At 38.2% G+C, this 230133-nt stretch overlaps 11 protein-coding genes and 2 long non-coding RNA genes across 15 annotated transcripts; 5 read left to right on the top strand and 8 right to left on the bottom strand.

Annotated features, from left to right (window-relative positions):
- Positions 1–15069: 15069 nt before the first annotated feature.
- Positions 15070–19989, bottom strand: LOC116666458. Its single transcript, XR_004323329.1, has 3 exons — positions 19251–19989; positions 15937–15945; positions 15070–15080 (listed from the first exon to the last, which is right to left on the bottom strand). It is a non-coding gene; the product is annotated as an uncharacterized LOC116666458 (long non-coding RNA).
- On the top strand, positions 18418–19379 carry LOC102517768 (DNA-binding protein inhibitor ID-3). Its single transcript, XM_006179156.3, has one exon. It carries the CDS (start codon positions 18564–18566, stop codon positions 18921–18923), a length of 360 nt encoding a protein of 119 aa, XP_006179218.1. The 5' UTR covers positions 18418–18563; the 3' UTR covers positions 18924–19379.
- Positions 19990–41291: 21302 nt separating the features above from the next.
- Positions 41292–78404, bottom strand: LOC102521058 (interferon-induced very large GTPase 1). Its single transcript, XM_032489146.1, is given in 8 exon segments — positions 41292–44694; positions 44697–45141; positions 45143–46414; positions 46416–46606; positions 46609–50352; positions 59768–59880; positions 64742–64811; positions 78336–78404. Coding segments are annotated over 5 exon segments (7302 nt in total). The 5' UTR covers positions 50351–50352; positions 59768–59880; positions 64742–64811; positions 78336–78404; the 3' UTR covers positions 41292–43042.
- A 751-nt stretch (positions 78405–79155) lies between these two features.
- LOC102518253 (olfactory receptor 2AG2) lies at positions 79156–118644 on the top strand. 3 transcript variants are annotated; one of them, XM_032489147.1, is made up of 5 exons: positions 79156–80572; positions 95507–95636; positions 102209–102322; positions 108374–108928; positions 117381–118644. In XM_032489147.1, exons 4-5 carry the CDS (start codon positions 108564–108566, stop codon positions 118333–118335), a joined length of 1320 nt encoding a protein of 439 aa, XP_032345038.1. In that variant the 5' UTR covers positions 79156–80572; positions 95507–95636; positions 102209–102322; positions 108374–108563; the 3' UTR covers positions 118336–118644. The 3 variants fall into 3 exon arrangements, with proteins under 3 accessions (XP_032345038.1, XP_032345039.1, XP_014410074.2); XM_032489148.1 differs by lacking the exon at positions 79156–80572 and having other exon boundaries at positions 94778–95636; positions 108374–108541; positions 117381–118642; XM_014554588.2 differs by lacking the exons at positions 79156–80572; positions 95507–95636; positions 102209–102322; positions 108374–108928 and adding an exon at positions 114212–115773 and having other exon boundaries at positions 117381–118643.
- On the top strand, positions 101138–104232 carry LOC102518010 (olfactory receptor 2D3-like). The gene is given in 2 exon segments (XM_032489150.1): positions 101138–101769; positions 101771–104232. Coding segments are annotated over 2 exon segments (921 nt in total). The 5' UTR covers positions 101138–101146; the 3' UTR covers positions 102069–104232.
- Positions 118645–119941: 1297 nt separating the features above from the next.
- On the bottom strand, positions 119942–142323 carry LOC116666457. The gene is made up of 3 exons (XR_004323328.1): positions 142126–142323; positions 128907–128912; positions 119942–119952 (listed from the first exon to the last, which is right to left on the bottom strand). It is a non-coding gene; the product is annotated as an uncharacterized LOC116666457 (long non-coding RNA).
- LOC102521545 (olfactory receptor 2D3-like) lies at positions 120092–123808 on the bottom strand. The gene is given in 2 exon segments (XM_032489149.1): positions 120092–120549; positions 120551–123808. Coding segments are annotated over 2 exon segments (945 nt in total). The 5' UTR covers positions 121376–123808; the 3' UTR covers positions 120092–120429.
- LOC102518496 (olfactory receptor 2D3) lies at positions 136750–138244 on the bottom strand. The gene is given in 2 exon segments (XM_006179157.2): positions 136750–137737; positions 137739–138244. Coding segments are annotated over 2 exon segments (954 nt in total). The 5' UTR covers positions 138117–138244; the 3' UTR covers positions 136750–137161.
- A 786-nt stretch (positions 142324–143109) lies between the features above and the next one.
- Positions 143110–144650, bottom strand: LOC102521786 (olfactory receptor 6). The gene has a single exon (XM_032490462.1). The coding sequence runs from the start codon at positions 144074–144076 to the stop codon at positions 143120–143122; it is 957 nt and encodes a 318-aa protein (XP_032346353.1). The 5' UTR covers positions 144077–144650; the 3' UTR covers positions 143110–143119.
- An 11480-nt stretch (positions 144651–156130) lies between these two features.
- LOC102522025 (olfactory receptor 6) lies at positions 156131–157348 on the bottom strand. Its single transcript, XM_006179169.2, has one exon. It carries the CDS (start codon positions 157147–157149, stop codon positions 156205–156207), a length of 945 nt encoding a protein of 314 aa, XP_006179231.1. The 5' UTR covers positions 157150–157348; the 3' UTR covers positions 156131–156204.
- Positions 157349–166236: 8888 nt separating this feature from the next.
- On the bottom strand, positions 166237–167221 carry LOC102522281 (olfactory receptor 226). The gene is given in 2 exon segments (XM_006179170.2): positions 166237–166560; positions 166562–167221. Coding segments are annotated over 2 exon segments (984 nt in total).
- Positions 167222–198495: 31274 nt separating this feature from the next.
- Positions 198496–199662, top strand: LOC116666628 (olfactory receptor 10A5-like). The gene has a single exon (XM_032490461.1). The coding sequence runs from the start codon at positions 198533–198535 to the stop codon at positions 199508–199510; it is 978 nt and encodes a 325-aa protein (XP_032346352.1). The 5' UTR covers positions 198496–198532; the 3' UTR covers positions 199511–199662.
- A 17934-nt stretch (positions 199663–217596) lies between these two features.
- LOC102518737 (olfactory receptor 10A5) lies at positions 217597–218672 on the top strand. Its single transcript, XM_006179158.2, has one exon. It carries the CDS (start codon positions 217634–217636, stop codon positions 218609–218611), a length of 978 nt encoding a protein of 325 aa, XP_006179220.2. The 5' UTR covers positions 217597–217633; the 3' UTR covers positions 218612–218672.
- The last annotated feature ends 11461 nt before the right edge of the window (positions 218673–230133 follow it).

Here is a 230133-nt window from a genome sequence, read left to right as displayed (position 1 = left end):
GCCCTGCCGCGCCCTGAGCCGCGGCCAGCCGGCGGGGGGTGACACCCTGAGCCTGTCATTTTCTAACAAAATTATTTTCGGTAGTAATGGTGAAATGAATGGAATAACAATGATGAACAGAAAAGAAACGCAGATGGTAAGAATTTTCTTTCGTTGAAGTACATCCCAGTTCACGAAAAATTAGTTTACTCAGAGGAAAAGTAATGGATTAATACTTTAAAATTACATCACTGGTTTTTGTTTTAAAAGGGAAAAACGTACCTATGTATTTATGTGTTAAAGTCATGAACCTTATAGTTTCTGGTTTCGAGCCTTCGTGTCTGTCGATTTGCAATGACTTAGACAAAATTGATCCTTGTTCCAGATTTAAGTTGTCCCCCATTCCAAAAAAGATATGCTAAGCCCCCTCCTCCTCATGCACACATACACCCCACACCAAACTGGACTTTATTTGATAGAGGCCTTGCAGGTGTAATTAATTAAGATGAGATCATACTGAACTAGGGTGGGCGCCTAATCCAAAATGACTGGTGTCCTTAGGAAAAGAACACCTGTGGACAGACAGAGACACACAGGGAGAACGACATGTGACTGAGAAGGCAGAGATCAGAGTCGTCCAGTTGCAAGCCAAGGATGGCCAAGGATTTTTGGCAAACATCGGAAGCTAAGAGCAAGATATGGAACAGATTCTTTCCTAGATCCTTCAGAGAATGCATGACCTAGCTGACAGGCTGATTTTGGATTTCTAGCCTTAAGAACTATGAAACAAATTTCTTTTGTTTTAAGCTGTGCAGTTTGTGACATTTGGTTACCGAAGCTCTAGGCGTATACCCATGTCCCTTAGATACCATATTTAGGTTTGTCATTCTGTCTTCCTCTTAGGTGACCAGAGAACACTTATTGTTAATTTTAATTTTGAAAAGTTTCTTTTGTCTGGAGCAACATACATGCAAATAAGAAAAGTCTTAAACACATGGAAAAGTTGACAGAGATTTATACAAACCACACTTCACAGTAAATTTCAGAAGTTACAGTACTGTTCGTGTCTTGTTTCTTTGGGATCAATTCTTGCAGCTTTCAGTTATCTACACATTTCACTATAACATTGTCATCAGATAATTCTGTTGATATTTCTGTTGATAAAAACTTGGGAAAATGATCATTGACACTGGTGTTATTTGATTCATTATTTTAGAAGGAATGTCCACGTGGTGAAAACTTATATCAAACATCATCTTTTTAAATTTTGTTGGCTATATGAGATTGTCATCTCTTGTCTCTTCTGACAGTATTCAAACTCTGATTCTTTTTTCTATGTCAATTTCTTTACATTTTTGTTGTTGCATAGTTAATGGCTTTCTCTACAATTTCAGTGGTTTGGTGTTCAAAGATCAATTTAGAAACTTGGTATCTTACTGTATGTTGTTCTGTTACAGAAACAACAGGCCAGCCAAGAAACAAGCACCACTTGGAGGGTTGGAGTACTCAATGTATTATGCTGGCCGGCTCAGAGCGGCTTCTGCTCCTGAAGCTCTGAGCACCTCCAAGACGTGCGCATGAGGTTTTATAGGGTAAAGTACAAGCTTGGGGTATTCGGCCAATAGGCATGGAACAGCTTTAGCAGCATCATTATCACAAAAGTGGAGGCAGGGAGGCAGCAAATCAACATTCCAAAGCCAGATATATCTCTTTGAAAATCCAGCTGGCTAGTAAAAAAGATGAACAGCAAATCAACACTAATTAACTTAGATTTACAAGTTAGTCCAGCAGAACTCAGATCAGTATTCAATCATACTTAGATTTGTGAATTACCTTGTTAGCCCAGCCCAGCTTTTCTTTCACATTCTTAGACTTGTGAGTTATCTTGTTAGCCCAGCCCAGCTTTTCCTTCACAGTTCAAGGCTAATTCTGGCTAGCAAAATTATTTGCAGATTTTTTTTGTATGATTGACCTTCATCATCATCGTCATCATCATCATCATCATCATCATCATCATCATCATCAAAACCCACAGAAAAGAACAACCACAAACAACTAGCATTGTTTATTTTATATGAACAGTTTAAAAGCAGGGCTATGTTCTACCACAAGGGTTAAAATCATAAAATATACCTGAAGTGAGCTTGAAAAGTCAGAAATTCTTATGAATTTACTATGGAAAGTAATATATGTGGCTGAATCTGACAGTTAACTGATAGTTTTTCAAATTAACTTGCATGTAGAATAAAATATGTTAAGGTGGATTAGTTTTAAAAATTGAATTTGCTTACCCTTGTGTATTTAGATGTGTGTGGAATACCTGTATCTGTTAGTGAAAGTTATTTACTGTGATGGAGGGAGAAACAATATTACTGCTTATGGGCCCTTGACCCCAGTTAGTTATTCTTCCCATTGCATGCATCTGTCCACATGGCTAACTTTTAATATGTATATTTTTACATTATGCAAATTCTTAATCAGCCTGTCTTGTTTAGATGTATACATCATTATCTCTGACATTATTGTAACTACTGCATGATCAATAAGATTCCTAAAAGAAATTCTGCTTTTTAAAGAAAAATACCAGGCTCAGAGGGGTGACTTGTATCCCAGATTAGTAGGTGGTCACTCTATTTAAAGGATCTTTAAAACAAGTACATTTTTAATGAACTAAGGCGAATAAAGGCACAACTAAAAACTGTTGGAAAAAAGTGATAATTTGAAGCTAATGTATATTTTGTCATAACTCAACAGTAACCATATCAATTGTTTAGAACTTTGACTAACAAAAGATTCTTGTTTGAGGGTTATTGTATCACTAACACTATTTAGCATAGTCATGCAATGTGATAAAGATCAGACTGACTTTTATTTAGCTTTATTACTATTTAAATTTTTTTTTTACAGACAATTCACCTCCTTATGCTTGTATAGGGCCAGCTACTTCTACCTCCCAACTCTTGGTACCCACTGGCTCTGAGTGTCCAGCTGAGCCCCGAGGGAAGGTGCTCAGCCAGATCTGAGTGTTCTTGGTGGGTCAGGACTGGGAGTAACTCTGATAAGAGCCTGGGTTGAGCTTCTGAGATGTTGGTAGTGACTAAAGTTAGTTTGGCAGAGGTGAGGAAAGTGATCCCAAGCAATGTTTTGGAAAGCAGCTAAAGAAGAAAGAACCCTGTCTGTAGAGAAGTGTTGTACATAAGATTTGATAGCTTCTGTTGGGAGAAGGGAGTTGGACCTGCCCACCTGCAGAGAACCCCTGTGTGATGTTGTGATATAATAAGAAATGCATATTTGATCTTCAGTCCCAGTTCTTGACACAAAGTTCCTAAAGTCCTTGGAATTTCCTCAGTGATAGGGATGAAGGGGCATCTTTTGTTATTCATAAGTCCCTTACAGCCACGCCTGAGTTTATGCTCACAAGGTGACTCTTGGAGGATGGAGGCTAGTTACTAGAGGAACTAACCATGTGAATAGTGATTGGAGGGTTGAAGTTTTCAGCACCTCTCCCTCCCCCTCCTCTAGGAAAGGAGAGTTTGGAGATTGACATAGTCACCAACAACTAATGATTTAATCAATCATGCCTTTATTAAAACCCCTAAATTGTAGGGTTTGGAGAGCTTCTGGGTTGGTGAACACATGGTGGTACTAGGAGGTTTAGCATGCCCAGGGAGGAGCTCTGCACCCCATACGCTGCCCTATGCATCTCATACGTTTGGCCGTTCCTGAGTTGTGTCTTTGTATAAAGTGAAGAGCATGAACTCAGATCAGTATTTATAGCCAGTTGTTTGGAAGTACAGGTGACAACTTGGGTCTTGCAATTGGCATCTGAAGTAGGGGACTGAGCCCTTAATCTGTGGGGTCTGCACTATTACTAGGCAGTCAGTATCAGAATTGAATTGTAGGACACCCAGTTGGTGTCCACAGAGAATAGGAGAATTGCTTTGCTGTCAGAAGCATTGTAAATGGAGAAACAAGCTTTTCCCTTTACTATGAATGACTGCATCCTATTTTAGCTGATTCCTCCATGAGCAATGTCTGGGAGCCAGTACAGGGATCTCAGCAAGTATTCAATCAGGGATTTACTGATGATGGTGAGAAACAATTGTTGATTGGACCCCACGCCAACTTTTGGTTTGATCCCTAGAATCCTGAATATCCAGAAATATCATAGGGACTTTTTCATTCTTTAATTTTTTTGTTTTGTTTTTTACTCTGAGGTCAGGGTCTTAACACTTCTCTGGATCCAGTATTCTGGGAAACATACTGGACAAAGACATAGCCTCTCTCAGTATCAAGTGGAATTGTGATCATATTGGGCTCAGTTAAAATGCGCTTCCCACATTTGAATCATTAGGATATTGAAGAAAACAATCAAACACATCCCAAATAGAAACAAGGAACCTTATAAGCAGTTGAATTTAGGAAAATAAGTTCCTTATCTATATGCAAGTAAAGTTGAGGTGGTCCAGGGCTGTAGAGGGACATGGTGTTTGGGTTGAAATCAGCATAACCCTTTATGGTGACATTTTCCTCTGGAAACAATGATTAGCTAATTCCAACTTGGCTTACTCTCTTCATGGGTGTTCTTTTCCCTCCCTGCTTCATTTCCTTGTATTATTAGTGAAATAAACTGCCTGCTGCTGAAATTATAAGGTCTTTCAAGGTCAGAGAGTGCCTCTGATTTATGCATCCTATCTCGTCTTCCTCTCCTCTACCTCCAACGTAGTACTCTGCTTTTTTTCCTTAAAGTCTTTCAATACAAGTTTGTAAAAAAGAGAACTTTGATTATGTATATATGTATGTATGTATGTATGTATGTATGTATGTATGTATGTATGTATTTTGGTTTTGTGTCCTTTGATGATTTCACCTTTGTCATCTTTACTTGGAACAATTGTTTGTCCTCCCCTTTCTCTTTCATTTGATAGGATATTTGTTGAGAATTTACTATATGACTAGGTACATTGCTTATTAGCTACCTTTCATGACACATCAACACAAAATATCTCACTAATTGTGCCTCTGCACAATACATCCCTTTCTCTGTGACGTTTTGGTACTGACTCTGAATTATTAAAAAGATTTCTCTATCCTATTTCTTCTTATAAACCTGAACTCAGACATGTCACTAACAGTACTGTTTTCAAAGCATCTGACTTGCTTTTGCTTTGGGTCTTTCTCTCACCCTAGCTGACATATTTCTTCATCACTGGGAACTGGTTCGTTGTTTTATTCCCTATCTACTTATCTTAGAAACTCTTGAATCAGGTAAAAGTTGGACAATTGACCCATTAGAGGAGACAGTGGGTGTAAACTTGATCAGTTTGGAAGGAGTCTTGCTGAGTATCCAGTCCAAGGGTTTTTAACCTTTCTGTGCCTTTTGACCAAGACTGACGAATCCCATACTTCTGAAAATGTTTTTAAATGTGTAAAATAAATTAAAAAGTACTACAAAGGAAGTTAATTATAGTGAAACACATCAAAATATTTTTAAAAATGCTCCAAATTGGTGACATTGTAATATGTGTTTTAAACTAATGTTAGCAGATAGAGGGACCCCTAAATTAGGAGGACCACCGAAGCGTGGGTCCTTGCTACCGACTGTGAAAGTGATACAGGAAAATGGGGTGCGAGATGATGATCGTGTCCCAGGTCTTGGTTGAGTCCCTGGGACATGCCCTACCAAGTGAGGGTCCTTGGCATCCCCACAGGAAAGAATTGAACAGCAATCCATAGTTGAGTAAAAGCAGATTTATTCAGAGAGATGTACACTCCATAGACAGAGTGCAGGCCATCTCAGAAGGCAAGAGAAAGGCCATGAGGTTCGGTGTTGCTAGTTTTTATGGGCTCAGTAACTTCATATGCTAAAAAGAGAAAAGATTATTCCAACTACTTTGGGGAGGGTCTGGGATTCCCAGGAATTGGGCCACTGCCCACTTTTTGACTTTTCATGGTTAGCGTTGGAACTGCCATGGCGCCTGTGGGAGTGCCATTTACCATGCTGATGTATTACTGTGAACATACAATGAAGCTCCAGGTCTACTGGAAGTCAATCTCCTGCCATCTTGGGCCTCAAGATCTACTGGGAGTTGAATTTTCCAACCATCTTTGTGCTAATCGCTGTGTCATTCCTTTAATGGCTGTGCCCTGACCCCTTCCCTCCTGTCTCAAAAAAATTCACACAGCAGAGGCAGAAGGATGAAGTAAATAGCTGCTTTATTGCTCAGAAGGGGAAATGGAAGGAAAATGCTTGAGGAGAGAGAAGGAAAGAAAGGCAGTCAAGCTGGGAAAGGAAGCACTGGAGCGGGGACCTGTCAGCCAGGATGGCTGATAGAGACAGCTCCAGCTCCCCATCCGGCTGCGGGGTCTTTTGTTAGAAAACTCTGCTGTTGTTATCTTCATTTCAGTGGTGGTGTTAATAATTTTCTGCTACAGGCTCCTTCCTCCCTCTGAGAACAAAGGAAGAGATACTGAGGTATGTCCCTGGATTTTAAGGAGCCAGCTGTGGGGTAGGAGAAATGTCCTGCCTTTTTATCAGTTGAGCAGTTTTAACCAGAATGCCTGCAATCTAGTGGATCCAGCATCCCCCACCCCTCTAAAAAACAAAACAGACACCCCCTCAAACGAAAAACTGTCTCTAAAGATTTTGTTCAGCCATGAAAGTTTTAAAGGGAAATAGGAAAGTAATCTCAGTTAATCGTGGAGATGGGTGGTCAGAGTTGTTGCCATACCCCAATGCTTGCAGGCTTGTCCTAAGCAACTGCCTGAGCCTACTCCTCTATGACTTAGAGAGGCTTGGGAGACTTCAGCTTTTCTATAAACAAGAGGCAGGGGTTGGGTAGGAGCACAGGGTCCTGTTCAGTATCACTAATACATTAAATAAGAAAATCTAGTGGTAGGTTTAATAAGTATCATAATTTTCAAAGTAGTGATGAATATACATGATATTTTGAGGTGTTTACAACACTTGTAATGTGATATGAAAATACCTGTATTTTCTGCTAATACTACTGGGGTTTTCTGCCTACATACAAGTTGAAAAAAATTGCTACATTTCAGTAATAGTTCAGTGAAAATAAAGGCATTTTTTCCCCCATCCAAGTTCATGGACCCCCTTAATTTTATTCATTGATCCCTTGGGTGTCTGTGGCCTTCAGCTTAAGAACACTTGATTTATTCTGCAGGTGAGGAAGCTGAGGAGGGCCTCTGTGAAAAAAGTGAGGAGATTTCTACTCTTGGAAAAAGAAGAACAACATTTGAATTCCAGTGTAGCTCTGAAATGAGTATCAAGTCAGTACTTCCATTCCGACCCTCAGTTTCTTTCCTTATTCAGTTAGTATGTCTTGAAACTTACTATGTACCAAGCACTGGCCTAGGCTCTAGGGACTCACTGGTTAACCTTACAAGGATAGTAGATGTCCTTATAAGGTATATAATCTGGTGAGGAGTTAAACATCAAACAAACACGAAGAAGTGTGTTTACATGTTTACAAAGGGACAGTATGGGTTTTTGTGGTAATCTATAATAGTAGAAATTCAAATTAGCTTGGTAGGTCAGGGAGGATGTTTGTATAAGCTGGGACCTGAAAGATACCAGGAGCCTGTGTCAACTGAAATAAAATGCACAACCTAGAAGATGAGAGTTACATTTTATTCGGCAGACTTCCTGAAGATTCGAGCCTGGGACATAGCCTCAGATTGCTCTAAGAGACTGTTGGACTCAGGCAAGGGAGAAGCCAGGATATATAGGAGTTTTTTTGCAATGAAGACCAGGTAGTCAGAACATAAAAATATTAATTAAAGAAAATCAAATATCTCAAGTTACGGAATTTAGCACTTTTCTGTATATGGGAAGGTGCAAAGGTCTGGGCTCATTGAAATCATTCCTTTGATATGCATGTATCTATCTAGGGCAAGTATCCTGTTCTTCTGCACCCTGAGTTCCCTCAAGTGCGCAGTTGGGGGTAGCTGCAGAGGTCAGGCAGCCTGCTTCTCTGCATCTTGAGTTCCCTCTGCTCACTGTGAGAGGTAGGTGGCAGTAGTGGCTGATGACTTGATGGCCACAGCATTCTTTGTTTACTGATATGTTGGCAATATTTTTCATTCACACTATCTAGCTGAAAAAGTAGAGGAAGGGTGTTCTGAGTGAAAGGAATGGCATATTTGAAGACCCAGAGGAAAAAGAGCATGGGGCATTTCTGAGATGGAGGCATTCACTGTGGTGGAGAAGAAAGAGTGCATGGAAAGTAGGGAGCGTTGAGTCTGGAATGACGCACAGGACTGATTGTGAATGGGTATATGATTCATTTAAATAATTTTAGGTTTTGCATTAAAATGCAGTAGGAAGCCACTGTAATGTTTTAGGTAATGACAAGATCAGATTTGCATTTTAAATAGATCTCTTTAGCTTAGTTTGTGGAAAATGGATGGAAGGAGCAAGAGCAGATTCAGAGAAATCAGTTAAGAAGCTCTTGTGGTAGCATAGGTAAGAAGATGGTGGTTTGGAAGAGGTGGGGATTCATGTATTCCCTCAACAAATATTTATTGAATATTTGCAAGATCTTGACAGAAAACGTCTGGCACATTCAAATTATGAAAGATGTTGGTTGGATTTACAAAAATGAACAAATGACATCAGGGCTAGCAATACTTGTGCCATTACCACATTTAGGCTTGAAGGGGCAAGGGTGGAGAGCAATTCCTGGAAGCTGGAGAGGGGAGCTGTGTGGTGGGATTGATACGCGGGGAGGGAGAGATATGAGGAGAGGAGGGTTGATGCACAGGAAAGACCTGGGGAACCAGTAACCAAACTAACTCTCCTTTCTCCTTAACACAAGAAATGAACAAAACCATACCAAGTCCTGGATTCATAGAGTGTATATTCTAGGAAAGCTATTTTAAATAAGGTAGGCACACCCCTGATGATATACAGTGACTTTGCAGGAGATACACATGTATATATAATTTTAAGGTAGTTTCGGCCAGGTCCCGAACTTCCATGTGTCTCTTTTCTAAAATTGATCTGGCAAGAACATGTCTGTAGTAGAAATAGCATATTGCTGCTTCTTCTCCACATCACTTTCACATTGACTTTTCTCTCATTTAAAAAAATTTATCTATTTCTCTATTTATTTATTTTTGAATTAGAGTTTTATTGATTTTTTATTGAAATATAGCTGATATGCAATATTATGTTAATTTTAGATATACAGCATAGTGATTTGACATTTAAATACATTATGAAGTGATCACCATGATAATTCTAGTAATCATATGTTCACATACAAAGTTATGTACTATTGACAATATTGTTATAGTACTATTGACGATACTGTTTATGCTGTATAATACTTCCCTGTTACTTATTTACTTTCTAACTGGAAGCTTATACTTCTTAATTCCTTTTACCTATTTTTACATCCCCCACCCCCTCCTGTCTGGCAACCAGCCATTTGTTCTCTGTATCTATGAGTGGTTTTGTTTTGTTTCATAGTTTTTTTTTTAGGTTCCGCATGTAAGTGAGCTCATATGATACTTGTTTTTCTTTGTCTGACTTACTTCACTTAGCATAATACCCTCTAGATTCATCCCTATTTTTGCAATGGCAAGGTTTCATTCATTTTTATGGCTAATATTCCATTATATATATAAATATCACATTTTCTTTATACATTCATCTGTCATTTAGATTGCTTCCATATCTTGGCTGTTATAAATAATGCTGCAGTGAATATAGAGATGTATATATATTTAAAATTTTTTGTTTTTGTTTTCTTTGATAAATAACCAGAAGTAAAATTGCTGGATTGTACGGTAGTTTTATTTTAAATTTTTTGAGTCCATACTGTGGCTGTACCAGTTTACAGTTTCACCAACAGTACACAAGCATTCTTTTTTCTCCGTTTCCTTACTGATACTTGTTATTTGTTGTTTTTTTGGTGATAGCTATTCCAGCAGGTGTGAGGTGATATCTCATTATGGCTTTGATTTTTATTTCCCTGATGATTAGTGATGTCTACATGTACTCTTTGGAAAAATACCTATTGAAGTCCTCTGCCAATTTTTAAACTGGGTTTTTTAATATTGAGTGGTATGAGTTCTTCATATATTTTGGATATTAACTCCTTATCAGATATGTTATATGCAAATATCTTCTCCTACCTAATAGGCTGCCTTTTTGATTGTTGATGGCTTCTTTCACTGTGCAAAAGCTTTATTTTGATGTGGTCCCATTTATTTATTTTTGCTTTTGTCTCCCTTTTCCTGGAGAGACAGATCCAAAAAAATATATTGCTAAGAGCATACTACCTGTGTTTCCTTCTAGAAGTTTCATTTCTTACATTTAAGTCTTAAGTCTATTTTGAGTTTATTTTTGTATATACTACAAGAAACAGATCTAGATTCATTCTTTTGTATGTAGCTGTCCAGTTTTCCCAACACTGTTTATTGAAAGGACTTTCTTTTTTTATTGTGTATTCTTGCTTCCTTTGTTATAGATTAATGGACTACATCAGCATGGGTTATTTTTTGGGCTGACCACAGTTGATGCCTGACCAATGTGGGATTGAGGGGCACTGACCCTCCACACAGTCAAAAGTTTGTTTATAAATTATAATCAGCCCTCTGAAACTTGATGCCTCTGTATCTGTAGTTCCACATCCATAGATTTAACCAATACAAGATTGCATAGTACTGTACTATTTATAATTGAAAAAATATGCACATAAGTAGACCCAAACGGTTCAAACCCACATTGTTCAAAGGTCAGCTATATTCTGTTCCATTGATCTATGTGTGTTTTTGTGCCAATACCATACCGTTTTGATCACTGTAGCTTCATAGTATAGTTTGAAATCAGGGAGCATGATATCTCTAGCTTTGTTCTTCTTTCTTAAGATTGTTTTGGCTTTTTTGGGTCTTTTGTGGTTCCATACACATTTTGGGATTATTTGTTCTGGTCCTGTGAAATATTCCATTAGTATTTTAATAGGGATTGCATTGAATCTGTAGATTGCCTTGCTTAGTATGGACATTTTAACAATATTAATTCTTCCAACCCATGTGACTGATATGTCTTTCTATTTGTTTGTGTTATCTTCAATTTCTTTTACCGGTGTTTTATAGTTTTCAGAGTACATGTCTTTTATCTCTTTGGTTAGAATTATTCCTAGTACGTTATTCTTATGATTCAGTTGTAAAGGGGATTGTGTTCTTAATTTCTCTTTGTGATAGTTCCTTATTAGTGTATAGAAGTGCAGCAGATTTCTGTATATTAATATTGCAACTTATTTATTTATTAGTTCAGTCTGTTGCTGGAGTCTTTAGCATTGTATGTGTATAGTGGAATGCAGTTAGCATACAATGACAGTTTCATGTCTTCCTTTCCTACTTGGATGCCTTTTATTTCTTTTTCTTGTCTGATTGCTGTGGTCTGAAGTTTCAATACTATGTTGAATAAAAGTGGTGAGAGTGAGCATCTTTGTCTTGTTCCTGATCTCAGAGGAAACACTTTCAGCTTTTCACCACTGAGAATGATGTTGACTGTGGATTTGTCATATATAGCGTTTATTATACTGAGTTATGTTCCTCTGTGCCCACTTGGTGGAATTTGTTTTTTTTTAAATAAGTGGACATTGAGTATTGTTAAAAGTGTTTTCTGTATCTATTGAGATGATCCTATGATACTGATTCTTTGTTAATTGGTGTATCCCATTGACTGATTTGTGGATATTCAACCATCCTTGCATTCCTGGTATAAATTTCACTTGATTGTCGTGCATGATCCTTTCAATGCATTGTTGGGTTTAGTTTGCTAATATTTTTTGAGGGTTTTTTTTTTTTTTTCATTTATGTTCATCACTGATACTGGCCTGTAATTTTCCTTTTTTGTGGTGTCATTGGTTTTGGTATCAGTGTGATGCTGACTTTATAGAATGATTTAGGGAGCATTCCTTCAGTTCTTTGGAGTAACTTGAGAAGAAGAGGTGTTGAATTTTCTTTAAACGTTTGGTGGAATTCACCTTTGTGGTCCTGGAATTTTGTTTGTTGGGTGTTTTTGATTACTGATTTAATTTCAGATCTAGTAACTGGTCTCTTTATATTTTCTATTTCTTTCTGATTCAGTCTTGGAAGATTTTACATTTCTAGGAATTTATCCATTTTCCTGTTATCCAAATTTTTAGCATATAATTGTTTGTAGTCTTCTCTTATGATACTTTTTATATCTGTGATGTTATTATAACTTCCTTCATTACTGATTTTATTTATTTGGGCTTTCTTTTTTTTTTTTTCTTGATGAGTTTGGCTAGAGATGATCAATTTTATCTTTTCAAAAAAACCCAGCCCTTAGTTTCATTGATCTTTTCTGTTGTTTTTTAGTTTGTATTTCATTTATTTCTACTCTGAGGTTATGATTTTTTTCCTTCTACATACTTTGAGTTTTATTTGTACTTCTTTTTCTAGTTCCTGTAGGTGTAAGTTTAGATTGTTTATTTGAGATTTTTCTTATTTCCTTAGGTAGGCCTGTTTTGCTATAGACCTCTCTCTTAAAACCCCTTTTGCTACATTTCAGGTTTGGAATGTTGTGTTTCCACTTTCAATTGTCTTAAGATATTTTAAAAATTTCTTCTGATTTCTTCAGTGAGCTGCTGGTTGTTTAGTAAAATATTATTTAGACAACATGTTTATGTTTCTCCTAGTTTTTTTTTTTTTTTTTTTGTAGTTATTTTGTAGTATTGTTCTGTTATGGCTGGAAAAAGATGTTTGATATAATTTCAGTTTTCTTAAATTTGATGAGATTTCTTTTGTGGCATAGCATGTGATCTATCCTCAAGAATGTTTCTTGGGCACTTGAAAAAAATGTGTATTCTGCTATATTTGAATGGAGTGTTCTTTATATACTTCTTAAGACAATCTTATTTAATGTGTTGTTTAAGGCCTATGTTTCCTTATTGACTTTTTACCTGGATGATCTATCCATTGATTTAAGTGGAGTTTTAAATTCCCCTACTATTATTGTATTACTGTCATTTTCCCCTTTATGTCAGTTAAAATTTGCCTTATGTATTTAGAGACTCCTGTGTTGGGTGCATATATATTTACAAGTGTTACATCTTCTTGTTCTATTGATCCATTTATCATTAAGTTTAATTAGGTCCCATTTGTTTATTTTTGCTTTTATTTCTATTTCTTGGATAGACTGCCCTAGGAGAATACTGCTCAAATGTATGTGAGATAATGTTTTGCCTATATTTTCTTCTAGGAGTTTTATTGTGTTTTGTCTTATGTTTAAGTCTTTAATCCATTTTGAGTTTACTTTTGTGTATGGTGTCAGGGAGTATTCTAGCTTCATTGATCTACATGCTACTGTCCAGTTTTCCCAACACCATTTGCTGAAGAGACTGTCTTTATTCCATTGTACGTTCTTGCCTCCTTTGTCAAAGATTAATTGACCAAAAGTTTGTGGGTTCATTTCTGGGCTATCTATTCTGTTCCATTGATCCATTTGTCTGTTTTCGTACCAATAGCTGGGTAGAGTATTCTTAGTTGTAGGTTTTTTTCCTTTCACCACTTTGAATAGATCATGCCACTCTCTCCTGGCCTGAAGAGTTTCTGCTGAAAGTCAGCTGACAGTCTAATGGGAGTTATTTTTTGTGTAACTAGTTGATTTTCTCTTGCTTTTAAGAGTCTCTCTCTACGTATAATTTTTGCTATTTTTATTGTAATGTGTCTTGGTGTGGGCTTCTTTGGGTTAATCTTGTTTGGGATTCTCTGTGCTTCCTGGACCTGGATGTCTATTTCCTTCTCAGGATATGGAAGTTTTCAGCTATTATTTTTTTCAGTTATGTTCTCTACTTCTTTCTCTTTATTATCCTTCTTTGACCCCTATAATGCAAATATTAGTATGTTTGATGTTGTCCTAGAGGTCTCTTAAAGTATCTTTATTAAACATTTTTTTCCTTTTTCCTGTTCAGCTTCACTGATTTCCACTACTGTGTCTTCCAGATTGCTGGTCCATTCTTTTGTATCATCTGATCTACCTTTGATTCCCTTTAGTGTATTTTTATTTTAGTTTTGTGTTCTTTTCTTCTCATTGTTTCCTTCCCCCCCTAACTTTTGTTGACATTCTCACTGTGTTGATCTGTTCTTTTCTTCAGATTGTTGAGCATCTTTATGATCATTATTTTGAACTCTTTATTGGGAATGTTGCTTATTTTCATTTTGTTTAACGGCTTCATTAGTGGGCCTGCCTGACTCCCTGCATGGCTGCTGTTGCCTGCTGGTGCTCTGGATAGTGCTAATAGGCTAGAGGGAGGATTCCAAAGTGGAACTTGCCAGCACTGATGTCAATGCAGTAGAAAAAGATCCCCCAAATTGCTGCCACCAGCACCTCAGTCTCCAGAGGCATCCCAACTGCCTCCTGCCCTTCTGGGAAGCTCTGCAAAATCAAGTGTGTCTTACATAAGCACCTTTTAAACTACTGCCTCTATGCTAGAACTTGGAACATGTGAAATTTTGCACATATTCTTTAAGAACAGAGTCTCTGTTTTTCTATAGCCATCTGTCTTTCCCACATCCCTGCTGGTTTTTACAGCTTGACTTTCTGGGGGTTTGTCTTCGCAGTGCAGGAACCCCAGGCTGGGTGGCTTGATGTGTGGCTCAGACCCCTCACTCCTTGGGGATGACCTCTATAGTTATGATTTCTCTCCCATTTGTGGATTGATGACCTGGGAGTGTGGGTCCTGGCTATACCATGTCTCTGCCTTACCTACCTGTCTTATTGTGGCTCCTTTATTTCTTTAGTTGTGGAAAATCTTTCTGCTAATATTTAGGTCATTGTCACAAATCATTCCTCTGTAAATAGTTGTAACTTCTGTTTGTCTGTGGGAAGAGATGACTTAAGGGTCTTCCTACTCTGCCATCTTGATCTTCTGACCATTCTCCCATTTTGAAAAAGAAATCCATTTATTTTACCCATCATAAATCTTATTATGGTATGTTAATCCCAGAGGGAAAAATGCTGTTTAAATCTCTTTTAGAAATTGAATATTTAATATTTAGAAAAATTATGCTGGGAAATAATCTTTTACAACATGTGCTCTCTCAGGATTTTCATTAATATCAGTAATAAGAAAAAGCTTAAAGTTCTTTCATTATAAGGTTCTTTCATTAGCTTTTGATCAAGATTTGACTACTGTACTTACATTTCATTTTTTACTTTGCTGAAGTGTTTTACTTATTGTTGCTTTCAATGAATTTTGTGGTCATATTTTTCATTCCTACCATCTATTTAAAAGATTACTTTCCTTGGATATGGTTTCAGTTCTCCTATAAGTCATGTCTTATACAGCAATAATCAGTACAGTCTTTTAAGGTCTTCACTTCTGAGTGGCTGAATACCTTCTTTTCTTTTTCTGTTAATCTCTTCTGAACCTCATCTCATTTTAACAGTGGGCATTATTCATCTAGGAATACACAAACTAAAAATCCCTGCACCAACCTAAGGTTAGCAGAAGGAAATAAATGATAAAGATCAGGGAAGAAATAAATAAAGGGAAACACTGGAAAAAAAATCATTTAAACCAAGAGCTGGTTTTTTGAAAGGGTAAACAAAATTGACAAACCTGTGGCCAGGCTCACCAGGATGAAAAGAGAGAGGACACAAATAAACAAAATAGAAATGAAAATGGAAAAATTACAACCATCACTACTGAAATACAAAAAACCATAAGAGGACACTCTGAACAACAGTCAACAAATTGGACAACCTAGAAGAAATGGTCAAGAGTCTAGAACATACAGTCCACCAAGACTGAATCAAGAAGAATTAGATAATTTGAAAAGACCAATCACTAGAAGTGAAATAAAATCTGCAATAAAGAAACTCCCTGCAAACCAAAGTCCAGGACCAGATGGCTTCACTGGTGAAGTCTACCAAACATACAAAGAAAAACTCACACTGATCTCCTTCTCAAACTCTTCTAAAAGACTGAAGAGGAGGGAATACTCCCAGACTCATTCTGTGAAGCCACCATCACCCTGATACCAAAACCAGGCAAAGACACTACCAAAAAAGGAAAATTACAGGCCAGTATCCTTGATGAACATAGATGCAAAAGTCCTGAACAAAATATTTGCAAATAGAATCCAGCAACACATAAAAAAATGTCATACACTATGATCAATTTGACTTTACCCCAAGGACACAAGGATGGTTCAGCATATGCAAATCAATCAATGTGATATACCATATCAGCAAAAGAAAGGACAAAAATCACATGATCACATCAATAGATGCAGAAAAAACATTTGATAAAATTCAACACCCATTTATGATCAAAACTCTTACCAAAGTGGGTATAGAAGGAACATACCTCAATGTAATAACAGTTATTTATGACAAACCCACAGTCAACATAATACTCAATGGTGAAAATTTGAAAGCCTTCCTGCTAAAATCTGGAGCAAGGCAAGGATGCTCACTCTCACCACTTCTATTGAACATACTATTGGGAGTCCTAGCCATAGCAATCAGATGAATAAAAGAAATAAAAGGATCCAAACTGGGTGGGAAGAGGTAAAATTGTCATTATATGTGGATGATATGATCCTATATATAGAAAACCCTAAAGACTCCTCACAAAAACTACTAGACTTGATAAAAGTACCTGGCAAAGTAGCAAGATACAAGATTAACATATAGAAATCAGTTGCATTTCTTTACACTAACAATGAAATATCAGAAAAGGAAAGTGAAGAAACAATCCCTTTTAAAATGGCACCCAAAGTAATAAAATACCTAGGAATAAATCTGACCCTGGAGGTGAATGAAAGACTTGTATGTGGATAACTACAAAACATTGATTAGGGAAATTAAAGTTGATTTAAAGAAATGTAAAGATATTCCATGCTCTTGGATTGGAAGAATTAATATTGTTAAAATGGCCATACTACCCAAAGCAATCTACAGATTTAATGTGATCCCTATCAAATTACCCAGGACATTTTTCAGAGAACTAGAACAAATAATCCTCAAATTTATATGGAATCACAAAAGACCCAGAATTTTCAAAGCAATACTAAAGAAAATGAATGAAGCTGGAGGAACAACCTTCTCAGACTTCAGACAGTACTACAGAGCTATAATAATCAAAACAGAGTGGTATTGGCACAAAAACAGACATATGGATAAATGGAACTGAATAGGGAGCCCAGAAATAAACCCAGAGACTTATGGTCAATTAATCTTTGACAAAGGAGGCAAGAATATACATTGGAGAAAAGACACTCTCTTCAGCAAGTGGTGTTGGGAAAACTGGACAGCTGCATGTAAATCAATGAAGTCAGAACACTCCCTCATACCCTATGCAGAAATAAACTCAAAATGGCTTAAAGACTTAAATATAAGACAAGACACTATAAACCTACTAGAAGAACATAAATCTGACATAAATCTTAGCAATGTTCTCCTAGGACAGTGTACCCAGGCAATAGAAATAAAAGCAAAAATAAACAAATGGGACCTAATTACACTTAGAAGCTTTTGCAGGACAAAGGAGACTATAAGCAAAACAAAAAGACAGTCTATGGAATGGGAGAAAGTATTTGCAGATGGTGAGACTGACAAAGGTTTAATTTCCAAAATATATAAACAGCTCATACAACTGAATAATTAAAAAAGCAACAATCCAATCCAAAAACGGGCAGAAGACCTAAACAAACAATTCTCCAGTGAAGACATACAAATGGCCAATAGGTACATGAAAAAATTCTCAATATCACTAATTATCAGAGAAATGCAAATCAAAACTACATTAAGTTGTCACCACATAGCAGTCAGAATGGACATCATTCAAAGGTCCACAATGATAAATGTGTGGAGAAAGGGAGGGTGTGGAGAAAAGGGAACCCTCCTACCCTGTTGGTGAGAATGTAGTTTGGTGCAGCCATTATGGAAAACAGTGTGGAGATTCCTCAAAAAGCTGAAAACAGACTTACCATATGATCCAGCAGTGCCACTCCTGGGCATATATTGGGAGGGAAGTCTAATTTAGAGAGATACATGCACCCTAATGTTCATAGAAACACTATTTACAATAGTCAAGACAGGGAAACGACCTAAATGTCCATCAACAGATTCCTGGATAAAGAAGTTGTGGCATATTTCTACAGTGGAATACTACTCAGTGATAAAAAAAAAAAGAATGAAATAATGTCATTTGCAACAATGTGGATGGACCTGGAGATTGTCATTCTGAATGAAATAAGCCAGAAAGACAAAGAAAAAATACCGTATGAGATTGCTCATATGTGGAATCTGAAAAAAAGACACAAGTGAATTTATTTACAAAACAGAAACAGAGTCACAGACATAGAAAACAAACTTATGGTTATCCAGTGGAAAGGGCATGGGAAGGGATAAATTGAGAGTTTGAAACAAGTTTTTGCTGTGTAGCGCAGGTAACTGTATTTAATATCTTGTAGTAATATATAATGAAAAAGTATATGAAAAGGAGATTGCAAGCTGCTCAAGGGGTTCCTTACCTTAACTCTTCCTTTCCGCATTTCCAACCTCATTCTTCAACATGAAGGCGCTAAGTCCGGTCCGCGGCTGCTATGAGGCGGTGTGCTGCCTGTCGGAACGCAGCCTGGCCATCGCGCGGGGCCGCGGCAAGGGCCCGGGAGCCGAGGAGCCGCTGAGCCTGCTGGACGACATGAACCACTGCTACTCGCTTCTGCGCGAACTGGTACCGGGGGTCCCGCGAGGCACTCAGCTTAGCCAGGTGGAAATCCTGCAGCGCGTCATCGACTACATCCTCGACCTGCAGGTGGTCCTGGCGGAGCCGGCTCCTGGACCCCCAGACGGCCCGCATCTTCCCATCCAGACAGCCGACCTCGCTCCGGAACTTGTGATCTCCAGCGACCAAAGGAGCTTCTGCCACTGACCTGGCCGTCCTGGCGCCTCCAGAACACAGGTGCTGGCGCCCGTTCCGCCTGGGACCCCGGGACCCTCTGCGACCGGAAGCCCGAGGGCATGGATGGGCCCCAACCTCGCCCTGCCCACTTGACTTCCCCAAACCCCTGCCTCGAGGCTGGACTTGCGCCCGGGAGCGAAGGACTGTGAACTTGGGTGGCCTAAAGAGCCAGAGCTAGCTCTGGGCACCAGCTGGGCAACCTCCCCCAGCCCCCGCCCCCACCCCCCCTCAAGTTTTAAAGACTGTCTTTCAGAATATGGAGGTGTGTGTGTTGAGGAGGGTGGCTGCTCTCCAAACTCTGCCAAGGCAGCGGTAGAGCTGGTCTTCTGGTCTCCTTGGAGAAAGGCTCTGTTGCCTTGATTATGAACTCTATAATAGAGTATTTAGCTTTTATACCTTTTTTGCAGGAAGGTAACTTTCTGTAACCATGCAATGTATATTAAACTTTTTATAAAAGTTAACATTTTGCATAATAAACAGTTTAAAAAAAAGTATATGAAAAGGAGTATATGTATGACTGAAACATTAGTCTATACACCAGTAATTGGCACAACATTGTAAACTGGTTATACGTCTATGTAAAAATAACTTTAAAAAAGAATGTAAAAAAAAAGTCAACACAAAATAAATATGGATGAAAGGCTTGAGCAGGTACTTTGTAAAAGAGAATATCCAAGTAGTCATAAAACATGAAAAGATACATGATGTTCTTAGTCATCAGGGAAGTGCAAACAATATTGAGACAATACTACATACTCCAGAATGGCTAAAATAAAAAGACTATTAATTGTAAAAGTTGGTGAATATGAGAAGCAACTGGAACTGTCATATATTGCTAGTAAGGGTCTAAACTGATACTGCCACTTAAAAAATTAGCTGGTATTCTCTATTGAAATTGAAGAGATACATAGATATATAGATATATTATAACCCAGAAATTCTCCTGGTAAAAAAAGCTAATGGAAATATATGTATAAAAGCAACAAAACACATGTACAAGCATGCTTATTACAGCAGTATTTAAAATATGACCAAGCTGGAAAAACCCAAATGTCTTTCAGTTGTACAGTGAATAAATAAATTGAAATATAGTCATACAATGGAATATTATACAATAAGGAAAACGAACTAGCCACAGCTTCATTTAGTAACAGAGATGAATCTCATGAACAGTATTGAGTGAAGGAAGCCAGACACAAGCAACAAACTGAATCATTCAGTTTGCCTGTTCAAAAACAGAACTAATCTACGGTGTTGAACCTCTGGAGTAGAGAGTTACAGTAATTAGAAGAGGGCATGTTGTGGTGGTGAGGGATTCTGGGAGGTTGGTGATGTTCTATAACTTGTCCTCTGTAGTGGTTACCCTGGTGTGTTTGTTTTGTGAAAACTCAGTGAGCTGCATATGTGCAATGTGTATTTTTTTGTAGTATAATGGTTATTTTCCATTTTTAAAAAGTGAAAAATAACTAGCCACATCTTTTATAGCCTTCTGATTCACCAAGAATTCTTTCTTTCTGGCTGTCTGGGTGAGTATGGTATTGATGAATAAAGACACCCTTCACCCTTAAATATATATTTGTGATCTGATCCTCAGAACTTGTGACTCTGTTGCCTTACATGGCAAAACAAACAAATAAATAAAAAAACTTTGCAGATAGGATTAAATTAAAGATCTTGAGATGAGGATGTTATACTGGATTATCCAGTTAGGCCCAATGTAATCAGAAGAGTCATAAGAGGGGAGCATGAGGGTCAGAGGTAGCATGATGTAGTATGAGAATAACTTGACTAACCACTGCTGGCTTTGAGGATGGAAGAGGGTTATGAACCTAAAAAGGAGGGCAGCCCCTAGAAACTGGAAAAGGCAAGAAAATGGACTTTCCCTTAGAGCCTCCAAAAGAAATGTGGCTCTGCCAGTAATTTATGTTTAGATCCATAAGACCCAATATTGGACTCTACACCTCCAGAACTGTAAGATAATTAATCTGTTGTTTTAAGACACCAAGTCTGTGGCAATTTGTTACAGCAGCTGTATGAAACTAACAATGGGTTATACATTGTACCTGTCAGAGTACTTTGCAAATAATAGCTGCTTTGTAAGTGTGTGCTGAATGAATGGTCAAGCTTAAAAGATGTGATTCTTAAGTATGATGATGAGATTTTAGAAATAAATAAGGATGTCTCTGAGAATTCAAAGCCAGCATGATGTGCTCTGATCAAACAGGTTTTTTTTTGTTTTTTTGTTTTTTTTTCCCAGTTTCCCTCTGATCTCCAAACCTCCTTAAACTTTCCAGGCTAAAGGTCTGGGGGTGAAGTAAAACGAGTACAGGTTTTGTAGTCATCAGACACAACAATATTGGAGATGAGGATGCAGATGAAGATGGCATGATTGGGGCTTTTTATTCCATGAGAGACATCTATTTGTCAAGAGGGAGATTAAAATTTTTTTTTATAAAAGAAATGTGGAAAGAAATAAGATGGAGGTAATATTGGTCTCTGATATCCCATAAGGAATTTGCCATGTGTCAGCTTTAAGATTCAGCCACAGAAATGTAGCACATTATGGTAAAGTAGAGAGAAGTGCTGGGGTTAAGCGTAACAAAGATGCCCTGAGGTTTTGTGTGCTGTGGATGCTCAATTGAAACCTAGTGGGCTGCCTTAGGCCTACCCTAGCAGAGTGAGTTGACTGAACCATCACGTGGTGTGGACTGCTGGGCCAACTTTTAGAGTGGAGGATGTGGCAATAAACTCGGGTTCTGCAGGCAGCTGGATCCTTGGCACAGTGTCAGCAATTCAGGAACATTGACCCTGCCAAAAATCTAGACCCCATGTTAACTAGGCAATTTAGCAGTGGTATCCTGCAGCATTATCAGTGATTAGGTGCACAGACATGAGTGCTCCAGAGACCAGCAGGTGGCAGCCGCCACATCAGGAAGAACCAGCATGAAGCTAGAGTCCCTTCTCAATGCCAGGAGTTTGGGAGCACACTCTTTCCACCCTACTTTGGGGAGACTCGGGGAAACAGAGGCTCTCTGAGTGATTAAGCATTATTTTATCCAATAGAACCAAATGCTTTCTAAAAGTATATTTAAATTGTCAGATTGTATTACGTTTAAAGTAGATTGAAACTTTAGCTCATTTTTTTTTCTCCTGCTAATCAGTGGATGGGGATTTGGGAGGGATATTAATTATAGACTAACATAAGGAGAATTAAAATACTTCTCTACATCATCTGAATTGATGAAGCCATTCAGATTTCTTCCTGAATAAGCTTTTTAGGAGAAGAAAGAGAGATCAGAGAAGTACATAGCAACTTACCTTTCTCTCTTCCTCTCCTCTCTCTTTCCCATCACCGTTTCCTGGTCTGTCTCTGAGTTTGGAAAGTTGGGAGGGAATTTAAACTTGCAGCCATAGCACACTGACTTCTATGTGATTCTGTCTTCTCTTTCTTTAGGACAGTGCTCTGCAGGCAGGAAAGTTTCTAATAAATATCCCCATTCAGTAGGTACGAGACGCTGTGCTAAATACAGAGTATATAAAGATGAAAAAGCTATCCATGGCCTGCGCACAGGGAGCAGGGGGAATTGAGAAATAGGCATTTAAAACAAATGGTTATTACGAAGAAAAAGGAGCCAAGACTCACTTTTATACTGACTCTTTCTAGACCTGTGACTGTGAAGCCATCCCTAACCCCCAGTCAGTTATATTTTGTTCATCTTTTGCTCACATTTCCACTTTGCATTTCTATGCCACTAAACGCATTTTATTTTGTCCTGTGCTCATGTTTCTCTACTAGTTTGTGTATGTCTTTGGGACGAGATCTATGTCTAATTCACTTTTATAAGGCTTTGGGTCCTGGCAAAATTCTAGATACACAGAAATGTTGAAGGTGAAAGAATGTCACTCAATCTCAGGTTGTTCAAAGATTTTAATTGCAATGCTATGTATAAGTAGTGAACATTTTGAAACCTAGTTTTCTACCAGTAGAGACCTAGTGAGTTACATAAGAGGGCTGTTGTGCCGGCATTAAACTTAATTATTTAAATAGACCAATATTGTTGATCTCAAAAGACGTCCATAGTAGGTTTTGAGTGGAAAAGAAGATTATAGGAGAAAACATATACTACACATTACCATGTATGCAATTTAACTGTGTCTGTATGCCAGGAAAGATGATCATAAAAATGTTCACAGAAGTTAATCTGAGTGGTGGGATTTTGTGTGTTTTTAATTTTCTTTTTTATATTTTTCCACATTTTGGTATTTTTTTTAAAGGAATAATTGTTATTTTAAAAATATAGAACTTAAAAAAAATTTCATCAAAATCTGAGTCTCTTTTTCTCTCCTAATCAAAACACTTCAGGATCTCACTGCATTGTGTTCCTCAGCCATGACTGTCCAAATGTCTCAGAGACATTGGCAATGTCTGGGCTAATCCTTGGATTTTATGACTACAGGGTATGCTACTAGCATCTAATGGAAAAAGTCCAAGGATTCTGCTAAACATCCTATAAGGCATAGGACAGTCCCTTACAACAAATTATCTGGCCCCAGATGTCAACAGTGCAGAATTTGAGATGACCATCAGAATTAATCTGATAAATTTCTTTACAACCATCATTACCATGATAATTGTATGGATTTTCTTTTTTTGATCTTTTACCATAGGAATTTGTATGAAAGTACCCTCTATTCTTGTTCTGAAATTCTGTTATATTTTGCTTGTCAATTTTTTTTAAAGAAAAATTTTCTGTATTTATAAAGAGAGATTTTGTGTGTGTGTGTGTGTGTGTGTGTATGTGATATTGTATGCAAAACGTCCTTGTTCCAGCTTGTTATCAGTTCAGGCTTATGGAATGATTTGGAGGCTTCCATTCTTTTTTCTGCTCCCATACTTAAAACCAGTGAAGAGGTTATCTGTTCTTGGTAGGTCTGATAGAAGTTTCTTTAAAAACTACTTAAGGCTACTGCTTTTTTGTGAGGTGATCTTTGACTTCCTTTTTGTTCTTTTCTCTATTATTGTTCTCATTAATATTTTAAACCGATTATAATCCATGTTTCATAATTTATATTTTCTTGAAATATATGTATTTCAGAAAGATTCAGACAGTATTATATCCTATTTCTCCTTCCTAATATCTATGTCTTTCCCTTATATGTTGTTCAGACTTGCCAAAAGACTTTTTCTGTGTGTGTTTAGTTCTTTTCAATTATATAGTTTTGTAGTATTTATTTACTCTACATTTTTAATAAGTATATTATATATTTTTTCTTATTTGAACATTTTGTCTTTATTAATTTATTTTGTCTTTTATTTTATATACCTACAGGAACAAAATGTCCTTTGAGTGATCCTTCCCCTCTAACTCGTATATTTTGTTATTCCCTGTAAAATGTTTCAGTTGTCAATCATTTATAAGTAGTCTGTGATTTCAGTTTTGATTTCTACTTTATAGAAAATGATATTTAAAATGTCCAAATTGTTAATGGTTTGGGGGCATTTGTTCTCAACTTCAGATAATGTCTACAGTTCCTATATTTTGGGGCATGTTACATTTTGTTGGCCTATTATGAATCAGTTTTCCTTTAAATAGATTTATTGAGATATAATTTACATACCACAAAGTTTACCTATTTAAAGTGCATAGTTTAGTCATGTTTAATATATTTAGAGTTATGTAATCATCACCATACTCTATTTTTAGATCATTTTGTCACCTTTAAAACAAACCTTGTACTCATTAGCATTAACTCCTGCCTTCCCCTCACCTCTGCCTCCCAACCCTAGGCAACCACTATTCTACTTTCTGTCTCTATAGATTTGCCTCTCCTGGACATTTCACATAAATAGTATCATATAATATATCATCTCTGTGTGTGACCTTTTTCACTTAGTGCAATGTTTTATCTGTGACGTCATAGTGTGTATCAGTACTTCATTTTTTTTTATTTCTGAATAATATTCCATTGTATGAATCCTACTGTATTTTATTTCTCCATTCATCAGTTGATAAATATTTGGGTTGTTTCCACTTTGTGGCTATTGTGATTAATGCTTGTATGAACGGCTGTGTATAAGTTTTTGTGTGGACATAGGTTTCATTTCTGTTGGGTATATATGTAGGAGTAGAAATGCTGGGTCATATAGTAGCTCTTCATTTAACATTTTGGGAAGTTGACAAACTGTTTTCCAAAGTGGAAATGTGTCCCACTTCACATTCCCATCATCAGTGTATGGAGGTTCTAATTTCTCCACAATGTCATCAACACTTAACATTATCTGTCTTTTTGATTGTAGCCATTCTGGTGTGTGTGAAGTGATATCTCACTGTGGTTTTCATGTGCATCTCTCAAATGACTAATGACATTGAGCATCTTTTTGTATGCTTATTAGCCATTTCTATATCTTCCACTTTCAACCCTGGAGGAGCAAGGGACAACACAGTAATGAAAGAAGAGTAAAGGAACAGGGTGGGAACATAGTGAAGAAGCTAACCTCTCTACCTTTCTCCATTGGCAGACTGATGCAGGCCTGGCATTGGCAGGAGATGGGCTTTCAATTGAATATGAGATTTCATTAGATGGTTATTAAATTTTTTATAGGCTAAGATTCACTGAGGAAACTATGAGACTTACCTGATATTTCATCCAGGGTTGTTAAGAACTGGGTTTATAGAACAGACTGAAGGAGACAGTCCTGAGAAGAATAAAATTGCTGTTTGCTTGTACCCTACTGATTCCAACTCATTCAGTAAGCCAGTTATATTTGTCATAAAAAAGGCAAACCATTTCTAGGGTAGAAATAAAGGTGGATAATTTATGTCATAAGAAACAAAGAGATAAAGTTTGATTCATTCAGCAAATTAGGAAAGGAATGAAAAGAAAAAACAAACAAAAAACCCATAAAAAAGCCACTTATATTTGACATTTTTACTCACTATCATAGAGTTTTAGTCACCGTCTCCACACTAGTCCTGGTCTGGAAAAGATCTCTAGTTTACTCCAAATCACCAAGATCTTTGGACACACTTCAAACTTATTATTTTGATCTCTCTGCAGCCATCAAAACTGATCAGTCACTTCCTTCTTGAAACTCTTCATCCCTTCATCCCTTGACACCACTCTAACCTGGAGGTTCTATTTGTCTCTGTCCTAAAGCTCAGTCGTGGGCATCAGAATTATATTGAAAATACCTGCTGCTGCTTTGATTAATATCCTCTGTGGGGGTCCTACAGTCAACAAATCAAACAGAATTCATGATCTTCACCTTTCCAAGCATCTCCACCTCAAAGTCTGTTCTTTCTTTTGTGTTTCCATTCTTGATGAATGAAACTTCCACCTGCTGAGCTTATTAAAGCAGATGGGAGTCATTATTGATCCTTCATATATGTGTTTGAATCCCATTGTTTTGACTGCCTACATATTTCTTGAATTTATCTTTCCCTCTATATCCTTGTTAAGGCTGCCATATTTCTGTTTGTCTTTTTTTTCCCCCCCATGAATTAATATAGCAGCTTCCTAATCAGGTCACTTTCCTCTTGTCTTAGATTTCTTTTTTTTTTTTTTTAGGATTTAAAGTAATATTTTATTTATTTATTTATTTATAATATTTTTATTGATTTATAATCATTTTACAATGTAGTGTCAAATTCCAGTGTAGAGCACAATTTTTCAGTTATACGTGAACATACATATATATATATTCATTGTCACATTTTTTTCTCTGAGATACCCTAAGATCTTGTATATATTTCCCTGTGCTATACAGTATAATTTATTTATCTATTCTGCAATTTTGAAATCCCATTCTATCCCTTCCCACCTCCCGCCCCCTTGGCAACCACAAGTTTTGGTCTTAGATTTCTAATTTATCTTTCACAGGAAAGTCAGAATGATCTTTCCAAAGGCAAATCAGAACATTTCACTCCTTTGAGCAAAACTCATCAGTAGTTCTCCATTGATTTAAAATTGTACTCCAGACTCTTTTGTATAGCACAAAATGACCCTTAGAGTGATTAGCTTCCTCAGTTTTCATTTATGCTTGTCTCCTTTATGTATACTTTGGAATTTTTTAGGTCTCCAAATATCTACATCTTCTTTTGCCTTTCAACCAGGTTGTTCCTTCTGCTTAGAACAGTGTGACCAATTGTCCTAGTGTGTCTAGAATTTACCTGGTTTTAGCCCTGAAAGTTTCCCCCACCCCCTGCAACCCAACCTTGCCAGGCAAACAGGGTTGGTTTATCACTCTAGCTCAGAATGTCTCTTTCTCTTTAGTCTTCCTGATTTGTTCTTCAAGAGTCTGCTTAAACTGACTTCTTCTAAAATCCTATTCTAACACACTTTTTCCTCTAGGCTGAAATGTATCTGCATACATGAAAAGGAAAGGGATTACCACATTCTACTTTAATCTGTTTCTGCTACACTGCGTTCTTTGAAGAGAGACAGTATTTTATTCATCTCTACATCTCTTCAAGTCATGCACACCTAGCATAGTGTTTAGCACATAGTAGGCCACTGATAAATATTAGTTGTACAATATTAGAAAAACCCAGGGCATCTATCTTAATGCTATATTTGACAAATATCATAAATACTTTGCTGATTAAATTAGTCTAGTATTTCCAAATGTTTCTATTGTTTCCACATTGAAATAAAATGTTTTATTTTTACTCCTCTAAAAAAAAAAGCTGCCTGTTAAATAGGACTGTCAAAATGTGATCAATCTTATCAATGCTGACAAGAAAGTTGACTGAGTACAATCAAGTGGTAAAAGATGTACTATTTCAGGGGAAAACTAAAATTAATAAAAGATAAAATCTAACAAGAAGAGCTAATAGCAATAAAGCAAAAAAATTACTTAAGATATACAGGTAGGGAAAAAATAACCAAAATTCATAATGGCACTTTAACATATCTTTTGGAAACAGAGTCAAACAGGCAAAAATAAATAAAGATAGAAAAAGTTAAAATAACACAATTGACCTGTTACATCCCATATTCTCCTGCTGCCTACTCAGTTTCTTTCCCTTCACAGCAAAATGATCAAAAGAATTGTGTACTCTTGCTATCTCCGTTTACTTACCTTCCATTCACTCTTCAGCCTAACTTAATCTGACGAATTCCACCATAGCTCCAATGAGACAACAATGACCAAGGTCAACAAAATCTTCTATGTTGCTAATCCAGTGGAAAGTGTTCAGCATTACCTTATTCTCTCAGTAGGATTTGACATGGTTGACTAGTCCCTACTACTTGAACCAATCTCTTCCTTTTGGCTTACAATATGTCATCACTATTCCCTACCACCTCTTTCTGGTTTTCTTATGCCACTCAAGTGTCTCTTTTCCTCACATTTCTTTCTCTTGTTGATTTCTAATGTAATTTCATTGGAGAACATGTAAGCAAGCCATAGAATGCTATCAGAGTGTTCAAATGGGTGAGGGTGCTGACTTAATTCTGGGAGGTCAGAACAGGTCCTTGGAGAAGTGGCTTAATCTGAAATCTGTCAGGCTAACTAGAAAGGACAGAAGTGTGGAGAGGAGTATTATAAACAGAATAAATGGTGTGCACACAGGTCCCATGGCGAATGAGAGAGCACAGGGCACTAAAGCAAATGGGAAAAAAAGGGGGCCTGTGTGCTTCCATAATGGTGTATAAATGGAAGGGTGGTGGAATATGAAGCTGAAAAGATAAGCAGGATCCACTCCATTGTGGGCTTCATCAACCATGTTAAAGGTTTGGTCTTTCTTCAGAGACCTTTGGGAAGTCAGCACTCTCATAGCATTCTATAGTTTTCCTACACAGTGTTAGTTGCTTCTTTCTTATGTAATTGAATCATTTCTGTTTGTCTAACAAGATTATAAACTCCATGATGGTGGAAATTATGCCTGCTTTTGCTCATCTCTGTATCCTTAGCACATTAGGGTTGGATTGGCAAGAATGAATGAGGAACTTTAATTACTCGTCCAGGAGACAGATGATGATAGTTTGTACCAGGATGTTGGTAATGGAAAGATATTAGTAGATCTGAAAGATATTTGTGTAAAGTTGACTGATCATGGTGGTGGATTAGACATAAATGGTGAGAGTAGGAGCATATTAAAGATGATTCTTTATGGAAGCATCTTGTTTTTGGATAATCTCTCAAATTTCTGTGGGAATACCACATTAATTTATTTATTTACTATATTGTCTTTTTCAGCATTAACTGTTTCCTTGGGGATAGTATTTTGTTCAGCTTAGTTTCTCTTTCTGTTTTCTTCAACTGCTTTTTGTCTCTGCCATTTTATCATTCTGTCATTGCATTGTCTCACATTATTAAGCATTCTTTGAAAATGCAGTTTTTCATGTCTGCCTGTGTATTTGCATTGAGTTAATATATCATAATTGATGATTTCTTTACTATTGGCCATATATTCTGTTCCTAATTTTTGCTTTATAAGTAATGCTGTTTTGAACATCTTTATGCCCATGTCTAATTGCTAATTTATTCCTGAGTATATATTTTTAGAGCTGGATTTATGGGCAGTGGATATATATATATACACACACACACACACATACATACATACATGTATGTATATAATTGAAGTAACATTGGTTTATAACATTATATAAATAACATTATATAATTTCATGTGTATAATATTGTATTCTGACTTCTTTATACACAACAGTGTGTTCACCTTTCATTATTCAGTCTTTCAAGGTTGTACAATTCTAAGAATTTTTTCATTTCTTCTAGGTTATCCAGTTTCTTGGCATTATCTGTTCATTGTATTCTCTTATAATCCTTTGTTTTTCTATGGTATCTGTTCTAATATCTCCTCTTTTGATTCTAATTTTATTTTTCTGAACCTTTTCTCTTTTTTTTCTTAGTGAGTCCAACTAAAGGTTTGTCAGTTTGGTTTATCTTTTCAAAGAACCAGCTCTTAGTTTCATTGATTTTTTTTCTACTGTCTTTTTCTTTTCTATTTTGTTTATTTCTTCTCTGATCTTTATCCTTCCCTATACTGACTGGGCAATGTTCTTATTTTTCTGGTTCCTTTAGGTGTATAAGATTAGATTGTTTGAGATTTTTCTTATTTCTCGAGGTAGGCCTGTCTTGCTTTAAAACTTCTTTCTTAGTACTCTTTTGCTGCATTGCATAGATTTTGATATACTATATTTTCATTTTAACTTGTCTTCAGGTAGTTTTTGATTTCTCCTTTGATTATTTCATTGACCCGATAGTTGTTTGGTCTCCACATACTTGTGAGTTTCTAGCTTTTTTCTTGTAGTTGATTTCTAGTTTCATACCATTGTGGTCAGAAAGATGGATGATATGATTTTAGTCTTAAGCTTATTGAGACTTGTTTTGTATTCCAGCATATGGTTCATCTTTTAGAATGTTCAGTGTGCATTTGAGAAGAATGTGTATTTTGTTGCCTCCATGTAGAATAGTCCTTGTAAATCTATTAAATCCATCTAGTCTAATATTTCACTATGGCTGCTGTTTTCTTGTTGACTTTCTATCTGGGTGATTTATCTATTGATGTAAGTGGGGTTTTAAAGCCCCCTAAAATTGCTGTGATGCTGTCAATTTCTGCCTTTAGTTCTGTTATAATTGCTTTATGTGTTTTGGTGCTCCTATGTTAGATGCAAATATCCTAATAACTGTTATATATTCTTGATGACTTGTCCCTTTTATCATTAAATAATGTCCATATTTGTTTTTGGCTTAAATTGTATTTTGTATGGCTACACGCACTTTCTTTTAGTTGCCATTTGCTTGGAGTATCATCCTCCACCCCTTCACTTTGAATCTATGTTTATCTGTAAAGCTGAAGTGAGTCTTCTGGAAGCAGCATATTGTTGGGTCTTGGTTTTTTCGTCCATCCGGCTACTCTGTGTCTTTTGATTGGTGAATGAAGTCCATTTACATTTAAGGTGTATTGTTGATGAATGAGAACTTAGTACTGCCATTTTATCTCTTGTTTTCTGGTTGCTCTGTGTTAGTTGTTTATTCCTAGGCTGACTTAAAAATTCTCTCTTTGTCATTGACTTTTGACAGTTTTACTATACTATGTCTTGGAGAAGGCCTTTTTGCACTGAGATAATTAAATGTTCTCTTAGCTTCATGGACTCATAACCCAGTTTCTTCCCCAGATTTGAGAACTCTCAGTTATTATTTCCTTAAATACAATCTTTTTTTCTTTCTCCTCTTCTACTGTGGGATACCACTATCATTATGTTGCCCTTACTAATAAAGTTATAGTTCTCAAAAATTTTCTTCATTTAAAAATTTTTAGTTCTATTTCCTCTTCTACCTGTATCATTTCTAGATTTCTGTCTTTGAGCTTGCTTAATTCTCTCTTCAATATGGTCTGTTCTATTTCTAACGCTTTCTAATGTGTTCTTTGTCTCATTTATTGAAGGCTTCAGTTCCAGAACTTCTGTTTGGCTGCTTTGTAGAGTTTTAATCCCTTTGGTAAATTATTCCTTCTGCTCATTAATTTTATTCCTGAGATCACTGAGTTGCCTTTCTGAGTTTTCTTATACCTCACTGAGTTTCTTCATGACAGCTATTTTGAGTCCTCTATCAGTTAGATTACATTGTCTTGTGTCTTTAAGTTTGTTTTCTGGAGAATTATGTTATTTTTGTGATTCTGTGTTACTGTGGTTTTTCACGGTGCTTGATAAGTTATTTCTGTGCTGGTGCATTTGAAGTAGTGAATACCTTTCTGGTTTTTCTTACCTCAGCTACATGGGAACATTCACACTTTTCACCCTCCACCTCTTCCAGAGGTTTTGTCCTGTACCTCATTGTTGTTGCTTGTGCCTCTGTGGTTGCTGATGACTTGCTGCTGCTAGTGTTGCTGTTGTCACTGAGATTGCCACCTGGGAGACACTGCTGGCAGGTACTTCTGGTTTGTCTGGAGTCATCATGTTCAAGGACTCTGTCATAGTAAGAATAGGTGGGGGAGGGGAAGCTTGGGTTGTGGGTACCTCTGCCATGTTCAAGTTGTCAAATTTGTGGGTGCCAGCACTGCAGGGAGGAGCCAGAGTCCTGGGCGCTTCCACTGCTGGAGAAGCAAGGTCTCAGGCTCTGTTGACGCTATTGCCAGTTCCCTGTGGCTGTGGGCACCATCATGGTTGGGAGGCTGGAGTCATGTGTGCTGCTCCACTTCTGCTACTGCATTGTCTGGGGCTATGGGCTCAGTTGCTGTAGTCGAAGATCCAGGATTGCAGGCACCACTTTCACTGTTAACCTGGTCTACCTCCTGTATGTGTTCCAGTCCACCTACCTTTTGATGAACAGATGTGTGGATGTCTTTGGTATCCTGGAGTGTTGGTCAAAGGAAACCTTGTAGAGTTATGGATATTTTACTGTTGTAGATTGAAGAGAGGAGACAAAAGGAGTGTGTTTATGGATATTTTACTGTTGTAGATTGAAGAGAGGAGACAAAAGGAGTGTGTTTTGCTGCCGTGATGCTACATCACCTGCCTCTTCAGCTTTTTTGGTGATTTTCAGCTGGACTGTCCTGTACTGGTAGATGGAATGTATTTCCCCAGTGAATGTGAAAATTACAATTTTCCTGAGAACAAATGCAGAGGCTAATTATGAGAAGACAAGTATACTCATCAGATGGGCTGCTCTCCTGGTTACCCAGCTACTTAGATTCTCTGTATGAGGACTCAGTAGCCTTTGTGAAGGCTGGAGGTTATTTGAGAGAATCAGTCTTTTTCTGTTTCAGTCTCTGATGCTGCCTCTTGGAATTTTACATACAACTATCTCACTCTCTTTAGTGAGAGAATTTTTTTTGTGGCATTATCCCAGAATCAAATGCTGCAGCTCTGATCACTTGTACTGGTCCAGTTTTTCTGTAGCTCTTTAATTTCTACCCTGAGCACAGCATGAGCATGCCAGTTCCCTGATCCAGCTGTCTCTGATCTTAGGGATTTTTCAGGATATTGTTGGAAAAATTCTCTTAAACAAACTTCCTCTTTCACATATACTGTTTCACATGTCTCTATCTATATCTATCTGTATAATCTATCTCTATCTCTACATATATTTGTATTAGGTTTCACATATATTTATATATATTGCTGTCAATTATAGGCCATATATTTTACATTGCCTAGAAATTTCTCAACCTTTTTAGTCCATGGAAAATTTTGTTTGAAATGCATAATGTTTGAGCCATATACATTAAAGGAATTATAACTTACGTGTGATAATTGTCATGAAAGTAATTGAGAAAGTTGTCCAACCATTGCCTCCGGTCTTTCTCCCTTTCCTTACAAATGGAGTGGAATGAGATAAATGAATCAGGCCCAGATGGTTAAAAAGGGAATTCTATGACACTTCAAAGAAAAATAATGCCAATGATAGAAGAACAATTCCCAAGCTTATAGACAGAAGAAAACCCTCTGAATTATTTTTATAAATGCTATTGTGTTTAAAAGTGAGGGTTTTGGAATCAGGCCACCTGGATTCAAATTCTGACCTCATCATTTACTAGTAGTACGATATTAAACGAGTTATTTAACCTCCCTGTGCATCAGTTTCTTACTATTAAAAAAAGAATAATAGCACTGCTTATACTGTTACTATAAGGCATAAGTGAATTAATACATCTAACATTCTTTGGATGTTTGGTACAGAGTTAAGTGCATAAGAGATATTTGTTATCATTATTTTTGCTGTTACTATTATTATTACTACTGCTCCTACTACAACTGACAAAATATTAAAAATAAATGTACATGTTAATCTCACTTATAAATAACTAGGGCACCTTTCTAATTTCAGTTAGCAAATAGAATTCAGAAACATTACAAAATAAAATACACAAGTGCCAAGTATGGCTTGTTTCCTATTAAGAAATATTAATATTGTCTTCAGCAAGGATATAGGAAGTGCATTTAATAAAAGTATATATCCATTTATGACTAAAATTCTTAATAGAGTAGAGATAAGTAGGTACTTTTATAGTATGGTAAAGATACATTTCTCATGTCATATTTAGTGGTGTAAAACCTAAAGTATTTTCACTAAAGCTATGAAAACAGATACCACTTTACTGTGACACTAAATCCACTTTGCTTAATATTGTTATGTCTATGTAAATTCTTGAGATATGAGTAGAAAAAAATGAGTTATACAAATTGAGAAAGTGGATGCCTGCTTCTTTGCAAATGATAAAGTATCAAACCTGAAAAACCAAGGTAATCAATTGAGAAACAGTGAATAAGTAAAATTATTCCATTATTTTGTTATAAGGTTAATATCCAAAAAAAATCAGTGCTTTAAAAGTTTTTTATCAGTATCAATGATTGATATTGATAACAGTTATCAGCGATTTTTTTATACATGTGAACAATATGTGGTCAGCTAATATAAAAGAAAAGATGATTTCATATGCAATGGCAACTACAAAAAGATAACAAATTGGGCTGGATTTAACAACAAATGTATACTGTTGATCTGAAGAAATCTCTAAAGCCTTTGCCTGATGTATAAAGACTTGAATAAATGAGAAGATGCATTCTTCTGAGGAAGACTTATTACTGGAAAGAAATATATTGTTCTTAAATTTGTTCTTAAATTTAAGTATACATTCAAGTCAATCTCAATACGTATATGAAGTTTATGTTTGGAATTGGTCAAGCTGATATATTCAGGAAAATACATGTCTGAGTAGTCAAGAAAATTACAAAATAGAAGATATGAGCTTGTACTATTCTTGCAAGATATTCACAAAGAAGAAACTTTATATTTAAAAAGAATTGGTGCTAGTTTATTAACAGGAAGAGTTAAAAGTAAGGGAGTCATACTGACTTTGCCTATGATTAAAATGTTATTTAAAATCAGTGGCAAAATAGGTTATTCAAAAACTACATGGCTGTAAGAAAATAATATGACGCTCTACCTTACTTATTCTACCAAAATAATTTGCAGAAGGATACAATTTAATAAAAGTAAAAAAACTGATAAATATACTAGAAGAAAATGAAATTTATTATTATTATTCTTGGTAGTGCTGTTATTATTACTGATATAGGAGAATGCCATTTTAAGCAAGAAACAACCACATACCAGAAAGGAAAAGATCTGTACATGTGACTACATAAAACTCATTTCTGTAAATGAAGAAATGTTTTATATGAAGTCAATAGAAAGGTGTCAACAGTAAAATAAATATTTGCAGCTCCTTTGTGAGATAGAGTACTAATTCATTTAACATATGAAAAGTCTTACAGATAAATATTCAAAAAAACCTGACAACTCAATAGAAAAATAAGGAAATGACCACAACAGACTGCAGAAAGAATAAGAAGTATAAATAGCTTGTAAATAAGTGAAAAGATCCTAAAATTGCTAACAATTAAATAACAGCACATTTTCAAATGTGAAATACTATTTTTTACAAAATTTGATGATTCAAAGGGATTCATGAGGGTGTGAAAACAAAGACAAAATGAGTTAGATACTCCAGTATCTAACAAAATTAAAATTTACTTACCATATGATAATTCTGCTTAAATGAAAACTGTTCTTTAGATATATTTATCATTCCAGCATTTTTATTTTTGTAATAGTCAAATTAGGAGATAACCCTAAGAACCATCAGCATCTGGTTAAATAAATATTGTATATCAGTGAAACCAGTGAATAAAACGAAACAGCACATATATGCTGGTAATGAAAAATCTCTAAAATAATTTAAGTGAATGAAAATGTAAGGGGCTGCATGTCAATTTGGTCATTCAGGAAGCAGATACCAAGATGGAAGTAGACATGTAAGAGACGTATTGGAGGAAATGCACGTGATATAGGAGGAGAAAGCAATAGGCAAGGAAATCCTTCAGACCACCATGCCTATCTGACACCTGAGAAGGTAGAAAGGGAAGGAAGGATGGGATAAAAAGAGTCTTAGACCACTGTGAGTTTAAAGAAAATTTTGGCCAGACATACAGGGAATCCTGAGGAATGGTTGCTAGTTGAAGGAACTCCATAATGGGCTAGACTGTGCCTTCACATGCCTCAGTCATTGAGGGCAGCCTGGGGAAGGTGTAGCCTCAGTGTGAGCATCCTGGTAGATCCAGTCAAGTGGCAGGTGGAGGCTGTCAGTCAACTCTGTTCACAGAAGGTTTTCTTCAATAAGATCTAAGTGGTGGATCTCCATAAGGCCAGCACAGTCTATTTCTTATGCCATGTAGATTTACTTTTCCAAACATGTTTGGAGGGCAATTCCTTCTTGATGTCTGTGGGCCTCTATTTCTGAAGGGAAATTTAGAAGACGAAAGTTAGAGGTGAATTATAGCCTACATTGCTTCCATTGGTCCTTGGGATATAACCTAAGGCAATTTCTTCCTTCTTCACTATAAATTCTAGGTTTCCCTTACCCTCAGCTGTCAGGATACCATACCTGTGGATCAGGCATTCTGTAAGCCTCTAGATACTAGTGCTGATCAAGGCTCTGCAAGCAGAAAAGGCAAACCCATACCTAGGATAGGTATCAATCCCCATATGGATGAAGTGTTGGACGTTGCAAGATGGAAGGATTAAAATGAAATTAACTTGCCAACAAGTGTCCATTTGACTTCCTTGAGGAATTGTGCCATATTGATGGACCAGCATAGGTGTCTGTTGTTGGAGATTGGACATGCAGAGGGAGCAGTAGGTAGATTAACCTTGGTAAGTGGAAGTTCCTGTTATTGGGTCCATGCATAGCCTACATATCTATTGTGACCATTTCATATATATGCCTGTCATGCCAGTTCTTGGGAGGCTGATGAGGAAGAACAGTTAACATGAACTGGTCAAGTCATTTTTCCAACCTGATTGTTTAGGATCTCTTCAGTGGTGGGTGCTTTCTGATGGGTATGTGTGATATAAAGATGTTCACACTTTGTGCCCACTGCCATCTGTCCCTCCACATATTCTACCCAAAGCCTCCTTATTTCTGATCTTGTAGTTTATTGCTTTTTGGCCAGCAAGGTTATTGGCAATTGCCTAGGAATCTGCACATATTCTCACCTCACGCTACTACTCTCTGCATACAAAGCCAATGACTAGGAGCAACATTTGTAGTTTTTCCATTTGGGAAGATTTTCCCCTCTCTACTGCTTTTCAAGGCTATTTATGAATGTAGCTTCATTGCAGCTACCATCCATTCTCTGGTTGTACCCAATATCAAGCTGACCTGTTCAAAAATCAAGCTTAGCTTTTTCTTCTTCCTTTAGCTGTTTGTATGTCATCTCCCTCCATAAAGCTATAAATTGAGCTGGGAGAGGGTTCCTGGTGCAACCATGGTAGGTGACATGTGGGTTGGGGCTACCTGCTCATGAGTAATACTGTTTCCTATACCTGAACAGGTTTGACCTTGGATATACCATTTCCATTTTTGAATGGATTACTGCTGGGCCTTTGCAACAGCATGCCTTGGTGGATCCAACATAACCCAGCTCATAATGGGCAGTTTCATTCACATGTTCACCCTGTGCCTCATGGTCAAACATTTCATGACTACCAGGAATCAGTGGCAGACCAGAAGCTGCTATTCAAAAGGCATATAATTCTCTGTTGCACATGGCATGGCCTTATTCCCAAACCCCTGCATTATGATTCTCTTGCTGGGACTTACCATTAACCAAGCATAAAAAAAAAAAAAAAAAAACTTTTCCTATAATGAGCCATAGTGAATTTTCAAGACTTTGTCAACCATATGTTCTTTGTTTGAACTACTCAACTCTGCTTTTGTAGTGTGAAAGCATCTATAGACAACATTCACATGAATGAACATGGCTGTATTTTTATAAAATGTTTTTTCCAAAAATAGTGGCATACCAGCTCAGCCCAGAAACCATGATTTGCTTATCTCTGCCATGAACTCCACAGTGAATTGTTTATCAAAATTGACAACTCCAGCTGCATAGGGCCTGCTGGGTCATATGGCTCAGCAGTTGGTCAGCTTGTATCACAGCCTGAACCTGTTGGAGAATCCTTCCCCCTCTGACCCCATTCGGAGACGGCAGACTTCCTTGTTACCTGATACATGGGCCAGAGAAGTATTCCTAGGTGTGGAATATGTTGCTTTCAGAATGAGTAGTGGCCCACCAGGTGCTGTGCTTTATTTTTCATTGTAGGGAATGCAAGATGCAGTTATTTGTCTTTTACTTTGAACGGTATAATTTGACCACTTAAAAATCTTTTGTTATGGCAAATCCCTAAATCTTTGTAGGGTTTATCTCTCACCCTCTGGACACATGTCTTATTAACAAGGCCATGAACTCTCTCAGCACTTCTTACTTTTCCTGGTCAATTGACAGGATGTCATCCTATAAATGATCAAAGTGATATTCTGTGGGATTGTCCCCTTTCCTTACCATTATCTTATAGCAGAAAGTGGGAGAGTTAATAGAGCCCTGGGACAAAACTATAAATAAATATATTTGTGCCTTTAATGAATATAGTGTTTCTAAAAGTGCCTTATCAGTGAAAGAGAAAAAAAATGCATTTGCCAAATCGATGGCAAATACTATGTACCTTAGGCCTTAGCTCTAGCAGTATTACCTTGGCCAGTACAGAACCTACAGTAGGGGCTACTACTGGTTGAGCTTGCAGCAGTTTACAGGAATGTTTTAGGATCCATCTGTTACTGCAGGAGCCAGACTGGCAAATTAAATGGAAATATGATAGGGGCAACCACTGCTTTAGGTCTTTAATGGTGGTAATAATCTTGCGTTCACCTGTGTTGTGATTTTTTACAAAGATGTATTAACTTGCCAGGGTGTAGGGGAATTTTGAAGGCTTCTGCCTACCCTTTCTCATTATTATAACACTTACATCATAAGACAAGGACCCCATGGAAGGGTTAGTCCCACTGCCAATTTTGTCATTCCTTGATTACACACTCGGGGACTGGGGACAGACCACTCTGTGGATCTGTGGGCCCAGTGGACTGACTGTAAGCTTGACTTTAGCCAGGACCCCAGTTATTACCTAGCCCCCAATTATGAATAATGATACTTTGTTTCTCTAGATGTAAGTGTCAACACAGACCTCGTGTGCAATAATTCTGAAAATGTCTGGGTACTCCACTTTCCCCAGTGTATATTTATCTTTATAAATACTGGTAGGTACTTTTAGGAACCATTACAGTATATATTTGCCACAATGCTGCAGGGACCTTAATCCTGAGGACTCAGTCATCTTTTGAGAATGGCTGGAGTGAGTGACCAAGGGGGACAGAAATAGACCAGAATGGCAACTAAGGGCCATATCACATCATATCACATCACATTGTATAACACCTTGATGACTCTTGTGGTGACTTTGACTTTCACACTGAATGAAAATGGAGCTACTTCAGGGATTTGAACAAAGGATTGAAATGATCTAGGTTACATTTTAAAAAAGCTTTCTGACTGCTATGTTGGATGTGGTTGTGGTGATCTGTTTGGAGGCTATTGAACCTCAGTGCCTGCAGTGGAATGTTGGTAAATGGTTGGAGTTAGGATATATTTTTACAGTAGATTCTTCAGTATTTAGCAATGAATGAGTGGTGAGAAGAAATATGGTTGCTTTAGAGTATTTTTTTGGCCCAGGGGATTGAGACAATGGATTTTCCTTTAATGGCAAAGAGGAAAGCTGTGGGTAAAAGAAGGGTATGAGTGAGAGGATATTTAGAATCCAGTTTTGAGCATGTTAAGCTTGAGATGTCTTGAAGATATCCAAGTGGAGATGGTGAGTAGGCAGGTGTTTGATATTTGGTGAGAGATGTGGTGAGACATATGTATTAGGAGTCATCGATGTGTAAGTGGTACTTAATATGATGGGGACTGGTAATTCCTTAAGAGAGACAGAGAGAGTCTAGTTATAAAAGGAAGACCAAAGATTTAGCTCTTGGGGTAAAGCGCTGAGAGACTGATGAAAGTGGAAGAACCAGCAAAGAAGAGTGATGTAGCAGAAGAGAAGAAATTCATTTATTCTTCCTAACAGTATAATCAGAAATGCACCCTAACCTACAGGGCACTTGAACATAGAGAGGTTAAAGTACCTGCCTAAGATGTCACAGGCACTAATACTGCAAAGATACCGAATTAATAATGATTATGATACTATTAGTGGTAATACTCAACACTTTCCTTCACTGTTTTATCTATCCAGGTGTCACTAGACTACTAGAAAGGGCTGAATGGCTTTTTTAGACCTTCCTGAAGTACTCAAATGATTAAAGAGAATTACAGTTTTGAATGAAGGGGATAAAATAAAAACTTGTTTGCTTCATATGCCTTTTTCCATGGGAAAAGCATCCCAAACCTTAAGGGGGCCAATTTTCAGACAAACCCTGTCTTAGTCAGTTTTGGCTGCCATAGCAAAACACCATAGAATAGGTGCCTTAGACAATGGACATTTATTCCTTACAGTTCTAGAGCATCTAACATCAAGATACAGCTGATTCCGTTCCTGATGAGCGGTCTCTTCCTGGTTTGCCTTATAGCAGTGTGCTCACATATTCTTTCCTTGATATTAGAAAGATCTGGTGTCTCTTCTTATAAGGGCATTAATCCAGTCATGAAGACCCTTCGCTCATGAAGTCATCTCACCCTAATTATCTCCCAAGATCCCCTCTAAAAATCACATTGGGAATTAGGGCTTCAACATACGAATTTTGGGGTGACACAAATATTCATCCATAACACACCTCTTTCAGTTGACTTTCCCACGTTTATATCCACTCTTTCTGAGAGAGAGACCTAGTTGAAAACTTTTTAGTGCAAATTTCCATCTTCATTAAAGCAACTCACATGTTATTCATGTGGTTTGAACTTTGTAACAATCCATCATCCTCCTAGCCCCATCCCTACAGGCCTTGTGCTCTCTTGCTTAACTTACTTTGGAAATCCCCTAAATCTACTGATTTGGTGACTCCTAATTCCTGTGTTTCTGTGATCCCCACTTTCAGTGACTCAGGGAGACCCATTCCACTGCCCATGTGAACGCTACCTCTATTGACCTTACAAATCTGGCCATCTCTACTCCTGTGACCTATGCTGAGCCCTTGTCTCCCACTTTTGATGATGATATAATTCTCATCCCTACTCACTCCATTCACTCTACTCCACTGTTCCTAAGATCTTTCTCAGGGACCATAACCCGCTGACCCTTTACTCCTGACCCCACCTTGATAGCACTTTACTCTCCACTACTGTTACCAAAAACCACATTCACACATAGCCTTCTTCACTCTATCCCAACTTACTTCTTGCCAGTTTTGGGGGGATTCTTGACCACAGCCTCTGGATTTCATTTAATAATCACTCTGCTTAAATGCTTGAGGAATTTATAAAATTTTTTTATTTGTACATGATACTTTCAACTTCAAAATCAAAGTTAATGAATGATACATAAAACTTCTTAGTTAAAAGCTTAAATGGTTCATTAAACAAATATGAAAAGCATTCAGCAAGTGTTAATATTGCACAGTTTTCAAGGATGCAGTGATGTCAGAGACAGGTGCTATATTATGCATGGGTTCTGTTTTTATCACTATTTCAACTTTATCATATTAGGAGGTCCTTCCAACTCTCAGTGAGACTACTTTTAGGGAACAAAAGGAAAAGCTTACTGTGCAAGAACATCAGTTTCCCATATAATGTTTCTGTTCCAGGATTTCTTCTGGAGACATCGTGATTTGACCAGAAACAGAGTATGCTGGATGCCCTTGAGGGTACAAAGATAGCACAGTCAGCACTCCTGTCTCCCAGCTCTGAAGACCCAAGTCCTTTGACAGCTGTTCTTTGGACTGTCTGTCTTCACTGGCTGTGGAGGGTAGAGAGTGTGCCCTTAAATGGAAGGCAATGGAAGCCCTTATGTCAGGTATGAAGAAATTTTCTTCTTAGTATCAGGACTACTTTAGATCATCACCTTTGAGAACCTAGCGTAAGTCATGTTTCAGAAGGTATAGGTTAGCAGAATGGTGATTTTTCCCCCTCTCAGATCCTTGGTTGGCTTTAGGGTGCTTTTCATGTTTATTTGTGACCATGATTCTATGGATCAAATAGTGTGAAAAGTCACAAGGGTGCCTAATTTGGAGATAAGCATTTTCTTATACTTTAATACTTAAAAAGCATGTCTTATCAAAATATCACCATGTTAAAAACTATATATTTTTGATATTTTAATCTTGAAGGAGTAGTTTTTAAAATCATTAATAGATTAATCAAATTTGACCTTGTCCAAAGCCTTGATTAAAATGGCCCTTTTCACCTGGTCATAAATTTCATTCCATAAACCATTCCTACTCAGACTTGTATAAGCTCCTGTGAATGTTTTCTTTTTCTTTTCTTTAAAAAAACATGCAGAGGCAAGTGCCAAGTTGCCAGGGAAGAAGAGGGTGACGGTTAAATGAGGGAAAAAAATTATATAATTTCTACTTTCAAAATTTGTTTGATAATGTTTCCTGAATTGATGCAGGCACTATTCTGGTCAAGTTTCTGTTTTTTTTCTTAACAGTATATACCTAAATAGCACTCTGTTTTGGAATTGGGAATCATGAAACTTTCATGAGTGTTTTTGCACGCAAGCATTAATACTCTTCTTCACAGTTTCAGAGTATGAAAAAAATACAGTTAAAAGAGAAAACAATTTGTAGCTTGCAGTCAAGAAGTGTATATTAATTGAAATAGCCATATATTTATTCTGTACAATTTGTAGCAGTGTACAATGATTTTAACTTCCTTCTATGAAAATTATTTACCTGAGACTTTATATAACATTCTATATTAAAAATAAAAAACAACATTCAGAATAATAGTTTAAAATATGAAGTAGGTACTTTAAATGATTTTATTTGAGTGTATCATGCACTCATATATTTTAGTAATTTGTTTTTAAAGCAGAAGGAATTGAGGCAGAGAAAAATGAAGTCCTTTCCTGGCAAATCTTCAACTCTTGCTGTTAATTGACATAGTTTTAGATGCTTCATCTGAAAAATCTATAATGAGGGCTTTCATTATGTGGAGGTGGTATTTTAAGATTGTTTGGGTAATGTGCCTCTGTTCAGATACTGGGTCTCTTTTGTAGTTATTGAGTATTAATTATTTTTCAAGTAATCAAGCACCTCCAGCTTTGTAATTTTGTTCCATGCATCAGGAATTGCACCTTTACCTATAAATTTACTGTGATATTTTTCTTCCAGCTGTGATCTGAAGTGAGAGACAAACCATTTCCAGTATGGCTGGGTGGATGTGTCTGGGGTGATACTCCATTTGGCATACTCCCCTCCTGCGTGTCGATAGTTCTTATATGGAATTTTCCTGCCATCTTCGAAACCCAAGAAACAATCACTTGCTACCATGCTAGTACAAAAATTAATGTTAAACTGATCTGTTTGATGCCAATGCCTTCCACTGAGAGCCTCTGGACGGTGGAAGGGAACACTATGGTCTCCTTCATGGGTGGGGATTGTGTTTGTACAAATTGCTCTACATAAGGGACATTGTTTCCAGCAGCCACAGAGATGTTCAGAGAGCATTTTCTGGATTTCAGGAACAATGTCTTCTACAAGCGTACACAAACACTTCTGTGCTGCTTTCTCCATTTCAGGATCCAAAGCCTTACTCATGGCTTCTTTGAGAAACTCAATGTCTTTTATCTCCTGGTGTTCAATGCTTACCAAGTCTTTTCGTGGAAAGATCAAGTTACCCCCCAGGTGATCACAGAACAAATCCAACCACTCAGACACTGTGCTGCTTTTGTCTTTAGCTATTGCTGTGGATGCATGAATGGCTGAGAGGATGGCATTCTTGATGTCATCTAAACTTATTTTTAAAAAAGTCTTCATTTTTTCATTTCTTTGCTCAGAACAATATCTTTTAATACAGTTTTCAATGTAATTCTTAAAAAATGATTCTGAATTACGAAGGTACTGCCAGTAGTTATCAAAATTTTCCTCTTCTGCCAGAGAGATGAGAATGTGTTTCTCCAGATTAGCCCTGTTTCCACTGAATGCTGGGCAGGTAGCTCGCATGTCCCCACCAATTTTGGGGGCCATGGTTTTCCTTACAGTGGTGGAGATAGCAGGGGTGAGTTTGTGCCACAGAAAATCAACAAATGTTTTGATTGAGGTTGCTCCTTGACAAGAGATCTTAAAACTCATGAAGAAATCATCTTTCTTGCTTTCTAGATAGTTCACAGGATCATTTGCTCTCTTGAATGCCTTGTGTATCTCCTTAAACTTCATGGCTGCACTTCGGAATAAACACAATGATAAGTCAATTTCATATTTTCTTGTAACTGTGTATCTTTCCTGAGTGGGAGCAGATTTCACCTCCTCATCTATGATTTTCAGGATTTCATAGAAATAACTTGGATGGTAATCATGCCTTTGCCTACTAATGCTGTTAATAGCTTCACTAAATTTTGAAATAATTCGGTCAGTAGTGATATTTATAGACTCCATATCCTGGGGCTCTAATGTCAGTGGATAAATGTTTAAATATCTCTTGTTCATCTTGATATGTTTGTCATATTTGATTTGAAACTTTTCTCCAGAATTTTTCTTCAGTCTGTCCATCAGCATATATTTCTCCTTTTTGAAATAATCCAAGAGGATGCTTTCAGAATCCACTTCAATATTAGGCTCTGTGACTGGCGGGAGATTTGAGGACACATCACAGACCCATTTTTCCCAAAGTGGGTTGAATTTCTCATGTAGTTCTTCCTCACTCAGTTCTGTGCCTTTACAGTTAAAGCCAACTTTCGGCTTTTTTCCAATAATTCCTTTTCATAACCAGATTTTTTGTTATCCAGTTTTTCTTGATTTTTTTTAAAGCTAATAAGTTCTTGGACTTTACTTTGGCTGTCTAAAATTAGTTTCTCTTTAAGGTTCATTAGCTTGTTTTCAAAATTTCCTTTCCACTGAACCAGTACTTCACTATCCGGATCTTCATTAAAGAATTTTTCAAGTTCTTTCTTGATGGCTTCATATTTTTCTGTAACTGGAGCCTTAAGCATGTGTGTTTCTGGTGTCTGGATTTTTCCGTTCTGAATCTGGTTGATCAGCTGGTCCTGCAAGGTCAGCACATGACTCCTCAGCTCCCAGGTCCAGTAGTTATACATGGTTTCCAATTTGCTCATGGCCATGACCTCTCTCGTGTTCCTGAAACTGAAAATAAAGTTCTCATTCAACAGGGGCTCTCCACAAATCTTGAATTCGGAATTTTACATCTGATATCTTCATGATGCTGCCCCTACACTCCTGTTTGGCAGCCAAAAGAATTCTACTTTTCAGCTCCTGGACGTTGTGGCTGTAACGAGGGTTGGGAGGGGCCATTGGAGGATTGCCATCCCAGAGGTGAGCAAAGTAGTAGACGTGAGTATTGACATCAAACTTAATGACATCACTAAAGCGGGTTACATCTGAGCACTGTTCTTCTTCAGCAGCTGTTGCTGCCATTTCATCTAGCCTCTGCTCTAGCCATCTTCGTCCTTCCATAGTTTGGTCTTTAGCTGTAACTTCCCCCACATTCTGATGGACAAAGAGGCAACTGGGAGAGATTTTTACTTGTTTCATCCTCAGAAAAGCTTGGACGACTATTTGTAGAATATCCTGCATTTCTGATGGATTTTCCCCAAAAATATTGATCAGAGTCAAGTTTCCAAGTCCAATGACAAAGGTTGCCAGCTCATTGTCCCGATTCTGGGACTTGTTGCTGAGTTCTGGGGCCCGAAGTCCTTCTGTATCGACAACAAGCATGAAGTCGAAACCAAGTTCCTCTGTGAATGTCTCCTCCACCTTCAGGAGCTGCATATAGGCCCCCCGGGTACAGCTCCCAGCACTGACAGTGAACTGCAGCCCAAAAAGGGCATTCAGCAGGGTGGATTTCCCTGAGCTCTGTAGGCCAAGGATTGAGAGAACAAACAGCCGTTTGTTTCCAAGTTTCTCAGATACCTGGTCGAAAACAGCTGCCACCCACTTTAGGGGTACATATGAAGCATCCCCATCCATCAGCTCAATGGGAACCCCAGATATCATCAGATCTGCAGCAATGTGGGGAAGGGAGAGAAGGAGACTATCACTAAAAGCTTCCCCAAAAGTAGAGGAAGCTTCCTCCAGAGCTTCATAGATCTGGCCAACTTCTCTGAGAATTTGCTCAGTTCCTAAGGAACAGTCACTAATCTCTCTGGAGATAGCTTCTATCTCACTTTGCCAGGCTTTCAGGGACTTACTTTTTGGTGCCTCTTGCTTTTCTTTTTGGACCAGTGACCACAAAGCCTTTTTCTTCTCATTTAGCTTTTCCAAGTGTCCTGCAGTCAATTTGTCTAAAAACACACTCAGCCATTGCAAGAAGTAGAGTTTGGTGTGAGTTTCTGAATGATTTTGGAGAATTTCAAGGACAGAATGTATTAAACTATTGAGAGGAAAGGCTCTGTTCAGCTGTTCCTGTCGTATTAATTGTTTCTCCAGTCTCAATCTCACTCTTGTGTTGTTCGATGCTCCGATTCCCCTTTTCTCTTAGATGATAGAGTTCTTTGTCCTTTTTACACCAAAGTTGCCACAGTTTTCCCTGAAGAGGTAGTAAGTTTTCCTTCATCTGAGATATTTTCACTTCTTCCAGTAGGGCCATTAGAACCTCTGCCTTTTCTTTGGCTTCTTGCAATCTCTCTGGTCTTCATCAATAAGCAGTCCTTGCTTGCGAGCAACTTGGGCACAATCCTCCAGGCTGAGAGTGGTGTCAGAGAGCTCTAGCAACCGTCTGATTGTAATTGTGAGCTCCTCTATTAATTCTGCTTCATTTCTGTTCCTAATTCCAATTTTCACCCTTAGGCCAGAAGTATTGGCCATCAGTTTTTCTTTATCATCAAGCAAACAGATTAAAGGTTTTGATGACTGACACAGGTCATGGATAATTTTTCGGTTTTCTTTATTGTCATCAGAAGTTGACATGAGGACCACAATGAGAGAAGAGACCTCCAGCAAAAATGTGAGTTGCTTCTTATGTTCCTTTGCATCTCCGTGAAGATTGGTGAAGGTCAAGCAGTTGTCAAATCTGTCCTCATCTTCCCCGCCAGGACAGAACCAGGCAACTTCCACCACACCTCCCATCAAGAGAGAGTTCCTGCTGCTCCCTTTGCAGTGTCGGTGAAAAAAGACATCATGCTTTCGTTTAGTGAGAAGACAGTTCATGATCTGAGATTTGGAGGCAGAGAAGTCATTTCCAACTCTAAGAAAGGACACAATGGGGGTAGAGACACGACACATCTGCTGATTCTTGTAATTGTCCTTCTGCTCCTTTGTTGATTTCCTTGCTTGCTGCCAGCTCCTCCTAATTTGACTGAGAGACCAGAGGGAGAATTCAATTTGAGAATTGCAGGGATTAGGTATGAGGAGGGGGAGGGCAAACTGACAAATGGAAAGTTTGGCCAAAATATATTGTCTGGAAAGAACATCTGCACAGTAAAGAATTGCCATCTGAATATCCATAGGGTGAATGTAGGGCGTCACATTAGGTGCTGAAGAATTAGTGAGACTATCATTGTCTTCAAAAAGGTCTTCATATGGATCGAAAGTGTCATTTTCTTGATTTGAGGTGCTTGGATAGACTTGCTTCTCTGTGTATCCACCATCTTTGATGATCAGGTATCTAAGCCCATAATCCAGCATCAGTAGCTTCTGTAGGAAATAGAAGGGAAGCTCCCTTTCAGAGCAGGGCTGGGTATTGTGCACAGACTTCTTGTAGATCTGATGGAAGTTAGCTGTGCTCATTTTTTTTGGGTAGTAATGTTCTAGGTCTAGACGCTGGAGTAATTCTAGGAAGGTTTGATTTTCTGTGACCTTGTGTTTGTTATTTTCATTATCATGTGATTTATGGGACTGTTTCTTTTCATAGAAGAGACTTTGCAATTGTTTTCTCACCTCATCCCTTTGCAATGAAGAGATGGTGTCTCCATAATCCCCATCAATGAGCGATCTCAGGTCTTTTTCTAGGTTTTCCCAATTATGATCTGCTCCAGGTTTGGAGAGGACTTGTACAACTTCTTTAGACAAAGATTGTGCCATGTGATGTCTTACCAATGCTAAGCGTTGTGTTTTCTCCTCTGGAGAAACAGCTTTGATGCCAGCTGTAGCTGTCAAACCTGTGAGTACCAGGAATGCATGAGCCCTGTAGTCACAAATATTTTTGAGCTCCTTGTATTTACCTTTGGCACTTTGCATTTCATTCAGTAGGAAGTCTAACTCATCACACCCCAGGAGATACTGAAAAGTATTGTTTACCCCATGATATCCTGCACCAGTTGCAATGGAAAGTAGCAAGATGTGTGTGTCTTGCTGCCCTGTTTCTCGGAGGTAATTCAAGAAGCAGCCAAGGGAAACGCTGACCTCATAAGTAGCCTTTACTTGAGCTTCTTCCACTGATTCTGTGGACTCAGATTTGGCCTTCCCTTCCATAAGGTCATTCTTGTTTTTTTCAAGGATTTTAATCAATTCAGAAAATTTGGTGATGTTGACATGCTCTTGTTCTGGCTCTGACTGGAAGATCCACTGCATAATGGAATCAGCCTGTGGAAAGTTTGACACTCTGTAGATGTGAGGATCCAAAAGGCTGCGCAACTGAGATTTGATAAATTCAGTTCCATAAATAGAAGATTTTTTGCAAAAGTTGACAGTATTTATTAGAAAATTTTGTAGACCCCAATCTGTGAGGCATCTATGAATCCAAAAGTCATAACTTTTTATTTTCTGAGTCAACATTTGCATGAAATGTATCAGCTTTTTCAGCTGCTCTTCAGGATCGGAAACCTCCCAGGATTTCACATTGTCTAGGAAAACAGTAGCTGCCTTCTCAGCATTCAGTAATTCTTCTCCCTCCTGGATCTGGGCAGTGAGCCCAGTCAGAGCAGTGTAGCTCTGTTTCAGGCAGTTAGCTACCTGAAAAGGATCCTTGAAATCACTTCTGTTGCTGGAAAGGATGATATCCCAAATGGGCACCAGCTGATTTCCCTGGTCAATGACACACCAGGTTTGATTATTGGCCACCAGGCCAGTTTTCCACTGTAAAAGGCCATTTGCTTCTGGTGGACCACCTGTCTGGACCACAGATAATTGCACTTTGGTTTGGAGATTTTGTAAGCTTGAGCTCTGAGAGGCTATTTTTGAATGAGACTGTGACACATTCACACCTGCAGCACCTTTCACTCCAAAGCCAGTGTAGCTCCCCGTTATATAAATATCCAGGGCCTCTGCTGTCTGCTGTTTGACTGCTTCCAGCTGCTCACTTTGGAAACCCTCTGAAATGGCTTTCCACCAGTAGATTCCTCCCAGGTGGAAAGGGCCCTGGTTAGCATGAGAGCCAAACCTTTGGAAGAATTCTTCAGTCCTGCGCCTCAGCAAGGGAAGTCTATCTGAGTCTGTGGGCTGACCCAAAAGATCTTCAATGCATTTCAGTTCCTGGAGAGCAGCCTTGGAGAATTGGAGCTGATCAACAGCAAAGTGGCAGGAGGCCAGCGGGATGTAGTTGAACTTGGTTGAGCAGAAATAAGAGTGCTTAGAATGTGACTGCCGTCTTTCCTCAGATTCTGAGTCTTTCTTCTGATCCATACCAGCTTTTAGGCTTAATCCCCAACCTCCACCCTTTGCTAAGGCAGTTGCACTGAAGCCCAGCTTCTCTATAGTCTGAGTGAACATGGATTCTGCTTGAGAAGATGTAAATTCTATTGTTTTCATCTGTGTACCCTGCTGTGGGCCACAGAGTGAGAACTCCTTGGGGACACTGAGTAGCTCCTCTCTCTTCTCTATCAGGCTCCCTTGGTCACTAGTTTTGTAAATTCCCTGCAGGGCTAGTCCTCCAGATGCATATCTCACCAGCTCTCTATCTGGGAGGTTTTTCCTGTGAGACAGTGTCCCCTCTGTGTGGTTGAGTTGTTTCTGCAGGTTTTCTGTGACTTCTTGGAGGGACTTTTCAGGAGGTGGCCAGTACTCTTTGGGGATTTCCAGTGCCTGCCTCAGCTCTTCCTCCTTTTTCCTCACTGCTTCTTCCTGCCTCTGTCTCCATTCTGAAAGCAACTCTTCTAGCTCCTGCAGAGTCTCTTCTGCCTGCTTCTGTTTTTTCTGTATTGTTTTCACCTGACACTCCTGTAACTGTGAAAGACTATTCGAGTGTGACTGGTTAAGCAACCTCTCCAGGGCTTTCTTCTCCCAAGAATGTTGTGTCAGGGATTTCAGCTTCTGGAGATCTTCCTCTTCTAGGTGTTGTAAGGCCTGGGCACAGGTCACACCCAGGTGTTCCTGCAGCTTTGGCAACCAGAACTCGACTGCCAGTCCTACTTCTCTCAGCCTCCCTTGGAGATCTTGCCCCCTTTTGCCTCTGAGCAGGGGCTCATTATCATCTCCTGTGTCCATGGCTGGGGGAAGAAAAGACACTCAATTAGCCTTATGTCATACTATTATACAGAACTCTGTGATAAATTTTCAGAAATCTGTTGCTTTTCTATACACTTCTAATGAGTTATCAGTAAAAGAAATTGAGGAGAACAATTCCATTTTTGACCACATCAAAAAGAATAAAATAGCTGGGAATCAAATTAACCAAGGAGATGAAAGACATATACTCTGAAAACTATAAAATATTGATGAAGGAATTTGGAGATGGTACAAAGAAATAGAAAGATACCCTGTGTTCCTGGATTAGAAGAATTAATGTTAAAGTGTCCATAGTACCCAAAGCAACCTATAGATTTAATGCAGTCACTATCAAACTACCTAGGACATTTTCTAAAATGTAGAACAAATAATCATAAATTTTATTTGGAAACACAAAACACCACAAATTCCCAAAGCATCTTGAGAAAAAAAACAAAGCTTGGAGGGGTCACGGTCCCTGATTCAGACTATACTACAAAGTGACAGTAATCAAAACAACATAGTCCTGGCATAAAAACAGACACATAAGTCAGTGGAAAAGAATAGCCCATAAATAAACCCATACATTTATGGTCAATTAATCTATGACAAAGGAGGCAAGTATTCTATGGAGAAAAGAGAGTCCTTTTCATAAGTGATGCTGGAGAACTGGAGAGCTACATTAAAGGAATAGATTAGTAAAAAATAGGCAGAAGACCTACATAGACATTTCTCCAAGAACACATACAGATGGTCAACAGGCACGTGAAAAGACGCTCAGCATCAATGGTTTTTAGAAAAATGCAAATCAAAACCACAATGAGGGATCACCTCACACTGATAAGAATGGGTATCATCAAATAGTCTATAAATAATAAATGCTGAAGAAGGTATGGATAAAAGAGTATATATGTATTTATAAAGAAGAAGTCATACACACACACACACACACAATCACACACACATCAACTATTACTCCACCATAAAAAAAAAAGAATGAAATATTGCCATTTGCAACTACATGGATGGACGTAGAGAATATTATGCTAAGTATAATAAGTCAGATAGAGAAGGACACATGCTCTGTGTTATCACTTATGTATGGAATCTAAAAAATTAAAGAAATGAATGTATATAACAAAATAGAAACAGGCTCATACACATAGAAAACAAACTAGTGGTTATCAGAGGGGGGAGGGAACAGGTAGGAGCAAAACTGGGGTATGGGATTAAGAGATAAAAACTACATAGGGAACTGTATTCAGTACCTTGTAATAGCTTATAATGAAAATAAAAGATACAAACTACTATGTATAAAATAAATAAGCAGCAAGGATATATTGTACAGCATGGGAAAATATAGCCATTATTTTATAACTTTGAATGCAATATAATCCATAAAAATGTAGACTCAGTATGTTATACACCTGAAACTAATATAGTATTGTAAATTAAATATAATTCCATAAAAAAGAATTTGGCCATAAAAAACAGCAAGAAGAGTGGAGCTAATGTACCCATAGAAAGAGAAAACTCCAGATATACCACCACTAAGAAACAGAATACCTCACATGTAGTCAACTAGCAAAGATTTAAGGAGGTGTCTACTACTTCAGATGGAATGTCAACAATGCTAAGCTACATGGATATGAAAAATCAAGGAAACATGTCATCACTGAAAGATAGTAATTCTCTAGTAACCTACCACAAAGGCATCCGATTCAGCAACCTGACTGATAAAGATTTCGTAACAGCTATTTTGAAGAAACTCAATGATCTTATAAGAATACTCAGAAAGGCAGTTTAATGAAGTTGGGGAAAAATAGGTGAACAAGAAGAGATAATTATTAAAGAGATAAAAATCATAAAAAAAAATGAGCAAACAGCATTTTGGGGGCTGAAGAATTTAATGAATGAAATGGAAAATGCAAGAGACAGCAAGTGCGTCAGAGTAAAGGGAAGACCCAATAAGCGAGTTAGAGGACAGGAATTTGGAAAAAATAAGCAAAAAAGAAAAAAGAAGCAGCGTTAGTAATGCCAACATGATCTATCAAATTGAGTTAAAAAAATTGGAATATTCAGGATTTCAGAATAAGCAGGGGAGAAGGGTGCAGTACTTTTATTTAAAGAAAATCAACTGAGAACATTCTACATCCAAGAAGAGAAAAGGCTCTCCAAACTCACTAAACTAATAGGGCACCCTATTATCTCAATGCAAAGAAACATTCTCTAACACATTATTAAGAAACTGTCAAAAATCAGAATACAGTGAATTGAAAAGCAGTCAGGAAAAAAGATGATAATGTGTAAGTTCCCCCCTTTAGGCAAACAGTGAATTTCCCAGCAGAAACCCTACAAGTTAGAGAGAGTGGAATGACATATTCAAAGTGTTGAAAGAAAAATAAATTGCCTGCGAAGGATATTTCATCTAGTAAAGTTATCCTTCACATATAAAAGACAAATAAAGTCTTTCCCAGACAAGCAAAAGCTCAGGGAGTTGATGATCACCAGACCGGCCTTGCAAGAACTCCTTAAAAGAGTTCTTCAAGCTGGAACTAAAAGACACTAATTAGTGAAATGAAAACATTCAACTCCATTAAAGATATATTTAGAAGTATCTACCTCTGTACTGGGATGATGTGTTAACCATTTAACTATAGTATGTGGTAATGAAAAAGTATAAAATATAACCATAGCTATTATAATAAATACACAACATAAAATATGTAAATTGTGACATTAAAAATAAGCAGTGGGGTGATGAAAGCATAGAGCTCTTGTAGGTGAACAAAATTAAGTTGTTATCAAATTAAAATGGACTATTTGATTTATGAGCTGTTTTTATGGAAGCCTGAGGATAATCACAAAGCAGAAACCTAGAGTAGATTCACAGAAGATAGAGAAAGTGGAAACAGCATGTCCCCACAGAAAATCACCAGTTTATGAAGGTAGGCAGAAACACAAGGAAAAGAAAAAATGTAAATATAAAACCACAAGAAAGCAATTGAATAAAATGTCATTAGTAAGTCCTTACAGATCAGTAATTAAATAGAAATGGATTGAATTCAGCAAAAGGCACAGAGTGCCTTGATAAATGAAAAAACCAAGACCCAACTGTGAAATGCCTACAAGAGATTCACTTTAGCTTCAAGTAGATAAACAGGCTCAAAGTGAAGGGATGGAAAAAGATAATCCATGCAAGTGGAAAGCAAGAGAAAGTAGGGGTAGCAATTCTTATATCAGACTAAACAGAGTTTAAGGTATAAATGGTACTAGGAGAGAAAGAATGTCAATATATAATGATAAAGGGATCAATTCATCAAAAGATACAGCTATCATAAATACATACACACTCATCATCAGAGCACCTAAATATATTAAACAAATACTAAAAGATCTGAAGGGAGAAATAGGCAAAAATAGAATAACAATGGGATTTCAGTACCCCACTTTCAGTAGTGAATATATATCATCCAGACAAAATCAGTAAGGAAATATTGGATTTGAAACATATATTAGACCAAATGGATCAAACAGACATTTATAGAACATTTCATGCAACAGTAGCAGCATACACATTCCTCTGAAGTGTGTGCAAAATATTTTCCAGGATAGAAGCTATGATAGGACATAAAACAAATCTGAGCAAATGTACAAAGACTGAAATTACATTAAGTGTATTTTCCAACACTGATGGAATGAAACTAGAAATCAACACCAAGAGGATGTGTGGAAAATTTACAAATACGTGGAAATTAAACAGTGCACCCCTGAACAACCAGCTGCTCAAGGGGCAATGAAATGGGATAGAACAAAAAATCTCAAAACAAATGAAAATGGAACCACAGCACACACACCATAAACCTATTGTATACTGCAAAAAATGTTCTGAGAAGAATGTTTTTTTTTAACAATAAATACATATATTGGGAAGAAAAAAAATCTAAAAAGAAACCTAACAGCATCTCAATGAACTAGAAAAAGAACAAATGAAGCCCAAAGTTAGCTGAAGTAAGCCAGTAACAAAGATAAGAGTGAAAATAGAGACCAGAAAAACAATAGAAAAAAATCAATGAAACAAATAAATGGTTTTTTGAAAAAATACACAATGATTAAATTTTAGCCAGACTAAGAAAGAGACTTATATAAATAAAATTATTAATGAAAGACACTAAAATTCATACCACAGAAATACAAGGATTCATGAGAGACTACTATGAAATAATTACATGCTAAGAAATTGGGTAACCTGGAAGAAATGGATATATACTTAGAGACATATACCCTACTAAGACTGAATCAGGAACCATTAGAAAATCTGGACAGACCACTGAGTCAGGAGAGTGACTTGGTAATCAAAAATGTCTTTCCACAGGCAGCCGCAGGACTAGATGGCTTCACTGGAAAATTCTAGCAAATGTTTAAAGAAGAATTAACACCAATCTTTTCAAACTCTTCTAAAAAAACTGATGAAAGAATATTCCCAACCTCATCTTATTACCCTGATACCAAGGCCAGATGAGGACACTGCAAACAAACTATAGACCAATATCCCTAATCATATAGATGTAGAAATTCTCAGCAAAATATTACCAAATTGATTTCAAGATCACATTAAAAGGATTCCATACCAGGACCAAGTGGGATTTATCCCTGGGATGCTAGCAAGTTTCAACATATACCAATCAATAAGTGTAATATATCACCTTAGTAGAATGAAATGTAAAAATGACATGATCATTGCAACAGATGAAGAAAAAGCATTTGATGAAATAAAACATCTCTTCATCATAAAAAATCCTGAATAAATTGGGCAGCAAAGGAACATAACTCAACATAATAAAGACCATGTATAACAACTCACAGGCTACCATTTTACTAAATGGTGAAAAATTGAAATGTATTCCTCTAAGATCAGGAACGAGTGCTCACTCTCACCACTCTCATTTAGTATGCTATTTGAAGTCCTAGCTAGAGCAGTTAGGTAAGACAGAGAAATAAAAGGTGTCCAAATTAGAAAGGAAGAAGTAAAATGGTCATGATTACAGGTGATATGATCTTATAAATCCTAAAGCCTACTAAAAAAAGTATTAGGACCAATGATTAAGTTCAATAGATTTGCAGGATATAAAGCAGCATAGAGGAATCAGTTGTGTTAATATACACTAACAATGAAACATGTAAAAGAAATAAAGAAACTATTGCAATCACAATAACATCAAAAACAAAAAAATACTTAGGAATAAATTTAACCAAGGAAGTGAAAGATTTATACGATGAAAATGACAAGATTTTGTTGAAAGAAATTGAAGGTGCAAACAAGTGGAAAGACACCCATGTTCATGGATTAGAAGAATTAATATTGTTAAAATGTCCATATCACCCAAAGCCATCTATAGATTCAGTGCAATCCTTATCATAATTCCAATGGCATGTTTCATAGAAATAAAAAAAAAATCCTTAAATTTGTGTAGAACTACAAAAGACCCCAAAATAGCCAGAGCTATTGTGAGAAAGAACAAAGCCAGCGACATCACAGTTCCTGATTTCAAACTATAGTACAAAGCTGTAGTAATTAAAATCTTGTGGTACTGGTATAAAAAAGACATAGACCAATGAAGCAGAGTAGAGATCCCAGAAATAAACCCTTGGATATACAGTCAACTGATATTTGACAAGAGAGCCAAGAACACTCAAGGGGAAAGTTTAGTCCTTTCGAAAATGGTACTGGGAAACTGGGTGAGCACATGCAGAAAAATGAAATTGGGCCCATGTGTTACAAAAATTAACTCCAAGTGGATTAAAGACTTAAATATAAGACTTGGTACAGTAAATATTCTAGGGATAAATGTAGGGAAAATCACATCCAAATTGGAAAGGAAGAGGTAAAACAGTCATGGTCACAGGTGTGAAGTGATCAACATTACTAATCACCAGGGAAATGGAAATCAAACCAGAATGTGAAACCACTTAACACCTGTTGAAACGGCTTTCATCAAGATGACAGGAGATAGTGCTGGTGAGGCTGTGGAGAAAAGGGAACCTTTGTGTACTATTGCTGGGAGTGCATGTTGGTCAGCTGCTGTGGAAAAGATGATGGAGTTTCCTCAAAAATTAAAAATAAGACTTCCATATTATCCAGCAATTCCACTTCTGAGTATATATCCAAAGGATGTGAACACAGAATATTGAAGAGATATATGAACTCTCATGTTTATTGCAGCATTATTCACAATAGCGAAAATATGGAAACAGCCTAAGCATCAGTCCATGGCTTAATGAATAAATGGGGTGTGATACACCCCCCTACACACACACACACAATGGAATATTATTCAGTCATGAGAAAGAAGGAAATCCTGCTGTTTGTGTGTGACAACATAGATGGACCTTGAGAGCATTATGTTAAGTGACGTAAGTCAAACAAAAATCCTTATATTTAGAATCTAAAAAAGCCACATTTGTAAAAACAGAGTAGAATGGTGGTTTACAGGGGTTGGAAGTTGTGGATTAGGGAGATGTTGTTCAAGGGTACAAAGGCCCTCAGGTCCTTGCAGTTTGGGAGGAAGATCACAGATTTTATTAACTTTGGTAGCTTTTGTTAAGTAAAATGTATGTTGCAATTTCTAGTATAATCTCACATAAAAGAGTAAAGAATGTGTAACTGCCAAACTATCAGAGGAAAAGTGAAATAATAAAAACACTTGATTATACAACTTTTCAGAATTTGTAGGATACAGTGCAAACAGTGCTTAGAGGGAAATTTACATTGAATGCATATACAAGAACAGAATAGAGATCTGAAATCAGCAATTTAAGTTTCTACTTTAGGAAATGAGGAGACAACTAAATCCTAATAAACAGGAGTATGGGGAGGGTGTAGATCAGTGGTAGAGCTCATGCTTAGCATGGACTAGTTCCTGGGTTCAATTCCCAGTACCACCACTTTAAATGAATGAATGAATGAATAAATAAATAAATAAATCTAATTACCTTCTACTGCAAAAAAATTATATTAAATTGAATTAAAAAATACAAACAGGAGAAAAGAAATGATGAAAACTAAAGTAAATGCAAAATTGAAAAGAAGAAATCAATAGAGAAAAACAATAAAACCATAATTTGATACTTTGAAAATGTGAACAAAACTGATAATTCAGACTATGAAAAAAGAGATAAGACACAAATTTCTAATATCAGAAATAAAATGGGTGTAATGAATACTAATATTACAGACTTTAAGAGGATGAAAAAAGGAGTACTATGACCAACTGTTTGCTCACAAATTTGATAAAGTGTGCCAGCTTCCTTGAAAGACATAGGTGCTACAAAGAATATATGAAAAGAAATAGATACTCTGAATAGGCTTTTATGTATTAAAAAATTGAATCAACATTTAACAACCACCACAACAGAAAGCATCAGTTCTAATGAGATTCACTGGTGAACTCTACCAAACACTGAAGGAAGAAATTGTACCAAATATCTATAATCCCTTTCAGAGGACAGAAGCAGAGGGAATACTTCCTAATTTAGTTTATGAGGTCACTGTTACTCCACAATCAGTCAGGGACATTACAAGAAAGAAAACTACAAACCTGTATCTCTCATGAAAAAATATTAACAAATTAAATCTAACAATGTATAAAAGAATTATACACCACAACCAAATGGGATTTATCTCAGGTATGCAAAGCTGATTCAACATAAAGAATCAGTTAATGTAATATGGCACAACAGACTAATAGAAAAATCACATGATCTTATCAATATATGGAGAAACACCATTTGACAAAATCCAACACATTATAAAAATCTGAGAAAACTAGGAGTAGGGGGGAGATTTCTGATCTTGCTAAGAGACATTTGCAAAAAACCTACTGTTAACATCATACTTAATGTTAAGAACCTAGAAGCTTTCCTTAAAAAAGGAATAGGTGAAGATATCCCCTCTCATCACTCCTATTACACATCCTGTGGAAGATAAGAAACTGAAATGAAAAATACAGATTGGGAAGGAAGAAATAAAACTGTCTTTGTTTGTAGATGACAGCATGATTGTCTATATAAAAAACTCCAGAGAATGAACAAATTTCCTGTAGCTGATAAGTGAACGTAGTAAAAATTGCAGGATACAAGGGTTAACACAAATTACTGTTTTTTTAAATATACCAGCAATAAACAATTGGAATTTGAGATTAGAAACCCAATACCATTTACATTAGCACCCTCCCCCTCCAAAAGAAGAAATACTTAAGTATGAACCTAATAAAATATGTGCAAGATCTATATAAGGAAAACTACAAAACTCTGATGAAACAAATCAAAAGACTATCTACATAAATGGAGAGATATTTCATGTCTAACACTGAGACATAAGTTTTTCCCAAATTAATCTATAGAGACAATGCAATCTCATTCAAAACACCAGCAAGTTATTGTGTGGATATCAACAACTTAATTCTAAAGTTTATAAGGAAGGCAAAAGACCAAGAATAGCCAACACAATATTGGAGGAAGAACACAGTCAGAGCAGTGACAACCCCAGACTTCAAGACTTACTATAAAGCTATAAAGTAATCAAGGAAGTGTGATACTGGCAAAAGGCTAGACAAACAGAACTGATGAACTGCAAAGAAGATCCAGAAATAGACCACACAAATATAGTCAACTTCTCTTGAGAAAGGAGTCAAGGCAATCCAATGGGGTAAAGGACAGTCTTTTTAACAAAGGGTGCTGGAATAACTGGACATCTACATGCAAAAAACTGAATCTAGACACAGACTTGATATTCCTCACAAAATTAACTCAGAATAGATCATAGACCTAAATACAAAGTACAAACTATAAAACTCCTTGGAAATAACATAGGGGAAAATGCTGGTGACCTTCAGAGTGACCATGACTCTTTACATACAATATCAAAAGCACAATGTATGAAGGAATAAGTTGATGAGTGGACTTCATTAATTTTAAAAACTTCTGTTGTATGAAACATACTGTTAAAAAAGGAAAAGATAAGCCAAAGACTGGGAGCAAGTCATTGCAAAATGCATATCTAATAAAAGGCTGGTATCCAAAATGTGCAAAGAGCCCTTAAGATATAACAATGAGAAAGCAAGCAACACAGTGAATAATGGTACAACATTTTTGAGCAGATAGTTCACCAAAAACATGTACAAATGGCAAATAAACATATGTAGAAATGCTCACCATCTTTGTAATTAGAGAATTGCAAATGAAAACAACAAGATACCACTGCACACCAATTAGGATGGCTAAAATGCAGAGCACTGACATCACCAAAGACTGATGAGGATGTGGAACTCTCCTCATGCATTGCTGGTGGGAATGCAAAATGTTAGAGCCACTTTGGAAGGTGGATTAGCAGTTTCTTATAAAAAAAAAAACACATACTGTTATCATTTGATCCAGCAGCCGAGCTACCTGGTATTTCTCAAGTGAGTGAAAACATGTCCACACAAAACCTCCCCATGATGTTTATAGAAGCTTTATTCATATTTGCAAACCTGTATGTAAACAAGAGAAACTTCAGTAGGTGAATGGATTAACAAACTGGTACATCCTTACAGTGGATTATTATTTAGCGAAAAAAGAATTGAGCTATGAAGATCTGAAAATACATGGAGGAACCTTAAATTACATTGCCATGTAAAAGAACCTAGTTTGATGGTGCTACATACTTTATGATTCCAACTATATGACATAGAGGAAGCCAAAACTATGGAGACTGTAAAAAGGTCAGTGGCTGTGAGGGGTTGGAGAGAAGTAAAACGGTGCCAATAGACTTGCTTGATGCAGGGTTGCCACTACAAAACTACAACTTATAAAACACACAGTATCTGTGAAACACAATAAAATGTAGTACTCCTGTATAGTATTAGAATGGTCAGAATCGAGATCACCGGCAAACCAATTACTGACACTGGTGTGATATGAAAGGAATTCTTACTCATTGCTTCTGGGAATGCAAATGGAACAACTACTTTGAAAGCCAGTTTGGTTTGTTCTTACAAAATAAAATATTCTTTTTCCATATGATTTGCTCTTATACTTCTTGGTAGTTACCTGAATTATGCCTCACAAAAATAGGCACACAGATGTCTATAGCAGCTTTATTTATAATTTCAAAATCTTGGAAGCAACCAAGATATCCTTTAGGAGGTGAATGGGTAAATAAACTGGGGTACATCTAGACAATGGAATGTTGTTAAGTTCTAAAAATAAAAAAAGAAATGAAATTAAATGAAAATGAATGAGAAGACATGGAAGAAAACTGAATATGTATTACTAAGTATAAAAAGCCAGGCTGAAAAGGATACATACTGCATGATACCAATTGTATGACATTCTGGAAAAGACAAAACTATGGTGCCAGCAGAAAAATGAGTGGTAACAAGGAAAGAATGAGTAGGAGGAGCTGAGAGGATTTCTAGGGCAGTGAGCCTACTCTGCATATTAAAAGGTTTGTTGCACTTCATTTGACATTTTTCAAAACCTATAGAATGTGGAAGGCCAAGATCAGGTCCCAATATAAACGATATACTTTGGGTAATATTGATGTGTGAATGCAGGTTCATTAGTGTAACAAATGGGTCACCTTGGTAGGGGATGTTGATAATGTAGGAGACCATGCGTGTATAGGGGCAGGAGCTATATGGGAAATTTCTGTAATTTTGGCTCAATTTTGTGTAAACCTAAAACTGCTCTAAAAATATCAGTTCATTACAAAATAAAGTTTACAGAATTACTTGGTTCAACTGACTACTTTAGGAAAGGTTTAGTATGTTTTTTAGTACCTGATAAAACTAGCCAACAAAAAAATCAGTAATTACAAAGAGCACTTGAACAATATGATTAACAACCCAACCTAATGCCTACATGTAGAACACTGCTCATGACATTGTTGCCATTGTGTCTCTAATGACTTCTAGGACACCTTCCTTCTGGCTGGGCACAATACAACTGCTCATCTGGGCAGGGCACAGCCCCATGTTTGGGGATTGTTTGTGAATAGCTGAGGAGAGGATAGAAGAAAGTAGAATATCTGGGATGAGGATATGAAGATATTTATTTGGACAGCCAGTCTAGGGATTAGCCCAAGACAGAGATGTAGTCTTCACCAGTCAGAACTCCCCATGAGTGTGGATCAAGACAGGATGTCCCAAATTGCATTCCTCACCTGATTTACAAACTTCCTCCTTTTGTTTTCCCATCATAATCATCCTATTCTAATTTTTCCCCAAGTGTCTTAGGGACAAAATTGTCATCTTTGACTTCTGTTTCTCCTTAGATCCCTTTGATGAGATATCATAGTATCAAATTTTTCCATCCAATTCAAACCCATGCATATACCATGGAGTATGTGTCAGGTGTTCTGTTAGAAAATGGTGTTACAGACATGAATAAGACATGGTCAGAGAGGTCCAGCATCAGTGTAGGAAGAAGGAAAATCGTAAGAGTAGTCTAGGAGGAGGGAGAAACACAACTTTAATTGGAGGTCCTCTAATCCTCACTAGATGAACCTCACTTCTTCGTTCTCTAGGGAATGTATAAGCTCCATTCACCTTTTTTGGAGCCTTGCTCTCTCACTCATCCTTCTTTCATACCTTGCATCTATCTTGCTCCCCTGGTTGTTTCACACCAGCCTCCAAACATGCTTAGGTATTCCCAGTCTAAATAAATGCAGGCTGGGGTTTGTCTCCTCCTTAAGCTCCCAGTCTCTTCATTCCTTTCACTGTAATATTATAGTGAAACATTATCTCAACAAATACAACTATATGATGGCTAAATAAACTAATAAATGTTCACTATCCTATTTTTTCATGAGTTTCAACTGACAGTTTTCCACAGTTTGCACTGAGGGCTTTTCACAATCCTGTCCTTCAAGCTCTAGTTACCAAATTAAGTAGCATTTTTTGGATACACTGTCATCATCTTACTGGTCGTTAAACCAGTGAAACTCTTCATTCTTGTGTTTATCTAAGCTAGTCTAATGCACTTAAGTATCATGGGCCAGAGTTAGCAAACATAAACCAAGGATGCCCCAACATTTATTTCACAGTGTTTACCAATAATGGCCTTCTGCCAAGTAGTGTTCTAGGTGCTGTGGATTGCTTGCTGAATTAGACAGAGATGTCCTTGCTCACACAGTGTGGGGAGACAGATGATTCACACATAAATAAATACACAAAATAATTTGTGATTCATGCTATGAAGGAAGTGAAAAGAGGGAAGTGATGGAGAGTAACTTAAGAGGAAATATGGCTACTTTAGAGTCAGTGGTTAGGCAATGCCTCTTTAAGAAGATGACATTGGGTGTCATGAAATGTAGTTCTAGTGCTGATCATGGGAATCTTTTGAGGCATCCCTCATTTGTTTTTATCCTTTCCAGTTTCTGGTAGAGTTTTATTTGGTTTGGTGTGCCCACTTTGTTATCTGTGATCCACTTCCTCCATTTGAACTTGGTATTGGTGTTTTCCTGATTGGATTAAGTATCATGGGCAGAAATATGTCTCACTCTAGTTAGAAACTCATTTTCAATTCTGACCCCTGCCCAATTTCCCCTTTAGGACTGCATATATGCCCCAGTTGTTTTTGTTTTTGTTTTTGTTTTGGTTTTTTCACTTAATATTAGATTTTATTTACTTTTTAATTTTTAAAAATTAAAAAAAATTTTTTTATTGCTTTGTAATCATTTTACAATGTTGTGTATGCCCCAATTGTAATAGAGGGATAGTGATATGGGCACACTTGTTTTCTGGACACCTGACACCTTATTTCATTGATCTACATCTATAATTTTGCATTTTTTGTTGGGCTTCTAGTGTAGATGAGGCATAGATTATCTTATATATTAATCTAGATCAGTTTGGTCATGAATCTGTTACCTATTTCATATCTGCACTGCCATTGGGTCCTCACCTTTGCTCTGGTAAATTCAAATTCTTTTTCCTCTCTTGTAATTCCTTTTCCACAGTACATCCAGAATCATCCTTTTGACATTTAAATTTACATCATTTATTGCCTTGTTTACAAAACTTTGAAAACTCTATATTGCCTTGTAATAAAATTAAAACAACTTCCTCTGCCATTCAAGACCCTTATAATTTAATAAGAATCATACTCTACAATTCCTTTCACAACCACTCCTTTTCCTTTTCCTAATACTTACCTCCTTCTCTCCCTTAGAAACCACACTCTGCCGTCTTCCTTCATTCTCATGGGATTCTTGACTCTAAATATTACCTTACATGAACCTTTCCCCCAACCTTTCCTGCCAGGCTCCCTGTATTCCTTCTGCCCTAGTTTAAGTTCCTCCTTTTTTGTGAAGCCCTCCATTAATCTGTAAGTTGAGTTAGTAGCTTTCTTTTCTGTGCTGTTAACAGTACTCGGTACTTATATAAGTTTTCAAACTGTTTCTTAATTATCTGATTAGATTGTGTACTCCCGTTCTTCCCATATTTGTTACTATTAATGGATCAATGACCATGTCAAATTCATGTTTTGTCCTTTACAAGTCTTACATCTATCCTTGTGTCTGTTTTCAGCCTCTGCTCCTTTTGACTTTTTTTTTTTTATCACTGTTTCTTTTTCAGTATTTGTGTCACTTCTTATACCCCTTTTTCTTCCATTTCTTTTTTTCTCCTCGGCTTATTTCTTCAAGCCAGGCTCCTGTTTTCAAGCTGTTCCAGAGATAACATGGATATTGAGTTCCTTCCCTGAATGTCTCAGAGTTTTGGCCCATAGCTTTTAGTTTAGACTTTGGCTTCCTGTGAGGTAGAGGAGTGATTTTAAGATAAAATGAGGAAGAAGGAAAAAAAAAAACCTCAAACCAAACTGGTTTTACTGTGTTTTAACATTTGTTATTATCTTGTTAAGGCTTAAGGATCTTGAATTATATGTTTAATCATAACTCTCAAGTTTAAAAATCATCGTAAGAAGGGGACTACTGATTATAAAATGGGTTGTCCTGTGTGTGTATGTGTGTGTGTCCCCTGGGTGGAGCCTCACACCTATAAGCCCTATTCATCACCCAACTGTCAGGGTCAGCCCTGCGTCTTCTACCCACTACTATGGAAAGGCTTTCAGTTTCGTTTCTCTGTCTTGCTCTCATTTCCCAGAAATAGTAGTTGGTTTTTTTGTTTTGTTTTGTTTTTAAAATCAGAAGTGCCTTGGCAAGGATAGAAAGCTTTTCCACATAAGGAAATGTTGCAGGGTATTATAGATCCTGACTTGACTTCATTCTTGCAACAGAATTTTAATTTGGGGAAGCTTGCATTGGGGAATGAAAGGAATGATCAAGACAGAAGGGCCTAAATTAAATCCATGCTTTTTCTTTTCTTTTTACTTTGACGTGAAACTACATACCACAGCTGTAGTCAGGAATGCTGATCCTGTAGGTTACCTTTCAGAAGTAGCTTTCTGTCTCCTGGTGTTCCTGCTGTGAGATAATGGGAAATATTAGCCATGGAAATTGCTGCAACATGGAGAAAGACTTTCATCATTTTGGTAGAGACGGAAAGTTAAGGGAGATGCTGGGTCCCTTTTCTGCTAATGTTTTAGCAAATCCTGTTATTTTCATGTTGTCTCAAAATGGGGAGACTTTAGGAGACGTGGGCGACTGTGGTCCAAAGAGGGCCTCTTCAGCCTTTGAAATCCCATAGCTGTTGACCTCCAAATAAGTTAGGAAGGAACCAGACAGGTGGGACAGAAGCTGCAGCTGCTTTTTCTTTCTAAGACTTAGGACTAAGCCTGTTGAGCTAGAATTCTCATAGTTGTCAATTCAAAGACATAGACAAACTCATGTAGACTCCTCAATGATAGACAGTTTGCTTCAGATTTGGATAAATGTTGTCACTGGGAGCTGAGGAGGGAGTCAGTGTGTGTCCTGTTACACTGTCAGGCTCCCTTCCCTCTTCACTCTGCCTGAGTAAGCTGTGCTGGGTGTTGTGTAGGAGTTGAGCATTCCAGCAGACATTCTTCAAGATGACCTTCCCTGAAGGGAGCTGGCAGATTACTGATATATCCTCATATTAGGAGATGATCTGCCAGTGACTTGGGAGCATCAGTTTTTACCCCAATGGACACAGCCTTTGATCACGAAGCAGAAAAATACAAGTAAGATTTTTATATTGATTAGAGAAAGTATGATATGGAAATCAATCCATGTATTTAGTCCTTGCTAAAGACTAAGTCCCTGGATTTATGTAACCTAATAAGATGATCTCTGCTCAAGATAATGCAAAGGCCTTTAATAGGTCTAGGTAGATCCAGAACACACTATTATCTTCCTTAGGAGGAAATCACCTTTAAAGCTAAGGTGTGTACCAAGATCCCTCCTTTCCACCCCTGGCTAGAGTGTCTGAGAAGAAATCCTTTGAAGTCACCTAAAAAGTCAACTTTGTCAGTTCTAGCAAGGATCTATTAATAGCCACAGAAGTACATCCTTATTCAAGACCATGTTTTCTCTTTTCACTGACTCATTCTCTATGAAAAATATATACAAAATAGTGTGTATATATGAGCACTGTGTGTAAGGCATTTGTTCTGATAGTTTCCAAAGACAACAAGCCATTCTTTGTGGTTTGTGTGCCTCAGAGGTGATGTTGAGGTTATGTGAATGAAGAAAAAAATTAGAGACATGGGTGGTAGGAAGAAAGGTAAAGAAGACAAGATGTCCTTAATTCTTGTCAACTTTACTGTTGCCTACAGAAGAGGACTTGGGGGTTGGAGGTAGATTATTTGCCCACACTTAGCAGTGCTGAAAAGATTTTGACAGTGGATTCTTCTCGTAGTCTATCATACAGTTTTAGTCTATTTCAATGACAAATTATAGAAATAGATTTAAAGAAGACATGCATCTATTCAAAGAAAGGCACAGATTTCAGCAAAGTAATGCACTGTTAAGGATTATAATGTCCTCACTGCTCTGCCTGATTGAACTGGACTGAGTTTTAAACCAGTTTAGAGTTAAAAGTATGAGTTAATATTTCAGAGTAGTTGTTCTCAATCTTCATTTTGCATAAGGATCACCAGAGGACATCTTAAAAATGTGGTTTCCTAGCCCCACTCATGGAGAACCTGACATGAGAAGTCTAGCTTATTGCTGAGAAACTATGGCTTTTATAAACACTACAACTTTCATTTTATAAACTCTGCCAAGTGTTCAATCACAGTGAAAAAACACTATTCTACAAAGCTATTTTTAGTGGAGAAAAGGTAGGAGCGTAAAAAATAAGCCTGCTGTTCCTGATGGACTGAAAATGAAGATGACTCATTTGAGACATTTTGCTTCTTAGTTTCCAACTGAAGTATTCTTTCTGTCTCAGTATTTGAATTAATACACCTGATGGTTCAACTATTGCATGCTGGAATATTTAACTAGGGATTTTCAGAATTTAACTTCAAAGGATAAAGAACTGGAAAGTGTTATAAAGAGCTATCAAATTCTTCAAGGAGGCAGGCAGGCTAGGTCCAGAAGTGCTGCCAACATGTGACCAACTTTAATATGGTCTCCAGAAAGAGAGATCAAAAAGGATGTTGGAGAAAAATCATCAAAGAAACAACAGAAGAACATTTCCCAGAGCTTCCGTATGGCCTAATTCTTTATAATAAAATTATACATCAAGTGTTGTGCAGAATTAACAACAACAACAACAACAACAACAACAACAAAACAACAACAACAACAACAACAACAACTCTGTTTAGATATATCCTGGAAATTTTCTCATACTCTTAGAATAAACAGTGAAGTGTTTAAATATTAAACAGATGATGAAACTGAGTTGTTCACACATAAATTATAAGCAGACTGATGTCAGAATTCCCAGCAGCAGCACGCTATGACTCCATGATATTACAGCAGTATTTGTAGAATTCTTAAGGAGTATGATTTGGAACCTAAGATTATCTGTCAGCCAAGTTAGCAAAGGATAAAGTAATGCCGATAGTATAAATAATTGTTGTAGAATGTAAAAATTAAAAACAATTGTAGTTAAAATTCTACTAGTTCAATATAGGAAGTGGTGGTATAGCTGACGATAGTGTATGTGTGTGTGTGTGTGTGTGTTATGTCTGTGTGTGTTTGGTGGTGGTGAAAGTTATTATGTACCAAGTTGATAGAAAATTATTTTTGAATATATCAGATAAGAATGATGATTAGTTATGACATAATGGTGATTACATTCTAACTGGTATAATAATACAATGAAATAAACCTCAGTAGGTATCACAAACGTAGAAAAGAAAAAAGTTCAAACAAAACAAGAAATTATGGATACATATAAAATAAAATGACAATAAGCCATGTCTTCCATTCCTTTGCCAATAGAACTGTGTGCACATATGCACCAAGACATATACACTAGAATGTTTATAGCAGTATTACTCATAAAAGTCAAAAACTGGAAACAACTCAGATGTCCATTCACAGCCAAATGGGTAAATGAAGTGTGGTATATTCATAAAATAAAATGTTTTACAGTAATTGGAACAAATTTCACAGCAACACACAACAATATGGGTGACTCTCACAATTTTAAGTTTTGAAAGAAGCCAAGTACAGAAGAATGCATACCATATGATTCCACATGAAGAAAGATAAACACCTGGCAAAACAAACTTATAATATCAGAAGTCTGAGTAGTGACTAGTGTAAACCTTTAGGAAGTAGAGAGGATTAATGATAAAAAGTAGATAAGGGTATGAGAGATTGTTCTGGAATATAGGCAGTGTTCTAATAGTCCATTTGGTCATGCTTATGTGGTCATTCATTTTGTGATACTTCACTGAAATGTAAATGCTAGTATGCTCTAATCAGATAGCATGATATTCTGTCTGGTTTGAGAAGTCATTGGCAGGTGGAGGAGGAAGGATCAAAGAGACCAAGAGAAAGGACCAAAGCAGTCTGTATTGTCCCTATGAGGATGGTCAAATCAACCTGTGTCCTTCCGAATTAAGTAATTTTGCAGGCAAATGTTTTTTTGGATATTGGACTCATTTTCTGTAATGACATAAACAGAAAGCAGACAATCTCAGACCTTAAATGACGAAGCCCCTGAGAACTTGCATGTTATTTCTTGAGTGGTCTGAGAAGCCTGGACATGGTCAGTCTGAGTTAGATTTGAAGGTACAGTTGGACGGGAGTAGAGAAAGACTTCTATTCCTTTGGAATAAGAGTCAGGCCACTGGGAAGTAGTGACTGACTTAGGCTTATTAATTGACTTATCCTCTTTAAAATGGAGCACACAATTCTTTCATTAGTTTCTTACTGTTTAAGAAACACACAGATAAAGTAGTGTGGACATCAAAGTGACAGAACATGCATCATTGCATCAGATAAGAACTTGTATTTAGAAATCTTCTCTGACGTCCCCTAACTCAAAGTTTCCCTTCTAACTATTACACGACCTCAGGTTCTGGACCTGTGTGAGTAAAGAGGGAAAACTGGGAGAACAGGCTTCTCAGCTATATTCAGAAATTTGTTGTGGAAGGTATATAATTGCCCATGAAGATGTTATAAAAGCTTAGATACTAGTTCATTTTTCTAACCTATATTGACCTCTGTCTTGTTAAAATTCATGAAAACTGTTAATTCCAACTTACTGACATCACCAAGAAACTTTGAGGAATTCATAAGTCAAGACGTCTTCTTTCAGAGATAGGAATTTTTCCTTGACTTTGTTCGAAGTAAATTGCATATGCATATGTTTAGGTGTGCATGTAAGAAAAAGAAAGAGGTCATTACATTGCCTGATTTTAAGACTTACCCTAAAATAACTAAGAATAAATCTAACCAAGGAGGTGAAAGAATTATACATAGGAAACTATAAACCATTGATGAAGGAAATTAAAGAAGACTTTAAATAATGGAAAGATATCCCATGCTCCTGGATTGGAAGAATCAATACTGTTAAAATGGTCCTACTGCCCAAGGCAATATACAGATTTAATGCCATCCCTATCGAATTACCCAGAACATATTTCACAGAGCTAGAACAAATCATATTAAAATTTATATGGAACCATAAAAGACCTAGAATTGCCAAAGCATTACTGAAGGAAGAGAAAGAAGCTGGAGGAATAACTCTCTCAGACTTCAGACTATAGAGCTACAGTCATCAAGACAGCATGGTATTGGTACAAAAACAGACATATAGACCAATGGAACAGAATAGAGAGCCCAGAAATGAACCCACAAACTTTTGGTCAACTAATCTTCAACAAAGGAGGCAAGAATATACAATGGAATAAAGACAGTCTCTTCAGCAAAAGGTGTTGGGAAAACTGGGCAGCAGCCTGTAAATCAATGGAGCTAGAACACTCCCCTACACCATACACAAAAATAAACTCAAAATGGATCAAAGACTTAAACATAAGACAAGATACAATAAACCTCCTAGAAGAAAATATAGGCAAAACATGATCTGACATACATCTCAAAAATGTTCTCCTACAACAGTCTACTCAAGCAATAGAAATAAAGGCAAGAATAAACAAATGGGACCAATTAAACTTACAAGCTTTTGCACAGCAAAAGAAACCATAAGTAAAACAAAAAGACAGCCTACGGAGTGGGTGAAATTTTTGCAAATGAAACCGACAAAGGCTTGATCTCCAGAATATATAAGCAGCTCATACGACTTAATAAGAAAAAACAAACAACCCAATCCAAAAATGGGCAGAAGACTTCAACAAGCAATTCTCCAAGGAATACAAATGATCAATAGACACATGAAAAAATGCTCAATATCACTAATTATCAGAGAAATGCAAATCAAAACTATGATGAGGTATCACCTCACACCAGTCAGAATGGCCATCATTCAAAAATCCACAAATGACAAATGCTGGAGAGGCTGTGGAGAAAAGGGAACCTTCCTACACTGCCGGTGGGAATGCAGTTTGGTGCAACCACTGTGGAAAACAGTATGGAGATTCCTCAAAAGACTAGGAATAGACTTAGCATATGACCCAGGAATCCCACTCCTGGGCATATATCCAGAAGGAACCCTATTTCAAATTGACACCTGCACCCCAGTGTTCAAAGCAGCCCTATTTACAATAGCCAAGACATGGAGACAGCCTAAATGTCCATCAACAGATGACTGGATAAAGAAGAAGTGGTATATTTATACAATGGAATACTATTCAGCCATAAAAGCCAACAACAGAACACCATTTGCAGCAACATGGATGCTCTTGGAGAATATCATTCTAAGTGAACTAAGCTGGAAAGAGAAAGAAAAATACCATATGAGATCGCTCATATTTGGAATGTAAACAAAACAAAACAAAACAAAACATAAATACAAAACAGAAACAGACTCATAGACATAGAATACAAACTTGTGGTTGCCAAGAGGGTGGAGGGTGGGAAGAGACAGACTGGGATTTCAAAATGTAGAATAGATAAACAAGATTATACTGTATAGCACAGGGAAATATATGCAAGATCTTAATGGTAGCCCACAGAGAAAAAAATGTGACAGTGAATATATATATGTTCATGTATAACTAAAAAATTGTGCTCTACACTGGAATTTGACACAACATTGTAAAATGATTATAACTCAATATAAAATGTTTAAAAAAAAAGACTTAACCATAAAGCTACCAAGAAGATGGTATTAATGAAGACAGATACAGATCAGTGGAAATAGAACAGTACACAGAGTCTAGAAATACATTCATACATGTATGGTACATTGATTTTCTAAGAGGAAAGGGAAGTCTGTTCAACAGTGGTGCTCAGACAATTGGGTATCTGGGTGGAAAAGCATGAACACTGACCCTGCTTTACACCACACCCAAAATAACTCAAAGTAGACCAAAGGCTTAAATGTAAAAGCTAAACTATTGTACTTCTGGAAGAAAACAAACTGAAAAATATTCAGAACCTTGCAGTGGGCAAAACTTTCTTAGGACACTAAAATCATGACTCATAAAAAAAAAATTGATCAATAACACTTAATCAAAATGAAAAAATTTTGCTCCCTGAAATGTACAGTGACAATTAAAAATTATTTAAGTATAGTCACTTACAACGTGTCAATTTCTGGCCTATTGCTTAATGTTTCAGTCATACATACTAAAACAATTTAAGGCTTCTGCTCCTGGTGGCCCCTGGTGGCTTCATCTGGGTTGGGCAGAGATGTCAACTTGGCCCCTTGGCTGAGACCAGTGAGCCTGGGAGGAAGTAGACCATTAAACTCCTAGTAATTTAGATGTGGAAAGCATTCCCTGTGTACAGGATTCTATCTTAACATGGTTCATTAAGATCTGTTGTGGCTGCCCTTGGATATTTTTTAACTAGTAGAAGTAGAAAATTGTGTGATGTTGGAATAAGAGGATTTATCTTGGTGACTTTAGGAGGCTGATTCCATTGTAGGTATAATTATGCAAAGCTAAGAATTGCCAGAGAATGGATTGAAAATAAGATTTTATATGAAAGAACCCATCTTGATCCTGAAAGAAAACAAAGCAATGGCAGCAGCAGTGGCAGCAACTGAGCAGTCTCCAGCACAGAAAATGCAGATAAAACTCACTTCAGCAAAGCTGAGATCAACTACAGAAAACATTTTATGCACCATAAGAAGGCTTTCAATCAAGTAAAGTATGTGTAAGTTGTTAAAAGGAAAAGAAAATTTAAAAAGCTAACTGAAGAATAGGAGAAAATATTTTCAATGGGTATACCCAACAAAAGACTGTTATGTAAAGACTCTTCCACTTCAGTAATACATAAGAGGATGCAGTAAGATTGAATAGACAGTTCATAAAACAAGATACTGAGTGGTCAATAAGTGCATGAAAAGATGGTGAACATCATTAGTCATCAGGGAAATGTGGACTAAAACTGCAGTGATGAAACAGTACACACTCATTAGAAAGTCTCAAGTTAAGGCTGACAATATCAAGTGTCAGGCAGGATGTAGAGCACCTAGAACACTCGTCACTTGTGGCAGTAACTACTTGTTTGGCAATTCTTTGAAAAGTGAAACATGCACACACCATACAACTCAGACATTTCACTTCCAGATACCTATCCACGTGAAGTAGAAATAAATGTCCACGCAACAATCTGTGTATAGACGGTCATAGCAGCTGTTTTCATAATAGCCAAAAACTAGAAATACCCTAAATGTCCAAAAATAGATAAGTAGATAAACAAAATGTAATATTCAATAAACTACTACTTAACAATACAAATGAATAACTACTCATACCTGCAACAACATGGTTGAATTTAAGTTATTATGCTGAGTGAAAGAAACCATCAACAAGATCATACTTATTGTATTGTTCCATTTATATAAAATGAAAACTAATTTATAGTAACACAAGGTGTATCAGTGGTTGCTTGGGGCTAGGGCAGAGGGAGGGATAGAGTGTAAGGGCCACTAGGAATCTTTTGGGATGATAAAATTATTTTGTATCTTTATGATGACAATGGTTTCAAGGTTCTAGTGGTTTCAACTTGGCAAAATTCATCAAAATGTATACTTTAAGTGGATGCATTTAGTTGTGCATAATTTAATTTTCAATAAAGTTGGCGTAAAAAATAGAAACATTAATTTTAAACCAGGATAGAAGAAATCACATGATACCTTCTTCTAAGGGGCCTTTCAGTGCGAGAACATAGGGCACATTCACGTGGGAGTATATGCTCACACTTAGACATGACATTCCTGAGACCATTTCACCCCCATATTCGAACTGGCTTTCAGACCAGTGAGACTTCTGGGACTTACTTGAACTACTCTGAAGCCATATAGCAGGAGACGAACTTTCTCCTTCCCTTGGTTTTTACATTTTTGTTCTGGTGTGTCTTGTGATTAGTAGTAAACGCCTTAGCTACAGTTGAAACATGAGGCATTGTTTTGAGGACAGAAAGGGACTGAACTGGGACCTGGACCAGGGGCAGCCAAGTGCTAGGCAGGTGTTTGGGGATAAGTGAGGAGACTGACGAAAAAAGTGGAATCCCTGGGGTGCCAAGGGAATGAAACCAGCATAGGAACAGCCTCGGACAGAGTTGTGCTTCTCACCAGCAGGGGCCCTTGAGCTACAGTATAAATAATTTTATCCCAAATTGGACTCACCGACTTCTTTCCAAACCCCTTCATGCTTTTGTTTTCTCAACACACTCATCCTACTCTCATCTTCCAAGCATCTCAGACCCAGAGAAAGTCTAGTTTGACTCTTCTTCATTCACTCCTTCATTCCCCACAATCAAACAACTCATGTTTATAATTTTGCACCTAATTTACACTGACTGGTCTACTCCTAAGTGCCAGGCACTTTGCTAGACAACGGAGTTAGAAAGATAAATAAGAAAAGGGTTGAGTGGTCCGTTGAACCCACAATACAGAAGCATTGAGAGGAGACGAGGAGTGCAGGAGAGATTACACGAAACAGAGTGTTAGTTGAGGCTCCTCTCACTTTTGGTGACCCCCTTCTGCCTGCCTTTCTAATTGTAGAGTATAGAAGCCACGTTGTCAGAACTTTCTCACCTTCAAAGATTTTCACCATCCAGTTAAGACTCATATCCATCCTTGTGTTCTTCACTCTTGTCCCTAAGGAATAAACATCCCTGACCTCTTTGCGATACTACTCTGTCCTCTAAATCCTGCCCCTTCTCACCTCCCCTTGGGCTTTTTTTTTTTTTTTCTCTATCTCAAGTCTAAAATATCTTGAGTATCTTTTGTGGTTGACTCACTTTGGACAAGAAAACATAGTCACTTCTTCCCATTCTGTTTAAATACAGGTTGGATATTGCCTCCTCCATAAGCTATTATCTTCTTTATATTTCCTTTATTGCCACATTTCTTAGAAAAGAATTTGAAATTTAGTACCTGTAGCTCAATAGAAGTTTGTTGATGAAATGTGTTACTGAATGCATCCTATCCATTTCTTATTCTTTCGTCTCACTTCTGCCCTCATCTTTTCCTAGAAAAAATTCTCCATAAGCCTGTTACTCCCATTCTAATTAGCCAGTCCAGGGAGCCTCTCTAACTTTTTTATCCTCTTCAGTCTAGGGAGCTCCTTTTATTGAGTGTCTCTGACCTCTTGTACCCATCATGATAATGTGCCTTTGAGTGAACTAAATCATACAAGTACCATGGATTGGAAGTTTGGCAAAGATTTAAAAAATATCAGCATTATTTCACACATATCTTTTGAGGGCTTTCAGCATGCTGGGAAATGTTCTAGGTTCTATATGTTGATGGATGAATGAGACAGGCTAGATCCCTGCCCTTACAGTGTTTACCTCCAGTGAGGGAAGCAGATCATAACCTTGGAAGTATTTGAATGAGCAAATAATTTCAGATTGTTTTAAGCGGTAGGAAAGAAATAAGCAGATAATGGGATGGAGAGTAACGTGATGCTGCTTTTGATCATGCAGTTAGAGAATATGTGTTCAAAGAGTTGTGACTCTGCTGCTAATTGTGAGCTGCTTTAGGCTCTTTATGCAGTGTCCAGCCTTTTCCAGTTTCTATCAAATATAATGATCCACCAATTCCAGCTCTCGGTATTCATCTAAAGGGGAAAAAAGTGCCATCTTGGAAAGCTCTCCCTTGTCCCCTGCCAGGTTCAATCCAGCATTATTTACAATGGCCAAAGTTGGAAACAACATAAGTATCCATCAACAGATGAATGGATAAAGAAAATGTGGTATATTCATAATGGAATGTTAATCAGCAGCAAAAAAAAAAAAAAGAAAGAAATCCTGCCATTTGTGACAACATGGATAGACTTGAGGTCATTATGTTAAGTAAAATACATCAGAGAGAGAAAGATAAATACTATAGGATCCCATTTGCTTTTGGAAACTGAAACCAAACCAAACCAAACCAAAAACAAAATCACAGATACAGAGAACTGAATGGTGGTTCCAGAGGTTGGGGGAGGGGTGGGCAAAATAGGTGAAGGTGGTACAAAGGCACGCATTTCCAGTTATAAAATGAATGAGTCTTGTAGGTGTACTGTACAGCATGGTGACTATAGCTGATATTACTGCTTTGTATATTGGAAAGCTGCTAAGAGAGTAGACCTTAAAATTTCTCATCTCAAGAAAAAATTATAACTGCATGTTGACTAATGTTAACCAGTTATTGTGGTGATCATTTTGCAATATATACATATATAGAATCATGTTGCACAACAAACAATTATTAAACTAATATATGTGAATTGTATCTCAAGAAAAAAGAAAAAAGAAGTAACAAAACTTTAGCTTGCCTCTTAGTCCCTGCTTCCTATCACGCTTTATTATTCCTTTAGCTCCTCTTTGGACTCTTGTGTTGAATGGCTTATTCAATTAGAAACTCATCCTAAATTCCTAACTCTAGCCATTTGGTGGTATTCATTCCACTTTGATGGGGAAATGATGATGTTGGCACCTTTTATTTCTTGGAAGCCCATTTTTCCTACTTCTTCCCCTAAATTGTGGTCCCTGTTAGATGCCTATTAAATGCTGGGCATGAGTTTGCTGGGCATTAGTCTGCTCTGTATGAGAAGCTCTTGAAACTGTTACCTCTATCCCTGCTGTGGTACATCTTTCACGTTGCATCTTTTTTTTTTTTTTAACATTTTTTATTGATTTATAATCATTTTACAATGTTGTGTCAAATTCCAGTGTTCAGCACAATTTTTCAGTCATACATGGACATATACATACTCATTGTCACATTTTTTTCTCTGTGAGCTACCATAACGTTTTGTGTATATTTCCCTGTGCTATACAGTATAATCTTGTTTATTTATTCTACAGTTTTGAAATCCCAGTCTATCCCTTCCCACCCTCCGCCCCCCTGGCAACCACAAGTCTATATTCTCTGTCTATGAGTCTATTCCTGTCCTGTATTTACGCTTTGTTTTTGTTTGTTTGTTTGTTTGTTTGTTTTTAGATTCCACATATGAGCGATCTCATATGGTATTTTTCTTTCTCTTTCTGGCTTACTTCACTTAGAATGACATTCTCCAGGAGCATCTATGTTGCTGCAAATGGCGTTATGTTGTCTGTTTTTATGGCTGAGTAGTATTCCATTGTATAAATATGCCACATCTTCTTTATCCAGTCACCTGTTGATGGACATTTAGGCTGTTTCCATGTTTTGGCTATTGTAAATAGTGCTGCTATGAACATTGGGGTGCAGGTGTTATCCTGAAATAGGGTTCCTTCTGGATACAAGCCCAGGAGTGGGATTCCTGGGTCATATGCTAAGTCTATTCCTAGTCTTTTGAGGAATCTCCACACTGTTTTCCATAGTGGCTGCACCAAACTGCATTCCCACTTTCACATTGCATCTTGAAACTCATATGTAAATCAACTTCTTGTTTTCAAAACTTGAAAACTCTTCATTGGTTTATGATATGATCAAATTACTTAGCCCTGACATTCAAGACCCTTCATAACCTGGCAATAATCAACCCAGTTCCTTTCACAATCACTCTTTTTCCTTTCCCTTCTTTCTAGTTCACCGTCTTCTGTTAGAAACTACAATCTGTCATCTTTCCTCAACCTCATAGTTTTCTTAACCCTGTATGTTGAAGGGGAGCAGAATATGCTACCCTTAAATCTGCCACTTTGGCATGTGGATTGTTTTGAGCTGAAGGCAGTTAAGACTCAGCAGCCTCAGGAAAAGCTTTTTACGTCCCCTTGTACTGCCTAAAAGAATTTATATAGAGGGCCTATACCAGAAAGAGCTATTGCCAGAGATAACTTTTTGTATCAGCAAGGTGTAGCTGCATGGCATGGCAAACATTTATTTACCAGTCATTTGCTCTTCTCATCTTCCTGTCAGCTGTCTTTCTTCCCTTTGAAGCCCTAGACCCCTACTTTCTACTCCTTAGCTTGGGATGGTATAAATACTTCAATTGCCTGACTGCCTTTGATTCTTCTGTCTTGATCAGTATCCTGTAAGTATGTAATTACATTTGATTTTCTCCTGTTAATATGTTTTACATCAATTCAATTATTAGACCAGCCATAAACTCTAGAAGGTAAATTGTTTCCTCTTGAATTTTCCATTACATGAGTGCTTCCCAGGACACTATACTAATGCAATTCAGGTTTCTCCTTATTTGTGAAGCCTTTTATTAATCTTCAAGCTCAAGTTAATATCTCTCCTCTCTAACAATGCTAAATTGTTCCTGAGTCCTTTATTCCTGGAAAGCAGTGACAGTTAAAGAATTCCATCCACACTTTTGTGTTTTGGGAATTAGTTTACTGCAAGGAGACACCTTTTTCCGAGGTGACTTGGATAAGACTCCCTTGTGTGTTCCTTTATTACTTATAATGAGTCTGGACACTGACCTTTTAAATTCCCATTCCTTGCCTCATAAATGGCTAGCTGAGCTGTTTGTCCACCTGATCGATTGAAACTGCTTGAAACTAAACGTTAGTTAAGCTTCTCTCCTTTCCAGTTCCCTTAACTTTGACCCACCCTCCTTCTGACCCAGCATACAACCTCTCTTTAATGATTCTTACTAAGAAATCATTCCCTAATCATCCCACTCCCACTACATTGTGTTCTTTCTAGACTTCTTGATCTTTTACCATAAAAGAAAATTCTTTTCTGCCTGGCCTTTGAGATGCTTGCAGCTCTATGTTTGGATCTTTTCTCTGTGACAGTAGTCTCTTTCCCCTTATTGCAATAATGCTTTCAAATAAAGTCTGTTTTTACCTAAGCCTAGTTGTATTTTTATTTGTTAATACAAATTACTGAATTATTTAATTGTTTGTTTCAATAACATACTCTGTTTCCGCCAGATTTGAAGCTGCTTATTGGAGCAATGAGAATGCCAGGTTCATATTTATGTTCTTAGCATGCCTTAATCTGCTTTGTCTCTGACTGTTCCCTATGCCTATTTCCACCAATTTCTGTTTCTGTTTTAGTCTCTGATTCTGTAATTGTGTCTCTCTCTGTCTACCCCATTTCCCTCCTTTTCCTTCACCTACCTGTCTCCTTGAGGCCAAGCTCCTGTCTTCAGGTTGCTCCAGAGACTAACAAGAAAGTGGAGTCGATTCCTTCCCCGAGTACGGTAGTTTGCTGACTGAAATCTGCAGCCTAGATTTCCGCTTCCTCTGTGGTGGAGAGGACTGAATTTATACTCCAAGCAGGAAAGAAAAAACTGGTTTCACTTTTGTTTTTGTTTTTTTTCTTTTTTAATTCAGCTGATTTAAAGGAATCCTGCTTGCTTACTTGTGTATTTATTTATTCATTCATTCATTCATTCATCTATATTGTGATTCCTGGGTGTTAAAATTACTGCAAATGGAACACTAATGTTGTTATGTGTGTGTATGTGTTTGTGTGTATGCCTGTCTGTCTGTGTGCACATCAGTGGGTGGGTGGAGTGAGCACAAAATTATCAACATTGTAGAAACAGGATAGGGAACAAATTTGGGAGGAGACAGGGGTACATGTCCTCAGGGAAAATGCTTTAACTGCATTACTGTTCTAGTTTTAAAGTCACTCAAAGACAGAGGCATGCATGCTACCAGTGCTAATGGAACTTGTCAGGTTTTATTTCCTGTAAAAGACCTTTTTGCTAGAATTAGCTGGGTTTTGTGTGTGTGTGTGTGTGTGTGTGTGTGTGGTTGATTTGAAAAGTAAGAAAATTTTTAACATTGTATCAGCTGATTTGAATAACTTAACCATAAAGTGAGCTAAACTCTGAAAAACAAATTATTGTTTATAGTGATTAAGAGAATTTCACTGTTCTCTATATTTTATATGAAAGCTTTTTAGTAATGTTAAAAAACTGACAGTGTTCCCTCATGCCTGAACTCCATGTAAAGCATTTTGTTTTGATTCTTATCTTTCTTTATGATTTAATTCATTATAATACTGCTTGTAGATCAAAACCTTCTGTCCCATTATTCTTCTTCTATTTCAAACTCTGTATGTCTGACACACACGTCTTCTTCCAGGTGAATTGATACCTGTTTTTCCCAGTTCTGCTGGAAATTCTACTCACATCATTTCACATTTCCCCTTCCCACTCCCAGTACAGCCTCACATCTCCACTACATGGACTTACACTGAGCTCTTCTGAGCTGTGCTCTCAGAGCACTAATTCCACTCTTATGATGTGCCTGTCACATTGTGCTACATTGTAGATTGTCTGTCTGATTTCTTTCATCCCCCAAACCTCAAGCATCCCACCTCCCTGTGCTGCTTCCAGTTGTGCAGGATCTGTCTTATCCACCTTTATATTCTTAGTTCCAGACATAGTGCATGAAATACATAGATGAGCAACATGTATGATGATTGAAATAAGGAAATTAGCATATCTATCTGAGGTTGTTTCCTCAGTTGTATGTGAGGCTATTAGTAGCTATTTCAATGAGTAGACATGAAGCACAAAGAAGGTGTAAGGAGGGCTGGCATGGTGTCCTACCAATAGGACTTACCTTTTCCTACTTTTAGAGTAGGAACACAGGTGTTATCTAATAAGCAAGAGTCTTAATGTCAGTCATTAATTTGAGTCCAGGATCCAATAGTTACTAGCTATATTAGCTTACGTCTTGGGTGTGAGGAGGGTGACCTAAGTAAGGAGAAGCAGCTGAGTGGTGGAATGAATTTGTGCCAGTAGCACAATCTCCCTCACGTAACATTAATGAGGCTAAAATGGGACAGGTGAATCTTGCCCAGTGCTTGGCCTGAAGCAGATATTCAAATACGAATTCTTTTTTTCCAAGCATGTAATTGGTTTGAAGATCAAATCTATCAGAAGAGACATCAAGGGGAGTGTCTCCAGCTGCAGTGTTCCCTTCAGTGTTTAATTTGAACCTCTGAGTATTTCCAGTGTATAAATTAGTGAATGGGGTAAGGCAATCCCGTAGACTGAAAATCAGATTCATGAAAAAGTTCATTTCACCACATAGCTGCCTCTTATTACTCAGGTCAACCCCCCCATACAATTCACAGTTGGGTTTCAATTCCAAGAAATGTTTGTTTTTATCATGAACAACAGTTAAATGATTATTGAATGTTCTCTGTAAGATATTTTCTCTCAGCCTTTTTCCTTTTTTTTTTCTTTTTTTACTGCCAGTTTTTAACTTAAGTTCTCTTTGAAAAATTCTAGCCTTATTCTGAATAAACTGAGGGAAAAGGAATTCACCCAGACCTCCCCAGTGATACTAGAGAGAGCCAATGACCCATCCAGGGGCCCATCTAAGTTGGAACTCAGGTGAGCCAAGAGAGGAGCCTCGGGTACAAGGGAACTCAAGAGTGAGGGAGTGTTCAAATTTTGCAGTCTAGGTGCCTCACTTGCTTCACCCTAATTTCAGACCTGCTTTTAGCTTTGACTGAAAATCCTGAGGAGTGGGCCACTCCATCTCTAGCCATTGATTATAGAGAGAAAGGCAGCTGATATCACCGAGTCTCTCCTGCCTGCCCTTTTTCACTCCTTCTTTCCTTCTAGCTGGCTCATCTTTTGCTAGGAGAATATATCTTTTAAGGGACTGTGTTAGCCTCTTCTGAAATCTGGTGAGTGACTCTTGCCAACAAAGTAAGGGATCAGGGAATATTTTTCCTCTTTCCCTCTTCTTTCTTTTAGCTGGTCAAATAATTAAAGTGATATAAGACAGATTAACAGGAGAAAGTAAAATTTAACACATGTATATGGAGAATTAAGCATAAGAAATTCAAAAGACAATAAGGCAAGATGAAGTATTTTTATACATCATATTGGACTAAGGAGAAGGAGATAGGGGTCTGAGACTGGAAAGGGAAGTAAGGTAATTCACAGGGAGATGTAGAGATTTGATATTTGTTAGAGAATGTTTGCTGGGCCATCTAGGAACAATGGGACACAAAGAGGACTTTGATCAAACTGGCCTTGCTAAGTCCTCCCTGTCTACCACACCTAGTTCATAGTACACTATAGTTATTTATAGTGATACCCCTCCTGGAACAGGATGTCTATTAAATTCATTTAGAAAGTTAAGTGGAAGTTCAAAGGTTCTTCCTGAGTCTTTTGGGACTTGCTTGTTTTCAGCTGAAAATAATCTGCCTGCCAGAGTGGTACTGCTTTGAGCATGCTGCCCTAACCCCATGAAAAGAGTGAGACCAATAAAAATCAGATAGTCCTGGTGTTTTAGTAAAAACCCTTTCCTCCTTTGTTTCAACACCGATGTGTAGGGGCTTTCCCCACACCAAGCGATTCTGCAACACCGGCTGGGTGTCTTACAGTTTAACTTGATTCTGACACTATCTTCCTGGAAATATCTTCCCTTATAATTTAAGGGCTCAGTCCCAGGAGACCCCTGTTGGCTTCAGATGTCAATTGCAAGCAGTAGGTCCCCTCAACTTCTATATGACTTGGTTACAAATCAGAAGTTCCAAGACCTCCACTCCGGGTTTGATGAATTTGTTAGAGGAGTTCATAGAACTTAGGGAACAGTTACTTATGTTTACAAGTTTATTAAAGAATGTGATAAAGGATACAGATGAACAGTCAGATGATGAGATATGTAGGTTGAGGTCTGGGTGGGTTCTGAACATCAGAGCTTCTGTCCCTGTGCAGTTGGGGTGCATCCTCCTCTTGGTATACGGATATGTTCACCAAACTGGAAGATCTCCAAACCCCACAATATCATGATTTCTTAGAGCCTTTCTCATGTAAGATTCATCTGTCATTAATTCTATTTCCAGCCCCTCTCCCCTATCTGGAGAATTGGGGTTGGAGACATGAAATTACAAAATTTCTAATCATGGCTTTTGTTGTGGGACACAGTGGGGCAGCCAGTCGGTGACATGGTGATGTGTGGGTTTGTAGAAGAATTTACCAGATAAAGTATGGAAATAGAAAGGAGTTTATTAGGGTGCGCTGTCATGGACAATAGCAGACCACACAGACAAGCGATGCTGTGTGAGTGCCAAGGCCAAGAACAACGGAAAAGTTTAATAGTTATGCTGCTACAGGCAACAGTGGACCACACTGGCAAGGGGTGTCTGTGTGAGCACCTAGGGCCAGTTTTTGGGGTAGTTTATAAGGTCAGGTCACAGGGTTCCTGATCGGCTTGTGCATGAGTTGCTGATTAGTTGTAGGTAAGGTAAGAGCTTTAGGGTCCGTGAAAGGCAGTGGGGTTTGACTCTGATAAGGTAGGCGTTACCTGAGGCTATTAGTTTGTTAGGGGAAATACACCCAGTAAAGAATGTCAGACAGCCCAGGAATGGGGGTTGTTGGACTTTGAAAACATCATTTGGCCCAACATTCCTCCCTGACAGATTGGCAGGGACAAATCTTTGGAACAGGGGCGAAGGCCTCTTCTTCTGTATCTACCTCCTGCTGAACTCTGGGCATTGTGCCATCCCTGCCTATCGTGGCAATCTTTTTGGGGTTATGGAGCATCAACATCCTGACAGCCTCAAAGGTGAGAGCAGGAGACATCAGTGGCATCCAAGGGCTGCATCACCAGGATGTTGGCTTGGTTCATGGTGGCAGTTGGGTGTATTTATTCCTAAGTTCAGGAATCTTGGACTTCAAAGAGAGACAATCATTTTTGTAAGAGGAATACAACACAAAAGTAGGCGGATGCCAAGATAAATAGCTTAACCCAGTAAAACAGAGGATATTTGAGAATGTCTGAAAATAAAGACCTTATCCCTTCAGAGATCTAGGAAAAGGCATTGGAGAACCAGGCAGAGACCTGTTCAGTGACTACTTTTCTGTAAGCATTGACATACCTGACTCATTGTGGGTAAGAGTGTAGCACTCAGTATGTATAACTGTGAATGGGCCCCTTTGGGTGGGATGTTAAAAGCCATGTGGTTTTGTAAGACAGCTTTCCTTAATAGCCAAAGTAGATGTCACCATTAATGATCTTAGTGTTTTTCTGGATATAAGGAGATGCAAGAATTTGGGTTCATAAAATCTCCTCAAAATGTCTATCTGAAGGCCCTCTTTTGCCAGTTTCCCCAGAGTACAGAGTGCCTCATTCTTGATTTCCACCCTGAACTTTCAGGCTGCGCTGAAGGTCAGCAACTTTACTTAATCCTTGTGGAGGCAGATGGCAAGTGCCCTCTTGATCATGTAGTTGACCATGGCTTGGAAAGCATTTCATGACCATTTCATCCCATGGTGCTAGGAGTGCTCATTCCTAGGTCAGGCGAGGATTTTGTTGATAAGCCACTCAATGTGCTATTACTGGACTAGGCCTTATTTACAGTAGCAAAAATCTCTGGACCACCTGTCTTGCTGTCTGTTATGGGCCAGAAAAATATCCCTCTTTTTGCTCCTTCCTATATCTAGAGTTACACCATTATAATCAGAAATCTCCCATAGAACTGTATATCTGGTAACTGCTTCAAGTCATTACTTCTTGCTCTGATTGAGCTTGAGTAACTTTTTATGCCCAGAGTTAGAGAAAGTATTAATTAGCCAGCTCAGGGAATCTCACCTGTTGCCAAAAGATCAGCCCCTGTCCCTAAGGAGTCAGATTGAAACTCAGAGACAGGATCTTGGAGCTTAGAAGAAAAGAGAGAGCTTTATTACTTTGCCAGGCAAAGGGGACTCACAGCAGGCTAGTGCCTTCAAAACCGTGAACCCACCTTGGGGATGGGGTAGGATGATTATAATAGCCATAGCTCAAACAATAAAACATCGATAACAATCAACAGAATCATTTTCTTGTCATAAGACTTAGAGTTGTGTCATGGTGCCGCCAGGTGACCAATTCTGTTGAGACTAGTGGTTGTCACTTTTTCAATCTCTATCTCATGAGCACCTGGGGCATGGTCTTTTTTTTTTTTTTTTCCTCCCCTAATTTAGCTTATTTTGTAGGTTACAGTTCCGTGACCTTCTCTCTGGAGAAAGACTCAGAAACCAAGCATGATTATTACTTTCAATTACTGCAATAAAGTAGAAACAGTCAAATTAATAGCTTTCGTTTTAACAATGGGCCTGGAACTGTGAGTAGCAACCGATCAGTCAGATCAGTTCACCATTTTAAGCATAAAAATAAGCAATCTGCTAGCCTAAATGTGACCATTTTATTGATTCTCCTTCAAATCCCCACTGTCAGTTTCTCTCATTCCATTTCTTTGGAAATAGGGAGATGGGTGTTATATCTGTCTGACTGCTTCGTGCTGAACGGGGGCATTGTCTGGGAGTTTTTAATGGAACGAGCGAACCTGATCTTGTCATGTGGCTGGGGTTCAAAAAGAGCCTTAGTTGCTGTTTTCCACACCTTAGACAACAGAAAACAATTAATCTAAATATTACATATATACTTACTCTTATTAACAGAAGTGATAACAGTAACTGTAGAATTCCCATAAGGATGGATCTGAGACCTTGGGGTGAAAAGAGGCCAGAAAACCAAGTATCGACTTGAGATGTAACTTCTTGCACATACGCATCTGAATCCCCTCCATTATTTATTTGTTGTTTCATGTCCTCCGGAGCAGTTGTGATGTTCTTGGATTCATCTGGTATGAAAGTACAACAGGCAATATGGATAACAGCATGAGTTGCTCCTTGCATCACATATCAAGAGCCATTCGGTTTTGTAAGATGGCCCTTCTCATTAGTCACACCTCAGCGTTGAGCAGGGAGATTCCCCTTTGACTATCACTGAGGGCCTTCTGGGTGAATTTAGCTAAAGTCTCAATATGGAGGGTTACACTTTCCAAGCCTATGTTAGGTAATAAGCAGGTGATCATACCATTTGAAAACAGACTGGCTCTAGCAGGAACGAAGGTATGGCAGGTTAGCAATATGAGTGGAGGGCAGCGTTGTGTACCGATGATCCTGAGACCATGGAAACCCAAGGGTGCATCTTCCTATCCAACTGGGTGGCAACCAAGGCCAAAGATTATCTCCACATGGCCATAATGTGCCATTAGGGGCATTCCATGTCTGGTCTCTGTTCCCAATTTGTGGTGAGCCAATCAGTCTTTTTAAGAATAATAACATGAGTACAAGCTTCTAGAGTTATCCATCCCATATGTTGGGTGGAGCTCTTGGATGTTTCTAATAAATGATGTCATTGTTCTCAGCACAATGGAGCTGGCATGTTGAGTCTCCCAAACTCAGGAGTGAGCCAGCAATTGCCACCCCAAATTTGATTAAACCTTTCTTTTATTCTGTGGGGATTATCTAGGTTGGGATCCTGTTTATGTTCTTTTTGAAATTCCAGTAGGTACTCATTCGCTGTGTGACAGTCTCCCTATGGGAGAACGAAAAATTGTGGCCTGGTATTTCAAGAGTGTTATTAATGGGCCAGCCTAGGGGATCATAATTGGTAATTTGTTTTGCCTATTGTTCAGGTTTTAATGGATGGCTGGGGTCATACCAAAGTAGCATGGCCATTCTTTGAGCCTGAATATATTTAAATAATTCTTTCCAGTCAGTTCTCTGGAGAGGGGATACTCACCAAGTGAGACCAGAGTCTCCTGAGACTGGAAGTTGGCCACAGATCCAACAATTAAAACATTTAAATGAGTCTGCATATGAGAAGGCCCATTGCATGAAAACATTACTAGTTGTAAAAGGAAATTGCATAAGCATAAGAAAGACAAATTTAAGCAGAAACATTTTTCTTAAACAAATGTTTAAGTCCCCCTAAAGGTTGGATACTCCATTTCGTTGCGTCCGCAGGAGTTTCTGGTGTGTAGTTCTCTGGGGGCTTCTTGACTCGAGTGTGGTAGATCCACATTTTGATTCCGTAACATTTGAGAGATGAGTGAGTGGTGAGCAGTACGTCGTAGGGTCCCTTCCACTTCTCCTCAAGTTGTTGATCTGGTCCCTGTTCTTTCCAGACCTTTGTAGCACCTGGTCTCCCAGTTTAAATGGATGTAAAGGAGTGTCGTGCGGGAGCCCATGATTGGGTTAACAAATTGTAACAGACCCCAGCCGCCTGTCACCTTTAAGAAGAACAAATGTGCTTAGTAACTGCTTTGCAAGCAGACACCTGTGCAGCTGCACTCCTGTCTCCTTGCTGTAAAAAGCAGAGACAGTGCCTTGCTTGCATAGTTGAGGTTTTAGATAGCACTCGGCTCGTTGCAAAGCAATGACCCAGGCCCTCAGCTATAAACGCTGGACGTGCTTGCTGTTAGATAGTCTGTTATCCCCAAAACAAGGAACTGGCTAGTCTGGTGGTCTGCTTTGTAATTAATATACTAAAGAATGTATCTTGTTCCCCTCTCCCCATGACTTCCCTAAAGATAAACTAAGCCTTTATACTCATTGTGGATTCTACAATCTCTATCTCATCCTGTCTTTCTCTAAGTTCCTGCATACCATCACACAACTGTTAATGATTTTTTCCTTTGATTATACTCAATAAATGTGGGAGCATTTGGGAGGCTCATGGAGTTGGCTCCCAACTCCCTCTCGCTCTCTTGACTTTTTCCACAGAGTCTCAAGCAATTCATTCCATCTCGGTGGGACTTCTGCTGGCCAGAACTCACAGTGTCGAGCTGAGGTGGAGACCTGGAAGAAACAAACTCATGCGTAATAGTTAATATTTGAGCAATCTGCTGTACATAGTGCTTGACCCTGGTTTCCTGGGTCAGTTGCAAATTTTCCCTTTTGCTTTAGGGCTTAGAAATGGTCTCCCACAAATAATTTCATCTGAGCTTAAACCAAGCCTGCTTCTTGGGGCCACCCTTACCTGCAGCACAGCAATAGGCAATACCTTACCCCATTTTAGTTGGGTTTCTTGACATAACTTGGCTAAAGTCTTCTTGAGTGTATGATTCATTTTTTTCCTGTTTTTCCCATAGACTGAGGCCTCCATGCAGCGTGTAATTTCCATTCAGTTCCCAGATGTGTACTTACTTGCTGTGATGTTTCTGCAGTAAATGCTGGCCCATTGTCACTTTTGGAGGGTAGACTGAGGTCCGTACCAGGGGATGAGTTCTTTCAGAAGTATCTGAGTGACTTCTGTGGCCTTTTCCATGCGAGCTGGTAAAGTGTCAGTCCATCTTGAAAAAGTGTCTACAAAAATGAGCAAATAACGAAGGCTACCTGTGGTTCGAGGCACCTGAGTGAAGTCCATTTGCCAGTTGTCAAAAGGGTGGTCTCCGATGTACTGAGTTCCTTGAGGGAGATTTTTCTCAACAGACTTTGGGTTGTTTTTAACGCAAATTGGGTATCATTTAATGACTCACTGCATGGTTTGGTGAAGTTTGGGGCCTCTAATCCAAGGCCTAATTAAGTCCATTAAGGCATCCTTTCCATAGTGGGTATCATCATGTAAATGTTTGATTATGGGCCATACCAAAGTCTGAGGCAACAAGATCAGTCCAGTCCGTGGTCATTTATTTTCCAATTGTTGGAGGGGTCTGTTTTGTCAAATCCCCATTCAATGGCCCTTCTGTTATCTTCTTCTGAATAGGCTGGTATTGAGTTAAATTTAACTGAGGAATTAGCACCTCTGGTTTGGGGGTAAATATCCCTGGAGGGCAGCTGCTTTTGCCACCCAATCTGCCATATAGTTTCCTGGGGACACATAGGATGTAAGCTTCTGGTGTCTAGGGCAATGCATTACAGAAACAGCCTTTGGTTCAGTTATGGCCTGTAGGAGGGCCAATATATCCTCAGGGTGTTTAATTTATTTCCTGAGGTTAAGAGGCCCCTCTCTTTCCAAATTGCTCCATGGGCATGGACCACCATAAAAGTATATTTAGAGTCTGTGTAATTCTTAACCCTTTTTCCTTTTGATACTAGGAAGGCCTGGGTCAGTGCTCAGCCTTCTGGGCAGGGATGCCTGAAGGCAGTGCAAAAGCCTCAGTTATCTGGGACTTGGTGGTTTCTAGGTAACCAGCTTTGCATTGTCCATTTTTTATGTAGCTGCTCCTGTCTATAAATAGTTCCCGGTGGAGTTTTGGGAGAGGCTTGTCAGTTAAATCTAATCTGCTTGAATAAACAGTTTCTAGTGTTCCTAGGCAATCATGATCTAATTTATTGCTTTCAGGTTCTGCTGTGGGTGTTGGCAACAGAGTGGCTGGGTTTAAGGTCATCATAGTCCTCAAGGTGACGTTTGGGTTGTCTAGTAAAGTTTCTTGATATTTTCCCATTCTTCCCGCAGTGAGCCAGTATCTCCCTTTCTGCTCTAGTAATACCGTGACCTGATGAGGCACATAAATCACAACGATTTGCCCAAGGGTGAACTTTTCTGCTTCCTGCAGCAGGTCACAGGTGGCTGCAACTGCTCGGAGGCAAGGGGCCATCCTTTTACTCTACTGTCCAGCTGTTTGGACAAGTATGCAACTGGGTGAGGGAAAGTTCCAAGCACCTGGATTAAGACACCCAGTGCTATCCCCTGCTGCTAATTCCTTCTTTAGGCCTGGCAACACCAATGCTGGGCTGAGAGCAATCGAGTCTTAAGAGTGGTGAATGCCTGCTGACATTCCCCAGTCAATACCAAGGGCTCTGTGTCTGTGCCTTTTAGATCGTTGTAAAGGGGTTTGGCCATCAGTCCAAAATTAGCTATTCAAATTCCACAAAATCCGGCCATTCCCAAGAATCCTCGCAACCGCTTTTTGTTTCTAGGGACCTTTAAGTTTCAGATGCTATCTTGCGGTCGTGTAAGAGATTGTGAGATCCTTGGCATATCTGGAACCCTAGGTAATTTACTTGCTTCTTGCAAATTTGGGCTCTATTAGGAAATACTTTATATCCACAACAAGCCAAGAAATTAAGTACCGTTACGGTATTTTCCTTACAATGATCAAGGTCTAAGCTTGCAATTAACAAATCATTCACATATTGTAAGAGAACCCTTGATTCAGGTGTAGATTTCAAAGATCCAGAGCAAGTGTTTTATTAAAGATGGTAGGGGAATTTTTAAAACCCTGGGGAAGCACAGTCCAGCAGTATTGAGTCTTGACCCTGGTGTTAGGGTCTTGCCATTCAAAGGCAAATAATAATTGTGACTTTTTCCCAAGAGGTATGCAAAAGAAGGCATCCTTTAAATAGAGGGCTGTAAAATATTCAAATTCTCCAGGAATTGTAGTCAACAGAGTATATGGATTTGGCACTGTTGGATCAATGTCTTGGACAATGTCATTGATGGCCCTCAAGTCCTGCACAAACCGATACTCTTCAGAATGAGATTTCTTAACTGGCAATATTGGGGTATCATAAGATGATCTTCATGGCTTAATCAGTCTATAGTGCCTCCTGGTCCTATAGTAGTGCCTCTCATGATGGAACAAAATTAAAAGTTTAAAAAAATAAAACTCAATTGTAGCCTGTATATAAACTCAAAATACTGCTATTGGGAAGAGAGTAGGTGGGGAAGCAAGAGGCGGCATAACTGAGCACAAGGCTTACCTATTAATGACAGGATGTCAATGAATAATATTGATAATGATATTGATCATGATAAAATAATGGAACTTATAAACCTAATGTTGATAAACCTATGGAAGAGTGGTGAAAGCATGCTATTCAGAGATAACGGTAGTCACCACCAAAAGAAAGATTGAATTAAAAGGGGTAATTTTGTGAGAGAAGGGTCAAAGTAATGTTCTGTGTGCTTTAATTTTTAACTGTATTCGTGAATTATTTTATTAAACAAATTGCAAATAAATATTTAAAAATATTTTTAAAGTGTTAACCCTCTCCCTTACAAATTAAGGTTTAAAAACTACTATGCTTCATGCTGCTGACTGTGCAGTAAGAGGGCCATGCTCATACACTGTATGTGACTAAGTTGGTGCAGTAGCTGTAGAAAATTATTTGGAAATATATTTATATTTATATTCATACCCTTTGACTCCTGTATTTCAATTTTAGTAATTTAAGGGAATGAAATAAAATGAGCACTAAGATCTATCATGAAGATGATTTTTACAACATTATTCATAATTTGTATATTTTGGAAACAACAGAAGGTCTTTTTTTTTTACAGTAGGATCTTGCTGTTTATTTATTTTATATATAATAGTTAGTATTTGCAAATCTCGAACTCCCAATTTAAAATTTACAACTCCCATTTACAATTATGCTCACATCTAATATCAAGATGAGTTCCGTTCCAGGAAAGTCAAATGTTTTGATAGTGTTGGATAGCAGAGGACAGCCTAAAGGCATTAAAACTGGGATGAGGAGATTAGGATAGAAAAGATCCCTGGAAAGGAGATGGAGGAGCTTTTCAGGGATAGCCTTGTATGCTGTTAAGAGTGGAAAGGATTGGTCCATAGCTAGGATATGGTAACTTCAGTGGTTCCAGAATAAATCAAGGAAATAATTACCTGGAGTTTTTGAAACATCAATCATTAGAGTGACATCTAAAATTGATTCAAGCATTCTGGTCCAAGATGGTGGCATAGGAAGACCTTGAACTCACCTCCTCCCATGTATACACTGAATCTACACTTACATGTAGAACAATTTCTCCTAAAGAAGAACTGAGGGCTGATTGAACAGCTTCTGCACAACAAACAATAGAGAGACTCACAGAGATGGGTAGGAGAGACAGAGACACAGTAGTGATGTGACATGGTGACCTCCAGTAGGGAGGGATATTACTGAGGGTCTGTGAACAGACTCACCTACCAGGGGGCACAGGAAAAAAACAGCAGTTTAAAGGGCAACTAGACTACACATGAAAGAAATCCACTTACTAACCCTAGAGCATCTGCAAACAGATGCAAAACTGCTAGAGTTCTCTCTGGGGTCAGAGGCACTAGAGAGCACCATCTTTCCTCCTCCGCCTTGGTATTGTGAGTGGGAACATGGTCCAAGCACTCTAGCCAGTCTGCCAGTGCTGCCCCAGCACACCCTAGGCTCCTGGCCCAGCTGTCCTGCCAAGGAGGCCCTGGGACCCCCTAAACCCTTGTCCACCAGGGCAGCCATGGCATGTCATGCCCTAGGCTCCCTGGTCCATCCTCACTCTGGTTCCGGCTATCCTGCCAAGAAGGCCCCAACCCTTAGATCCTGCACAGGAGGGACAAGTGCCCTAAATGTCTGGCCCTAAAAACCATTGGCAATTATGTTCAGGAAAGCCATAGAACTGTAGGGGATGAAAAGCTCTCTCTTAAGGGAGTTAGAGTTAATTCACTTACCCCAAGACTCAATCCCCAGTACCTCTCTTAGAAAAGAAAAGAAAAGAAAAGAAAAGAAAAGAAAAGAAAAGAAAAGAAAAGAAAAGAAAAGAAAAGAAAAAATTCTCACTGGTAAATCTCACTGGTAAAGACATATACATAGTAAAGGTAGTGGATAAATCACTTAATAAGGCCACTTTGAAGGTTAAAAGACAAAAGTAGTAAAATCAGCTATAACTACAATAAATAGTTAAGGGATACACAAAATGAAAAGGTGTAAAATATGATGTTAAAAATATAAAATGTTGGGAGGAGTAGAAATGTAGTGCTTTTGGAATGCATTTGAAATTAAATGATTATCAGCTTAAAAGAAACTGATATATATTTTCAGTATATATATATATTCATAAACCTCATGGTAATCCCAAATCAAAAACCTACAAAAGATACACGAAAAATAAAGGAAAAGGAACCCGTACATAAGACTTAGAAAAGAAATCAAACTGCAAGAGAAGAGACCAAGAGAATAAGAAAGTAACAATGAAGAACTACAAAACAACCAGAAAACAATTAACAAAACGGAAGTCAGTACATGTCTATCAATAAGCACTTTAAATCTAAATAGATGAAATGCTCTAATCAAAAGACACTGGGTGAGTGAATGGATAAAAAATCAAGACTCATCTATATTATGCCTACAGGACTTCACATCTATATACACACAGAGACTGAAAGTAAAGGTATGGAGGAAAAGATACTTCATGCAAATGGAAATAAAAAGAAAGCTGGGGTGACAATACTCATATAAAACAAAATAGGCTTTAAAACAAAATCTGTAACAAAATGAAATGACAGACCCACAGCTAACATTTATACTCAACTGTGTAAAGCTGAAAGCATTTCCTCTAAGATCAGGACCAAGACCAGGATGCCCACACTAGCCACTTCTATTCTTCAAAAAGCAGGGGAAGCTGGTCACTCACCTGCTGTCTCTTTCCCAATGAGGGGAACTCTTTTTAGCTGGAGACTTCCTTCTTGATGCTGAACAGTGCCAGCTTGGGGGATGGCAGGCAAAATAAAGCTGCTCTTCTTTTCTTTTTTGTATGGATATTCTCAAAATTTCTGTTCCACTCTGTTGCTGAGGTTTCTTAAGTGGACCCCAGAGCTTTCCCAGCACTGTTTTTGCTTATGGACAGTTGCCTAATTATTGATCTTTGTGGGAGGATGGAGACTGGAATCTCCTAGGTGATGTCACCATTAGATTCTTTCCTCTAGTTTCCACCTCTCTGCTGAAAATTTCCATATGTTGGTGCATGTCGTTCTTGTTTTCCCCCACAGCCTATTATTTTGGGGGCCCAGTCTTCCTCTCAGGCTCTGCCACTGCTGCTCAGTGCTCTTGTCTGATCTTCTCCTGGAGGTTCCAGCTTTTATTTGATTTTTGACTATTTGGTTGTCTTCTTCCCTCTGCACTCTGATTGCTTCAAGAAACATAATTTTTATATTTGTGATGAAAAGGACACTCTAGATTTCTATAAATACGAGGAATTTAGAACTTCAACTATTAAATTTATTTTGGCATTTGTCTTACTTGTAACTTATCATTGCAACTCAGACAAAATATGGATTCAAATGCAAGGAGTGCTTTGTTTTTAAAAATTGTATTTTTTTTTCAAACCAATCTATCATTGTACAAAGATTTTTGATAATATACAGATGGTAAACATTTTCAAGCATCTATTTATAAAAATGATCTTTTTACTGTTACTTTACTCGGAACATTAATTTAATTTTCCTCAGTGTTAAAATGTTGTATCAGTCAACATCCTGCCTGGGAAATTTGAATGCTTCAAAAAATTTAATGAAGCAATTGCTTATAGAGGTAAGAACAGAATTAAGGAAATCACCAAGGGATATTTAGACATACAGAGATGCAACAGCAGGAAGCAATTACTAACCTAAGTTAGAAGGGGAAAGGGAGAAAATTATGTAGTACTATATTCCAGAGAGCAATGCAGTCTGCAAGAGGGACCTACTGCAAGAGTTGGGACATAGATGCTCTCAGAAAACGGGAAGCGAGCAGGGAAAAAATACTCAGTCTCTGTTTCTACTTCTGTTTTGTCCCCTACTGGCATTTCCCATTGTCTCCATCCAATTGAGAGCCAGCCAGCAAGGGAACCCAGTGATAGATTCCTTAGAGATCAGCCTTCTAGATCAGGGCAGAATGTAGAAGGACTTTAGAATGTTTCAATGTAAGTAGGTGAATGACAGAAACCAGTATAATCATCTTTTCCTTAAAGGGAGATTTTACAACTATTTATTTTGTTATACAAATCTCTTGTGCCATCCTAGGGGCATCCACTGCTCCTCCAAACAAAAGTCATCAAATTTTTGTTTTGTTTTTGGTACTTTGCAAGCTAAGTTACCAATCATTCTTTGTGTTGTGCAAATGTTTTAAGGTTGCTTGCCATCACATAAATACTTGTAAAGATTCTACAATATGCTGAAGGTTTCTATTTCTAAAAATCTTCATATTGATGACATATTATGGAAACCTGTACATTCTGACTTAAAGTGACTTAAAGATACTTTGCTTCAGTATCTTTGTCATCAATGATACGCTGAATGAATTGCACGTGAGTTGCTATTTCCCTAATTTATTTCTGAATTCCTCCTATTTTTAAATTGGCATACAGATTAGATTTTTAGAAAATGAATTTCATGAATTATAATTTAAATATGATAAAATAAACCTATTTAAAACATATAGTTAAATTAGTTTTGACAAATGTATTCACCTATGTAACCAGCTCCACAGTTAAGGTATATAATATTTCTCTGACATCAGATAATTCCCTTGTGCCCTTTTGCTGTCAGTTCCTATACACTGATCCCCAAGTAACTACTGACCCAATTCATAAAACTACTACACCGGTCCCCAAATAATTATGGACCCTAGAATTTCATAAAAAGGAAATCTTACAGTATGAACTCTTGTTTAATTCATTTGTTCAGTACAACATTTTTGAGATTCAACCATTGTGTTGCATTTATCAATAGTTTATTATTTTCTGGTGAGTAGTATTCTATTAAATGGATGCTGCATAGGAATACATCACAGTTTATTTGTGCATTCATCTATTGGTACATATTTGGGTTCTCCCCCAAGATTTTGGCTAGTTTGAATAAAGCTGGTAAGAATAATCATAAGTTTTTGTGTGAGCAAAGGCTTTCATTTCTGTTGGGTACCTAGGAATAGAATTGCTGGGTTGAATAACATATGTTGGATTCCATATGCTCATTTAAAATTTGGTCTCTTTAATAGAATTTGAAACCAAGAGAGACACAAAGATTCCAATCTGTGTCTAGAAGCATAATATAAAGGGCTTCAGAGGATCTTAACAAAGTCAGACTCATGGGAGTGCACTGTTTACTTCAGCTCTCAGGACCTTAATTTTAATAACTTCCTCTCAGAAAAAGCCACTGTTCAGGCCTTTAGAGAATTTAGGTTGGTGTCTTCGAGACAAGTGGCAAAGCTTTAGGATGGGGAAATATTCTGTCTAGGAATAAAAGTCCTGCGAGAAATGCCAAGTGGGATTTGTATCTTCAGGCTGCAGATTTCACCATCCTGTTTTTAACCCATGACCCACCCCCTCACCAGTGACTCTACTGCTCTGTACTTAGCTCAGCTCAGCCCAGCAGGTGAGAGTGGAGAATGTGTCAAGGGGGCTGCATCTCTTCAGGAGTTTCTGCAGAGTCTCTAAAGAATTGGCTTTTCTTCTTCAGCACCACCTTCCTACCTGCCTGCCTCCTTCCTTCCTTCCTTCCTTCCTTCCTTCCTTCCTTCCTTCCTTCCTTCCTTCCTTCCCTCCTCCCTCCTTTCTTCTTTGCAGAGGCCTTATCTTTAACTCTCCTCACATAAAACTCAGTATAGAAATCCTGTTTCAAGATGCCTGCAGGGATCAGATTCTACATGGAGGAAAAAAATGAGTATTTTCACCCTAAAATCTCTAATGTGATAATCTCCCACATTAACCTTATCTTCCAAAAACTGGACTCTGTCAGATACTGACCATCCTTTACTGACTTTGTGTCCCATCCTTTCATATTTTTCCCATAACCACAGGCAGGAAGCTACAGGAAACCTGTGGCCCTGGGTCTAGAAATTGAGATGAATACGTCAGCTGTTTGAGGAGTTTTGCTGCTGTAAGGCCCAATACCTTGCCCTATCACCTCTGTCACAACTCATATGGGAGGTAGGAGCTTTGCCCACTTTGTAATCTTTGCTTCTTCTTGAGCTCAGGGTGGGAAGGAAAAAGACCTATTGTTTTTACAACTTTACTTACTCCCATGCCCAGGTAAGCATGCCTCATCTTTCCTGCTGGTCATTTCTGTGGGTTCACTGCTAATAGATATCGTGTCTTATATACTTACCTCACATTTTGTTGTTCCTGGTTGAATAAGTGTTCGTGTTGTGGTATATGAGTGAAAATATGTTTAAATTTGTATATGTGATAATGAGGGATATACATTTATTGATTATCTCAACAGATATTTATTGAAAAACTTATCTGTGTCAAGCAATGGGGATATGAAACTGATGGTATTTATCTTCAAATAATTCATGAAATAGAAAAAGACAGAGTGGCTTGAAAATAAGTATATATTGTATGATAGAAAATATGTATTAATAGTGGCGGGAATGAAATCTAGAGGAGCAGAAAAACAGAAAATAACTTAGCTTAATGGAGTCCATGAAAGCTTGGGTGAAGATATTAGAGCAGATTATTGAAGGATGACTAGGAGTTTATCTAGTTGGTAAAGCAAGAAGTGAAGTTCAATACAAGAAAGGGTCCAGGCAAATGCACAGCTTTATGTCACTTTACCTATGAGGGGCATGAGTTAAGAGTTAGGGAGTGGGGAGAGATGGCATTGCAGGCCTCTGTAGTCAGGCAGAGATGCTCTAGGACTGCAGGGATCAGATTCTATGCAGAAGGAAAAAAATTAGTACTCTTACCCTAAAATCTCTAGGGTGATAATCTCCCACATTAACTTTATCTTCCAACAACCGGACTCTGTCTGATACCCACCGTCCTTTACTGACTCTGTGTCCCATCCCTTCATAGTTTCCTCATAACCACAGGCAGGAAGCTACAAGAAATGATTATGCATTTGACTATAAACAATGGAGAGTTGTTGAATTGGGGTTTAATGGGGAATGCAAAATAATACAATTAGCATTTTCTAAAGATTATTTTATTATTTGAAAGAGCAGTACAGGAGGCAGAGAGATCATAAGAGGTATGACAAGTAGAAAGCATGGGGCCAGAAAATAGTGGTGCTAGGAATAGAGAGGAGAGAGATTTGAGATCTTCTGAGATAAAATCCAGGGGCCATTTAAATTGTCCTGTTGATGGAAAGAAAAAGAAGGAAGAGAAAATGACTCTCGTTTTCAGCCTGAGAGAGTGACTTAGTAGACATAACAATATAAGGGGAAAAAGGAGCATTTATTTAGAAAATAAGTGGTAGAAAAAATAGAGATGTGTAACAGTTTCAATTTTGGTCATCTTAAATTGGAAGTTAAATGAGAAAATGCATGTAAAGTGATTGGTTCATATGTGTGCATGAAGTAATACATATTTATTATTATTTTAGATAATTAAAATGTCATGTACCAAATAATAACTGTGTTTTTATGAATTATTTCATTTAATCTCTATAGTAAAGAGAGAAATTAGATACTAATATCCTTATATTACAGATGCAGAAACTAAAGCTTATGTGCCTTAAATGACTTGCTCAAGATGATCTATTTATTAATTTATAGAGCTCAGATTCAAACCAAGTTGTCCACAAGATTTATTCCATTGCTGTGAAAGTCATCATTATAATCATTACTTTTGTCATTATTATTTCTATTATATATATAAGGGAACTGTCAGTGAGGTCCAGTAGAAAGTCTGATATGTGAATCAGGACTCTGAAAGAAAAAAACCTCAGTTGCATATAGAGATTTAGGAAATATCAACAACTAAATGATAGCTGAAGTCAGAGGAGCAGATGAGGTCATGCGGAGAGAGGGTGTAAGCTCAGAAAGTGAAGGGAAAAGGAAAATGCCAATATTAAATAATAGGCAAAAGGAAAAATATGATAAAGGAAAAGAAAAGGAGATGTCATCAGAAGATAAAAGGTCTAAGAGCAGGCAAGGGAGAATACAGCTTCAAGAGTATCTCTAGTTTTAAATATGACTGCGTGATCAAGCAAGAAAACCAAAGGCAAAATCAATAATCTTGGGCATTGAAAGGTCACTTTGAATTGTGCAGAGCAGACTTATCAGAGAAATTAAAAACACTATTTTGAGAAGCTTAGAGAGGAGGGTAAGAAGATAAATATATTTATTCCTTTGTTGAAGGAAAAGCCAAAAGCACAGGAGATAGGGAAGGTCAAAGAAAAAAAAGAGGTTATGTAATTGTTGGGAAAATAGCCAGAGAAGAAATACTTGGAGTTAGGAACACAAGGGAATACTCTTATTATAGCTGAGACAACTCTTCCCCTGAGGGGAAATGATGGATTATTGTATGTTTGTAGGGATCTGTGTCTGGAGAGGTAAGCGGTTGAACCTGTTTATGTTGAGGTCTTGCATTTCTCTGTGATGTGATCAAAGAGAAACTCCTGGTTGATGAGGTTGAACTGAGCTGAGTTAGGGCAGGGAGCTTGAGAAGAATAATGTTCCCCTGGCTATGATGGGAATACTGGAATGACACAAGGAAAAAGTAAAGAAAAGAAGCCAATATTGGTGGAAGCACTGGCTGTAATAAGAAACTTTTGCATTTGTTGTGCTTTTTCTCAAATTTACCCTAACAACTGGAATATACATGAGACCAAATAAAGTTAATAAATGACTTCAGATTCAGGAAGTTATATTTAGATTTAACAGAACCAAATGGAGAAGAGTTTTGAGGAGTGTCAAACAGTGGCCAAACAAACAATTAAGAATGCACCTTAAAAAAAAAAAAAGAATGCACCTGAAAAGGGTCATATTAGGTGAGTAGCAAATTATGAAAGATTTTGGAATGGCAGTTTCAGTAGAGTCATAGGAATAGGAGTTATAGCGGAAATGGATAAAAAGAGAAACAATGGATGAGAACTTTTAGTCATAAATGAAAGAAAAGAAATGATTGAAAAGTTGGGCAGCAAAATGAAAAGAAAAATTGGGCAGTGGCTAGAAGGAATAGCAGGACCAAAGAAAGTCTGTGTGTGTGTGTGTGTGTGTGTGTGTGTGTGTGTGTGTGTGTGTGTGTGTGTGTGTTTTAATATAAAGGATGTTTTAACATATTTGGGTATAACAAATGGAGGTAAAACCAAAATCAAGAAAAGCAAAAGAAATTCAACTTGTATTGACAGCTCCAGAAAACAGAAAAAGAAGCTTTCTGCCTTTGTCACCATTTCTTTAAAAGTAATGATGCTTTTTTAGAATATGACACTTGATGATTGCCCCTTGAATAAGTGAAGCAACAAACATGTAGTCAGATGCCTATCTTTGTGGCCAAAGAATCTGGTGTCCTAATTAGTTTTTTTTCTTATCCCAAGACCAAAAAAGAATTCTTTGTACTTTCTGTTAAATTATTTTTTTTGCCACTGTGTGTGTTCTCTTCATCAGATTTTTGCATTGGAGTCTGGCACGTGTTGTAAAATAAAGTGGAAAATATACAGCTGATTTGGATATTTGTTGGCTATCTTTTTATCTTTTAATTTTTTTATTGAGGTATAGTCAGTTTACAATGTTGCATCAATTTTATTGGCTATCTTTTTTAAATCCTTTTTTCTTTGCTCAAAATTCCCTGATTTTTTTGTGGATATGTATTTTTGCAGGAAATCTGACCCTATTCTACATCCGACTTTCCTTCAGTACCTTTGGTGGGAATGTTGTTGCAAAGAAACTATTTTTATTGTTAGATGAGAGCAAGAAATCACATAGCCCTCATACTTGCTAGGATGCAGTTGACAATGAAGACTATGTAGGAGGCTATAACGTGGAGTGTTTGGATAGAATTTCACTTGAAGCCAGCCTTGCTATGGATTTTAGGTAATTTAAATCTATCAATTACCACTGTTACCAGTGTTAGTAGTAGCATGCTCTACTACCCTCAGACAAGGCCCTCGACACAATAGTTAGGATCCTATATCTCTCACGAAGTCTTCTACATGGCAAATCTAATCCAGAAATCTGAGTCTTAAAGGTAAAGGTGTGATAACTGTATAGTCACCAATGGCACCAGATTCAAACTGACCTTTGATGCATGTTGGCTTTGCTAGCGCTCAGTAAATGTTCATTGTTATCATCAGACACAGCTGGGGCTCCCTGGCTGAAGAAGGCAGCCTAGCCATAGTGCCTTCATCAGACTTCCATCTCACGTCCCATACTTTTATAGTCCTAGAAAGCAGAGCCTAAGAGCTTGCGTGCAGGTAGTTTATTTTAAAAGTGATTTCAGGAACTTGGGAAAGAAAGCAGTAAGAGTGAGACAGGAAACAATTAAACACAAATAAAGCGTGGATTATTGGAGCTGTTTCTGTAGACCATGCATTCTCTGTGGGGGCAATATAGACCCCAAGGTTCTTGGAAAGAGAAAGAAATCTTAGATATTGCAATGGTTTGTGAGCCTCCAAAGGGGAGTACATAAATAGATATACAGTATATCTGTGCCATTAAAATTTCATGAGGAATGAATTAGGGAAAAAATTCTAAAAAGCTCTTTAGGGGAAACAATAGTTGTAGTAGTCATGGTGGTGGTGGTGGTGGTGGTGGTGGTGGTAAACACGGCCTGGACAATGGGGGCTTAATCCTAAGAACCCAACTTCTGAGAAGCATACAGAGTGCATCCCAGAGATGGCTGGTGCATTTATTCATCAACTCCCATTGCCCATTGGTTGGGCAGTGGCTGCCTTTCAGGCATTAACTTGCTCAGACTTCCAGCACCCTGAGCAGAATGCTTAAAGACAGGCAGGAGCTCTCTGAGGTAGCACGTTAGTGCTGCCAGGGGAATCAGAACCGCCCACCATAGCTGAAGCTAAGATCAGGGGCAAGCTGAGATTGTGTCATGGGGCTGTGAAATATGCTAATACCCAGTTCAGAAGTTCAAGCTCTTGCTTGGTCCTGGCTTTGTTCACTACAACAAGGCCCTGGGCATGAAAATCTCATTATATTTCATTTATTAAGTTCATTCATATTTTATACTACTTTTTATCATGTGAAATATTTGTACAAGTGTCAGGATATAGTCCATGGACATTGACATTGACCTCTATTTTTTTTTAAATTTTGAAATATAAAAGCCAAAGTGTTTTTTTATTGACTAAAGAAGTTCACTTCATTCTTAGACTGCTAATCCAGGTGAGTACAAAATATTTATTGGGAAGAAAAAATGAAATTGAACCAAAGACAATTCCCTTAATGCATCTTCACAGTAATTTAGCAATATACAAATTATGTTGACATCAGGATTAGTCAAGAAGCCATTTATAGTATGATACTCAGCCTACCAAGTGGATCAAGCAAGGAAAAACGTGTAAAAAGCAAGGAAAAACCTATGTAAATTGGTGAAAACAACAACATGCATCCTAATGCTAACTGGCACCTGTTAGGAAGCAGCTGAAAGCAAATAGTCCACCAAGGTTAACATTGCGCTTGTTTATAAAGCTTGTGAAATCAAACATTCAGAATGCATCTGCTCTCTTTCTAATGGCAGGTAAACAACAATAAACATCAATGGGAGAAGGAAACCAAACTTTTGTGGCTGAATTTATCTTGCTGGGATTATCGCAGGATCCAAAGATTCAGATCTTGCTGTTCTGTGTTTTCCTGATCGTTTACCTTCTCTCTGTATTTGGAAACCTGCTCATTATAATCCTTATCCAAACTGATTCTCAACTTCACACTCCCATGTACTTTTTCCTCAAAAACTTGTCCTTTGCTGACCTTTGTTTCTCTACAAGCATCGTTCCCCAGATGTTGGCCCACTTCCTGGTAAAAAAGAAAACCATTTCCTTTGCTGGGTGCTCACTCCAGTTAGTTGTCTTCCTCCTGGTAGGGTGTACGGAGTGTGCACTGCTGGCGGTGATGTCCTATGACCGCTATGTGGCTGTCTGCAAGCCCCTGCACTATTCTACTATCATGACCCAGAGGGTTTGTGTCCAGTTGGCCATAGTGTCCTGGATCAGTGGGGCATTTGTCTGTTCAGTGGACAGTGCATTTACACTGTGTCTGCCCTACCAGGGACAGAATGTAATTAATCATTATTTTTGTGAACCTCCTGCCCTCCTGAAGCTGGCTTCGGCTGACACCTACGATGCTGAGGTGGCCCTCTTTGCCATGGGTGTAATTATTCTCTTGGCCTGTCTCCCTCATCCTGGTCTCCTACTGGAATATTATCTCCACTGTGATTCGGATGCAGTCAGGGGAGGGGAGACTCAAGGTCTTCTCTACTTGTGGCTCCCATCTCACTGTTGTGGTTCTCTACTATGGCTCTGGAATATTTGCCTACATGAGACCCAATTCCAAGACAATGAGTGAAAAGGATAAGGTCATCTCTGTGTTCTATTCTGTTATGACTTCCATGTTGAACCCCATGATTTACAGCCTGAGGAACAAGGATGTGAAAGGGGCTCTGAGGAAGCTGGCGGGCCGATAGTCCATGTTCAGAGGCAGTGATTTCTGACATTTTCAAAAAAGTACTTAGGGCGTTGTGATTGACAACAATAGATCTACTAGCCCCAGGTGACCTTTCCTCTCTTTGTTTTATTTCTCTTCAGTTGATTTTCTTCCCTACAGGTATTCATTAAATGCCTGCTCTGCGCGAACAGCGCACCCAGAACCTCACAATACAAGTAAAACAGTGTCTTTCTGAAAATAACTTGAAATCCACAGGATAACACAAATATAAAGGTAATTGTTTTAAAGGTTAAATAAAGAAGGAATATTTTAAGATGAAATAAAAATACTGTAGGGATCAAAAGCAAGGACAATAGCTTATTTGAAGATCAGGAATGTTTTGTGAAAGTGACTCTACTGAAAAGAGGTCGATTTATTAGTAGGGGATATGATTTCAGCGAGCAGCAATGGGGCAGAGAAAATGCCTAGAGAAAACTATTTCAGGAAGAAATGTCTGTGTGCGTGAGTGTGTCTGTTGTCTGAGACAGGCAAAGCTTATCTGTGTGAAATTCTCTGCCAATAGCACTGACTGATTCCTGCTCACTCTCTGACTAAACACCACTTTATCTCAGGCCAGTCTCATCCGTCTCCTAATCGTTTTCCACACCCTCCTCATCCTTCTCTCTGCAGTCTCACACTCAACCAATACATTGTGGGAGTGCTTTCAAATGTATTGCTCTTGTTTCTTTTCTGAAAGCGGGGGAGGTGAGATCCACACTAAGAAATAAACTTAAACGTTTCCTTTTCTGATTACAGAAGGAATAATATGAGAAGTATTTTAAAAATACAAATAAAATCACATCTAATCCCCCACTCGAGAAGTAAGTCCTGCCAACATTTTGATTTTTATCCTGTCAGAATTCTCTGTTTCTCTCTCTTTTTTTACATACGAGAGCATACAGTGATGGTGAGGTAGTAAGACTTAAAATTGCTCCATGCACACAAGGAACAAGGATTAGGCTCATTGCTTTGAATGGGGCTTCTTTTCCCTCACACATTCCACCAAGCCCCCAGTGAAAGGAATCTGAGTAACATTGCTGCCAGACTGCTTTCTAGTACTATGGATGTATAAAAAGCTGTTAGCCCAAGAAGGTTGGAGAAAGACAACATAACATTTAGACCAAATATAGAAACTTTAGTTTAATTTGATGACCGGGACAGGAGTTACAAAAATGCCATTATAAGATTTGGTACTAAAAGTGGCTGGTGTGAACAACCACCAAAAATATTTGGGGGCAGGAAAAAGTAATCACTGAACTGGGGTGAGGATGGAAAGAGAGATTCTTCCAGTGGGAAAAGAGTGGACACCAGTTAGACTGAATTAGGGTCTACCCTAAAGGCCTCCTTTTAACTTACAATGTAGCAAATGAGGGCAGTGCCCTACACATATGCTTTTGCCCCTTATTGTTTCAGGGCATGCTGACTTCCAACACCAATATCTGTGTCTTTTGCATCAGGACTTTCTTTGGCTGACATGTCAGTTCTTCCCACTTGCCCAGAAGGCCAGAATGGCCCAGGGACTTAATGTCCCATGCACCAACCAAGCCCTAATTGATTACTGAGGAGAGTTGGTGTGTAGATATCCCAGATCCCTCCCTTATAAACGCTTTTTAAGAAATTTATTGCAAAAAATTGGAGGAAGTTAGAGAAATGGTCTGAAAGGAAAAGAAAATGAAAGGATTTTTTTTTTTTTTTGCACAGGGAAATCTTGATTATATTCAGGAGTTAAATCAGAGGATTACAGGAGAGCTTATGATACAAGAACATGTCAGTGAAGGAGCAGAGGGATAGAGCAGGCAGTGAAGATAAGAAAGACAGAATATGAGTAATAATTGGAGAAGTCAACTCTAAAGTGGAGAAGGCATACTTATGCCTCTGAATTAAAAGGCTGAAGAGTGAAGATAGTTCCTATATAAGATAATAAATGTCTGAAGAATTTAAACACCTGTGCTATCTTTATCTATGAAGTTAAGAGCAAGATTGAAAGTCAGGTATGTAGGGACTAAATTCATTATTACCATAAATTCACCAGTCAAAACAAAAGCTAGAATCCCAATTATATCCTTATTTGGCTCACCACCATCCTTCTCTCTGCCTCCTTTCAGTGTAGTAACTGTTATTCCGAATTCTATGTCCATCATTCCCTTTGCTCTATTTTACATAGTTTTACTGAATCCACAGAGGTATTCTTCAAACAAGATTTTTTCTTTTGAGTTTTTAACTCTATAAAAGGTGTATCATGATAAATCATCTTTAGGACTGTTTTTTCCACTTAATATTAGATTCTTGAGTTATTTGCTTCATTTGTGTGTCCTTCTGGTTCCTTTGTTTTGATTACTGTATGATACCTCTTAGTGTTAAAATTTATCCATTCCACTATTGATGGACCTAAGGGGTATTTCTAGCTTTTGTCCTGTTGTGAATAGTGTTGCTCTTACATTTTATATGTCTAAAACCTTCTTTTAGGTAAGTTTATTTTACAATAAGAAAAATTAAAAGAGCTTGTATTTTCTTTCTTTTCTGGTACTGGTACAATCATTTTCTTGAGGGTATTCTCTTTATAATCAGAAAATGAAAACTTATCTTTATTTTCTTGAAGTTCAAAGAAAGAATATATAACTTCAGCAGCAGTTTCAGAACTAACTGGAAAATAAGTGATTATAGAGAGACTAAAGCATGAGGAGGACCTGGCAAAAAAAAGTTGGATGAGACAATGGCATGAATTAAAGAGTGATAGGGAGAGGCAGGTGCTGTGTCATCACCCCAGAGCTCTGAGCAGCTGAGCCCACAGGACACAGAGAGCAGAGACATGTATGCATTCATGCATATATGTGTGCTTATGCATTAACGGGAGAAAAAAGAGTAACAAATAACTTAAAGGTATAGAAACGTCCAATAAATCAGGCTTTGATGCTAATTGAAGGTCAAGGAAGGAAGGCTTGACATGAACAGAAGCGCTGCCAAGTTCAGTTCCCTCTAGCTGGCAATAGCCCAGGCTAGAGGCACAAATTGGGAGATGGGGAGTGGCAGTGTTGACAGCACCCATAACACCTACTTTATAATTTGGACAGAGAGCTAGCCAGGGGCCCTTGCTTCTTAGGTAATTCACTGACTCTTTTTAGTCAGCGCTTTGGAAACAGCCTCACTAAATCCATATGGGGGGAAAAGCCCTCAGGCCTCAGAGCTTATTTAGTGGGTCAAGTTTGCAAGACTTGGAGGCGAGGAGAAATGCCTGGGAGATTCATTAAAATCTTGTTTCCTGGAGCAACATATTCAGGGGAGGTCATGTCAACTAAGAGGATGAGACCATGATGCCTCCCCCAGGACAGGGCCCCACTTCACTGTGGCCCCAGGGACAGTGAGGCTGGTGTAGCATCTCCTTTGGGCAGCATCTCTCATACCTTTTTATCCCAGTGCCTGCTGTGCTCATCTTTTATCATGGATCCCAGCAGGATAGGAATACATGAAAGTCTGAGTCCCTGGACTCAAGAACTCAGCCAAAATGACGCCAAGGCTGTGAAGGCTTTCTCACAAGGAGAATGGACAAGAGAAGTTAGCAGAGATTTAGCTCCTTGCTTCCCTGGGATCCTGCTCCAGGTTCTCAGTTGCCTGTCTGCATCCATTTCTACCCTGAGAGAGGCCTTGCAATGCTAGTGACTGGAGGGGTCTTTGATCTCTAATCTCAGACACACATATCTACATCCTACCCTACCAGAAGAGCCACCTTCTCTATCTTCATCTTCTTGAACATCTTCATCCCTCAAAGGATCACAGGGCAGTAGGTGTACTTAGGTGGCTAAGCTCCTCCCCATCTGAGGTAAGGGCTCTGTCTCTGTTTTAAGGAAATTAAGTGGAGTCTGGAAGTCTTGATAAATAGAGTCAAGACCTCACTGCTCTGTTTCTCAGATTCTCTAGTCCCTCAGGCTTTATAACTCACCCACTCCCTTCTATATTTGAAGTACTCTTACATGTAAGTACACCCACAACTGATCTGTTCCGCCGGCTAGGCCTGGGTTCCTGTACTTGCTGACACTGGCGTCCTGGCTGAAGTCTCAGTACTACCTCTGGACCTAGATTATCCTGGCCTCTAATAGTCTGATGTGTGCCTCTAAAAGATTGGTACTTCAGAAGAGGATCATCTAGAATCAGTTGAAGTATCTCTTCTGTATATGTCTGCTTGACACTAAAGTCCAAAGCCACAGAAAAAGCCAATTGACGTCCATGACATTTTTCAGATACACTAGCAATGATACAGAGAAATAATTTATACAAATGTGCTTCCAAATTTTTAGCTCCATCTTGTTCATTGGCTTTGTCCTACCATCTCCTATGAAGTACGACACCCCTCTGCTAATCTCAGTCTCTCTTGGCTTCTCTTGGTCTGAGGTTTTCGCTCACCACCCGCAGTTTTTCAGAAAGGGGGCTCATCATCTGTAGGCACAGTGTGTGATCTCTGACATTTATCTTCAGGTGGCCTGGGGGAGAGTAACTTGGGAATGGATGGAGGGAAGGCAGGGGTCTGAATCAAAGGGGAGAAGGCAGATAGGAAAGATCCTGAGTCTTAAAAATCATCACTAGAGTCCTGGTTTTTCTGCTCTCTGAAATCCTGTCCAAATTCCTGCTGCAGAAATCTGGATAAATGTGACCAGCTAATTATTTTCTTCCCTTAATTACTCTCTCCATTCATCTTTTTAATACAACAAAAACAAAAGTACTTCAAGTCAGATATTTACCAGGAACAGTACTAAGAACTGTTTTTGAATTTGTCTTTTTGTTGATGTCAATAGGGAAAGACGTTCTTCCAGCCAGTCTTTCTTAGCTTAAACCTATAGTTCTGGTTTTGTGAAGCAAGAGACAGTTTTATAAGAGGTTGTTTTTCTGGTTGGCTTCTTGCTTAGACTTCACTGTGGCACCCGTGCACGGAGGATATTCTTGTGCTGTTTCAGTGTTCTGACCTTCAAATGCTATTCCCTCTCTCTGTTATGATATGCTGACCCTTTTTTCTTAGCCTCCTTATATTCCTCCTCAGCCTGTAGCTTGTAAAAGTGATTATAAAAGGTTTCCTTTCCTGAAACCTCACTTACATGGACTCACAGTATGTTATAGATTCCTTGACGTATCAGTTATTGCCAGCGGATGTCTGTAGGTGTTTGTGTAATGGGCTCTTCACATCTATGCAATTTTCCTAGCAAATAAAGTGCCTGATAAATTGTTGGTCCTTAGTAAATATTGAATGAATGAAAGGAACTAGATCAGATGGACTTTCCAATTTAAGGATTTTATCATCCAACTACTTAAAGATCCCAACTCTAAGTTGACAAGGATGATGACATAAACAGAAGAGAGGAGGAGAAGGAGCAGATGATATGAGAGAAACATGGAACATTTGGTTGAGAATTCTCTTCTCTCTGAGTTCTTCCTAAGTCCTCCATCCAACTATGAAAGGTCTGAATTTATCTAGAGGAAGCTGGTGAATATTCTTCCACACCCCACATATTCCACATCCTCTCCTCCTCAAACCTTTCCACTAGTACATTAACATAGATTCAGGGTTCAGCAGGACCAGCATCCTTCCTCATGTTGTTAGTATTATGAGATAGAGGAATCTCCTTTTGAAGTTCAGGGTCTTACTTTGACCTCTGAGGTGATGAGATGGCTTTGGGACTTCCCTATAAAATCCCCTCTGTTATAGCTCACCTCCTCTATCATGGACCCTAAACATAAACACCTTGCTATACCTTTTCAAATTTCATCTATTACTTTTGTTTCCATCCTGATTCCTCCTAAGCAAACACCTTATTATTACCTGAAAATAGGCAAACACCTTTTGTACTGTTCCTACAAGTTTACCTCCAAAATCTATAGTATACTGACTATTCAGTTCAGTCCAGAATTCTTTCTCCCTCCAGCAGAGTAGCAGTTTGCAAATCAAGGATGTGAAGACAGTTCAAGAACACAAGAGATCGAGTGGTACAAGAGCAAAGAAATTCTTTTTTGAGAAATCTGTCCAGAACACTGAGACTGGAAAGTGAAGGAAGATGTCACTTCTAGGGGAGCAGGCACTGTAGAGTTTTATTATTAAAAAAAATTCAAAAATTGAATTAGAATCCCAAGTATGTTTAAAGCAGAAAACCAACTGGGATTTTAAGCCAATGTGCAATGTATTTCTTTATTAGGAAGATAGATGTTTTTATCAATCTGCAAAGGTGTTTGTTTGGGTTCATTCTCTTGGGTATCTTATTTAAAGATGATAGGCTACTAACAACATGCTTCTTTCCAATTTAGATGATGCTTTATGATACTTCAATGAAAAGATTCAGAAGACAGAGGGCAGACTTAGCCACCAAGAGGAAAAGATATCATCCTATTAGCTACCCCAGTGTGACATAGAAACAGTACAAAACGAGGGTAGTTGTCCCTAGAAAGGCTTTCATCAAGACCACTCGGTTCTAGGCAACTAAAGAAACAACACAGAATGGAGCACCGGAACTCCACCCTGGGAAGCGGCTTCACATTGATGGGGATTCTGAATGACAGTGGGTATCCTGAGCTGCTCTGTGCCATGATCTCAGTCCTGTACGTGTTGGCCATGACCAGCAATGGCCTGCTGCTCCTGGTCATCACAGTGGATGCCCGGCTCCATGTGCCCATGTACCTCTTGCTGGGGCAGCTCTCCCTCATGGATCTCCTCTTCACATCTGTTGTCACTCCCAAGGCCATCGTGGATTTCATGCTCAGTGACAACACCATCTCCTTTGGGGGATGTGCCCTTCAGATGTTCCTGGCACTGACACTGGGTGGTGCAGAGGACCTCCTACTGGCCTTCATGGCCTATGACAGGTATGTGGCCATTTGTCATCCTCTGAACTACATGGTCCTCATGAGGCCGAGGGTCTGCTGGCTCATGGTGGCCATATCCTGGGTCCTGGCATCCCTGAGTGCCCTTGTATATACCGTGTATACCATGCACTATCCCTTCTGCAAAGCCCGGGAGATCAGGCACCTGCTCTGTGAGATACCACCACTGCTGAAGTTGGCCTGTGCAGAAACCACTAGCTATGAACTCATGGTGTATGTGATGGGTGTGACCTTCCTGATGCCCCCTCTTTCTGCTATCCTTGCCTCCTACACACTAATCCTATACACTGTGCTCCGCATGCCCTCAAATGAAGGGAGGCAGAAAGCCCTGGTCACCTGCTCTTCCCACCTGACTGTGGTCGGCATGTTCTATGGAGCTGCCACGTTCATGTACGTCCTGCCCAGTTCCCTCCACAGCCCCAAGCAGGACAACATCATCTCTGTCTTCTACACGATTGTCACGCCAGCCCTGAACCCCCTCATCTATAGCCTGAGGAATAAGGAGGTCATGGGGGCCTTGAGGAGGGTCCTGGGAGAATACTTACTGTGGACACCCTCCTGACACAGTTACCATGTAGACATTGTAGGGGACTAAGTTTCAATCTCAATATCATGTAGTGGCAGTACTGATACAGCTTGTAAGAGACTGAGCAAAGTTCAGTAACCTTTTAACAGCAGATGAGGACTGCTTTCATTTGAACAAGATTCTTAGATGGTTATAGAGAGAAGTATCCTCAGAAGATATAGTGGGCTTCTTGTCTGTTAGACAGATGGTTGTTCAAGCAATTGGTAAGAATAACTGATTTGTGACTGCATTGGTACTGCAGACTTAAGGAGCAGTTTGCATTGATTACACAAATAAAGGCATATACCTCTTCTGGGATAGTGGAAAAGGCTATAAAAGGGGCATTTTTATACTGCCTGAAATTAAAATATAGAAACCAATAGAATAGAATGTGGAAGTTCCCAGATTTCAAGTGAGAATTAGAGATACAATAGCAGTGGGAGTCATGTGTTGTGTACATTGCTTGACTTTTTAAAAAATGTGATTTACATATATAGAGACCTGTTTTGAAACTTCAAAACAGTTGTGAGGTTTGTATATGTACAAGTCTGTGTCCACAGGAAAGGAGGGATACAATTTATAATTCATTTTTCTAGCTAGCTTGAATATGCTTTATTTGTATCCTTTGATTTATCAATGTGGCAAGATTTATAAGAAAAGCTGAGCACTTAGATCTGTTTAGTTAAGAAGCTCCAAAACACCCTGGCTCACATAGTTGGAATTTTTTTCTGAGGATAGTGCTTTGTAAAAGCTCAGAAATTCTTTCTTTGTGGAAACTGTCTTAAATGACTTAATCTATTAAGATCAACCGTAATATAAAAGCTAAAGCTAACCTGTGGAACTAATCCAAGTTCATTATAAAGACAGAAAATTCAGAAGTTGAGAAAGAAGCAAAAATCACCTATTAAGTTTTCCTTTCATTTTTTGGGGTGTCCATATGTTTTACTGAATAGTTATGTACATGTTGGTTAAAGTCCTGCTTTTTTGTCATTTAAAATTTGGTGAACTTTCTTTCTTGTGTAGAAGGGACGTTTTTGTGTTTTTCAGTAGAGGGAGAGGGGCAGGGAGTGAGGGGGCCAGAGTGCTGAGTGTGATGTCTGCTCCCCCTTTATCATTTGTGCATCTCTGGACACTAAATCTAACCATTTGTGCCTCGCTTTGCTCATCTGAAAGGTGGTGATAATATTAAGACTCATGATGATCTCATGATGTTTTTAGGAGAATCAAGTAAGATGATTAGGCACTTAGACCAGAGCCTGGCAGATAGTGCTTTACCATGCTAGCTGTTATATGAATAACTAGTAAATAGTCTTGAAAAACATTCAATTTGATCATATGACTATGTAATATCATCATATGAGTCCTCTGTAATGTATTCTGGGATTTGCTTACGTTTTATTTTGTTCCCCCAATTTTCCTATGTGAGGGTCTGATTTTATGTTAGGTCTAATTCTAGAAGTAGAAATATTGGGATATAAGCAAAGAAAGGATATAAATTCTTATTACAAAGAGTCAAATTGCTTTTGGAAAGTTACAAATTCTTTGCATGCTGCCTAGGATTATATGGGAATGCCTGCCTCAGGGTACTCCTTCCAGAGTTGTCTCATAAGGACTCCCTTTGCTAATTTATTAAACATAGCAATGAAAATGTAACAGATGTTTTTGTTTATACTGCCAATTTGTTTTATCTTATTGATTTTTGGTAGCCCTTGATAGACAAATGTCCCAAACAATTTGATGATTATAAATGTGGCAACATTTATTTTCAGTTTATTATATATAGGTAGCAAGATATGTTAGATAGAGTAGTGTTATAATATTTATATAGTTTCATATATTCATTTTTTCCTTTGTATTTATTAGGCATTTTTACCCTTACAATGCACATTTTTACTTCTGAGGATATTTCCATATTTCTTCTAGATTTGCTTAACAACCTTTAATCTCTCAGTAATTTATTTTGGTATGATATCTATGGTGAGCCTGTAAGTTAATTGTGTTTCTAAATAGCTGAATTTCCTATTAGCATTCTAAGTAATACTTCCATATTATGGATTATTATTACTTACAATTGCTTGACTATATACTGTCTTCTTATACGTATAGCAGTAAGGTTATCTCCAGGCTAATACTACTCCATTTTTCAGAGCAAATAGCCCTGAAAGATTTATCTGTACCTATAGCTTCTGGTCCTTTTCTACTATTCGCGACTCATCCCACTGTAATCAGGCTCCCCTTCACACTCACCCCCTAGTCCTGCAGTTGTGCTTGTCAGCAGTGACAGAGATGTATGACTCATCTGTCTGACAAGGGAATAATAGCTTATATATTTTATAAAATGGTAAATGTGAATTTTAATATCATTATATGTGATTACCAATGAGTCTAACGGGGCTTAGAGATTAACATTCCATAGGAGATACAATAAATCTTTATAATCCACATACCTCAGAAAAATTTTAATCAATTTTATAAAAATATTTCCAGAATTGCTAACTAGACAGGATTTACTTATCATTAAGTTTTCCAGTCTCCAACTTTAAGAGTGTCTGTGTGTGTCCTTGCATGATTATCTGTGTTGAATTTCACCTTCTTTACTTGTGTAAATAATCCTGCTCATTTCCTAAAACTGCTTTTTAAAAAAATGCTAATTGGAAAGACCAGGATTTAAAATTTTCAGGCATTATTACCTTCATTTTGAATAAAAATTTTAAAAGCCTCTACTTTACAGCTTAATAATATGCAAAATGAGAATAAAATTGGGAATGAAAATGGTTCAGTCACTATGGAAAACAGAGGGGCAGTTTCTAATCAGCTTAAACACATATTTACCATACAGCTAAGAAAGTTCACTACAAGATATTTACCCAAGTGAATAACACTTTATGTTCACTCTAAAACCCATACATGAAATCTGACTAAGGAAGTGAAAGACTTATATGAAGAGTACTACAAAACACTCACTAAGGAAATTAAAGATGACTTAAAGAAATGGAAAGACATCCCATGCTCTTGGATTGGAAGAATTAATATTGTTAAAATGGCCATACTACCCAAAGCAATCTACAGATTTAATGCAATCCCTATCAAATTACCTGGGACATTTTTCACAGACCTAGAGCAAATAATCCTAAAATTTATAAGGAATCACAAAAGATTGAGAATTGCCAAAGCAATACTGAAGGAAAAGAATGAAGCTGGAGGAATTAACCCTCCCAGACTTCAGACAATACTACAGAGCTACAATAATCAAAACAGCATGGTATTGTTACAAAAACAGACATATGGATCAATGGAACAGAATAGAAAGCCCAGAAATAATGGTCAATTAATCTTTGACAAAGGAGGCAAGAATATACAATGAAGAAAAGACAGTGTCTTCAGCAAATGGTGTTTGGAAAACTGGGCAGCTGCATGTAAATCAATAAAGTTAGAATACTCCCTCACACCATACACAAAAATAAACTCAAAATGGCTTAAAGACTTAAACATAAAACAAGGCACAATAAACCTCTTAGAAGAAAACATAGGCAAAACATTATCTGACATAAATCTTAGCAATGTTCTTCTAGGGCAGTCTACCCAGGCAATAGAAATAAAAGCAAAAATAAATAAATGGGACCAAATTAAACTTAGAAGCTATTTCACAACAAAGGAAACCATAGGCAAAACAAAAAGACAACCTATGGAATAGGAGAAAATACTTGTAAAAGATGAGACTGACAAGAGCTTAATTTCCAGACTATACTAACAGCTCATATAACTTAACAAAAAAACCCAACAACCTAATCCAAAAATGGGCAGAAGACCTAAACAAGCAATTCTCCAAGGAAGACATATAAAAGGCCAATAGGCACACGAAAAAATGTTCAGTATTGCTAATTATCAGAGAAATGCACATCAAAACTGCAATGAGATATCACCTCACACCAGTCAGAATGGCCATTATTCAAAAGTCCACAAATGATAAATGCTGGAGAGGGTGTGGAGAAAAGGGAACCCTCCTACACTGCTGGTGGGAATGCAGTTTGGTGCAGCCACTGTGGAAAACAGTATGGAGATTCCTCAAAAGACTGAAAATAGACATATCATATAATAGCAATTCCACTCCTGGGCATATATCTGGAAAGAACTCTAATTTGAAAAGACACCTGCACCCCAATGTTCATAACAGCACTATTTACAATAGCCAAGACATGGAAACAACCTAAAGGTTCATTGACAGATGACTGGATAAAGAAGTTGTGGTATACTTATGCAATGGAATACTTCTCAGCCATAAAAATAATAAAAATAATGCCATTTGCAGCAACATGGGTGGACCTGGAGATTGTCATTCTAAGTGAAGTAAGTCCAAAAGAAAAAGAAAAGTACCACATGATATCACTCTTATGTGGAATCTAAAAAAATGACAAATGAACTTATTTACAAAGCAGGAACAGACTCGTAGACATAGAAAACACACTTGTGGTTACTAGGGTGAGGGAATGGGGTGGGAAGGGATAAACTGGGAGTTCTAGATTTGCAGTTACTAAGTAATATGTATAAAATAGATAAACCACAAGTTTATCCTGTATAGCACAGGGAACTATATTCAATATCTTGTAGTAACCTGTAATGAAAAAGAATATGAAAAAGAATATATGTATGTATATGTATGACTGAACTATTATGCTGTACACCAGAAATTGACACAATATTGTAAACTGACTATACTTCAATAAAATAAAATAAAAAGCCATACATGAATGTTTATAATGGCTTTTTTCAGAATCAACAAAAATCAGAAAGAACACAAGTGTCCTTTAACTGATGAGTGGAAAAGTATGATACATCCATACAATGGGATACTACTCAGCAATAAAGGAATGGACTACTAAGAGCAGAATTTGGATGTATCTCAAACATATTATACTAAGTGAAAGGAGCTAGACTCAAAATGTCTGACACCATTTACATGAGGTGATGAAAAAGGCAAAAATAAAATGAAAAGTAAACAGATCAGACAGTTGGCAGGGGTTTGAGTGAAGGCGGGATATGGTTAGCAAAGGGCACCAGAGAATTTGGGGGATTGATACAACTTCTAGGTCTTGATTTTGGTGGTAGATATATACTCTACACATATGTCTAACTTGCAAAACTGTAAACTAAAAAAGGCAAATTTTACTGTATGAAAATTGTATCTTAATAGAAATGAAAAGAACTGTAGGGAATGATAATTTTAAATAAATGAATATGAAGCTTTTAATGTTCTGCTCCTACAGACTTCTTTACGTGCCCATAGAAAAATTCCCCTGACATCTTGTTATTTTGTCAAGAATGTTAGTTTTACTGTTTTGAAATACAAATATACACTATTCTTTGTCAATTGAACTTGCCAACTCATGTATTGAACCAAGTTCTGTCATCACCATTGCATCCACTGTATTATATACACCCGAGGTATCATTTTTCTTCTTGCTGAAGTTATTTTATTAAAGGGGTCTTTGATAGTAAGCCCACGGCCTCCAAGCTCATTTAGTGAGAGAAGAGTGCAGGGATACCAGGCCAGGAAACGTGTCCAAAGGGATTCATTACCATCTTGTTTCCTGGACCAGCATTTCCAGGCGAGGCCATTTCAGCTGGGAAGATAAGTCCCTGTGAACACAGGGGAGAACAGAGCAGAGGGGGTGGGTCATGGGATGAGGAAACTGAGCAGCCTCCCTGAGGACAGGCCCTGGCCCACTGTTGGCCCCAGGGACAGTGAGGCCAGGCAATGCAGCATCTCCCTTGGGCAGCCCTTCTAATATCTACTTCCCCCAGATTTCTGCTGCTTTCATCTTTTCTCCCAGACCCTAGCAAGTATAAATGAAAGTCTGAGCACCTGGACCCCAGAACTCAGTCTGACAGATGCTGCAGAGCCAGATGGGCATCATTCTCGAGGAGCTCTGTGAGAGAAGCAGTTTCTCCTCCTTCTCCACAGGCTGGAGAACAAGAAACCCATCTTCTTGCTCCATAGAAACTGCCCAAGGACTGTATTAGCTCTGTCTGTATTTACTGCATCTCCAGAAAAGCCCTGCAGAAGAAAAGAAGGAACAGAAGGAGCCCTACACCTGCCTTGGTCAGACTCCTTAGACTTTAAAACCAACTCAACAAAAATGTAACCAATTGGATACTCCTGGAAAAGCCCTATCTTCCTTCTCCAATTCTACTGGAACTTCCTTGAACCTCAGTCTCCAGGATACCCCGTGTGGTGAGGCATCTGAGCTTCTCACCACCTGAGGTAAGAGCACTGTCTCACTTTCAGGGAGCTATGCAGCCCCTAGCAATGTTGGGTTGAGAGGCAGAGCCCAGTGCAGACCCCAAGAACTTCAGCTCTACTGTCTCCAGGTTCTCTGGGGCTTAGGCTCTGTACCCCAACCCAATTCCCTCTATTCCTCATTTTCTAAACATGAGGAGGAATCTCTGAGGACTGATGGAAGAATCTGTGCTACACATCAGTCCTGGGTATCTGCTTCCTGGTGGAAGCATCAGGACCTGTCTTTACATCCCATGGACTTTGCTGGCCTCTGATAAAAAGTGTCTATACCTGTGTGATAATAAATGCCTCCAAAGGGACGTCTAAGAGCAGATGATCGTCTTGTAGATGCTCTAATACATTTCTACCAGTAAAATTCTGTGGACCCAGCAGAGGCTAATAGAAAGGAGTGAAATGTCAAAATATGTATGATGCAATAGAATGAAGTGATTTACAGAAATACACTTCACTTACAGATTCTTTAACATATGTTCAGAGTTGGATTTATCTGCCTGGTTCCCATGATGCATGATGCTGATTTCTGCCAATGTGACATCCCTCCCTTTTCTAGCCTCTCTCTGGGATTGGGTACCACACACCAGCAGCAGCTTCCTGACATAAGCTCTTCTTCCATCTCCCTCTTCCATCCAGTGTGGAGACCCTGGCCCTGCAGGAGGGAGAATGGGGATCTGGGTCAGGGACAAGACAGGAAAGCTAGGATCATTGAGGCTGATTACAGCGTACAACAGTGGACAGCTCTTTTGTTTCCACATCTTTCACTATTTCTCCCCAAAACAAATCAACTGATCATTCTGAGCAGGTCCTCATCTTTATCATATTTCTGAGTAATCCCAGGCTCACATTTTATCATTACCTGTTTTAAAATAAACACCTATGTTTGCATTGATCCTAACGGTTTACATCTGAAAGTGACACCACCTCAAACATATCATTTCGTAGTGTCAGACAATCTAGAATCCCTTTTCTCTCTGGCACTTGGAGAGTGTGGTTTAGCGAACTGGCTAAGGTGGACATACTTTAGTTCTTCTGTGGATGCTTGTGTCTGCAGCTTTGAGAGCTGCAAACAAGTGTGGACATAAGTTAAATGGAGAAAGATACCAAGATGCATTATTAAAATCAAATTTCTGTTCTTATTTTAGAATTTCATATTCAAAATAGATACACCCAATACTGACTAGATATTTAAATCATCTGTCAAATGTTATGCTTAAAGCATAGGTTCAATTATGATCAAGGGCATGGGTGCCAGAACACTGCTTTATTCTTTGAGAGAGATGATTTGATCTTTCTGGGAAGAAACATGTTCAGGTTTGGTGTCCTGAATAATGTTCTCATGCAGAGATCTCCTGATGTTTAACTATTACTGTGATGCCTGTCCTCCGTTTAGATGGTTCTTTCATCCAGACACTATTAAAAGAGTCAGAAACAGAGATCAAGAGGTAAAAATAAGTCACCAATGGGAAAGGCATCACCTCTTTGGACTCATGTTGGCTTCTTATTTTGGCTTCTTATGTTACCGCACTAGGGTACCAGCTTAAAAAAAATTTGCTGAGGATCTATTTGCATTCTAGGCAACTAAAGAAACAACACAGAATGGAGCACCGGAACTCCACCCTGGGAAGCGGCTTCACATTGATGGGGATTCTGAATGACAGTGGGTATCCTGAGCTGCTCTGTGCCATGATCTCAGTCCTGTACGTGTTGGCCATGACCAGCAATGGCCTGCTGCTCCTGGTCATCACAGTGGATGCCCGGCTCCATGTGCCCATGTACCTCTTGCTGGGGCAGCTCTCCCTCATGGATCTCCTCTTCACATCTGTTGTCACTCCCAAGGCCATCGTGGATTTCATGCTCAGTGACAACACCATCTCCTTTGGAGGATGTGCCCTTCAGATGTTCCTGGCACTGACACTGGGTGGTGCAGAGGACCTCCTACTGGCCTTCATGGCCTATGACAGGTATGTGGCCATTTGTCATCCTCTGAACTACATGGTCCTCATGAGGCCGAGGGTCTGCTGGCTCATGATAGCCACACCCTGGGTCCTGGCATCCCTGAATGCTGTAGGACATACCTTGTATACCATGCACTTCCCTTTCTGCATGTCCCAGAAAATCAAGCACTTGCTCTGTGAGATACCACCTCTGCTGAAGCTGGCCTGTGCAGATGCCTCCAGTTATGAGCTCATGGTGTACGTGACAGGTGTGACTTTCCTCTTGCCCCCTCTTGCTGCTATCCTTGCCTCCTACACACTAATCCTATACACTGTGCTCCGCATGCCCTCAAATGAAGGGAGGCAGAAAGCCCTGGTCACCTGCTCTTCCCACCTGACTGTGGTCGGCATGTTCTATGGAGCTGCCACGTTCATGTACGTCCTGCCCAGTTCCCTCCACAGCCCCAAGCAGGACAACATCATCTCTGTCTTCTACACGATTGTCACGCCAGCCCTGAACCCCCTCATCTATAGCCTGAGGAATAAGGAGGTCATGGGGGCCTTGAGGAGGGTCCTGGGAAAATATATGCTGTGAACACACGTCACCATCTAGGAAGAGGTTATGGCTTTCTGTCAAAATTCATTCCCCCTCAAAATCTGAAGATTCCTCCTGAAAGTGAAATACTTATGTCCCATAGTTCAGAGTATGTATCTTAATAGAAAGTGAAGGAGTGTAGCTTTACTCGTCATATGCTCTTTTAAACCATCTTACCACGTAGTAACTAATGACATTGTATTAAATTATGGATATTGACATGCAAGATGGCCTTGAAAGCTCCAGATGGCAGAGCTTCTGTCAGCTTGGGTCCACAGACCTGCCCCTCTATCCCTCAGCTAAAATTTGTGTAAGTGAGAAATAACCATCTACCTGTTATATGTAACCTTCTAAGCCACTGAGATTTGGGGTTTATCTGTTAGAGCATGGGTCAGCAAACACCCCTGGGGCCCTGTTTACTTACAAAAAAGTTTTAGGGGAATACATTGATTTTTATGTTGTCCATGACTGTTTTCCCACTACAACGGTAGAGTTGAGTAGCTGTGATGGGACAGTATAGCCTGCAAAGCCTAAATATATTTAGTTTCTGGCCATTTACATAAAAAGTTTGCTGATCCCTATGTTAAAGCAACTAGTATTATTTTACATAAAGGAAAACTATAAGCATATAAGGTAGGGGGTCCACGAGAAAGAAAAACAGGCATGGCTCTCTTGACATAAGAGAAGCCACATTTGGCTTGAGCGGTTTTGTGGTCTAAGCCTGATTACAGTACTTGCTCTTGAACAGGTCTCAGTAATTAATGATCTTAAGGGAACAAAAGAATGCAGAAACAAACAACCTTTATCAGGCGAGAGAAGTAACAATAGCAAAGATAATATGTCATTTGTAAAGACTGCCAGTTCTCTTTCAATGGTAAAGTTTAACCTGAAGCGCTCAACCACCAGATCAAATGGAACCTGCGGGAAGATGATGTTGACCTTTTCTGACCATGTGATTTCAATCAGCTAAAGCTTGGACTCTCAACCTTTGCCCCAATTCTATGCTGAATTCTCCTCAGCTCAAGCCGTTTCATCAATATGCATGTACCCTTAGCTTAAAACTTCCCCAATGTTCCCATTCTCTAAAAAGCAGTGTACAATTTTTAGTATGCTTAAGAAGCACTTGGGGTTAGTTACAAATGAAGCTTCCTGAGATCAACTTCCCTACCCCATCCTGTACTGAAAAAAATTTTCAAAAAACAACCCAGGAATCACTTCAAGTCATGATATTCAAAATTATGATCTGCATTATAAATCCCTTACCAAGGGATAAAACAGTGCCCCAGCCCCCCCGCCTTCTTAACTTTATCTTCGTTTTCCATACTGTCCCATAAATTCTTCAGTCTTCAGCATTTTCAGAATTACATGCTGGGAAAATTCTTTAGTACTGAAAAAAAGCGTTTCTCATCTAGATTCTTTGTCTTACTTTCAGCTTTATATCTCACTATTTTCTTAATGTTACACATACTCTTTGAAAAATTCTGCCATGTTTTTCCTTAAATATGCTCTCTTTTAAGTTTTAGATACTGTTAAATCTAGAATTCAAGACCATGTTAGAAATATAACACATGAAGACTTTACTTTTTGTATCTATATCCTCAGCTTCCAGAAGTGTGCCTGGAATATATAATGCGTTCAAAATATATGTGATGAATGCATGCAAGTATGAAGAATGATTTCATTTGCCAGAAATGAATTCTGGCATTTGTGATAGCTTTGTTTATTTGATTCTTTGTTTTTTAATGTATAGCTATTATGTCCACTTGTTTTAATTTCCTTATTAGCTTTAATGGGCTTGGAGAGTACTGAGTGTTTACTCACCAACTTTTCATTTCCTTTCTATCTTCTTTCCTTTTTTTCCTTCCTTTCTTCCCTCTTTCCCTTCCTTCCTTTATTTTTCCTGTTTTCCTTTCCTTTCTACATTACTTTCCTGTGTCTATCAAGGCACCTTACTTTGAACAGGCAATTTGTTGAAGTTATCTGAGAAAATAGGTAGGCAAATAGGAGAAGAAAAAAGGTGGAGGAATGGGATGAAAATGGGAAATTTTTGTATTAAAATTACTTCTCTCTATATCCTTAAAATCGTGATCATAATTAGAGATTTCCATTTTCAAAAAGACTGTTTTGCCCTCTCCTGAGAGCCTCTTTGACATCCTTGTTCCTCAGACTGTAAATGATAGGGTTCAGCATGGGTGTCACTGCTGAATAGAACACAAGAGATCACTTTATCTCTTTCATTCATTATTTTGGAGTTTGGTCTCATGTAGGCAAATATTGCTGACCCATAGAAGAGGATAACAACAATGAGATGGGAGCCACAGGTAGAGAAAGCCTTGAGCCTCCCCTCCCCAGACTGCATCCGGATCACAGTGGAGATGATATTCCAGTAGGAGATGAGGATCAGGGAGACAGGAGCTAGGAGGATGGCCACACCCATTGCAAAGATGGCCATTTCTGTGCTGTAGGTGTCAGCCGAAGCCAGCTTCAGGAGGGCAGGGGGTTCACAAAAAAAATGTTTAATGATACTGTTCCCTCTGTAGGGCAGCCACAGTGTGAATGTGGTGTCCACCAGAGACACAAGTGCTCCACTGGCCCAGGACCCTATGGCCATCTGGACACATACCCAATGTGTCATGATGGTGGAGTAGTGCAGCGGCTTGCAGACGGCCACGTAGCGGTCATAGGACATCACCGCCAGCAGTGCACACTCAGTACACCCAACCAGCAGTAAAACAACTATCTGTGTTGAGCATCCAGCAAAGGAAATGGCCTTCCTTCTTACCAGGAAGTGGGCTAGCACCTGGGGAACTGTGGTAGTAGAAAAACAGAGATCAGCAAAGGACAAGTTTCTAAGGAAAAAGCACATGGGTGTATGGAGCCTGGAGTCTACGTGAGTGAGCACAATGATGAGCAGATTTCCCAGCACAGTCAGCAGGTAGATGATCAGAAAAAGGAAGAAGAGCAGGACTTGTGTCTGTGGATCCTGTGAAAGGCCCAGGAAGACAAATTCAGTCACGTAAGTGTGGTTTTCTTCTCCCATGAACCTTTAGTACTGTTTATAGGTTAGCACCAAGGAGGGAAAAAACACGTATTGGTCAGTTATTTTTTTTTAATCTGAGAAACTTAAGTATTTTATTAATCAGTATCCCAGCTGGGCCACTGATGTCCACCTCTTGTTTCCATGTGGTAGAAAGCAGGATTCTTTTTGCTCCGTAGTTCGGATAATGGAAAGCTATTTCTGATTTTCTCTACCCTTGAATCTTTCAGTACCACCAGAGGGGCAGAAATCATCCTGAATGACCCTTGGCTGGAGTATGTATAGTTCTGAGGAGACTATAGTGCTGCTCACAATACCAGGTTTTTTTTTTCCCTGTAGGTTTGGGAAGCAAATATACTGAAGTTGCTTTAAACCAGTTAGATTTTTATGCTGCAAACTGACAACATTTATGAAGGCTGATTTTTGTCCTTATATTTACAAATTCTAAACACGTACTCTGAGCAAGGAATGGAATATTAAAGGAGAATATTGTTGTCTGTGATCCTGGCCCTTAAACAAATTCTTCTGTCATTTGTTCTCAGTGTGAAGTGGGTGGGTGCTGCGGAGCATCAGTATATATTGCTGCCTCATTGGTCTTGTACTCAGTGGCGTCCTTTAAACATGCTCTAATCTGTCCTCCACACTCTTATCTCTCCCTGCACAAGGTCCTTTGGCAATAATAATACTAATTATCATGTGTTGGGCAGTCTCCTGGTGTCAGTCCTTATTGTTTCTTTACACTTTTATTTTAAATCCTAAGTCCAATGAGCTAATGATTATCCCCAGTATAGGTGATGAAACAGATTCAGAAACTTCCAAGCTGGTTCCTCCTAAGCCTTCCTCACTCTTTCTATAGCCTGTAATTCTTTTTCTTATTACTAAAAAACTGGTTGTAGAGAAGGTTAAACTTTAGCCCAATTCTCTCCATTCCTTAAAGACAAACCCACAACTTTTTCCATTTTAAGGGCTTTAGAGCCAATCCACGATGGCAGAGCTCTCTATGTAGGCACATAAATAAGAGTCAGGTGTATTTGAACATATTTTTAAAGCACCCTGGGGGGTCTTGGCCAAAGGACAATAGAAAGAATTAAAGGAAAAGTGGTAAAGATTATTGTGGCTATTTGACTGCATATTTTAGAAAAACTCAAAAGGGAGCCAATTCAAGCTTAATAGGACAAGTAAGTGAACAGTCTTATACTGTATACTGAAAATAAACAAGTAGAAATTTTAGTAAAAAAGAAAAAAATTCCTTCACCATTGCTAAACTTAACAAAGTGTACACTTAAAAAACACTCAAGCTGTATTTGAAGAAAACCGTGAAACACAACATCTGAATAAATGAACATGCACACTAATTTTATGAATAGGACAATAGTCTCATAAAGACGTTCATCTCATCTGAATTAATTCATATATTTGCTGAAATTCCAACCAAGTTCACAGAGAATTTTTGTAATTAAATTTAATAATTTTATTCTAAATTTTATCTAGATTAGTAATTGTATGATAGAAAATGAGCTGTGGAAAAGAAAAATGAGGGAGTAGAGGAAACATATCCTACCAGATATAAAATATACAGTCGATTTTTCCTTCCTTATTAATATTGTGTATACTGAGCAGGCATAAAACATTTGACCAATAAACATATTGTGGAACAGAAACATATCCCAATATTTATGAAAATTTAATATATGACAAAGGTGGAATGTATCACTTAACAAAAGATATGGAACAATTGTCACAAAAGTCTGAGATTAGAACCTAGCATTTCCCCGAAGTTCAAACTTAAAAAAAATTAAAATAATTGTGTTTAAGGATTCTTAGGAAATCTATTGTGCCATAAAAGAATAGTCTGTACACGTGATTTGTAGATCCACGGAAAATAACCCGTTGATGGTGATTATGCCCAGGAAGTGGGGTTCTAGTGGGATTAGAGTGAGTGGCTGAGGGGACACTTTCATGTTTTTATGCTTACCTTATTGTCTGCCTTATATAATTTAGTTTGAATTTTCTAAGTGAAAAAAGAAAATTTAAATTATTTAAAATAAATAAATGTGTAAAATAAAAACATGAAAGAATTAACGATGATCTAGTACATACAATACAAATTGTAACAATGAAGATAATATTAGAATAGTGGGAAAACCAAAAGACAAATCACTGGATCAGAATAGAAATTAGAACCAGCAAAGTCTGCATAATAATTGTGTAAATGCTTCCAATAAGCCAGAAAAGCACATATTATTCAACAAATCATGCTAGGAGAATTGACTACAGGCATACCTTGTTTTATCGTGCTTTGCTTTATTGTGCTTCACAGATACTGTGTTTTTTTTTTTTTTTTTTTACAATTAAAGGTTTGTTAAGAAAAAACCTTCCAAAAGCATTTTCTCACTTTGTGGATCTGTGTCATATTTTGGTAATTCCTACAATATTTCAAACCCTCCACCAGTAAAAAGGTTACAACTGGCTGAAGGCTCAGCTAATAGTTAGCATTTTTTGGCAATTTTTAAAATTAAGGTATGTACATTATTTTTAAAGACATAATGCTATGCACACTTAATAGATTATAGTATAGTGTGAAACATAACTTTAATATATGCTGGAAACCAAAAAATTCATGTGACTCACTTTATTGCAGTATTTGCTTTATTGTGGTGGTCTGGCACTGAACCCTTAATAACTCTGAGGTTTACCTATAAATAGTTGACAAACAAATTAAATGTGTCTACTTTATCCAATATAGAGAAAACATTCCAAAAGGATTAAGGATGTGTGTCTGTCCATTACACACAGACACACATATATAAATAACCTTAAGCATTTAAAAATAAGGTGATTATTCATTGACCTTGTGTGGCAGAATAATTTTTTGAGCATTACAACAAAAGTATAAACTGTTTAAAAAAAACACCGATTTATTTGACTTCAAAACTAAGATGAATAAGTTCTGGAAATCTAATGAACAGCACAGTGATAATTAATAATACTGTATTTTATACTTGAAATATGCTGAGAAGAGATCTTAATTTTTCTACCCCTCCCCCCAAAAAGGTGGCTGTGAGTTGATACGGATATATTAATTAGCATGATTGTGGTAATCATTTCACATTGTATATATACATCAAAACATCATATTGTATTTCCTAAATATATGCAGTTTTTGTTTGTCAATTATACTTCAGTAAAACTGGGAAAAATATCTTGACACATTCACAAAATAAGATTTGAAAGTAAATGACAATACGGGAATAAAACTGTAACAAATGTAAGAGATCAAAGACTAATTATCTTTAGTACAGGAATCCTAATGAAAAATTAATGAGAAAAATTATGAACATTACAGGAGAAAAGGTATAAATATGAAATGACAATTTATAATAAATAAATTTCAATCTCAGTACAAGCAAAGTCACATTAAAATTAAATGACTTTTTTTAACCATCAGATTGGCATGAATTTTAAAAATGTATAATATCCAATGATAATAAGATTCTCACTTTGTTGGAAACAGATTATTAAAACCTGGCTGAGGGATAATTTGTCAATATATGGAAAATGTTCTAAAATGAGCAGTATACTTTGATAAAGTAAATTCAAACTTACTATTCTGTCATAAATAAATATAATAATATTTTGGCCAAAAACAAGGTTGGTAATGCCACAAAAATAGAATTTGGTGGGAAATTTATAGCTTTAAATGCTTACATTAGAAAACAGCAATAATTTACAATCAGTGCTCTAAGCTTTTACCTTAAGAGACTAGAAAAAGAAGAACAAATTAAATACAAAATAAGTACAAGGCAGGAAATAATAAAGATAAGGGTAGAAATCAATGAAGTAGTAAACAGACAAACAATAGGGTAAATCAATGAAACAAAACATTGATTTCTTGGAAAAGATCAATAAAATTGATAAACCTTTAGCAAGACAGCTTTAGGGGAAAAAAAGACAATACAAATTGCAGATGTCCATAATTAAATACACATGTCTCTTGTCCTATTGACTTAATAACAATTAAACGTTATAAATAATATTTTATAATAAATTTAACGATTTAGATGAAATGAACAAATTCCTCAAAAGATATAAATCACCAATACTGGTATAAGAAAAATGAGCAACTATCTGAATAGATCTACATATATCAAAGACAGTGAGTCTGTATTTAGTAACAGTCCCATGGCAAGGAATCTGTAGAACCTGAGGGGCAGTTGGTATAAGTTTTTGCCTGAGTCCAAAGACCTGAGAATCAGGAGCCCTGATACCCAATATCCAGCCTGAGAAGAGAGAACAAATTCACTCTTCCTTCTTTTTGTTCTACGCAGGACCTTGATGGACTGGATGATTGGTGAATGTGATTTTCTTTATTCAGTCTACGAATTCAAATGCTAACATATTCTGGAAGCACTCTCACAGACACACCCAGAAATAATACCTTATCAACTATCTGGGCACCCTGTAACCAGTGAAGTTGACACATAAATTTAACCATCAAACCCTGTGAAAACTCATATGCGAAAAGGAAAATAAGCCTCAACTCCCACTTCACACCATACACAAAAGTTAATTTGAGATAGATCTTACACTTAAACCTAAAAAGCTAAAAAATATTAAAAATTTCTATAAGAGAAAACATATCCATGACCTTGGAGTAGACACACAGTTTTTAAAAACCCTTCTCATCAAGGCACATTTCTGAAAATGAACAGACAAGCCCAGAGCCTGGGAGAAAATATTTGCAATCTTATATATAACAGACGTGTATGAAGAATACATGTAGAATTCCAGTAATTCAATTAACAGACAAAAGAGCCAATTAAAATAGGCAAAAGACAGGAGCAGACATTTCAAAAAAAGAGCCAATTAAAATAGGCAAAAGACAGGAGCAGACATTTCAAAAAGGAATATGTTCAAATGGTCTGCAGGCATGTGAACAAGTGTTGAACATGATTTCTGGGGGGAAGACTAAAATAAAAAGATTGACAAATTAAACTTTAACAAGTATAGGGAAACAGAATTCTCAAATATTGCCGATAGAAATATAAAATTCTGGCAATTGCTTATAAATTTAAACACATACTTACATTGCAGCTCAAGAATTTGCCTCCTAGGTATTTATCCGAGAGAAATGAAACATATAGACACAAAGACTTTTACAAGGATACTTATAACCTCTGTATTCATAATAGCTCACAATAAGATATAACCCATATATCCACAAATAGGAAAATGGATAAACAACTGTGGTATATCTGTATAATGGAATATTACTTAACAATAAAAAGAATTACTGATACAAGCAAAACCAAGGATGAATCTCAAAGCCATAATGCTGAGGTAAAAACGCCTGACACAAAAGAGTACATATCATATTTTTCTATTTATATGAAGTTCTGGAATAGGTAAATCTGACACAGAGTGGCAAAAATAAGAATAGTGGTTGCTTCTGGAGAGTGCAAGGGTAAAGACTGACTGGGATGGGGCAGGAGGAAACTTTCTATGGTGACAGAAAGGTTTCCAAATTCATCAAACTATACCCTGTGTAAATTATATCTCAATAAAAAGTTTTTAATTTATATAAAAAGAAAAAACAAGGTGGGTAAAATGAATCTGTGAGAGTTAATTACAATATTAATGATAACTGTAAATCTTTGAAAAAAGAAAAATATTCTTAAATAAATATAGAACATCCAAATAAAGGACTGCTATGCATCCACTGAAAAAATGTAAAACTATTTTATAACATCAAAATTTTGCAAAATATTTAAGATGAAAAGTGGATTATAAAAATATTTACACTCTAATTCTCATTTTAAAATTTGTCTTGCCAAAGTGTTCATGTGTGTGTTTTTCTGAGTGATAGGATTTTAAGTGACTTTTTCATTCCAGCTTTATGTGATTTTACAGTCTCAGATGCTCTCTAATGAAAACAAATTATTTTGTAATCAGAAAATAAGGCATAATCTTTGACTTGATCCTTTATAATCTGGTGCCTGCTTTCCTCTTCACTCTCATATCTTGCCTCTTCATAGCCTCTGACTTTATATTTTGGAACATTCTAAATATCCTTTCCTAAAGCTGCTATTCAGTGAGACATCCTGCGTTAAACTCTTCGTAGTCACTAGCTCATTTTCTCTTTAGGATGATCTTACTCTTTGGTAACATTATCTGTCCATTTTATGTAAATAATGAAACTAAGCCTTAATATAATTAAGTATATTTTCCAAGGTTTAATAACCCAGAATCTAAGCTTCATGCTATTAGCTACCACACATACTGCCTCTCTTTTGAAACCTAATAATGTCAAAATAAAATTAGCGTGATAGAACAGAGCAAGACTGAAATCAAGCAGACTTCCATGTTGCTGTACATTGACACAGACATTACTTGCATCTTTTGAAACTTACTATTTTATATTTCTGTTGTCTCAACTTTGCTTTCATCTCTTGAATTCCCTTACCAGATATTATCAATATTTTTTACTTTTTAGAGAAAAAGGCAGCAAATTTCACAATAGCCAAGAAGTGAAAGCATCCATCACTGGATGAATGGATATACAAAATGTGCTGTATACATGCAGTGGAATATTACTCAGTCTTTAAAAAGAATGAAATCCTGTCATACACTATAAGGTGGATGAGCCTTGAGGACATTATGCTGAATGAAACAAGCCAGTCCCAAAAGGACAAATACTGTTATGATTCCACTTATAGGAGCTATCAAAATCAGTCAAACTCATAGAAATAAACTAGAGTGGTGGTTGCCTGGGGTTAAGGGGAGGGAGAAATAGGGAATTGTTCAATGGATATAGAGTTTCAGTTCTGCAAGATGAAAAAGTGCTAGAGAGCTGTTACACAATGAATATACTGAACACTATCAAACTGTACACTTAAAAATGGTTAAGACAGAAAATTTTATGTTATTTTTTTTAACCGCAATTTTTTTAATGATTTTTTTCCTTGGGGGTAGGGGGAAAGAAAACAAAGAAAAGCAGGACAACCTCTGTTGATCATACCATTTCTTGTTATTTATTATCTAACTTTTGTTACTAAATTCATCAAGTATTTGTTCAGCACTAATTACTTCTACTTTTTTTAAGCATACCATTCACTCTTCAAAGCTTTTCAATCTCTTTTTTATTTTCATGACTATACTGAAACCAAACACACTCTTATCCAAGTAATGACATTTTCTCATCCCATATTCAGTCTCCAAGAAATTTGGCAAATTTAACTATAAATATTTCTTAAAATCTCTTTTTTGTTACTGTAGGACCAATGTATCTTACTGCTTTTCTTCTTGTATTTTTACACATCTTAATCACATTCTCGAAAGCCCATCCTGAGTTGTTACTTATAATTTCTTCTCCTTGTCTTCAAGCCATGTGAGATAGCAAATCACAAAAAATGCAAATGATACTACTACAGAATTGTGAATTCTCCTCTCGGCTTCCTAGCATTTTTGAAATAATTTTTTGCAAATTCTTTGAGTGATCTGTCTTCTGCCAACCTAAACATCATAAATTTTCAACTCTTCCCTAAGCTATTATCCTAGGCCATAGCCAAAAAATACTCTACATTTCTCCTAAACTTCATATTCCTTTGCAGGAACATTTTGCTCCCCCTGACTTTAACCACCCATTAGTTGCCTAGAGTCAGTTTTAATGGAATCATCTTCTTAAAATTCTTTACTCAGAATAAAGGTAGAGTTGACTGTTATCTTCACAATGTCCAGAAAACGATTTGCGCATACTTCTTTTCATGAAATTCATACATCGTACTTTAAGTATTTGATTAAATGTCTGTCTTTCTGGACTGAATTGTTTTTTCAAGGTAATAAAACATATTTCACTTAACTGTATACCAACATCAGCTGACACATAGTAGGGTTTAAAAGTGACTTGAACGAATGTATAGACTCATGCCTACCCTCCACATGAACACAATAACCCACCAATGCATTCATTCTCAAGAGAAATGTAGTTGAGAAGAGGGCCTGCGTGGCCATCCAGGGATGTCTGAACACAAGAAGATCCTGCTGTGTCCCCCATGGCAGAAGGTTCAGGTTCCATCCTGGACCTACTCCCAGTGTCCAAACCTAAGTGGCTAAAAGGAATGAGGAAGGAATCTCTGAAAAGAAAACTGAGATAGCGAGAGGCCGAGGAGAATCTGGCACACTAGATTTTGGTGCGAAAGGAGAGGCAGTGGGTGAGGCAAAGCCCACCTCCAATGAACAGAATCAAGGTTTCAGACTTTCTGAAAGGATTAACTCCCCATAATTATCCTCCCCACTCTCACCTGGAGGACTGGCAGGAGACAAACACAAGACAGTGGGGTCAGCGATGAAGAAATAAGGAAGATGTGGTTTCTGCAATCGCTAATCCATACCCTAACAGGTGACCTCCACTGCACTTTACCAAATATTCTGAAGGTTGGGACATCACCTGGCTATGAGTCTTATTCTAGCCTAAACCAAGGAGCACCATTTTATTAAAATTCCTGATTCAGCAAGGAACCATCTGGAGGATTTTCCTGGAAGGAACTCTTTAAACCGAAGGTCCTAAGAGCTATTGTAAATAGGGCATTCCCTGGAGCATCAGTACTATTAGCTTTTTTCTTTTCTTTTTTTTTTTTATAACCTTTCTATAATGAGAGATACTCTGGGGCATTTTTTATTGTAATCACAAACTGAAATACCTGAATCTTATCTGATGTCGGTCTAAGGACTTCTGGGGTCTCCAAGTTTTCTGCTAATTTTAAAAATAGAGTTTGCAATACTGATGGCAACATAAAAGGCAGCTGACATAAGTATATTCTGCATCATTCCAATGATACCTCTCTGCTAACAAGTGCCAGGGGATTTCAGAACCTTTGTCTCCAACTGTACTCAGAATGCTTCAATTATCTTCCACTAATGGGAAAAGAGTAACTAGAGGTACATGATGCAGTTCAAGATGTCATGACTGTTTAAAGCCTTTATTGTGGCTATTCAAATACAGAAGGGTGTTGTGAGAACTAAGCATAAAACATATGGCCATATAAACAAGACCAAAAGAGAATTATTTTTCCCATCAGACTCCCCTCTTTTTGAATCTTCATTATCCACAGAATTGCTCAGGTCAAAGACTTAGCAGGATATTTTGTTCCTCTCTCTTTTTTTTTTCTTTTTAAAAATTATTTTAATTTTTAAAAATTTAACTATTGTCAGTTTATAATGTTTTGTTAATTTCTGATGTACAGCATACTAACTACTATATATAAAATAGATAAGCAGGTTTATACTATATAGCCCATGAAACTATATTCAATATCTTGTAGTAACCTATAATGAAAAAGAATATGAAAAGGAATGTATGTCTGTATATGTGTGACTGAAACATTATGCTGTACACCAGAAGTTGACACACTACTGTAAACTGAATAAACTTCAATAAAAAAATGGAAAAAGTAAAGTAAAATACATAAACAGCAAGGTCCTACTGTATAGCATAGGGAAGCATAATCAATACCTTGTAAGTAGCCTATAATGGAAAATAACATATATATATATATATAAACTGAATTACTGTATTGTTCCTCTCTCTTTTTATCTCTGCATCCTATCAACCCACGTGATGTGCCATCTCCTGTGCCCTCCATTGCTGCAACCCTAGTTAAGACCATCATCTCCCCCAGGCTACCACAGTAGAGCTCAATCTTACTGATTGCTTCTCTTGCTTGTCCACTTGCAATCCACTCCCTGTACAACTCTCAAAGAGACCTTTTTAAAGTGTATATACGTAAGTGAGCAAGACCCTATGGGACCTTTCCAGGACAGACCCCTCCCCCATATCCTCTGCTTTAGCTCCTCTCTGAATATCCAGATAATTGTATCTGTGTTCTCCAGATGCTAAAACCACCACCAAATGGAAAAAATCAACTACTTGATGATCATGAGCATGTAGTCCACAGACTTTCTGGTGCCTAAGTACTGAGCACCATGAACCAATCAGAGAATTGTGCACGGCTGATCAGATAACCTGGGATGCCCTCCCTCAGCTGGCCTTTAAAAATGCTCAGCTGAAACCCTTCAAGGTATTGGGCTGGGGGTGGGGGGATTTGGGCACGAGAGAACAGTTCTTGCTGGGACCTGCAATAAACCTTTCTCTGCTCCGGGCTCCCAGGGTTCAGTTTGTTTGACTTCACTTTGTGTGGGGCACATGAACGTGCATTCAGTAACAATTCTGGAGAAGCCAGGAGTCTGTGCTCATGGCAGGTCAACCCCCTCCAGAGGCAGCTCCTTCCTGGGTCCCCAGCAGCTGCTGGAGCTCACTTTGCTCCAGGGGAGCTGAGACAGACTCTGACAGGAACCAGCTGCCCCAGAGCCTGAGGCTGTTTGGAGGAGAAACTTCCAGAGCTGCAGTCCACATTGGGAGTCACCTGGGGGTGAGTGGCTACAGCTTGGGCTGGCTGGGAATTTGACCCACTCCTTCTGGGCTCATTCCCTTGAGGGAAGTGAGAGACTCTGGGTCCGTTCTCTTTTGAGGGCTGTGCCAGTCTGTCTGGAGGCCTCCATCTGGGAGTGGAAGTGGAATTATTAGACTACACCTACTCTGATTGTCTGTGCAACCATAGCTTATTTGTTATTTGTGGTTTTGTGTGTATCATTTTGCAGTGAGCCACTGCAGCTTGTACAGGATAAGAAACTTCTACCCATTCCACCTGGGCTCATTTCCCTTCCTGGAAGTGAGACATTCTGGGCTCATTGGGAGCCACTCTGGATCCAGTCTCTTTCGGGAGCTAGGGCACTCTGGAAGCCTCCATCTGGGAGTGGAATTTTGGGGCTCCTTGTGTGATCCTTCGTTTGGGGGACCACGTTTGTTGTTTATATGTGCCTGTGTGTCAGTACTTCGGCCAGTAAGACATCTTTGGTGAGTAACAGGCTTGGAATGTGATGACACCAGGGTATCCTTCCCCTGTTGTGTTGGCATCACCTGCGGTGGAGTGTTGGTCATAATTTTCCCTTTGTAGCTTTGGTGGTTTATTCAGCTTCATCTCTGACAGGGCATTGGATGGGAATCTCCCTTTTGGGCTAGAGAACTGTGACTCTGTGAAACTGTTTTGCATTGTATTTGTTTGCTTGATATTTGATAATACCAGCTGTGAACAATTACGGGTGTTTCTAATTTTGTTCCATCTTTTGGCAAAACTGGGAGGTCTTTAGCTATGCTCCCATAAATAAAAGAAAATAATGTTTTTATTGCAACTTGTGTGACCTCAGTGCTCCCTGAGATCTGAAGAACAATGGCCCCTCATGGCTCTGCTTTTATATTAAACTGGGTCTTTTGCAATTGCTTCAGCCTTTTTCTTGAGGGGTGAGTATCTGTGGGTGTCTCGGTACCTGAGGCCAAATCCTGTTCTCTCCTCCTGGTTTTGCTGAAAGTGAGGCATGTGAATGTGAGTGAATGATACATATTTTAATATCTATTACCTGTCATTTCTTTAAACTGAAGTTGGGAACTGGAATAAAAATACCTGAAAATAACCAAGATGTTTGGGTTTTGTAAAAGCGGAGGAGAATTTTGCATTTCTCTTTCTATGCCTCTGAGATGTAAATAATCTACCTGGGCTCTGGAGGAAAAAATGTTTTTTTAAACTCAAAAGGAAAAACTGTGAGATCTCTGGTTCTGTCTGTCTTCATGTAAAAATTAACTTGTAAATGAGCTCTATTTAATTGACTTAAACGTGAGTGCTTAGAGACATAATACTTCTACGTATAAAGAAGCTGGACAGAACAGCTTCAGGTTCACATGATCTGGGAAGTGTTCGGTGCTGAATGATTAAAGCTAGCTTAACAATGCTGTAAATCAACTCTACTTCAGTTCTAAAAAGCTAGCTTAAGCTTGGTGCTATAATCAATACAGACATGTCTTTCATTGTACCTAGGTTTACTAATGGTCAATAAGTTTATTATTTCCATTGCAGAGTTTGTCAGCAGAAAGAAAAAATTTTATTTGGTGTGATGAAATTCTTACAGGTGAATTAAATGTAAATGAGAGGAGCTTTTGAATGAACTCTCTAGAAATAGTTGAGTCTACTCAACTATTGACCTCTCCAAATAGTTGGTAACTTGAAATTTTAGAATTGTGTTAAATTAAGTTAAATGATGGAAGCTTGTTGAATGGCTAGGTCCTTCCCAAACAAAATAAAATATTGAAATATTAATTACTGAACACTGGCTTCCATTTTCAGAGTAACTAGAGGTATTTGGCACTGTCAATGAATATGTTTGGTGCCACAGTGAGATATTTTCTATGAAAAGCAAATATTTTTGAAGATGATGTGTTTGTGTTTGCCAGTTTACCGAATGCTGATTTAAAAGACAGTTCATGGTTGCTTGCTTCTTGGTTTTTACTAGAACTTGAGTTGAGGATTCTAATTTAAACATGTCATTAAAACTGCTAAAATAATAAGGGAAACATTTCAGTATACAGTAGGAAGTAGGATATATGTTTTGAGTAAAAAAAAAAAAGGTGTGAGGAATGGAAGTGTATTTTGTGAAGGGAAAAGAAATGGACTTGGTCCTGAGCTTGTTGTTTCTAGATGGGGAAAAAAAGGGAAAACCCTTAGGGATACAGAAAGCTGTGGAAAGTTTGTAGAAAGGGAGCCCTAAAAAACAGGAGATGTATAATGGCCAATAGCTCCTGTTAAATATGTGTTAATACCACGTCAAAGGTAAAACCTACTCGGATAAAAGACAACTGGCTACCTGGCCACAAATCTCCACCCAAGTGCCAGGTCCAGTCTGGTTTTCAGGCTCATTCTGAGTTCTTCAAGGAACGAGGTTTTAATCATACAAGACTTGGAATTTGGGAATGTTTCCAACTTTGTTTCCATCCCCAAATCGAGGTAAGACTATACCCTGTTTCAGCAGGAAGTATCCAGAACTGTCATCACCCCATTCCCTGAAAGATATGGGGAAGGATGAAACAGGATTGGAGACTGAAACAGACTTCCTCTGCCAAATTGATGATTAACATCTCCGTCCGAAACATTATTCTCCTTCTTGTCCAACACCTGTTCAAGATTGAGACATATCAAAGAAAAGGGGGGAACTGTAACCAAGCAGGACTTTATGGGGCCTTCCTGGGACAGACCCCACCCCTATATCCTCTGCTTTAGCTCCTCTCTGAACTATTTAGACAATTGTATCTGATCCATCTTTCCTGAGTTCTTCATATGATAAAACCACCACCAAATGGAAGAAATTAACTACTTGATGATCATAAGCACGTAGTCCCCAGACCTTCCGGTGCCTCAGGATTGATGACCATCAACCAGAGAATTGTGCATGAGCTGATCACATACCCTAGGCTGATCCTCCCTCACATGGCCTTTAAAAATGTTCAGCTGAAACCCTTCAGGGAGTTTGGGGTTTTTCAGTTGCTAGCCAACAATTTTCCTTGCTCAGCCCTGCAGTAAACCTTTCTCTGCTCCAGACTTTCACGTTTTGGTTTGTTTGGCCTCACTGTGTGTCAGGCACATGAACTTGGATTCAGTAACATCAGGATGGCTTTCCATTGAACATAAAATAAAATCAGTCACCTTCTCAGGACTTCCAAGGCTGTTGTGAGTTGAATTGTGTCACCCCAAAAGATATCTACTTGGAATGTAAAATGAGACTTTATGTTTTGGAATAAAGGTCTTTGTAGATGTAATTAAGGGAAATCTCAAGATGAGATCATCCTCAGAGAGTGAACCTTAAACCCAATGACAGATGCCCTTTTAAGAAGAGGGGAGGACACAGACTGAGGAGAGAAGACATTGTGAAGACAAAGGTAGAGATAGGAGTTACGGTACCACAAGACAAGGAACACCCAGCTCAGTACAAAACCTAGGAGAGGCAAGGAAGTGTCCTCTGCTAGAGCCATCTGAGGGATCCTAGTCTGCAGATACCTTGACTTCAGACTTCTGGCCTCCAGATTATGAATTCCTGCTGTTCTAAGCCACCAGGTTTGTGATAATTTGTTATGGTAGCCCTGGGAAACTAATACAAAGGCCCTACCACTCTGGCTTCTGCCTGTTTCTATGACCTCATTCATTGACACTCTTCCTGTCACTCATCAGCCTTCAAACACTCTGACCTTTGTCCTGATCTCAACAAACTTTCTCAATACAAGCCATTGGGATGCTATGTTCTCTCTGCCTAGACCCTCCTCCCTTAGATCTCTCTTTGGTTCTTTTTAACCTTCTGGTCACAGCACAATGTTAATTTCTCTAAGATGTAAGATGTCCTTTAACTGAAATGTCATCTTCTCAGGTCTTTCCTGACCAGCTGCTTAAATTTGCATTTCACCCTTCCTTACCTTTATTATCTCACAGCATTTATTACCATCACACATTATGTGTTTTACTTTATTAGTTTATTCATTTTTATCACCCTCTTCTAAAACACAAGTTCTATGGGGATAGACATTTTACACTTTGTTCATTGCTGTATATCCAGTATCTAGAAGGACTGTCAATATACATTTATTTAACAAATGAGTTAGATTTTCATTGGATGGGATGAGTCAGGAGGTATGTGCAAGCCTGGAAAATGAAAGACAAAGTAATGGAATGAGTGTGTTTGTGTCATGGGACTTAGGCCAGGAAGAATGGATAACCATGGGGGAAATGGGCAGGACTGTGACGGACCCCAGCTATATTTTCATGGCTCACAGACCCTGCAAACAGGCCAGGGGGTGGGGATTGGTAGTGTTCCCACAAACTAATGACATGTTGGGTCAATGTCATGTAATATCTGCAGTTAGACCTTGAGTTGGGGGCAGGGGGCAACAACAGTGGATTTTTCCCCTAAGCGAAGGGCAGTTTAACAGGCCAAACACTGGTTAGAAGCTACTGGTCTGTCACTGATGGTGCTTCTGCTGTAACAGAAGGTTACAGCAGTAGTTAGAAAAGACTAAAGGGATCATTTTTTCCCACAGAGCAATCTCCACCTTCTAGGATTGCTTCTCACACGTCAGCCATTCTCTCCCACTTCCCAGAAAGGAAGTGGGTACTGGCACAGTTATATCTGCAGAAGAGGATAGAGCCAGTAATGGTCTTTGGAGGGAAGCAGTGTGCGGTATATGCAAGCTATATCATATTTGCTGGAATATGAGAATCCCACACATTATTGTCTAGACCAAAAGCTCCCCCATGTGCAGTTGAATTGGCTATAGCAGTATTTTGGAAATATACAGGAAAAAATACACAGGAAATCTACAGGAAAAAAGAGAAGAAAACAAAATAAAAAACAAGGCTCTAGTATCAGCTTCAGGGTAAAAAATGACTGACATTTTGTCACTGGAAATGATAGAGTCTAGCATATTGATATCAGATAGGACTCTAAGATCTGTAAAAGACTGTAGATGATGTTAGCATTGGATGAGGCTGACAAGCAGCTGTGGAGTTTAGAACCAGAAGGTAATATCCCCAGGTGAATATGGACTAGTGATCCAATAACTTGGTGGAAACAAGATCCTGTTTTAAAATTTTATATGATATATAAATGTAATTAATATAATATTCTTGCCCCATAATAGTGTTTTGCTATTAAGTTATAACCACAGAGAATAATCTTGAGAAAGATACAGTTGACAAACATAAACACCCTAGATATATAAGAGCACCTGTATGACCCTTTCTGATGTATCAGCCTAAAGACACTTCAGAGAGAAAGCTGTTAAAGATGTTGAACCTCTTGGGAATATGTTTATCCCCACAATTGTATGGCAGTATAGAGATCGTTGCCTCCAAAGAGGCTCTATCTTCCAAATACTTTCCTAAATGCCTCCTTAACATCCTTGTTCCTTAGGCTATAAATGAATGGGTTCAACATAGATGTTACAACTGAGTAAAACACAGAGATCACCTTATCCCTCTGGTTCATTTTCTTGGAATTTGGACGCATATATGTAAATATGGTTGAGCCATAGAAGAAAACAACAACCATAAGATGAGAACCACAGGTAGAAAAGACCTTAAGCCTCCTCTCCCCTGCCTGTATCTGAATCACAGTGGAGATAATATTCCAGTAAGAGAAGAGGATGAGGGAGAGAGGACCAGGGAGGATCACCACTCCCATAGCAAAGATGGCCATCTCAGCTTTGTAGCTTTCTTCTGAAGCCAACTTCAAGAGGGCAGGAGGTTCACAAAAATAATGATTAATTATGTTCTGGCCATGGTATGAGAGAGAGAAAGTAAATGTGGTGTCTACTAAAGACACAAATGCTCCACTGGCCCAAGATCCTATGGTCAGTTGAACACAAACCCTCTGGGTCATGAGGGTGGAGTAGTGCAGGGGCTTGCAGACTGCTACATAGCGGTCATAGGACATTACCTGCTAGGAGGGAACTCTCTGTGCACCCTGCTATTAGGAAAAAAATCATCTGAATTGAGCACCTAGCAAAGGAAATGGTCTTTCTTGTTACCAGCAAATGGAACAACATCTGGGGGACGATCGTTGTAGAGAAAAGGAGATCAGTAAATGACAGGTTTTTAAGGAAGAAGTACATTGGTGTACGAAGTCGAGAGTCAACGTAAATTAGCACTATGATGAGCAGATTCCCAAACACAGTCAGCAGGTAGATGATGAGAAATACTACAAACAGCAGGATCTGGGTCTGCTGACCTGAGGAAAATCCCAGCAAGATGAATTCAGTCAGATAGGTTTGGTTTTTTGTACCCATTGATGTGTGTTCCTGTCTACACATCCACATCAATAGAGCAATAAAAAACTGACTGCGGTTGAGCACCAAATCCTGAGGGTGTAGATCTCATTGGAAGAATAAATGTATTTGATTTTTAAAATTCTTGTAAATATTTGACTTGTGAATTTGTAAAATTCCCATCCCCATATTCCTCCCGAAGCTATCTAAAAATGAGCACTAACATATTATGTGAATTTGAAAAATATAAAGGGTTCTGCCTTTAGTAGAAAGCCCAGGTTTTTGTTTCTTCATAGTTTTCAGTCAGCAGACTTTCCTCTTTTATTCCATCAAGGAAGAGAACCAATAATAACCTTTTCTTTTGTGTTTCCTTATCATCCTTCCAAGTAGGAAGGGAATTTTAGGAGACCATTTTAGATCGTGTTGTAATCCACAGTCCTGGTCCTTTCTTCATTGGATCAGAGAACCTTGGCAGTGCCCAAGATTAAGGCATGATAGGACCTCATCCTCACAGAGCAGGACAGTGGAGACCAGACCAGACTTAGGCAGCACCTCACTCTCTGGAATTAGGGGGCCTACCCTTTGTGGAGACCGAATGCAGCCACAACTATGCCTGCATAGTTGCTTATCCAGTCAGCTGGAGAGGTGCATCAGTAGGAAATCAGGCACGGGTCCAGTGGTCTGCAGTCAGGCAGGAAACACTATTCAAAGTCTGTACAGTGCTGTACATCAGGAACAAGCAAGGAATAACCTGGCTGAATCCAAGCTCCTGGAGAAGGAGATTAGAGTTAGGGAAAGTAGCAGGGTCATCAGTAAATGGCTGGGAATCAGGGCTGGAGTCTGTTATTCCTGGGGAGGGTTGAAGTACTAGTCCTAGAACTGCCCTTTAGACTGAGGGAGATGTCAGAGCCAAAAGCCTGTCTGGCAGGGCCATCTTGGGATAAGGGGAAGTTGTAAGGGTTTGTTCTCACATCTAACTCTACATCTAGCTGGCAGGAGAGGACAAATGTGGTCTGATCAGTTGTGGCTGGACCACTGGCTCATGTGCTGCCAAGTAGGATTTGATTTGAAGACTACACATTTACAGTGAGATTTCTATTCATAAATAGCCATCCAGATGGAAATGAACATACTATTAGGGTCCACCAAACTTGTGGGACCAGGAAGGCAGAGTCAAGGAATAATCTGAGGAACTAGCAAAACTAAATGAGAAATTGCTTTCCTTTGGATATAATGTAAAGAGAATATGCAAGAGAATCTTTGATAAGTGCTACAACTTTAATAGCCCAAATAATCCATTACTGATCTCATTTCCTAATATTGTCTGATAAGCTCATTGTTTACTGTTTCATCATTGTGAGTTTCCATATGATGAACTGTGCATAATACATGTGTACAATTTGAGTTTTGAGGTATGTGTATAATACGATTTTTAAAATTAATTCATACATGATTGTTTTATAAGCCAGTCGCCCACAAATTCTTCAGTGTAGAAACCCTATCTCAATCCATATGACTGCATTTCCCAGAATATAGTAAGTTTTTAGGAAATGTTCACTGACTGGCTGAATTAGTAAATGAATAACTGAATGCATCCAGTAAGAGCAGAACCCTCTCATACACAATGGCACTGTCACAAATCTGCTTTTAAACTCTCCTAAACTCTAATAATCCCTGTTTAAAGCATAGTACAAAGCTTGTAAGACACAGCTGATGCTGGTCCAGCTTCATGTTCTCTTTGGAATGGGGAGATTCTGTGACGAACCAGGAGTAACACAGGGTGTGACCGCCTGGACCACTGGTGTAAGTGAGAGGGCACCAGTGGAGTTGTTCCTCTTCCAGTAGAAACAGGAACAGACCTTCAGTATGCACTCCTGTTCTGTCTCATTCTTACCCCTCAGAGGGAATATGCAATGTGGTAGCAGCCTGACAACTAGGTGCTGGGGCAGGGAGTCCCCACACACCCAACACCAGGACTCCTGAGCTCTGGCCCCTTCCCACCTCCCAGCCTGTGTTACAAGAAGCTCTGTCTTGTGTCCTAGGTATTTTGCTGTGAGTCCAGGGGGCATCACCCAGAGAGTGTGGGAAAAGTGAAAGGACAAGAACTCTGTGGAAACGAGGATGAAAAGTCAGAGCACAGGAAGGTTCTGGTAGTTGAAAAGGGGTAGCTAGTTTGAGAGACAATGGATCTTCTGATTTCTTGGGCTTTTTAGCACACAAACTGACCCTCCCATTAAGAGCCCAGTAGTAGATTCCTAAGGCCAAGAATTCTAGAGAAGAGAGAAAAAGAAAAATCTCTTCTCCCAAATAGACTGTGGATTGTAAAAATCAGGACAGGGCCCTTCTCCTAGGATAGACTTAAGTTGTCTGTTTCTGCAGAGACTTGATTCCTTCAGCATCTTCCTCCTTCTTACCTGGAAACCAGGGATGAGTTTATTCTAGAGATGGGGAACTTCGGGTAAATGGACCTGCCAGTGAGTCCAGCAGAGTAAGATCCAGAGATCCAAGCTGCAGATCCAGAGTTTGGTGCTGGATCCCCGTGATTCTTAGCCCTCTCCTCACAGCTGGCCATCACCTGGGCTTTTCTGTGGATTCCATTTCAACCTCTGGCTGTATTCTTGGTTGAATAGAACACTTATTTTTTAAACACCAATAGTGAATTGAATCATTTTCTTCCACGATCTTAAAAGATGAGGTCCTGGGAGATTATGCAAGTGGGATGTTCCCTAGGGTTCTTTTTGGGTATAGCTTACTCTATTATCTCTACACAATGAGATGTCATTGGATCTTCTTCTTTTTTTTTTTTTTTTCTTTGCTTGACAATTTTACTTTATTTATTTATTTATTTTTTAACATTTTTTAAATTGAGTTATAGTCATTTTACAATGTTGTGTCAAATTCCAGTGTAGAGCACAATTTTTCAGTTATACATGAACATGTATATATTCATTGTCACATTTTTTTCCTTTTTCAATGCCACTCTTCTGATTTTGAATAAAGTAACAGTTATAACTGGAATATAATATTAAACATGTAATATTATTATAAAAATCTAATTATTAATTTAAAAATTTAAAAAATCTGAGTTGAGGGAAAAGTTCTCTACTTTTCTGCATGTTTTAAACATTGAAAAGTTAAAGTAAAAAAAAATTAAAACAAACATAATAAAAGAAAAACACACTGTTGTAGAGACAATAATTCCCTTGGAAAGCCAATTCATCAAGTAAAATAGAAGTTAGGACACAGTGGATTTATATAACAAATGATCTAAAGACTATATAGACAAATTTTAAATCAGGTGGTCCAAACCAGAAAAAATGTCAGGTTATAAATATAGATGATAGTTGGGGTTATAATAACAAATAATACTAGGGCTGCTTAACTGAAATTAAAAAGCATTTTTAGAATAAAAATGAATCTTGTGAAATTTTTAAAAGGCATCAATTGCCTAATAGTGATTTAACAAAGGTTTTCAAACAGAAATAGATACAGCATAACACTGCCATTTTTTGATGAAAAGACTAGAAAATTCTAACATTGGAGTAAGAAATTATATGATTTAAGATAAGCCATCTTACATTATTTTGTGTTTATGTGAAGGCCATGGCCCATAACACTATTTTTTGACTAAAGAAAAATTGTATGTATTATTAGGAATTATACAATGGTGAAGCCAAAAGGACCGAAGGGTAGGAGAATGTAACAGGTTTGTGTAAGTTGGAAACTACCACAGTTTGTAAAATATATCTATTTAAAGCAGTCTCATCTGACCTTATATAAAAGCTTCATACGAAATGGGAAGACCATGCAGTTATAATGTAAATAAAGTCAAAACAAGGCAAATGTGGTATACAAATAAATAACCCAATTAAGACTTATAAAATGTGGCTTCCAAGGGCGTTAGGGTAAAACAGTATGCCTGTCATCCTTAAACTCTTGGCAAACGACCGTATTTCATTAATTCACTCATCCAGCATTGTTGCTGAGCCAGATGGAATCTCTCTATCATTTTATAATGGCTGAATGAAAATGTGTACTACTTCTGAGGATATAGGCCCACCATTCCAAAATCAAAAGAAAAACAAATGAGAAGAGAGATGTTCTGGGAAACTTGGGAAGGTCCTACACATCAGGCCAAGTAACACCTATGCAAAAGCACTTCTGTGGCCTCTTGTCAAGGCCAATGCTTGCTTTACCTGAAAAGAAGGGGGGCTTTAATGAATTGCCACTGGTTTTTCTTAGAGTCCTCAACTATAACATCCCCAAAATTATATACGTAGAAGTTCCAGTAAAGAAAGAGAACTAAAGCATGAAATTATATATTTTATAGATAAATAGAGTTTATCTCAGTTTGCAGTTTATTGGAACATCTACATTTATATATATTTCATATCATAAAATTATATATTACATTACATAATTTTATATTATAAAATGGTTCAACATATTATATATGTATGTGTGTGTGTATATGTGTGTATGTGTATGTATATATGTACACATACATACATATATATACACATACATATATATATATATATGAAATCTTGTTTTCTCTCTGCCATGACAAGGTTTGTATGCTCTCTATCTTACACTGTTTCTATTGGAGCCTGAGAGATGTTTGTCTCTCATATTTTCCTAAAGTTTAAAAAGAATTAAAATGAGATATCATCCAGGTCAGTTGATTATAGAGGAACCAGTCCCCTAAGCTCCTAGGAAGCAATAAACAGGTCATGAAATTGACTACAGCACAAAGATAGGGCTTTTAAAACAAAACAAATTCAAAATGGAAAAAATATCACCAATAGAACTCTAAAAACATTATTTCTAAATGTCTTCATAAAAATAAAATTATTTTATAACTATTTTACTAATACATGTCTCTTAGAGTTCTGATCATATCACACATTGTCTTATAAAAGGAAGCATTTAATTAGGACCTGAAAGAAAAGGGGGTTTCCTTTGATATCTGGCTCCTTATCCCTTAATTATTGTGCTAAATCAGTATGTTTATAATTGCAAATGATGAAAAAAGAAGGAATAGCTCAGTCTCTTCAGCAAAGAGAATCTCTCAAGAGAAGGGCTCGGCCACTTGCCATGGTTTTCCTGATGGCATCTTTGACCTCCTTGTTCCTCAGGCAGTAGATGATGGGGTTGAGCATGGGAGTAAAGACTGCATAGATGGCTGAGATCAACTTGTTAGAATCAAATGAAGCAATGGCCCGAGGTCGGACATACATGAAGATCACAGCCGTGTAGAAGATGACCACCACTGTAAGGTGAGAGGCACAGGTGGAGAAGGCCTTCTGCTGCCCAGCGGCGGAGGGAATGTGCAGGATGGCAGAGACAATGAAGGCATAGGAAAGGACAGTGGCTGTGAGAGGAAACACAAGGATGACAATGGCTAGCACAAAGTCTACCAGCTCAGCCATGGAAAAGTCTGTGCAGGCCAGTTTGAGGATGGGGGAAACATCACAGAAAAAATGGTTCAAGATATTACTGCCGCAGAAGGCAACCTGGGAGATGAAGTATACCTTTGCCATGGAGACGGTGAAGCCACTCACCCAGGAACTGATGGTTAGCTGAACACAAAATCCTGTGGTCATCATGACTGGATAGTGAAGAGGCCAGCATATAGCCACATAACGGTCATAGGCCATGGCAGCCAAGAGCACACACTCAGTACAAGCGAGTGACATGAAGAAATAGAGCTGGGTCATGCATCCCAGGAAGGAGATAGTATTGGAACAAAGTAAGAATCCAGCCAGCATCTTGGGGACAGTGACAGATATATATGAGGTCTCCAGAAAGGACATGGTGCCCAGAAAATAGTACATGGGCTTGTGCAAGGACCCAGTGACCCATACAGTGAGGATGATGACTAAATTCTCCAACAGCACAAACAGGTAGGTGATGAGGAAGAGGAGGAACAGCAGAACTTGCAGCCAAGGGGAAGCAGGGAAGCCCACCAGGAGGAATTCACTGATATGGGTGATGTTTTCCTTCCGCATGGTTAGGACATGAAAAGACAAAGGATTTAAGGATAGTAGCACCAAACTGAAGAGGGAAATTCACATTAGCAGCAAGGGATTAAACTTAATCCTAGTGCCATAATCTGGTCCCAGGATGCAATTTGGGAATCATGAGAGGCCGCAAGATCCTCTCCAGAAAATAGGGTATCAGAATAGGACCTGAAAACAAATCCACCCCCGATACAAAGCAGAGGATCTCAAAGCAAAATCATGAAGTCAGATTCAGGTTTCAGGCCTTTGGATCTGGGTCAGAAAGAGGTCTTCGGGAGTGCTAGATAGAAATCCTTTTCTTCTCAGCATATTCACAGATTTCAGGGGTAGCTGTTTGGTAGGAGACCATCGTGATTGGAAAAGTGCTGAGGATGGTCCAGGAAGCAGGGAAGTTCAAAATCTGGAGAAAATAAAATCAGAATATCAACTGGAAAAGACCCTCCTGACCAGAAGAATTGCTGACTCTGGTCTACTCCTTAGCTATGTTGTGTCTTCTGAAGACACTGGCAAAAGTGCTTAACAATTCAGTGCCTATTTTTAAGGCCATGGCGTAAAAAATTGAATGAAGGAACGTCTACCCTCTTAGAGTCATTATATACATTTTGATTTTTTAGATGGCTCCTAGGAACACTAATGATAATAGTTATATATATAATATATACAAAATAGTTTTACTTATGCATATATAATATTATATACACACATACATTGCTGGAAGAAGTGTTAATTCTATCTACTCACTGACTGAAACTCCTCCTCATTGTGGATAATTCTTGAGGACACGTTGCATTTAAGAAGCTGCGTTGGGAGTGAGAAGTCAGGAAATTCAACAACTCAGAAGGGTCCTGGGCTTCCCAGGGCACAGTATATAATCGGAGGAGAGAACTGAAATTTAAAAACACTTCCATCCTAAGTTGAGATAAAAGAAAGAGAAAAGTAGAAATAAAAGTTGGCTTGAGATTATAAATAAAATCATTCTAAAGAAAGAAACATACTTTTCAAGGAGACCAAGCAAGACAACCTGGAAAGGGAAAGGCAGAATTCAGGGACCTGAAATGAAAGAAGAATAAGATGTGAAATTTCCTAGATGTTTAGTAATTATTTCTGATTTATATCTACTCTGTGGCCTAAAAGCCCCAGATCTCCAATAAAGTAATTGGTTATATATGTTGGAAAAATTACCACAGTGAAATGAACTCAAATGTGACATCTTTCTCTACTAAAAAGCATTATCATTTAATTAATTTTAACAACTCTCTCAGGGAAGTCATTTTTGCCCAGGAGGTATGACACAGTATGGAAGCACAGCCTAAATCTTACCAATTACATAACAAGATTGTGAAGGAATTTTTACATAGGAATGCACCCTCACTTGTGTCTGCTATTTTAGGAATCATAGAAAACAAAAGAGTAACATAACAAGAGACTCAACATGGACAAAAGAAGCCCCAGCATTTGGAGTGTAAAGGATTAAGGAAACTGGAGACCAGTGCGACAAGTACTTGGAAGACCTGAAGTCTAGTCCATGATTTATCTCTTAATAACTTTATAATCTGGAGCAAACCTCAGTTTGCCTAAACTTTAATTCCTTTAAGAGTGAAAAAAAAAGTTGTAATACTAAAACATTCAACAAATTATGCATGCTGATAATTTATAGAATCGTTAGTGGTTAAGATAAAGATCTAACGCATACTCATTGGAGGCTTGGCCCCACCCTGCATTTTGAAAATATAAAGATGAAAAGGTCAGATTTCCCCATTCAAAGTCTTGAGGAGAAAAAACAAGTAAACAAGCTATTACAGTTTTTTCTCCTCAAGACTTTGATGCTCTTCACCCTACCCCTCATTGACCCTCATATGTATCTAAATCTGTATGAGCTTCCCCACTGTATAGTGACCTCTGATCCAGCCACTGACCTGGTATGGCTCACCCAGTCACTGTTTCCTAACTTTGAAGGTCTTTATTAGGAAAAGAGTGTTGGCTCAGTCAGGGGTGGGACTCACCTGCTGAATCAAAGGAATAGATTGATATATATCACTTGGAAGATGCTACAGGTGGGAAATAGGTTTTCTCAAGAAGGAAGTGGAAGTTTGATGAGAACTAGGGGAATGGGACGAATAACGGGAGGCAGTTTGTGCAGTTCAGGTGGAAGGTAGATGGAAAGGAAAGTCAAAAGTTCAAGTCTTGATAATCATATTGCATAAAGTAAGTCAGACAAAGAAAGACATCTCATATGATATCACTTATATGTGGAATCTAAAAAAGATGATACAAATTCTATTTACAAACAAAAACAGATTCATGGACATAGAAAATAAACTGATTACCAAAGGAGAAAGAGCTGGGAGGGGTAAACTAGGGGCTGGGGATTAATGGACACATATTACTGTATATATAAAATAAACAAGGACCTGCTGAATAGCACAGGGAACTATATTCAATTTCTTGTAATAACACAATGGAAAAGAATCTGAAAAGCAAACAAATATATGTATGTATATGTATAACTGAATCGCTTTGCTGTACACCTGAAACTAACACTGCAAAATCAACTACACTTCAGGAAACATTTTTTTTTAAAGCTCTCATCACAAGAAAAAGAAAATAAAGGTTCAAGTCTCAGCAGAGATATAGTGAGCCCGCACTGCAGGGGGCTAAGACCCATACAGACTCTGGCAAGGTCTGTTGTCCATTCAAGACAACATGTATAGACATTAAATAGTATTGCCCTCTCCAGACTGAGTAATCTTGCTAAAATATAAATATGAACATGTGACTTTCCAGCTCAAACCCTTCAGTGATTATACTGTACATCTGAACTCTTCATGTTGCATAGCAGGTCCCTCATGATCTGACTCCCACATCCCTCGTATCCTAATATTCCTCAGCTACTCAACCCAAGCTCAAGCCACACTGAGGAATTTAAAGTTGTTCAGTACAATATCCTCCTTCAAGACTCTATGCAGTTGCACATACTCTGTCTTCTATCTGAAATTCTTTCTAACTCTTGCCACCTGGCAAATGCCTACTTAACCATCCCTAACCACCCTTTGCTATCACCATCTCCTTCCCATCACCCCAGCTATCTGGTTTTATAATATTTTGGACCTAAAAGCATCATATCATGATAACATGTATTATTTTGTTTACCTGTCACCACTACTAGATTTATGAGCTCCCTGAAAATACCAAATTTATCCTATTTTTAGCTTGTTTATCTTTTTATCTCTAATGTTTAGCTCAGTTCTTGATGCATGGTTGGCACTCAGTAAGCAAATAACTTGTGATGTTTAATTGACCAGATGTCTCACCGTAATGCATTCTGTTATTCCTCTTGAGGAATCTTACTGAAGTAGGTCATCTTAGTTGAGTCTGGCTTTGGAGACCTTGATTCCATTGTCCAGTAATTCAACCCGTGGAGAGGTATTCATAGAATATGCCCTGTGCTACCACTGTGAGTCTTTGCCTCTTCACTTTGGGGCTTGAAGATAGAGGACAGAAAGGAAAGAGGCTGGAAAAAGGAAAAAGAAGTAAAGGAGCGGCTCTGGCAATAACCTGATCTAAATCCTTGAAAATTGCTTCTCTGAGAAACTTAAGAATTCGATAACTTTGTAATTCTTCTCACCTGGGAAAGATTCTAGGGTCCAGGTGGATTATACAGAAACTAAAAATTATTCTTCTATATAATTCAAGGAAAAGGCAACTTCACCTCAAATTCATATTTGTGGTACAACATTTAAATTCAAAAATTAAAAGTTACTTCTGAGTCTGTTGGATGCCCTGTTGGACGATAAGAATCCAAGGTGGGAGAGGTTTTTTTTTTCTGTTTTATAGATTTTTTTTCTCTGTATATATTCAGTGTGTATCTCTTCCCACTCCTCTCTTCTTTCTCTTGTTCTATTTCTCTGCCACTGAACTTGGGCTGGCTTTGTATGTTGACTCCTCCCACAGACCTCATTCAGACAGAACTTAGAACTGTACAGTTCCAGGATGCAATAAACCCACTGCTCGGTAGAAACAACTGTCCTTTAAAAGACACATCCTTGGGGACCTTGTTCACAAACGCTGCAGGATTTTCAAAAGCAACAATGACAAAGAAGTTAGAGAAATTTCCCCTAGTGACCTCCAAGGGTCAACAGAGAAGGTGCCAAATAATTACCAGTTGGAGAAACAGAGCAGCAACAGCTTTGTGGCAAATCAACCTGGGGACTGATCCTAACTCTAGCCCTAACCCTTTATTTTCCTTCCACTCTGCTTGTCCAGGAAGTAATAATTACCCATGACCTATTACTTTAAGGCATTAATATTATTTGGGAGGGTGTTGGTGAGAGGATCAAAATACACAAAAGAGGATTTAACAGTGTTAATAGTACATACTAAGCTCTAGGGAGAAGAACAACTTTCTCTCCATTTCCCCCACTCAAAAGACAAGTATTCGTAAACATCAAAGACAAACAATTGAACATGGGCCTAGGAAATCAAGCTGCAGTTGGTAAAGCAAATTTAGAAGTGGCCAGCTATGCTTCTTTTATCTGTTAAGGAAACGTCTGTTGCCTTGGCTCTTCCTTTTGGGTTGTTTTACATTGTTCTTCTCTTTCATATCTCATGTGAATAGTTATTGAGAATAACCTGAGGAAGAGGTATGGCAGGAGAAATATCCATTCTTAGAAATCCAAGAAGAAAATAAGCAAGGATCCAAAGCAAAGGAGGGCAGGAGACAAGGCCACGGGCACATGGAAAAGGCAGCTGATGGCATCTCTGCTGTAAACCTCCTCTTTCCTCTAATTTCGTCTTTCCCTGTCTCCATTTACCATTAGAGTGATAAGATCTTGAGGGCGGTGATTAGATGGTGGGTCTAGGGGAAAGTACAAGGAGACTGCCCAGGCTTTTCAAAGTCTAGGAGTTAGGCCAGAGGAACAAGAAATGACCTTATGTCTCAGGTCTGGTCCAGGCCTGCTCACCAATTAGGAGACTGAGGACACAGATCTAACGTGTGACAGAATGAGTCTTTGCCTGCACCACCCCCTCTGTGTATATCTCACTTTTTAAAATTATTTTTGGGTGAGGTAATTAGTTTTATTTATTTATTTATTTAGTTGTTATTTTTTTAATGGAGGTACTGGGAATTGAACACTGGACCTCATACATGCTAAGCACACTCTACCACTGAGCTATACCCCTCCCCTACCATATCACTCTTTGAAAATGGTAAGTGTGGTAGCTGCAGATAAAGGTTATTGTCCAATATTTGGGGATATTCTTAGTTCCCTCTTAAATAATTTTCTATCAGAGAAAAGATTAACAAATGTAAGTATGCTGATCAGTAGAATTTTGGTGCCATCTTTACAGCATTCATGTGAACACATTTTTTTGCACTCAAATTCATGAGCAAGAACAAAAGTAAATTTTTTATTTGTGAATTTATTTTTATAAATACACATAGTGAGTTGTAAATAGCATGTCAATTTATTCATTCAGTTAATGCCTTTTAGTAAAAATAAAATTAGGTGAAATAATTATAAAATTCAACAGGAAAATATTTATTACTGTACTTATATCATTCATATGATGTAGGGATTTAAAAAATACAAGTTATTTTTACATGTATGCCCAGAAAGAACTCTGCTTCTCAATATTCAGAAGATTTACTGATTTGGTTAATTTGATTATCAATAGCTGAAATATTGGAATTCTAGGATAATTCCAGGTACTTTAGGGACTAATAAAACTATGCACTCAATCTCTCAAGCCAGAAACCTTTCAATGATTCTAAATGTAAATCCTTTATCCAGTCATCTGTTGATGGACATTTAGGCTGTCTCCATGTCTTGGCTATTGTAAATAGAGCTGCTATGAACATTGGGGTGCAGGTGTCTTTTAGATGTAGGGTTCCTTCTGTATATATGTCCAGGAGTGGGATTCCTGGGTCATATGGTAAGTCTACTCCTAGTCTTTTGAGGAATCTCCATACTGTTTTCCACAGTGGCTGCACCAAACTGCATTCCCACCAGCAGTGTAGGAGGGTTCCCTTTTCTCCACAGCCTCTCCAGCATTTGCCATTTGTGAATTTTTGAATGATGGCCATTCTGACTGGTGTGAGGTGATACCTCATCATAGTTTTGATTTGCATTTCTCTAATAATTAGTGATATTGAACATTTTTTCATGTGCCTATTTATCATTTGTATTTCTTCCTTGGAGAATTGCTTGTTTAGGTCTTCTGCCCATTTTTGGATTGGGTTGTTTGTTTTTTTCTTATTAAGTTGTATGAGCTGCTTATGTATTCTGGAGATCAAGCCTTTGTCGGTTTCATTTGCAAAAATTTTCTCCCATTCCTGTAGGTTGTCTTTTTGTTTTACTTATGGTTTCCTTTGCTGTGCAGAAGCTTGTAAGTGTAATTAGGGCCCATTTATTTATTCTTGCTTTTATTTCTATTGCTTGGGTAGACTGCCTTAGGAGAACATTTTTGAGATGTATGTCAGATAATTTTTGTATTTTCTCCTAGGAGGTTTATTGTATCTTGTCTTATGTTTAAGTCTTTGATCCATTTTAAGTTTATTTTTGTGTATGGTGTAAGGGAGTGTTCTAGCTTCACTGCTTTACATGCTGCTGTTCAGTTTTCCCAACACCATTTGCTGAAGAGACTGTCTTTATTCCATTGTATATTCTTGCCTCCTTTGTTGAAGATTAGTTGACCAAAAGTTTGTGGGTTCATTTCTGGGCTCTCTATTCTGTTCCATTGGTCTGTATGTCTGGATAAATAAGATGTGGTATATTTATACAATGGAATACTATTCAGCCATAAAAAATGACAACATAATGCCATTTGCAGCAACATGGATGTTCCTGGAGAATGTCATTCTAAGTGAAGTAAGCCAGAAAGAGAAAGAAAAATACCATATGAGATCGCTCACATGTGGAATCTAAAACAAAACAAAACAAAACAAAACATAAATACAAAACAGAAATAGACTCATAGACATAGAAAACAAACTTGTGGTTGCCAAAGGGGAGGGGGCTGGGAAGGGATAGACTGGGATTTAAAAATGTAGAATAGATAAACAAGATTATACTGTATAGCACAGGGAAATATATACAAGATCTTATGGTAGCTCACAGAGAAAGAAATGTGATAATGAATATATATATGTTCATGTACAACTGAAAAATTGTGCTCTACACTGGACACAACACTGTAAAATGATTATAGCTCAATAAAAAAATGTTATAAATAAATAAATAAATAAATCCTTTAACTCAAAACACCCCTGTGAACCAAATGACTAAGGCCATCCCTATATTTTAAAAATTCAAGGATTGCCATTGGTAGGGCTGTAGGGACTTCTGTGAATACATAAGAGCAAGAACAACTCTTTGCAGGAAACTGAGACTAACATGAATAAGTCGTGTGCCTGCCATGTTCTAAAGACTTCACATATGTTATCTAATCTAACACTTCCAGCAGCTCTATAAAATGTATTATTATTCCCAGTTTCCAAATAAGGAAATCAAATTTCTAAATAAATAAACAATTTTCTCAGGGTGATTGCATCAGTCAGTGTTGTGTTACAAATAATAGAAGTCACCTTAGCTAGTTTAAGCAGAAAGAGAGTTTGTAAAATCATTGTGAGGGCTGGGTTCGGGGGTTTGGGCTGAAACCCAGGAACAACTTTCAACCTCCAGACCCCCTTGTCTCAACAACAATAGAGCAAGTGGCTGCTGTAGCTGCTTCCTCTCCAGGGCTGATGCACCAGAATCTGCTGGTTCCAGGACTTTAGCCGTAATCCACACCAGCTCAGTGGATATCCCGCAGCCTGCCTCCCTCTGCATGTGATTTATGTGTGAATCAATGTGTCATATAAATGCAACATACAGGAGCCAACCTAAACATGAATGAAAGCCCAATAACTGTAGTTTTAAGCTTTCCAGCCTTAGCATGTTAGAAAATATTGAAATGGATATGAAGAACTAATGCATGATGTTTGCCTCAGTCTAAAAAAGAGTTGGAGGAGAACAGAATGTTTAAAACTTGGAACTATGCCAGAAAATTTGAACGGTATGGAAGTATGAGATACATTCAGGTAGGGATTTATTCCTTAAATTTTTATTGATCACTGAATACATGATCATTTTTAGTAATTGTGAGTCATAAAGAAACTTACAATCAAGTATGGGAAATAATATGTGTATTTGAATCATTGTCAGTATAAGACAAAGTCTAAAGAGTGTTATAACCAAGATATCATCACCTTGAACAGAATGTAAGCCGAGGTAGAGGTCATTTCTTCCCAACAGGCGTGGGGACAAATCAGCACAAGCTGGAAGTTGAAAAAAACAGAAGTGTCATAGAAGACTTCAGACTCCAGCTGAGTTTTAAAGATATTATGAGCAGTCCTGTACTTTGTATTTTGTTGGATAATACAGCAGTATATGTCAAACGCTGCACCAGGTGCCTTCACGTGTATTCATTTTCATTTAATCCTCATACCAACTTTTGACCCACATTTCACAAATGAGGAAACTGAATCTCAAAGAAATTGAAGTCCTGTAGAAAAGAAACTATGATTACCAAACTAAGGGTGAGAAATGATAAATTAGGGGGTGGGGATTAATAGACACATGTTACTATATATAAAATAGATAAACAACAAGGAGCTACTGTATAGCACAGGGAACTATATTCAATTTCTTGCTATATAATATAATGGAAAAGAATCTGAAATTTAAAAAAAAATGTGTACGTCTATGTATAACTAAATCACTTTGCTCTATACCTTAAATTAACATTGTAAATCAACTGCACTTCAGTAAAAAAATTTTTTTAAAAAGTGAACCACAGTTAACTTTTTTTAAATGGAAAAAAACAAAAAAGAAACTGAAAAACAAAGCTAACAGTTGGTAATGCCAGAGTTTTGAGCTAAATATTTGCCTCACAAGACCATCTACTTTCCCAATATTTTGCCACTTACCCAATTGCCAGTGAGGCTGTTTTAAAAGCCTAGTTATGTTTTTATTAGAAGATAGTAAACCTGAGTGAGTAAAAGAGAAGCACCTGGGAAAATATATAAAATATATTGGGGTAGTTCTTCTACAGATCTTATAGTCTTATTTACTCCGATAAGAGAAGAAATGCAACCTAAAAGGGGAAAAGAGAAGGAGTAGTTCTGGGCAGTAAACTAACTTAAACCTGGGGGGTGGGAAATAGACAGTAACCAGCACAGGCGCCTACAGTGTCAGGGACTGTGGCCGATAATGTAGATTGAAGGATGCATAAGGTTAGTTTTCTGCCCTAGAGAAACTCACAACCTACCGATATTCAAACACAAACTTCCGTCAATTGTTCAGAATGAAAAGATGCTACAATGAAGGCCAAGTATTGAAAGTCGATTCCCCTTGTCGCTGCCTCACTCGTGACTGCCTGACTGCCGTTCACCTGGTAGAAATGCAACAAGGGGAAGTTCTAGTGAAGGAGCAGCAAACAAACTAACTCCCTGATGCTAAAACTGTTTGCTGATTTCTTTTGACTAAGAAATCCTGCAATTTGGTTTCTCTCCCTTACTGCTTTTGTACTAAACAACTCCCAAACTTTTCCCTTACATTCCTTAGACAATAGCTTTAACCCAGGGGCTATGCTCCAGGAAGGAGGTAATGGGCCGATCATTTCCTCCCTGCACCAGGAAGATGATCGAGGTTAAGAGGAATGTAGCACCCTGTAAAACGCCCTGATGCTTAAAACCTTTTCTGTTCCATCCAGTTTTTCTAATAAAACCTCAAGACCCCAACCCCAAGGCGGACTCAGTCTCTGAGGCATTAGCCTGAGGTGATTCTCCTCTGCCTGGCAAAGCAGTACAGCTGTTCTCTTTGGATTCTCCCAAACTGCCTCCAAGTCTCAGTCCATCTTTGGGGCACAGAGGCTGGTTTTGCAGCAACACTAGTACTTGCAGAAACTGAAACTGCCTCTGCAGAATTGATGACGCATCCATAAACCTATACAGTAAGAGGAAATTCACAGGCTGGTAAGATTTGGGTCGGTAAACATGACGCTACTTCCTTGCATGATCCCTTCTTCATTATGTCACTCTGTGTTAATGATCTTTGAGTGTGTTTGAGTGTGCCGTTGTCTTCACGCTTGGCCTTTTCCCAGTTTGCAACACCTGATCATTAGTACTGTCCACCATTTTTCATCTGGCTGATTCCTTCAAGTGTTAGTCTACATGCTACTTCTGCTGGAGCATTTTCTCTGATCATCCTGGGTCTACCCATTATTTGCCTCCATAGAACCCTGCACTCACATCATCACACTTACTAACACTGAAGGTAATTGCGCCTTCATCTTCTCTACTCATCTCTGAGCTGTTTGAAGGAAGAATCCGTGTCTGTTTTTGCAGTTGTTGTTGACCATTTTAGGGGCTCAAGAAACAGTGAATGAATGAATGAAGTTAAGAAAGTTTGGAATTTGCAGATATTAATTACTATATACAAAACAGATAAACAAGTTCCTACTGTATAGCACAGGGAACTATGTTTGACACCTTGTAATAGCCTACGATGAAGAATATAGAAAGGTATATATATATAATTGAATCACTATGCTGTACACCAGAAATTAACACAACATTGTAAATCAACTATCAAATACAACAATAAAAAAGATAAGAATTAATATAGTATAATTATTGAGTCCACTGGGACTAATATCAGAATGGATGTTTCATATTGGAGATCAGTAAAAAAAAAATTAGGTTGAATTGGTGTAGGTGGGGAAAAGATTAGGTATTATTGAGTTTCATTAATGCTAGAGTGATTCTAAAATAATAATAGAATGAGTAAGTCCTATTTAATTCAAATTGAGAATTCTTAAGTAGCAGAGTAACAATATATGAGTAGCAATATACAAGAAAGTTTAGTCCAGGAATGTTGAATAACATATCAAGGGGGGCTTAGGTCAAAATTAGAAGACCAACTTTAGACTCCAACTTCAAATGGACAAGGTATAGCATCAGGGTAGCTCTTTCTGATTATTTCTTTCATATTTTAGTCTCAGTTTGCTCAATTTTGTAGAATTCTCCTTGGTGTTCTATATTTTCCTACCTGGTCAGCAGAGTCCCCCAGTGGTATCTACTACTTGCGGTTGTCTTAGAAAATTTTGCATTTGTTTTTCACCTAACTTGTATGTAGGATGTATGCCATATACTGATGTTTTGAGGGTTTCAGCTCAGGCAAACACTGATGTAATGATATCCCATGACTTTGGTTTTACTAGTCATGGTATAGCATGAAAGTCCACAAGAATCTAAGATCCCAAAAGAGAGTGTCTCAAGACACATATCAATTGCAAAATTTGCAGTAATATTGATTCTTTCATATCTCATGAAACCAATCCCACCCCTGTAATGAGGCTAAAATTGGGAGAGAACTGGGAAATGCTCAACATTATTATGAATATCAGTAATAGTCCATCATCACCAACCCAGTGTAATCACAAACAGCACTGTCATCACCATCACTACCTCACCATTATCATTTATCATCACAGCTACACGTATCTTATGTACTGAATGGCTCATTCCTTCCAGACATCAATGCTTGTTGACAAAAGTATCCCTTAGAGCTGTTATCACAGACTCTTAGATACAGTCTGGTACAGTGGGTTATAAAGTTAGACTCTCTGGGTTCATTAATAGCTTTTATATTTTAATACAGTGTGCAATCTTGGATGACTGATTTAAATCTCTATGTGTTTCAGTTTCCTGATCTTTAAAATCAAGTAATTAAACATAACTAATTCATACAGGTGTTATGAGAATAGTTTATTAGGTATAAAGGGCTAATAACACCATTTTACATATGTTAACATTTACTATTACTCTCTCAAAGAATTTATTAAATTGTATAGAGTGCACATTAAATGTATTTCGGATTAAAGTGATACATAATGTGTACTCAATTTTTGTCTTTCAAAATGTGTTTCAATTTTTAATTTTTTTTTAATGCTGTGGTTGCTTTAAGACTTTTTAAATGCTGTGGTTGCTTTAAGACTCCAGATCTATTGCCCAAGCAAATATGCACAAGCACGATAAGTGTCCTGGGAAGGACATCCTTGCTGGGCAGGAGGGCTCAGCTGAGCAGAAGGCACTGGCCAACCCCCACAGTCTTTCTGATAGCACTCTTGACTTCCTGGTTCCTCAGACAGTAGATGAACGGATTTAGCATGGGTGTGAGGACTGCATACACGGCTGAGATGAGTTTGTTGGAGTTAAACGATGAGATAGCTCTGGGCCGAACATACATGAAAATCATGGCTGTGTAATAAATCACGACGACAGTGAGGTGGGACGCACAGGTGGAGAAGGCCTTCTTCCTTCCCTGGGTGGAGGGTATGTGCAGGATGGTGGAGACAATGTAGACGTAGGAGAGGATGGTGGTGGTGAGAGGGAAGACAAGAATGACAATAGCCAAGGCAAAGTCCACCAGCTCAGCCGTGGACATGTCTTTGCAGGCCAGCTTGAGTATTGGTGAGATGTCACAGAAAAAGTGGTTCATGATATTGGAGCCACAAAAGGCAACATGTGAAATGAAATAGACCTTGATCACAGAGACCATGAAACCACTCACATAGGAGACAGCCACCAGCCGCACACAGTAAGCTGTGGTCATGATGACCGGGTATTGGAGAGGGTGGCAGATGGCCACATAGCGGTCATAGGCCATGGCTGCCAGGAGCACACACTCCGTGCACGCGAGCGAGATAAAGAAGTAGAGCTGGGTCATGCACCCTGTGAAGAAGATGCGCCGTCTCTGCAGGAGGAAGCCGTCCAGCATCTTGGGGACTGTGACGGAGACATACCAGACCTCCAGGAAGGACAAGCTACTCAGGAAATAGTACATGGGCTTATGGAGGGAGCCAGTGGCCCAGACAGTGAGCATGATGACAAGATTCTCTAGGACCACCAGCAGGTAGACCACAAGGAAGAGGAAAAAGAGCAGGACCTGCAGCCAGGGGGCGGTGGGGAAGCCCACCAGGATGAACTCACTGAGCACAGTGATGTTTCTCCCCAGCATGACTGAGGGCGCTGGGAGGTATTGAAGTCCTCTACGACAACGTCACAAATAGTGAAGATGACTATGGCATCAGATAGGAGACCAAAATAAGGTTGTAAATCAGTCTTTCCTGGGAATCTTTAAATGTGAGGAACACATTTTGATCAAAAACTTTTTCTGTGTTTTTTATGAAAGTCTCCCAGAATCTAAGTGCACTCCCATCCCTACCTCTCACTCACCTGATGGAATATTTGGATGTCACTCTCCATGTCATTCTTAGCTCCTTTGTCCATGAATGTGGACTGATAATATCTCCTTTGTTGGTTTCAGATCTCTGTTTAATTAGGGACTCACAGCACAAATATATTTCTCCTTCCTGTAAAGAAATGTGGAAGATGACATCATGTCAGTAAAAGTTCCAAAGTTTAATCTGGGGGTGGTCTATTGGCTGTAGTCCTTTGCTCCACTACAGTTTCCTCAAAGTAGAGTCTATGGTTATTTAAAAAATGGTAATACTCTTGGACAATTCCTTAATGACTCTCCAGTTACTTTAGATGAAGTTTTCATATTTGGATCCCTACCCATTTCTCCGGCCTCATCTCTTGTGACCCTCTAAATGATTTCCATGCTTGAGATGTACTCAAATAGTTTTGCTCCCCAACCACCCTATAATTATTCTTACAGTTTGCATACACTCTTTCCTCTCATGGCCATTCCCCAATCTTTATCTACTGATTCAAATTCAAGATCATGTTTAGGAGATATCTCACCAAATCTGGGTCAAATACTTCAACAGCAGTATTTCCTGGTGCACAGCCCCCTCATGCATTGAGATCTCTCTCCTGTACAATGCATCTTTCAAAACTCAGGGAGATGTTGGTCAAAGGGTATAATATTCCAGTTATAAGGTGAATAAGTTCTGGGGATCTAAGGTACAGTCTGGTGACTATAGGTGTTAGCATTGAATTATATACTTGAAAGTTGTTAAGAGAGTAGATCTTACTTATTTTAAGTTTTTTTTCAAAATTATTATTATTTTTTAATGGAGGTACTGGGGATTGAACCTAGGACCTCCTACATGCTAAGCACATGCTCTACCACTGAGCTATACCCTCCCCACTTAAGAGAGTAGATCTTAAATGTTTTCATCATACACACAAAGAAATCAAAATTATGTGATGTGATAGAGGTGGTAACTAACCTTACTGGGTAATTATTTCACAATATATATGTGTCTTAAATCATCATACTATACACCTTAATCTTACACGATGTTATGTGTTGATTATATCTCAATAAACCTCGTCCTTCATGACTGTCAATCCAATGCCTAGGATAGTGTCTGACAAACACATGAATATTAAATGAATATGGATTCACAAGTGAATCGATGTGTCTCTTAGAGTTTGAGGATCCATAGGAAATAGTCCAGGGGCAGAGGATTGTGATTTCAGGATCTTTGCTGGCATGAGGCACCCATCAGGCTACATCTTTGGACACACTCTCAACTTGCACCCCCAGGGCACTTCCATGACAAGCATGTCCAGCAGGTCAGAGAGCACTGGATATGATCCTTGGTTCTGATCACCTGGTAGGTCAGGGTCTCTATCAGCCTTTGCTGCAGACTGCCTAGAAGGGTAAGGAAAAGGGAGGCAGGAGCATACATGAACACAGCACAAGAATAGGCTGCTCTTACAAGGCAGAGGGAAGAATTGTTTGTGAGCCTGTCCAATTATTTTAATCTGTGGTTAAGGAAAGAGGTTACCACAGTGTCATCTCTTAAAAAAATGTAAATCAGTGTGTATCTCCACTAAATTCCACACTCATCCATAAAGACTGAGTTGATGTCCTGTTTCCAGAATATCACTGTTCACTCTTTCAGCCAAGCAATTTGTCCACTGTACTGTTCACTTAACACACAGAGGGTGGGAGACGAATCAAGGGTCATCCTGAAATCCCACTGGACTAGACATCTTCTGGCCATGGCTCATGGCCAGGGACAGAGGAATGAAGGGCCAAGATGCATATGATTGGCTCCACTAACTGCTTTCCACAGCAGCATCCATCAGCAGAGCTCTGCCCTGCTTGCTGGGTGGAAAGAGATCCTGTCTCCCCCACCGGGATCCCAGCTGACATCTTTCACCCCCCGATATAGTTCATTAGTAAGCAGTTCCCGACCTTTTCAAGCAAAACTGGTTCTGGTAGCAGAAAGCAGAGAGTTTTCCCACTTTCTTGTCCCCGTAGGAAGAATGGAGAGACTTCCCTTCAGAACCATCAGCCACACAATTTCCCACACACTCACCTTTGCATGCTAGTTATGAGCACTAACTTTAGAGTCAGCATGGGGCTGCTAGCTGTCATCCAGGAGAACACGTAACAGTTCAGTACCTGCTAGTGTAAAACAGTATAATGTTAAAAATGCCTACCTTATTGGTTTCTTGTGAGAATAAATGTGATAATGTACAGAAAGCACATGGCATGGGAATTGGTCCATGGTTATTCTGTATATAAGTGCTATTTATTATTATATCATTATCATATTATGTCACACTGGACTCACCCATGCTACTCACATGTAGCCATTTTCATTCTCACTTTCTCACCCATTTTTATTTTTTTGTCATATTCTGGGGAAAGAGGTAAGGGATGTATCCTGGGGAACAGGATTTATCGTCTTTGAAGAGCTCTGAGTTACAGCTCACTTTCTTATCTACTCTCTCTAACGTTGTGCTTTCATACATCCAAGTTCACCCTGATATTTTATATTCTCCTCCACTTTTTTTTCTTTTGCCACAGATATACCTCCGAGCAGGCTATATTTTGTATTATGGAGAGATGCAGAATTCCCTCTTACCGTTTCCCTTGTTTTCAGAATTCACAGTACTGAGCTCCAGGATCTCTGTGGGATCCAAGGAAAGAAATCCTTTCAGTAAACTGTAGAACCTTTTTTCAGTTTTGTGTGCTTGTTCTCAAGAGAAAACTCAGACACCAATAGACTTCTTCTGGAGCAGGAAACATATCTTCTATGCCCTGGTCCAACATCCAAAAGATCTCACAGCTGCCCAAATTTCCCCAGCCGTGGGGAAAGATGTACTGAATCTTCATTTCCCCGTTTATTCCCCACAAGTACCCTTTCTCCCATCTGACAACAGTGCCTGCAGCCATTTCCCCAAGCCTCTCCTCATCCTCCCCAGAGCTTTCTTTAGGGACCAGCAGATCTCTTCTGGTACCTTCAGCCACTTACCGGGGTCCACTTGCCCTGTATCCAAAAGTGGAATATTCTACAGGCTAATCATGGGGAGGCAGGCTGGTTGGCATGTTTTTGTGCTTCCTGGAGGTCCATGTCTGGTCTCTGCTCAGACTGCATGGCAGCTATTATAGCAGCAAGACTGGAGCCGGGGCAGAATATATTTCTCACTCACCCCACCCTCTTCCCGGGAGGCCCACTTACACTCAGTCTCTCCTCGAGCTCGGGAAACTGTGTGCGTTGCCAAGACTTTGTCCAGGGGACCTGAACAGGGAAGCTGAGTCTCCATCTACCTATTAATTCCTCTTCATACCTGGACCATCTTTATTTATACCTGTAGGTTGGCAGAAAGGGTGTGGCCCCTTTACTAGATGCAAGGTAATGCAGCCCCAAATTACTCAAAAACCAGGATAAGACACTTAAATTGGTTAATAAGATAACTAATACTTTTATTTGTTCATTTGTTACAAAAAAAATCATATCCTGCTTTTACTGAGCTCTTTCTATGTGCGAGACACTATGCTATACATTCTTTGAAGTAAAACTATGTAGGTCATGGTTTCTGCCCTTCAGAAACTTCTAGAATTCTAAGTAAAATCTGAAGTACACACTGTAATGAGCATAGCATGTGACCTGCGCCAGAAGAGAGATACAAACAAAGTGCTCTAGGAACCCCGGTGAGAGAGAAATGCTTTCTAATGTACGATCCTGGGAAAAGTTTCCTCAAAAGGTGTCATTCCGGAGTCATGACAGGAAGATAGTGTAGAAGTAGTGTGATGGGAAATAATTTTGGTCCACAGTCAGAGGATCTGGTTCTTAATCTGGTTCTACACCTAGATTAAGACCTTAAGACACTCTTTTAAAGACACTTGACTTCATAAAATTGTCTTTATTCCTCAGTTTATTATTCCATAAACAGCGTAATAGTAATTCCCTTTTCCACATCACATCATTAATGTTAGTTTCAAAAGTAATATGAAAGCAGTTCTAAAACTGCTCAGTGATTAGTACACAAATGTAAAATCCTACCTGTGTTGGAATATGAACCATTGGAGTATGAACCACAGACATTATGTGATCAGAAGAAACGGCGTGAGAGGGCTTTCCGTGCAGAGACTGGCACAAGAGAATGCAGCATGGTGACAGCAGAAGGTGAGACGGGACCACTGAGGTATGACAACCACTGTGACCTGGGTCCACTGTCTTGGACTCCAGGAAGCACTCAGTCATTTGACGAGCATTTGTTAAGTGTGTACCATGTCCAAGAACAGTGTGAAATGACAGTCCCTTCTGTGGGTCAAGTTGTCCACAAGAGAGTCCACAGACTCTCCGCTCTTAGCTGTGCCTCCGTAACCACAAAATCGAGAATCAAGTGCTTGAAGTTTTGTAAGAACAAAGGCCCAGGAGATACACTTGGGTCTCTGTGAGTAACCAAAGGTGGATGAAGGGCGTGAAAAAAATGAGAAGTTCTAGAGATCTTAGATCTTAGAGAGAGAAAGTCCTAAAGATCATAAAGGAGGACTTCAGGCCGTATCATCTATTGTAACCTGTTATTTAAAGAAATAAGTAAGATGTGATTTGTTCTAAATAGGATGTAAAACTTTTTCCAAATTACTCTTCTTCAGTCCTGCCTGCTAAGAACGCAAATGTAACTGTGATATAACCACCCTTCCTAGGTACCTTGGCAGGTGTGTGTGTGATCTCAGAATGCACAAGTGACATAGATGTGATGTGACAACTGGAGTGGTAGAGTCATTTATATTGTTTACACTTCTCTGATCAGACCTTAAGGGAAGATCAGTTTTTTAAAAAAATCAAGTACAATAGTGTCTTTCTATCTATCTCCAAATACATGTCAAAAAAAGAAGAGTGTTTGTAATTGAGCTTTGTTTTTGCTCAGTAATAAAGTCAAACAAGAGTCTTGTTTCCAGGTGACCCACTGAGCCATGTATGCATTTCTGTTTATTTCAAATAGTATATGTTTGCATTATTTATCATTTATTCTATCCATCCATACCATGCTTCTTTCTGGATTAGGTAGTCCAGTAAAAACATACCTGTTCTTTAAAAAAAGAATAAAGTAGCTGGAATTTGATGGAGAAGGATGGACTTCGCCCTTCCCATGCTACTCATTCATGTTCTTTGTCTGAAGGCATATGGTGAGCTGGCACTATTCTGGAAAGCCTGGACCGCTGGTCTGCATGAAATGAGACTATGGATCATGAAAATCAGGGAATGACTCTAAGAGAAAATGAAAACACTTGTGCTATAAACCCTTTCTCTCCTCTGCAATTCATGCAGCTGTCCGCTCAGGCTTGCCTGCCCCAAACGGTGGCATCTGAAAGGGCTGGTATCATTGGTCAGGGTTGCTAAATATATAAAGCAATAACAATGTGTGAATTATACTTTGTTTTAACTCTTCCTTATCAGTCGGCTAAATTAAAACAGCATCGATGCCTGAATTCCACGAGGATTAAAAATACAGAAGATTTTGGAAAAGTCAATCTGAAGTCACTGAAATGAATTGAATTCTATTATTTAGTATAAAAAGACTGGCAATATCATTCTTTTTAAAATAAACTTTTTATTTTGGAATAACATGGCATTTATGGAAAAGTTTTCACAAGAGAGTTCTCGTATTCTCTTCCCCAGTTCGTTTCTCCTAATATTACTGTTGTAGTAGCGTTTTAATTTGTTTGTAATGGCACCTTACATTACTGTGTACACTTTCGCGACTAAGAAGGCAAACCTTGTCCGTAATTGTTACCTAAACTCCAGGTTTTATTCAGATCTTACCAGGTTTTCCACATCCTTTTTATGTCCCAGGGTCCAGTCTAAGATACCACATTCCATTTAGGTTTCTTGTTTCTTAGTCCCCTGGATCTGACAATTTCTTAGTCTTTACTTGTATTTTACAATTGTAAAAATGGTTTGTTTTTTTAACGAGGCAGGATGGGGTTTTTAGTACTACAGAAGAATATTATTTTGTTTTAAATGCTGTTTTCCAGCACAGTTTTTGGATATTTTCTGAGTCTGTTCAGTATAAAATGTTAGGAAATAGGAAAAGATATTGGATTATTAAGTTCAAGTCAAAAAAAAAAGTTAATCACACTCTAAAATTCATCTGCACGAGGTTGTAGTGGGCAAAAAAATATAATAAAAACCAAAAGGAAAATTAAGATCATATTGTAAAGAAAGTTGAAGGGCAGACTAAGAAACTCGGAGTTTATTCAAAGTTGGTGGGAATCCGTAGATATATTTGAGCACAGAAGCTGTCCACGTTGGTCTTCACTTGCTCTGAGGACGTTAGTTGCCTCTGGCCACTGGGTATCTCTCCTATCTGAAAGACACCACCTGGATCTAGTACTCCTGTTTCCTGTAGTGATGGAGACTGGTGACCTCCCCCAGACACTACACTGGCAAAAGGGGATTACAAAATGGTTGCATTACCTATGCAATATTTTGAAAGATTGGCAGACCATAAGGATGATTTGAAAAAAACCAGTCAAATGTAATAAAGATAGCATAAAGTCCTCTCTCTAAGTTTATGGAAAAATTAAATACCTCAATGGAGGATGACGAATACTTAATCTGATCATTACTTTAAAAAATCTTAGGGTTTGTAATTTCAAACTCAATATAAGCCATGAGGATCATGTGACCATGAAAATGCCGTCCACACTGTGAGTCCCACCAGAGTTCACACTGACTCAAACATATTCTGATTTTTGTTGTTGAAAGACAAATATGTGCAGGATACCATACTAAACACTTTTCCTGTGCCTGAAGTATTTGGTTTCAAATTTTGAAGTCAGAATTAGAGGTGTTTTTCACACCCTCCCAAAATAATGCATTTTATTGTAAAAAGCTAGGAAAACACAATGAAGGAAATCGACACCACGTTTTCACTTCCCGCTAACTGGAGTTAACCGATAAGGAGGCTCATAAAATAGTTACAATAGTGATGCCCAGAGGAGGACACGCCCATCCCAGTCCAATACCCCATTTCAGAAACTTACTCTATGGGGACAGTTGGGGGATAGATTTTTGATGAACTCTGAAATGTATAAATTATAGTACCAAAATACTTACAAGATTATGTAATTCTCTTGGCATAGATAGATAAGAATGCTACAGTAGAATTTTTAATAAGTAGGGATGACCTAATAATGCCCGATATCCATGCTAGTAGCCTTTCATATACTTTTTCTTTATATTGAAGTTATAGTTGATTTACAATATTATGTTAGTTTCTGGGGTACAGCATAGTGATTCAGTATTTTTATAGACTATAGCCTCTCGTGCACGTCATTAAGCTGCAGACAACTAAGGAAACACAGGCTGCAACAGCGGAAAGCTCCCACATCTGCATGTAGCCTGTTCTGGTCTTGGGTGATTATAAGGAGCTAAATTCCCATAAATCATACTGCCCTCTAACCATCTCTTTGTCCAGATGAATAAAGTTGTGAATTTTACTGGCTAAGAAATGTTTATTTAAATAAATATGCTGGTAACAATACCTTTGCCACAGAATGCAGTTTATAATAGCAAGGAGTTCAATGCATAATTACTGCTCTAATATTTTAGTCAAGTTCCTTCTAGTCTTATTTAAACAAATAAACAGATAAATAAGACATACTTTTAACACTATTACATAACTTAATCTTTTCATTTATTATATCAGGATATTTTTTCTCTAATTAACTCTATTTAGATCATGTTATTTTAATGTCTCCATTGTATTCCATTTAATGTATAGACTATAAATTATTTAACTGTGGAAGTGTATCATATTTACATGTTTTTGTTATTACAAATAAGAATGTCTGGCAACACAAATATTTCTGCATCAGGATGTTTTCGGTATTTTCAGCATTTGTGATATATATTGCCAAATTTCCTTCCAGGAAGGCTGAGCCATTTTGTACCTCCCCATACCCAAGCAAAGTATGAGGGGTTTAATTCCAGAATCTGCCAGTCCTACCTTTGGGTGTGTCACACATGCCTGGCCTCCATGGCTTCAAATTATATTCATTTAATATATCTCTTTTTAGCTACTGTGTGCTGGGTACTGTTCTGGGCCATGGGAATAAAATGAAGAACCAGCCAATGTGATGCCTGACTCCATGGAGCTTAGAGTCTAATTAGGGAAACTGAGGATCAAATAAACAACTGTACTCAGCCACTAGTCCAGGGTGGGCACTGACCTTGGTAAATCAGGAAATGAAGCAAGAAACCCCTGTGGTCCAGGAGGTGATACATTGCCAATACAAAAATGTGCAGTGTCCTATCTCCTTGCCTTGCAATTCACACTAGAATGATCATCTGGGGCCCTCTGCCTCCTAGGCTACCACTGGTGTCCTTTGTCTGGAAGAGATCTCATCCGGAAGTCTTCTGATGTTCTTCCATAATGAAGCCTCTGCTTCCTTGAATGGCTTCCTCCTTCCATTTCCCTTTTCTATACCTTCTGCCTCAGAACTAAACCCCAGGAACAAAGCCAGGAATTGCCACTTAGATGCATTTTGCATTTTCTTTGCTTTAATTACTGGTGTTCAGTCACATCTTGTGCTCAGAGTCATCCCTCTCCACCTCCCAAGGATGCATGATTCGTGAACCTGCTCTACATAAATTACAATAGAGCAGACGACACAGAATCAGCTTCTAGCCTATATGTTACAACCTTATCTTGAAGAAATCTAACTTTTAGCTTGTAATCCACCCCTCTTCCTCGTCCTCAACAGGTTCTTTGGTGGTGCCTCTGAAACTCTAGTCCTTAATTTAGACTCTAGGAGATCTCTGGACTTCATAGAAGACATAGACCATAAGTTTTAGAGCATTTTCTAAGATTTAACACCTCCCTTCTACCCAACTCTGCTAGCTTTCCCAGGCTTAGCATCCTGGGGCTGGTACAGGTGCAGAGTTCGACGTAAGGCTCTCTTTACCTCTTGGTTACGCAAGCAGTAAATGATGGGATTGAGCAGCGGTACAATGACAGCATAGAGTACAGACACCAGCTTGTTGGTGTCAAAAGCTGAGAGTGCTTTTGGGCGGGCGTAGATGAAGATACTGGCTGCATAAAAGACGACCACGACAGTGAGGTGAGAGGCACAGGTGGAAAAGGCTTTATGGCGCCCAGCAGCCGAGGGAATGCGCATCACAGCACCAGTGATGGCCACGTAGGAGGCCTCCAGTGACAGAGAGGGGCCCCAGCAGGATAAAAATGGCCAAGACAAAGTCTGTAAGCTCTGCTGTGGACATGTCAGTGCATGAAAGGTTGAGCAAAGGGGAGACATCACAGAAAAAGTGATTGATGATGTTGGGGCCACAGTAAGAGAGGCGAGAAATGAGAAAAACCTTGATCATGGAGATGCCAAAACCACCAGCCCAGGAGCCAGCTGCCAGCTGCACACACAGCCGGCTACTGACAATGACAGGGTAGTGGAGAGGGTGGCAGATGGCCACATAGCGGTCATAAGCCATGACTGCCAGCAGGACACACTCCGTGCAGCCCAGGCCTAGGAAAAAGTAAAGCTGCGTCATGCAGCCCTCAAAGGAGATCCGCTGTCCGTGGCCCTGTTTGGGCCCAACAAAGCCAGCTAGCATCTTGGGAATAGTGACCGTAACATACCAAATCTCCAGGAATGACATGTTAGCCAGAAAGAAGTACATGGGTTTGTGGAGGGCGGGGTGGTTCCTGATTGCCATAACGATGAGTATGTTCTCAGTCAGCACCAACACGTAGGCCAGGAGAGAGAGGGCAAACAGTAGTGCCCGCAGAGGCACGGGAGCTGGGAAGCCCCGCAGCACAAACTCACTCACGCTCCCACTCTGGTTCTTCCTCTCCATGGGGTCGGCCTTGTCCGCCGCTCTTCAGGGGAGGGCAGAGCGCCTTCCGGAGGCGGCAGCAAGAACGCAGCCTTTCTCTGGCTGGGTTTCTGTTGCTAGAAGGCAGTGTGTTCCGCGGACAAATCACCACTGAGCCGAGGCCGCTGTTCTCCTCTGTGATCTGCAAATAAGATAGAAGTGGACAGAAATCAGCTGCTCTGTATTGGGATCGGATAGGAGTTATTCTGGCTCCTGGAGAAGCAAGTATTGATAAGCACCAGGTAAAAATGGCACTAGCTGGTCCTTGAAGAACATAGACCAAAACCAAAAATATTAAGAACATGGTTCCGCCATGAAGTGAAAATGTGTCTGTGTGCCGGATCATGACTCTTTTTTTTTTCAATTTAATATGAGTTTATTTTTGTATTAAAGCATAGTCAATTTACAATACTGTGCTAATTTCAGGTGATATATATATTATTCATCCATAAAAAGAAATCCTGCCATTTGTGACAACATGGATGGATCTTGAGGACATTATGCTAGTGAAATAAGCCAGAGAAAGACAAATACTGTCTATCTCAGTTACCTATGGAATCTGAAAACATCAGACCTGCTAATGATTTTGTACTTGAGTTTCTCTTCTCTTTCTGCTCTGCAATCAGTCCTGGAGCACTGATCAGTACTTAAGCCCTTGGCATTTCACTCAATACTAGAGTACTTTAATGTAACTACAGAATGCCCATACGTTTCCCATCACTTCCATCCTTTCTATCCACATCCACCATTTATTTCAAAAGTATTGCTGGATCAAATATGTTCCAGCCCACAGGCTAAGTAAGAGTTGTGGGGCAGAAAAAGGTAATCTTCCTCTTCTCATCCCTGAGAGCTTAAGCTGCGACGCCTATGCTTACACCACATACTAGCTCATAAATGGGAACCTCTAAATTACAATTGTCATTCATAATCTAAGCTTTGACTCTTTGTCCTCAATACTCGCCTCATATGCTGTTTATTGTGCCTTTGATCCTTTTGGCCCCAGACCTTCCTGCTCATCCATTAATCTCTGTGTTCACCTGTGATGCTCTGCACACTTGGAAAAAAAAAAAAGATTAGCCCCTTAATTGGTCTCACTGCCTATAGTCTCTCTCCTAAAGCTCAAATCTGACCATCTCACTCCCCTATTTAACCTTCTGTAGTACCGCATTGTCTACACAATAATGTTCAAGCTATTTAACAAGGCGTAGAAGTCCTTGGTGACCTGCTACTGCTGTTGCCAAAACCTTATCCCTTGTCACAGCCCACATTGTATTTTGTGCCCTGCAGCTCTTGGCATACAGCAGGAGTATCACCTAACTCCTGCTTAACCTTCCAGTCCTGCCGCATGTGGCATCTCCTTGTAGAAACACTAGTTGTCCTTTCTTTCTTTCCTTGTCTCTGGTTGGATAAGGACCCTCTCTCCCCCAGTCCCACTAGAGCCTGGGAACGCCTAGCCATCGTTTTTCTAGCTGTATCACTGCTGCTATTGCTCAGGTAGATGAAAGAGGAACTGTGTGCCGAAGTGGCCCCATACATCCTTAATGGTATAGCAGAGAGTGGATACGGTTCCCGTGATGTCACCTCAAGTGCAGTATGTCTAGAAAAAAATTTCCCAAGCCTCTTACTTCTCTATCAGAATGAAATTAGTTTCTCTGCGGTCACCTATACCAGAGATCTTGAAGTTTCCTGTATCTTCTGTACCTATCCTCCCACCCCAACCCCACATCCCATCCACAACTAATTCAAGTTTTACCTAAACTTCCACTTTATCTCTCATATTTGTCCCATTTTTCCTGTCCTATTTCTACCGCCTTCCCCCTGGTCCCTTATACCACTCAGGTCTTTCATAGTTCTTGATTTAAGTATTTCAATAGCCTGTTGGCTGGTCTTTCTTCCTCCAGCCCTAACTTTCATCAGTCTAACCTCCTCGTGTTTCTCGAGTGAAAATTTTATGTAGAACTCTAACTCCAAGGACATCTGATTTGGGGAAACACATACAAAACCGCTCAGTAATACATCAAAATGTATTTTCTTTTAACTGTCCTGCAACTGTCCAGTCATTGCCCACTATTTTCCTTTTTCCAAACATGATGCTAGAGGACTTCTCTAACTCTGTGATTTGCACATACTCTTCATTCTGTCAAAAATGCCCACCCTTGCTGTTAGGAATTCTTATTTATCTTTCACTTTTCAGTTTGTTAGTTATCACCCTCCAAAGCTATCCATATTTCTACAGACATAGATCATTTACTGGTATTTTTGTCTGTCCTTTTGACAACAGTTCTTATTATAGGGTCTGCTTTAGTAGCTGAATAATAAAGGTGTGGTAATGGCTGTAGGGATGCACGCATGAGAGGGAGATTGGAGAAAGGCACGATACGGGCAGAACAGCTGAACTGCAGATGGTAGGAATGGAGTATAAAGAAGGCAACATGTAAAAAGGAGTTGGGTGGAAATGATCAAGAGAGGAACTTGAATGACCAGAAAATTTGACAGAGTTGAAATAACATGGAAGGATATCAGACATCAAATGTCAAAGAGTAGATCCATGAGGACCAGATAAAATGTGAGGAGGTTAGATTAAGTTCAGAGATTGGACCTTCCGTGGAGAAAATGGATGATATTTGGGTAAAATAAACTTGCTATATAGACAAGAGATCCCAAGAGGGGAGATTAGGCCGAGATAACTATAATAAGGAAAGGACAGACTAGGAGTGGAAGATCGCAAAGGCTGTAGGACGGCTAGGCAGAGAATGAATAAACACAGACCAGCGATGAGTGGAAGAGATGAAGAAAGTCATATTGGTCTGAGTGTCAGGATGGACCAGATGTGAAAAATGCTGATAGATCTTTGGTCTTTATTAGGAGTAAGAGGGTAAAAGGAGGTGAGTGTCTTGGGCAGAAAGAAAACATGGGAGACTTGACCTCCTGAAGACGAATGAAGCAGATGACAGAGTCCACTTACTTTATTCAGCTGTCTTTGACTCAGGGTCCTCCTAAGATGACCAGCTGGTTAGGGAAAGACTTTAAGGAGTGTATATAAAAGAAAATTGAAGCATCAGGACCAAGAAAGTTGCTGCAAAGACTCCATCTTCTCTTCCTCCCATGATCAGAGAACACTGACAGCCAGGAGAGTTCCTTTTATCTTGCACTTCCCTCCTCCTTCTGATGTTTTGGGATGACTCTAAAGCCAGAGCCCAAGAGACCAGAAGAGTTACAAAAAAAAAGTAAACTGGGGAATATGAAAAGGAATATATGTATGTATAAGCATGACTGGGACATTGTGTTATACACCAGAAATTGACACATTGTAACTGACTGAACTTATAATAATAATAATAATAATAATAATAATAATAATAATAATAATAATAATAATAATAATAATAATAAAAAAGACTGGGAGGATGTCACAATACCCCTACAACCTCTAGTTTCTCCCCTTGCCTTCTCCTTCCTTTGCAAATTCCACTTTTTTTTATCATGCAACATTCCAGCTCCAAGGAAAACGTTTGGCTTTAGGCCAGGCAAATCTGAGTTTATATCCTAGCTCAATTATGTCATCTTGAGCAGTTTACGTAGTTTTTTTGGCCTTAGATTCCTAACCTATAAAATGGGATTAATATAGCTCACAGAAGAGTAAACGTTATGATACATAGAGAGCACCTGGAACATGGTAGAGTCTCAACAATGCTGCACTGTTCCTTCCTTTACCTCCTGAACCCGTATGGGTAGCATTCCTTAATTCCACAATGTCATAGAAGAAGCACTGAGTTGAGAGAGTTTCTGGGTTTTAGTTCCATGTTTGTAATTGATATTTCCTTTAATCTAGGCTTTTGTTATATATCAGTTAATTTTCCATAAAACGATAATGACATATATTACAGATGTTTTGAGGAACAAAGTTTGTGAAAAGGTTTGGCACAATCTCAGTCCCCAGTAAGCAGTGTAAGTAGAGGTTAATCATGGCTCCCCCATCTCGCTGCTTATGTCCAATTATGTGACTTGGAAAAATGATTTAACTTCTCTGTGCCTCTGTTTTCTTATCTGTAAAATGGGAATAATGCTAATACCCACCTCACAGAATTATGAAGATTAAAGAAATATATGGATGAAAGTTTCTTAGAATGGCACCTGGAACACAGTTTTTCTCTATAAATGTTAGCTAGTGTTCAAGAAATACTTGTTCAAAATTTGTAGGCATGTGCAGAATAGATAAACAAGATTATACCGCATAGCCTAGGGAAATATATACAAGCTCTTGTGGTAGCTCACAGCGAAAAAAATGTGACAATGAATATATGTATGTTCATGTATAAATGAAAAATTGTGCTCTACACTGGAACTTGACACAACATTGTAAAATGACTATAACTCAATAAAAAATGTTTAAAAAAAAAGACATACTTGTTAAATCTGAGTCTGTTGAGAATGGAGAGGGGTTATTAGTGGGGTCATTGGAGATGTAAAAGAAAGATCTTTGTGATTCTGAGTTTAAGAGATTCTTACAAGTAATTGGGAGGAAACAGTTCTCAAATTTTGAATAATCAGAACAAAATGAATATGATTGGGGGCTTATCATGGTCTGGATCAGTGTGCTGTCCATAAGCGCCACTGGTCCCCTGATAGGGACAAAACTCAGTTCTCTAGGAATGGAAAAAATACTGCAGAAACCATGGGGAAGCAGCCAGGGCATAAGAAAATGATGCAGCAGTGAGGAGGGGTAGAACATAAAAGAATATCTATAAATGCTCTTAAAATAAAAACCTAATTTTGAATAAAAGCATATGCCACAGACATTGTAGTAAACCCTATTGTGAATGAAGGAAAATAAGTATGTGCGTATTATTGACATTCTACTCTGTTAGTTGAAAAACTATCAGATTCAGCAGCTGATTGAATTAGCATTGATTTGGTTGATACGTTCCTATTGTTTAAATGAGGAATGTTTGCAAACGTTTAGAGTTTTTGAAGTTAATGTCAGTTTGCCTTTGATTATTGTCAGCCAACAGACCATATCCATAGGCTGAATAAAACAAGCCATAATCATTTCAATATATATACTGTTAAATGCACTAGATAAACTTAAAACCCATGAGGACAGAGGGGATTCATCCTTAAGACAAAAAAATACAGGTTTAAATTTCTTTATCCAAAACAAATGGGGCACTTGGATTTTTCAGGTTTTGGAAAAGTAATATGCTGCTTACACTATCTGTTTCCAATCACCTCAGAGAGTTCTGAAGCAGTGTCCTATAATCAACACATTAGTAGCTCTACAGCAAAATATATGACTATACAATGTGGAATAAAGACTATAAATAAATAGTTCATAACTGATTTTTTCATCCAGTGTGTTAAGACCCCTAAATTAGGAAAAAAATTCTCGGTTTCCAAAGCTGCTTGGATTTTGCAACTGCAGATAAGGGCTTATGGTGTCTATGTCTATTTGTAACCAAATGCATATACCAAATGGGAAAATACTAGATACGTTCTTATCAAAACAGAAAACAGGGAAAATATTCTTTATCCCTATTATTTCATGTTACTTTGGCAGTTTTTTAAAAAATTTTATTTTCTTTTACTGAAGTGTATTTGATTAACAATGTTAGTTTCAGGTGTGCAGCAAAGCAATTCAGTTATACATGTACATACCTGTATATACTTTTTGTTTTCAGATTCTTTTCATTTATATGTTATTACAAGAAATTGGATGTAGTTCCCTGTGCTATATAGTAGGTCCTTGTTATCTATTTTATACATAATCATGTGTATCTGTTAATCCCAAACTCCTGATTTATCCCTCCCCCACCCTTTCCCATTTGGTAACCATAGTTTGTTTTCTATATCTGTGAGTATATTTCTGGTTTATAAATAGAATTTGAATCATTTTTTAAAAATTCCACATATAAGTGATATCATATGATATTTACCTTTCTCTGTCTGACTTACTTAACTTAGTATAATAATCTCTAGGTCTGTCCATGTTGCTGCAAATGGCATTATTTCATTCTTTTTTGTGGCTGAGTAATATTCATTTATATAAATATAAAATCTGACATCTTCTTTATCCAGTCATCTGTCAGTGGACATTTAGGTTGCTTCCATGTCTTGGCTATTATAAATAGTGCTGCTGTGAACACTGGGGTGCACATGTCTTTTTGAATTAAAATTTTCTCAGATATATGCCCAGGAGTAGAATTGTTGGAGTATGTGATAAGTCTATTTTTAGTTTTTTAAGGAACCTCCATACTGTCCTCCATAGTGGCTGCACCAGTTTAATTTATATTCCCACCAACAATGTAGGAGGATTCCTTTTTCTCCATGCCCTCCCCAGCATTTATTATTTGTAGGTTTTTTTAATAATGGCCATTCTGACTGGTATGAGGTGATACCTCATTGTAGTTTTCATTTGCATTTCTCTAATATTAGCAATATTGAGCATCTTCTCATATGCCTTTTGGCCGTCTGCATGTCTTTTGAGAAATGTCTATTTAGGTCTTCTGCCCATTTTTTGTTTGGGTTGTTTGTTTTTCTGGAATTAGGCTCTTTGAGCTGTTTGTATATTTTGGAAATTAATCCTTTGTTGGTTGTGTCATTTGCAAATGTTTTCTCCCATTCTGTAGGTTGTCTTTTTGTTTTGTTTATGATTTCCTTTGCTGTGCAAAAGCTTTTAAGTTTAATTAGGTCCCATTTGTTTTATTTTCATTACTCTAGGAGCTGGTTCGAAAAAAATTTGCTGCAATTTATGTCAAAGAGTATTCTGCCTATGTTCTCCTCTAGGAGTTTTAGAGTATCCGGTCTTACATTTAGGTCTTTAATCCATTTTGAATTTATCATTGTATATGGTGTTAGAGAAACCTCTGATTTCATTCTTTTACATGCAGCTGACCAGTTTTCCCAGCACCACTTATTGAAGAGACTGTGTTTTCTCCATTGTATATTCTTATCTCCTTTGGCAGTTTTTGTTAATACAATAGAACCTGAAAAAAGTGAATAATAACTATTGAAAAGATAGCTGCAAAAATATTATTTGCATATATGATTATACTTAAGAAAAATAAGAGTACTAAACTAAAAACTATTAAATAGTTAAGAGAAATAGTACAGAAAGAATCCATGTACACTTTGCCCAGTTTCCCACATGGTAAGATGTTGTAAAACTATGGTACATTATCACAGACAGGTTATCCACATGGTAATAGGCAGGATACAGAATATCTTCACCACAAGGGTCTCCTGGTGCCCTTTTACAGGAAGACCCATTTCTCTCCTGCCTCAATTCTTTCTTAAGCCCTGGTAACTGCTGTCTGTTCTCCGTTTCTATTATTTGTCATTTCAGAAATGCTCTGTAAATGGATTCATACATTATGTAATCATTTGGAATGGGCTTTTTCCACTTAGCATAATTCACTGGAGATTTTCATTCAGGTTGTGTGTGTATCAATTTGTTGTTGTTGCCGCTGAGTAGTGCTACATTTAATGGGTGGGCTTCAGTTTGTTTAAACATGCACCAGTTGAAGGACATTTGTGTTGTTTCGAGTTCATGCGATTATGAATAAAGCTGCTATAAACATTTGTGTAGAGTTTTCATGTGCCAAAAAAAAATCTTGCTCTTATTTTGAGATGAATTGCATTAAACGTGTGTCTCAGTTTGGGGAGAATTGACATCATTACTATCTTCAACATTCCAGTCCATGAACACAGTATGTTCCTCCTTTCATTTAGAGCTTCATTCATCCTTCATCAGCATTGTGTATTTGTTTTCAGCATACAAGTCTTGTAAATGTGTTTTTAGATTTATACCACCTAAATACTTCTAAATATTGTGTTATTAGTTTCAGTGTCTTTGTATTCATTGCAACTGCATAGAAATACACTTGAGTTTTTGTATGTTCATTTTGTATCCTGTGATCTTTCTGAACCCACTTTTAGTTCTAGGCTTTTTTGTTGATTCTGATTTCTGAGTCCTGATTCTCCAGCAGGGATCTTCTGACACAAGGATACCAATAAGAGAGGGGGGTACCTTATTTGCAAATGATGGCCACCATATATAAAAATAGACAAAACACAAATTTCTTCTGTACAGCACAGGGAACTATATTCAATATCTTGTAATAACCTTTAGTGAAAAAGAATATGAAAACAAATATATGTGTATATATATGCATGTCTAGGATATTATGCTGTACACCAGAAATTGACATATTGTAACTGACTATACTTCAATTAAAAAAAAAAATGAGAGAGGGGCTCCTTATCACTGCTCAATGGGTGTGGAACTCTAGGCTCTCCTCTGACACCTGGTGGCAGTGGGGATGAAATTCCTGACTCCTACCCAGCCTGGTGAGGATGGAAGTCTAGACTCCTCAGCCTTGGCTACTATGGATAGGAATAGGACCACGGTTTTTCCTGTTGTGTTTGGATGAAGTAGAGTGGTTATTGTCTAAAACATTACTGTCTCGCTAGGTTTCCCATTTCTTGGTCGATTGGCTAGAGAGAGCACATTTTGGTTGGGGCTTTTTTGTTTGTACCTGTTAGATTTCCAGATTTCTAGCTTTTACAATATCAGGACTAGGATATATGAAGCTGAAAACAAACCCAGGGAACACACTACCTTTTCATTTCTTGGTCTACAATGTTCCTAGCTAGTCAGCCTTCTTTTCTACACCTTTCAGAGACTTATGTTTGTTTTGTATATGATGCCCAGGGTTTTTAGTTGTATTTAGTGGACAGAATCAGTAAACCCCTTCTCCCTCTGGTAACCATAAGTTTATTTTCTATGTCTGTGAGTCTGTTTCTGTTTAATCAACAAGTATTTTTAATATGATAGGCATCATATTATAATACTTCCATTCATTTATCATCAGTAATCCACAGAGTAAATGTTGTAGACATAAGGATCACTATATAATGATTCCCTAATTACACAAAAGTTATTGCTTATTTCTGTGAAATTGTGTCAATATGAGTCAACTTTTGTTAAAATTTTTGACTTGCTGCATACATATTATTCTATTTTTTAATTTTTTTAACATTTTTTATTGAGTAATAGTCATTTTACAATGTTGTGTCAAATTCCAGTGTAGAGCACAATTTTTCAGTTATACATAAACATACATTTATTCATGCATACATATTATTTTAAAGTGTTATAACTTCAAAAATAAAATACTGAGAGGTTAAATTTATTTCCAGAGTTAGAAATAAATTTTAGAAACGTATCAGTACTTGAAAAAACTGAAATCTTTACAGAAGAAAATATTGGCTTATCAAATATATTTTTAGAGAAAATAGATGGAATGTTAAAAAAAGAAAAAAGAAAAAGATGATGGAGCTACCAGTTTCAACAGAAGGTAGCACAGATATAGTACTGATGTAACAACATTTTCTACCTCTCAGTAAAACCAAACTGATGAATTTCAGTAACAACAGTCACAGTGAAACAAAGTCAAGAATCTGTTACAGATGAATGTGCTTTTTGCCAATCCAGCTACATGGCTGTATTATCTGAATATTAAATAATAGGACATTTGTTGAAAAGTACCCATTTCAATTAAGAAATTTTAACCTTCCAGAAGTTAATGCAGAGAGTGGGACATGTTGTATTACAGTTTACAGTTCTTTTCTCTATAGAACAATTATATATCCCTGCACTGCTGGGCTCCAACTTGACCACGTGACTTGCTGTACCTCTCCTCTGTGCAAGAATTTTCCATCTCTTTTGGCTAGATTAAGATTTGGCCATGTGACTTCCTTTGGTCCATGAAATATGGGTGGAAGTGTATGCTCTTTCAGAGTTGAAGCTTTAACAGCCATTCTGTGGTTTGCCACCTCTGCACTCCTCCTCAGCCCTGAGGCAGTGTTCCATATAGAAGATGCTCCATTTTCCTGGGTCCTCCTGTGAAGAAAACATGGAGAAACACTGCACTAAAGCCACGCTGAAAATGCTGCGTAAGTAAAATATAAACCATAGTTGACGAAAGCCACTGAGATTTTGCTGGATGAAGTACACCACAATCTATACTATCTCTACTATCCTGACTTACAGCTGGATGTGGGATATTTGTGTAGACAAAAAAAAAGTCGCCTGACATTTCAGTAAAGAACGAATGTTGCCCACCATCAAGCCGTCAGTCACTGCAGCCCCCTGATGGTTCCCCCTGAGGAAATTCAGGAGCGAGAAACACAGGATACCGGCCCTAGATAGTTAAGATGCACATCAAAGGAATAAGTTCAATGAGCTCAGACTCGAATCTTCCCATACATAGAAAAGCGCTAAAATTATTAACTTGAGATGTCTATTTTTGTGATTAGCAGTAATCTTTTGATGTTCAACTACATAGTTTTGTTTTGCTTTCAGCAAAAACGCCTATATATCCTAGCTCCCCTCTGGCCTCTTTGGAACTGTTCCTCGGAGCTGCTATCTGAAAGGCTACATCTGGGCTAGAGTTCTCAGTAAGGTCACTGAATAAAACATAATCTTAACTTTTAGGTGTGCATTTTTTTTTCAGTTGACACTTCTATAACAAATACTCTGAAAATCCTCCCCCAAATAGCTCAAGGGAAAAAAGAACAAAGGTGAAGCTCTTCAATAGATGACCACCAACAATACCTCCAGCTGAATCCAAAGAAAGAGAAGCAAGGGAATTCTGGTTCAAGACGGCAAAGTTGGAGGATCCTGAACTCGCCTCCTGCCGCAGATGTGCTGAATCTACAACTGCGTATGGAAAAATTTCCCCTGAAAGAAACCCATAAATGAGATCAGCAACCCCTACACATCGAGAGAATGAGGAAAACCAAGCTGGGAGAGGCTGAGACACAATCTTGCCATAAACCCATCCCCAGCACGGCAACCCACAATCGAGAGAGAACCCCCAACCCCAAGCTTCTCCCTAAGGAGTGACGGGTTTAAACCCACACCTGCCACCCTAATTTTAAGACCTGCACCTGAGAGACAAGCCCCCAAAACATCTAGCTTTGCAAGCCAACAGGGCTTGTGTCCATGAGACCCACAAGGCTATAGCAATCTGAGAAACAGTTTTAAAGCACCAGTGCAGAAGCACTCATCCCAAGGCCTGACACAGAAAAGTGCTCAGACTTTCTGTGAAGTAGGCCTATTTGCTTAACTAAAGCATCACCCCGAGGGGCAGGCATCTAATTTAACACACATCTAAGGATCTACTGAAATACTCTACAAAGACTGAGACCAGCGGGTGCCTGCCTCACTCCAGCTTACTGGTATCTCTTGGAAAGGAGCTAGCGCACTTGTCTGGCACCCCAATTTTTGTAGCTGTCACCCAGGGGACACTTCTTGATCACCTGGTTCTGGTGGCCAGCAAAGATTATACTCACAAGTCCCATAGGACTATGACAAATGGAGAAAGAGATATACCCCAGGGCACAGCGGAAAGCACTGGATTGCAGTGCCCAGTCTTTCTGTAAACGAGGTCTGTTATCTTATCTTCATAAGTGCAGGAGAGGGCCAGGTTTCTTAGTAAACTCACAGAGAAAGGCTCATTGTAATCGTCTCCAGCGACCTCAGAGGGTAGGCACTATCTTCGAGCTCTCCCTCTGCTGCCCTCCAGATCACCAGTACTCCCAGAAGGGAGTTTATGCAAATGTCTGGTGCCCAGGTTTATGTGGCTGCTGCCCAGGAGATGTCCGTTGTTTGCCTGGCTCTGGTGGCCAGTGGGGTTTAGGTTCATGGGTTCCATAGGACTATTATATGCAGAGAAACAGTTCTTAACCAGCTATACCCCAGGGCACAGAGAGGCAACAGACAAAGGCATTCAGTCTTTCTGTGAAAGAGTCCTGTTAGCTTACCTTAAAGCTTCAACCTGAAGGTCAGGCTTCTAATTAAATACACTTTAAGAGCCAAATGTGATCCTCTTCAGAGACCATGGAAGGTGGCCACGTTCCTCACACCCTCTTTGCATCACCAGTGGGCTCCAGGTCACCAGTGTCTCCCGGAAAGGAGTTTGTGCACATCTGGTGCCCCAGTTGCTGTGGCTCCCACCCAGGGGATGCCCTTGGATCGCCTGGCTCTGGTGGCCAGTGGTCCTTATGTTTGTGGGTCCTGTAGGACTATAAAAAATAGAGAAACATTTCTTAACTGGCTTCTGCCCCCAGGGCACAGCACAGAGACAGCAGGCTGAAATATACCCCTGTCCTTCTGGGAAAGAAACCTATAAACTTATCTTCATTGCTGTGGCCTAAGGGATGGGCTTCTAGTTAGACACACATTGAAGTGCTGACCAGGGTCCTCTCCAGAGCTTGAGGGAGCTAGCCAGTGCTATGTGCCTTCTCCCTCTGCCCCTCTCCAGGCCATCTGTGTCTTTGAGAAAAGAGCTTGTATACACACCTGGCACACTGACTTTTGTGACCGCCACCCAGAGGACACATCCCTCGATAGCCTGGCTCTGGTGGCCAGTGAGATTTGTGTTCATGGGTTCAATGGGATGATAGTTTTGGATGAAAAATGTTGTCTGCCATGTCAGTAAACAAAAGATGTTGCAACCATCAAGCCAGCAGGCACTGCAGCCCCCTCCCCCTCCCCAGCTGTGTCCCCTGAGGGGACTCAGGATCGGAAAGAACAGGATACTGGCCCTACATAGCTAAGGTGAATATCAAGGAAATGACTTCAGTGAGCCCAGACTCTTGCATCTTCCCATACAATTTAAATTCATTAAATTGAGATGTCCATTTGCTTTAATTAATGGTAATCTTTTGATGTCCCAACTACCTGGTCTTTGTTGCAAAACTCCTATATATCCTGGCTCCTCCCTTACCGCTCCAGAGAAGTTCCTCAGAACTACCTGAAAGGCTGTCTTCAGGGCTTAGGTCCTCAGTTTTGTCCATCAAATAAAACATAATTCTTAGCTTTTAGGTTGTGCCTTTTTTTTCAGTCAACCATTCTGAATTTGTTATCAACCCAGAACTCAATGCAGATAAAAATGCTCATTAGGTCTTCCCTTAAAGAGGTATATTTGAATAATTTAAAAGTTGCTGCCTATGGGTCTGTCTTCCAATTAACCTGACTCTAGGTACTAATAGGGATCTCCTCTTTGGGACATTGATGGCTCTTGGCATATCCTCAACTACAGGGAGCCCACCGACAATCAAACTGGCTGCTTGGACAATCACAAAGGCTTGAGAGACAACCAAGAGCTAGGGTAGCATTGAACAATAAGTTTTATCTCCTACACGAGGCCACTCCTTCAAGACTGAGGGAGGTGGCCGTTTTATCTAATGTATAGAAATCCACACAGAGTCAAGGAAAATGAAGAAGCAGAAGAATATGTTCTGAATGAAGAATAAGATAAAGCTTCAGAAAAAGACCTTATGAAATGGAGGTAAGTGATTTGCCTGATAAAGTTAAAAATAACGGTCCTATAGACATTCTCTGAGAACAATGGATGAACAAAGTGAAAATTTAAACAAAGAGATAGAGAATATAAGAAAGTAACAAACAGAAGTCACAGAACTGAAGAACACAATAACCAAAGTAGAAAATATACTAGAGGGGTTCAAAAGCAGATCAGAAGAAGTATAAGAAAGGGTCAGTGAACTCAGAGCAGCAGAAAGAAAAGAGAATAAAAAAGAATGAAGATACCTTAAAGGACTTAAAGACATCAAGCAGAATAGCATTTGCATTATAGGGATCCCAGAAGGAGAGAGAGAGATGAATGCAATGAGACAAAGAAGGTCATCACATAATGATAAAGGGGTCAATCCACAACATTTGTAACTATTTATGCACCCAACTAGGAGTACTCAAATCTATAAAGCAAATACTAAAGGACCTTAAGAGAGATATAAACAGCAATACAATAATAGTAGGGGACTTTAATAACCTTAATTTCATCAATGGATAGATCATCCAGGTAGAAAATCAATAGGGAATCTGGGCCTTAAATGATATGTTAGACCAGATAGACTTACACAAATATGGAACATTCCATCCAAAAGCAATAGGATACACATTCTTCTCAAGGGCACTTGGAACATTCTCCAGGATACTTCATGTGTTAGGGCACAAAACAAGTCTTAATAAATTTAATAAGATTGAGATCGTATCAAGCATCTTTTCTGACCGTAATGGTATGAAACTAGAAACCAATTACAAAAGGAAAACTGGACAATTCACAAATATGTGGAAATTAAACACCATGATATTGAACAACCATTGGGTCAAAAAAGAAATTAAGATAAATAAAAAAATGCCTAGAGACAAATGGAAATGGAAATACAACATAGAAAAAACTTATGGAATGCAGCAAAAGAAATTCTAAGTGGGAAGTTCATAGCAATACATGGCTATGTGAAGAAACAAGAAAGACCTCAACTAACTAAACAACCTAACTTTACACCTCAAAGATCTGGAAAAAGAACAAATAAAGCCCGAAGTTAGAAGGAAGGAAATAACAAAGATCAAAGTGGAAATAAATGAAATACAGAAAAATAGACAATAGAAAAGATCGAAGAAACTAAGAGTTGGTTTCCTGAAAAGATAAATTAAACTGGTAAACCTTTAGCTAGACTCACCAATAAAAAAGAGAGAGGACTCTAATAGATAAAATCAGAAATGAAAGAGATGTTACAATTTTTTAACATTTTTTATTGATTTATAATCATTTTACAATGTTGTGTCAAATTCCAGTGTAGAGCACAATTTTTCAGTTATTGTCTGTGAGATACCATAAGATCTTGTATATATTTCCCTGTGCTATACAGTATAATCTTGTTTATCTACTCTACAATTTTGAAATCCCAGTCTATCCCTTCCCACCCCCCAGCCCCTTGGCAACCACAAGTTTGTATTCTATGTCTATGAGTCTATTTCTGTTTTGTATTTATGCTTTGTTTGTTTGTTTTTAGATTCCACATATGAGTGATCTCATATGGTGTTTTTCTTTCTTTTTCTGGCTTACTTCACTTAGAATGACATTCTCCAGGAGCATTCATGTTGCTGCAAATGGCATTATGTTGTCGGTTTTTATGGCTGAATAGTATTCCATTGTATAAATATACCACTTCTTCTTTATCCAGTCATCTGTTGATGGACATTTAGGCTGTTTCCATGTCTTGGCTATTGTAAATAGTGCTGCTATGAACATTGGGGTGCAGGTGTTATTTTGGAGTAGGGTTCCTTTTGGATTTGTGCCCAGGAGTGGAATTCCTGGGTCATATGGTAAGTCTATTCCTAGTCTTTTGAGGAATCTCCATACTGTTTTCCACAGTGGTTGCACCAAATTGCATTCCCACCAGCAGTGTAGGAGGGTTCCCCTTTCTCCACAGCCTCTCCAGCATTTGTCATTTGTGGATTTTTGAATGATGGCCATTCTGACTGGTGTGAGGTGATACCTCATCATAGTTTTGATTTGCATTTCTCTGATAATTAGTGATACTGAGCATTTTTTCATATGCCTATTGATCATTTGTATGTCTTCCTTGGAGAATTTCTTGTTTAGGTCTTAGAGATGTTACAATTGATACCACAGAAATACAGAAAATGAAAGAGACTACTACAAACAGTAATGTGCCAACAAATGGGACAACCCAGAAAAAAGGATAAATTTCTAGAAACATACAATCTACCAAGACTGAGTCATGAAAATACAGACCAATTACCAGCAAAGAGATTCGATCAGTAATCAAAAACCTCTCAAAATACAAAGTCCAAGACCAGATGGCTTCACAGGTGAATTCTATCAAACATTTAAAAAAGAATCAATATCAATCCTTCTCAACCCCTTTCAAAATATATGAGGAGGGCACACTTCCCAATTCATTATGTAAGATTAGTATTATCCTGACCAAAAAAACAGAAAAGAAAAAATTTGTGGATAAGGACAAGAGAGGTAAAAATTGATTGCACAGTTAAAAAAAAAAAAGGTCAAATCATTCAGAACTTCTTTATGACCATGTTAGATTTTGGATAGCAATCTAAATGCAGTGGGCAGCCATTGAAGCGTATTAAGCAAGGGCAATTATTTTTAAAAAGACAACTATGTCTACTGGGTAGGTAATTTATTGTAGGTGGCAAGAAGGTAAAGAGGGAGACTAGTATAGGGATGGCAGCAGATCAGGTGAGAGCTAACGATGGTTTAGTTCTGGAAAAGTGTCAAAGATTATACTCATATTTGTGGCAAAAGCAACCACGTTGATAGCCGTATATTTTATTTAGATGGAAAAGTAAGGAGGATGGACATAATGACTGTAGACACATGGTAGCAAGAGAGAGGTCACGAATTCAGTTTCCAGTTTCTCAAAGAGAAGACAGTGTAGTGTATCTTTAAAGTAATGTAACAAATACTAAAGGATTCGGTAACACCACAGTAACATTTACTGAACCCAACTCATCCAAGTGCTAGAACTCTCAGCCCAGTGGGGAGCAGAAACACAAACATTAGGGCTTTGGGTAACAATATACACATAATGGTTAGAAGTAAGAAGTGTAAGAAGGAATGGAGGCCAAGGTTTAAGACTGAAGATGAGATGGGCATTCCAAGACAAATAAGTCATAAGTGCACAGAGTAGAGGAGCAGGTCTTCATAATGTGTAAGAGCGTAAACTCTAAAGCCGAAGTGCCTGGATTGTAATCCTGCCTCTCTCTGAATAGCTGTAAGACATTGGACCAGTTACATAGCAGATCTTGACTGTCATCTATAAAATGCAGACCATCACAGCACCTATTTCATTGCATTGTTTTATTGAATTAATGTATGTAAAACACTGTTGGGCACATCAGAAGCAGCATAGAAATGTTAATTATGATGATGTAATCGTGATAATGACGATGGTGATGGTCGTGGTAATAATGATGAAAGTGGTAACAGGAGAGAGAAGTCTGGAGGGGATGAGGGTGGGAGATAGACAGGAGTCCAATATTCAAGAGTCTTCTATGCTAGGATTTTGAATCTTGTTTTGTAAACTTTGGGCAGTAGTGCAAAGAACAGGTGGCAAAGGGATAAAGCCTGTGGGACGGAGACCAGTCAAAAGGCTTATACAATTGTTTATGGGCCGCAAGCTCAGTGCAACACAAAATTACTTCTTAAACTGAGAATTTGGAGTCCTCTATTAAAACAGGTCCACAGAGGAGGCAGTAAGCAGAGCTGAGAGCTCAGAGAGGATCACTGCTGCTCTGGATGACACCCACTCCCCGAAGCCTGCAGGTCAGCAGGGACTTGAGCTTCCGAGCTGGCCTGCTTGCTGCCAGCGTGAGCTCATTAGGCGTGGCTCTGCAGCCTGAGTGCATTAGCCCTCTGCCCAGAGCTGGGCCTGCCTGCTCACCCAAGCTCTCCCACCAGGCCCCACGAGAGGCCACTGGGAGCCTCCCTCAGCTGTGCTTCCTGAGCAGCAGTGTGTCTCATTAACAACTTTTTAATGAGGTCACAGCCTCTGACTGCTCATTATAGGCTGGTTCGTCTGCAAGCCCAAGGGTGGAAGAGACTGAGGATGGAAGCCAGTGAGGGCAGAGCTCAGCCTGCGCAGAGCTGCAGGAGAGGGAGAGAGACCTCACCCCCTTAGCGGAGATTCCCAGGCTTTTACTCTTGGGTCTCGGGGGCCCTTCGAGCTCTCAGAGACTGTGATTCTGCAGATTGAGATCTTGAAGGACCAGGGCCTTGACTGGGAGGAATTACAACAGAGTCCAGTGATGCAAGGCTTTGACCAGCTCTTGGTCCAGAGAGATTCTTAAGGAAATCAAATGCCCTTCAGATTTTCTCTGATGCTTGTGTAAGAGGAATTTTGCTGCTGAAAGTTTTTATCATCTTACTTTCCGTAGTCATGGATTCCTTGCTGTTCCCCCAGCATTTCCAAGGGTAGATCCTTGTGTTATTTTCTAAGTCTTTTTAATTTTATTTTATTTTATTGAATTATAGTCAGTTTACAATGTTGTGTCAATTTCCAGTGTAGAGCACGATTTTTCAGTTATACATGAACATACATATATTCATCGTCACATACTTTTTTTCTGTGAGCTACCACAGGATCTTGTATATATTTCCCTGTGCTATACAGTATAATCTTGTTTATCTATTCTACATATGCCTGTCAGTATCTACAAATTTTGAACTCCCAGTCTATCCCTTCCCAACACCCTTCCGCTTGTCAACCACAAGTCCTTTTAAACTCTACTTGTCCTAGGAACTCAGTAGTTGGTCCTCTTCTTCTTTCCTCCTTGGGTACCATCTCAGAAATCCCTCTATTGCCAAGGTTTCAATGAATCACCCCTGTGGAGATGAAACTTGGGTGCTGGCTTGTATCTCCCACTGAGAGTATTGATAAGAGTTTCCTAATTGGTCTCCCAGCCTCTAGTCATACTGAGACGTTCATATACATCCCATTCTCATTCATCCTCCTTCAGCTCATTCAAATCTCCACAGTTCTTTCTAAATGCGCATGTGATGGTCTGTCATTATCGTGTTTTAAATCTTTACAATTGACCCTCATCTTCAGAATGAAGCTGTGTTCTTAGCATGTCATATGAACCCATTTGTTGTCCAGCTCAATCTTATCTTTCCAATCTTGTTCCTGCCATACCCCAACCCTACAGTTGTGTGCATATTCAACAGTTGTCAGACTGAACTGTTTTCCTTCCCCTTAGACCATGCATTTCTAAGCATAGTCTTTTTTTATTCTCCTCAACAATTTAGAGTCTGAAAAATCTGAGTTCAAATCCTGTGCTGCTTAACAGCTATACAAGTTCATAAAAATAATTCTCAGTATCTATTCTTATATTTCATAATAAGCAGATAGGATATAGTATAATTATATAACACATGTATAACCAAATTTAATACATATTTTAATTATATAAATATATAATTAGAAAATTAATAGTAAATAAAATATATGTATAATAATTTTTTAATAATTAAATTAAAATTATGTGAGCCACTCACTTCCACTTGTGGAACTGTATGGTCTGTTTTATACTTTAGTATCTCTTTCCATTCAAAGTGGGAGATCAGTTATGTAGAATTCTCAAGGATGTCTGCTAAAATTGTAACATGAAAGATCTACTTAAATTTGTCTCCTCCTAGGAAGCAGGGTGAATTAAGTAACTAACATTTATTGACAGGCAAATATATATTTTTTAATGGAGTATGAATTATTCCTCACAGATTTCATCCATTTTTAAAATAGGATACTTGCTTGAAAAAAGCAAGTAGCGTGTTCAATCATCACAACTATCTAAGTGTCCAAGCAAGAATTTTAATTTAGGTCTGAATTTAAAATATCATGTACTTTAAAAGTATTATGCTTTCCCTAAAATATAGAGGTAGAAGCTGGAAAGTTATATAAAATAGGTAAATAAAATAAAATAATGTTTATCACAGAGATTAAAAGAGCTCTTAGGAGAATGATAATGAACAAATGAAGCAAAACAGCAAAACCAAAAAACAATGTTGAGATCAACTTAAATGGAAATTATCTGATCTACTGTGTGATGAGCTATTTCTTTGGGAGAATTAAAAGTACTTATAAAATCAGTTTTATTCTCCAAATGAAAAAGATACCTGGGACAGAGTAAGTATTGTATAAATGGGGAAATTATTATTAAGCCTTTATATTTTTACACACTGTGTTTAAAATTCCTCCGTTTAAACACCTTCCCCATGCTAATTTATACTTATCTTTCAAGATTCAGCTCTAATTTTATTCTTTGGAATACAATTCTAATGTTTTTCTTCTAGAAACCCTCTCTGATTCCTCTAAACAAAGCTGGGTTCACTTGCCTTTGTCACACATATCTTAGGCATATTACTGCTAAAGCACTTAAGATAATGTAATTAACTGTGTTTTACATGCATATCTATCAACTGAGGATAAGGACAACCTCTCATTTATGTTCATATTCCTTTGTCTGGCACTCACTAATACTCTAAAAGTGTTGAAATGAATGATTAAGTCCCAAATCTTTACCTTCAGCAGTGACCTCTCACCAAATGTGTTTCATGTTTCCACGTGCCTCCAAGACATCTCTGCTTAGACAGCAAGGTATCTATCTAGCATGATGCTCTCAAACGATAATGTATGAACTGAACTCTTATGAAGGATGCTTCCTTCTCCCTAATAAAAGTGACAAAAAACACGGCAAAGATGTTTTCCACTAATTTCCTCCCCAAAGTGCTCTTTTGTTTGTAAGTACATTTTTCCCAAAAGGTCCCCCAAATTTTAACTTCAAAGCCCACCTGAATGGTTATCCAAAATGCCATCAAAAGATACAAACGTGGCTACCCTTTCAGTGCTAATTAAATGTTGTTTGTGAGAGTTAATTTGCATACACTGATATAAACAACTCACCCAAAAGTGATAACAATTGGCTGTTCTCCAAAGTTTTAAACAACTTACATGACCAGTCGTGTACCATATGAGGGCATTCTGAGTACCAACAACAAAACATGAATGATGCAACCATGAGTCCATAAAAAGAGGTAGAGGTGCACTTGAGCACTCGGACACCCTACTCAGCGTGCAAGTCCAAACTATGCAGAGCATGGATCAAAGATCAGAGCCTGTTAAAAATGTGCTGAGCTGGTTAGCTGAGAGTCACCTACAGACCCTAAGACAACTCCAGACCCCTACATGGTATGTTAACACGATGAAATTCTTAACTCAAGGTTTACTTAGAATAAAACACAGACTTATTCTCCCAGTCACTACACTTGGACAATTTTGTAATTATTATTTACCCTTCTTTTTAATTTAATTTTTCTTTGATTTATTTTTACATTCCATCAGGGAACATGTGTATACTGAGCTCTGAGAGTAAAACAGTAAACGTACGTGCTGCTGTTTAGTTGGTGCTCCCAGTAAGTGGGTCATAGAAGTAAACAGACAATTATAAAATTAAAACATCACTGGGAGGTGCATATAGCTCAGTGGCAGAGCATGTGCTCAGCATGCATGAGGTCCTTACATGCTCAATCCCCAGTACCTCCACTAAACTAAAAAAACAAGCAAGCAAATAAAAATCATTCAGTGTCTTTATTCTATTTTAATGCCACCGCTTGATAATTGGTATCATGGGAATATTTAACCAGCCTTCACCTCCTGCAAGTTTGTCTTTGGCAACTCTTTTTATCCATCCCTTAGTGTTAGTTCCCATTCCCACTGCCGTTGCCATTGGCTTGTTACTTATTCCTCTTTTTGACTCCCCCTTCTGTTGACGTATTCTTTCACTTCATCAGTGAATATTTACACACTGAATCCTGAAGGTACAACAATGAACAAGGTGCTGCCCCTTCTAGGAGCTTCCAGCTCCTTGGGTGATAAGGACAAATAAGTAAACGGCCACAGAGCAAACAGTCCCATGCAAGGCGCTTTACTATAATGACTGCACACTTTGATAAGTGTTGTCAGAGAACTGTTCAACCAGTCTCTAAGTCCTGCTAATTCATCCTTGACAAAATCCTTCCACATATTTAGCTTCAGTTCCCATTTACATTACCGCTGCCGTTGGCCTAGCCAGGTCTTTATTCCTGAATTATTACTCAGTGAGCCTCCTCACTGTCCTCATGGCTTCCGTTGTTGCTTCCCAGCCCTCCTTTACACTCTCTGCTAAGTACTGGATTTACAGAGTCCCTACCCTCAGGGGTATTATAGCCCAATTAAAAGAGGATTAAACAAAGAATTCACAAACAAATATATAATTATACAATGCTACCATTGTTATGAAATAAAAGAATAAAATTCTCTGAAGAAGAATAAATTGGAGTCCTAATGGAAGAGGGCCAGGGAACTCCTTTTCAAGGAAGTAACAGCAGAAAATCAGAAAGTGGTATCAGAAAATTGAGTAGGAGTTAACCAGGTGAAAATTAGGAGGAAAAGCACTAGAAACAAATAGATTTACCTACGCAAAGACCCTAATGCAGGGAAGAGTTTTGTGAGTTAGAGGAAAAGAAAGAAGCCAATCTGACAAACCTTGCAGAAACAGCGCTGGTAGCAGTAATCAAAGTGATGTTGCCATCACAGAGTCAACCGGAATGCCTCTTCCCCTCCCTGATGGAAACTTTCAAGTTCAGGTCAAACAGTATCTTGATGAAACCTGCCTTATATGACATTCACCAGTGCTTGGCATGTGTTCTGTACTTAATGTCATTTTCTTTTGACAACAGGTATTGGGACATGGAGTAACTTTAGTGTCTTTCTCTAAGTCATAAAGCTAGAAATTAATAGGGGAGGAACCAGAATGAAAATGTTAAGCATCTTTTATTTTTATTAAAAATTTAATAAATGTACATGATAAAGTTAAGTACAAAATAATATAGAATCAAAAGATTTCCCTCTCAGGGTTGACCTCTGTGCTTCCCCACTTTCCTGCACTGAAAGCAACAAACTATTTATCAATTCTTTGTGTGTCTTTCCAGAAACGTACTATTTACATATTTTATATGTATGTGTGTAATATGTATTTCTATAAAATATATGTAATTTGTGTGATGTGTACGTAATGTCCTTCGCCCTGATTTTTTTCAAATAATAGTTTATCTTGGAGCTTATTCCACATTAATATAATATATTCACAGTTACATAGTTTACAGTGTAAAATCGATAATTTTTCATCAGTGCCCTATTGATGGATTAAGATAACTTGCACATTATTTTACTATTAAAATTGTGTTATAGTAAGAAACAGTTATGATCTTTTCTGTATGACTCAAAGCCTGAATCAAGCTCTGATACAAGCTCTATCTTGTACTGCTCACTCGGCTTTTCAAAAGCCAGTAGCCTCAAATTTACTTGATCAACCTTTGGAAAAGGGCTTACATCTTCAACTTATCTTGTGCAACGTTCTTAATAATGGCTAGTGTAGTATTAGCAAAAAGAAAAAAGTATTCTATATTAAAAGAAGTCTATGTCCTGTTTCTTCCATCCCGGATTTTGTGTACAGCAACCACTTGGTCTTAAGTGCTTAACTGTGTATTTGCTCAATGCTGGGCTTCCCACCTCCAAATGGACGATTCATGAGCAAGGGGCTTGTTCTGTTTGCTTCTCTTTCCCAGGGTCTAGAAGGATGCCTGGCATGTAGTAATCACTCAATACTTGTTGAGGAACAATTACTGCCTATTGGGAAGGTTACTGTAACATGATACCCATGATACATTGATAAATATACTGTAATAGAATACATTAACATCAGTGTTAATGTATCCCATCTCATCATACCAACTCTGTAATATAAGCATATTATGTTTGTCTAAGCAATGTGGAAGCTAAAACTCCATATTGTTTAATAAAATTGCTAAGCATCACAAACCACAGAGTTTTAGTGCTGGGATTAAATTTAGGTCACTCAGAATCCAAAAATTTTGTGCTTTTCTCTGCACAGTACAGCATTCCTAGAGTGTGGTTTTCCTTTCTTGAACTTCATCCTATTGGCCTCTGACATCCCTTAGGGTCCCAAAGGACAGTGGAGTCAGGAAAGGTCAGATAGCCTTGAGGGAGGGAAGGAAGAAGAGCTAAGGTGAGCCCAGAAACACCTGGAGGAAAATAGAGGTGCCAGCCCTTCACCTGGCCCTGAGGACAAAAGACACAGCTGGGAAGAAATCTCCTCAGTCAGGACGGGGAGCTTGGCCAGCCCTCTAGTGTGCTCACTCACGCCTGACACAGAGGAGGCAGCAGTGACCTGGCTTCAGGTCCAGCCACTAATGGCTCATCCAGGGCAGGGAGTAAGACCTCCCTGGTTCCTCTTCTGGGTCTGCTGACAACAGAGCCAGAGTTCTTCAGACACTCCAGGGCGTGCGTGAAGCACAGCTACCAGGCAGAGCTGAACAAGGCACATCTCCCTCCTGGGCACAGGTAAGGTTCTATCAAGGGCTGAATCAACTAGGGGTCCCTCTCCAGGTTCAGTTGCTCAACTGGACAAGGTTTGGCAGGATTTGGTGGGACACCTAATCCTATTCCTCTGTCCACCCTGAGAAGATCTCATCAGATCCTCACCTCGCTAGGATTTAGTCTCCAATTTCTTTTTCATAAGTGAGATCTGAGGCCAAAGAAGATTGAGATTACCCAGGTTTTTTTTTTTTTTTCCTCCCGTTTTTGACTCTAAAGCTTTCTGCGTCAGAAAAATTCTAGTCCCTGCCGCTTTGACAGTGCATATACTTCCTCCAAGTCTTGACTTTCCTCTAATTATCTCAGGGAAGGTTTGCCTCAGTGGAACATTCACGAGGTAGAACACATCAAGTACACTATTTCTTTAGGACAATTCTGTGGGTGCGGAAGACCCAGAAGAGTGGGTTCCTACTCCCGGCACAGCAGGCGTGATTAGCAGTGTAATGTTCCTGTGGAAGGTATAGAGAAACTAGCAGGGAGCCTGTGGGCCTGCCATGGACTATCAGGTTCTGCAGTGTCTCCCACCCTCAAGTCAGGCTGCCATCTCTTCTTCCCCAGTAAACCCAACTGGACCTTTCATGTCTCCTCCCTCCTCTTTCCTAATCCTTCTCCACCAGAACCACCCCTAATCCTTTGTCATGAAATGAAGCTTCTAGTGAAAGGTGTTTTTAGTAGAACGTGAGTAGACATGAAATCCAGTGGAAACTCCAGGAATGATGAAATTTCTGAAATTCTTGTATTCCTTTTCCACTCATTTACTATAAATAACTTAATCTGGATATGCATTGGGCTTATTCCTGTAAATAATACGCAGTTCCTGGTCTGAAGAAATTTGCAAATTAAACTGGGAAATTTAGGTATCAATAGATAATTAAAATACAAATGATTAAGTTTTTGTAAAAGCACTCAGGAATAACACTATCTGGAAGTAGTTCAGGAAAAACATATCTGAACTTTGAAAATGAGAAGGAAGAAATTACACGGAAAGAGGAGGAGGCATGTGCAACCAAAGGTGATGTTATGTGCAAAGATATAGAGCAGGGATTGGCAGACTACCACGCATGGGTGAAATACAGCCAGCCTCTTGGTTTTTATGGCTCATGGGCTAAAAATGACTTTTACATTTAAAAAATGGTTTAAAAAGTCAAAAGAAGAAGAATAGTTTATGGCACTTGAAAATTATATGAAATTCAAATTTTGATGTCTGTCAGTAAAATTAATTGCAATGCAGACATGCTCATTTGTTTATTGTATATATTTATATACCTAATTGTTCGTATACCTATATTAACACTATAGATTTGGCATTTTGCATGTGGGTATTTGTTTGGATGTTGAGTAGTTGCAACAGAGCTCATGTGGTCCGCAAAGCCTAAAATATTTTATATCTGGCCTCTTATAGAAGTTTGCCAACCTCTGTATAGAATCATGAAGGGAAGCAATTCATTCACTAAGTAGTAAGAAACTAATGATGAGGGACAAAAGTTGATACCTAAAATATTTTCTGTGTTCAAAACCCAAGTGGCGCTTTTATGTATTTTTTCTCATCGTGGTTCTAAGTGCAGGTCTGCATCATCCTGCTATGCAGACAATTTATTAAATTCCTTAACTATTAAATAACTTAAGCTCTCCAAACTTCAGTTTGCCATTAGCAAAAATACGGGAAGGATTATAATAGTAGCATCAAAATCAGACTGTTGTTGTGAGAAGAGTATGAAAAAAATAAAAGTAAAATACATAGCATAATTTTATTATGTATTCAGCAAACACTACCAACATGCAGTCATCATTTTCATTTTCATCATTACTGCCTTCATTGCTGCTGTATAACAAACGTAGCTCACTGTAGGCTGTTTGGAAAACCAGAAAATGAAATTTCCCCACCACTTAAAGGTGATCATCGCTAAAATTTTGTACATTCCCTGTCTTTTTTCCCCCTACGCAGATATTTATAAATTTGGAATCTTATATGTACACCTATATATTCTTGAGTTTTTTAAATATAATATTTCTTTGTGAGTATTATTCAATAGCAATAAATGTTCTTCAAAACTGACTGAACATAATTACATGATATTTTCTGAGGTGCCCGTGCCATGATCGACCTCATCAGTTATGGACGAGTGGTTGGTTGATTGCAGTCCTGACACTATTTATCTTTAAATACAACACAACATATTTATATGTGAAATCACTGTCTATGGCTCTACTGGCTTAGACTAGAAATCCTGAGGAAGTTCTTGAAACAAAGTATATGAACACTTTAAGAGACTTCATACAAATTTTCTAAATTGCTTTTCAGAAAAAAAATACTAATTTACAGCCCAAATCAAAGATATTATCTATCATACCACCCCCATATTAGCACTGAACATTTTGATTATTTTTGCCTTTCTAAGTTTGATACACAAAATTGAATTTTTGTGTTATTTATTTATTTGTCTGATTTTTACTTCTTTTTTTACTGCTAGGAAAATTGAGTAATTTTATATGTATATTCCTTTATGGTACTTTTGATAAATTGAATCTTGGTGCCCTCTGTTTTTTTGGGTCGGGGAGAGATACAATGCTTGTTCTTAATGATTCATGGGCCCTCTTTACAAGTCAATTAGGCAAACATTTTTTATTATTTGTTGAATTACTACAAAATTATTCCAAGTTTATCATTTATATTTAAAATTTTATAAGCTGTTTTGATTTGCATAATTATTTTATTCTTAATAGAATGTTTGTTTATCTGAATACAGAGAATACATCAAGGTGAATAATGTAGAACAGGTGAAACACAGGAAAAGCTTAAAACACTTATAATCACAGCACTGAGATTTTAACATTTAAATAATACAATTGTAGTTTTCCATGTATGGATATAATTTCATATTTTAAAATGAAGATCTTGGCATTGAACATACTATTTTGTAACATACTCCATCCACTTAGATAAATATGTTGAATATCTCACCGTGCTATTAAATGTTCTTTTCTAGCATAATTCTAAATTATGGCACAGAATTCCATAGTGGAACTATAATACAATTTATTTAAACAATTTGCTATTTTTGTTCTTTTGTTCATTTGTTTACAACTACATTATCTTAAATAAGACTGAGAAAAGCATTCAAGTAAAATGCAGTTTGCATCCAAACAATGTAAAAATTGTAAATACAGTGCTGCTAGTTCAAAGTGTCTTTGATATATATTGTGAAATCAACTTATCATTTTGACCTATCCTGTTTATTTCCCTTAACTTTTATCATAACTGAGGACTACAATTTTAAAAAAATCTTATTTTTAATTTGCATTCATTTTCTGGTTACTTTGAACATTTCCCCATATTTTATAGCTATTATAATTTTAAATGTATGATTATATTCTTTGCATAATTTTTGGTTTCTTTCTCCCATGTCTTTTTTTTAATCAATTTTTTTGTTGTGTAAGACCGCTTAGCGTGAGAATCCTTAACGAATGTTTAAGTACACAATACAGCTTGTTAACTGCAGGCACAATGTTGTGCAGCAGATTTCTAAAAGTTATTCACCATGCAAAACTGAAACTTTGTACCCTTCAAACAGCAAGTCCTTGTTTCTCCCTCCCACCCCCCGACTCCCCCCTAGCCCCTTGATATCACCATACTGCTCCCCATTTCTGAGTTTGACTATTTTATGTACCTTGTATAAGTGGAATCATGCAGCATTTGTCCTTCTGTGTCTGGCTTATTTCATTTAGCAGAATGTCTTCCAGGTTCATCCATCATATTTTATCTTTTAAAATCAAGATGAACCTCACACATTACTAGAAAACTATCAGTTTGTTTTAAGTAGCACACATTTATTATTATTATAGTATTCTTATAATTTTAAAAATTTCATTGTTTCCAAGGATATTTTCCATTTCTTATTCCTAAAATTGCATATTATTGTTTTCTTCAGACATTTCTTTATTAGATTCTGCGACTATTTATCTCCACTTTTTAAGTTTTCAAAGGACTGACTTTTAAATATAGTTATCAATTTTATAATTTTAAAATTTATTTTTGCTTTTAGTTGTATTTTTTCCTTGCTGTGTCTGTTTTCTTTTCTAAGTTGATTTGAAAAACAAGTTAATTTATTTTCATTATTTTTTTATGTGATAATAATAAAAGTCTTAATTCTCCCCTCAAATTTTTTAAACCTCAGTCTACTGTGTTTTTTCATATGTGTTATCAGCAGAAGTCTATTGGGCATATGAGTTTTTTCTCCCAACTTTATTGAGATATAACTGACATTTAATATTGTGTAAGTTTGAGGTGTACAATGTGATGATTTGATACACATATACGTTGCAAAATAATTGCCACAAAAAAAAGTTAGTTAACACATCCATCACCTCACATAACTACCTTTTGTGTGTGCATATATGGAGAACACTTAAGATCTACTCTCTTTTAGCAACTAGCAAGTATATAATACAATATGTTTAATTATAGTCACCACTGCTGTATATTAGAGCCCCAGAACTTACTCATCCTATTACTGGAAGTTCGTAGATCTTGACCAACATTTCCTCCTTTCCCCTAGCCCCCAGTCCCTGGCAGTCATCATTCTACTCTCTGTTTCTTTGAGTTCAGCTTTCTTAGAGTCCATATATAAGTGAGATAATACAGTATTTGTTTGTTCTTTGACTTATTTCATTTAGCATGAGATCCTCAAGCTCAATTAATTTTGTCTGTCAAAAATGGCAAGATTTCTTTCTTTTTAATGGCTAAATAATAATAATATGGCTGAATAATACATATATATATATACACATATATATATCTCCCCCATTTTCTTTATCCATTCATCTGTAGACACTTAAGTTGTTTCCATATCTTAGCTATTGTGAATAATGCTGCCATGAACATGGGGAGTGCAGATATCTCTGAGATAGTGACTTCATTCTCTCTGTATATATACCCAGAAGTGGAATTACTGGATCATATAGTAATTTTATTTTAAATTTTTGAGGAACCTCCACACTATTTTTCCATAATGGCTATACCAATTTATATTCCCCTCAACTGTGCACAAAAGTTCTCCTTTCTCCACATCTTCCCCAACACTTGTTATCGCTTATCTTTTTTTAGAATTTCAAGTTGTATGTGATTTTTTTCTTTCCTGTTAACTATAAAGCAATATTTTTGTTTTTGTTTTTGAAGTATAGTCAGTTTACAATGTTGCATCAGCTTCTGGTACAGAATAATGTTTCAGTCATCCATATACATACATATATTCTTTTTCAGTATAGGTTACTACAAGATATCGAATATACCTGTACTATACAGTATAAACCTGTTTATCTATTTTATATAATCTTTGTCTTTTTGATGATAGCCATTTCTTTAAGGCGAGATCTCACTGGAGTTTTGATGTGCATTTCCCTGTTGACTAGTGACGTTGAGCACCTTTGTGTGTATCTGTTGGCCATTTGTATGCCATCTTTAGAAAAATGTCTATTAAGGCCTTCTGTTCATTTTTCAATCAGATTCTTTTTTCATTTTTACTTTTATTATTATTTTCCTACTGAGTTATATGAATTTCTCATATAGTTTGGATATTAACCCTTTATCAGATATACAGTTTGCAAACATATTTTCCCATTTGGTAGGTTGCCTTTTCATTTTGTTGATTGTTTCCTTTGCTGTGCAGAAGCTTTTCAGTTTAATGGAGTCCACTTGTTTATTTTTAGTTTTTTTGGCTTGTGCTTTCAGTATCATATCCAAAAAAATCACTGCCAAGACCAATGTGAAGAAGCTTTTCCCCTACATTTTCTTCTAGAAGTTTTATAGTTTCAGGTTTTATATTTAAGTCTTTAATCCATTTAGAATTAGTTTTTTGAGTGGTGTAAGATAAAATTCTTGTGGTTTTTTGTAGGCAGCCTGGAAGTTCTTTTGATTGTAACGTGTGGTTTTGCTTCTTTAGTTATATTTGTTTCCTGTCTGAATGCTTAAAGATTTTCCCTACCCTCAAAATTAAAAAAAATGAATAACACAAAGATCAAAACATATCGGTATGTGTGTATTTCTATTCTTGTGTATGTGTGTGTGTGTTAAGGAATGCTCAGTTCAAAAAGAGTTAGCTCAGTAATTTAAATTTTTTCCTATACTTCATGTTTTGTAATGTAATTTCAATTTTATAATATTTTCATAATAATGTGCACCCTACATGTTCTGCACATCTTAGGTGGCATCATTAGGTGTCCCTACCCCTTATACATTCCCTCCACCAAGCTACTGTGTATTTACTGTATCAAGATCTTCATTGTGATTTTAATAGGATTGATTATTTAAATATCTCCCCCATTAAATTTTAAGCTTCACGGAGGAATCAACCGTCACATCGCCAGTGCCTCAATAGAAGTGGAATAAATATTAAATTTTTCCTTATTACTTAAGATTCTGTCTTTAATATAACACATGTTAATTGTTTATTCATAATTGTTTTCCTTTGAATATTCACTTTAATGTTTCTCATATTTTTCATAGAACTCTTGTGGTAATTCATTTCTTTTTTTTTTTCCATTTGTCCACTCTTGAAAGAGAAGTATTTGGAATCTCCTGAGGCACACTCACTATCTGCTTAGTTGTAGATCTAAGATCTACCTCTTAGATCTTAATTTTGAAAGCCAGTGAATACGTTGGGTCCTGACCACCAATTTTTAATTATAGCTTTGCTGGACTGAAAAATAAAGCTCCTAAGGTTGTTACCTCATAAACAGGTCAGACAAGAAGGAACAAGTATTGTAAGATCTGAAGTACTCTGCAGTTCTGACATTGAGGGGGAAAGGTGAATTAAAACTACTACATTCTGTACACATCCTCCTATCCATCCCCTTGCCACTTTTTTCCTACTTCAAGTCACTTCAAAATGAAGCATGATAAAACAATTGACTTTTTCCATTATGTACCCTCTCAAATTGTATTAGGACTGCAGTCCCTACTTGCATACAAAAAAGTAAGTACTATTTTTGGCAGTAGATGGAGAAGATGAACACCATGAATCTTTGACAAAGGGGAATATATAACAGGATTAAATGGAAATTATCTACTGTTTTCCATCTGACTCCACTTTATTGCCTCAGGACCTATCTCATTTAACCCCACAACAAAGGTATTAATTATGCAGCAGAAGATGGGTGTGTGTGGATATGATCCAATTTGTTTCAGCAAATATGATCACAAAGTGGAAAATGGATGATAAAGTATAAGAGTAAGGAAGGATGAGCCGTTGCCCATTCAGAGCTTGGGCTCTGGCGACTCTTCCTTGTGTCTTTATTCTTAGACAACAGGAAGCCCTTTCCTTTGCAACTGAGATCCTGATTTCGTCTCTTTCCCTGACACTCAGAATGAATCTGAAAAACAAATCCAGAATCTGACTCTTTCTATTGAGAATCTCTCTCCATGACCACAGCTGGGGTTTCATTCCTGTTTCTATGGCTGGAGGCAACTGGACGAGAGTTAGCGAGTTTACCCTGATGAGTTTCTCTTCCTTACCTACTGAAATACAGTCATTACTCTTCCTGGTATTTTTAATCATCTACCTGGTCACCCTGATGGGAAACGGCCTCATCCTTCTGGTCACCTGGGCTGACCCCATGCTGCACAGCCCCATGTACTTCTTCCTCAGGAACTTGTCCTTCTTGGAGATTGGCTTCAACCTAGTCATTGTGCCCAAGATGCTGGGGACCCTGATTGCCCAGGACACGATCATCTCCTTTCTTGGCTGTGCCACTCAGATGTATTTCTTCTTCTTCTTCGGGGTTTCTGAATGCTTCCTTCTGGCCACCATGGCATATGACCGCTATGTAGCCATCTGCAATCCCTTACACTACCCAGTCATCATGAGCACAAGGACGTGTGCCAAACTGGCTGCTGCCTCCTGGTTTCCAGGCGTTCCTGTAGCTACTGTGCAGACCACGTGGCTCTTCAGCTTTCCATTCTGTGGCACCAACGAGGTGAACCACTTCTTCTGTGACAGCCCACCTGTGCTCAGGCTGGTCTGTGCAGACACAGCACTCTTTGAGGTCTATGCCATCGTTGGGACCATTCTAGTCGTCATGCTACCCTGCTTGCTGATCCTATGTTCCTACGCTCGCATCGCTGCTGCCATCCTCAAGATTCCTTCAGCTAAAGGGAAGCACAAAGCCTTCTCTACCTGCTCCTCCCACCTCCTTGTTGTCTCCCTTTTCTATGTATCTTCAAGCCTCACCTACTTCCGTCCCAAGTCCAATAATTCTCCTGAGAGCAAGAAGGTGCTGTCACTATCCTACACCGTTGTGACTCCCATGTTGAACCCCATCATCTATAGCCTGAGAAATTATGAAGTGAAGAATGCCCTCAGCCGGACCTTCCACAGGGTTTTAGGGGGCAGAAACTACAGAAATTCTACAGCTATTTTGAGGCACAACTAAAGTTTATTGAATGAGGAACAATCTGTTCATACTTGAGATTCTTCTCTGCTTCTGTTCCCTTCTCCCCTGGCTTCAAAACCTAGTTGCTGAAATAGCTGTTGTAAAGCCCAGTGGAGAGAAAACAGCGCAGAGCTGGGTTAGACCTCTCGTTACCACCTGCTGCATTCCTCTGCTAGCTTTTTATACACTCACATTCTTTTTCTTATTGGTTCAATTGATATTTTTACATTTCTGTGGCCAATACATTCCAGATCTTTACTTTGCAATGTGCACCAATGTGAAATACATCACCAACAGAGTAAACTGCTTGTAATGTGAACTTGGGGATGCAAAATTATCTTGGCACTTCATCTTGTTTTGGACAAGTGTGACTCCGTTCAGTAGAGGGGGAAAGCTCTAATCGCTCTGCTGTACAAGTTTCCTCATTCATTCACTTCAGTTTGTACGTCTCTGAGGCAGTGACTGCTCTTGAATTGGTTGGTACTTAGCATGGATAAAGGAAAGTAAATCACTAGTCCCCGTGGCTATTCTTTATAATCCCAATATCCTTAATCAACTGCTTTCAGGATGTTTTCCCCAGCTAGGAAGATCTGAGTTTCCAGTTCTCCCTCTCAGTTCTTTTTTTCAGGTTTTTAAGGTTTGTTGAAGTGATTTCAGGTTTTCACTAACATAATTTCCATCATGGTGCTGATTTCTTTAAGGCTTACAATGGATCCTAGCTACTCCACTATGTCTTATTAACAACTCTGTCGTGTTTTGCTTAATGCCTTTTAATTTCAAAACTTTTGTTTGTTGATGTGAAAATACCAAAGACCATAAAATACAATCACTGCATTCAGAGGTTTATAATTTAATCAGCAATAGAAATTACAAAAGAAAAAACTATAGACTCCTGAAGTAACGGAGTGTTACATAACATAAAGGGACTTACCTGGGTTCGTATTCCACTCTGCCATTTACTAGCTGGTGACCACTGGAAAGTGAATTAAACTCTTTTTGTCTCTTTCCTCATCTGTAAAATGATGCGTGTAATAATAGTATCTATTTTATGGATTTGTTTTTAAGAGTTGATATTGCATATAATGTGTTTATGACAGCACTAGCATGCTGTAGGTACATATATAGGCATTTGCTATTAGCAACTTATCTCATCTGAATCCTTCATTTCATAGGTAAGGGAAGTGGCGTTCAAAGATATTTGATCATACATATTTAGAACAAAATTCAGGTGGCTTGAATCTCAATTCTCTATGTTTTTTAAGTACCATGCAATGAATAGTCAATTAATTAAGTAAATAACTCAGAATCAGAGTAAAAGAATATTTACTTTTCTGAGTAAAAGAATACAATGGGGGGACCTGAGTAGGCATTAGTATACAAGAAAATAATGCAAGGAACATGAATATAAGTCCAGTGCTGCTGTCTTTAACCCACCACAACAGGTACTAGAAGAAATGGTTAAGCCACTAAATTAGATATTGAACATGACTGTCTTTGCAGTCCATTAGTGAGACAGAAATATAAACATATGATTAGGATCCTGAGTAAGAGTGCAGCCAAAGGATTAGAAGTAGTAAAGAACAAGAGTGGAAGATAAAATAGAGACGGAGGTTTTGAACTGTGTGTGGAGAGGGATTCTAAGAAAAATAAGCAGTGTTTCCAAAATGAAGAGGCCAAATGGCCATATTCATACCATAATACCAGGTATGTGCTAGGAGTCAGCAACAGATAATAAATAAGCTTTGTAGGCCAAGACGCAAAATCAAGGAAATTTTATAGATAATTATATAACAAAGAGAAAAGTTTTCATAATTTTATTGGTGAAATTTACAATATAATTTTTTATAATACAGGTCTACTAATGAGAAGAATGGAATTCCTTTTTAGGGGAATAATATTTCATTTAATTGAGATTCAAAATCAGTTGCAAGTGTTTACATGTCAAGGCTAATCTACAAGGAGATTTTACATCTTGCATCTTCAAAAACGTCTTTTTGTACAATTACGTGTTGTCAAATACTGTTATCACCCACAGTTATATAATTTTTATATAGCATATTCATTTTTTGGAATATGTTTATACATTCCAATAGATTGTCCTCCTGAAATTTGTTTTTAGCATGTCATTTATGGCATAAGATCATTTTATTTTTTGGGGGGTGGTAATTAGTTGTTTTTTTTCTTTTTAATGGAGGTACTGGGGATTGAACCCAGGACCTCATGCATGCTAAGCATGTGCTCTACCACTGAGCTATGCCCTGCCCTCTGAAGATGAATCATTTTCTATTGAAGGTTAGATGGGAAAGACATTCTGCTGTAATGAGATATTCCATTCAATTTTCAGATTTCTCTGACTGTTGCTTCCTGTGAGTTGGAAATATAGGAATGAGGAATTAGTCTAGTGATGTCTACATATAATATATAATTTTGGCATAGCGTGAATAGCATTGCATTATAAACAATGATTACCATCTAATTTGATATCAGAATATTCTACACTCCACTGTTCTTTAAAATGTGATATTTGATGTCAATTTTTTTTCTCATTTTGACTTGATGGATATGCACTGGCAACAAAATAAGTAAATAAAATGTTGCAGTACAGAGATGCACAAGGCACTCAAGATGCTGTTAAGTAATAACTGCTTCACTATGCTTTTTTAAAAGCTTGTTAATATTTATTTTTTGCAAGAGTAATTCACTCTACACAGTAGACAGGGCCATGAACATACTCTTATAACTTGACAACAGCTACACAAATACTCACTGCTTAAATTGTGACAATTTCTCTCCTATGTTCACCTGCTCTGGCTCCTGAAAACTTTTTTTCAGTTTTACTGAGATATAACTGATATAACATTGTACCAGTTTAAGGTGTATAGCATAATGAGCTGACACATGTATGTATAACAATATGATTACCACAGTAAGCTTAGGAAGCATACATCACCTCACATGATTACAATTTTGTCCTTGGGCATCACGATGAATTTTAATGCCCCAAGCAGCAGATGAAAGTACCACTAATGTATGAACTTCATACAAGTGTTCAGCTTTGCTGTTGCAGCATGAAAGTAGCCACGACGTTTAAGTGAATGAGCATGGCCATGTGCCAACAGAACTTTATTTCCAGATAGTGGAATCTGAATTTCATATGATTTTCATATGTCAAGGAATATTACTCTTCTTTTGCTTTTTTTAAGCACTGAAAAAAATGTAAAAACCATTCTGAACACATGAATTATACAGAGATGGGTGGAAGGTTGAATTTGTCCTGTAGATGGTCATTTGCCTACACCTGGGTCAGAGCATGAACTCTGAAGCTAAAAAGCCTGGGCTTTGTCCTGCTTCTGTCCCTTGATAGCTCTGTGACACTGAGAAAGTTATTTAGCAACTCTGTGCCTATATTTCCTCTTCTGTAAAATGAAGATAATCATAACACCTATTTCACATCTTGGTGGAGAGGATTAAATGAGTGAATAGATGTAAGTCACTAAGGAACAAGGCTGGGCCCATGGCAACTTCTATAGAAAACGTAAGCATTATACTGATGCTGGTGGCAGTGGTGGTGATGTTGATGCTGATGGTGAGAAAAATAAAAAGTATGATATGGAAGGAAAACTGGAGGGAATAAGGGTGGGGAGGTAGGAACGAGTCAAATCTAGAAAGGCCTTCTAGGCCAAGGGGTTTGAACACTATTTTGTGAACTGTATAGATTAACTGAAGGGTTTTTAGCATGAAGAAACCATCAAATCTGTAGTTTGTAAACATTACTTGGGGAGTGGTATGATGTGGCAAGAGGACACAGGCTAAAAAGACGCCATTCAAAAGACCTGTGTAACTGGGCAATTAAGAGATCATAAGACCAAAATTCAGTGCAAGGAAAACCATCTTGTAACCTCACAATTTGGAGTCCTCCATCAAAATTGGATCCGCAGAGGAGGCAGTAAGCAGAGCTGAGAGCTCAGAGAGGATCACTGCTTCTCCGGATGACACCCACTCCCCGCAGCCTGCAGGTCAGCAGGGACTTGAGCTTCCGAGCTGGCCTGCTTGCTGCCAGCGTGAGCTCATTAGGCGTGGCTCTGCAGCCTGAGTGCATTAGCCCTCTGCCCAGAGCTGGGCCTGCCTGCTCACCCAAGCTCTCCCACCAGGCCCCACGAGAGGCCACTGGGAGCCTCCCTCAGCTGTGCTTCCTGAGCAGCAGTGTGTCTCATTAACAACTTTTTAATGAGGTCACAGCCTCTGACTGCTCATTATAGGCTGGTTCGTCTGCAAGCCCAGGGGTGGAAGAGACTGAGGATGGAAGCCAGTGAGGGCAGAGCTCAGCCTGCGCAGAGCTGCAGGAGAGGGAGAGAGACCTCACCCCCTTAGCGGAGATTCCCAGGCTTTTACTCTTGGGTCTCGGGGGCCCTTCGAGCTCTCAGAGACTGTGATTCTGCAGATTGAGATCTTGAAGGACCAGGGCCTTGACTGGGAGGAATTACAACAGAGTCCAGTGATGCAAGGCTTTGACCAGCTCTTGGTCCAGAGAGATTCTTAAGGAAATCAAATGCCCTTCAGATTTTCTCTGATGCTTGTGTAAGAGGAATTTTGCTGCTGAAAGTTTTTATCATCTTACTTTCCGTAGTCATGGATTCCTTGCTGTTCCCCCAGCATTTCCAAGGGTAGATCCTTGTGTTATTTTCTAAGTCTTTTTAATTTTATTTTATTTTATTGAATTATAGTCAGTTTACAATGTTGTGTCAATTTCCAGTGTAGAGCACGATTTTTCAGTTATACATGAACATACATATATTCATCGTCACATACTTTTTTTCTGTGAGCTACCACAGGATCTTGTATATATTTCCCTGTGCTATACAGTATAATCTTGTTTATCTATTCTACATATGCCTGTCAGTATCTACAAATTTTGAACTCCCAGTCTATCCCTTCCCAACACCCTTCCGCTTGTCAACCACAAGTCCTTTTAAACTCTACTTGTCCTAGGAACTCAGTAGTTGGTCCTCTTCTTCTTTCCTCCTTGGGTACCATCTCAGAAATCCCTCTATTGCCAAGGTTTCAATGAATCACCCCTGTGGAGATGAAACTTGGGTGCTGGCTTGTATCTCCCACTGAGAGTATTGATAAGAGTTTCCTAATTGGTCTCCCAGCCTCTAGTCATACTGAGACGTTCATATACATCCCATTCTCATTCATCCTCCTTCAGCTCATTCAAATCTCCACAGTTCTTTCTAAATGCGCATGTGATGGTCTGTCATTATCGTGTTTTAAATCTTTACAATTGACCCTCATCTTCAGAATGAAGCTGTGTTCTTAGCATGTCATATGAACCCATTTGTTGTCCAGCTCAATCTTATCTTTCCAATCTTGTTCCTGCCATACCCCAACCCTACAGTTGTGTGCATATTCAACAGTTGTCAGACTGAACTGTTTTCCTTCCCCTTAGACCATGCATTTCTAAGCATAGTCTTTTTTTATTCTCCTCAACAATTTAGAGTCTGAAAAATCTGAGTTCAAATCCTGTGCTGCTTAACAGCTATACAAGTTCATAAAAATAATTCTCAGTATCTATTCTTATATTTCATAATAAGCAGATAGGATATAGTATAATTATATAACACATGTATAACCAAATTTAATACATATTTTAATTATATAAATATATAATTAGAAAATTAATAGTAAATAAAATATATGTATAATAATTTTTTAATAATTAAATTAAAATTATGTGAGCCACTCACTTCCACTTGTGGAACTGTATGGTCTGTTTTATACTTTAGTATCTCTTTCCATTCAAAGTGGGAGATCAGTTATGTAGAATTCTCAAGGATGTCTGCTAAAATTGTAACATGAAAGATCTACTTAAATTTGTCTCCTCCTAGGAAGCAGGGTGAATTAAGTAACTAACATTTATTGACAGGCAAATATATATTTTTTAATGGAGTATGAATTATTCCTCACAGATTTCATCCATTTTTAAAATAGGATACTTGCTTGAAAAAAGCAAGTAGCGTGTTCAATCATCACAACTATCTAAGTGTCCAAGCAAGAATTTTAATTTAGGTCTGAATTTAAAATATCATGTACTTTAAAAGTATTATGCTTTCCCTAAAATATAGAGGTAGAAGCTGGAAAGTTATATAAAATAGGTAAATAAAATAAAATAATGTTTATCACAGAGATTAAAAGAGCTCTTAGGAGAATGATAATGAACAAATGAAGCAAAACAGCAAAACCAAAAAACAATGTTGAGATCAACTTAAATGGAAATTATCTGATCTACTGTGTGATGAGCTATTTCTTTGGGAGAATTAAAAGTACTTATAAAATCAGTTTTATTCTCCAAATGAAAAAGATACCTGGGACAGAGTAAGTATTGTATAAATGGGGAAATTATTATTAAGCCTTTATATTTTTACACACTGTGTTTAAAATTCCTCCGTTTAAACACCTTCCCCATGCTAATTTATACTTATCTTTCAAGATTCAGCTCTAATTTTATTCTTTGGAATACAATTCTAATGTTTTTCTTCTAGAAACCCTCTCTGATTCCTCTAAACAAAGCTGGGTTCACTTGCCTTTGTCACACATATCTTAGGCATATTACTGCTAAAGCACTTAAGATAATGTAATTAACTGTGTTTTACATGCATATCTATCAACTGAGGATAAGGACAACCTCTCATTTATGTTCATATTCCTTTGTCTGGCACTCACTAATACTCTAAAAGTGTTGAAATGAATGATTAAGTCCCAAATCTTTACCTTCAGCAGTGACCTCTCACCAAATGTGTTTCATGTTTCCACGTGCCTCCAAGACATCTCTGCTTAGACAGCAAGGTATCTATCTAGCATGATGCTCTCAAACGATAATGTATGAACTGAACTCTTATGAAGGATGCTTCCTTCTCCCTAATAAAAGTGACAAAAAACACGGCAAAGATGTTTTCCACTAATTTCCTCCCCAAAGTGCTCTTTTGTTTGTAAGTACATTTTTCCCAAAAGGTCCCCCAAATTTTAACTTCAAAGCCCACCTGAATGGTTATCCAAAATGCCATCAAAAGATACAAACGTGGCTACCCTTTCAGTGCTAATTAAATGTTGTTTGTGAGAGTTAATTTGCATACACTGATATAAACAACTCACCCAAAAGTGATAACAATTGGCTGTTCTCCAAAGTTTTAAACAACTTACATGACCAGTCGTGTACCATATGAGGGCATTCTGAGTACCAACAACAAAACATGAATGATGCAACCATGAGTCCATAAAAAGAGGTAGAGGTGCACTTGAGCACTCGGACACCCTACTCAGCGTGCAAGTCCAAACTATGCAGAGCATGGATCAAAGATCAGAGCCTGTTAAAAATGTGCTGAGCTGGTTAGCTGAGAGTCACCTACAGACCCTAAGACAACTCCAGACCCCTACATGGTATGTTAACACGATGAAATTCTTAACTCAAGGTTTACTTAGAATAAAACACAGACTTATTCTCCCAGTCACTACACTTGGACAATTTTGTAATTATTATTTACCCTTCTTTTTAATTTAATTTTTCTTTGATTTATTTTTACATTCCATCAGGGAACATGTGTATACTGAGCTCTGAGAGTAAAACAGTAAACGTACGTGCTGCTGTTTAGTTGGTGCTCCCAGTAAGTGGGTCATAGAAGTAAACAGACAATTATAAAATTAAAACATCACTGGGAGGTGCATATAGCTCAGTGGCAGAGCATGTGCTCAGCATGCATGAGGTCCTTACATGCTCAATCCCCAGTACCTCCACTAAACTAAAAAAACAAGCAAGCAAATAAAAATCATTCAGTGTCTTTATTCTATTTTAATGCCACCGCTTGATAATTGGTATCATGGGAATATTTAACCAGCCTTCACCTCCTGCAAGTTTGTCTTTGGCAACTCTTTTTATCCATCCCTTAGTGTTAGTTCCCATTCCCACTGCCGTTGCCATTGGCTTGTTACTTATTCCTCTTTTTGACTCCCCCTTCTGTTGACGTATTCTTTCACTTCATCAGTGAATATTTACACACTGAATCCTGAAGGTACAACAATGAACAAGGTGCTGCCCCTTCTAGGAGCTTCCAGCTCCTTGGGTGATAAGGACAAATAAGTAAACGGCCACAGAGCAAACAGTCCCATGCAAGGCGCTTTACTATAATGACTGCACACTTTGATAAGTGTTGTCAGAGAACTGTTCAACCAGTCTCTAAGTCCTGCTAATTCATCCTTGACAAAATCCTTCCACATATTTAGCTTCAGTTCCCATTTACATTACCGCTGCCGTTGGCCTAGCCAGGTCTTTATTCCTGAATTATTACTCAGTGAGCCTCCTCACTGTCCTCATGGCTTCCGTTGTTGCTTCCCAGCCCTCCTTTACACTCTCTGCTAAGTACTGGATTTACAGAGTCCCTACCCTCAGGGGTATTATAGCCCAATTAAAAGAGGATTAAACAAAGAATTCACAAACAAATATATAATTATACAATGCTACCATTGTTATGAAATAAAAGAATAAAATTCTCTGAAGAAGAATAAATTGGAGTCCTAATGGAAGAGGGCCAGGGAACTCCTTTTCAAGGAAGTAACAGCAGAAAATCAGAAAGTGGTATCAGAAAATTGAGTAGGAGTTAACCAGGTGAAAATTAGGAGGAAAAGCACTAGAAACAAATAGATTTACCTACGCAAAGACCCTAATGCAGGGAAGAGTTTTGTGAGTTAGAGGAAAAGAAAGAAGCCAATCTGACAAACCTTGCAGAAACAGCGCTGGTAGCAGTAATCAAAGTGATGTTGCCATCACAGAGTCAACCGGAATGCCTCTTCCCCTCCCTGATGGAAACTTTCAAGTTCAGGTCAAACAGTATCTTGATGAAACCTGCCTTATATGACATTCACCAGTGCTTGGCATGTGTTCTGTACTTAATGTCATTTTCTTTTGACAACAGGTATTGGGACATGGAGTAACTTTAGTGTCTTTCTCTAAGTCATAAAGCTAGAAATTAATAGGGGAGGAACCAGAATGAAAATGTTAAGCATCTTTTATTTTTATTAAAAATTTAATAAATGTACATGATAAAGTTAAGTACAAAATAATATAGAATCAAAAGATTTCCCTCTCAGGGTTGACCTCTGTGCTTCCCCACTTTCCTGCACTGAAAGCAACAAACTATTTATCAATTCTTTGTGTGTCTTTCCAGAAACGTACTATTTACATATTTTATATGTATGTGTGTAATATGTATTTCTATAAAATATATGTAATTTGTGTGATGTGTACGTAATGTCCTTCGCCCTGATTTTTTTCAAATAATAGTTTATCTTGGAGCTTATTCCACATTAATATAATATATTCACAGTTACATAGTTTACAGTGTAAAATCGATAATTTTTCATCAGTGCCCTATTGATGGATTAAGATAACTTGCACATTATTTTACTATTAAAATTGTGTTATAGTAAGAAACAGTTATGATCTTTTCTGTATGACTCAAAGCCTGAATCAAGCTCTGATACAAGCTCTATCTTGTACTGCTCACTCGGCTTTTCAAAAGCCAGTAGCCTCAAATTTACTTGATCAACCTTTGGAAAAGGGCTTACATCTTCAACTTATCTTGTGCAACGTTCTTAATAATGGCTAGTGTAGTATTAGCAAAAAGAAAAAAGTATTCTATATTAAAAGAAGTCTATGTCCTGTTTCTTCCATCCCGGATTTTGTGTACAGCAACCACTTGGTCTTAAGTGCTTAACTGTGTATTTGCTCAATGCTGGGCTTCCCACCTCCAAATGGACGATTCATGAGCAAGGGGCTTGTTCTGTTTGCTTCTCTTTCCCAGGGTCTAGAAGGATGCCTGGCATGTAGTAATCACTCAATACTTGTTGAGGAACAATTACTGCCTATTGGGAAGGTTACTGTAACATGATACCCATGATACATTGATAAATATACTGTAATAGAATACATTAACATCAGTGTTAATGTATCCCATCTCATCATACCAACTCTGTAATATAAGCATATTATGTTTGTCTAAGCAATGTGGAAGCTAAAACTCCATATTGTTTAATAAAATTGCTAAGCATCACAAACCACAGAGTTTTAGTGCTGGGATTAAATTTAGGTCACTCAGAATCCAAAAATTTTGTGCTTTTCTCTGCACAGTACAGCATTCCTAGAGTGTGGTTTTCCTTTCTTGAACTTCATCCTATTGGCCTCTGACATCCCTTAGGGTCCCAAAGGACAGTGGAGTCAGGAAAGGTCAGATAGCCTTGAGGGAGGGAAGGAAGAAGAGCTAAGGTGAGCCCAGAAACACCTGGAGGAAAATAGAGGTGCCAGCCCTTCACCTGGCCCTGAGGACAAAAGACACAGCTGGGAAGAAATCTCCTCAGTCAGGACGGGGAGCTTGGCCAGCCCTCTAGTGTGCTCACTCACGCCTGACACAGAGGAGGCAGCAGTGACCTGGCTTCAGGTCCAGCCACTAATGGCTCATCCAGGGCAGGGACCTCCCTGGTTCCTCTTCTGGGTCTGCTGACAACAGAGCCAGAGTTCTTCAGACACTCCAGGGCGTGCGTGAAGCACAGCTACCAGGCAGAGCTGAACAAGGCACATCTCCCTCCTGGGCACAGGTAAGGTTCTATCAAGGGCTGAATCAACTAGGGGTCCCTCTCCAGGTTCAGTTGCTCAACTGGACAAGGTTTGGCAGGATTTGGTGGGACACCTAATCCTATTCCTCTGTCCACCCTGAGAAGATCTCATCAGATCCTCACCTCGCTAGGATTTAGTCTCCAATTTCTTTTTCATAAGTGAGATCTGAGGCCAAAGAAGATTGAGATTACCCAGGTTTTTTTTTTTTTTTCCTCCCGTTTTTGACTCTAAAGCTTTCTGCGTCAGAAAAATTCTAGTCCCTGCCGCTTTGACAGTGCATATACTTCCTCCAAGTCTTGACTTTCCTCTAATTATCTCAGGGAAGGTTTGCCTCAGTGGAACATTCACGAGGTAGAACACATCAAGTACACTATTTCTTTAGGACAATTCTGTGGGTGCGGAAGACCCAGAAGAGTGGGTTCCTACTCCCGGCACAGCAGGCGTGATTAGCAGTGTAATGTTCCTGTGGAAGGTATAGAGAAACTAGCAGGGAGCCTGTGGGCCTGCCATGGACTATCAGGTTCTGCAGTGTCTCCCACCCTCAAGTCAGGCTGCCATCTCTTCTTCCCCAGTAAACCCAACTGGACCTTTCATGTCTCCTCCCTCCTCTTTCCTAATCCTTCTCCACCAGAACCACCCCTAATCCTTTGTCATGAAATGAAGCTTCTAGTGAAAGGTGTTTTTAGTAGAACGTGAGTAGACATGAAATCCAGTGGAAACTCCAGGAATGATGAAATTTCTGAAATTCTTGTATTCCTTTTCCACTCATTTACTATAAATAACTTAATCTGGATATGCATTGGGCTTATTCCTGTAAATAATACGCAGTTCCTGGTCTGAAGAAATTTGCAAATTAAACTGGGAAATTTAGGTATCAATAGATAATTAAAATACAAATGATTAAGTTTTTGTAAAAGCACTCAGGAATAACACTATCTGGAAGTAGTTCAGGAAAAACATATCTGAACTTTGAAAATGAGAAGGAAGAAATTACACGGAAAGAGGAGGAGGCATGTGCAACCAAAGGTGATGTTATGTGCAAAGATATAGAGCAGGGATTGGCAGACTACCACGCATGGGTGAAATACAGCCAGCCTCTTGGTTTTTATGGCTCATGGGCTAAAAATGACTTTTACATTTAAAAAATGGTTTAAAAAGTCAAAAGAAGAAGAATAGTTTATGGCACTTGAAAATTATATGAAATTCAAATTTTGATGTCTGTCAGTAAAATTAATTGCAATGCAGACATGCTCATTTGTTTATTGTATATATTTATATACCTAATTGTTCGTATACCTATATTAACACTATAGATTTGGCATTTTGCATGTGGGTATTTGTTTGGATGTTGAGTAGTTGCAACAGAGCTCATGTGGTCCGCAAAGCCTAAAATATTTTATATCTGGCCTCTTATAGAAGTTTGCCAACCTCTGTATAGAATCATGAAGGGAAGCAATTCATTCACTAAGTAGTAAGAAACTAATGATGAGGGACAAAAGTTGATACCTAAAATATTTTCTGTGTTCAAAACCCAAGTGGCGCTTTTATGTATTTTTTCTCATCGTGGTTCTAAGTGCAGGTCTGCATCATCCTGCTATGCAGACAATTTATTAAATTCCTTAACTATTAAATAACTTAAGCTCTCCAAACTTCAGTTTGCCATTAGCAAAAATACGGGAAGGATTATAATAGTAGCATCAAAATCAGACTGTTGTTGTGAGAAGAGTATGAAAAAAATAAAAGTAAAATACATAGCATAATTTTATTATGTATTCAGCAAACACTACCAACATGCAGTCATCATTTTCATTTTCATCATTACTGCCTTCATTGCTGCTGTATAACAAACGTAGCTCACTGTAGGCTGTTTGGAAAACCAGAAAATGAAATTTCCCCACCACTTAAAGGTGATCATCGCTAAAATTTTGTACATTCCCTGTCTTTTTTCCCCCTACGCAGATATTTATAAATTTGGAATCTTATATGTACACCTATATATTCTTGAGTTTTTTAAATATAATATTTCTTTGTGAGTATTATTCAATAGCAATAAATGTTCTTCAAAACTGACTGAACATAATTACATGATATTTTCTGAGGTGCCCGTGCCATGATCGACCTCATCAGTTATGGACGAGTGGTTGGTTGATTGCAGTCCTGACACTATTTATCTTTAAATACAACACAACATATTTATATGTGAAATCACTGTCTATGGCTCTACTGGCTTAGACTAGAAATCCTGAGGAAGTTCTTGAAACAAAGTATATGAACACTTTAAGAGACTTCATACAAATTTTCTAAATTGCTTTTCAGAAAAAAAATACTAATTTACAGCCCAAATCAAAGATATTATCTATCATACCACCCCCATATTAGCACTGAACATTTTGATTATTTTTGCCTTTCTAAGTTTGATACACAAAATTGAATTTTTGTGTTATTTATTTATTTGTCTGATTTTTACTTCTTTTTTTACTGCTAGGAAAATTGAGTAATTTTATATGTATATTCCTTTATGGTACTTTTGATAAATTGAATCTTGGTGCCCTCTGTTTTTTTGGGTCGGGGAGAGATACAATGCTTGTTCTTAATGATTCATGGGCTCTCTTTACAAGTCAATTAGGCAAACATTTTTTATTATTTGTTGAATTACTACAAAATTATTCCAAGTTTATCATTTATATTTAAAATTTTATAAGCTGTTTTGATTTGCATAATTATTTTATTCTTAATAGAATGTTTGTTTATCTGAATACAGAGAATACATCAAGGTGAATAATGTAGAACAGGTGAAACACAGGAAAAGCTTAAAACACTTATAATCACAGCACTGAGATTTTAACATTTAAATAATACAATTGTAGTTTTCCATGTATGGATATAATTTCATATTTTAAAATGAAGATCTTGGCATTGAACATACTATTTTGTAACATACTCCATCCACTTAGATAAATATGTTGAATATCTCACCGTGCTATTAAATGTTCTTTTCTAGCATAATTCTAAATTATGGCACAGAATTCCATAGTGGAACTATAATACAATTTATTTAAACAATTTGCTATTTTTGTTCTTTTGTTCATTTGTTTACAACTACATTATCTTAAATAAGACTGAGAAAAGCATTCAAGTAAAATGCAGTTTGCATCCAAACAATGTAAAAATTGTAAATACAGTGCTGCTAGTTCAAAGTGTCTTTGATATATATTGTGAAATCAACTTATCATTTTGACCTATCCTGTTTATTTCCCTTAACTTTTATCATAACTGAGGACTACAATTTTAAAAAAATCTTATTTTTAATTTGCATTCATTTTCTGGTTACTTTGAACATTTCCCCATATTTTATAGCTATTATAATTTTAAATGTATGATTATATTCTTTGCATAATTTTTGGTTTCTTTCTCCCATGTCTTTTTTTTAATCAATTTTTTTGTTGTGTAAGACCGCTTAGCGTGAGAATCCTTAACGAATGTTTAAGTACACAATACAGCTTGTTAACTGCAGGCACAATGTTGTGCAGCAGATTTCTAAAAGTTATTCACCATGCAAAACTGAAACTTTGTACCCTTCAAACAGCAAGTCCTTGTTTCTCCCTCCCACCCCCCGACTCCCCCCTAGCCCCTTGATATCACCATACTGCTCCCCATTTCTGAGTTTGACTATTTTATGTACCTTGTATAAGTGGAATCATGCAGCATTTGTCCTTCTGTGTCTGGCTTATTTCATTTAGCAGAATGTCTTCCAGGTTCATCCATCATATTTTATCTTTTAAAATCAAGATGAACCTCACACATTACTAGAAAACTATCAGTTTGTTTTAAGTAGCACACATTTATTATTATTATAGTATTCTTATAATTTTAAAAATTTCATTGTTTCCAAGGATATTTTCCATTTCTTATTCCTAAAATTGCATATTATTGTTTTCTTCAGACATTTCTTTATTAGATTCTGCGACTATTTATCTCCACTTTTTAAGTTTTCAAAGGACTGACTTTTAAATATAGTTATCAATTTTATAATTTTAAAATTTATTTTTGCTTTTAGTTGTATTTTTTCCTTGCTGTGTCTGTTTTCTTTTCTAAGTTGATTTGAAAACCAAGTTAATTTATTTTCATTATTTTTTTATGTGATAATAATAAAAGTCTTAATTCTCCCCTCAAATTTTTTAAGCCTCAGTCTACTGTGTTTTTTCATATGTGTTATCAGCAGAAGTCTATTGGGCATATGAGTTTTTTCTCCCAACTTTATTGAGATATAACTGACATTTAATATTGTGTAAGTTTGAGGTGTACAATGTGATGATTTGATACACATATACGTTGCAAAATAATTGCCACAAAAAAAAGTTAGTTAACACATCCATCACCTCACATAACTACCTTTTGTGTGTGCATATATGGAGAACACTTAAGATCTACTCTCTTTTAGCAACTAGCAAGTATATAATACAATATGTTTAATTATAGTCACCACTGCTGTATATTAGAGCCCCAGAACTTACTCATCCTATTACTGGAAGTTCGTAGATCTTGACCAACATTTCCTCCCTTTCCCCTAGCCCCCAGTCCCTGGCAGTCATCATTCTACTCTCTGTTTCTTTGAGTTCAGCTTTCTTAGAGTCCATATATAAGTGAGATAATACAGTATTTGTTTGTTCTTTGACTTATTTCATTTAGCATGAGATCCTCAAGCTCAATTAATTTTGTCTGTCAAAAATGGCAAGATTTCTTTCTTTTTAATGGCTAAATAATAATAATATGGCTGAATAATACATATATATATACACATATATATATCTCCCCCATTTTCTTTATCCATTCATCTGTAGACACTTAAGTTGTTTCCATATCTTAGCTATTGTGAATAATGCTGCCATGAACATGGGGAGTGCAGATATCTCTGAGATAGTGACTTCATTCTCTCTGTATATATACCCAGAAGTGGAATTACTGGATCATATAGTAATTTTATTTTAAATTTTTGAGGAACCTCCACACTATTTTTCCATAATGGCTATACCAATTTATATTCCCCTCAACTGTGCACAAAAGTTCTCCTTTCTCCACATCTTCCCCAACACTTGTTATCGCTTATCTTTTTTTAGAATTTCAAGTTGTATGTGATTTTTTTCTTTCCTGTTAACTATAAAGCAATATTTTTGTTTTTGTTTTGAAGTATAGTCAGTTTACAATGTTGCATCAGCTTCTGGTACAGAATAATGTTTCAGTCATCCATATACATACATATATTCTTTTTCAGTATAGGTTACTACAAGATATCGAATATACCTGTACTATACAGTATAAACCTGTTTATCTATTTTATATAATCTTTGTCTTTTTGATGATAGCCATTTCTTTAAGGCGAGATCTCACTGGAGTTTTGATGTGCATTTCCCTGTTGACTAGTGACGTTGAGCACCTTTGTGTGTATCTGTTGGCCATTTGTATGCCATCTTTAGAAAAATGTCTATTAAGGCCTTCTGTTCATTTTTCAATCAGATTCTTTTTTCATTTTTACTTTTATTATTATTTTCCTACTGAGTTATATGAATTTCTCATATAGTTTGGATATTAACCCTTTATCAGATATACAGTTTGCAAACATATTTTCCCATTTGGTAGGTTGCCTTTTCATTTTGTTGATTGTTTCCTTTGCTGTGCAGAAGCTTTTCAGTTTAATGGAGTCCACTTGTTTATTTTTAGTTTTTTTGGCTTGTGCTTTCAGTATCATATCCAAAAAATCACTGCCAAGACCAATGTGAAGAAGCTTTTCCCCTACATTTTCTTCTAGAAGTTTTATAGTTTCAGGTTTTATATTTAAGTCTTTAATCCATTTAGAATTAGTTTTTTGAGTGGTGTAAGATAAAATTCTTGTGGTTTTTTGTAGGCAGCCTGGAAGTTCTTTTGATTGTAACGTGTGGTTTTGCTTCTTTAGTTATATTTGTTTCCTGTCTGAATGCTTAAAGATTTTCCCTACCCTCAAAATTAAAAAAAATAAATAACACAAAGATCAAAACATATCGGTATGTGTGTATTTCTATTCTTGTGTATGTGTGTGTGTGTTAAGGAATGCTCAGTTCAAAAAGAGTTAGCTCAGTAATTTAAATTTTTTCCTATACTTATGTTTTGTAATGTAATTTCAATTTTATAATATTTTCATAATAATGTGCACCCTACATGTTCTGCACATCTTAGGTGGCATCATTAGGTGTCCCTACCCCTTATACATTCCCTCCACCAAGCTACTGTGTATTTACTGTATCAAGATCTTCATTGTGATTTTAATAGGATTGATTATTTAAATATCTCCCCCATTAAATTTTAAGCTTCACGGAGGAATCAACCGTCACATCGCCAGTGCTTCAATAGAAGTGGAATAAATATTAAATTTTTCCTTATTACTTAAGATTCTGTCTTTAATATAACACATGTTAATTGTTTATTCATAATTGTTTTCCTTTGAATATTCACTCTAATGTTTCTCATATTTTTCATAGAACTCTTGTGGTAATTCATTTCTTTTTTTTTTTCCATTTGTCCACTCTTGAAAGAGAAGTATTTGGAATCTCCTGAGGCACACTCACTATCTGCTTAGTTGTAGATCTAAGATCTACCTCTTAGATCTTAATTTTGAAAGCCAGTGAATACGTTGGGTCCTGACCACCAATTTTTAATTATAGCTTTGCTGGACTGAAAAATAAAGCTCCTAAGGTTGTTACCTCATAAACAGGTCAGACAAGAAGGAACAAGTATTGTAAGATCTGAAGTACTCTGCAGTTCTGACATTGAGGGGGAAAGGTGAATTAAAACTACTACATTCTGTACACATCCTCCTATCCATCCCCTTGCCACTTTTTTCCTACTTCAAGTCACTTCAAAATGAAGCATGATAAAACAATTGACTTTTTCCATTATGTACCCTCTCAAATTGTATTAGGACTGCAGTCCCTACTTGCATACAAAAAAGTAAGTACTATTTTTGGCAGTAGATGGAGAAGATGAACACCATGAATCTTTGACAAAGGGGAATATATAACAGGATTAAATGGAAATTATCTACTGTTTTCCATCTGACTCCACTTTATTGCCTCAGGACCTATCTCATTTAACCCCACAACAAAGGTATTAATTATGCAGCAGAAGATGGGTGTGTGTGGATATGATCCAATTTGTTTCAGCAAATATGATCACAAAGTGGAAAATGGATGATAAAGTATAAGAGTAAGGAAGGATGAGCCGTTGCCCATTCAGAGCTTCGGGCTCTGGCGACTCTTCCTTGTGTCTTTATTCTTAGACAACAGGAAGCCCTTTCCTTTGCAACTGAGATCCTGATTTCGTCTCTTTCCCTGACACTCAGAATGAATCTGAAAAACAAATCCAGAATCTGACTCTTTCTATTGAGAATCTCTCTCCATGACCACAGCTGGGGTTTCATTCCTGTTTCTATGGCTGGAGGCAACTGGACGAGAGTTAGCGAGTTTACCCTGATGAGTTTCTCTTCCTTACCTACTGAAATACAGTCATTACTCTTCCTGGTATTTTTAATCATCTACCTGGTCACCCTGATGGGAAACGGCCTCATCCTTCTGGTCACCTGGGCTGACCCCATGCTGCACAGCCCCATGTACTTCTTCCTCAGGAACTTGTCCTTCTTGGAGATTGGCTTCAACCTAGTCATTGTGCCCAAGATGCTGGGGACCCTGATTGCCCAGGACACGATCATCTCCTTTCTTGGCTGTGCCACTCAGATGTATTTCTTCTTCTTCTTCGGGGTTTCTGAATGCTTCCTTCTGGCCACCATGGCATATGACCGCTATGTAGCCATCTGCAATCCCTTACACTACCCAGTCATCATGAGCACAAGGACATGTGCCAAACTGGCTGCTGCCTCCTGGTTTCCAGGCGTTCCTGTAGCTACTGTGCAGACCACGTGGCTCTTCAGCTTTCCATTCTGTGGCACCAACGAGGTGAACCACTTCTTCTGTGACAGCCCACCTGTGCTCAGGCTGGTCTGTGCAGACACAGCACTCTTTGAGGTCTATGCCATCGTTGGGACCATTCTAGTCGTCATGCTACCCTGCTTGCTGATCCTATGTTCCTACACTCGCATCGCTGCTGCCATCCTCAAGATTCCTTCAGCTAAAGGGAAGCACAAAGCCTTCTCTACCTGCTCCTCCCACCTCCTTGTTGTCTCCCTTTTCTATGTATCTTCAAGCCTCACCTACTTCCGTCCCAAGTCCAATAATTCTCCTGAGAGCAAGAAGGTGCTGTCACTATCCTACACCGTTGTGACTCCCATGTTGAACCCCATCATCTACAGCCTGAGAAATTATGAAGTGAAGAATGCCCTCAGCCGGACCTTCTACAAGGTTTTAGGGGGCAGAAACTACAGAAATTCTACAGCTATTTTGAGGCACAACTAAAGTTTATTGAATGAGGAACAATCTGTTCATACTTGAGATTCTTCTCTGCTTCTGTTCCCTTCTCCCCTGGCTTCAAAACCTAGTTGCTGAAATAGCTGTTGTAAAGCCCGGTGGAGAGAAAACAGCGCAGAGCTGGGTTAGACCTCTCGTTACCACCTGCTGCATTCCTCTGCTAGCTTTTTATACACTCACATTCTTTTTCTTATTGGTTCAGTTGATATTTTTACATTTCTGTGGCCAATACATTCCAGATCTTTACTTTGCAATGTGCACCAATGTGAAATACATCACCAACAGAGTAAACTGCTTGTAATGTGAACTTGGGGATGCAAAGTTATCTTGGCACTTCATCTTGTTTTGGACAAGTGTGACTCCATTCAGTAGGGGGGGAAAGCTCTAATCGCTCTGCTGTACAAGTTTCCTCATTCATTCACTTCAGTTTGTACGTCTCTGAGGCAGTGACTGCTCTTGAATTGGTTGGTACTTAGCATGGATAAAGGAAAGTAAATCACTAGTCCCCGTGGCTATTCTTTATAATCCCAATATCCTTAATCAACTGCTTTCAGGATGTTTTCCCCAGCTAGGAAGATCTGAGTTTCCAGTTCTCCCTCTCAGTTCTTTTTTTCAGGTTTTTAAGGTTTGTTGAAGTGATTTCAGGTTTTCACTAACATAATTTCCATCATGGTGCTGATTTCTTTAAGGCTTACAATGGATCCTAGCTACTCCACTATGTCTTATTAACAACTCTGTCGTGTTTTGCTTAATGCCTTTTAAAATAAAAACTTTTGTTTGTTGATGTGAAAATACCAAAGACCATAAAATACAATCACTGTATTCAGAGGTTTATAATTTAATCAGCAATAGAAATTACAAAAGAAAAAACTATAGACTCCTGAAGTAATGGAGTGTTACATAACATAAAGGGACTTACCTGGGTTCGTATTCCACTCTGCCATTTACTAGCTGGTGACCACTGGAAAGTGAATTAAACTCTTTTTGTCTCTTTCCTCATCTGTAAAATGATGCGTGTAATAATAGTATCTATTTTATGGATTTGTTTTTAAGAGTTGATATTGCATATAATGTGTTTATGACAGCACTAGCATGCTGTAGGTACATATATAGGCATTTGCTATTAGCAACTTATCTCATCTGAATCCTTCATTTCATAGGTAAGGGAAGTGGCGTTCAAAGATATTTGATAATACATATTTAGAACAAAATTCAGGTGGCTTGAATCTCAATTCTCTATGTTTTTTAAGTACCATGCAATGAATAGTCAATTAATTAAGTAAATAACTCAGAATCAGAGTAAAAGAATATTTACTTTTCTGAGTAAAAGAATACAATGGGGGGACCTGAGTAGGCATTAGTATACAAGAAAATAATGCAAGGAACATGAATATAAGTCCAGTGCTGCTGTCTTTAACCCACCACAACAGGTACTAGAAGAAATGGTTAAGCCACTAAATTAGATATTGAACATGACTGTCTTTGCAGTCCATTAGTGAGACAGAAATATAAACATATGATTAGGATCCTGAGTAAGAGTGCAGCCAAAGGATTAGAAGTAGTAAAGAACAAGAGTGGAAGATAAAATAGGGACGGAGGTTTTGAACTGTGTGTGGAGAGGGATTCTAAGAAAAATAAGCAGTGTTTCCAAAATGAAGAGGCCAAATGGCCATATTCATACCATAATACCAGGTATGTGCTAGGAGTCAGCAACAGATAATAAATAAGCTTTGTAGGCCAAGACGCAAAATCAAGGAAATTTTATAGATAATTATATAACAAAGAGAAAAGTTTTCATAATTTTATTGGTGATATTTACAATATAATTTTTTATAATACAGGTCTACTAATGAGAAGAATGGAATTCCTTTTTAGGGGAATAATATTTCATTTAATTGAGATTCAAAATCAGTTGCAAGTGTTTACATGTCAAGGCTAATCTACAAGGAGATTTTACATCTTGCATCTTCAAAAACGTCTTTTTGTACAATTACATGTTGTCAAATACTGTTATCACCCACAGTTATATAATTTTTATATAGCATATTCATTTTTTGGAATATGTTTATACATTCCAATAGATTGTCCTCCTGAAATTTGTTTTTAGCATGTCATTTATGGCATAAGATCATTTTATTTTTTGGGGGGTGGTAATTAGTTGTTTTTTTTCTTTTTAATGGAGGTACTGGGGATTGAACCCAGGACCTCATGCATGCTAAGCATGTGCTCTACCACTGAGCTATGCCCTGCCCTCTGAAGATGAATCATTTTCTATTGAAGGATAGATGGGAAAGACATTCTGCTGTAATGAGATATTCCATTCAATTTTTAGATTTCTCTGACTGTTGCTTCCTGTGAGTTGGAAATATAGGAATGAGGAATTAGTCTAGTGATGTCTACATATAATATATAATTTTGGCATAGCGTGAATAGCATTGCATTATAAACAATGATTTACCATCTAATTTGATATCAGAATATTCTACACTCCACTGTTCTTTAAAATGTGATATTTGATGTCAATTTTTTTTCTCATTTTGACTTGATGGATATGCACTGGCAACAAAATAAGTAAATAAAATGTTGCAGTACAGAGATGCACAAGGCACTCAAGATGCTGTTAAGTAATAACTGCTTCACTATGCTTTTTTAAAAGCTTGTTAATATTTATTTTTTGCAAGAGTAATTCACTCTACACAGTAGACAGGGCCATGAACATACTCTTATAACTTGACAACAGCTACACAAATACTCACTGCTTAAATTGTGACAATTTCTCTCCTATGTTCACCTGCTCTGGCTCATGAAAACTTTTTTTCAGTTTTACTGAGATATAACTGATATAACATTGTACCAGTTTAAGGTGTATAGCATAATGAGCTGACACATGTATGTATAACAATATGATTACCACAGTAAGCTTAGGAAGCATACATCACCTCACATGATTACAATTTTGTCCTTGGGCATCACGATGAATTTTAATGCCCCAAGCAGCAGACGAAAGTACCACTAATGTATGAACTTCATACAAGTGTTCAGCTTTGCTGTTGCAGCATGAAAGTAGCCACGACGTTTAAGTGAATGAGCATGGCCATGTGCCAACAGAACTTTATTTCCAGATAGTGGAATCTGAATTTCATATGATTTTCATATGTCAAGGAATATTACTCTTCTTTTGCTTTTTTTAAGCACTGAAAAAAATGTAAAAACCATTCTGAACACATGAATTATACAGAGATGGGTGGAAGGTTGAATTTGTCCTGTAGATGGTCATTTGCCTACACCTGGGTCAGAGCATGAACTCTGAAGCTAAAAAGCCTGGGCTTTGTCCTGCTTCTGTCCCTTGATAGCTCTGTGACACTGAGAAAGTTATTTAGCAACTCTGTGCCTATATTTCCTCTTCTGTAAAGTGAAGATAATCATAACACCTATTTCACATCTTGGTGGAGAGGATTAAATGAGTGAATATATGTAAGTCACTAAGGAACAAGGCTGGGCCCATGGCAACTTCAATAGAAAACGTAAGCATTATACGGATGCTGGTGGCAGTGGTGGTGATGTTGATGCTGATGGTGAGAAAAATAAAAAGTATGATATGGAAGGAAAACTGGAGGGAATAAGGGTGGGGAGGTAGGAACGAGTCAAATCTAGAAAGGCCTTCTAGGCCAAGGGGTTTGAACACTATTTTGTGAACTGTATAGATTAACTGAAGGGTTTTTAGCATGAAGAAACAATCAAATCTGTAGTTTGTAAACATTACTTGGGGAGTGGTATGATGTGGCAAGAGGACACAGGCTAAAAAGACGCCATTCAAAAGACCTGTGTAACTGGGCAATTAAGAGATCATAAGACCAAAATTCAGTGCAAGGAAAACCATCTTGTAACCTCACAATTTGGAGTCCTCCATCAAAATTGGATCCGCAGAGGAGGCAGTAAGCAGAGCTGAGAGCTCAGAGAGGATCACTGCTTCTCCGGATGACACCCACTCCCCGAAGCCTGCAGGTCAGCAGGGACTTGAGCTTCCGAGCTGGCCTGCTTGCTGCCAGCATGAGCTCATTAGGCGTGGCTCTGCAGCCTGAGTGCATTAGCCCTCTGCCCAGAGCTGGGCCTGCCTGCTCACCCAAGCTCTCCCACCAGGCCCCACGAGAGGCCACTGGGAGCCTCCCTCAGCTGTGCTCCCTAAGCAGCAGTGTGTCTCATTAACAACTTTTTAATGAGGTCACAGCCTCTGACTGCTCATTATAGGCTGGTTCGTCTGCAAGCCCAGGGGTGGAAGAGACTGAGGATGGAAGCCAGTGAGGGCAGAGCTCAGCCTGTGCAGAGCTGCAGGAGAGGGAGAGAGACCTCACCCCCTTAGCGGAGATTCCCAGGCTTTTACTCTTGGGTCTCGGGGGCCCTTCGAGCTCTCAGAGACTGTGATTCTGCAGATTGAGATCTTGAAGGACCAGGGCCTTGACTGGGAGGAATTACAACAGAGTCCAGTGATGCAAGGCTTTGACCAGCTCTTGGTCCAGAGAGATTCTTAAGGAAATCAAATGCCCTTCAGATTTTCTCTGATGCTTGTGTAAGAGGAATTTTGCTGCTGAAAGTTTTTATCATCTTGCCTTCTGTAGTCATGGATTCCTTGCTATTCCCCCAGCATGTCCAAGGGTAGATCCTTGTGTTATTTTCTAAGTCCTTTTAAACTGTACTTGTCCTGGGAACTCAGTAGTTGGTCCTCTTCTTCTCTCCTCCTCAGGTACCATCTCAGAAATCCCCTCTAGTGCCAAGGTTTCAACGAATCACCCCTGTGGAGATGAAACTTGGATGCTGGCTTGTATCTCCCACCGGGATTATTGATAGAGCCTCCTAACTGGTCTCCCAGCCTCCAGCTGTACTGAGACGTTCATACACACCCCATTCTCATTCATCCTCCTCGCCCTCTGCATAGTTCTTTCTAAATACACGTGTGATGATCTGTCATTATCATACTTAAAGTCTCAACAATTCACCCCCATTTTTAGAATGAAACTAACATTGCCAGTGTGTCATACAAGCCCTCTCATAGCTCAGCTCTAGATTATCTGTCCCTTTCAGTTCTTGCCATGCCCGGACTGGACTGAACTATTTTCTTTCCCCCTGCTCCATACCTTTCTAGTTTCTCTAACCATAGTCTTTTATTCCCCTCAACAATTTAACCTCTAAAAAACCTGGGTTCAAATCCTGTGTCTCCAATTTACCAGCCATGCAAGTTAATGCATAAATTTCTCTCTCTCAGTTTCCTCATCTGTGATGGTGATAATACCTACCTCATAGAGTTGATGTAGGGAGGACATTATATTAATGAAACAGACTGTTGAAAGTGTTAAAGGGACAGACTGGGATTTCAAATTGTAGAATAAATAAACAAGATTATACTGTATAGCACAGGGAAATATATATAAGCTCTTATGGTAGCTCACAGAGAAAAAGATGTGACAATGAATATGTGTATGTTCATGTATAACTGAAACATTGTACTCCACACTGGGATTTGACACAACATTGTAAAATGATTATAACTCAATAAAAAAGGTTAAAAAATAAAAGGAACATCTAATGCAAAAAAAAATGTTAAAGTGTTAAAGCCAATTATTCTGTGGCAACAACCGAGACACCATGTGGGCAACCACTGCCCCTGGTACAACTTTGCGATTCTCTCTGTTCTTTAGTATTCTTGCGATTTGAAGTAGGATATCAGGTGTGCAGATTCTCACTAGTTTCCTACTCATTACCGTGTATATAAATTATTAGGTTCCCTTCTTTTCCCAGAGAGCAGGCTAAAGAAAGGAATTAACATGTGTTTGCTGTTTGATATGAGTTACTTTTTTGTATATAAAGCCTCAATTACTCCTCACAGGTATTATCAGGATGTAAAGAACAGGACAAAGGAACAACCAACAGTGATCAGAGCTTAGGTCCCTGTGGTCTAAAATGTCATGTTCTTGTCAATATAGCATGAATTCTATAAAATACAAAGGCACAAACTATAAAGAAGTTAGAAGGAAAAGGAAAGTTTGATATGTAACATAGAAGGCCAAGAGGCTTCAAAGAGATCATAGGAGAAAACATTTTAAGACCAGCCTATGTATTTGGAGGACCTCCTGAATGTACAGTGAACTGTTTTGGGGGTATTATTGAAAGGACTAATACAGTTATTTTTGTTCTCTAAATAAAACTACCTGGAACAGAGTAAGTCTTCAACAAGACAGAGACATGATTATCAAATCTTTATATCTTTACTCAGTTCGTCCCTTTACAGTTCCTGCCTCTCATCTCAGACTCCCCATACCAAGTTAACATCTGCATATCATTTAAGATTAAACTCTAGTGTTTTCTTTTCTATCAGTCTCTTCCTGATTCCTCTAAAGAAATCCAAGTTCACTCATGTGAACTTGGGCACATGTGTCATCTTGCATGCATTACTAAGCATTGAAGACATTGCAGTTGTATTTCTCAGGGGCATTGAGGACACAGCAAGGACAGTTTTTCATTCATGTTTGTATTTCTGAGGTCTAGTCCAGTGCCTGGAATATAGCAGATACTCAGTAAATGAATAAAAGAATGCAGAATGCCCAAATGGTTTGCCTAGTCCTGACCTCTCACTGAAGTGTGAGCTCCCCGTTTCCAGGTGCCTCCAGGACATGTCTACATAGCTGTCAAAACATGCATCTAGCACCATGCTCCCAGACAATCTCCAGATCCTGAAAACCTTTTTCTTGTTACTTATTCCTCTTTTTGACCTCACTGTTCATTGACATATGCTTTCATTTAGTCAGTGAGTATTCATGTCCTGAATCTGGGATAACAGTGAACCTGGCACTGCCTTCTAGGAGCTCCTGGCTCTGAGTGAGACAGACGGATACACAGACAGCTATGGAATAAAAAGTGCCATGCACAGTGCTGTGCTGGCTACAGTTCTACACTTCAGTAAAGACTGTCATAGCGGCGTTCAACCAGTCTCCTAATCCTGCTCATTCTCCCTTGGCAAAATTCTTCTTTCTCAAACCTTGGCTCAGTTCCCATTTTCACTGCCACTTCCATTCCACACCATTATGTGACACAAGCCAGGCCCTCACCTCCGAAGTATTATCAATCACAAGAGTCTCCTCGCTGTTCTCACTGCTTCTGAGCACTTCCCAGTACCCCCCTACACTCACTGCCAAGTACTGATATACACGGAAGAGCAAGCCAGAGTCTCTGCCCTTAGGGCCATTACACTCCAATGGAGAGGAGAGTCATTAAACAAAGAACTGCACAAATAAATATATAATTACAAATTGATGTCATTACTGTGAAGGAAAAGAACAGAGTGCCCTGAGAAAGAGTAAAAGGAGAGAGTCCTAATTTGCATTCAGGATCAGAGCAGACCTCCCTCAGGAAGTGATATCAGAAGATTGTGTAGATTTATGAAGCAGGTAAAAAGAAAGAGGAAAAATATACAAAGCAAATAAATTAGTGTATACAAAGATTCTAAGTCAATAATTGCAGAAATAACGTTGATGGAAGTAACAGTAGTGATGCTGGTCATCATAGAGTCAACGGGAATGCCCCCTTCCCCTCCGTGATCACAACCTTCAAGTCTCAGGTCAAATAGCATCCTGGAGGAGCCTTACCATTTCTGACATTTGCCAGGGCATGGCATGTTTTCTATACTTTATCTCCTTTCCTGCTTACAACAGGTATTGGGCATTTTATGTGGGAGAAAATAAGACTTGGAATGATTCTCTCCAGGTCATGAGATTAGGAATCAGTGGAGGAAACCAGAATAAAATTTTTGTTTTATATATCTTTCAAATCATTTTCATTAAAAAATCCAAAATTTGCACGTGATAAAAATTCAGACGGGGGAGACAGAGCCATGCTTAGCATACAGGAGGTTCTCGGTTTAATCCCCAGTACCTCCTCTAAAAGTAAATAAGCGAATAAACCTAATACCTCCTCCCTCAAAAAATTAAATTAAATTAAAAGTTCAGGCAGCCTCCTTCCTCCTGCAGGTGGTGATTAGCTCCCCTCCCTTGCACGTGGGTTGGACACAGTCCCTTAACGTCTTAGGAGCAGACCGTGAAAAGGGGATGGCGATGAGCCATGTTCATCTCACTCACACCCTGGTGTGTTGCGGTGAGAGGAGCGCCTCACCCTGTGGCAGAGCCCCGACCTGTCCAAAAACAGTCTCATCGTGAAAAACAACAGACAAACCTTAACTGAGCGACATTGTGCAAAATCCCTGACCAGTGTTACTCTTCAGAAGTGCCAAGCTCATAAAAACAAGGGAACACTGAGAAAACATCACAGATTGGAAAAAGTGTGAGGGTATATGATAACTAAATGCAACATAGTGTTCTCAAATCAATCCTGGTACAGAAACCAGACATTTATGGGAGAAGTGATCTAATTTAAATAAGACCAGCAGTTTAGTTAGCAGTATTGTACCAATGTTAATGTCTTAGTTCTGACAGATGAACCATGGTCATGTGAGATGTTATAATTAGGGAAACATGCGTGGAGTGTAAAAAGAATTCTTTGACTCTTCTACATCTAAAACTATTTCAAAATTTTAAATGTAAAGTAAAAATTCAGTCAGTATAAAATTATATACAATCAAAAGTAGATTTCCCGGATAAACACAAGTTTCTTTTCTATAGCAGGGAACTATATTCAATATCTTGTAGTAACCTACAATGAACAAGAATATGAAAACGAATACATATATGTATATGTATGACTGAAACATTATATGGTACACCAGAAATGGACACAACCTTGTCAACTGACTATACTTCAATTTTTAAAAAAAAAAAGGAGATTTGCCTTTCAGTACTGGCCTCTGTTACCCCATTTCCTTGCGCAGGGGCAACTATTATCAATGTTTAATATATCCTTAGAGAAATTTCCTAATAAATAATTTTATTTATATATTTGAAATTTTCTTTTTATAAAATATATGCAGTCTATGTTGTGTGATGTGTATATAATGGTCTTCACTTTGATTTTTTAAATAAACTTAAAATTGCTAAGAATCACAAATCAGAGCGATTCAGTGCTGGGATTAAATTTAGGTCACTCAGAATCCAAAAATTGTGTGCTTTTCTCTACACAGTACAGCATTCCTAGAGTATGGTTTTCCTTTCTTGAACTTTCATCCTATTGGCCTCTGACATCCCTTAGGGTCCCAAAGGACAGTGGAATCAGGAAAGGTCAGGATAGCCCTTGAGGGAGGGAAGGAAGAAGAGCTAAGGTGAGCCCAGAAACACCTGGGGGAAAATAGAGGTGCCAGCCCTTCACCTGGCCCTGAGGACAAAAGGACACAGCTGGGAAGAAATCTCCTCAGTCAGGACGGGGAGCTTGGCCAGCCCTCTAGAGTGCTCACTCACGCCTGACACAGAGGAGGCAGCAGTGACCTGGCTTCAGGTCCAGCCACTAATGGCTCATCCAGGGCAGGGAGTAAGACCTCCCTGGTTCCTCTTCTGGGTCTGCTGACAACAGAGCCAGAGTTCTTCAGACACTCCAGGGCGTGCGTGAAGCACAGCCACCAGGCAGAGCTGAACAAGGCACATCTCCCTCCTGGGCACGGGGTAAGGTTCCAATCTAGGGTCGCATCAACCAGGGGTCCCTCTCTAGGTTCAATTGCTCAACTGGACAAGGTTTGGCAGGATTTGGTGGGACACCTAATTCTATTCTTCTGTCCACACTGGGAAAATCTCATTGGTTTCTCTCTTCCCAGAGCCTCAGTTTCCCTTATCTATGTCATAAATTAAGTCAGATCTGAGACTACAAGAAGATTGAGATTACCCAGGTTTTTTTTTTTCGGTTTGTTTTTGTTTTTGTTTTTGCCAATTCTGACTCTAAAGCTTTCTGGGTCAGAAAAATCCAGTCCCTGCAGCTTTGACAGGATATACACCTTCTCCAAGTCTCAACTTTCCTTTAATTAACTCAGAGAAGACTTGCCTAGAGGAATATTTATGAGGCAGAGAACATCGGAGTAAACCACTTCTTTAGGACAATTCTGTGGGTACAGAAGGTCTAGAAGAGCGTAGTCCTGCTCCTGGACAGTCAGTCAAATGACCAGCAGAGGAGTATTCCTACAGGAGCTCTGGAGGGACTGGCAGGGAGCCTGGGCCGGCCATCGGACACCGTGTTCTGCAGTGTCTCCCACCCTCAAGTCAGGCTGCCATCTCTTCTTCCCCAGTACTTCCAGAGGTTCTCTGAGAAACCCAACAGGCCCTTTTATCTCGCCTCCTGCCCTCCTTCCCAATTCTTTTCCACCAGTACCAAACCCTACATTTTGTCCTGAGAGGGAGCTTCTCTAAAAGTGAAGTTCTGACTAAAGGAAGAGTAGTCATTGAGAAAAGTAAGAACTCTAAACAGATGAAAACTCCAGGAAGAATGAACTCTGTCAAATTCACTTGTTCACCCAGTTAATCCAAAACACATATTAGTAGCTTATCTGGATGGACCCTGGGCTTCCTCCTATAAAGATGCCAAGACAGTTCATGTTCTGAAGGAGGTTACAGACTGGGATGTAAGTAGGTAATTATGATTCTGAATCGTTAAACTCTCTGTAAAGGATGTGGGGAAAGAGAGAAGATGACCAATCCTGTCAGGAAGCAGTGCACAACAGGCAGAGCTGAGTTTTGAGGATCAGAAGGAAGAAGTCAGCCAGGTGGAGGGGGAGGCGTGCGTGGAGGCAGAAGTGCTGTCACATGCAGAGGCCTGGAGACAAAAGGAACTGATTTGCTCCATAAATGGTAAGAAGCTGCACCCTGAAGCAGGGGAAGTAGAGGTGGATGTGGGGACCACAGATGACACATGTTTAGGTTGTGTTCATTCTACATGCTTTGTTAAAAACCTCCGTGTTGTTTTTATTATACATTTTTCGGATTATGGTTTTAAGTGTCGGCTGTTGTCATTTCCAAGTAATTACAAAGTTTTTTAACTATGAGATTATATATCTGCTTTAAATTTCTCTTTCTCTCTAATACGGGGAGGACAAGGGTGGCATTTAAATCACAGAGTTGTAGTGAGAAGAAAATGAGAATGAATGTAAAGCACAAAGTCTAAGTCTGTTATGTACTTAGTAAATATTGTAGTTTCGTCATCATTATGGTCAGCAGCATTTTCACTTTTAACATTGTCATTGCTATCATCTAACCAATGTAGCTCACTGCAGAAAATTTAGAAATCCAGGAAAATGAAAATAAGAAAATAACCCCCCCCTTTTATTCCCCACTGGTGAAATAGATCACTTTTGAATTTTGGTGATTAGCCTTTTAATACAAGAATATATTAACAAAATTAAAAATTTATCCTATGTGAGCAGTGTTGGCGTTTAATCTTTTCATTTCATATTATATTGTAATTATTGCATACAGCATTAAACGTTCTTCAAAATTATTTAAATGATTACACGATTTTCCTCACATTCATGCATTATAATTGAACCATTCATTCATCAATCTATTAATGATCATTTTCAAGTTATCAGTATA

The sequence above is a fragment of the Camelus ferus genome, chromosome 10, assembly GCF_009834535.1.
Source record: "Camelus ferus isolate YT-003-E chromosome 10, BCGSAC_Cfer_1.0, whole genome shotgun sequence".
Lineage (NCBI taxonomy): Eukaryota > Metazoa > Chordata > Mammalia > Artiodactyla > Camelidae > Camelus > Camelus ferus.
Note: the sequence above shows the minus strand (reverse complement) of the source record. Positions and strands in the feature narration are given on the sequence as shown.

Bases quoted from the DNA above. Each gene is read 5' to 3' on its own strand.
- LOC102517768 (XM_006179156.3), top strand. From the start codon at position 18,564: ATGAAGGCGCTAAGTCCGGTCCGCGGCTGCTATGAGGCGGTGTGCTGC.
- LOC102518253 (XM_032489147.1), top strand. From the start codon at position 108,564: ATGGAGCACCGGAACTCCACCCTGGGAAGCGGCTTCACATTGATGGGG. The intron at 108,929-117,380 runs GTATGTGGCCAT...TTTGCATTCTAG, and splicing joins GCCTTCATGGCCTATGACAG to GCAACTAAAGAAACAACACA.
- LOC102521786 (XM_032490462.1), bottom strand. From the start codon at position 144,076: ATGCGGAAGGAAAACATCACCCATATCAGTGAATTCCTCCTGGTGGGC.
- LOC102522025 (XM_006179169.2), bottom strand. From the start codon at position 157,149: ATGCTGGGGAGAAACATCACTGTGCTCAGTGAGTTCATCCTGGTGGGC.
- LOC116666628 (XM_032490461.1), top strand. From the start codon at position 198,533: ATGGCTGGAGGCAACTGGACGAGAGTTAGCGAGTTTACCCTGATGAGT.
- LOC102518737 (XM_006179158.2), top strand. From the start codon at position 217,634: ATGGCTGGAGGCAACTGGACGAGAGTTAGCGAGTTTACCCTGATGAGT.